The following is a 236,388-nucleotide window of genomic DNA, read 5'->3' as shown; positions in this document are numbered from 1 at the left end:
TCCTACTCATTACGGTTTTACCACGCTACAGAAGTGCTCGAAGCAAACCAAACGCTGTACTCACCATCGTGTACCACCGAATCACACAAGCAAGAATACAATGTGAAGTTGACACAGAGTAGAGGCGACAGACACCTCTCCACAGTTAAATCAGAGAGAGACGGGCATTTCCATTGGTCATACCTGCAGCTTCCCGCAGTGGCTCATGCTTTGCATCTTCCCTGCAAACACAGGTCACATTTTATTAGAAGGAGGGACAAAGTACGAGAAAGTGTGCACACACACACACACGTGATGTGGGCAATATAAACACATACTGTAGTATGGTGTCTGGAGTGTACCACCCAAATATTTATACAGTGTCTTTCAAATGCATCACATAACAGAAACATTAAAGCAGAAGATATATATTTATTGTAAGGACTATCATAGGAAGACACAGTACAACCGATGCCAAATGCCAATCCATTTAAACATTCATCTATTTAAGTCAAAATTTAACTAACTGACACAATTCCAGTAATAAGTGCCACATCTAGTCATTTTTTCTTTATTTTTGATTACAGTGCTTGATACCATGAATTGAGTTAGTCACTTTATAAATTGTTTTTTTTTAAGGCAAAACTGGGTATTGATCCTTTAACGAACAAACTGTGTTTTTTCTGCGTTGTCGTTTATGCTTATGGCACAGTCAATATGCATTTTAGCTGTCATATTTCTTTTTTTTCAGAATAAGTTAGGTTACTCAAATCATGTTTCTTCTATTCGTAAAATCAGAAAAAGCTTATTTCAAGGGATTCTGTCACTCCTATCTTGTTCAGTGTAAGTGTAATGTTACAGTAACATGGAGTCAGTGCATTAGTTGTGGCCTGAACCTAAATGCTTGCTTATATTTTCATTTTGGTGGATGCACCAAAGTCGTCGCTGCATGTTATCTTCTAGCAGCTACAGACTACAATCACATGCATTTCTGTTGATTCTGGAGAAAACAAATCTATATCTGATTCATATGAGTTAGGAGAGTTTTTCTAATACTACATTTATATTTATGTATGGACATTTATGACTATGGGTAATTGTTAACAATAATAATACTAATAACAACGGGCCGCCTTGAGGCCAAGTAAAAATCTTTCAATACAAGCCATCTGTCCCTTTCATTTATAAATTATTAAATCAGAGGAATACATATTTTTTAAGTTTCAATACTTGAACACAACACAAAGAAGGTGACACTTTCTGTGAAGCATCATACACCAGCCAGATAAGTGCAGGATACATTGTACATTGTAAATACATTTTACTATTTCTTCTCTTTACTTATTTTTCTTGTACTTTCCCCCCTATCGCTTGCTGCTGCAACTGTGTGAATATCCCCATTGTGGGAAATAATAAAGGATGTTAAATATTATCTGGGTAATGAAGTCTGTACGCCAAAAGATACGACTTTATCGCCAATCATAAAAGAATTGAAAGGTGTGTAGATTCACAGTCAAGTCACATTTGGTCATCTCAACAAATGAAATCAGATTGCTAACCTTGACACAGCAGCCTATATTCCCATTGTGATACTCACTCAGTCACAGTGGTGGTGAGCCATTTCCTGACACTGTCCTGGCTCGAGTTTCCTGTGGTTGACATGATGCAACAGGTTATAACAAGGCTGATGACTAGTAACTGCTGACAGCAAACACACAGAGTGACAGAGTGGCCCGTCACAACTGTGTCCACATTCAAAAGCAAACTCAAAACCTTCTTATTTACTCAGGCATTTGTTTCATTACTTTACTTAGTTTGGTAATCCAGTGGTGTACATTTACTCCAGTACTGTACTTAAGTACAAATATTGAGGTATTTGTACTTTACTTGAGTCTTTTCTTTTCATGCCACTATCTATTTCTACTCCGCTACATTTCAGAGAGAAATATTGAACTTTTTCTGTTACAGCTTTAGTTACTAGTTACTTTAGTTACTCCACTACATTTGTCTGTTACAGCTTTAGTTACTAGTTACTTTACACATTCAGATTCCTGCACACAAAACACATGTAGTTTATAAAATCTGATGTTTGATTCTAAAGTAAACTAGCCAACAATATAACGGTCTACAAGTCCAGCTGAGATGATGAGACCATTAAACCCACAACTGGTTGGATCCTTTACTCTTTCTACAATGGGAGGAGAGTTCTTTACTTTTAATACTTTAACTACATTTCCCTGATGATACTTACAGACTTTTACTTAAGTAGCATTTTCAATGCAGGACTTTTCTTTGCAACAGAGTATTTTTACAGTGTGGTATTAGTACTTTTACTTAAGTAAAGGATCTGAATACTTCTTCCATCGCTGCGGTAATCCACCACAGTTTTATCCACATTGCATATGTGTGTAGTCAAAACTGCATCACTGTGCAACAATAATAGCAGACCTGATGTTCACTGATGTTGACTCAAGCAAGTTTTACAGTCCTGTGGGTCAAATGTCATGCATGGAAAATTTAAAAACACAAAATTGCACTGTTGAAAATGATTGCAATTCACTTTTAATATCAGGGGTGGGGCTAGAAGGCCCCCCCCCCCTGTCAATCTGGCGGCCTGTTCTGCCAATCTTTCCAGCCCTTTTCACATGACCAATTCATGTTTCCATGACAACTATCCAAAATTCTGGTATCATGGAAACAGCACTGTAATTTTTTTTTCAAAGTGGCAGACTGAGCCTATAGAAAATGTGTATTGTATATTCTGATATACAATTTGTTTAAAATGAAAACAAGGGAAATAAATAATGAATGTGAAGTTGTATTAACATAATTACATTATGTTGTTCTATCCTGTCCAATATTTTCTATATTTATAAGCAGACTTTCTATGTTGTATATAATGTCCCCCTCCCTGTTACACACCACTTGCTGACAAAGTACATTTTGGTAAGATCCATACCGTGAGCATCCTGGTCCTGAGCTGTGATGAACTCAGGTAGGTCCATGGGGCTCCAGTGGACCTTGGATGCCACTAGATTGCTCCTCTTGGCCAGAGCTCCTTTAGATGCCATGGCATGAAACTGGAGGGGTAACCAGTGGGTTATTATGGTAAACGCCAATGAAAACTAAAAATAAGCAGTAGGGCTGGGTACCCAATCCAATACTTTTTAGGCACTGACCGAATTGCCTCTAAAGTATTGAGTATCGGAAAATGCCTCGTCATTTAATACCCAATTTCAATACCTAAAGATTGAATCTCATCAGCATCAGAAAGCTAATCAGCACGCAGCATGCTTCTTCCAAGACCTAATAGTGTCTGTGATTGGCTGTCTAACGTTACACGTCGTAGAGACTGGCAGGAAAAACTCTGTGTTACACAGAGACGGCTCACGTAGTCGGAGCTGAAAAATACATAGAAATATTTGTGCCATTATTTCTTTTTGGTTTATAAAATTAGTATCGAAAAAAGTATTGTTAAGGAACCGGTAATAAAGTCACGGATTTTGTTATCGTTACCTGTGCCAAAGTTTTTTGAAAGATACCCAGCCCTAACAAGCAGTGAAACAATTTTTTTGGTAAACTAAATAATATTCTAAATGATAATTTATGAAAACTAAAACCTTCAAGAAAAAGTAAACTGAAACTATATTGCCAGGTAAAAAAAAATGGCCATTCCTATACACTTCTCAAAGCATGTATTCTGTATGCATATGTAGCTACATATGCTACTTCTGAGACATTAGACCTGGCCCTAACAGAAAACACTGACACTAACTAAAACCTTAACCCCAACTATAAAGACTGTAAAACTAAAACTAAATATATAAAAAAAAACTCAACCTTTCTGAAAAACGTAAATTAAAACTCATTGAAAATTCTAAACTCTTACAACCTTGTCACAGAGGGGATCACCAACTCATTAAATGACAAGCAACAGACTTAGGGCTGGGCTATAAATATATATATATATATCAACATATAATATACATGTATCAACATATAATATACATGTATCAACATATAATATACATGTATCAACATATATAATATATATGAGGCTATATATGGTCTTACATTTTGGATATCGTAACATCTTAACACAAGTGAGTAAAGTGATGTCATTTTCTGAACTTAGACTCTTCTAGCTGTTTAATTATTTGCCTTTACCCACTAAGTCACTGTACCCACATCACTGGTGATTATTTATCAAAAAATGTGTCAGAAGGTCTCGGTTTCTGTATTGCAGCCATCTACTGCTAACCAACGTCAAAATATTTCGTGATATTTGATATTCTCCATATCACCCAGCTCTAAACAGATGCACTGTAAAAAAGTCAATGTACCCACATCACTGGTGATTATTTATCAAAACTCTCATTGTTTTAATATTTTGTGAAAGCCCCAATAGTATAGTGAAGTGATATTTTACCTTAATCACCCAGCTCTGTATTACGACTCACACATTTGACATTGTACATTATGTAATTTATGTCATTAAAAAGCGCCAAGGCAACAATGACTACGTTTACATGCAGCCAATAACCCGTTCAAAACCGGAATATTAGCAATAACCCGGTCGCGCACGGCCATGTAAACACCGGCAAAAACCCGAATATGCTCATATTCCGGTTTTTAAAAACCCGAATATGCTACCTGGGTTACCCCTTTTCTAACCCGAAATTTTGGTCATGTAAACGCGTATCGGCATATCTCCATCAAAAGGAACATTGATTTGTGTTCTGCGCATGTTCTATTCGCAAGGAATCTTGGTCTTTTGAGTAGAGGAACTTCTTGTATGCGCCAGAAAACATAGTTATAATAATAATTATATACTATAATAATATAGTTATATATATATGTCAATGCAGAAAACCTGCGCGCAGTATACCGGAAGTAAACAAGAAGTAGAGGTAAACATGGCGAGACGCAGCACAGCACCACACTTTTGGAGCGAGGAGGAAACCAATTTCTTTATTAGTGTGGTGAAAACCATGAATATAATGTCTTTTGTTGACGGCAGAAAGTACCGAGATAGTGAGATTTATAAGAAGGTGACCGAAAAGTTATCGCGTCTTAAGGTTGTCCGTAGGGTTACGCCCAGACGCTAACCGTAGCGCCGCTATTATCGGATATTGCCATTTGATTACAAATGCCATGTATACAGGAGTAACTCTCTCTGCTCTCGCATGTAAACGGGTTATTCCGAATGTTTCAGAAACCCGAATAGTGACCTTAACCCGACCATAACCCGAAAATTGACAGCTTGTAAACGTAGTCATTCACACCTTGGATTTCCGAATAGGGATCTTTAAATATTGTAGACAATGAAAATACATGGAAGGCAATTGCAAACAAAACCAATGGCAGCGTTATTTTTGTTGCATGATAACAACTTCTAAGAACGCACCAACTACTTCATGACTATTGGTAGACTGACATTCCAAAAAATGTGTCAGAAGGTCTCGGTTTCTGTATTGCAGCCATCACCGGTCTACTGCTAACCAACGTCAAAATATTTCGTGATATTTGATATTCTCCATATCACCCAGCTCTAAACAGATGCACTGTAAAAAAAATAAAATAAATAAACACCAGAAGCACACACACCCATGCAAACAACACTGACCTGTGTAATCGCACGGACTCAGATAATTCCTGGTTCTTACATTGGCGTTAGCAGCAGCAGCAGCTGAGTGGATGGCAGCAGCGAGGAGCCTGGGTAAAGATGCAGCAGAGTGAGCTGAGTTCTCATTCAGCTCCTGTCCCGCTCGGTAAACATGCCAGAGCAAAAGAGGGACATGCAAATGACTTGGTTAGACTTCTCAGCCCTACAAGGAAGTATTACGTCCAGGCAGGCTCCCATTGCTTCCTGCTCCTCTTTTATCAGTTCATGCCAGTGGAGGAAACGTCTTTATGTTCCAGGAAAAGTACCTAATAGAGGGTCAAATAAGTCTGAATGCATTGAATGCAAGAGTTAATGTTCCTCTTTTCAATGTTCTGTTTTTTTGTCCATGCGCTGTTGATTATTTCCATAACACAGTGTCTTTTCCTGTTGCAATAACACCCCCTTTTTCTGTCCAACCCTAAGAAGAGCATTTGTTTTGCGTCTATATTTATATCATGCAAATGTTGTGTTTTGTATGGTGTTAGTCCGTGTCACACGCACATGCTTGTTGACATTGGTATTTCTGACATTTCGGATTGAAACAAGTTAGCAAAAACTTGATTGATTTGAGTGGATCCAAACCGTCACATCTGGTAAGCCTCTAAAAGTTGGAGCAGATGACAGATGTTTTTGGAGTATTGGGTCATGTCTGAAGAGGGAGTCTGCTATCAGCAAAACTTCGTATTACTGTCACAGGCAGCAGGCCTCTGAGCTGATAGGCTGTCTTTGAAATGCAAACTGTTCTCTCAATGGTTTTAAGAGCAGGCTATGTGTGTCTCAAGAGAAGAAATAACTTAGCAGAAAAAGGAAGAAACAGCCTGTGTGTGTGTGTGTGGGTGTGGGTGTGTGTGTGTGTGTGTGCGTGTGTGTATGTTAGAAGCTGCCTAGGCCAAAATTGAATACTTCTCTTGCACATACATATACTTATATGTATACAATACTATACTAGCGAAGTATATATGTATGCCTAACTAAAGTGTAGGGACCCATTGCCACTCAAAAAACGTCCACTACGATTGCTGGTTTAATTGAACTATTTAAGACGCGTGCACTATGTGATCCAATGTCAAACATCGGCAGTAAGCATTTATTTTACACTTAGGCAGTTCCCATACATAGAGTCCATTTATATGTGTAAACATCAAGACACAAACACATTAATTCCACTTTCCTTCTCGTACCATGTTTGCTCCCTGCTCCTGCCACCACCTGTGCCCAATTGGACATTGATTAAATCACCTCTGTCCCAGCCAAATGGAAAGCGCCCTGGCTACTCCTAGTGGCGGGAGGTTAAACGGCAACAAATAATAAACATAAACCCAAATGGCTCTCACATAAAGTATGCATGCATGTGCAATTGAAGTATATACAGTATGTAACCTTTATTTAGACAGGTTAAATATATGTATGCGCAAGTGAAGTATAAATGTATGTGCAGGTGTAGTATATATGTATGCGCAAGTGAAGTATAAATGTATGTGCAGGTGTAGTATATATGTATGTGAAAGTAAAGTATATATGTGCATGTGCAAGTGAAGTATATACAGTATGTATGTGCAAGTGAAGTATATATATATATGTGTGTGCAGGTGTAGTATATATGTATGCAGAAGTAAAGTATGCATGCATGTGCAAGTGTTTAGTACTAGTATATACAATATGTATGTGCAAATGTTTAGTACCAGTATATATGTATGTGCAGGTGAAGTACATATGTAAGCACAAGTGAAGTATGCATGTATGTGCAAGTGCTTTGTACCAGTATACTTGTATGTGCAAATGAAGTATTCAGTTCTGGCCTAGGTGGCTTCTCATACTGTGTGTGTGTGTGTGTGTGTGTGTGTGTGTGTGTGTGTGTGTGTGTGTGTGTGTGTGTGTGTGTGTGTGTGTGTGTGTGTACACGTGTGTTACACTGTATGTTTGTGTTAGTGCTGTCCTTTATGTTTTGTGCCACTAGGGGGAGACAACACATTTCTAATATTCACACAGTGGCTTCTTGTCCTATTTACCATAAAATAAAATATTTTTTTGCAAAACACTCCACTTGAGAGAAATGAGAGAACTGATGAAAGCCTATCTAATAATGAAAACACATACTGTACAATTTATGCATCAGCTCACATTAGCATTAAATATCCTGCCCATTGTGGTTTTGGGAGCATTGTGTGTTAAGGTAACAGTTGTCTGGATATTCAAAGCAGGAGGCTGAGTCTGTGTCTACTTCACCATCAATAACCACATAGATGAATGACATGGGCACGGGGAGGGGGATTCCAGGATTTTTTAAGTGGGGGTGCACAGGGGGGGAGCAATAATCATAAAATAGTCGGGAGGGGGTAGGGGATTTTATCAGAATACAGCATAGAAAATCTGCTTAGAAATATAGCAAATATTGGATAGGATAGAACAACACAATGTCATTTTGCTAAATAAAACACATCACGTTAATTATTAATTTCATTTGTTTTTATTTTCAACAAATGTTCAAACAAACACATTTTCTATATGCTCTTAATTCAAACGTTTGGAAAGTCATCATGGAAACATTCATTGGTCATGTGACAAAAGGCTGGGAAGATTTTTTTTGTCACAGAACCGAATAAAAATAAAGTGCAATACATTTAACAATAAACTTGCCTCAAACTTCAACAAAGAAAACCTTGCTGTACACAGAACAGAAATAAAGTGCAATACACAATTTATTTCTTACAGCAACAAGTGCTCTACAGTGAGTTCAATAACTTCTCAACTGGCCTCAAGATTTCAACAAAATGTATTGTATTTATAGTATACAAGAGTTATCTCAGGACACTTTACAGATAGAGTAGGTCTAGACCACACTATAATTTTTCAGAGAACCAACAATTCCAGTAATTCCCCCAAGAGCAAGCATTTAGCGTGACAGTGGTTAGGAAAAACTCCCTCTCAGGAAGAAACCTCGGACAGACCCAGACTCTTGGTAGGCGGTGTCTGACGGTGCCGGTTGGGGGTGTGATGAACAGTGGCAGTTATAGTCACAATAAAGATAATGGAACTATGACTAGAAATAATAGTTGTAGTAGTTCCTGGCATAGCAGGGCACAGCAGAGCATAGCAGGGCTAACAGTTGCCATACAATGTGTGATCCATTTACAAAATGGAAAGGCAGCGATTGGCAGAACAGGCAGCAAAGTGGCACTACTCTGATCCAAAGGAAATCAAATTTGTCAGTTTGACAGCACTCTAGCCCAATGGATTGGGGGGGGAAATCATATTTTAGGGGGGGCAGGTGCCCCGTACCTCTAGACCCGCCCCTGCACAGGCAGCATGTGGTACTGACAGCAGCAGCACTTGATGGACACTGTCAGCCTTTTAAAGCTTGCCCTGACTTCTACCCGGTAACAGTAAAGGGAAGTCTGATCCTACCCTTACATCAAAAACTACATAGACAACACATGACATGAAAGTCTACATGCACACATCAAATATTATCAAGTTGTGAATAAGTACCCAGTCCCTCACTAATCATTTTGTTAATAAAGGTAGACATTTACTAGGTTTTCTTTATTTAATTTATTCAAAGTTCCTACAACAAAGACGAAGGATGGATTTTGTATGGATGAATGTTAATTTTCTGGATGATGTACCACACCTGATTACTGACCTGAGTAATGACCTGATTGGCCAGTTTGAACTGGAGAGGCGGGTTCTAATCCTATATGTCTGAGCAGAGTAAAGAGGAGTTCCCTCCGTGTTTTTCTCGGTTAAATTGAAAAATAAAAGTCTACCAGTTTTCCCAGCAAACCTTCCTGCCAGTGCGATGTTATATCTGTTTCATGGTTCCTCTGAGCTACAACGAACCTCACCTTGCAACACAAGTATAAGTTTAGTATAGGTGTAAGTATAGTTTATACTATAGTAGTAGTAGGTATTAGTATAGGTATAAGCAGGGCTTTAAATTGACACACGCCAACCATCCAAATGCGAGTAAACATTAACTTTGGCAGGTAACATTTGGAAGTTATGAGCCAATTTGGCCGGCGATGAATGAAGCGAAGCGTCTGTTTGAATCGGCCAGCTGCAGAAATTATCCGACAAGTCGGGGTGTCCAGATTGGTTCTGTTTTCCGCCAAGAAATTTGGGAAGTTTTGTGTGTCTTCGACTTGGAAACATGGCAACACTGCTTGTTGTACTAATCCTACATTTCCCATGAACACTAAGTAGTGACGCGTCAGACAACCGTTAGCTACTTGCCTAGAGATTTCATGGTACGCCCAAACGGAGACGGCGAACGGAACGGAGCCAAACGAACCAGAAGCAACCCCTCAACTCTGCATTTGTGTGTGTAGAAAGATGAGCGGGAGATTCTTTTATCTTTGTACGCTGCCATTGGCCCATTTCTTATCTAAATAAGAACAGAGTATGTACTGGTCAGTCATACAGTTAGCTCAGGATGGCACACACGCACTATGGCATAATTTCACCCCACACACACACAAACACACACACACTTTTCAAAATCCCATTTGTGTCCCACCAACTTTCAAGCTCCTTTGATATTGTTTTATTATAAGTGTCGGTGATTGTTCGCCTGGCTCCGCCCTCCTACATACTTTGGCTCAATTTTCATTTTCCTTCAGTACTCCGTCTGGGTTTGCGGTATAGTTTTCTCCAGCCAATCTTTACCGGTCCAATCAGCGAACAGAGGGAGTGGCTGAGAACGATGACGTTGAGGTCGTGATCTAGAAGGATGCGAGCGAAGCCATTTGGTCCGTTGTGGCAACGCTGCCGAATATCCAGAAGCTAAAGCCTGAACAAAAACAGTCTTTGCTGAGTTTTGTTGGTGGCCATGATGTTGTGGCACTCCTCCCCACGGGGTTCGGGAACAGTTTGATTTTGCAGCTCACTCCGTTAGTGGTGAAGGAGTTGGCTACGGCGAACGCTAGCGATGCTAAGCTGACGTTATGACCAAACGTTAGCGATTGGTTATGGCAGATCCAGGCTACTTTTTTACAGTGTAAAAGCTTAAAATGAAAGGACACGACCTTAACCCTAGTGTTGACTTCCCGTCGACCGAGCAACTTTTTGGTCAGCTGGGTCGAAATTTTAAATTTTTACTTTTTAATAACGTTTTGGTCGTCTTTTTCGACATTTCTGTCACTTTTATCCAAGTTTTTTGTCACTTCTTCCCGATGTTTTAGTCGATTTCATTTGCGCCTCTGGACGTTTTTGTGTTTTTTTCCCCACGTTTTTGAAGCTTTTTTCTGACATTTGCCAATTTTTTCAAAAATTCCTCAAATGCTATAATATTGAATAAAACAGCCAAATTCAATAAAAGTATTGAACTGATGAATTATTTTACTTGTGAAGAGCGTTGTAGGGAACCATTCAGTTTTTTTTTTTTTTAACTGTTGTTAAAAGAACTTTTAAAAAATGGGTCAAATTTGACCCGAGGACAACAGGAGGCTTAATAAATCAAGGGTGTGCCTGCATGCTAGTACTCACACACTCCCATCAGCCACTCTGACTTGATAAAGGACAGAAAGTCTGTGAACTTCATCTCTGCTTCACATTGCTTCACATTTCTTCTCAGAGAAGGCTGCCATATGCACAGCTTGCATGTGGGTGGCATGACACCTATGGGAGTCAGTAGGGGAGTGGGCAGGGCGCAGGGGACCGAGTCCATGACTAATCAGCACCCTGAGCAGGCGGCCAGATGGGCCTTTTGGATCATCTGGGGCTTAAGAAGGCTGTGCTGGTGGCCAACCAATCAGAACAGAGAACAACAAAGAGACACCATGGACACCATTTGGTTGTTCAATTGAAAAAAAGAAACATTTTTATTTGTTTCCAAAATAAAATATTCATTAAAATTGGGTTTAGGATACTGTGATTTTATTAAGCAGATGTAAAACAACAACAGTGTTACATTTACGAAAAATAAAGTAAAAAAGACCTGAAAACCCTCAAGGGGCTTGGCATGTTGGGTTTCCTAAAATAATTAAACAAAAGGTAGCATAATTATAAAAACTAAAAAAATATAAAACAGTCTATGAAAAAAGGGACAGAAGAAAGGAACAATTAAATGAGGGCTGAAAATAAAGAAATGAGAGAGAGAAAGGGAAAAGTAATCATAAAAAAACCAAAAACAATAAATACGTTAGGCTACTGATACAGTACAATATTTTTCAAAGTTTTTTTCAACTTTAAAGGGTAACTACCATTCTTTTCAACCTGGACCCTATCTTCCTATGATTTTGTGTTTAAGTGACTGATGGGAACAACAATCTTTGACATTAGTCCAGTATTAAGCGAGATCGCTGCAGTCGGCAGCGGAGAAACAAGCTACTATTTAAGTTAATAGGACAAATGTGCAGCTTGTATTTACCTTCACAAAAGTGCCTGTTTTGCCACTGACAGACTCAGATTAATATTCTAAGTTATGGAAAACATTATGGAAAGGATTTCTAAGGAGGTCGACCTTTCTGTTAAAGAGTAACATCCTTTTTTTAAACATAAAAACATCCGTGAAATTGTGTTCACTAAACCCACCAGACTCCATGTAAATATCAGCAATTTTAGCATCGTAAAATAGACTTCATTCAAAGAAAATTATAAAAAGCCGTTTTGGGTCGTCTTTCCACTTTTCTAACCATTACAACTCTAGTTTTGGTTGAAATAAACACATAGTTTACAGATTTAGATGTGAAAATATGTTGGCTCTATACAAGTTTTTTTTTTTTATAAATGGAGTCTGGTGGGTTTAGCGCTAGCGACCTCAGAGCTGTTTCTGGTTAAACACAAAGGTCTTAAGAGGTTTTAAAGGTCTACCTCTTTAGGGATCCTTTCTATAATGTTGTCAGGCACTTAGAATATTAATATGAGCCTTTCAGTAGTAAAACAAGCACTTTTGTGAAGGTAAATACAAGCTGCACAATTGTCCTATTGGTAAATTGTAGCTTGTTTCCCCGCTGCTGACTGCAGAGATCTATCTTAACCCTTGTGTTGTCTTCCCATCGACCGTGAACTTGTTTTCCTTCCGGGGACAAAATTGAAAATGAACTTTTTTGGCTCTTTTATCAAACGTTTTTTTTTTCTTTTTTTATTAATGGTCAATTAACTTGATTTAAATGACATACCACATTTTTGAGTATATAAAATGATATTGACTAACAGTTAATAGTAACAGTCTGTGAATCACAGACTGGTTCATGTCAACATTTAGTCAGGATGCTGTTTTAAAACCATTTAAAACATTTCTTTTTCAAATGCTTTGAAACTGAATAAAACAACCAAAATTCAATGGAGGTAATGATTCATTTTATCTGCGAAAATTGTTGTATGGGTTGCATACAAAGTACATGCATGCATCCAAGTTATTTTGGGGCATTTTTGTTGAAAGAAACCCATATTTCCGATATAAGAAACTTTGAAAATGGACCAATATCAAAGATTGTTGTTCCCATCAGTCACTTAGACACAAAAACATAGAAAAATAAGGTCCAGGTTGAAAAAAAGGGCTTGTTACCTTTTAATGTTTTTATTGGGGGGGGGGGGTACACACACATGCAATTGAATGGGGCATGTCCGTCGCACACCACCAGAAACCTACGCCTATGCCTGTCTGCCTGTTCTCATGAACCATACGTTCAAAAAGCTACGAAAAGTTAAGCACTATAATTCGTAAGCATTCCACATCTGTAGCGGCGTCACGAAGCTCTGTAGCAGGTTAAAACAGCTAGCAACTGTAGCTGGCGTCACGTGACCAGTGGTCTACTAGTTTCGTACGATATCTTACGTTTTGGTGTGCATATTGGTGTACATTCAAAACGAGAAACCGGTTATGCCAACTGTTGCTAGGATACAAAAAACAAAACAGCCTTCGTCCTCCTGCCCACAGAGCCTACGTCCCCTCTGCCGGGGGGGTCGGACACAGGGAGATTGCTGACCAAGTTGTCTGTCTCCCAGGGCTGTCATATGTTCCCTCGGCAAAGAAGTCTTCCTGCGGTGGGGAAGCGGAGGGAATCTCTTGGGCGAGGACCCCTACACCCCCCACCAATTATGTATTTTTTTTTTTGTTCCAAGTTTTTCTCGCACGCGGACTGGCCTCTCAGCAGCCATCACTCCAAAAGCGGCAGCAAGCCACACCAACGAGCTCCTCAGTGTCACATGGATCATTTAACAGCTCTATTAGAACACAAGACTTTTAATAAGACCAAAGAATCATCATCCCCCTGGAAGATGGAGAGAGATGTTTCAGTGAGCAGGATTTAATTATAACGCTTATCATTCACTTATACAGCACTCAAAATAGAGGTGCTTTGCAAAGACATAACAAGAATAGCAAGTGTGTGTGTGTGTGTGTGTGTGTGTGTGTGTGTGTGTGTGTGTGTGTGTGTGTGTTTGTGTGTTCAGAGGTGATTGCATTGCTCTTTATACACTCATTATTTTCAACATGGTGGGGGTTGGTGCTGTTTGAGCAGTTATTGCATTTTAATCTAAAGAGCAGGAATCCAGCCAGAGCAATACTTGACACTGTGCCTCCCGTTGTATGATGGCCGGGTTCAAGAGGGGGGATGTAAAAATGTTGACAATTAGGTTGGCCTCGGAACAGGGATTTGATGGTACATGATTGCACGAGTTCCTCAGCTGGGGTCCACATAACCTCACCTAACTCCACCCTGGCTCATACTTTTACACAGGCAAACGATAACTCTGAGGGTCCTATCTTGCACCCGGCACAGCGCAGCGGAAAGACCAACGCAAAGTGTATTTGCTAGTTTAAGACCGACGCAGTTGTCAGTTTCCCGTCCAGCGCCCGCGGCGTTTTAAATAGCAAATGCACCTGTGCCCATCTGTGCGCCCATGGGCGTGCTGGTCTTACAGTGAGGTCTGTTCAGGTGCATTCTGGTCTTACAGGGAGGTGTGTTCAGGTGCATTCTGGACATATTGCTATCTTAATGCAGCGGAAAGTGATCGCGCCAACAAAAACTTGGTCTAAAGTCAATAGCGCAGCATTTCATTGTTATTTTAACAGCGCACTAGTAAAATTCTCCTAGGCTCATGCATAGCACGCGCACACACTATGCTTGTTACACACACACACACAGGGACGTGCAGCAGCACACACATGCAGAAGATTACAAATAAAAATATTACAATGTGAAATAGTTTTATGATATGATCTGCTCGAGCGCTTTCACTTCACGCATGAGAGGATCAGTTTCTCCTCTGCCTATTATCCGCCATCATAATAGCATCTGTTGATTCCCTGCTGCACATCTCATATAAGCGTCACCTGCATGTGGATATGCATGGCACAAGTGGGGGGCGGGGAGGCAGCTCTGATTCAGGAGGTAAAGCGGGTTGTCCAATAATCACGGCTTGATCCAGTCCACGTGTCGTTGTGTCGTTGTGTTAGCGTGTCATAACGTAGTAACCCATATTTATTTTGTCCATTTGTCCCATTTAGTGTTGCAATGTAAGAAGTGCAGGAGTGTGCAGTACAAATAATACTGGAATAGGTAAATGCTGAAACTATGCAATGAGTTGTCTGGATCAAAGGAAGTACATGTGCAGGATAAAGCCTTGATGTCCCTCACCTCCCACTCTCTGTGTGTTGCTGTTCTCAAAATCCCTTCCCTACGGGAAACAGAAACAAACTTTGAGCGAGCAAGCTACGGGCTGAAAATGCAACAAAAAAAAGAAAATGTATCGTGCAACAAGGCAGGCCTGCTTGGTTCTTTCGGGGAATAATTGTAGTCATTTACAAAGAATATGTTTAGGGCATTTCCTCTTTAACTGGGACGTTTTGGGGCCAATTGATGGGATTGCTGCGGACAAAGTACACACGGAGATACACTGGTAAGAGCGATTGTGATTGGTTTAGAAATGCGTTTTTTTTTCTCCTATCCAAGAATGTATGTGTGATGTAGCGAGACCTTTACCTTTTCCATGGAGTAAGGTCTGGCAATGCGAGACTATGCAAAGCAGTTACTTTATAGGGATGTTTATTTTCATGACTATTTACATTGTAGATTCTCACTGAAGGCATCAGAACTATGAATGAACACATGTGGAATTATGTACTTAACAAAAAAGTGTGAAATAATTGAAAACATGTCTTATATTCTAGTTTCTTCAAAGTAGTCACCCTTTGCTCTGATTACTGCTTTGCACACTCTTGGCATTCTCTTGATGAGCTTCAAGAGGTAGTCACCTGAAATGGTTTTCCAACAGTCTTGAAGGAGTTCCCAGAGATGCTTAGCACTTGTTGGCCCTTTTGCCTTCACTCTGCGGTCCAGCTCACCCCAAACCATCTCGATTGGGTTCAGGTCCGGTGACTGTGGAGGCCAGGTCATCTGGCGCAGCACTCCATCACTCTCCTTCTTGGTCAAATAGCCCTTACACAGCCTGGAGGTGTGTTTGGTGTCATTGACCTGTTGAAAAATAAATGATGGTCCAACTAAACGCAAACCGGATGGGATGGCATGTCACTGCAGGATGCTGTGGTAGCCATGCTGGTCCATCCGTTCACCTTTTCTGCGTCGCACAAAGACACGGCAGTTGGAACCAAAGATCTCAAATTTGGACTCATCAGACCAAAGCACAGATTTCCAGTGGTCTAATGTCCATTCCTTGGCCCAAACAAATCTCTTCTGCTTGTTGCCTCTCCGTAGCGGTGGTTTCCTAGCAGCTATTTGACCATGAAGGCCTGATTCGTGCAGTCTCCTCTTAACAGTTGTTCCAGAGATGTGTCTGCTGCTAGAACTCTGTGTGGCATTCATCTGGTCTCTAATCTGAGCTGCTGTTAACTTGCGATTTCTGAGGCTGGTGACTCGGATGAACTTATCCTCAGAAGCAGAGGTGACTCTTGGTCTTCCATTACAGTTTCGTTGTAGCGCTTGATGGTTTTTGCGACTGCACTTGGGACACATTCAAAGTTTTCGCAATTTTCCAGACTGACTGACCTTCATTTGTTAAAGTAGTGATGGCCACTCGTTTCTCTTTACTTAGCTGATTGGTTCTTGCCATAATATGAATTCTAACAGTTGTCCAATAGGGCTGTCGGCTGTGTATCAACCTGACTTCTGCACAACACAACTGATGGTCCCAACCCCATTAATAAGGGAAAAAATTCCACTAATTAACCCTGACAAGGCACACCTGTGAAGTGAAAACCATTTCAGGTGACTACCTCATGAAGCTCATTGAGAGAACACCAAGGGTTTGCAGCGCTATCAAAAAAGCAAAGGGTGGCTACTTTGAGGAATCTAAAATAGGGTGTGAACTCCACTAGCTTCATTTACAGACTGGCCTCCCATCGCTTTGTTGTTAAGAGCAGTGAATGTGATAATGAAGTCAGTCTGTGTGAACCGCTAAAAAACGCTGTGAGCAGTGTCAACGGTACTTTTTTTCACCTGCTATTTTGGGATTAGCCTGCATGTGGATGTGTGTGTTCAATTCGTTATGTCAGAATGGGATGGTGACTCCTCTTTAAGTTCTATCTACTGCACGACGATGTATTGTCCCAAAAAGCACCAGATGACTAATTTACAGAGAAATGAATTCATTACCGCAATTACTGCAGTAATTACTTTGAGATAGGGAGTTTGAGTTTAGATGTTGGTGTGCCTGTGTGTAGTGTATGTGTGTGTGTGTGTGTGTGTGTGTGTGTGTGTGTGTGTGTGTGTGTGTGTGTGTGTGTGTGTGTGTGTACTGGAAAGACCCAGAGAGAAAACCAGAAACCCAAGATAGGCATCCAGGGAGGCGGGGTGCACACAGCAGAATCAGAATCAGAAAAGGTTTTGTTGAAACAATAAGTACACTTAAATGAGAACTTGCCTTGGTGAAAGGTGCATACATAAACAAACAAAAAAAAAACTTATTAAACATGAATATAAAATAAACAAATGTATACACGCAAAGTATAAGAAAAATACATACATAAGAAAAAAGGCTGAATGGGTTGAGTGCAAGATTGCAAAGAATATAAAGTATACGCAATGGGCAGGAAGTCCAGGATGACGGTTAGTGGAGGTTAGTGCAAAGTGTATTGACTAGGGATGTGGGGGGGGGGGGGGGGGGGGGGAGAGTCAGTGTTAGTGGGGGTTCTGGAGCTCTGTCTGAATGGATGCGAAGCGTTATGTGGATAAAGGACATGGAAGTTAACTATGCGTCTGTTCTCATTGGGAGTGGTTGTGTTCACTGTGTCTGCTGTTTGCTGGTCATCGGTGCGTTTCTATATTAGTAACACCCATCCAGAGGTGTTTTCTGGAAAGTGGATTTACAAATAAAATTCCAAAATTGGCCTCATGCAGGGGCGATTCTAGGATCAGAGCTTTAGGGGTGCCTGGAACCCTTTTAACATCATTTTTTTAAACGCTATTCTACTGTGCTGACATTTTAACATCATTTTGGAGCATCTTTGTAGGGGAAACGCTGAATTATGTAAATAAAAAGACACCAACAATTCTGAGAGAACTTCCTTTAATGCTGAGCCACAGGGCCATTACTACAAAGGGGGCATTAGAGGTCGTATTCATCTATGGAAAAGGAAAAATTTCCAAAATGCAGTGTCAATAACTTTTGAAAATTAGAGATTTATGTGATTTTGACTAATGGCTGACAAGCACTATTTTCTGAAAATGGCTCTGAATGTTTTTCTGAGTAATTTCGGCGTTTTTAATTTCTGGGTTTAGTTTCATGATGCTGAGATATTCCTAGAGGAGAACTCAGACAGACTTTTTTTTTGCAATTAATTTTTAAGGGTGCCAGGGTCAAGATTTAGAAAGGGGTTAAAATCGCCTGTGGCCTCAAGCCTTACAGAAATTGTTCAGCAAAACAAGATTTAGCCCTGATGTAAAAAAATAAGGGATTCAAACATCACGCCTCTATGCTGCTCTTTGCTAATGTTAAGCTACCATCATCATAACTTCCCTGCAGATACTTCACATCTAACCCCTACCATGGAAAGCAGGATTATACCCTTGAAACCACTTGGAAGCTTTTATTGTGAAACATTCTGTTTTTATGAATTTTTTTAACCTAACAAATTGCTGTAAGATTTAGTTAGGAAGAGTTTAGGATCCTGACACTAAACTAACGTTATGTCCGAACGTAGTCTCGCTTTGCCAGATCCTCCTCAAAAGAGTGCTGAAGGAGAGTCTGGCTAGTCCACACAGCATTCGGAGATGGGAGGAAAACAGGCTCTGGTTTATTGGCATTTCTTTAAACCAATCAGAATCGTCATGGGCTGCAACATAGGCTCGGGAAGGAACTTGTTTTGGTGTACGTTCAAAAGTAGTTTCAGTCGTGCAACAGAAAACTCAGACTGGACAGATAGTCTAGCTAGCTGTCTGGATTTACCCTGCAGAGATCTGAGGAGCAGTTAACTATAGTCCGCAGAAATCCACCGGAGTTTAGAACGCCAACACAAAGGAAGCCCAAGGCAACGGATATCCAGCCGAAATGAGTGAAATCCGGCAGATTTTCCGGCGGCACCGGAGCAATCCTGGAAATGGAACGTCAAGGTTATAGGCTATGTAAAACGTTGCATGTTAGCTTAACTTACAGACGGATAGTTCTTCTAAAACTAACATTTGGACAAGGGTGTAACTTTGGGTTCAACATTGGGGGTCAGATCTCCACTTTTGAGCAAACTTGAAATTTGTAGCATATCAAACACTTCATTTTCTCCATTCTGGTGAATTCTTTCTGCAAGAATTTGTGCTTTTTCTGCATCAAGTCATGGTGCACATGTCTTCATTTATGTAAAGGTCATTGTTATTTAATGTTTGAGAGGGTTGCACTGGCCAGTTTTGATTATTGCGGGGGTAACCTAACCGGACTCGCATTTGCTCGGCATATCCATCTGGGAACTTACCGTTGGAGAACTTTTGGGAAGGGGCGAAAATACTGGTTAGCTGATTGGATGAACCATCTGTCTATCACCACCTATGTTGGTGATAGATGGGCCAAATCAACCAATCAGATCAACGAAAATACAACCACAAACCAGGCTACCCTTGCTGCTGCAGGCAAAGCTCGTTAGTTTAGCAAGCAAGCAACATGTCGGTAAAGGATATTTGCCGTTTGTGTCACGAGAATTTATGAATAAAAGGCACCATTTCAGGTTCCCGGTCCATATTCCAAAAGAAGGATCCAAGAGAAAAAAGCATTAGCGAGCGGCTAACAGAATTAGGGCTACCGCTGTCTGAAAATACTGGTTAGCTGATTGGATAAACCATCTGTCTATCACCACCTATGTTGGTGATAGACGCTTCTCGTTGCGTCACACCTAAACCCGCCTCAAAACCAACGCTGATTGGTCGGTCGTTTGGCGAACGGCTCCAAATTTTTTCTATCTCAAGATGCCAGACTGATCTGCGAGTGGAAAACTGGAGCTTCCGAGATCAGGACGGTCTCATGAGGCTAGGTGTAACCCCCATCCCTGCTGTAAATTACGCCTATGCATTTGGATGGTTTGACTTGGTAACAAAATGCTTGCTGCAAACGTAACGTGGGACATAATGTTAGCTTTAGAGTCAGGATCCCACAGTCTCTCCATTCTCTCTGCTGATTCCTCACATCTATATCCACTTTTGTTTTCATAAAAGCTCAGTTTTTCGGGCAGGCAGCAATTATGGGATTATGTTTACCCTGTTGGTAGTGAATATCACCACACAGCAGCTTTTAGGCATTTTTCTGTTGTTTGCTAGCAGACGGAATTGACGAGGAGGAAACCTTCACGCAATCCAAGTCAACGGAGAGCGGAGAGTTGTCCCCCCGGTGGGCATGGCTTTCAGAGTATGATGTCATGCACTCTGTCTCTATGGTGTGCTCTCCATTATTTTTGTCAAACTATGAGCTGCATCATGACAACTGCTTCAGACTTCCATCTAGAAACTCCAATCAGTCCCCCCTGAGCAGACTGGCACTGAATCCCTCCAGACTGGGAGCACTGGGAAAGAAATGTGGAAGGAGGGAGAGAGAGAGAGATGAGTAGCTAGGGAGAGAGAGAGGGCGAGAGACACCGAGCCAGAGAGCGAGAGAGAGAGAGAGAGAGAGAGAGAGCATGCCTGGAGAGTTAACCTGCCTGCTGACGTCGTCAGCAGCAGATGGCATCAATGTCTTTCCTGCTGGAAGAAGAAGAGAGACAGAGGAGAGACAGAAGAGAGGAGAGGAAAGACAGGAGAGAGACATTAAAGAGGAGAGGAGAGACATAAGAGAGACAGGAGAGGAGAGGAAGGAGGGAGGATGAGGAGGAGGGGCCGATGTTTGCTGCTGAAAGCCTGTCTGAGTGTCTGGATGCTCTCTGGAATGTAACACCAAAACTGGGTGAGAAGCTCATCGGTCCACTGACAGAAGGAGATTCACATTAAAATGGACCACAGTCTGTCAGATTATTGCCTCAGGTTGACTTGTCTAATTGAAGAAGAATAATAGGATACTGCTAAAAAGAAGGTGGGCTTGTTATGTTCGTATAGCTATATGGTATTTTTTTTCTCCAACTCTATGTTCTCTCATCGCGTGGTTCATGATTTATCCCAGTTTTGTGCCAGAATCATTGTTTGTCGGTCTTCACACTTTCTTTTCTCTCCTCATTTGATCATTCCTTTCTCCCGTCCCGTTTTCACAGACTATATGTCTGTTTGTATTTGTCTTTTCCCGTTATGTATTGTTGAATAATTGTAAGGAACCCAACATGCTGACCCCCCTGGGGGTTTCCTTTGCATGTCTTTTTTAATTTTATGTCGCCTTGTTTTTAACAAGTGTTATCACGTTATGTTCTGTTATGTTATGTACTGTAGGCATGCTCCTAGATATGTAGATATACACCCTGAGAAATATCTGTGTACTAACAGTTGTACGTCTGTATATTTTAACAGAAATTGTCAATAGAACATGATTCACAGTTGTATTTTTCTTTTCTTTTACGCAGTTCAAATTGTATAATTATTGCTCCGACAAATTTAGTTGACCGCAGAGAGTTTGGGAAATTAAAGAGAGTCCACGTTGGCATTTATTTTTTTCTACCTTTTTTTTATTTATTTTTTTCTCGAAGATTTTGTCGCTTTTTTAAGACCTTTTGTGGCACTTTTTATGACATTTGTGCCGTTTCTTTTCTGACCTTTTTGGTGCTTTTTCGGAAGATTACTAACTGAGCAGCTTGGTATGAGAGCATTTTATACATAGGCCTAACAAAATGTTCTGTATTTTAGGTGATCTGCTGTGTCACATAACTTCCGTTTTTGTTAATTACTTTTTCTGTTATTTTACGGATTTATTTCTTAGAGTGTAGACCCGTCATTCTGACTCCTACTTCGATGTAGCTAATGATAAGAATAATGGGGATCATTCGCCACTTAGTTGAAGGTACGTACTGTAGGTTGTTTCTGAAAATGCATGTGGGAACAAGCTTATCTATTATTTATTTTTTACAATAATTACAATAATAGGTATGTAACAGGTCAAATTTCCTGTTGGGGATCAATAAAGTTGTATCTGATCTTATGTCTGCTCTCTGTCAGGCATACAGCGTTTTGTTAAGCCTATCTTATATTCATTCCACAGAATCAGAGACAATTTTTTCTCTTACAGCTGTCGGCACACTAAATAGACAAAAAAACAAGTAATTTTTACTGCTGCCATTTGGCATCCAACCCTCTGAGGTCTAAGGGCATTTATAGATATCTTCTTGAATTCTCCTTTTAAGGGTTTTTGCATATAACCTGATCCCCGTGTGTTTCATATCAAAATGTTCAGCAGCTCAGCTTTCAGTCTAGTGACGCCCCAAATAGTTCCAGAGCAATGTGTAAGGAGATAATTTGGCCCTAAAGCAGAAATATTTCTCAAATCTCTTGTGAAAACAAACCCACACTCACTTGTTTTGGTGCTTGAAATGAGTTGACAAAAGTCTTGGGTTCACAAAAGTAGCGAAATATATGAATAAAATAGCAAATAAATAGAGAGTGTTAATAGAGTGTTGTCAATTATCGCTTTGACTCGCCGGGTTGCGTCTTTTGTCCTCAGAGGGTGAAATACGTTAATATTTATGTATTTGTCATCCCACTGGATGTCCTTTTGTGTTGTGTGTTTTTATGTTTTTATGTTTGAATGCATCACTTAAGTGTCACAACTAATTTTGTTGTATTCATATGCAATGACAATAAAGGCTTTTTAAAGAATTCTGACCCCCCCCCCCCAAACATCCTGCAGGAGAAAATGCTAACTCTGCCTTTTGATGAGCCACCCTCCAACCAGACCGGCAGTCCCTTCCGGACCGGCTGGGCCGCCAACCAATTAGTCAGATCAGTTAAGCCAGAGCCTGGCAGAGCCCCGGAGGACACGTTTGAGTCCAGGAGAGAGAACGGAGAGAGGGATGACAGAGATGAGGAGGAGGAGGAGGAGGAAGAGGAAAAGGAACAAGGCGGTGGTCAGAGAAGAAGGGGTTCATATACGAAGAAAGCGAGTCAGGCCCGGCTGGAGCGTGTCCGGCTGCGGCGCATCGAGGCCAATGCGCGGGAAAGGAACCGTATGCACAGTCTGAACAACGCGCTGGACCGCCTGAGGAAAGTGGTTCCCTGCCACTCCAGGACGCAGAAGCTGTCCAAAATAGAGACGCTGCGCCTGGCCAGGAACTACATCTGGGCCCTCAGCGAGATCCTAAACACCGGGAAGAGACCGGACCTGCTCACGTTCGTCCAGACTCTGTGCAAGGGCCTCTCCCAGCCCACCACTAGCCTGGTGGCCAGCTGTCTGCAGCTCAACCCCCGCAGCTTCATCTCGGAGCCAGGCGGGGAGTCCTTCCCCCTCTACCCAGCCTACCACCACCACCACGGGGTCGAGGCAGTGGGCTGCAGCTCGGCGGACAGTGCCAGACCCCTGGGCTCCTTCTGCGGGCCCTACGAGTCTCTGTATGACAGTCCCTCTCCGGACGGCTCCAGCCCTCTGGATGCAGGGACCCTCAACCCAGCCGTCAACTTCGACGGAATTTTCTCCCTGAAACGGGAGGAACCGGTGGACTACCGGAGCTGTCACTATGGCCTCCGCTACTGCTCCGTCAGCCAGGGCTCCTCCGCAGACCTGGGCCCATATGACGTCCGCCTGCGGGGACAGTTCTACCAGGCGCAGGAGGAACTGAACAAGCCTTTCACTTATTAAGGAACTATGTATATAGAGATGTTGATTAAATTGGAAACCCCAATATCATCCCGCTGATATTTTGGGGGGCCACATGGTAGGGCTGCATAATATATCGTTGTTTTTTTATCATCATCGTGATATCAACCGGCAGAATAAACACATCGTGAAAGGCTGCGACACATTGCCAAAGACACTCAGAGATTTTTTTGTTAGTTGCGAGAAAATTTTATCAGAAATCTGCACTTTAAAATGTAACTTTCGTTTTTTTTTTTTTTGTGCTGCCTTCCATAATTAATTCAACGTTCAATTTGTTCAATAAAAGAAAGTCGGAAATTATTTCCTTTCATTTGATTTAATCCAACAAGCAGTTTGTTGTATTTTATCAGAATACTGAAAGACGAACTGAGAAAACTTTAACATCTGTTTACTGTATGTATCGCAAGTAATAGCGTTATCGCGATGTCCAGCAACGTTATCGCATATCACATATTTTCCTCATATCGTGCAGCCCTACCGCTTGGCTGCAGCCATCTGATGAATGATAGTTTATTGATAAATTCATCTAAACTGAAGGCTAATTGTCTGGGGAGCAGCGCCTTTCGACGAGGAATGCTGTGGCCTTGGAAGGAAAACGCGTACACACACGCACACGCACACACACACACACACACACACATACACACACGCACTCACACACACACACATACACACACGCACATGCACACACACATCCACACACACACACATACACACAAGCACACACACCGACTCACACACACACATACACACACACACAAGCACACACACAGAGACACACAGACACATACACAGACACACACACACAGACACACACACACGTGCATATGCCTACATACACACGCAGACACACAGGTGGGCACATGGCAGCCATATTTAGCATTTTTGAATTGTTTTGATCTGTTTGGTTGTTTAGTTGACGCTGGTATTTTTACTATAACAGAAAAGAAAGGCACAGGGAACTATGCAATCTGCATTTGTCATCATTATTAATAATGATGTAATCATTATAGAATAATCAATGGATTTTTTTCTTTTAATTTTATGAAAAGTATTGAGTGAAAAAAAATAAACTAACTAATATATGTTTTTATATGGGAAGCTGGAATTCTTCCCGGCTGTAGGCTACGTTAGTGGAATTGGACAGCCATTAGACTGATTTACATATTAGTGGTAATAATTTTGCCTTGCCATATAAATAAGAAGATTCCTTCACAGTTACATAAAGCAAAATAAGTATACCCACTGCAGCTATTTAAAATAAATTGGAATTTATTCCGACTTAATCTACTGTCAAATGAAATGTACAAACATTGTTGGTGTTTGTTTGGCCACAGTTGGGCCGATATAAGAATGTGCCGTTGAAATGTGATGTGATATGGTTTTCCTCTCATTATTCGGCCCTCAGTGAGAGTAAGGGGGCTGCTGCTGTTTCTCTCTTCTTCTTCTTCTTCTTCTTCTTCTTCTTCTTCTTCTTCTTCTTCTTCTTCTTCTTTTTTTTTTTTACTGAAAAGCCTTATTTTGAAAATGCATCACAAACATGACTTATGCAAATGGAATTTTAGGCTAAGTCTTACATTTCCACAGAAGTGGATTTTTTGGGGGACTGGTTCTATTCTGGTGCACTATACTTTTGCTTTATTCAACTCTTTGTCACGGCTTTGTTACACACGACAAATAAAACATGAGTTAAAACAAGTGATGAAAGTATACGCCGTGTTCCTAAACTGTATTCTTTGCACATTTTTTTATTTAATTTTATTTTGGAAGCAACAACTACTCATAAGACTGATAATTATGATTTTTTTTATTAATCAACATGAGCACAGAGTCCAACATGTAAATGTGCCAGATTTCGCCATACAGCCTAACTTTCATCTGCAGTCCCTAGCAGGTTGATGGCTTAAAAACAATAGATACGCTACAACAATACAACAAATAATCATAAAACAAGAAATACATAGGCATAGACAAGTAAAATGACACCACCAGTATTCCAGATCGAGACAACTGGCAGGTTGATGGCATGCGAAAAACATAACAAAAGTATCATACACAGTAGACACAGGTGAAAGTGCATAGACACACATTAGAATGCATCAACAGCACAGAAGGACACCCAGAGACACTACTGTAGGTATAAAGACAAACACATTATTCTGTATTAAGGCAGCATATTTGATTAGTCAATAACCAATGTTTTATGGATTTGGAGAAGGATTTGATGGATGCGATGTGCCTTAGTTCTGTGGGTATGGTATTCCATGTATGGGCTGCTATATCTATTAGAGTTTCAAGTCAATCTGTGTCTTTGTTTGACTTGCAGCAGAGAGGATGTCTGTGTGAGGTGGTGTCCTGACCAGAACATCCAGCCTCATGCTGTCCTCGGGTCTAATTTGAGCCATTTTCAAAGTTTCTATATCAGAAATTTGGGTTTCTTTCAAGAGGAATGCTCAAAAATGACACGGAAGGGTTCCCGAGTATAATTAACGATAAGTTCACTGCTTTAATTTTGGGTTGTTTTATTCAATTTTATAGCATTTGGAGGGAAAAAATTAAATAATTTCAAAACGGTATCCTGACTAAAGTTTGACACATACCAGTCTGTGATTCTCTCAACATACAGTATGTTCCTTGAATTTTAACTATTAGTCAAAATAATTCATAATTTCAGCTTGTTTTAATTGAAAAAAATTGGTATAATTTCATATACATGAGGTTTATTGGTCATGAATTCCAAAAATAAGTGTCAAACTAATTATTTGGTGTTAGCGGTGAATCCGGTGGTAAAGGAAAAAAAGCACAGAAAACAGACACAACAGCTTTGAAAAACCGACAGAAAAAGAAAGAGTTGAGTGTCTGAAAAAGGGACTAAAAGGGGTTGATTTCTGGGATTTGTATCTAGGAGGACAACACAAGGGTTAAGTCACAATAGATTCTACATTTTAATCATTGGAGTTGTATGGGGATAACAGACCAAAGAGTGCAAACCTGTGGCATTATTAGTCAATAACTCTGATATTAGTTTTATTATTAGTCATTATTAGTTATTTGTCAGTAACTCTGATATAATAATATAATAACCTATTTATATAGCACTTTTCAAAATAAGTAATACAAAGTGCTTCACAGACGTAAAAACTGAAAACGCAATTACAAATTAGAAAAAAAATTAAATGCAGCCAAGAAATACAACTGTAGATAAAAGACAATGACTTAAAATTGTAATAATAAATGCATGAATAAAAGCATAAAACACATCAAGGGATTAGAGCATAAAACGTCCTCCAAACAATCCAAATTCAATTTCCAAATTGAAGGAGCCAATAAAACCAGGACAGCAGCAGCAGTTCCAATGTTGACCTCTTGAGTATTTGTGTGTGCATATTGTTTTATCCACACACACAGACACACACACACACACACACACACACTTTTTAAAAGCAATTTTTATGAGTACTTTTAGTTCTACTTCAGTTGATATAATTATAAATACTTTTACTTGAGGACCGATAAATGATTTCTACATTACGAAATAAATATGACTCATTTTTAATGTACAGCCCATCCATATTAAAACCACATCTGTGGAGTACAGAAAAGACTTTGTCTGCTTGGAATTTGTCATTGGTTTGCATATGCAAAGACTGCTATTTAAAAAAAAGGGTATATTACATAAAAAATATCACATGTAGTCAGGACACATTGAAACACTTTTACATAAAAACTGAGTACACAATAGAAGCTACGTTAAAAGGGGCACCAGGTACTCGATGGTGAGGACTGAATCCCCACACGATGGCTGATTTTGGGGTGAGGTGTGATCCGCCATCATAGAGCTGAAGTTTCACACTTTTCTCATATGCATCTCACTATGACAGGGTGACAGCTAGCACTTCATCTTCACCCCTTTAATATCTCACTGATGCCAACATTAGCTGCAAGGCGTCATCTTCTGAATTAGTCAAAAGGAATTAACACCTTCTGCTCTTTGCAATCCATGCTTCATCCCTTTGTTTGCATCTGTGGGACGTTGGGATAAAGGAAACTCACTCCCCGTAGATTCTCTTAGATGTCTGACTGCATCACTACTGTTGCCCCTTTTGATACACTTTAAATAATATATTTCCAAAAACATGTGTGTACAGATGTTACATTTTTTTTTAATGATGATTCCAGTTTTTACATCTAAGATCTAATAGTCATAGTTTTTACCATCATTCTCTAGACTGGGTAAACCCAGCCCGATCTGCCGGTGATCTCCCTGCAGCTCAGGCTGGAAACCTGTACATTATTCTATCCTGCTTCTATTACAATTTTGCGGGGACCAATCACAAACGGGCTTATCCACCTATAGAGTGTATAGCCGAAGTCACGCCCCTTCCGGTGGACCTCATGGGACCTTAAAGGAGAACTCCGGGCAATTTTTACGTTAATCTTGATCGCTGTATGTATATCAGTACTGTCAATAGCAAAAAAAACGAGCCGAATCGGTGCTAGCAACACGGAGTTGCTGCAGCTAATGCCGAGAGCTCCCACTCAGCTAAAACGGCAGTTATGGGGGCATGAGATAAAGAGTGTCTTTGTGCCTCTTAACAGACACAAAATGCAATTTAAAATGTCTGTGCAACACGAACAGGGCCCTTACATGACAACAAGATGCGTTTAGCAACTTAGCCATTGTTTAAATTCACCTACCCTCTTAGCTGCTAGCTGCCGTCTGGGATGAGTGAGTGTGTTCAGCCAGGCTCCGGTAATAATCATCACGTAGCAGTTCCATGTGTATTTGTAGCATATATATCCATTTTGTGTGCTGTCGTTGGTGAATATGAGTCTCTGCAGTGGCGAATTGTGTGGTAGTTTCCTTAGCCAGGCTAGCAGCCCCGACCGGGCATCCTTCTACTTCCTCCCCGCCTCCCTTGCCTGCCGCTGCCGACAACAATCCACAGGCGCCCGCTGGTCTGTTGGATGTCCTCTATCGACAGTACTCATATACATATAGCGATCAAGATTAACGTAAAAATTGCCCGGAGTTCTCCTTTAACTCCGAAAAAATATGAACGGTAGTGAACGGGGAGAGGCAAATTATGTTTTGATCCCGTTTGAATTGAGCAATGGATTACACATATGATGTTTTGTCAATTTAAAAGGTAATTTTTCAACCAAAAAAATTCTCAGTTAGCCGTAGGTTTGTCGTCGTAACACTTAGTTTAGTGTGAGACTGCTCAGTGAACTACATCTCTCGTCTCACACAATCTACCTCACCTAGCTTGATACTCGGCTTGCTCGCTAGCTAGCTAGCTTAGCTCTGTTAAACAACACGTGACATTATCTTAACTGCTGGGTTTTATCCAGTGAAGTGTTTTCAGCAGAGAAGCAAAAGAACAAGCGAGATCCTCTGCTCATTAGAGTAACGTTACATCCCCGGTACGATACACACAGACATCGTAGCTTCAGAGAGACGTCATCCATGAAGTTTGTAGTCTTTCTAATTACGTATTTTCACAGTCTTCTACTTCAACAGTTTAACAATAAACTGAGAAAAATTATCTTTTAAATTGACGAACACCATATTTGTAATCCATGGCTCAATTCAAACGGGATCACAAAATAATTATTATCTCTCCATTGACCCTCGTTCATATTTTTTCGAAAGATAGGTCCCATTGGCCGGAAGTAGAACGGTGTGACTTCGGCTCTCTATTGGCGGGTTTAACACGATGGCGACAGAGAAGCGACGGCAATCAGCTTTTTGTTTACATACAACATGGCGGCCACCGAAGCGTAGCAACCCATTGTTTCCGCTGACGCTGCTGCGTCACCCGGATCGCTGGTCTGATTGGTTGAAGGACTATCCAATTGCGTACAGAGTCATTTGAACTATGCCCGTTGGTCACACCTCTTGAAAATACAGAGCAGACTCCCCAGACCAAGCTCAATTGTAAAAGATTGAGCTTGGTCTGGTGATAGACTAATCATTACTATGTTTAAGATTATCACTGTTCTCACCATTTTGGCATCAATACAATATGTGGTTTCAATAATCGGAGTAAATTGTACCTGTCTAAGCATCTCACCAATCAGGACATTGTTGTTGCCATGTAATCGTGTTTCCAGATCTCAGCAATTACTTTGGTTGAAACTGCACTGTATTCTCTCCCTCTGTCAACATTTTCAAAATCCTGCCACAAGTCCTGAGTCACGCAGATGGCGTGGGACACACAATTTCCTCCATTAAATTCTCAATAATCTGATTTTGGATGAGAAGGGTGCTGTGGAGCCTGGTGGAGGGATTCTAGTTTTAATTAGAGGGTTTACGATGCTAAGCCCCCTCAGAACAGTGGCTCTCAGGAGAGGTGGGTGCAGGTGATGCTGCAAAAACTGAAGTACCACTGTGCCAACAAGTAATTTGCATTTTAGACTGGAGTCACTGTGGCATTCATCCTGCTCTTCCCTGGCCCCTGAAGAACTCCCCCTATTTCTGTGTTTGGCACCATCCCACATGTAGTTTTGGCAGGGGTGTTGGCTGTTAGGCTGTCCTAAAGGCTAAATCAAAAACACTATGAAATGCTGTGTGTCTATGAAATATAAATATCCAAACAGATTATTTCCGATTTTAAGCCTTTATAAAAAAAAAGTGAAATATCTCACAGGTAAATTACTCACATTCACCTTTCCAAACATTCATTTTTTCACTTAACAATCAATCAACCTATTTGCCCTCTAGTTGCCAGTAGTGGACATAAAATCTGCGAAAAGTTAAGCACTGTAATTGATTTGGTTTCCACATTTTATTGCTGTGTGCACCACATTGACGGCTGCTGTGTAAGAATGCGTCTGGCCACGTAAGAAGGAGATCGGGGTGGATGGGTGGGCGTTAACATAGAGGACTTTCAAGCCAGGGAGTGGAGTTCGCTTCCCAGGAAATGCGTGATCCTTGGGACAAGTCATTTTGGAGCCTAATTGTAACTTTCGTTGCCGCACAACGCTCACTTTTTCTTGCCTATACTTAACCTTAATCTCCGCCGAAACAACCGGCAGCTTGCGTTGCTCTGTACCCAGCTCACATTCACCTATTCTCGGGTAACTGAACCACCAACTACCGCTGACCTGGCGGAGCACCATGCGGAGCACCATGCGGAGCACCGTCACAAAGCCTTGTAGTAGTTTAACACATCTACTAACTGCCGCTGATACGACGAGCTGTGACGGAGGTCTGTAGCCGGCGGCAGGAAGCTCTGTAGCGGCTTAAACACCTAGCAACTGTCAGTCGGCGTCACAGAGCTCTGTAGCCGATGTCATGTAACCAGCCGGCAGTCACCTAGTATTCGTATGATATCATACGTTTTAGTGTGCATAACTTTTCGTATGATATCATACGAACCCGTTCATGAGAATGTGTTGACAGACAATACACTGACCCATTACTCAATAGTGATCTTTGACATTCTATAAGAACTCTTAAATATGTGCAGGTGTTTCCAAAAAGAGCACTATAAATCCAGTATGTGCAGTATTTGAAAGTTTCTGAGACCACCAGTGGTAGGGTTGTACGCGTTCTCCATCCTCAGTATTGGCTTTAAAGGTCCCATATTATAAATAGTGATATTTCCATGTCTTTTGTAATGCAGGTTGAGGTGCTATATAAATAAAGTGCCGATACGGTGTCATTCCCCGGCTGCAGTGACGGTGCAGAGACGCGTGAGTGCAGATGCGGAAAGCCCAGGAAATGCTGACCAATCAGAGCAGACTGGGCTTTTTCAGTAGGGGGGCTTCAAGAGACAGACACTAAAACGGAGCGTTTCCGACCGAGGGTTAATACAGATATATTACAGACAGACAGTTTGAGAAAAGTAAAGTGTTTTTTTTTTTAACATTAAAGCATATAAACATGGTCTATTAGAAACACAAAATACAAGTATATCCCTCAAAATGAGCTTAATATGGGACTTTTAATACCCAGCCACAGTGGCTGCTGCTTGAAATTTCACAACCAGTCTAACAGATTTTCCATCATTTCTACCCATCCCACTGGGAATCCTGACCCATACTTTGAGAAACTTTTAACTCTTTTCCTCGACAAAGGACAGCAAAATGTCCAATCACACGCCCATCCAAAGGCCTGCACTCCAACAAGTGCACTTGTGCCTCGTGGAATGAGAACAATTGAGCTCATCTATCTGGAAGCTATGAATAATAAATATCAGTTCATACATATCAAATATGTATGAACGGATCCTATCTGGACAAATTACATGAAGTTTGTCTGTCCTTGACTCAGGCTAATCAGGGCCACATTAAGAGCTATTTGGAATGGCATGTCATACAATGAGGCCATTTATATCAGCTAATACTGACATCCACTAACTGCTAATGACCCCATCAAAGTCCCTAAAAATACCATTAGTTTCTTCCGCCCATTTAACATTTAAGAAGAGGTATTTAAGTTTAAATTACAAAGAAAAAATCTGCTTTTAGAAAATGTCTTTTTTTTTTAAACAATACTTGGAATATAAGAATGAATAAGGTGTGGAGGAAATAACGTATTGGTAACAACAAATGATTAACAGCACAAACCACAAAGGAAGAATTCATGCCTTTGCTACATTGAAACCAGCAAGAAGAGCAAAGAACGATACTGAAGGTTGTTTTTTTTCTCGATGGAAAAGATGTTTCCCCCCCTTTCCCCGACTGGCTTCAGCAAGAGTTTGATAGACAGATGGTTCATCCAATCACCTGCCAAGTATTTTTTGAAAGTGCCTGCTCTTTTCCAAACAGTTTCCAATAACGGCTTCTCAGATGGCTCTGTGTAACAAACCATCTGGTGCACGAGGTTAAGACGTTCTACCCTCCCAACAAAAAACACAGTCATTTGCCATGTGTTGGAATGCGTAATGTGGGACCTATGATGTGTTTACCTGATGAAGACCTCTGGCGGCTGTGGGAATTCTGTCAGGAGCGATGAAAGAGGTAGATCAACAATAACCTTCTTAGGAGGAAAAGGTCACCAAAGCATGTGACTTTGATACAGTTAGTAGTGACGGCCAAATGAAGCCTCGTGAAGCTTTGTGAAGCGTTTTCTTTATTCACTTAGCCCACTAGATGGCACTCTCTCCGTTCAACAAAGGGTTGAAGGCATGCTCACTGGTGTTTTAAGCCCCCAACGTCTCCTTCCAGGCAACGCTGCGACCGTTGACTTCAAGGCACCTAACCCTAATCTTAACCCTAACCCTAACCATAACCCTAACCATAACCTTTTTCTTTAAACCAAGAGCGCCATCTAGTGGGCTCCAAAAAATTAATTTAAAAAATGGTTCATGAAACTTCATGAGGCTTCATTTGGCCATCCCCTTTTTTTTGGTGCCTGAACTAAACCAAACCTTGACCATGATGGTGCCCAATGGCGTTTTCTGCTTATTTCGTTTGTCATTCCTCTCAGAAAGATGTGAGATCCTGAAAGAGCCTTTTCTTGACCAGGTACCAGTAAACAGTAAACATTATAGGGGCTGTAAATAAGCGTTTGGCCTGAAGTGATCTCTGCACAGTCACCTAATCTTCAATGTTAAATGCTTTGTGATGTGGCTTCCACACTCTGGGAGTGCCTGGCCATGGACAAGAAGCTCCAACTCTAAATGGCATGGAATAAAGGAAGAGGAAGGAGGGGGCCTACCTACACACAGGTCTGCTTTACTACATCTACAAATCTTAGGTCTTTATCTTCACAGATCTTACGCAGAATCAGACAATAATACCAGCTGGCACATCAGCTATCAGTGAGCACCAGACGAAAACCTCTGAGACCGCCTTTAAACAGCAGTGTTGAAAACTTTGGAAAAGTAAAGTTGGATGTTGTCGTGGCATCTCTGTGAGAGTATGGTGCAGTTGTAAATATGCTCACATTTGTGAAGGGAGGACGTGTATGTGTGTTTGTCTCTTTGTACCAAGCATTTCCAGATGGGCACACACACTGTCTCTGCGGCCCACGCAAAGACCAAATGGTTTGTTGGCAGTCAACCTACATCTATGATCTGGAGCTTAATGTGAGAGAGCAGACCGAGTGGAACTGCCTGTGAGAGGCAAGCCTGAAGAAAACTCTACAGAATGTTGATAAGATGCTTCCTTTTACCAACCCGTTCTCACTCCCATCTCATAAAATTCTGACGTTTGGTCAGTGGATCTCAGCGTCAAATACCGACGCAAAAATCCCCCTTTAGCGTCTGTATGGAACGCACCGGGCAGAGCAGCAGCTCGACCGCGGCGTTGTAAGATGACGTAGTATGAAGAGCGACAAAGGTAGAGAGTAGCATGACACTTTGTTTTCCCTACATCCATAGCGTCAAAAAGTGACGCCAAGAGTCCCGACCAAGCTAAATATACTGCTAAAGGAGACTTTTTGCATCAATTACAAACGCTAAAGGCACCTGACGCGATGGGAGTGAGAATATGTTACCAATGGAGCTTCACTGTCTATCACACAACAATTTAACACGTCAGCATCATGCCATGTCTTTCTCATTAGTGTTTTCTCTTATATGCTGAGTGCTTAAAGGCAACACTATGGGATAACGGGCATTAACTGGAGTGAAACAACAGCAGATTTGTATGACTAATACAGCTCCCAGAGTTCTGTTGGATATGCTATGCGTCTCAACCACTGGGGGCAGCAACTTTGCCTTAAGCAGCTACTTTGAATGCAACAGAAGAAGAATAACTGGTGCCTCTCTTTAAAAAAACAGCCAAACAAACTGGACTGAAAGGAGTCTTGTTTTAATAATGCCAGGATCATTTTACACAATTATTTTGTCTTTTACCACAGTCACTATGTCAGACATAGTGCCATACGTTATTGCTGTGTCTTGGACAGAAGAGTGGCAACACTACAAGTATGGCACAGATCAGCGGTAGATGCTAAATCGGATGCGCTAGACGTGTCGATGTCACAGGACGTGCCTCGTGGCCTGCCTTATTTTTGCACTGCATTGACACGTCTAGCAGATCTGATCTAACCTTTACGCAGATCAGCCCCCAGACCGATTGTCGCGTGTTGTCGTCAACATGAAGCGCACGTTCGTAGGTCGACGCAAGTTCATTGGTCGACGCTTTGGAGGAGCGGCAGCCTCTCAAAAACTCAAGAAAATCTTTTAAACTGACCGTTGTCAACTGAAATAAATACAGATTCAGAAATGTTGAGAAATGTTTTCAGAAACACATTACGGTGAGCTATTTCCATAAAATAAAAGATCGTTTTCCAAAAGGAGCCGCCATTTTGGTCTGTTTTGAAATCCGGGAGCCCCACGTGGAGCGTTTGTCCAATCAGGTGCAGCCATTGCAGTTGTAGGAGGGTGTAGGCTGTTTTCTTTGCATGTCAGTGGTCATTGAAGAGAAACTTGCACTGCTAGTGCAATGCTGGGAAGCGGGGTGATCCCTGCTGTAAAAAACAGCCTGGGCACTGTATGTTTCTTTCCTTTATCTTGTTGCTACAGCGGAAAGCAGCAGTAGCGCCTCTCTTTCTTTTCGCCATGTTTACATATGTGCACCAGACAGCACTCTGTCTGTGTATGTCCCACTATAGGCGGAAAAAGACAAAGAAATTCTGACATGCTAGACTTTCTGCGTCGTGTTCGTGAAGCCACCCATACATTAGAACGCTGACCTTTGATTATGTCACACTACAAGAGGTAAAGACGCACATTTGTCGGGCCCAACCCTTATAATCTGGCCGTGACGTGTCTGTCGGGTCAAAATTTGTGCTGAATTTGTGTAGTCTGATCCTGGCATGAAGAAGAATCAAAGTCAGAAATGTCATCCAACACAGGAATACTTAACTCATGATCAAGTATTGTTTTCTTTAAATTATTTGAAACGCACCTCCGCACTGACTTTGTTGCATTGTTAGCTGTGAATCCCTTGTGTGTCTGTACACTTTTTTGTTTAACCAGGAAGTCCACTGACATATAAATCTCTTTTCCGAGGGAGACCTGGACCTACAGAATTTGAATCCAAACTTTGGGGATTTATAATGTTGTGTGTTGTTTGCAGTGCCCTTAACATTCTCAGAGATAATAATAATAATAATAATAATAATAATAATAATAATAATAATAATAATAATAATAATAATAATAATAATAATAATGAAATAATACATCAATAACATCAAAGAATTTTTATATTAACTATTGATTAGCTCTGATATGTGTCGATCCTCTGAAATATTTGACTGGGTTTATGTGGGCAGATGATGGGAAGACCCTGGGTGGGATTTGGTCAGGATCATTATGAAGCATGTATCACCAGCTGAAGATGGCATAACATAGTGTGTGTGTGTGTGTGTGTGTGTGTGTGTGTGTGTGTGTGTGTGTGTGTGTGTGTGTGTGTGTGTGTGTGTGTGTGTGATATAATGCCTTCATACAAGAAGACAAATCAATTTGATTGATTCACCGACACACAACTTGGCGTTCCAAATGCAGTCTTATGCTTGTGTTTCCAATTATCCCTGATCAAAGTAACAGCATGATGCCTTTGAAATTACACATACAAAACCAACTACAGTTGATTGATTGATTTAAAAAAAAATAATAAAAAAAAACAGCAAATCAAAACAATTAAAGTCACGTTGAAGATTTGCCTAGATGATGCAAAATAAAGAAAAAGAAGATGGAGATGGAGAATGGTGAAACAATGAAACAGTCAGTGGAGAAAACAGGCGAGCAGTTGTTTGGGATGCAAATGAAAGGCATGCAGCACAGATGGCACTGTGCTGCATCACTCACTGCCTGCATAAAAGATAGAGAGGTAAGATAATTCCTCTGTGGCTCACTGCCCTGAACCCCCGCAGAGCACCATCAATGACTGACTTGGTTTTCCTGGGCCACATGCAACTGAGGGTCAGCCCTACCCCAGTCTAGAGGGTGGTGGCAATGAAGCTGTAGCTGTTTTGTGTGCCCTATCAGTGACTTCTGAACATATATAGAATATGGACGTAGTTACTGTGACGTCCCCCATAGGAAGTATACAATCTATGCTTGACTCCTGTGACTGCGCCCACCTCTCTTAAAGCGAAATGCTCTTAAAGATGCACATTATGAACATTTGTCATGGAGTGGGAACTAAGCTACAGGGAACACAACCGTTTTTGTACCAGGTTGTAAACGTGTTTAATTCAGCTGTAAAGTTAGGCATTTTAACATGGAGGTACATAGGCCAATAGTGGTGTGTGAACGCTATTGAAGGGCGGGTCTTGGTGTGGCCATAGTGGGATTCGTAATATCGACTCCTGGAGCCATCTTCAAGTGGCCACTCGATGAACTGCACTGTTTGGCCCTTAAAGCTATAGTGCGTAGTTTCTGTCGCCCCCATGAGGAATAATGACAATAAAACTGATGCCGCGTACACATGATACAAGCCTTCCGTGATCGCGCACCACCCCCCACCCTCCTCCACACAGTTGCTAGTAGCCAAGAAGGACACAGAGGATTAAAAAAACATGATGGAGGTAATTATCTTAAGATAAGATAGACTTTATTAATCCCACACTGGGGAAATTCCTGTGCTACAGCAGCTCAAAAGAAATTTTTTTTACACACATCAGAATAACACAAATACACATTATGTAGACATAGGAGAAAAAAATATACATAAAGTATAAGAAATAGAAAAAAGAATTAGTTATAATAATAATAGTAATAAAACAAACATATTTACACAATAAACACCCTTATATAAACAGACAGTATATAAACACAGATATACAGATGAGTAAGGTGCGGATAAATAGAAATGACATATTGCACAGTTGAAGGTAACAGAGAGTAATAAATAAATAAATATGCATAGTGCACTCAAGTTTCTGCACGGGAAAGTCACCGGACGCCCCAATCTTCTGAACATAGTCATACTGAGAAATCCAGAGAGAGTTGTGTGGAGCTGATCGTCTTCATTAGCTTTGTAGCAACTCATTTGGCAACGGCTTGAATGTAACGGACATTTATTAATATCAAAAGTTATGCTCTAAAGCTTTAAGAATTGGCTTCATTTTTAAGCACCAGAAATCACAAAAGTGACCAACATGTCCTTTGTTGTCTGTATGCATTGTGGCATGCAGGGGTTAGAATCATAGGTTGAGTTGAGTGAAACATTTAATGTCTGAACTGTCACAATAAAAGCCTAAATGCCCCAAAAAAGTATCTAAAAAAAATGTATCCAGCACCACTGTTATGCAGTGTTCTAAAATTTGATTTAATAACATTTAAAAAAAATAATAATTAAAACTGCAAATTCCAGCATCACATTCTGACCACATCAGCTGAGTCCCTATGATCTACATCCCCCCCACCCCCACCCCCACCCCCACCCCCACAATAGACATGAAGATTGCTTTTACTATCACATTATACGTACATTACCCATGAGATCAGATTTGACATTAGTTTAAATGCCGTGCAAGGTAACTGGCATGTTTATCTCAGTGGAGATTTCTATCACACACGAGAGGCAGGGGGAGCCTGGCTGACATCATGTAGCCCCGAGACAGAATTGGCATAGGTTGTTGGGCAGCCGGCATCACCCACATGCTCCTTTAACAAAACATTTATGCATTTTCATGGTACGGACATAGATTCTGGCTAACCAGTGTCTCGCTTTCATTTCTCTTTCCCTTTCTTTTTTTTCCAGTTCATCCCATCTACAAATGGCAGTGCATGGCAAGATGTAAATGAGATCCTTATTACAGCAGAGTTCATCAAGCTGCTGCTGGAGCGACATCAATGGCTTGATGAATATGCATGCAAATTTGTTAATTAAGTTAATTATTCTGCTGAAATTCCATTTGTCTTGTGGAGAAAATCTCTCCTGCAATGGCTTTTAGCGTGTTTCAGTCATTAGTCACTTGCGATGCTATTTAAAAACACTTTGGTTCATTCTTTTTTTAAGAGGAAAAGAAAGAGGAAAGTTCAACTGAGGCAGGGGTGGAGGGTCGATAGGGTGGAGGGGCGGAGAAGGAGGTCAGTTTCAGAAATGAATGTATCTCCATTGTTGATGCTAAGTATTGATTGATATGATAAAACATAAATGATATGTTAGGGACCGGGGTGTAATTTTTTTACTCTTATATTGTCTAAGTGAGTACTGCCACCAGTATACGGTTACAGATGGTGAAGTTTTACATTTCATTTGTCAATCTATTTATGTATTTTTTAAACTGTTTAAATCTGTAATGAAGTATGAAGTTCAATGACTTAATTTTATCAAACAATACCTGTGTTTTAGTAGTTTCCACTTTTGTTCAATAAGACGCCTTGTTCTGTCGCACCTTAAAGGTATAGTAAGCAATTGTTATAGGTTCAATAAATCCCTTAATGTTTTTGTTTTTTTTGACAATTAACTTCTCATTCACATGGGCTCTGTGGCACAATGGACAGCACATTGGACTTCTAGTTAATCTCTGAAGATGTGATTCAAAGGTTGTGGGTTTGAGTCCCACTAGAGTCGACCTTTAGATATTGCAATTAAAGTGCATTAGTGAACCTTCAACCTGTAGGATCCCTGTTGAAATAAACCCTTCTCCTTAAAATAACAAATTTATTTCCATTTAAAGGAATACGCTCGGTCTACCCTGGCTGTGGATAGGTGGGCCAACGCATTTTTTGTCTCAGTGCAAGTAATTAGGTTGTTTTTTTGTCTTTTGTTGGCTCACTTTTACTCACAACATGCTAACCGGCAACATAGGATTCCATTCACTACGCTAAGCTAACTAGAGGCGGCGCTGCCAGTGTTGCACCGGACTAAAACAATGCATGCACAAAAAATGCGTTGGCCCACCTATCTACAGCTAGGGGAGACCGTGATAAGCCCTATTTCAACAAACGGTGGCGTATCCCTTTAAACTCAGAGGCTTTTGTTTCGCGTCCAATCAGAGTCAAGCTTTAGATATTGCAATTAATGACAAAAGGCCTCAGTGAACCTGTAAATGGTAGGATTCCTGTGCTCTGCTTGATTGTATAGTTAGGGAAATAGTATTTTGCTTGTTAATGTCCCAGCAATGTTGTTTTTGTGCATGTGCACCAAAATGTATGTCTGTGCTATTGTGCCTTGTTTGTTATCTGGTCTGACAGTTCAGCTGTGTGTGTCTGCAACACATTCATTCACACAGCCGAAAATAGAGGACTTTGAGCCGGGTTCAGAGCACCGCGAGCTGCTGCTCGGCAGAGAATGCTTTTAAATTTAGTCCACAAAATATGAGCGTTTTGCCGCCACGGAAATTAAGATTAGGCGCCAAAACGACAAGTTAAGTTTAGGAAAAAGATTGTGGTTTGGATTAAAACACTCCCAAGGAACACGCATTTCCTGGGTGAAAGGCTTTATTTTCCCCGGGAAGCGATCTCCGCTCCCCGGCTTGAAAGTCCTGTGTTTTGACACCCACCCATCCACTCAGTCCTCCTCCTCCCTACTCCCTCCTCCCTATATAGTACATTAGACAGGTACCTATATAGTAATGCTCTCATATACATTAGACAGGTACCTATATTGTAAGCACATTAATTTTTTTATTGAACAACCCCGTCGGCTGCATTCTCCGTAATAACACAGCCCTTGCACAATGACATATTGCACAACTAACATGTTGCCCAACCCCAATAGCCTACGTATTGCACAAATGACACAATGCATTGAAATAAACAAATGTGGAATGCTTTAATGTCTGAGCTGTCACAATAAAAGCCTAAATGCCAAAAAAAATTATCTAAAAAAAAAATGTATCCTGCACCACTGTTATGCAGTGTTCTAAAATTTGATTTAATTACATTTTCAAAAAAAATAATAATTAAAGCTGCAAGCAGCGTTGGACGGATGACAAATGACACGATGCATTGACATAAACAAATGTGTAATGATTACAATTACAGTGCTTAACTTTTCGTAGCTTGTGTGTGTGTGTGTATTCGTGTTGATCTTACCCAACTGCTCTTGTTTTAATATTGTTGTCTTTTAGCATTAGCATAATCAACTTGTACAGGGGCCAAATCTGTATGTATTATTAATAGCTAAATTGTTTCCTCTCTTTTTAGGGTGACCTCTTACCACCAATCCAGGGACAGCGGATGTAAAATAGCCTCCAAGCTAATTCTGGCACATTTTACTTTGATGTATTATTAGTGTGCATTGTCCCTGATAAATAAACCTGAAATAAATAAATAAATGAATAAGTATTTAGGCCTACTTTGCAGATGAAGATTAAAAACCTATAATGAGCATATCACATTGTGATACAGTAAATTAAACCAGTCAGCCATATAATATGTGCACAATTAGCTCATACAATCTGACAGCTTGAACATGCAACTTACTGTCAATAATGTAACAATGACAGAGCCCATGTTGGCTGCTAAATGAGCAGTGGCGGTTCTACATTGAATTACACCCAGAGTGAGACCCCCTTCCCGCCCAAAATTGCAGTATTTTGCAGAATTACTATATTATAGTGTATGTTTATTTTAAGTTCTGATAACATAGGTATGCTACTGTCATATTTTGTGCAGAATTGTGTTCATTGTCTTTTGAAAAAGTGTGTTTCCTGTTGTAATTGCAACAGAATTTTTTCACGGCAGACATGTTGACATGTCATAGTAGGAAAAGCACAGGTGTATTCAAAACCATTACTGATGGCTGCGTTCCACTTAGGAGAGGTCCTGGTATGCATGCTGACTCACTGAAATAGCTTACCGGGACACTTGATGGAATTGAGCCATCGTCAAGGTTGTCAATTTCAGCTGTGCTTTTCCTACTAGGACAAGTCAAAATGTCTGCTGTGAAAAAGGTCCATTGTTAAATAACTGTATTCTCTTAAGTGTATTTTCAAACGGAGGTGTTGCTGAGTAAAAGAAAAGAGAACTTCTTGCCCCTCTGGTTGTGTGTCTGTCTGATGATGTGTTCAGGACATATATAAAACGTGATGGGGAACGCATTTTATTTTGAAACTCTGTCAGTGGTTTCCTTCCTGTTTGCAGTTTAGTTTCACTCTATGTGCTCGTGGGTGTCGCAGCGTCTCTTCTCTCCATCTGAAAGGTATGTAAGCCTGGACTCTCGTCATGTTTATGGTTATGGTTGGAGGGTTAGGACCGGACACACACACACACACGTCCCTTTGAATACCCTGAAGAATATCAAACTAGGAGTCCGGACTTTAACACTCTTCACGTTCAGAGTTTTTCACAAAGTATTTAAAAAAAAAAAAAAAAAGAGCTAAGTTAGACCTCTACAGTACGCCTGCGCAGTGGAACGCCCTGGTTACGCTCACGCGCGTGTTCATTCACGAATAAACACAGCTTACGGATGTAAAGTCGGGAGTTGTGTAGTTGAAAGCTAGAAGTGAGACGTGTGTGTAAATAATGAGGTCCGCATGAATGGAGGCTGTTCATTCATTTAAGACGGCGGTCGCAGTCAGGTGTCCTGCCCTTATATATATGTCAATGGTCCTGCCTTGTCGGGAGCGCGCCGGACGCGCTTTCTGGTCGTTCGTGGACAGACTCCTTCAGGCACCTGTGGCGCACTTTGTCACGAGGCGGCCGGGCTAAAGAAACAAACCATTCCAGGTTCTGGGACTAGAGCTTGTGATTATATTATATATAATATATTGTGATTCACAATATAATTGTCTCTTTCAGTCAAAATATTTATTTATTACTTATTAATATTTATTATTTTTATACAAATAAAGTTTTGAATGAATCCCAGGCTCCATCTTCAGGATATATATCACTGTTATGTGACCCAGATAACGTAATAACAAACACACAGCCTATGAAGTAAACCTAGCCCCTTTATTATCATCAAACATTTCCTCTAACTATACCCCGCCCCCGTTATTTTTGTTGCTATGAACGTGTCGAGGGCCAAGTGGGTCGTTATACGAACACGAGCCATTTCATTTTGTGTCCCTCACAACAATGCTGCTCTGTAAATCTGAATAAACAATAAAACCTTTTTTGAATTTATTTTCCATGGTGTCTCAAAACAAAAACATATGCATTGTTATTTTCTTTATTTTTTTTTAAATAGTTATTTAATTAATTTTATTTAAAACGTATTTGTACAAAGCATCAAAAAAAGTCCTGTCCCCCAGTATGATTTTATTTTTACTTTTACAACCTATGGAGTCCAAAAGTGCCAAACTTATTTTTCTGAGAGGTAAGGATCTACTTCATCCATGCTTCATTTAATGCTTTAAAAATAGTACATTGAAAATCAAACATTAAGAATGGGGAAACGGCACGTTATTGTCTAATGACTCAAGTGCAAAGAAATCTAACAATTGAAATAATATCAATCAACACATATTGTCCAACCAATAATCACTTATATAATTACAATTTGGCATATTTAAACAAAACCAACAATTGCCAATCATACCCCTTAAGACCTAGCAATTCAATTCAGGTTAAACAAAGAAACGGTGATTATGTAAAAAAAAAAAGGACAATTATGTAATAATTGTTAGAAACCTAGCTGTGACGGTCACGCCCAGCTCTCCGCTTTGCATCCGCTTTGTCTAACGATGAACCCACTAACTTTATCTAACCTTAAAGGTATCATCTGTTTCTATGATAATTCAGGAAATGGTGCTCTTGGGGATTTCATTCATTTCATCATCCTATAGGCCAAATTTTATATTCCCAAGCAAAAATTTATTTCCTAATTTTGTACCTTTTCAAGATAATTTTTTGGGCATTTTCATTTTTTAGGCCTTTATTAACAGGACAGCTGAAGACATGAAAGGGGGGAGAGAGAGGGGGGCACGACCTGCAGCAAAGGGCCACAGGTCGGAGTTGAACCCGGCCCTCTGCGTCGAGGAGTAAACCTCTATATATGGGCGCCTGCTCTACCAACTGAGCTATCTGGGCGCCCTTTTGCACTTTTTCTCATAGAACTAAAATCTCTACTCAAGTTACTTAGATTGTTAAACAACAACAAGTGTTAAACTTGTGGAAACTGTAGAGAACAGGTGTCAAACTCAAGGCGCGCGGGCCAAATCCGGCCCCTCACAGATTAACGATCTGCTCCCGCATATCAAGTTAGGTTCACAGGTTCACTAGTTGTGCACCGAACCAAAAAGACAGGAAACTGTTTTCAAAGTGTAACCACGCACGCTCAATTTGGCAGATTTCTGACTTTGTGAGTCAGAAATTTCCCACATAACCAGTAGGGGTGGGAATCCCCAGAGGCCTTACGATACAATATCATCACGATACTTATGTCACGATACGATATTATTGCGATTTTAAACATATTGCAATATTCTGCGATATATTGCAATTTATTACCTTTTTTTCCAATTTCCAATTTTTCCCAATTTCAAATGATCTCCCCAAAAGGAAATTTTGTCAACATCTGTTTTATCGAAAAAGATACATGTCTTTGTTTGTTCATCTCACTTCAGTTTTATTGCTGCAAAATGGGATTGTCGTCAAGCAGACAAACTGACCAACACATACGTATATAACAAAAGATCGATACTTGGCGTCTGTGTATCGATACAGTATTGCCACGGAAAATATTGCGATACTATGCTGTATCGATTTTTTTCTCCCCACCCCTAATAACCAGAGAGTTTTCATTTTCAGGCTGTGAAAGAGGTTGCTGTAAAAAAAAAAATTTAATCTTGGTTTTGCTTGATTTGCTGAACTCTACGATGGCTATGGAACCTTTTTTTTGCAGACTTTTTTTAGGGCGACCAAACTGTGAGAAGACTATATGAGACATGCAATAATACAGCCAAAGACTTTTTCTCTTAAATAAAAGCATGTTAATAATCCATACATGTCTGGCTCTGGATACGATTCTTATTTTCTAGTGTGGCCCTCAGTGAAGTTGAGTTTGACAGCCCTGATATAGATGAAACCTCTGACTAGATGTGATTTTATATGTTTACATGTACCTCTTTGTATTGTTGTATGTAATGAATGTGTAATTGTATTGTTTGTATTATTTTGTGTGTTTTATTTATTTATTTATATCCTTATAAGAATTACAGTTGAGGTGTATGTGCTGTTGCTGTTTACCTGATTCTTTATATAATGCATTTTGTCAACAAAAAACAAACTTTGTGTATTGATGTGTGTCCCCTTATGTTTATGACGCTGGAAGGATGGAATGGCCTCACATGACTGTCTCTTGCTCTTGCTCTCAGTTTAATCCGGTGTCAAAATTCCAACAGCACACAATCAACAGTGTGCTATTCAAAATGCACATGTTCATTTCCCCAGCTTCAATGTATTGCTCTTTGCTGAAGGCACAATTGGGGGAAACAATCTCTCTGCAGTTGCGCTATTAACCCACCAGGTGGCTCCAAAACCATACATATGTAAACTAGAGCTGGGCAATATATCTATATTATATCGATTTCGTGATATGAGACTAGATATCGTCTTAGATTTTGGATATCGTAATATGGTATAAGTGTTGTCTTTTCCTGGTTTTATAGGCTACGTTACAGTAAAGTGATGTCATTTTCTGAACTTACCAGACTGTTGTAACTGTTCTATTATTTAACTTTTCCCCACTTAGACATTATATCCACATTACTGATTATTATTTATCAAAAATCTCATTGTGTAAATATTTTGTGAAAGCACCAATAGTCAACACCACACTATTGTTGTAGTATCGATATCAAGGTATTTGGTCAAAAATATCGTGATATTTGATTTTCTCCATATCGCCCAGCCCTAATGTAAACATCACATCCATTTTTTTGTAGAAATTCACAAAAGGCTATTGCCACCTCTGTTACATTTGCGTCCTGTGGAAGGTTTTGGTCAGAGGAAAAGCATGTTCTTGTCTGGGACCTGCAGGGTTTCACATGTTTTGATTGATTGATTGATTGATTGATTGATTGATTGATTGATTGATTTCTGGATCAAGATGATGAACAGTAATCCAAAGGATGACATGCTCAAGTAAAATACTTACTTCCAGCACGGTCCTTGGTGTTCACGCACAGGAAACAATAACCAAAAAGCAGACAAACTCAGACTAAAACGACATACAGTATTAGGAGGGGTAAAAAGCCATCACATAAAACAAAATAAATAAGAAACAAAAAATGCTGTAAAAACTATCCAGTTAATCAATAGATATTCACCATGTTCCATAAAAGCTGCTTGACCTGTCTTTTAAAAATCCCTTGTGATGATAGGAGTTTTGTAGCAGTAGGCTAACTACTCCATGCCATGATACCAGTGTAAAAGAAAGAAGTTTTAATTGCATTATTAGCTCTAGGAACTATGCAGGAGCGGATGCTGACTTTTTAAAGCGACTTTGAGTCCATGAAAAGCGCTATATAAATTCAATTTATTATTATTATTATTATTATAGTGTTATGACTATGCTGCGTGTGGACCATGGTTACATTAGCATAAATATTTGAGGGCATGAACATTAACAATGTTAAACATATGGTTCAGCTTAAGTTGTTCTACTGTTAGATGTACGGATAGTAGACCAACTCTTGGAAACTCCTCCCTACCAATATGAGTATTCGCGTTGTGCGATACAGAGATCGCACAATGACTCCTTTTTTAACTTCACTTTACCGGACACGTTGAACATCCGTCAGTCTCCGTGTTTCCTGTGCGTTATACTGTGCGATGTAACCAGTCATCTCAGTGATCCACACAGTAACATCTGCAGTTAAATGCCACCGCAGAGCCACGGATCCAATGACAGTAGAATTTTTTAAATGTGCTCTAGTTTGTTACATGTTGGGGATGCTGACATTTTAAAATTAAGTTCAGTTGGATTTGACAAGTTTGAAAAGAATATCTGTGAGTGACCCAGTTTCCTCTTTAAAGAAGAAGACATACTTTATTAATCCCAGAGGGAAAATAAAAAAAAATTCATCACATTACACACACACACACAGGCCCAAAATACACAAACATGCACAAAAAGTGGATTGCCTTATGCACAGTAAGGAAACATGTCTCCCTGTACAATGAAATTCTTCCTTTGCTGTCCACAGAATGCCAAACAATGTAACATATACAATATATACTACAAATATATAAAATATAACCATTTTAAAAGGCAACAACAATTTTAAAAGGCATCTTTCTTAATGGAGAGATCTCAGAGCGAGGGGGCTGCCCATGGACAGGCACTAGGGCTGCAACTAACAGTTATGTTCATTGTCGATTAATCTGGGATAATTTTCTCAATTAATAGATAACTTGTCTGGTCTATAAAATGTCAGAAAATGGTGAACAATGTGGATCAGTGTTTCCCAAAGCCCAAGATGACGTCCTCAAATGTCTCGTTTTGTCCACAACTCAAAGATATTCAGTTTACTGTCACAGAGGAGAGAAGAAACTAGAAACATATTCACATTTAACAAGCTGACATCAGAGTATTGTTACTATTTTTCATAAAAAATGACTAACCGATTGATAGTTGGCGATTCAGGTTCTGAAGCTTCGAGTACACACTCTGTACTTGGTCGGTACGGGGACTTGAACTGGCAACCCTCCGGTCTCCAAGCCACATATGATTGTTGTGAATTAAAATATCATATGTACAAACATATGAATGTATTAATTGTTATCTAGTCACATGAGTGATTTAGCAGGGTGAGTTGAACGTATTTGCAAGGCACTGTATGCACGTGGTAGTTTTAGTTGTTGTGATGTTCTGGGTCATCGGTACAAACTGACGATAACATTTTTGTTCTTCTCTCCCAGCAGGAACCTGAGGGCGGAGTCATCTGGGACAACTCAGCTCACCTGAGGCCTGCACTACGAATCGTGTTGACCGTACCCATGCCAGGATATCTTGTGGTCAGGCTTCACAAAACCTAACAACCAAGTCAAGCTAAGGAGTCCCACCACAGTCATTATCAACTCGGTAAGTCAACCCAGGTTGCCTTTGATTTGCAGTGTGTGATGTAACTTTTTAAATTTTAGTTTTTTAATTGTTTAGTTTTATTTTTATCTCCCAAAAACAAAAAAATTGAAATAGGGCTAGGTATCAATTTCAATACTTTTTAGGCACCGGCTGAATGGCCTCCTTAGTAACGAGTATTTAAAAATGCCTCATCATTCAATACCCAATTTCAATCCGTAAGGCGTAAATCTCATCAGCGTCAGTGAGCCAATCAGCATGCAGCATGCTTCTACCAAGATCTAGTAATGCTGCTGATTGGCTGTTTAGTGTTACACGTCATAGAGACACGCAGGAAAACATCCTAGGTACGTTACACAGAGACGGGGCTCACGTAGTAGGAGCTGAAAAATACATTAACAGATTTATGTTGTAATGTTGCATTTCTTTTTGTTTTATAAAATATCGAAAAAAAGTTTAGGAACCAGTATCAAAGTCACAGTATTGGTATCGGTACCAGTATCAGACATTTGTGAACGATAACCAGCCCTTTAATCCAATCATTTAGACTTTTAATATCACTGCCCAATCTGGGGCACAAGTAGATCTGACTATAAATACATTTGTGTATTTCATAAAATGAATGTGTTGCTTAGATGTGTGCTTTTTAAGATTATTTTTGGGCATTTAGGCGTTTTAATTGAAAGGACACTTTAAGACAGGAAAGGAGAGTGAGAGTGGGGAATGACATGCATGAAAGGGCCATGGGTCAGAATCAAACCCGTGGCTGCTGCGGTTAGGTCTGAGCCTTTGTACGTGGGTTGAAGTCACATCGAATTGCTGCATTCTGGATGAGCTGCAGAGGTCAGATGGCACTAGCAGGCAGACCAGCCAGGAGGAATTTGCAGTAGTCAATACATGAGATTACAAGAGCCTGAACCAGAACCTGAGCCGCCTTCTAGGTTTAAAGGGGCCAGATCTTCCTGATCTTTTGCAGCGTGTATCTACACATTCGGATTGTTACAGCAATATTGGCAGTAAGGGATTTGGTCGTCGAACACCCAGGTTCCTAGCAGTCTGGGCGGAGACTACCACAGAGGTATTGATGGTGATAGAAGGTCCTGGGTGGGAGAAGCAGCTTGTTCGTGTTTAGGTTGAGTTTCAAGTGGTGTGTGGACATCCAATGAGAGATGTCAGTCTGACAGGCAGTGATTCATGCTGATACCTGGGTTTCAGACTGGGGAAAAGAGAGAATCAGTTGGGGGTTGTCTGCTTAGCTGTCGTAGGAAAAGTCATGTAAGTGAATAACGGAACCGAGAGAGTTGGTGTACAGAGAAAAGAATAGGGGACCCACGATGGAACCTTGAGGGACCATCGTCAAATAACAATCAAGTATCAAAAACTGAGGAGGACATGCTGTTGGATGCTGTCCTCCTCTCATATTCTTTCTTCAATGCCTAACAAATCTATCTCTTTCTCTCCCTGACCCTGTCTTTCTGCTTGAGCAGCACATGGTTGAAGCCAGCATATATTGTAAACAAATTAATAACATAACTAATTACACTGGTCGGACTGTTCAGCTCTGTTTCAGACGGAAACCTCCAGTTCAGGCTGGTCCTCATCCTCAACACGTGCCTTTTTCAGTCGCGGAAAATACTTTTCAATACTCATCTGGATTGAAGCAGCAAACATTCAGTGTAAGAGTAAAAAAATGACATAACATTATTTATAATAAGTTTATTTGATTCACAGCTGCTACATATAATGTTTTGACCTCGACAACCCAACTGCATTTTACCGCAAAACTTTCTAAAGCAGGCGCAATCGTTTGTTTGCAAAGAGACGGGTCGGGACTCCAACATTAAAGGAGAACTCCGGGCAATTTTTACGTTAATCTTGATCGCTATAAATATGGGAGTACTGTCGATAGCAAAAAAAACTAACAGAATCGGTCTTAGCAAACTGGAGTTGCTGAAGCTAATGCCCATAGATTAGCTAAAACGGTAGTTTTGGGGGCATAACATTAAGAGTGCCTTTGTGCCTCGTAACAAACACAAAATGCAATTAAAATGTTTGTGCAACTTACGTGACAACAAGATGCTTTTTCAACTCATACCTCCTGCCGGTTACTAGCTCACCGTGCTAGCTGGTAGCTTCCATCCGGGAGGGAGTGTGTTCAGCCAGGCAGGCTTCTGTGATAATCCACACGCAGCAGTTCCGTGTGTATTTGTAGCATATATTTCCATTTTGTGTGTGATCAATCTGGAATCCATTGTATTCAGAATATAAAATATTTTTATAGCACTTTTTAATGTGTGATTATGTAAAGGTGTTAACGAGATACCAACCTTTCGTGAACTTGTGAATTTCGCCATCCGTCTTCTCTCGTTTTCATGGAGACAGACGCTGTGTGTGTGTGTGTGTGTGTGTGTGTGGCCTATGTGAGAGAGACACATGAGTGACAGAGAGACGGAGAGAGCAGGGAAAGGATATGCAGCTGAACGAATACGCTGCGTGTTTTAAATAGCAAAAAAATAAGTAACGTAATATGTGGTGGCCGGTGTTGGTTGTATGGCGCACCACATTAGTCTATGTGTGGGAAACACTGTAGGGCTTCTCTGTCTGGATTTTGAAGTCACCAAGAAGAACAAGTGGAGCCAATTTCAGCGATGTTTCAATGGAGGACATCTAGTTCCTCCAAGAACTCCCCCAAAGGACGTAATTGGCAGTAGACAACAACAATGTTTATTTGTAGCAGATGAGTTCACAGGATTAAATTCAAAAGACAGTGGAGTAAAATGTGGCAGCATGTAGAGAGAGAAAATCTCCATTTGGGTGATTTGGGTGATGAGGTGGCCTGTGTCACCACCTCTGCCAGTGGGTCTGGGTGTGTGGGTGAAAGAGAAAGGTGAAGGAGAGAGCAGCAGGGGTCGATGTGTTGGTTAAAAATATTAGCAATAATGTCTAACTTGTGTGCACAGTGTCAGATGGATAGGAAATATACAGCGGCTTCAACCGTCATCCCGCCAGTACCCCGGACATGCTGGGAGGGGCGAAGACCTGTTCATTGCTGCTTGCAGCTTTAATTATTATTCATTTTTTTATTAATTTATTTTACTCACAAATGTTGAAAGCTGAAGCGGATATGATAACATGCTTTTCACCAAAACTAACAACACCTCACATCTGTCCAATCACAGGCAGTATTACATCTGGAGTCACAGATGGAGTCCCAGTTGGAGTTGCAGCTAGAGTCATATCAGGATTCACAGCTGGAGCAGGGGGCCCAGTTGGAGTCAGAGCTGGAGTCATATCGGGATTCACAGCTGAATCTAGAGGCCAAGCTAGAGTCAAAGCTGGAGTCACATCTGGATTCATATCAGGATTCACAGCTGGCTCTAGGGGCCCAGCTGGAGTCACAGCTGGAGTCATATCGGGATTCACAACAGGAGCAGTGGTTAGAGGTGGAGTCAGAGCTGGAGTCACAGCTGGATTTATATCGGGATTCACAGCAGGAGCATTGGTCACAGGTGGAGTCACAGCTGGAGTCATATCGGGATTCACAGCTGGATCTAGGGGCCCAGCTGGAGTCACAGCTGGATTTATATCGGGATTCACAGCAGGAGCAGTGGTCACAGGTAGAGTCACAGCTGGAGTCATATCGGGATTCACAGCTGGATCTAGGGGCCCAGCTGGAGTCACAGCTGGAGTCACAGCTGGATTTATATCAGGATTCACAGCAGGAGCAATGGTCACAGGTGGAGTCACAGCTGGAGTCATATCGGGATTCACAGCTGGATCTAGGGGCCCAGCTGGAGTCACAGCTGGAGTCACAGCTGGATTTATATCGGGATTCACAGCAGGAGCAATGGTCACAGGTGGAGTCGCAGCTGGAGTCATATCGGGATTCACAGCTGGATCTAGGGGCCCAGCTGGAGTCACAGTTGGAGTCACAACTGGATTTATATCGGGATTCACAGCAGGAGCAGTGGTCACAGGTGGAGTCACAGCTGGAGTCATATCGGGATTCACAGCTGGATCTAGGGGCCCGGCTGGAGTCACAGCTGGAGTCACACCTGGATTCACAGCAGGAGTTGGGTGCCCAGCTGGAGTCACATCTGGAGTCATATCTGGATTCACAGCTGGAGGTGGGGTCACAGCTGGAGTCACAGTTGGAGTAACAGCTTGAGTCACAGGAAGTGCAAAATATTAAACTAAGGGTGTAATGCATGCTTTAGCACCCTTGTAGAACTGATCCGTAGCAGGGCCTCACACTTGGTCCACCCCAATCCCCCCTCCTTCCTTTTACACAGTAGTTATGGCCAGATGAAGCCTCATGAAGCATTTTCTTTATTTTCTGTGCCCACTAGACGACTCTCTCTGTCAAACAAAGGGTTGAAAGCAGACTGAATTGCCATTCCTTGATCCTTTCTCTTTAAACCAAGAGTGCTTTCTAGCAGAGATGGGGACTCGAGTCCAAGACGTGTCGCACTTAAGTCGCACAAACCTCGACTTCAGACTTGACTTGCGACTCTACCCAGAAGACTTCAGACTTGACTCAGACTCCAGCTTCGAGACTCGTCAACAACCCGTTTTCTTGTAATTATTGCTTTTTAAATCTAAATGAGGGGAGGAAATGTATAACAAGCTGCATGTCCCCTACCCTTTGCCATAATGTGCAACGTAACGCATGTGCTATGCCTTATGTGCGCGCACTCACATATCCAAAAATGCATTGACGAAGGCGACACAAAGTCCTCCCGGAGTTGTGCCTTTTGTCATTAGTTTTGCTTTCAATAACTTGGTAAACAGTGGCAGTAAGCCAACAGCTACAGGCAAGGTGTGGCACCAAGATAAATGTTGCCGGATCAACAACGTTGACCTTCATCAGGCATCTCAAAACACACCCAGATAGGTCAGTCACTTGCTAATGTGAAAGAGAAGTTACATTTAGCATATATCGTCACAGGTAACAAGCTAACCATCGCAAAGTGTTGTGCTAATGCAAGGAACAGGCAAATTGTATCTTTATAGATGTATCCGTATGATGTGACAGACTTAGGTTAATATTTCACCAGATCCGAGGGCTAGGGGGATGTGTTAGCAGAAGATTAGACTATACGATGTTCTAAGTTGTAGGCCCAATGTAAGTTCTGGATGTAACAAAGTTAAGCTAGCTCCATTAAAGCATACGTGATATTTTTTCCGTCACAAGTGGTTATGTTGAAAAATACTAGGGCTGTGTATTGACAAGAATCTGCCGATACGTATCACGATACATGGGTCACGATTCAATATATTGCAATATGTTGCGATACTGTGCGTAAGGCGATATATTGGGATTTTTTTAAAGTATAATTTTAGAAAAACTAATGATGTTCATTAAAGTCAAAGAAGTTTACTTTAGGTAAACAATTCAGTACACAGAAAAGCTAACTGCCAGTTTGGGATTGTGGTTCACAGGTTCTTAGTGAGCTAATGTTTATATGCTAAATAAATAATAAATAATATATAAATAAAATTTAGCAATACACCCCTAAAAAATACAGTAATGAAATTGAAAGAGAGTTCTTAATTTTTGTTTCTTCAGCTTGCATTGCAGTAGACCCCATGAAGTTATCCCACAACTGATGTTGATACTGTACTGTATGGATGGTAGCTACAGGACATGCTTTGAATTTATAAGATTTAACAATATAGTATTAGGGACAGATCAGATTGCCAGAGACTTGAGACTTGACTTGGACTCGTGGCAAAAGACTTGAGACTAGACTTGAACTTGCCCCTCAAAGACTTGAGATATGACTTGGACTCGAGCTCAAAGACTTGAGACTCGAGCTCAAAGACTTGAGACTCGACTTGGTCTTCCAAAAAATGACTTGTGAACAAATGCACCTAATGGTTCATGAAGCTTCGTTTGGACATCACTAATGATTAGTATGGCATGAAACAATTAGTCGCACTCAGCTCATCCCCCTAAATTTACCTAAAGAAGATTCTAATTTAAACCAAAAACGGATAACATAACCACCGGTGGTGTCAAACACAAACTACAATAACAAACCCACCACATGCTACTGCACATGCTAGGCCACACTAAAATATAATAAAATAAAACCCACATTTTAATTAATAGTGATTTATTGTATTTATGTGAATATAGAAAATCATAATTGAAAAAAAAAAATCACAATACACAGAGTTTAAAATGTTTAAATGATTAAGAATTAAAATAACCATGCCTTTTCTAACCTGATGCACCAGATGGTTTGTTAAACAGAACCATCTGAAAAGCCGTCATTGGAGCCCTCGGAAAACAGCAATCACTTTTAAAAAAATAGCTTGCAGGTGATTGAATGTACAATCTGTCTATCATCTGCTACTGTTGTTTGGAACGAACAGTAGCTCTTTACCGGATGCTGATTGGTCCAAACTGCTGGTGGTCTAAACATGCAAAGGCAAGCCTGACAAGAAGGATTCTCGCATGATCTTGTGATATCACGAGAATCCGGCGGCCATGCAAGATAACATGTATTTACCCAAAAAGCGTCAGTAATGGTTTAATTTCAGGAAAATTCACCAATTCACTAATAGATGCTCACTAGTTGTCCTCCCCGCAACATATCAATAGATTTTCATAATGTGCAATTCATTCCTCCTGTTAAAAAAATTATACTGTCTTCTGTTTTATGCCAGCAACTCTTGAGCCTTCTTGTATCAAAATTTTTTTTCTAACATTTCATTGTATCAGTACATTTCATGTGTAATTCACTCACGTTTACTTTTTCTGAACAATGTATCTACAACATTTGATTGTTGAATTACAGTACCCAAATAAAATGCAAAGTAGTGTGGCCTTTGACATTGTTATTGGGTTGGTATTTTCTTATTACATACTATATTGTTGTCCTAAAAGTGTTATTATGGAGTAGTTTTGAATGACCATTGAAGAGGAGAGATTGGGTAACAAGAGTTTATTCAATACACATTAGATTCCAACAACATATCATTCTTCCATGGCAGATCAATCAATTGTAGTGTGAAAGTGGCTAGGCTATAGTTCAGTCCCTCCAGGATTTCGCGATGTCATGATCGCATCAATTCACGCAAATTCAACCAATCACCGTGAATTTGGTGCGATTCGCACTTTTGACCAATCACCGCAACTGTTCCGCAAATTTGACCAATAACCTGAAGCTTCCCACGACTTCAACCAATCCCAGCAGTCCCACGTGCCGTCACTATGTGACTCTGAGAGCCAATGACCAAGCGGGAGTGAGAACGGCCACAGGTTGATCATTTCCTTGTTTCTGATGAAGACAAGACATGTGTGACTGCAAAACATTTCAGACCATCCTGCCAACCTGTATACATTTTAACATCAATGTACGCTGTAATGATTTTTCACTCCAAAGTCGCTGAAAGCTGCTGCTGTTTCAATCCTGTCAGCTCTCTGCAGCGGGTGGGGCTGCTCAGTTCCCCCCGCAACTGAGGCGCGCACACACACACAAAAACACACACACAAACACACATGGTGGATGCAGGAAAAACCGGAGATGAGACGACACGATGATCTAAATTGAGGACAGCTACGCTATTGTAAATGCAATGATAAGATTAAGTCCAATAAGTAACGTTACTTTATTAAACCGTATGAATGTGTGTCCCGGGCCAGGATAGGAAATTAACTAACAATACAAAGATCAACAAGCCACTGACACATATGTTCAGATTTGATTCATTTAATAAATTCACAACTTTTTTTGCAACTTTCACGATCTCCTGCGATTTCATTGCAACAAACATACAAAAGACATCGCAACTTTTATCGCAATTTTTTACAAAAGCTCCCGCAAAATCAGGCATTTTGGGATGCAACAATCTCATAAAAAGGCCACGAAATCCTGGAGGGACTGATAGTTTATCTGGCAGCTGCAAAATGCTGCATAAAGGCATTAAGCACTATTGAGGCATCCTCAGTTGGGATCTCAAAGTGGTGATCTGAATCCTGACTGGATCCTCTCTCAGTGGCAGTTTCTCCCAGCTGGTGTCATTTATCTTCATTAGTATCCTCCATCTTCCCATAAAGGCATTAAAACACTAAGGAACTTTTTTTATCGTGCGTCAATATATTTTTTTTGAACAGTTGTTTTTGTGCTGCCTCCTCTAGTGCTGCTTCCCCCTGTAGAAATCGGATAAGGTCCCTTCTAGGACTGCACAATTACTTGCAATTTTATCGCAACATGGACTAGCACAATAGCCAAATTGCAGGGGGCACAATATTTGTTAAAGGCAAAAGATGTGTTAAACTACAAATCGTATCCTACAGACTAAAGAAAAAATATTTGTTGATACAGATCCTTGCAATTTTTTTTTTTTTATGTTCAATGAAAATGTGAATAATGAGTTATGGTTATGGAGTTATGGTTTTATTAAAAAAGAAAGCTCAGCCTGTTTAGTCAATCATTACGATTTGTAAAAGCCTTATTTGATTTTATGAAAATATTATTATTACAAGCAATTTCCTTAGTCCTCTGACCACTTCATGAGTAATCATGAGTTTTTCTGAATTGAATGCTTGTAACTTCAAATTATGAGTTACGGAAGAGTATTAGGGCCACATCTGAAAATATTTATTGAGTTCTGAGTTTATGTCAGAATTCTGACTTTAATCTCAGAATTCAGATTTTTTTTTTCTTAAAGTAGAAAAAAGTATGATTTCTGAGAATAAAGTCAGAATTCTGAGATTCTTTTTTCTCAGAACTCAAATACATTTTTCACGTGGCCCTAATCCTCTTCCGTAAAGAGTTGAATGAATGCACTGCTAATATTTATCTTTATATTATTTATAATTATAGGAATTTATGGAAAATGAAACATCCTCCGTTTTCCAGCAGCTCTTTTGACCACTCAGGCTCCAAAGCTTCTAAATAGCAACAGCAGTTTTTTGCAACATAAGAACAGGAATGTCTGTGGCCTAATATCATACATGTACACATATTCAGGCAGCCAGTCTTAACCACTTTATTGTGAGAACTGTGTGAACTCCGTACTGCAGTGCCTTGTAAAGGTGCCAATGATATTTCCATCATAAAAACAACGCCATTTTAGCAAAGCTGTTACCTTTATTGGCTAGCTCACATGATTCAGGAGGTTACACATAACATCCTCTGTGTGTGTGTGTGTGTGTGTGTGTCAGACAATGTCAAGTAAATAATATGCAGATGGTTATAAGAAATCGTAAACATTTGGATATATTCCTCCTGAGTGAATTTCATAAGGAATAGTAAAGTGCATAAAAAGCACTTTGTACGTTGTGTAAAACTGGTCAGGATCATTTCCTTGGACTACGAGCGGTCAAGCCTGAAGGAGCAATGGTTCAGCATGGGGAGAAAATGTCGTATCCTACACAGGAGTTTTATAATACATAATAAAAGGAAAACATACCAGTAATAATGATGTTAAGTTATGCAGGACAGTTTAAACTGGCCAATTTATGACTGGGAACCCAATCATAAGAAACAAATACAACACGTGTTAAGGTAATACTGTATTTAATCAGAATTCATTTAGTTAAACCTGAAATAAAGACAGTTTTTAAATGGTAGATGGCTCCTATAGGCTCACTGCTACTGCCTTATCCTTTTGATGACACTGGACCATTATGCAAAATGTAATGGATTTTAATTGGTTAATCAAATCATTTAATATAAGTTGTGAAATTCAAGTGGTTGTTACACTATCACCATCGTGGACATTGCTCCCACAATGTAGTCAGAATTATTTGGATAAGATTCAAACTTAACTACATAACTAAATAAGAAAACGCTTTGATGATTCACTTTAAAAAAAAAAATAGCATTTCAAAATGTTACACCTACTGATCGTGTTGAAAATGTTCAAAATCTGACTGTAATAAATACTATTTATCATGTCCTTATGATGCCTTTTAAGACCGGACTAAATCGTCACAGTGATAACCCCCTTCTGCATGCACACACACATTAAGTCACACGAAGCAGGTTACTCATCTCCTACAGTCATGTGAGGGACATTCTCCCTCATTAACAAAGTTAACCAGCTTCGGTAAATTGAGATGTACTTTATTGTTGTAGTGTCAGGTCAAAGTCTTGGCAATGAGCAGTAGAGTGTGTTAGCCCGTCAAACCCCAGTAACGCTGTTTAGAGTGTTCAGGCAACACATCTTTTCTATGGCTTGGACGCTGCGGCTCTCATGGCTTTCCTTCGGGCTCATTTTTCTTCTGGTGGGACTGCAAGGAGAGCTAAAAGAGACAGCCCCGCGACGGAACAAGAGGGACATCAGCAATGATCAGTGAGTTGGGGGTTTCTAGTGTTCAAACAGGGATGTCTTTTATAGAGATGATCCGATACCAGTATCGGAAAAGCCTCCAATACTGCCTAAAATTCTAGTATCGGTATTGGCAAGTACTGGAGTTTATGCACTAATCTGATAACACGGTATTTAAGAATAAGTAATTTATTTACGGTCAAACTGGATAATAAAAGAAAGTTCTACGGCCTTCATGTTTCACAAAGAGTTTAACAACAATGGTAGCTGTCATATCACATCCATACAGGGATAGTAGTATAAAGCTGTTAAAACAATAAAATATCTGTATTTTTTAACACACTCGTGTCGGATTGGTTATCATATCGGCCGATACTCAAGTTCAGGGATCGGAATCAGTATCGGAAAGGAAGAAATGGTATCAGAACATCTCTAGTCTTATATAGTGATTGGGTATAAATGATGGCCTACACCCAGGGTCCAAAATTAACTTTTTGTGTCCACCAGCCAAATGGCTAGTGAATGTTCAAATTTTAACTGCTACTCAATAGATTATCATTATTTTTGGGCTGGTGAGTGAGGCAAATCTACCAGCCACTTGTGTATTTTACCAGCATTTGGCTAGTAGATGGTGTTAATGTTGGACCCTGACTACACCAGTATTACTTATCTTACATTGCTTTATTATATAAAACTTAAAACAGCACTCTCAAAGAGAGGGACCGGTCTTAAATATCAATTTAACTCATTTTCTATACCGACCAGCTGATTATAAACTGAAGTGAGTGCTGTTAGGTCGGTATATAAAATGAGTTAAATTGATATTTAAGACCGGTCCCTCTCTTTGAAAGTTTTTTTTATTTTACAGTTACAAGTATTTTACAAGTTATGCAAAGAATAATGTCCTAAAAGTAGTTGAACAATTAGTCTTTTATATATAAACTGTGAAATGTAATGCTTTGCGATGTTAGCTTTTGGATTATTTTATCTGTGTACTGGTTACAAGTATTTTACATGTATATAAGTTACTTATGTTTGAATTCTGCCTTGATGTCGCAAGAGGAGCTAATGGAGAAAAATATGTTATTATTGGATTGTGGTTGGATATTCTACTTTTGCAGGGCTTCCACTGATTATAGACCTTCAGGGAAATAAGGGAACATGATAAGTTATCTGAATACTGTCTGAGGTTCATAGTGTGAGTCCGTATATAATGTGTATTATTGTAAAAGCATAACACTAAATGTATTCTATTAACATAACCTTGACTGTCCTAAGTAGAACTGCTCCGTACGAAATATATCAGCACAGTCTGTTGATGGAATTTGGCTGATTTGACTTGTAGGCCTCGCATGCTGTCAGATAACGGTCACCTTGTCTTCAAAACTGGTGACAATAAAGAGATCCGCTTCCAGACGTCGGCATCAGGCCGGGTTAAAGTGGATAATGAAGACCTCACCCAACTTTTGAGTCAGGTAAGCTCAGCCTTTTTCCATTACTAACTTTCATGTGACGGAATAAAGTCCAGTGGTTCATAATATTTAACCAGATCGTCCTCACCCAGAAAACGACCGTGTAGGTCGAGTTTGCAAGCAGCTCATAACGACCTATATTTATTATCCTTTAGAAAAAACTCCTTACATCAATCTCAATTAAGGGACCTAAGGCATGGAATGAGCTGCCTATTTAGCTAAAAGCAATAAAGAAAAGTCATAAGCTTTTTAAAATTAAACTTAAGAAGTTTTTAATTGATTATCAGACCTGTTCACATATGACAACCCGGTCTCACTCAAAAGCGTACAAATAACACAGGTTTTACACTCTGCGTGTAAGTAATAATGTGCAAAGTTCCAAATTTCGTGGCAGTACATACGTGGAGCCGTTCCATTATAGTACGGGCGGTAACTGCGTTGGCGAGCGCACGTTGGCTCGGCGCCACGCGTGGTGTGTTATCGCGAGACCGTAATGTACTATTGCGAGAACAACGTCACGCCAAAAAAAATGGTTGGGTTTAGGAAAAGAATGCAGGGAAGGCTTTAGTAACACAAGAAAGTGACAAAAACACGGCACATAACCACAAAAACACGCTAATAAACGGTTGGGTTTAGGGAAGAAATATTGGGGAAGGCTTAAAAAAAAAAAAAAAAGTTTAACAAAAAAAAAACGGCTAAAAATCACCACACGCAGGACGCGAAACCCAATCTCCCAGGTGAAAGTCCTGTGTTTTACCCATCCGCCACCGCAACCAACCTCCTTACGTGGTCCCACGTCCCTTTATACTATACGTGAGCAAGATTGCAAGAGCCGCAGTCTCCATTACTGTTATTGGAGCACTCCACGTATCTACTGCACGCACATTTTGACTTTGGCGTACACAATGCACGTATTTTCAAAGTGAGAAACCTGTGTTATTTGTACGCTTTTGACTGAGACTGAGCTGCATATAAGGGTGGGGTGGGGGTAAGGGGAGTGGTACAGATGGATGTGCCTTGTATGCTTATGTGCTTTATGTATTTTAATGTAGCAATGTTTTATATTTGTTTTTATGTTTAAAAGCTCTTCTAGGGACGGGCATTGGATATTAGCAAGAGCTATAAATGCTGTGATGCTGTACTGTACATTGGAGATTGGTTGCAGAAATGTCTATGTCTTAGCGTCTGTTCCAAATAAACATGAAATGAAATTAAAAATGTCAACCTGTCGTGGACATAGTAATTATCGGGGGAGCAAACGAGAATGTGAGACAACAAAGTATAAGAGCGCCAAATTCCACAAAAGGAGGCAGGTTGGAGTGGTGGGTGGGTCAAACAGACCCGGGAGACCAGGGTTCGCACCTGTATGAAACCAAAAATCAATGCTAACTATTTGTCACATGATTAAAACTGCCACCGCGGTCCGTGTTACAGTCATGTGTTTAAAAAGCCACCGTGTGGCAGTAAATAACATGTCATGTATGTCGTTTTGGGAGTCATTGACAATCAACCTATTCTGTTGTTTAGGTGTAAGGACGAGTTCATCAAACACACTTCAGGGGTTTATGCAGTCAGTGATAATGAGTAAATTACATTTTAATCAAAACAAGAAAACTGATATTTTACAGTGCATGACACACAGAAAACTGCAGATAAACTTTTGGGATGACTTCTTTTTCATAACTGACTTCATGGTTGCAACAACCAGGAAGCATATACTGTGCAAGCTCGGTGTTTCCCATTCCACCAGCCCAAGAATAACCTCACAATAAGAAAAACGAAAAGAAAATGGTTCATATAGGTGCAATAAAGTGACTTTGTAATAAATTAAATGCTTAATAATAAACAGGGCCAAACGGGATCTCTGCAGATTTCTTTTTACATTTTTCAGCAGGAGATAATATAATATTCCGAGTTTAATTATTTATTTTTTTATGCGGAAAATTCTGAGCCAGCAGATTCCGTGTGTCCCTGATAATAAGGAATAACTTTGAAAGCACAAAAGCAACATGAAAGGTAAATGAATTCCACCCTGGATATGTCTCACCACTCTGCATACAAATAACCCTAATCTACCTTCCCTGTAAGAAATGTCTTCCTTCCTTTGCAACAAGCCTTCCTTGCAGAGTCGTGTGTTACTAAACAGGAGTTGCCTCAGTCACTTTCCAGTTCCTGAGCATAGTTTGCATCCAATCATTATGGCTGCTATCAGGGCTTTAATACATGAGTCCGGACTCTGACTCAAGATGTTTTCCTGTTGACTTGGACTCGTCTTGGACTCGGTATTTGGACTCCGACTTGACTCGGGCATTGTATTCGCCAAATATTCTAGTAGGTCTCGACCGAGTCCAGCATTATATGCTTTTATTCTAAAGTAACTTCCTCCTTCAAAACAAAACCATTGATGAAGTGTGCTCGTTCAGAAAACAGGTATTGGTTTAATTCAAAATCCATCTAGAACAGGCATCGAGATTGGTCACCTGGTATACACCTGGAATATACAGTAGGCTACCTCTATCATTAGGTATCAATAGTTTTCATTTTGGCCACAGACACAATGTCAGCAAAGCACTTTGTACTATGGATTCTTCAGGACAAGTACTAAGTTGAAGAATGGGAACATTTCCATTTTATATTTTAAAGTGCTCATATTAGTCTTTTTGGCGTTTTCCCTTTCCTTTATTGTGTTACGTATCTTTTTTGTGCATGTAATAGGCTTCCAAAGTGAAAAAACCCAAATTCCACCCATAGGGACTTACCATCTCCAACAGAAAACACTGTTCACAAACTGCTCCAAACAGCTCTATTGTAGTCCAGCCTTTACTTCAGAGACAAAAGTGGTCACTTTGGAACACACGTTATAATGCTCACCTAGCTGCTAGCGTGGCACGCCCTCATACTCTGCTTCTGACTGGCTAGTAGTCCTTACCTAGGTACTGTCAGGGCATGCCCTCATACTCTGCTTCTGACTGGCTAGTAGTCCTTACCTAGGTACTGTCAGGGCATGCCCTCATACTCTGCTTCTGACTGGCTAGTAGTCCTTACCTAGCTACTGTCAGGGCACGCCCTCATACTCTGCTTCTGACTGGCTAGTAGTCCTTACCTAGGTACTCAGCATGTGCGACTCCCAACAAAGATGGAACAGAAGTGAGATGTCTTACTCTGTAGCTAAAACAGAGAGCTCAACACACAGGGTGAAAAGAGGAGCTGGAGCAATGTGCAGTACAACAAAAATATGGTGTTTTCTGAAAATTAAACCACGTAAACCTATTCTGATATAACCTCTAAATACAATTATGAACCTGAAAATGAGCATGATATGAGCCGTTTAAGTAAATAATGTGGCCTAATCTGACCCTTTCTTTTTACGATCTTGACTGTCTCTCATTTGGACTCGGTCTTGACTTGGACTTGAACCTCTTTGGATTCGGTCTTGACTTGGTCTCGACTAGTCTTGGACTCAACAAAGGTGGACTTGACTACAGCCCTGGCTGCAATTTTATTAATAGTATCAAATCATAACAAGAGTTATCGCAAGACACTTTACAAATCGAGTAGGTCTAGATCACACTCTATAACTTACAAAGACCCAACAATTCCCCCAAGCATTTACTGCAACAGTGGCAAGGAAAAACTTCATTTTAGCCTCCTGTTGTCCTTGGGTCAAATTTGACCCATTTTCAAAAAGGTTCTGAAATTTGGATTTCTTTCAACCAAAATGTCAAAAAAATGGATTAAACAATGTTGAACAAAATCGTTAAGAAGTGACAAAAAACTTGGAAAAGTGTCAAAAACTTAGGTAAAAGTGACAAAAGTGTCAAAAAACCCCCCGTCCAAAACGTTGAAAAAAAGGTTTTAATTTTAAATTTTGACACAGAAAAAAAAAAGGTGCATGGTCGACGGGAAGACAACACAAGGCTTTAGGCAGAACCCTCGAGTGGTGAGAAAAAAACTTCCTTTTAGGCAGAAACCTCGGACAGACCCAGGCTCTGGGTGGGCGGCCATCTGCTATCTGTTGGGACACAGAGATACAGAAATACAGATATGTTTAATTACTTTGGTGCTCATGTTTGAATGCGTGAGGCTTGGCTTTATCTGTTGAAACAAGTGATCTGGTTGTACTTCCAGCACGTCAGCATGATCACAACAGCAATCCAATTAGCCTATCCAAACACCTACTTAACTGTCTCATTATAACTTCTTATCAGCTTTACACAACCGAAAGCACGCTGCTTCTCATATGAGGCTATGAATGATTAACAAATTAGGAAGCAGACACAGCAGTTTGGACAAGGCCAAAGATCAGAAGCCGTAGAGTTAGAGGTGCATTAGAGTCAAACACACTCCTTTAACTAAACATCTGAAGCCTTGTGACGTGTGCTCAGACCTAAAATTAACAGGAGAGGAATGAACAGTGTCACGTTGGAAGCAGTTGGTATTTATTGTTTAACTCTAACCCTGGTGTTGTCCAAATTTGACCCGTTTAAAAAAAAAAATTATATCAGAAATATAAGGTTTCTTTCAACAAAATTGCCCAAAAATAACAATGATGCATGGAAGTACGTTGTACAAACGTATGTTACCCATACAACATTCTTCGCAGGTAAAATTCATGATAACATATTCTATTTTATAGCTTTTGAATAAAATAAAAAAAAACAGCAACCTGACTGAACTTTGACATAAACCTGTCTGTGATTCACTCAACATCATCTGACTATTAGCCAAAGTAATTCATAATTTCTGCTTTTTTAAACTCAAAAATGAGATACAATGTCATTTAAATCAGGTTCATTGACCATAAATTTAAAAAAGCGTTGGAAAAAAAGCGCCAAAACATTTTGACCTGTAAGGACAACAAGTTCATGGCCGACATGAAGACAACACAAGGGTTAAACGTTTCAGACATCAAAGAATTAAAAACAATCTCAAGTAGGTCTGCAACTAACAATTATTTTCATTGTCAAATTATTTTCTCCATTAAAGCTATAGTGTGTAGGTTCTGTCTCTCCCACGAGGAATTCTAAGTAATGACAACAAAACTTATCGATTAATCGATTGTTTGTAGCTCTAATCTCAAACATCTTTCTGAGAGGATTGCCAAACATGAGACAATGTGCTAAAATTGGGCTTGCTCGGCAGAGCAAACATAGGTACTCCAATTAACTGCACACACACATTAAACAGTGACAGCAATTTAAGGAGAACATGTATGTGCTCAGTCAGATTCAACATTAATGATACAAAATAAAAGAAACATGAAAGAGAAATGTACATTCCCAGGAATGAAACAGAAATAATTCACAGTATGTTTTCAGACCACACTGTACGAAATACAGTACTAAGTTGTAAGTTCGTCAACCCTCTGAGGTCTAAGGGCATTTATAGATATCTTCTTGAATTCTCCTTTTAAAGGTTTTTGCATTTAACCTGATCCCTGTGCGTTTCATATCAAAATGTTCAGAACGAACTCAGTTTTCCGTCAAGTGACACGCAAAATTGTTCTAGAGCAATTTATAATATAATATATTATATTTTATATATTATTAGCCTTGGGTTCACAAAAGTAGCGTAATATATGAATAAAATAGCAAATAAATGTCTAAAATTAAATTTTGTAATCTCGCTTTTTGAGTAGGAGTGTTGTCAACCATCGCTTGGACTCGCGGGTGCTTCTTTTGTCCTCAGAGGCAGGGGTGTCGGACTGGGTGTGGAAATGGGACTGAGTACCCAGGACCCTCATGTGCGGAGTTCCCAGAAAGATGCTAGAATGAATAGCTGTGGATGCGGGGGAGGGCCCATAGAGAATGGTTTCTACAGGGCCCAGAATGTTGTGCTACGCCCCTGCTCAGATGGTTAATGTTCGTGAAGGTTTTCTTCAAGGAACAATTTTGTCTTCAACTTTTGTCTTACTGAAGTGTTTGTCACTGTCTGATTTCAGATCAAAACCAACAAAGAAGACATTAATGACATAAAGTCTCACGGAGGTGCAGTTCCCCCTGATGTCACCAACAAACTGAACCAGCTTGATACCAAGGTTAGAAATTAGACATTACAGCTACTTCCTGTTGGATGACAATCTTATATGCATTGAGTCATTAAAAAAAAAAAATGAAATCAAGCAAATCCAGTTGTAAACCACATTTTAACAATTCCTTGTGCACCACAAACATGTTCCTTATGTATAGTTAATACTTATTTATTTACTTTTACACTTTTAGCTCATTTGCATATTCTTGTGTGAATTTATTATGTTATCTGATTACATGCCATATAAAATTACAATATATATAAAACTACTGAACATAGTAATTAATATACAATATACAGTTGCAATGCACAGTACACACATGAAACATTTACACAATGTTAAACAACTCAAAGTGCACATGTACATTGAGAATACACAGACTCATAAAGAAGACATTTAAGGCTATGTTCACATTTGGCGTCTTTTTTGACAAGATAAAGTTGACGTTAAAGTTAGGGCGCTTTTGTAGTAGAAAAAAAGCTGGCAGCGTTTTGGTTCCAAAATCAGCCGAGAGCGTCTTTTGTTGCTATAACAACAGCTAATGCTACAGAATGCTACAGTATCCTAGAGCACTATGTGGAGTGGTGCTAACGTTATATAAAACAAAGTCGTGGAGTGAGCTACAGAAAGAACAGAGAGAGAGAGAGAGAGAGAGAGAGAGAGAGAGAGAGAGAGGTGCTAACGTTAGATAAAACAAAGTGTTGGAGCGAGCTACAGAAACAACAGAGAGAGAGAGGGTGGTGCTAACATTAGATAAAACAAAGTGGTGGAGTGAGCTAGAGAAAGAACAGAGAGAAAGAGAGAGGTGCTAACGTTAGATAAAACAAAGAGAGTTCCCTGTACAGGGAGCACCCGGTCATATCATATATGCATCTATGGCGCTCACGACTTTTTTGAGAACGGTTTATTCTATAGGATTAAAATGTAAAACAGACGCTGGCATTTTAAAAAAAAGACGCCAAGTGTGAACATGGCCTAAAGGGATTAAATTGAATCAGGCTGTTCAATTTCATTTGAATCTGCATGTTATTCCATTTATATGGAGCATAATATTCACATGCAGTTTTGCCTAATTCTGTCTTAACGATTGGAATATTTAGGACCAAGAAATCCCTGGTGCGAATGCCATAGTGATACGATTTAAAATTCAAGCTTGTTAAATATACAGGCAATTTGTTAAGCAAGGCTTTGGAAATACATAGAATGCAGTGTTGCTCCCTTCTTAGAGCAAAAGAAGTCCAGCCTACATTTTGATAAAGTGGTTGGTACTGAATCCATCACCAGATATAAATCTAAGGGCAGAGTGATACACTGCATCAAGTGGCTTTAATGTAGAGGAAGCTGCATGCATAGAAATGATATCCCCGTAATCCAAAACTGATAGAAACGTAGCTTGAACTATCTGTTTCCTATAACTTTGGGTGAGGCGAGATTTATTTCTATAAAAGAATGCCAATTTTGGTTTTAATTTCTGCTTTCAGTTATGAAGTGGTTTGATGCAATCAAACAGACTATTGTGGGTTTATAATAATAGCTTTTTAGAATTCCTCTGTCCAAATAACTATTGCTTATTCTGAACTGCATCAAAACAAATGTCCCATGCTTTCCAGGTGTCAACACTTGAGAATAAAGTGACTGCACTTGAATTGGTAAGACATTTAAAAACTCTTTGTTGTAATGGCTCAAACTGAAGACCTGATGACCTTTATTTGCTATACATGTCATGTTTATCTCTTAGCTTTCCTTCTCCTCTTTCTCTCCTCCAGACAGTGCAGAAGGTGTCCTGCAGCAGTAATCCCTGTCAGAATGGAGGAACGTGTCTGAACTTACTCAACGCATACCACTGTGTGTGTCCCAGCAACTGGGCTGTGAGTTCCATACTGTTTATTTCATAGACTTGGTCGGCATTTACTGGGAACGCCCACTAAAAGGATCATTTCTGTTCATGCCGTGGGGGAAAACAAACCACTGGAATTAATGAGTGTAGACCTTGTTAGCGGTTGATCTTTACTCTTTGTCATATTTACGATCGTTTTTTTTACTGGTACAATGCCTGAAAATGCTGTGTGGCGTTCTGAGCCTCTAACAGGTTAAAACAAAGTCCTGATCCTAAGTTTTATATACTGCTGAATAGACAGACGGTGTTGTCCTGTCTGCAACTCAGGTCTGATCGGGCTTTTTTTATGGCAGTAACCCTCCAAGATGGCTTCACATCACAACGAAATAAACAGATTTTGCTCCCTGATATTTTGTGATGTAAAACCACTACCACAAAGCCACTGGTTAAAACATTGTGAGCCTCCAGGGACCTATACTTCTTCATGTTGCTCTGCGAGTAGATTCCTGTGGGATATAGCACATCGCCGAATATAACGTTAATACCGCTTATGTCACTGCTACAGTCCAAACTGTGACAGTTACATGGAATTTATTCATTTAATATGCTAAGACATACTAGTCTTTAATATCATAGCTTTAATGAACGTGGGATAACAACAGACTGTTTGATGACTCTGGGATAACAGTCATCCGAACCAATACGACTCCGTATTTTTATTTTTTATTTTTAAATGTATCTTGCTCTGTCAAGCGGCAAAGGTGCTTTTGAGTAGCCGATACTGAGTTAAGTAGTACCACGTGTATTATAGGTTTTTTATTTGTTACGGTACATTATTAGAGTTTTCTATGTATTAATTCTAGGCATTATTCAATATCAATACTGGTGCTGCTTAAAATTAGAATTTTGAATTTGTTTATTTTGCACAATAAAATTAAGGCAACAGTAACACAAGACAAAATATATATATATATATATATATATATATATATATATATATATATATAAAGATTGTGCAGGTGAGATTAAGAAATCCCTAGGGTCTTTTAGAAGGAATCTCACCTGAGGCAGAGAAGGAAAACAAATTGATGAGTAATTACAATTACAAGAGTCCTAAAATTTAACACAAGTAAGCACTGAATAAAAAAATAAAAAAAGCATAAGGTTGGCTACATAAACAAAAGTAAATTCCAAATAGTTCACACAGGAGATTACATTATATTTAGTCCAGAGCCCCAGAAACCTACTGTAACCTGCAATGCTATTTGCTGTTAAGTTTGCAGTGACTCAGGTTTTTTGGGGTTTTTGTAATCCGGTTAAATGCCTATCTAGATGAAGACACCCAGTTAGCACACTATTAAATATAAACATCATCATATACTATAAGCTAAAACTTTAACTTTAAACTATCCCACTGGTCACTGGTGGGATAAATCAAAAGATAGAGCACAATGCAAAAAACATGACTCAGAATTCTTTGAGAAGGGCCTTCAACTTTGGTAACATTGTGTGAAAAGCGTACAAATACCACGGGTTTCTACTTGTGAAATACGTGCAATGTGTACGCGAAATTGAAATAGTGCGTACAGCAGATACGCGGAGCGCTCCAATTACAGTAATGGAAACCACTGCGTTTATAGTATGAAAGGACGTGTGCCCACGTAAGGAGGTTGGTTAGGGTGGTGGATGGGTAAAACACAGGACTTTCACCCAGGAGACCAGGGTTCGCGCCCCGTGTTTGGCGATTTTATACCGTTTTTTAGCGTGTTTATGTGGCGCGTTTTTGCGACTTTGTAGTGTTTTTTTGTTAAGCCTTTCCCAAAACCCAACCGTTTATTAGTGTGTTTTTGTGATTTTCTTGTGTTATTAAAGCCTTTCCCTGCATTCTTTCTCTAAACCCAACCATATCTATGTTTTTGTGTGTGATGCTGTTCTCGCGATAACACACAACGTGGTGACGCGAGCTGCGTGCATATAAAACGCACCGGTCCCATGACTTCAATTGAGCGCCCGGTATGTAATGCTACGGAATTCGCTTTGGACGACATTACTGCACGGCAGGAAACCCGTGTTATTTGTACGCTTTCGAGTGAGATCGGGTTGATAATTTCAGTTGGTATTGAACTCTAGTGGCACATTGGTAGGTTTGCATTTAATCATATAACCAAAAATCAAATGACGGGAGTATAAGGCTATCAGGCCCAGGACCGGCGGTTGAAATCCAGTATTGTAGATGACAAATGTCTATCCCTGCAGCATATGTATTCACTCAATTGTTTTAAAATGTGTGTGTGGCCAAGCAACTTTTTGTTCTATTGTCAATAAAACACTTTGCTGTGTTCTACTCCCGTTCAGTGACCACACAATCTAAGATCTTAATAATCAGTCCCTCCAGAAAAACGTGATTATGCGATCGCATAATTCAATTCATAATCAGCCAAAGTCCGCATTTTTTCAAATATGCCGCACTTTCGCCGCATAAATTGCCGATTTCCGTGCAAAATATGCGGGGCTTGCATGATTTCATAATCCCTGCATTTTCATTGCAAAAAAAGTCACATATATCTTAGCAGGACGAAAAACGAAAGAAAAATTTTGTGTTTACTTCACACAAGAGCAGCCATTTTCCCCTGTTGCCATGGGAACGTTATGAAGTGACGTAATTGTGTCATCAAATCACTTTTTTTTTCTTTTTCATCAAACCGCAGTTTTTGCAAGTTCCTGCAATTTTTGCAAGTTCCTGCAATTTTTGCAAGTTCCCGCAATTTCATCGCATAAAATTGCATAAATATCCCGCATATTCCATCGCATTGTTTAAGAAAACGTGCCGCACAATCAAGGATTTTTGCCCGCAACAATCACAAAAAAACTCACGCATTTTTCTGGAAGGACTGAATAATATATCTGGCTGATACGTTTTTTTTTTTTTTTTTTTTTTTTTTTTTTTTTTTTTTTTTTTTTTTTTTTTTTTTTTTTTTTTTTTTTTTTTTTTGTGTGTGTGTGTGTGTGTGTGTGTGGGGGTGTGGGTGTTTCAGGGTCCTAACTGTGCAACGGATGTGAATGAGTGTCAGGTATATGCAGGAACATTTCAGAGTTGTCAGAATGGAGCAACCTGTGTCAACACCCCTGGATCGTTCACGTATGTATTAGGCCTCCCATATTACTCTACTGACACTCTCTTAATATTATCCAAATGACACACACACAAAGACACACAGACACTCACAAACAGACGGAAGATACAGCTGTGCTGCCACACCACACAGACTATGCAGATTAACCTGTAGGCAGTGCAGAGTAGAAAAACTGAAACAGTAAAAAAAGCAAAAAGATGCCTGTATAGAGCTTGTCGAGCACACCTCAGTTAGCTAAGTCTCTTTTCCTAAAGAAGCAGCTTGACAGTATTGTACCACAACAGTTGCTGCAAATGTCACAGGAACAACTGTCTTAACGCTGGTAACACACCGCACGCTGAAGCGCCGTGAAGCGGAGCTATTTTCATTTCGGCGACCATGTTTCAGTAACCTTCATTTTATTGAGGTGGGGCAGAGATTAAACACAGAACAGTTTGGATCATTTCCAGTTTCTAAAATGTGAGGATCTTCTTCACTTTTAATACTTTAAAGCTCTAGTACGTAACTTTTTTATATATTAATGAATGTCCGTTACATTCAAGACATCGCCAAATGAGTTGATACAAAACTACTTAAGACTATGACTATCTTTAGAAGATTGTGGCGTCTGGTGATGTCGGAATACTTCTTCCACCACTGCTTGATAGTGATCAATTTATTTATCTATCATACACAATCTTTTTTGAACAGCCACCATAATGGTGTTTTAATGACGTTTCTGTTTCTGCGCAGGTGTAACTGTTCTCCAGAATGGTCCGGGACTCTCTGTACGGTGCGTTATGATGACTGCAGGAATGCAGGACAAGACCTGTGTGTACATGGCACATGTATCGATGCAGACCGGGTTGTACCTGGACAGGTAACCAGTTTACTTAACACAGTCAAAAAATATATAGCAGAGTATATATTGTTTAGTTGTTTTTTTTTTACCACAGTATCAACTAAACACTATTTAACACTGTAGATTTAATTTATGCTGCAGGTAGCTTTTACTCTCTGCCCAGATCTTAAAGAGACAGGCGCTCCAACAGAGCTTTTCAGACAGAGTGTGACTACATGTATATTCAGACAGATAGTATGAGAAAAATAAAAAATATATGCCTATTTTTTTACATTAAAGCATAGAAACATACTCTAATAGAAACCCAAAACACAAGTATGTACCTTAAAATGAGCATCCTATGGGACCTTTAAACATGGATATGGCACAGGTATATGGCACAGTAATGAAAGTATTTTTCATGGAGAAACAGCAACGCACTACCAGTTTCATCATAGAAGGGAAACCGAGAGGATATAGGGTTTACTTTATAAGATGAAATTTGATTGGAATAGAGCAGTAGAACAGAAGGTTCTGCTGCATGCCAGATTGAATGTGTGTGAATAGAAGGTGAATTAGTGATGTCATGTTTTCTGCCGTGGTCCATGGAGCCCCAAAAGTTTAGTTTTCATTCCAAACTATCTGATTTCAGTAATTTACACAATAAGTGGCTATACTTATTATAAGGTATAAAAAAACAGCAGATTTTAAGGATATTACCCTTAAGGATATAACTCTTAACTTGTTTTAACATTGACTGCTGATATTAGTGAAATCACTGTTACTTCAGACAGAACTCCCTGATTTGTGATGCTGAATGGGAGATATCGTCTGCAAAAAGTCCTACTAGTGATACTAGTAAAAGACTAACCATGTTATCGGGCCTCCATGGCGTATAGTTTTGCTGCTGCTTTTATATAACAATTCAGTATTATATCATTTTGTTGTTGTTTCCATGATTCTGTTTTGCTGTAGATTTTAATAGACAGTTTTCACACTGTGACTATTTCCCCCCAATAAACAGCCTAAATATCAATGCATCTGTGAGGGTGGCTGGGAGGCTCCAGCTGGGAACCCGTCCTGTGTGGCTGATGTTAACGAGTGTAACCTACCCAACAAACCCTGCTCCGCCAACCCTGCTGTTCCCTGCTACAACACTCAGGGCTCCTTCTACTGTGGAGCCTGTCCTGCTGGTAACACAACTCACACTCGGCTCTATTTTAAATGAAACAGGCTGCAAGTGCTGGGGTTCCCTAACGGATTTTTGTGACTTTGAAACCAGAACCACACATGGAGCTTGAGCACAATATAAGTAAAATCAAGAAAATAGGGTTGGAGCAGGAACAATTAGAATTATGAGCAGTTGTCCAACAACAAAAGAGAAGTCCCAAATCACATTTCTCAGATTATTTCAAGCTCTGGCCCTGTGGGCATGAACATAGAAATGCCCAGTGGCGTGTGGTCACCGCTGGGGCGCCCCCTCTCTTGCAATTCCAGTTGTGAAATAAAATATTTTAGTGAAAAATCGTTTTTTATGTTATTGTGCTATGTGTGTACAAATTACAGTTGCCAATCTCACATAAATCATACATTATTACAGAAACATGATGACAAGTGCTGTCTGTGCGTACATTTCACCGCCCGATGGTGGAATGTGTGTAATATGTTCGGGTATTCCTGGTGGCCCCTGATTGGTTGACCACACGATGGAAGTAACTGGATCTGGGGCGAAATTTGTTTTATCCAAGAAATGTTGCCAGATTGGGCCCAGTTGGACGGCTTTAGGATGGAATACGTTGGGTGGGTTGACAAAATCTTGCCCCTTTTATGTTATAGTGCTGACTAATAATTACGTTTTTGAACCACCCTAGCAACACTCCAGTAGCTAGACGGCTACTTTACATGCTCCAGCCCTTTTGCTATCACTGGTACTCAACCCCGGGACAACAAATTGCACACATTAAAACTGATATCGGACATGCCACATTATGTTTGTACTACTGTAATTGAAAACAAATCTATCTTATACTGCAGTATTGTGAATTGCCACTGTGTGTGTATGGCTGTGCATGTTAATGTGGCTAAATGGATAGCCTGAATAAGTGGATTTCCTCTAATATGTCTCAGGTTGGCAAGGCAATGGCTACAGCTGTCAGGATGTGGACGAATGTTTGATCAATAATGGCGGCTGCTCCACCACTCCCGTGGTGCCATGTCTGAACACCATGGGCTCCTTTCACTGTGGCGTCTGCCCTCCAGGTATGAGGAGAGAAAACAAGAGTTATGAATGTAACTACAGTCCTATGAATTCTGCATGATGGCCAGAGACGGTATAGCTGGATATCCATCATCCATCACCATCTGCTTATACGGGGTCAGGTCGTGGGGGCAGCAGCTCCAGCAGGGGACCCCAAACTTCCCTTTCCCAAGCCACATTAACCAGCTCTGACTGGGGGATCCCGAGGCGTTCCCAGGCCAGGGTGGAGATATAATCCCTAATAGAGATATAAAAATTAAGATTTTGGAACGTTACAAAATCCAACACAAAACTTAGTTTAAATGCTTTCAGCAATTATTTAATAAATGAGAAACTGTCAACATAATCCCCAATAACAGTCAGACAGTGTTGTGTGGGGAGGGGGGGAGGCATGAAGTCAGACTCAGTGGTGAGATAAACCGAAGCAGAGAGGCAGACACAGAGCTGTAGCAAAGTAGAACACTTTTTAATAAAACACAGGTACACATCATCTGCAAACTGCCAAAAAGCGGCCCAATAATCAGCCAGGGCCGATAATCTGAATTAGAACAAATAATATATAATATTTATTTCAAGCATATTACCCAGCCCTGACTGTAAATGTGGTAGAGCTATGCAATGGGTAATGTGCCTCTGGGTAACTCTGGGTACTCCACAGTTACCCAGAGTTCACTCCCCAGCTGCAATTCTTCCAGCTTGGCAGTGTTCATTGGTCACTGCACTGTTTGTGCTGGGAGAATGCTATTGGGAGAAAAAAGAAAACAGGAACAAAAATAAAAGTAATCACCCCCCAAAAAGTATGTATTAATATACTTGAAAAGAAGGCAAGACAATTGTACACTGTATAAGAAAACTGGTGATATACTGTAGGTCACTTGACTGTATTGAAGTGAGAAACTACTGAGCAAACTACAAGACATCATTGTTAATTCTAATTTACGATTTTGAAAAGGAGTGAATGTAGGAACTACCTCTCCCCTGAATCAGATTCAAACTTTTTGGAAACTGTCTTTTTGGAGACTGTCTCCTGAGTGTTTCTGAGACCCTGGCTCCTGAGCAGTTAAAGCCACAAACAAGCAGTACAAAAAGCCACAATGTGCCTGATTTTTAGAGACAAATCTTGTGTCTGTGCAGGTTATGAGGGGGATGGGAGGACATGCACCCAGACCAATATCTGCGCAAGCAACAATGGAGGCTGTCACCCTTTGGCCACTTGCTCGTCCAGCCCAGGTATGAAACATATGCATGGTTTTATGACTTTTACGTCTTCTGAGAATTGAAGATTTTGTCTTCACCATTTGCACAGGGAATAGTATTCATGCACGATTGCAACACAACACTATCCCTGCAGCAGTCAAGGGACATTTGAAATTGTACAACAATGATTAGATGAGTTGCGGAATCAGAAAAGGGGAGTTATGTGTTTTTTGTTTTCTTCTACAAATAATAATGGTTAGCTTTTGTCCCATTAACGTTGCCTACCATTAAACTTTCTAGATTTTTTTGCAATTTAGACATTGTGCATGAGTTTATTTGCGGCTATTTACAGTTTAAAATGTTGATATCATACGTTCATGAATGCATCATGTGGAAACGGACACAGCTCTCACTCCAGTTATATAAGATTTTTAGCAACGACTCCCACCATTCCCCTCACCAGACCTCAAAGGGACACTGTCATGAGCCACTACAATAAAGGCTTTTTAATACTTAAACTGTCCTCCTGTTTATCCAATTTACATACAAGATATATCGCTTCTCAATACAATGACTGATTCACTAGCAAGGACCACGCCACAACTATATGTAATTTAAAGATTTTAATGAATGCTTGATTATATTGAATGTTAACAGCATAGGAATTGATTTGGATGGTGGGTGAGATGGAAAAGAGATGTCATCTGGTTGGTTGGTCCGGGAGGATGTGCTGGAGACTGGGTGGAGTGAGACTCAGTGTGGGGGTTCCGTCTCAGGTGCTTTCACTCAAGCTGATTTTGACCCAAAGTGATTGTAAAAAACTGTAATTCATTAACTTTATTAAATATAATTAACTCTACGTGGTTTAAGGAAATTTGTACATTGTCCAAAGTATGATTTTGTAACAAAAAGTAATGTGGGACATGATCATGTATCCCTCTTCCTCTCCCTCTACCCTCCCACATCCTCCAGGCACCAGCCTCCCTACATGTACCTGCCCTCCAGGCTACACAGGCAACGGGTATGGACCCAATGGTTGCACCCAGATCAGCAACATCTGTCAGACCAACAACCCCTGTGTCCATGGACAGTGTGTGGTGAGTGTGTGTGTGTGTGTGTGTGTGTGTTTGTGTGTGTGTGTGTGTGTGTGTGTGTGTGCGTGTGTGTGTGTTCATGCATGTGAGTGTGTGTGTGTGTTTGTGTGCGAGTGTCATGTATGTGTTGGTGTGTGTAGTTGTGTGTGTGTGTGTGTCTGTTTGTGTGTGTACTGTGTGTGTGTGTGATGTGTGTATGCGTGCGTGTTTATGTTGTGTGTGTGTGTGTTTGCTTGTGTGTGTGTGCGTGCGTGTTGTTGCATTTTGTGCGCATGTGCGCGTGTCTATGTGTGTGTGTGTGTGTTTTTTTTGTGTGCGTGTGTGTGTGTGTGTGTGTGTGTGTATGGCTGTTTGGACATGGTTGGATGCTGTGTGGCCATTATGACACAGATGTTGTCTCTAACTTTTCCTGCAATCACTCATTTTAAAGGATAAGGCTGTTAATATTCTATATTTTATTATAGTCAACAAATTCCACGAAAAGCCCAAAACCAAGAAGGAATTGATCCCACTAAGTGTTGTGTGTGTATAAAAACACTACCTTGCTTTTGTGTTAATGATATTCCAAGAACAGAAAATCCAGAAACAAATCCCTTCGTAACAACAAATTGATGATGTCTGACTAGTGCACTACTGCTATCACAGGCCACCACCTCGTCTCCTGGCTACATCTGCAACTGCAACCCTGGCTGGCAAGGAGTGAACTGTGACCAGAACATCAATGAATGCTTAAGCAACCCCTGTCAGAACGGAGGAACCTGCACCGACGGCATAAATGGAGTCACATGTACTTGCACTGCCCAGTGGACTGGCCCACTCTGCCAGACCCCACAGCAAGGTATGGATAGGACAATAGGGAGGGACTGGGACGGCAAAGGAGGTGAGGCGAAGGGAAGAATTAGGGAGGGAAGGGCCAAAAGGAGGTGCAGAAACTGCAAGATAAAGAGAATGTAGAGTGGATGTGCAGACAAAGAAAAAAAATGATAGGATTGGATGGGCTAGTTAGCCGATGTAATGACATATTTTATCATCACTCATATACTGTAATGATATAGAGGAGAGATCTTCAACAGGGGGTCCGTGACACCAAGGAAGGCCTCAGAGTTACTGCAGAGGGGCCGACAAAACATTTTTTTTTATATTTACTTGGAAGTGTAATTTACAAAAATAATATGTCTGCAAATATGCATTCACATGAATCCAGCATAATAATAGCAAAGATGTATCGGCCTATTGATCAAAAAACATCAACAAAAAAAACATTTAATTTACACAATATTGATGATATGTTCACTAAGTAAGGTATTATTATGGTAGCCATCCACAGATACAGTTTAGGCTTAAGTATACACTGTGCCTTCAACATGTATGTTTAACATTAAAACATGATGTACAAATAATATATGAAAATGGATCCATCCATCCGACCGAATTTAATATGCAACTACATTTTTTACAATATATGTAGTAGGGGGTCCCTGGTCTGTCTTTGGCCTAAAAAACGTTAAGACCCCTGAGAGCATGAACTGTAATCTATTTTTTCTGAATCTATGTATGTGTGTTTCCAGTGTGTGGAGGCTACCTGTCTGGTCCTGCTGGTTCCTTCAGTTATCCCAACACCCCGGGGCATGATGATTACGATCACCAGGTCAGCTGTGCCTGGGTGATCCGCGTTGACCCAAACAAGGTCAGTTGCAGTCTCTCTGAAGCCCTTTTCCTTGTCCTCCAGCAGTGTCCAACGAATCAGGTCTGGACATTGGACAACGAGGGTGCATGCCCCTCATCTGGTGCAGAGAGACAAGTCTTTTTTTCTGCGCTCTGATCTCCTCCTGCGCTGGGTGCTGCTCCGTGCGCTGCTCCGTCTCCACGCGGGTTCTCCGCATCCATCGCGGCCTGGATCATTTCTCGTGCGCCCTGCTTTATTTCCGCATCCAAGTAATGGTCTTTATAACGCGGATCAAGTACAGTCGCGATGAAGTGCAGAGGATCCGAATAGATCTCACTGAAACGTGTGCTGACAGACTCTAAGAGCGTACGTTTCATTGTTTTCACTCCGTGGTCCGTCTCAACCTCTTTGCTTAGGAGACGCTTTGCAGGTGGATCGGGTACTGACACACGTGCAGGTCGCGGTTTCTGTTTGCATCATCACAACATTTCAGCCGTATTGTTTCGGTGATAAAAGTATTTTGGCCGAAGATTTTCGGTGGCCGAATATTCGGTGCATCCCTAGATATTATATCGATATCGTGATATGAGACTAGATATCGTTTTAGATTTTGGATATCGCAATGTCGTGATATGACATAAGTGTTATCTTTTCCTGGTTTTAAAGGCTGCATTACAGTAAAGTGATGTACTTTTCTGAACTCACCAGACTGACACCGGCTGTTCTATTATTTGCCTTTTCCCCACTTTGACATATGTCCACATTACTGATGATTATTTATCTAAAATCTAAGTTTGAACATATTTTGTTAAAGTACCAATTGTCAACCCTAGGATATCGCTGCAATATCGATATTGAGGTATTTGGTCAAGAGTATCGTGATATCTGATTTTCTCCATATCGCCCAGCCCTAGTCAGACACATTCTCAATTACGGGAAACACTCTGTTTGGTTTAAGCAATGGACGGCGCCTTTGTAGAGCATGCAGGAGCCATGATATGATGCAGATTACACTGTAGCCACATAGCTGGTTTGTAATTTGGTCATAAACAACAAAGTCTCTCGCCAAACCATCAATTCAATTCAATTTTATTCATAGTGTCATATCACAACAAGAGTTACCTCAGGACACTTAGAGTAGGTCTAGACCATACTCTATAATTTACAAAGACCCAACAATTCCCCATGACAGTCAAACAGAATCACTTTTGGGACACAGAGACACTGATACAGATGTAGACAAATTTGTAGTTAAACATTCCCATTGGCGTCTTCGTGTGAATCCCCCTTCTTCCTCTTTTTTACCCTTTGTTTGTTTTCTTCCAGTTTCCTGCGACACACATGATAGAAACGTCCTTAACACGGCCACTGGCTCACCGTGAATTCTCCTGACAATATACTGCTCTATTCACACATAGGGTCAATCAGACATTACACAGACTTAGTTCTCGGGAGCTGGCAGGGCTTAAAGACAGTTTAAAGTTCGCTCCAACTGATTCTGACATTTTCATTCTCACATACATCTTCTGTGGTCGATGTCTAGATTGTTTCAGGTGTGCAGTGCATTTGTGAAAAGGGCTTACCTTAGGTAAAAGAGATTCCTGTCTTTGGTTTACTTTGGAAGGTAGTATACAGTCGGCTTGTTTTAGCTTCTCAGCTGACAATACCTTCCTGTAGAGGTTCTCTGGATTGAAGAATCTGTTACTCCTTCTATTTCACTGTGTAGAGGTGGGAGTAAGTAACACATGTGCAAGTCACAATCAGGTCTCAAGTCACTGTGGTGAGAATCAAGCAAGTCAAGTCGAGTCCCTGCTATAAGTCAAGCAAGTCACAAGTCAAGTCATACAAAAAATTGCCATTAACGTTAGCTCAAAGACACACTCACGTACCGTTGTTTGTGTTGCATGCAATAACGAATGATGAAGTTGGATGTTGTGGTTTTCGCATCCGTAATTTTGGAGTTGCAATCCTTGCACATCGCTGTGCTTTTTTTCACAACGAGCATCGACTACAAGCTCCTTAAACGTTGGGCATAATCCCTTTCATGACGGCTGCCTCCTACTTTTGCCTCTGCTGGTCCGCCACGCTCTGGAAGGTTGACTAGCAACTTGGCAGGTTGGCACGTATAGCACAAGGAAGATGTTCCGGGAAACAAAATGTAACTTCTCAATACCTTTTCTTGAAAAAAAAGAGTATGATCTGGCTATTATATTAATAAAAAGTCAAGTCCTTTGAAGTCATCTGTCTCAAGACAAAGTCAAGTCTCAAGTCTTGAATACCAAGTCAAAGTCAAGTCGAGTCATTTATCAATGTAAGTCAAGCAAGTCTCAAGTCCTCAAATTGGCGACTCAGACTCCAGTCAAGTCGTGAGACTTGAGTCCCCCATCTCTGTCACTGCGTAGGTTTGATATCCAATGAATGCTTGTTTTGTATTTTTACATCAATCAAACATTTCCTAATTCAGAACAGTCAGGACCAAAAAACATAGGTCCAGACGACATGCTCTGCATGGATCATGACATGCATTGCTGGCCTTGCAACATTATGTTTACTTGTTAAACAATGTTAAACAATGCTTACGCATCTAGCAATCAGGGAGCCACATAACAAACACATTCAACCAATCTGGGTCTGGTTTCTAGTCAGCTGATGATACTGGCCCGCTCTGATACGAAAACAATTTGCTAAAAAAGAAAGAATGAAATGAGAAATGGGAATCGTTAGTATTAGCGGATTTGATTGTGTTTTAAATGTAGCAGATTAACAGGGATCTGTTGAATGACTTGTTCTCTCTTCTCCAGATTCTGCGGATTACCTTTCCTTTCTTTGAGCTGGAGAGCAGCACCAACTGCAACTTTGACTTCCTTCAGATCCATGACGGGGACACTGCTTCTGCTTACATGATCGGCAAATACTGTGGCCACAATAACCCACAGGAGCTCTACAGCTCCCACAATTCCCTGTATTTCTGGTTTCGCTCCGACCACTCTGTCAGTGCTGGTGGCTTCACAGTTGCTTGGCAGTCCCAGAACCCAGGTAGGGCTGATTCATCTGTTTTGGTTTGGTTAATGAGAAATCCTTAAAAAAGTAGGTTAATAAGTAGTAATGTTTTAACTTTTTGAACCCGGACATGTGACATACAATGACTGGTTTAGAGGGGAACAGATGTCCGGTTTCATGCAAATGATGGAAAGCGGAGGTGGATGCCACCATGAGACAAACAACAAACTGCAACTAACCAGAAAAATTTTAAAACATATAAAAGACAAATCAACATCTCTATTATACAGCCTACAGCTCTCTCTCTCTCTCTCTCTCTCTCTCTCTCTCTCACACACACACACATGTGTCCACACATGCACGCACAGTGTGGAAATGCATTATTGTGTTCTACAATATTTTGGTAGTTTTCCAATATGGCCCCTCTTCCAGAAAATAAAGAAAATGGTTCATGAAGCTTCATGAGGCTCCATTTGGCAATCACTTCTAATAAGTAAAGACTTAGAGGGATAACTTTCATATTATTCCATTCGTTATTTTTTAGGAAAATCCTACATACTATACTAAGCCCTGAAAACATTATAATAACAATGTTAACAATGAAACAATTTCCTCCTTTGTGAAATATTTGTACGTCTACAACTGCAGGTGCAGCTCACAAAAGTGTGAAATAATTGTTCATCCTTTCCCTGAAATCTCCTTTTCATCTTAGTGTGTGGAGGCGAACTAACTGACCCCTATGGCAACATTAACTCACCTGGTTACCCTGGAAACTACCCACCTAGCCGAGACTGCTATTGGAGAGTGATGGTGGAGCCCGGCTTGCTCATCACCTTTGCGTTCGGGACTCTCAGTCTGGAGCACCACCCTGACTGCAACTTTGACTTCCTAGAGGTGAGAAATGCTGGATTAGATTAAATCAATCAATAGAACAATCACGTTCAATCATGGTTCAACTGTTACAGCCAAATTGTGTGGGTCTAATAAAAACAGTACTTGTAAATCATCTCTTAACCATATTTCCTGGTAGATGCTAGATCGCACCCGATAAACGTGTCAACGTCAACACGTGAGCATACTGCGCAGGCATCAACGCCTGGGCTTAAACACCAGACGTCAGCAGACGTTACTGCGGTGTTTATATTTTACATACGCTCTTGGTTGCAGATGTTTGTAATCATTTCTCCCCAATTATGGATCACATTCCTGTTGGAACACGTTTGATTGTGTAGTTTTTGGTTTAGAAGCTGTTTTGGTGATTTTGCTGCTATACTCCGTAACAGTCGCTCCGCTGCTAAACGCTAAAGTCACGGAAACCTGTAATCTTGGTTGCCTGTTTGTTAATTTCGGATAACGTTGCTTCTGGAACATGTCCAGCTGTGTAGTCTTTGGTTTGGAAGCCTCTGTTGGTGATTTATCATGGTCTTCGGTTGCATTGACGGACGGGAAGCCCAAGTGTTGATGCCTGCTCAGTATGCTCATGTGTTGACATCGACACATGTATCAAGTATGATCTAGCATCTACCATATTTCCTCGCTGAAACCCAACAATTACTGAACCGACTGTAACACTGGCACAGTTGTTTCCTATGGTTGCTATTTTGTCAGGTTTGTGCACTGTATGCCACTAGTGATACTCTATGCAACAAGCCTTACGTACAAGTTCTAGCAATTGATTGTCCTTTAATTTGTTGTCTTGTGTGGCCAAATGTTGTAGATCCGGGACGGTCTTCTACCTGAAGACCCAGTTCTGGGGAAGTACTGCAGTACTGCATCACCTCCCCCACTGCAGACCACCGGTCCAGCAGCATGGATCCATTTCCACTCTGACTTTGTTGTCTCTGACCGAGGCTTCCACATGACATACACAACATCACAAAGTAAGAAGCTGTGCACACCATGTCATGATTTACCACATTATACAAATGCAACTGTCTCACAGGACATTTATTGGAAGATTATTCTGAACTTGGTAGCAGAATAACAGGACAGGCCAACTTTAAATGTGTCAGTAGTCTTGCCATCGTCTCTTGAAGGGGATTTCATTAAGTGTTGTTTAAAGACTTTTTATACTCATATTGTATCGTTTTTATTTCCTGGTTCAGATACTGGGTTTTAAAACAGTTGAGTTGATGATTTGTCAAACACAGATAAACGTCCAAACAGTAGTGATGTCCAAATTAAGCTTTATGAACTATGAATTGTATTTGTTGAGCCTACTAGATGGCGCTCTTGGTTTATAGAAAAAGCTTCAAGGAATTGCAAATCAGTGTGCTTTCAACGCTTTGTTGAACAGAGAGAGCCATCTAGTGAGCTCACAGAATAAAGCAAATGGTTATTGAAACTTCATCTGGCCATCACTACCAAATAGAGAAAGACAGATTCCATCTGATGTGTAACTGTCAGTCGTAAGTTATATTAAAAGACTCCTACCCAACTTGTGTGAAGTGTTAAATATTCGAAGGGCTATCACACAGAGTTTTATAAACATCAAACTGGAATGCCAATACCATTATTCTGTCCAAAAATTCACAGTAAATGTGACTGTGTGATAATGCTTTGTGTAATTTAAAATGTAATGGAGCCGCTCACACATGGATGTGTTGTGTCTTAGGTGACCCTGGTTGTGGTGGTACCTTCACCGACAGCGAGGGCATCATCATCTCACCCAACTGGCCCAACAACTATGCCCACAACCGCCAGTGTATCTATCTGATCACGTTGCCAGTGGGGGAGAAGGTGGCCCTCAACTTCACCCACATGGACCTGGAGATCCACAGCAGCTGCACCTTTGACTATGTGGAGGTACGACTTGTTTATGGCTCACAAACATAGATCCTGATTCATTTATCTTGCTTAAAGGTGCTCTAAGCGATGTTGGGTGACGTTACTTCTTGTTGACATTCAAAGTATTGTCAAACAAAACGAGGCTAGCTCACCCCTCCCTCCTCCTCATCTCGTCCCCTCTCCCTCCATTCCACTCACTAACCCCCCAACCCCCACCCCCAAACCCTTCTTGTCGGTTATTGGCTGGAACACTGGAACACTGTTAGTTATGTTTCGTAGTGCAGGTTGGCGCAGTTTGTTTTTGTTGGCGTGTGTCTACACGAGACTGCGTTTTTTTACAGCTTGTTCAGGGGACAGGCAGCTAGCGTATAGTGAGGACATGTTTGCTGTATGTGACGAAAAATGTTGTAGCCTAAAAAACGCGTGGCATCGCTTCAAGCACATTTAAATAAATACTGCAACCCCCATATCTTACGAAAACATGTAGACACAACTGACTTTTTCAAATACGTTTTTTAAATCATACTTTTTTCCTTCTTTATGTTTACTGGCAATGCTTTCTTCCAGTCCAACTGGTTTGAATTGATTCATTTGTCCATCACCCATCGTCCATCTTTGACTCTATTGTTCAGCTTTTATGTGTTGCCCAAAAATGTGATACATTAACTATTACATAACTCATTTTCTCAGGTTACTTTTTCATTGTGAAAAATAGTTATTTAACAAATATTGTTTGTGATAGTTTTTGTTGACACCATTAAAACGGCCTCTTACCTACTTCTCCTTTCTCTTCTTCTCTCCCCTTTCTTTCCAGGTTCGTGATGGCAGAATGGAGACCGATCCTCTGATAGGGAGGTACTGTGGGAGCTCCCTGCCGGCTCCCATTCTCTCCTCCTCCAACTTCCTGTGGATTCGTTTCAAGTCTGACGGCTCGATCAGCCGGGCTGGTTTCAGGGCTGTCTACACCGTTGGTGAGACTCCATACATTTACACACACGTGTGCTATGACTTCATGTCAGTTGAGTTGGACTCTTCCCTGGTGAATGGAACCTCCTAAAGGCGGTTGGGGACTGCTAGGTCTTTGGCAGTATGGCTGTGCCAAGGTGGTCTTAATCTCTCGTTTCCCCAGGAAACAGCTCAGTGTTCCTGAAAAAGCACCACTAAACCATGATAAAGGACTTATCACAGATCCAGGCAAAGATTTGAATGGACAAAGAAGTCAAAACTATGTTCTTTCCATTTACCACTGACCATCCATTAACCCTTCTCTCCCCAGGCTGTGGAGGTACTTTGTCTGGGACTGGGCAGTTCCGCTCTCCCTACCACCCCAATGCCTATCCCCACAACAAGGTCTGTGAGTGGGTCATTAACCAGCCAGAGGGCTATGTGGTCACCCTCAACTTCCTGTCATTTGATGTGGAGGGAGGCTCCTGCAGTTTTGACTCAGTTGAGGTAAACAAAAAACAGCCAAACCATTCTTCTTCTTCTTCTTCTTCTTCTTCTTCTTCTTCTTCTTCTTCTTCTAACTATTAGTAGATAGAGATAGAGGGATGGATGGATGGATGGATGGAGATGGAGGGATGGATGGATAGATGGATGGATGGATAGATGGAGATGGATGGATGGATGGATGGATAGATGGATATGGATGGATGGATAGATGGATGGAGGGATGGATGGATGGATGGATGGATGGATGGAGATGGATGGATGGAGATGGATGGATGGATGAATGGATGGATGGAGAAGCATGGAGATGAATAGATGGAGATAAATGGATGGATGGATGAGTGGATGGATGGATGGATGGATGGAGAGATATGGATGTATGGTAGGGTTGCACGATGTTGACAAAATGTGATATTGCAATATTGATTATGAATATTGCGATATCGATATTATTTTGATATTTTTAAACATATGTAAAATCACAAACGTTATGGTAAAACGCACCAAAACAGATTCACAACAATATAGTGCACACTGAGACTTATGTACGGCTCCGTAGTGCGGCTGGACCACAGGTCTGTCGTGGATGAAAAATATTCAATCTTTCTGACTCCAAACTCTGCATGGAGAGGATGGAGAGAACGGGGTGGATGGAGACAGATGGATGGATGGATGGATGGATGGAGAGAACTGGGTGGACAGAGAGAGATAGATGGATGGATGGATGGATGGATGGATAATGGATGGAGATGATCAGTTATGAAGGTGCATGTTTTCTCCTTCCTCCAGGTGAGGGATGGCTCCACGTCCAGTTCTCCTCTGCTGGGGACATTTTGTGGTGTTCAGATGCCCCCCCGGCTCCAGTCCACTCAGAGATCTATGTACATCCGCTTCAAGACAGACTCCTCTGTGAGCAACAATGGCTTTGAAGCAGCCTATGACTCTGCCTTGGAGGGTGAGACAAGGACCAATATTAAGCAAAGATTTAAGCCTCTGATTGCCTTCCTACTGTAGGTTACAAACACATCTCTTGTATCTCACCACCGATAATGTTTATTAGCAAAAATAGTAACAAACTGTTAGCACACAGCTTTTATCCTTCGGCTTTTACATTTTTTTAATGTGGTTTTATTCGTTTTTGTTAGATTTTTTGGCCTTGTTTAGTTCCATTCTTATCATTTTAATTTGAAATACGCTTAAATATATTTACAGGTGTGCCTGGTTGATATGTTCTCTTCTTTTTTTGTGCATTATGACTTTTAGTCATGATAAAATTTAACATCCTTCTGTGGCAAGTATAACATCAATCAGCAAGAAGCACAAGCGTCCTGCAACATTAAAAAAAAAATCGTCGTCGTCTTTGAGTCTGACCGAAGATAACCACTGAAAGACAAATCCCTGTAGTCAGCTCCATTCATTGTAGAAAGAGCATGAGGTGTGGCTGAAAGCTCGCAAACTTCGGCTGGAGGGCTCCCCTCCTTCGTGCAACTTTGACTTTGTTGAGATCAGGAAAGGATGAAATAAAATTGTAGAATCTTTGGGATGCTGTGCGGCTGTGCCACTGTTTCCGTGGCTCATTGTCCCAAAAAATGTCCCATTGGACCGAAAACTCATTTGTCCGACATCCTGTCATACCAAAAACAAACGTGCATCCCCCTACTGAGTGGACATATGATCTGAGACTTTTTTTATATGCATAACATAGAGTTAAGTAAACACATAAATTGCTTTAAATGTAGCTCGGTCTACCGTGTAACTCTAGTTTACACTACTGCAGGCTATCTTTCAAAGCTACTAGGAGATTTAAGAGATTTAAGAGTCTTTCTCCTCAGCAGATGTTAGTTTTCATTTCAAAAATAGGCAAGCAAAAATACATATTCTTAAACACTTTAAAAGACACACTGCACAAACACACTATTTCACAGTTCCAGATGCAGTGACAGCCTTTACCTTGCATTTAACTTTTTTACACGTTCAGTAACTTTGAGAAACTTCTAGTTAAAATATAAAAAATGTACAGTACGTCCTCCAACCTTATATTTGCACTTTGGAGTTTCACTCCATTTCCCAGTAGATGCCATGATGTAGTGATTCTGTCACTAAAATTATCGTCAAATAGTATGTTGAAAATGGCAACAAAGGTGTTGGCAGGCAGCAAGTGGGCAGTTTTGCTTTATAGACTAAAACGATTGAATTATGTATAGTAAATGTGCTGAAACATGCAAACCATGGGCCATGTTCTACTTGCCATTAATGTTAAGAATCTACAAAAAATACTAATATTTATCTACATGCCAGTGGCACTTTCTGGCAATTTTGAAAAGTCTACCAATCTCTAAAGTTGACCAGATGTCCTGTTTGTCCTGTACCAGGCTGTGGGGATACCCTGACCAGTCCTTCGGGCACCATCACAAGCCCTGGCCACCCCAACAACTACCCCCACGGTGCCAACTGTACCTGGTACATCAGTGTCACCCCAGGCAACCTAGTTCGCTTGTCGTTTGACTCCTTCAACCTGGAGTACCACGCCAACTGTAACTTTGATTACCTGGAGGTGTACGACAATGGCACTGTGCAGACGGGAAACAAGATTGGCAGGTACATGACACACACACACACACATATATACACTCACCTAAAGGATTATTAGGAACACTTGTTAAATTTCACGTTAATTGAATTATCTAATCAACCAATCACATGGCAGCTGCTTCAATGCATTTACGGTTTGGTCCAGGTCTAGACAATCTCCTCAACTCCAAACTGAATGTCAGAATGGGAAAGAAAGGTGATCTAAGCAACTTTGACCGTGGCATGGTTGTTGGTGCCAGGCAGGCTGTTCCGAGTTTTTCACAAACTGCTCAGTTACTGGGATTTTCACGTACAACCATTTCTAGGGATTACAAAGAATGATCTGAGAAAGGAAAAACATCCAGTATGCTGCAGTCCTGGGGGGCGAAAATGCCTTGTTGATGCTAGAGGTCAGAGGAGAATGGGCCGAGTGATTTCAGCTGATAGAAGATCAACTTTGACTCAAATAACCACTCGTTACAACCGAGGTATGCAGTAAAGCAGTTGTGAAGCCACAACACGCACAACCTTGAGGCGGATGGGCTACACCAGCAGAAGACCCCACCAGGTACCACTCATCTCCACTAAACATAGGAAAATAATGCTCCAATTTGCACGAGCTCACCAAAATTTGACAGTTGAAGACTGGGAAAATGTTGCCTGGTCTGATGAGTCTCTATTTCTGTTGAGACATTCAGATGGTAGAGTCCGAATTTGGCGTAAACAGAATGAGAAAATGGATCTGTCATACCTTGTTACCACTGGGCAGGCTGGTGGTGGTGGGGGTGTAATGGTGTGGGGGATCCCTTTCGCCTTCAGAACTGCCTTAATTCTTTGCGTCATTGATTCAACAAGGTGCTGGAAGCATTCTTTAGAAATGTTGGCCCATGTTGATAGGATAAGGTGAAACACCGTATTAGTATGGTGTTCCTAATAATCCTTTAGGTGAGTGTATATACTGTATCTATATTTTTATATGGTGAGTTACGAGATTTGTGTTCTTTGCAGGTACTGTGGGCGTTCAGTGCCTCCATCCATCACCAGCACTGACAGCATGCTCACCCTGCTGTTTGTGTCAGACTCAAGTTTAGTCACCGAGGGATTCTCTGCCAGATATGTCTCAATCGATGCCACCACAGGTACACAGAAGATTGACTTTTTTTCTTTTTTTTAACACTTTATTTTTGCGAATTTTCCATTTATCAAACAATACAGTACGCTGACATATCACCCCAAGTTATAAAAAATAAACAGGAAGATGAGTAATACTAGGTCGAGAACAAAAACTAAACTAAACGACGGCAACATCTGAAACAGAGAGATCACAAAAAAGAAAAGACTAAATACAGCCAAACTATCAAAAAAATCTGAGTCTGTTTAAGCAAGAAGGACAGATCACCAATAAATGCATGAATTTATAGTTCCATGCCGGGTAAATTATTCACATAGTTTATTAATGGGTCCCAGGTTTTGAAAAAACACTTAAGCCGTGGAGGGTGCATCTGATATTTTTTTCTAGCTTGACGTTCATCAATCTTGGACTTTTTGTGTAGTTTTCCATACAGTGTATTTTTTTATTTGGATGAAATTAAAATGCAATACTCCGAATACAAGGTTGTGCTTAAACCTCCTGTTTTTCAAAAAGTTTCTATATCAGAAATTTTGGGGTTTCTTTCAACCAAATTTTCAAAAGAAAAGAACCTGGATGGTTCCGTACAGCGCTCTTCACAAGTCGGTCCACTAGGTTAATTGAATTTGGGTGTTTTATTGAGTTTTATAGCATTTGAAAAAAAAAAGAAGATAAAAGAATGACAAAAATGTTGGAAAAAGCTTCAAAAACGTGGGGAAAAAACACAAAAATGTCAAAAGGTGCAGAAGTGACAAAAAACTTGGATAAAAGTGACAAAAACTGTGAAAAAAAGGACAAAAACATTGGTGGAAAGGCAACAAAAGTGTTGAAAAAGACGACCAAAACGTTGAAAAAAGTTGCATGGTCGACAGGAAGACCACACAACGGTTAAACCTTTTTTTTTTTTTTTTTTTTTTTTTTTTTTTTTTCTCTCTCTCTCTCTCTCTTTTTTTTTTTTTTTTTTCTCTTTCCTCCCATCAGACTGTGGTGAGACTTTCACCTCCCCTACAGGGTCCTTCAGTTCACCCAACTTCCCTGCCAACTACCCTAACAACAGAGACTGCATCTTCAAAATCATTGTGGAAGTCAACATGCAGATCATGCTGAACTTTAGCGACTTTCAGCTGGAAGGCTCCCCTCCTTCGTGCAGCTTTGACTTTGTCGAGATCAGGTAAGGATGAAATAAATTTGTAGAATTTGACTATCTTTGGGATGCTATGCCACTGTTCATGGCTCATAATTGCGAAGCTCTGATTGTCCAAAAGAATGTCCTATTGGACCGAAAAAGTATATTTTTCCGAACAGCCCATCGCCCCGAAAACAAACGTGCATTCCCTGGCTAATTATTATGCAGAATGACGTCATAAGACCTTCCAAATAAGGTCTAGGCACGCCCAAACTCTGCCTCTGATTGGCTGACCCTAACATTCTTACACTAACCTTAACCAATCTCACTCCTCATGCCTAATCTTTCGAGGCAGCGTATAATCATTAGCCATGTGCTTTTGTTAGGGAGAGTGTGTAGCGAAAACGGCCCTTTGGGGCAATGCATGTTTGTTTGCTGGATAACAGGCTGTCAGACAAGTGGGCTTTCATCCATTGGTCTGAAATGACAGCCTGCCAAGCAGAGACTCTAGATGGTAAAAGTGCCTGCGTGCTGTCGCTTAAAAATTAAACTTGGCAAGCTAGATGCGTCTTGCAGGATGATTACACGGCAAGAAATGTGTGGCAATAGAGTGGCTTTAGATTAGCATATCCCATACTGTAACATAGTGCACATATATGCTGTGTGAGCATGTGCACCATAGATACAGCATATTGTTCTATATCTATGATGTGCACATACTCAGACACATTAGAGCAGGGATCTTCCACTAGGGCATCCCCCGAGTCAATGCAAGTGGGCCTCCAAATTATTGTTATGTCTTAACATGAATCCAACATATTATTAACAAATAGAAATCTCCACTGCTCATAGGCTTACTGGCCTATAGGTAAGGTAGTCACTGAGGTAGCCATCCACAGATACAGTTCATCCTAAGGATTCACTGTTAACATTAAAACATGATTTATGAAATAAAAACAACTATTAGGCTATTTTAATAGCTTAGTATTCATATGCAAAAAAAAGATATGTATAAAGGCTTTAGGCCGCCCTACACCTTATTGTAGGCCCAGTTTAATATGCAACTTAATTTTCTACATATGTAGTAGGGGGGTCCCTGCTCCGTCTCTCTTTCTGTTAAGGGGTCCTTGGCTTACTTCCCATTCATATGTGACTAAAGTTCCTCAACAGACATTTTAATTAGATTGTGCTGATGTATAGGGACGGACTGATTTCAAAGAGTCTAGCTACAGAATCGAGGAGGAAGAGCAAATCAGTTTTTCATTTGGATTTCCCAACACATCTAAATCGTGATAATGTTTCCTGCTCCAAAAAGACAATGGTAATGTCTCAAGTGACAGCAGAGTTAGTGTTGCAGGGAACCACGCAGACTGGGAGAAAATAATGACTTTAATGAAGCGCTTGTTGTGTCTTTCTTTATTCAATGTGGCCAATTCCATTCTGAAGTTCCACTGTCTTTTGCAGGGACGGGGGCTACGAGACATCTCACTTGATTGGTAGGTTCTGTGGCTCCCAAGGGCCTCCAGTTCTGGTCTCCCATAGCAATCGTCTTTGGGTTAGATTCCGCTCGGATTACATCTCCACGTATCGTGGATTCACTGCCCACTGGGATGGCACACAGACTGGTGAGTGGGCACTGTTTTTTCATGTTCGATAGCGTCTCTTTCCAAATTACAAGTATGGACATTTCTTATGTTACTTCTTGGCTTGCTGAACAATCTAGGGGAACAAACGTTCACCAGGGAAAAGTACTCCGTTTAATGTCAGTTTGCATTATATTAGAGATGTTCCGATACCGCTACCAGTATCGGAAAAGCCTCCGATACTGCCTAGAATGCTGGTATCAGTTTCGGCGAGAACTGGAGTTTATGCACGGATTCGATACCACGCAATTTAGCCCTGAAGAAAATCTACTTCAACGTAGTTTATTTACGTTCTTTTGCCGTTATGATTTGCTGTCAAAGTGGATAGTAAAAGAAAGTTCTACAGTGTTCATTGTTTGTGTTTGTTCATGTTTCACAAAGAGTTTAACAAGAATGACAGCAATCATATCACATCCATACAGTGATATTAGTATACAACTGTTAAAACATAATAATATATATATATATATATATATTTTTAATACACTCGTATCGGATCGATTATCGGTATCGGCCAATACGCAAGTTAGGGGTGGTGATGACGCAGTGGATATGACACATGCCTTAGGTGTGGGAGTTCTAGATTCCCACTGCAATACATCAACAAATGTGTCCATGAACAAGACACTTAACCCATAGTTGTTCCAGAGGTGTGCAACCTCTGATATATATAGCAACTGTAAGTCGCTTTGGATAAAAAGCGTCAGCTAAATGACATGGCATTTGACAGCAAGTTCAGGTATTGGAATCTGTCTCAGGAAGGCAAAAATGGTATCTGAACATCTCTAGTGTGCATGCTAGGTAATCCACAAGTCAGCTGGATAACCTGAATAGTTTACGCTGACCTTACACCAAATGACTGTTCAAGCGATTCCACTGTCTCAGACTAATTTCAAATATCTGAATTAAATCCTGAGAGTCTTGCTAGAGTCGGGGCGCTCCTGTCAACTCCATTGTTAAGTGTGAGGTCTTAAAACTCAGTCCCAGTCAGTCTTTTTCCCGTCTGGACGTTCAGACAAAATCAAACATGTTTGATGTTATCCTAACTTTAAAGTCTTGGTAATGAAGTTAAATCATTTGAACATTGTCAACAACCAATGGGTGCTCTCCCTCCAGCACCAAACAGGAAGCAGCAAATGGCTAGAGCCAGTGTTTATTGTTTCAATGGCGCCGTGCTAAGCTAAACGCTAAAGAGGGAAAGTTGCAGATTTTCAACCCTTCAGAAGCGCCTCATCCAACGGGAGTTTAACCGGCAGATAAACACAGACCTCCAGGTACTGGAGACATTCATCTGCATGTACGGCAGAACAGAACATCTGCAGACTTCCCCTTAAGTTACCAGCTAACGCTAGCAGTAGCTAGCTAGCTTGGTTACATTTTTCAAAACAAATCTAGTTGTAGTCTTGCAATGTGACCCTGCAAGATCCCCAGTCTTTACATATTATGACATGTCTTTAACGTTAGATGTGAGATGATTGTCTTTAGATGTGAGATAGTGTCACACTTTAGTCTGTTCAAAGTCTCCTAGTGGATGGTAGGCATTAATTGCAAAATCTAAATAAGTCAGTTTATGCTTAGAGGCATGGTTCTCCACTTCTAACAATCCACTGTTTGTCCAAGCTATATTAAGGACGCATGTCCTTACCTGCTCATTTGATTTCATTCCTATTCCCAAGGCTGCGGCGGGATGCTGACAACTGCGTCCGGAGGGTTTTCCTCCCCTAACTACCCCCTGCCCTACCACCCTAACGCTGAGTGCTACTGGAGCATCAGGACCAGCCAGGGCAGCCGGCTCCTCCTCTCCTTCTCTGATTTCCACCTGGAGTCCAGCTCCTCCTGCTCTTTTGATTACCTGGCTGTGAGTACTATACATCATAGTGTGTGGTGTGCACAATGCATGTTTTTGTTGTTGTGATAAACAATTGTGGTGGAATTGGTAGCGATTCTTTAATGCTATGTGGAGAGGAATCCGCCGACACTGTTTCTTGATTATAAAGGTTTATTAACATCAAAGGAATTCAGCATCAATTTACAAGCTCTGAAGAGCCCGGAGAGCAACCAGTTTCCCAGATTCTCAAAAGTCACTCTAAAGTTCTTTGTGTGTGGACCACATATCTATATTCCATAGATTGGGGTGGGATCGATACCTGACCAATGGCTTCAAGCCAACTGGCTCTGTCTAAGGGTCCATTGATAATGCATCCCAGATGTCTTCAGAGAAGTGTCCAACGAATGTAGGCTAAAGTTCATCTGGGTTTCTTTGTTACCCAAAGCTTAAATACAAATCATATAGAATATGCAGATACAATAAGATGACAATATACCTCACAATCTTTTAAAAAAATGTTTTTTTTTAACAACACAAAACATACAACTTGCAACATGAACAAGGCCCCTCCCCCCTCGTCATCACCACACCCACCCAAAAATCAAGAAAAAGATGACACAGTAGGGCAAAATCATGATTTGAAAGAATGTGATTAGCTAATAGTGAAGACCGTGATTAATCGAATGTTCGGCGTGACATTTGGTTTACTTTTTTTTTTATTTCCCTCTTCACCCCGCCTACTTGCGCATGTCCGTAGAAAACAAAAACACATGCAGCGTAGCTCACCAGCTGGTAGCATGCAGCTAAAGACACAGCTTAACTGAAAATCCTCCCGCCCCCCCCCTGAAGTCACCGGTGTGGCAACATGTTTGTCTACCCCTGGGTGATTTATGTGAACAAACAACGAACGGTAAAGCCTGTGGGCTTCGAATGGACTCCATGGTGCATTCAGGTACACTTCATTTAACCCTCTGAGAATGACAGAGGCACCGGTGCATCCAAAAGATTTTTGACAAAACTCCTACTCTAAAAACAATATTACAAAATATCATTACAGACATTTATTTACTATTTTTTATCATAGATAACCTTAGACTTTGGTAAACTCATTGCAAGCACTGGACCATTCGTACAACACATCATAAGTTAAGGTTTGTTTTCAAAAGAGATTTGACGAATTTCAAAAAGCGAGCATCAACATTGCAGCTTTAGCGCCAAATTATCTCTTTACACATTGCTCTAGAAAAAATGTGGGGGTCACTTCCAGAAAGCTGAGTTTGTTCTGAACATTTCGATATGAAACCCATGGGGATTAGTTATATGCAAATACCTTAAAAGTTATATTTAAGAAGATATGTCAAAATGCCCTTACATCTCAGTGCATTCACGGTGTATTCATGTGCACCTTGTAAACTCTGAGAAACTCAAAATGTCGTTGCAAAGTAACCTTCTGCCATCTAGTGGCTTTTATTGTGGCATTGCCGTCACTGTTGCTAAAAACAGATTTGGAGATTTTGGACCCCTAATAAATACAATTCCTGGCGCAAATGTAATTACTAAAAGGCTTGATTCAGGGTGACAAGAAGTTAAAACACCTTTAGATTTCAGCTCAACGCTCTTTAAGGGTGTTCTAACATGAATGGCACTAAATAAAAAACAGTAGTGAGTCCACTGTAATCAAGAAAATACCAGTGTAGCTTTAACTTGAAGAGGTACCCTGTGCAGTAAAACCAGGGTTTTGACCACTTGTAGCACTATGGAGCACACATTTGTGGCGTTTTGTGTTTTAAGCCCCCAACGTCGTCTACCAGGCAGCTCTGCCTGGAAGGCGCTAGGATTAGGCAGTGGTTAGGGTTAGGGTTAAGGTTAGGGTTAGGTGCCTTGAAGTCGATGTTGGGGGCTTAAAAAACCATCGAGTCACATTTTTCAGGATCCTGTGGGTGTGCTTATTGTATGTGCACACATCTGTATGTGGGTGACCCAGTAAGTACAGAGTCCTTTTGGACATTCCACCAACAGTTGGTGACGCTAACACGCAGAGAAATACAGGTTACAGGTTGATTGTCTGATTTTAGTATACTTTTAAATATGACCTTATATATGTACTGAGGCACCAGAATCTCCAAAGTCTTTTGCATTTTGTTTTTCTTTCTTCTTTTAATTTTCCTTATCTATTTGCTAATGCAAGCGAACAATCATTAAAGTCATTTTTCTTGTTTCTCTTCTTGCAACACTTAATCTGCGACTATGTGTGTGTGTGTGTGTGTGTGTGTGTTGGTTCAGGTGTATGATGGTAACAGCAGCAGTTCTCCAGAGCTGGCCAAGTTGTGTGGCAATCAACTTCCCGGCACCATCAACTCTACCAGCAATCAGCTCTACGTCAAGCTACGCACTGACATCAGCATCAGCGCAGGAGGCTTCCTGGCATCGTACACCTCTAGTACGAAAACACACACACACACACACACACACACACACACACACACACACACACACACACACACACACACATACACAGTGAACTGGGGTTTAATTTACTCAAGCATATATATATATATGCACATAATATACATTTTTATTTATCAAGTTGTCAGACATAACAGGTAAATAAATGCAAAGATTTCTGTAAAATTTGGTAACACAGACTCATCCGTCACGGTACGCGGGCCGGTAATGCTAACTTCCGTGCGTAGTCCCGCCCCCCGAAAGGCACATTCTGAGCCAGGTAAAAACCCTATTTGGTTGTGTTTGTTTTCAGATTGCCGCGGCGTGCTCATCTCAGGCCAACACAGAGGAGTGGTGGAGTCACTGAACTTTCCTAACGACTACCCAGCCAACTCAGAGTGCAGCTGGACCATCCAGGCCAGCAGTGGAAACACCGTCAACTACACCTTCACCTCCTTCCAACTGGAGACCACCTCCAGTTCCTGTGCCTATGACTACATCAAGGTACACAGATGCACACTATGCAAGCTGTTCTCATCAACCATTCGTACATATCGCCCAGTAAAGTAATGCACTGTAATCCATATGTAATCCACATATTTACTGCTGTATGCGCCACATGTATTGCTGATGTATGAGACCCGAAGCGCCACGTTGGGAGTAGGGCTGGGTATCGTTCAAAAATGTTTGATACCGGTACCGATACCATGACTTTGATACCGGTTCCTAAACGATACCAATTTTATAAAACAAGAAGCTGTTTACCACATTATTGATGATTATGTATCTAATTAATCCCATTGTAAAAAAATATTTTGTGAAAGCAACAACTGTCATCCCCACAATATCGTCACAATATCGATATTGATGTAATTGGTCAAGAATAAGGATATCTGATATCAGCCCTACAGCTGATTTATTCCAAATGTCTGCTCTATAGAGAAACACTGAATATTAGTTACCATTAGGTCCCGACTGATCCTGGCACTGTGTCGGGAGATTTCAATAATGTATGAAGTTGACCTGACGCGCCCTGCGTCATATTGTTCTGATGGTTCTTGATTGTTGTCACTGTCACTTTTGTTCAGAGTGGCTAGACATACTGACAGGAACACCTGCCACATACGCAGTACAATTAAATACATCTTTCCGTAGTGACCTTAAAAATCTTCCATTTTTAAAACCCTAGGTCAGATGTCCCATGTTCAATGTTCCCAGAGTATTATACTGTAAGGTGTTCCTGTTAATTCTTGTCAACCCATAATATACAGATACATTTTTGTGACCCTGTATTAGGGCTGCTCAATATATTGTTTTTTTACCGTCATCGCTATCAACTGGCACAATAAACACATTGCGAAAGGCTGCGACATATTGCGATATACACACATACAAGTTGAAAGAAAATATCAGCAGAAAACTGCACTTTAGAATGTTATTCTTTATTTAGAGCTGCCTTTTATATTCAATTCAATGTTCAATTTGTTCAATAAAGCAGAACACTGAAAAGCAGCAGAACTGAGAACACTTTAATATCTGTTTATTTATCACAAGTAATATCGTTATCGCGATGTTCAACAACGTTTTTGCATATTGCATATTTTTCTCATATCGTGCAGCATTACTGTGTATAACACTCTGCACTCATACCACATCCTCCCAATGTTACTGTCCTAGCTCTTTAATGGGCCAAACGCGCAAGCCCCTCTGATTGGTACCTACTGTGGAGCCACGCCCCCCCCGGCCAACACCACCACAAGCTCAGCTCTCACCGTCGTGTTCCGATCAGACGGCTCTGTGTCCATGCCGGGCTTCCAGATGATGTGGTACCAGAATGGTAAGAAGGACATGATTGTTGTGGATTTTTGCTTTGACATGCATAGCAGTATTTCTTGAATCACTGCATCTGGAGCTAAGTGCCGCCCAGGGGCGATTCTAGGATCAGAGCTTTATGGGTGCCTGGAACCCTTTTAATGTAATTTCTTTTAAACGTTTTTCTACTGTGCTGCCTGTGCATTTTAACATCATTTTGGACCATCTTGGTAGGGGAAACACTGAATTATGTAACTAGAAAGACACCAACAATTCTGAATGAACTTCCTTTAATGCTGAGCCACAGGGCCATTACTACAGAGGTGAGGTGGTATTACATATAAAATGTCTTTATGGAAAAGCAGACATTTCCAAAATGCAGTATCAATAACTTATTGAAAATAGTTCTGAATGTTTTTCTGAATGATCTAAGCATCTAGATTCTGGGTTTATTCCTAGAGCAGAACTCCTTAACTCACAATAGATTCACACATACTTATTTTAATTTTTTAGCAGTTATTTTTTAGGGGTGCCAGGATCAAGTTAGGGCTAAAACAACTAAATCTAAATCAACAGGGCTAAAATCGCCCCTGGTGCCAAGATGATTGCGATTGGTTTAAAGAAATGCAAATAAACCCAGAGCGTTTTTTTCTGCAATCCCAGAATACATCTGTGGTGTAGCCAGACCATACTCCACAGTGCTGTGGAGACAGGTCTGGCAATGCAAGACTAGGTTTTAGGTGACGTGTTTACACACCTGGTTAGAACCCGACTCTTTATACCCCCCTGACATGCTGTGTGTCCCTGCAGGTTGTGGTGGGGACCTCTCTGGTCCCAGTGGCTCCTTCAACAGCCCCGGCTACCCCAACAGGTATCCAGAAAACAGGGAGTGCATCTGGTATATCAGCACGTCAGCTGGCAGCAGCATCACCCTCACTATCCATGAGTTTAATGTGGAGTTCCACCAAAACTGCAACTACGATGTGCTGGAAGTAAGATATGGACCTGTCTGTGTCAGGAATTCTTTTGTACCTTAAAATAATGTTTCCAAAATGGTTTCAGCGGTTCATCAACTCATAACAGGGTGAACGGCACTTCTGCATTCGCTTTGCGGCTCTCTACCGGCTATAACCACACTATGCAAGTTTCGGGTAGCAGATCTGTAGTTCAAATGATAGCAGTAAAGGACAATTCCGCTTCCAACCTGTAGGGGGGACCGAAGAGGAAAAGTGCTTTGGTGTTGCTTTAATGCTTGAGAAGAAGAAGAAATGGCGATTGGCCAGAGAATGTCTAATAAGGGGAGAACTTCCACTCTCTGGAAAATTCCGGGTTGGTACAATGGGGCTAATAGGGAGTGAGATAGGGAGTGAACAGGCTCTCCATAGACAGGCTCTGGATTGGCACAGAAAACAGAATAGCGCCTCATGTCCATGCATGTTACTCACTGAAGGCTTGACCCATCAGCAGTCAGCCTCTGGCTTTGCTGTAACAGAACATCTACACTAGTCTACATCCTCGACGTTCCACTTCCGGGATTGTTCGGGTCCCACTCGGAAATTCTGCCGGATGTCCCTCATTTCGACTGGATGTCCGTCACCTTCCTCTTTCTTTGTGTTGGCGTTCTAAACTCTAAACGGTGGATTTCTGAGGACTATGGTTAACTGCTCCTCAGATCTCTGCAGGGTAAATCCAGACAGCTTGCTAGACTATCTGTCCTATTGGTATTTTACAAGATATTTTTTATCTTAGGCATTTTAGGCCTTTATTGGACAGGACAGCTTAGACACGAAAGGGGGGAGAGAGAGGCAGAACGATATGCAGCAAAGGGCCACAAGTTGGAACTGTTTTGTGTTAAACAGAGAGGATCTTACTCTTTAACAAAAAGGTCTATCTCTGTAGGGATCCTTTCCAGAATTTTGTCAGACATTTAGAACAATTATCTGAGCCTGTCAGCGGCAAAAACAGAACTTTTAGTGGACAGAGATTGACGGTGCAATTCCCAGAGTGGTTACTGTTCAGTCTGTATCGAGGCTGCCGGCTGCAGCCGTCTTGCTCAATACTAATTTCAAAAGTGGTTGTTCCCATCGAGACTTAGACACAAAAACATCGACAAACTACGGTCCAGGTTGAAAAATACCAAAGTTACCCTTTTAGTGTAAAATGGATTATTTTTGAAATAGTGAACAACATAGTCCGATACCGTCCCATATTAAGGAATGTTCTACGACTTTAAATTTTAAAACTAATGTAAAGACCCTTTTTTCACTTTCGCTTTTATTGAAGTCTGAGGCTGCTTGGCTTCTGTCAAGTCATCTCCTGAGCTGTCTTTTAATTCCCTATACGACTTTTTAAAGATTTACGTCGCTCTCCTAACTACCTTATTTTCTGACGTTGGTTTCATCATGCAAGTTGTTTTGTATTACATTTTGTGTTGTGTTTGTTATGTACTTTTTTATTTATGTAGCCTGCTGTTGTTTATCTGTGAATCGAGGCAGACTTCACCCCATCTGCCCTGGTTGTAGAGCACGTTGGGTCAGCTTATGCTGTTTTAAATGTGCTATATACATAAAGATGACTTGACCGTTTGACTTCTCCTCAGGTGTACGGAGGCCCGGACCTGTTGGCCCCCCGGCTGGCCCAGCTGTGCAGTACCACATCCAGCCCCATGCAAGTCTCCAGCACCGGCAACCTGCTCACAGTGCGCTTCAAGTCTGACGCCTACGTCAGCGGCCGGGGTTTCAACGCCAGCTGGGCTGAAGTTCAGGGAGGTGGGTGGACTTCGTTGAGTGCATGCCCATATGCCACTATTCATGATTCAAGATTTGTATTTGCCATTTGTGCATACAGCACAGTCCAGGCGCATAGGGATTCTTGTGCACACTCTTTGAGTCAAGTAAAAAGAGTTAAAGAAAGAAAAGCACACTGACTAATATAAAAAAGATACAATAAAATAAAATAAGACAAGAAAACAGTCTGTTAGAAGATATTGATTAATTCCCAGCAGGGAAATTAAGGGGATATCCCTCTCCTCTGGGTCCGTAACATTATTATTTTTTCCTACAATGGCCTTAGAACGCTTGTCGTAGCAGAAGCAACTTGCGTTTGCAAACATCAAGCTGACAAGAAACTCTGAAAAACTGGAAAACTTGTCTTTGAGTGCAGAAACCTTGTGTGCACTGAGGTAGTTTCACTTATTAACATTCAATTGTTTTCTTGTCTGTCTTAAAACAATTCCCACGTGTATATTGAAAGAGTATTTTTCGTCTCTGTAATTGTTCCTCCGTCCTGATATTTATACGAGGTCTCAGAAGTCTGAATTAGACCAATAAAGTTGGTATCTTCCAAAGTTAGTCTTTTTAGTAACAACTTCCTTCTTTGGTGGGGTGGTAGGAAAGATTATTAATTTGGAAACTTTGATAGTTTCAAATTAGTTTTTTCCAACTTACCTCATATTAGCTTCAGCTGAATGTAACTTTAACCCCCAAGACTGTGGATCCCCCCACCAATCACTTACATTGGAATCACGTCAAAAAGGGACCTCTTTCCAGCCAGGATGGACAGGAGGAAGAAAATTCAGTGACAAAAAAACTCTTGTAATATATTAATGGGCATTTGTGTATTGTTGTAAGATGAACAAAAAAACATTTTTAGTTCTACTTTAAGAGGTTTCAGTGGACATAATCCCTTCCAAAGCTTTTAATTGTGAAACATTTGCAGGAATGTGTTTGACTTGTTTCCTTATAGCACTTCAAATGTTGCTGTTGCCATCTGGTGGCGGGTGTACGTTACTACATAATGCAGTTTGGCTGGCCTATAAACACACATACACCCACAGTTACTGACACAGGACAATAACACTTAAGATGAGTGATCCGGAATGACAAACGGGGGGGGAAAATAGCAAGATTATGTTGTTGAATAGAATGAATTAAAGTGAAATTTCAAACTCCCCAAAGATGCTTTACATAGCCCGCATACTGTAGGCTTGGTTGACAGTAGGCATGGGGCCGGTATGACATTCTAACGGTATGATAACCTTCAGCTAAAATACATCACGGTTTCACGGTATTGCAGTATTGCAACAGCTTCAACATGTATTATTTTGAAATGTGTGGGTAAAAAACAACAACTTTTGGTTACACTTTACTTGAAGGTATTTACATAAGAGTGACACTGTCATGAACGTCGTAAACATTATAAACAAGTCATGAACGTTTATGACATAACACTTCTTTTAGTAAGTGTCATTTGTTTTTTGTCATGACAAGTTAGGGTTAGCTCACTTTTGAAAATCTCATCAAAATTGGCTTCAGAGCTGAAAAAGGCAAACCGAGCTGTTTCAGGAGACGGAGACATCAAGTTTGTATTCACGAACAAAGAAAACAGTTTGCCAGTCAAGTTAAAATTATTCAGCACCACGGACAGCGGCAGCTGATGGACAGCGATGGTGCTGAACAGGCCAAGTGAGGTCAATCAGTGCCACACTATATAACTGACATGGCACTATTATATATATGTTTGATAAGAAGAAATGGATTATAACAACGTGAGATCATATGCATTAATTAGCTTCTTTCAGCTAATAATGTGTCACTTGGTAATGGTAATGTGGAAGCTATTGTTGACATCATAGGGTTAGCGTTTATGTGTTCATGACAGTGTCATGTCACTCTTATGTAGATACCTTCATGTAAAGTGTTACCCAACTTTCTTTCCAGTGTAGACAATGTTTTTTTTATTTTTAAACACTGCACACAGGCAGGGAGACGGATTTCTAAACTCCACTTTCTGTCCTTGGCAACTCATAAAAACACAGCTCATTCCGCAGGAACGATATGACGGAATATTTTAACGGTTTTGAAACCGTGACTTTTTCAAGCCGCGGTATACCTTGAAACCGATAACCGGCCCATGCCTAGTTGACAGGCACCCTTATTTTTTTTCACTCGGCCTGTATTTGGGCCGACTTTTTCCTTTTTTTTTTTGGCTGCTGGCCATTATTTGAGAAAAACTGGCAGATCAGAGACAAGTTTGACAGTTTTCCACCAGCAGGCTTAGTAATCTGTAAATCACTTGTCCTTTCCCCCTGCAGGCTGCGGAGGCCCAGTCACCGCTCCATCAGGGGAGATCCATTCTCCTTCGTATCCTAGCAGCTATCCCAACAACGTGGACTGTTCCTGGGTCATCAGCGTGGATCCCAACCACCGTGTCCTCTTCAACTTCTCTGACCTGGACATTGAACCTCATAGCAACTGCTCCTGGGACTACGTGGCTGTGAGTGACTGATTTACAAACATTTGTAGTTTAAGAGCGTTGTGTCAAATCAATTGTGTTTTACCGCTGACCTGTTAGAGCTCCCAGCCCCTATTTTATTTGTGTTTTCTTTCAATGCATTTTAATCAGTGATGATGGGTAAATACTGAGGAGTTCATTGATGCAGCCTGTCCAATGAATGGAGAAATATCTTTACATAGCAAGTCACTTACTGAACTACCACTACTATTTACATAACATGGATAACGTTTTTTTGATGGGTGGGATGGCCCCGCTTCCCAGCATTGGACGCTTGATGGGCTTGCCACTAGCAGAATTTCAAAACAGGCCAACATGGAAGCTTTTTTGGAAACCCTCCCTTATTTTATGAACATAATTCACCGAAATGTGTTTGTGAAAGAATATTATGCGAGAAATGAGCTACAGTTGCTACATTTGTCTTTATTTTAGATCGACAGTTGTCAGTTTAAAAGATTTTTGTGAGTTTTCGAGAGGCGGCCAGTCGAGCTGGTCCCCCCTGATTCTCATTAAGTAGCCTGGATTTAACTTACTATTACAGTATATTGGGTATGTAGTGTGTGTGTGTGTGTGTGTGTGTGTGTGTGTGTGTGTGTGTGTGTGTGTGTGTGTGTGTGTGTGTGTGTGTTGTGTGTGTGTGCGGTGCGTATGCGTGTGTGTGTGTGTGTGTGTGTGTGTGTGTGTGTGTGTGTGTGTGTGTGTGTGTGTGTGTGTGTGTGTGTGTGAATGCTTGTGTTCGTGCATGTGTGTGAATGACAGGCAGTGGTAAAGTGACTTGTCTGTGTATTTGTTGTGCTGTTAACCACTTATGACCATTTATGCTGCAGTGCTCGTGCGTAGTATTTAAAGTCACATAGCTTTACTGAAACCATATTATGTCTGTCCCTGTGTAGATCCATGATGGTCCAAGCATCTCTTCTGCTCTGCTCGCCCATGTGTGTGGCACTACTCTTCCTCCACCCATCACCTCCACCCAGAACACCATCTATGTCCGCTTTCGGTCCGACTCCAGTCTCAGCCACCGGGGCTTCAGTGCTCGCTTCTCTGAGGGTGGGCCTCCTTTAACCTCTATGTTTCTATCACTTAGACTTTCAAAATCTCAGAATTGCTCTGCTGCTAACATCACAAGACATTTTTTTTTTAGTCTCAGACGACTGTCATGTCACCGTAAGGGCATGCAAAGTGCAAAACTGATATCGGACAAGGTGTTACAGATTAAAAGATGAATCCACTTTCCATAACTGAAGCAAATTATTACAATTTTATTATTATATTACAACACACAGGAAGTCAGTGCGGGGCAGATTGCACCTATGATGCAATTCTGTCCCATACACTTTCAGTTTAAAGCTATAGTGTATAGTTTCTGTCTCCCCCATGAGGAATTCTAAGTAATGACAACAAAACTGTCAGCCCCCCACCACTCCTCCACGCAGTTGCTAGTAGCCAAGGAGGACACGGAGGATTAAAAAAACATGATGGACTCTTCAGAAGAGGTCATTATCTTCACTCGAGTTTCTGTGCAGGAAAGTCGCCGGACGCCCCAATCTTCTGAACATAGTCCTACTGAGAAATCTAGAGAGAGTTGTGTGGAGCTGAGGATGTGGATTAATTAGCTTTGTAGCAACTCATTTGGCAATGGCTTGAATGTAACAGGCGTTCATTAATATATCAAAAAGTTACGCACTAAAGCTTTAAGTATTAAACAAAAGAAGAGGCATACACATTGCACAGGGATTTGGACAAACTTAAAGGAATTCTAGTGATTTAAATCTCAATTTACATAACAATCTGCTCACCACCATAGCATCATTTAGAGACTGGGCACATCAGCCCGCTGCTAGACACAGCTGTACAACATTCCGTTGCTTTATGCAAGACAAGCTCAAAGCGGCAGTGGGTAGAACAAGAAAAAAAGCCAGAATTTGAAGTAGTTCTTTAATGTCACCGGCTGTTGTTTTGTGCTCTTATTTTCTTTTCTTTTCGTTTTTAGCACTGGCACCATTTCAAAAGTATGGTTTTAGCACCGATATTGAAAAAAAAAAGATACCAAATAGGGATCGACCAATACTGGTTTTTCAAGGCCGATACAGATTATTAGTAGTTAATGAAACCGATATTTGGAACCAATGTGCATTTACAGTGAAAATGAAAATATTTAAGTCAAAATTAAGATTTTGGAATTTTACAAACTCTAACACGAAACTTTGTTTAAATGCTTTAAGCAATTATTTAATAAATCCCCAGTAACAGAGAGTCAGATAGTGTTGTGGGCGGGACATTAAGTAATTAGGACAGACACAGGGCTGTAGCCAAGCCAAGTAGAACACCTTTTAATTCATTAACATTAACTATCGGTTATCAGGCAAATAAAACGCTGATACAGATAATCTTCAAAATGCCCAAAATCGGCCAGGGCCGATGATTGGTCTGTTCCTAATACCCAACCCTAAAGTCAACCGGCTCGACCTGCATGTCGTGATGGCCGAGGGCTGGAAGACACTCACTGTGTCATTTTGTTTGTTTGTTTCCAACAGCTTGTGGTGCAACCATCACGGCTGATGATATTGGTGGGGCCATTGCGTCGCCACGGTACCCAGGACAATACCCACCCAATCTGAACTGTAGTTGGATCATCAGAGCACAGGAACCATGTAAGTTGCTTTCACCCTTAGACTAGAAAATGGTCATTGACAATGTCATCGGGTATACATATGGCCTTGTACACAAAAAGCTTCCTTCTTTTAACCTTTGATCTTCTTTCTGTGGCCAGTTAACCATGTGACCCTGTCATTCACCGACTTTGAGTTAGAGAGGATTAACTCCAACTGCTCCCATGATGCAGTGGAGATCCTGGATGGAGACAACTACCAGGCGCCGTCTATAGGTAGTTATACTATGTTTCTGAGCGGGTGCTTGTGTGTGTGTGTGTGTGTGTGTGTGTGTGTGTGTGGGTGTGTGTGTGGGTGGGTGGCTGCTTGTGAGAGAGCAGCCTGGATGTGTATGCCTGCACTGTGTGCTGTGTTCAATTGTTTTCTCCCGGGCACATTATGTTCAAATTAGTCAGATAAGATAAGATTCCTTTTATTGTCATTGCATTTACATACAATGAGATTCAGGTGCACTACCTGGGACGATGCTAAAAAATATCCTTTAAACATACATCAAATACATTCAACTATAAGTTGACAATGACACAGTATGTGATGACTGAATGTAATAAGTCGACTGCTTCTTAGAGAAACGTGTAGCCTTCATTTCAAATTCACATGTGATGTCCAATGTTGTCAGGGCGCTACTGTGGCTATGAAGTACCTCACCCAGTGACATCCTTCAGTAACTCCATGGTGGTCAACTTCGTCACCGACGTGTCCGTCTCCAAAAAAGGGTTCCGAGCCACGTACTCAGCATCCACCTCCAGTAAGACACAGCAGTACTGCTCACCGGTCTAGCTACACACACTATAGTAATAATTCCGATTCAATTCAGAGTCCGAACGATCTCATGCATACGCACTGACACTGACAGGAACAACTTATTCTTCTCCCCCCATTCTGCTCAGGTTGTGGAGGAGATCTGGTGATGGAGAGCGGTGCGTTCAACAGCCCGAACTATCCGGATGCTTATCCACCGAATGTGGAGTGTGTGTGGACCATCAGAAGCTCGCCAGGGAACCGTCTCCAGCTCTCATTCATGTAAGGTTGTAGCCTGGATGCCAGCTGAACTTAGCCCCGCCCACGACATTTGAGGTCGGGAAGTTCGGTCTGGACTTGATCCGTTGTGGAGCAACTATACTCGAACCAGAGCCACTCGGACCAATCAAATTGTCAGGGCGGGCTTTATACGATGATGGACAGATGATGTAACAGTAATGTAATCAACCACGTCACCAAGGAGTGCTTGGGTTGAATTTGGCTGCCGCTGGAGAATTGAGATGTGTAGATTCCTCCATCGCGTCTGTTATAGAAGATATCAACAGCGCATTCATTTTAAAAGAGGAACAGAGAACCGCGATCACGTACTGTATGTATACACCTTGCCACACCCGTCCGCACGACATGGAAACTGCCGCCTCTGTCTTTGCTCTGTCGAAGCCTGCCTTTGACTTGCCGATTCTGTGATGTCTGTCTCCGTTGCTCTGATTGGTTGTAGGACTATCCAATGGAGTGCAGAGGCATTTTCTTTCCTGGTTTGGTTGAAACACGCCCTATAATCGCAACCCAATGGAGCGGTATCAGACTCATATTCTGACTAGAATCTGAGTATGACGACGTCAGGCTAGTAAGGTTGCATCTGAAATTACATTACATTACATGTCATTTAGATGACGCTTTTATCCAAAGCGACTTACAATTAAGTGCATTCAACTGAGAAGGTCCAAACTCTAGACAACAAGTAGTAAGTGCAAGTACATTAGCTTTAAATAAGCTAAGCTACAAAGAAACAAAAGTGCAGGTTAAAGAGTTTTTATTTATTTTTTTTAACCGAGGTGTAGTCGGAAGAGATGTGTTTTTAGCCTTCGGCGGAAGATGTGTAGGCTTTCAGCCATCCTGATGTCGATGGGGAGCTCATTCCACCATTTGGGAGCCAGGACAGTGAACAGTCTGGATTTGGTTGAGTGATTAGTTCTCCCTCGCTGTGGGGGGGCAGCAAGCAGTTTGGCTGATGCAGAGCGAAGTGGGCGGGTTGGGGTATATGGTTTGACCATGTCCTGGATGTAAGCTGGGGCTGATCCGTTCGTGGCCCTGTATGTAAGTACTAGTGTCTTGAAGCGGATGCGGGCAGCCACTGGTAACCAGTGAAGAGAGCTGAGGAGAGGTGTAGTGTGAGAGAACTTGGGGAGGTTGAAGACAAGTCGAGCTGCTGCGTTCTGAATGAGCTGCAGGGGTCGGATGGCGCACATGCAGGCAGGCCAATCAGCAGGGAGTTGCAGTAGTCTAGACGTGAGATGACTAGAGCCTGAACCAGAACCTGAGCCGCCTTCTGCGTTAGAAGTGGACGATATCCTTCTGATGTTATGCAGCATGTATCTGCAGCATCGGGTGTTTGCAGCAATGTTGGCAGTGAAGGAGAGTTGGTCGTCAAGTGTCACACCCAGGTTTCTAGCAGTCTGGGTGGGGACTACCACAGAGTTGTCGATTGTTATAGTCAGGTTTTGGGTAGGAGAGCCCTTCCCTGGAAGGAAAAGGAGCTCAGTCTTGTCAAGGTTGAGTTTCAGATGGTTAGTGGACATCCAAGAAGAGATGTCGGTCAGACAGGCCGCGAGATGCGTACTGCTACTTGAGTGTCAGACTCAGGAAAGGAAAGAATTAGTTGGGTGTTGTCTGCGTAGCTGTGATAAGAAAAGCTGTGCGACTGAATGACAGACCCAAGGGAGTTGGTATAGAGAGAGAAGAGGAGGGGACCCAGGACTGATCCCTGAGGAACCCCAGTTTTGAGTGGGCAAGGCTCTGAGCTAGATCCTCTCCAAGTTACCCGGTAGGTTCGGTCTGACAGGTAAGATGTCAGCAAAGAGAGAGCGCAGAGCCTGGGAACACCCAGATTCTGGAGTGTTGAAATGAGGATCTGGTGGTTCACTGTGTCAAAGGCAGCTGAAAGGTCTAGAAGGATGATGATGGAAGAGAGAGAGGTTGTTTTAGCAATGTGAAGCTGCTCAGTGACAGCAAGGAGGGCGGTTTCTGTTGAGTGACCAGCCTTGAAGCCAGACTGGTGGGGATCGAGAAGGTTGTTCTGGTTGAGATAAGTAGAGAGTTGATTATAAATGGCACGCTCAAGAGTTTTAGATAGAAAAGGAAGAAGGGAGACAGGTCTATAGTTATTTACATCAGAGGAGTCGAGTGTTGGTTTTTTGAGTAGTGGGGTCACTCTTGCCTCTTTGAGGGCATCGGGGAAACAGCCAAATTCACACTAACGTGCTTTTTAGTAGGCTAAAACAGTGTGTGAGATTTAGGGGTGACCCCGAATAGTGGAATATTCAATGCTTCGATGGAAAGAGCCTGATTGGACGGCCAGTCTCGCAGTTGAATCTTCGCAGTGCCGTAAAGTCCGGTTCAGACCAAAGATTCGAGAGCGAGACGAGTGTATACTTGCAGCTACTTGCAACCCGCCGGTTCTGCAGCGTTCTGAAAGCTGCCATTTCACACCGATGAGACGAGACGGTGTATCATCTTCATAGCAACTATTTGCACTTCCGTCCTAAATTCTGACTTCCAGGCTTTTTGTATCTAAATATATCATTTGTTGGGTCTAAATATGAATGTGGATAACGCTGGTGATAGTGAGATGCTTCCTACAGTTACATCTGTAGTGATGAAACGGCGAAAACGCTTTGTTTCTCTGACTCACTGCCTTGTTTTAACAACGCTCGCTCTCTACAGTCACTCTCTAGGTCGCTCGACCACATACAGTGCTTGTGTGTGCTCGTTGAGCCTCCGGGCCGGTTCAGACCCCTGCAACTTTTGCCGGCAACGTTCTAAATCGGGTTGGTATTGTCGCGAATCTTTAAAGCTTTTAATAAATCTTTAAAGCTTTCAATAAATCTTTTTTGAAAGTGAGTAAATAAATCCAACCACCCCGTGACTGATTTAAGGTTCACTTTCCATGATCCGGGACCGACGGTAGCCTAGTGAGATTTTTTTAGTATATCTTAGTATGAAACCAATTGTACTATATTGCATACTATTTCCGGTGAATTATTACAGTATGCAAACACTGCACACTACGCCTGCATAAGTATCCCACAATGCAACGTGGTAGTAACGTCAACGTTCGAAACAGGCAAACGGGCAGCAACCGAAGCAGCTCTGTAACTTCAAAAAGGCTTTAATTCACATTTCTAAATATTTCAAATCTGTGGTTTTGTCACCTGCGACTGTTGGTCTAGTTGCTTTCTTTTTTCAGTATTTTTCAATTTGTGACGTTCAACATTACAGCTCAGCGCTTCCTTAAAGGTACGCGCTACTGTTTATTTACACAAAAGTATGAACGATAGTTAACATATTGAGTATGTAGTGCATAGGATGCGGTGTGGGTGGTTAGGAGGATTTATCCGTGGCTGATTTTTGGTATTCAGAGAATTCCCCGTTTTTCAACTATTATTTCTAGTCACTGTCCCATTATCTATATTATTATTATATAATATATTATATAATTATATATTGTCTATATTATATTATATCTTTATTGCCACTGTTCATCCCCAACCGGCACCGTCAGACACCGCCTACCAAGAGTCTGGGTCTGTCTGAGGTTTCTCCCTAAAAGGGAGTTTTTCCTCGCCACTGTTGCACTAAATGCTTGCTCTTGGGGGAATTACTGGAATTGTTGGGTCTTTGTAAATTAAAGAGTGTGGTCTAGACCTACTCTATCTGTAAAGTGTCTTGAGATAACTCTTGTTATGATTTGATACTATAAATAACATTGAATTGAATTTTCCATACCAGTAACCGTCTGCTTGTGTTTTGTTCAGTGTCTTTCACCTGCAGGGAGACTCTGGCTGTCAAAACGACTACCTGGAAATCAGAGAAGGCAACTCCACCGGCCATCTGGTTGGTCGCTTCTGTGGAAACTTGCTCCCCTCCAACTACACCTCTGTGATTGGTCACATCCTGTGGGTTAAGTTTGTCTCTGACTCAGCCATCAGCGGAGAGGGATTCAGAGCCACCTTCTCACACTGTGAGTGTCTGCGTTTTAGAAAAGACTAAAGTCGGACACCATCTCACATCTAAAGACAATCATCTCACATCTAACGTTAAAGACTACAACCAAGCTAGCTACCTACTGCTAGCGTTAGCTGGTAACTTAAAGGAAAGTTTTCAGATTTTGTGTTCTGCCGTACATGCAGATGAATGTCTCCAGTACCTGGAGGTCTGTGTTTATCAGCTTGTAAATCTCCCGTTGGATGACGCGCTTCAGAAGGGTTGAAAATCGGCAACTTTCCCTATTTAGCGTTTAGCTTAGCACGGCGCCATAGAAACAATAAACACCACTGGCTCTAGCCGTTTGCTGCTTCCTGTTTGGTGCTGGAGGGATCATGTGATTGGGGAAAAAGACTGACTGGGACTGAGTTTTATGACCATCTTTCACCAAACGATGGAGACGACGGGAGCGCCCCGACTCTAGGAAGACTCTCAGGATTATATTCTAATATTAGAAATTAGTCTGAGACAGTGGAATCGCTTGAAAGGTTGTTTGGTGGACGGTCGGCACCAGTTGCATGGCAATAACGTATTGAATCTTGAAATGTTGATAAGGGTTGTAACATTCTGCTTGTACACATGACCTATGTGGCTGTTTTTTCCGGGGAGGACAGTCTCGTGTTCTATTGTATGTTCTTAACTCACGCACTAGCCCCTTCTCATTGGCATTAGTCCTAGAAATATCTTTTTCGATGTAATTGTTTCAATGTACGTTAAGTTGTGTTGTGTACAGGTCTGTTTATTCATCTGTTGAGTTATGTTTAGTCTGACCAATTAAAAAAAGAAAAGAAAACAGAGAAAGAGAAAGAGAATGAGAAATCTAACTTTGACTTTCTCTCTGTTTCTCAGTGTATGGTAATGATGTGGTGGGGGACTTTGGTCAGATAGCATCCCCACTGTATCCCAGAACGTACCCCAACAATGCCCACTACCGCTGGACCATAACTGTGGAGGGGGACAGCTACATCCAGATCCGCTTTTTGGACATGGACATAGAGGACCTGCAAAACTGCTACTACGACCATCTCAAAGTAAGACTGCACGTACTGTGAAATTTGTATCCTTGGTTAAACCTCTAACAATTACAGTCAGAATGTTTGCAGTGTATTGTTTCAAATAAAACTTGATTGCAACAATAATAGATTTAAAATAGATGCATCACATAACAGATTGCACATTAAAGTTTTTTTTAACCTGGACCCTAAGTGACTGATAGGAACAACAATCTTTGCCATTGGTCCAATATTAAGCATGAACACTGTGACTGGCAGCCACAGACCGGGCTAAAATGTAACCCTACGGGGCAAATGTGCATCGTCTATTTGGTCCACTAAAAGTGCTGTTTTAAGGATCCCTACAGAGATAGACCTTTAAAACCTCTTTAAGACCTTTCTGTTTAACCAGAAACAGCTCTGAGGTCGCTAGCGCTAAACCCACCAGACTGCATTTACAAAAACAATACTTTAAGCGTGAATAGAGCCAACATATTTTCACATGTAAATCTGTAAACTATGTGTTTATTTCAACCAAAACTAGAGTTGTGATAGCCTCGTGAGACCGTCCTGATCTCGTGAGCTCCAGTTTTCCACTCGTAGATCAGTCTGGCATCTTGAGATAGAGAAAATTTGGAGCCGTTCGCCAAACGACCGGCCAATCAGCGTTGGTTTTGAGGCGGGTTTAGGTGGCTCGCTAATGCTTTTGGAATATGGACCGGGAACGTGAAATGGTGCCTTTTATTCGTAAATTCTCGTTACACAAACAGCAAATATCCTTTACCGACATGTTGTTTGCTTGCTGAGCTAACGAGCTATGCTTTGCCTGCAGCAGCAGAGGCTTGTGGTTGTATTTTCATATGCTCGAAGCAATCCATCTGGTGTAGTCAGGTTAGAGTTGTGATGGTTGGAAGAGTGGAAAGACGGCCCAAAATGGCTTCTCATAGTTTTATTTTGTTTCTGTTGACTTTGAATGAAGTCTATTTTACGATGCTAAAATTGCTGTTAATTTACATGGTCTGGTGGGTTTACGCAATTTCGCGGATGTTTTTATGTTTAAAAAAAGGATCTTACTCTTTAACAGACCTCCTTAGAAATCCTTTCCATAATGTTGTCTGACACTTAGAATATTAATCGGAGTCTGTCAGTGGCAAAACGAGCACGTTTGTGAAGGTAAATACAAGCTGGACAGTTGCCCTAGTAACTTACATTGTAGCTTGTTTCTCTGCTGCCGACTGCAGCGATCTCACTGGACCAATGTCATAGATTGTTGTTCCCATCGGTCACTTAGACACAAAATCATAGGAAAATAGGGTTAAAAAAACATTAGTTACCCTTTAACTGTGCCTTCTACAAACTTAGCTGTGTGGTGGTTTTGTAAACTGTCTCACTCCCTCATTCATTCGGCCCTCGATCCTTTTTTTCCCCTCCAGATATTTGACGGCCCCAGTGTTCATTACTTCCACATCGGAACATTCTGTGGTCTGGCCCTGCCCCCTCCCATTAGAAGTTCTGCAAGCACGCTGACCCTGCAGTTCCAGACAGATTCAGTGGTGGGGGGGCGAGGTTTCCTCCTCGAATGGAATGCTGTCCAGGACTCTGGACCACCACCCACTATCCCACCAGGTCAGACAGCGAGCTCTTTTAAATAAAGCACACAATGTGTAAGACATGCATTCTGCTTCTGCACACTCAACAAAAAGACCAGTAATTCAAAATGTCTTTTGTGTATTGGCATCCTGATGCCTCTAATCCTAAACAGCTAACTAAGCTTTTCCTTTCATTTGCCCATGGTTTCTGTGTTTTTTTTCTGACGTTTGAGTAGGACTGCAATATATGCTAAGGGGTTTGTGTACTTATTTTGATTATGTGTATGAAAACGTTTTGAGTGAATGAAAGTAAGTGAAAAGTAAAATTACATTTATGAACAGAAGAGTAAATAATTATATCATAACCAGTCCACTGTGCACCAAAGGTATGTCTGTATGAATAATGATCTGTTATCATCTGGATGGATATCTGCATGGTCATACATTTACAGAATAGTATGTGCAGCATCTGAAAGAACTCTATGTGTGTGTGTGTGTGTGTGTGTGTGTGTGTGTGTGTGTGTGTGTGTGTGTGTGTGTTGTGTGTGGCTGTGTGCGTGCGTGCGTCTGTGGGTGGGTGTGTGTGTGTGTGTGTCTCTCTCTCAGGTGCATGTGGTGGATTGCTAATGGCCGGGGAGACTCCTGGCTTCCTCTTTTCTCCTGGCTGGCCTGAGAGCTACCCTCCTAACCAGGAGTGTACCTGGCTGATACGTTCTCCAGGCTCCATCGTAGAGTTGAACCTCTTGTCTCTGGACATGGAGGACTACCCCAGCTGCTACTTTGACAGCCTTGTCATCAGAGACGGTAAGCCATGACACCCTACAGGATAAGACAGTGATCAACAAAATAACAAGACCTCTCGCGCTGTTGGAATTTACAGAGCAACTTCATAATCAGCGTGTGACGACAGTTCTAGTCTAATTCTTTTGTGGCTCTGGAGGAGCTTTTTAAGGCCTGAGTAAAAAATCATGGATGATGTCATCAGAATTATGGACTTGGAGCAATTAAATGTTTGAATAAATTTGCACGGTTAAAAAATTTTAAAATTCAGAACAAACACATTTTTTCCACGATCTTTAGAATATCTCGGCCAAAGTTAATGCTATCAACGCCAACCCTGAGATTCTTGTTCTCCATTCAGCTCTGAGGCTCTGTACCAAATCTGGTGAAGATTGGCCAGATTAGGGGGGCGCTATAATCGAGGTAGACGTGTTTTGGCCTATAACCTAATGAATGTAAATGGGAACTTTGCATTTGAAATTTACTACAGACTTTGCAGCTCACGTGTTGCAATATTTACTGCCGTTTGCCTTGCCCTCGTCCTGTTTTGGGTTCCGCTTTCACGGGCTCTGCGGGTCGTCGGGGGCAACTCGCTCTGGGGAGGCTTGGACCCCCCCCCATCATAACTGCTTGCAGTTCTAGTTTAAATTGTATCCAGTGTTTTTCGGAACATTACTGCTCAAGACTAAAAGGCAGGACATCACTGCCTCTGCTTAATTTGTCCGCTTTTTGTCACACTACTTTGAAATAAGAATATTTTTATTATGTCTTATTGTATCATATGTTATATATATCACCTGTATGCTGTGCTGCTGACACTGTGAACTGATTGAATCTGGTTGTGTGGCTATAAGAGTGAAGTAAAATGTACAGTATGTCACCAAAAAAAGCCTTTGATGATTAATGTTATTACCATTGAAGATCATAAAGCAAACCTGAATGGAGTTAGGTCTGTTTGCTCTTCTGGACATCCTATGATTTCCGTGTGTGTGTGTGTGTGTGTGTGTGTGTGTGTGTGTGTGTGTGTGTGTGTGTGTGTGTGTGTGTGTGTGTGTGCGTGTGTGTGTGTGTGTGTGTTCTCTCAGGTGCAAGCAGTCTATCCCCCATGCTAGCCACTGTGTGTGGTCGGGAACCTCCAGCTTCTCTCCACTCAACAGGGGACTCCATGTTCATCCACTTCTCCTCAGACAGCAGCATTGGCGGCCGAGGCTTTAATGCCTCCTACTCCAGAGGTCAGACACCAAAAATGAAATAATAATGAACATATATTTGTTACTCGTGTCTGTTAAAGTCAGTAGTTGCTTTCTGAAGTGTGCACCTGTGACTCTAAGCTTTGGATCGGCTTGTACTGTGCCTGTGCAATTATTGGTGGCAAGCACAAACACAATATAACATCACTCAGCTTGAGTGTTTATGACAAAGTAGATATAAAATGATAATATAAGAATTATACATTTTGGCTTCACTTCAGTACCTTGCCATCTACAGCCCCAATTTCCAAAATGTTTGTATGCCTGGCTCTTTTCCTGATCACTTTCCCACATCCTGATCTATACAACGCATTGCATTGTGGGATTGGTAAAGGAAAGTGGTGTCCATGCGCGCCATGGAAATGCAGCAAATGCATGACACTATATAATGAATAGGGCCTGATTACAGAAACAGCATGACTCTCTGTAATCCTGGCTAGCTCAGTCAGTAGAGCATGAGACTCTTAATCTCAGGGTTGTTGGTTCGAGCCCCATGTTGGGCGTAGGTTTTGTGGGATGGCTCAGAAGCAGAGCGGTCGCTCCTCAACCACAACATTGACGGTTTCATCCCATCCTCCTCCGGCTACATGTCAAAGTGTCCCTGAGCAAGACCCTGAACCCCTTGTTATTCCCAGCATTCTGTATGTATAGCTGTCCACAGCTCCTGTTAGGATAGGTTAAAATGCATTAATTATATTGTACTATATTGGACACTAACTCGAAATAAAGTTGTTGTAAAGTTGTTCAGCCCGGTGGCAAGTGTCTTTTTGTTGACTAGGCCCGGAGTCACAGCCTGATGGCAGTATTAATGTAGAGCCCAATAGTTTCTGTGATAACAGAATCATGGACGGAATAACGAAATTGAGAATGCATGTCATTTCCCCTCTCTCTCCCTCCCGTTTCACATCTTAAGCTGTCCTGTCTAATAAAGGCCTAAAATGCCAAAAGAAATTATCTTTCAAAAAGATATTTGACAGATTCCACAGGGCTCTACATTAAGTCAGTGCTAAAAGCTGGAGATTTGACAATATGACTACGTCTAAGTTTCCAACTGAGCCGCCCCACTGTAACTCTAGTTTAATAAACGTCTTGAAAATACATTATAAAGATATTTCCCAGTGGCTTAGGCCTGGGGGGGAATTTAGGCCTGGTGGGTCACCAGGCTTACAATACACTGGGGGAAACACTGCATTTTTTTACCTGGAGAAAGTTGTTGGTCATCCAGCGTTTTAGCCTTTCCATTTTGATGTGCAAGGTCCAATCCCTTTCTTTTTCTACGCATTTCCTGTCACTCTCTACTACTGCCACTACTATCCGGGCTACTAATCGGGCTGAATGATTTGGGAAAAAAATTCAAATTGCGATTTTTCTGCCAGATATTACGTTTGCGATTCATTTTGCGTTTTCTTTCTTAAAAGTTTAGCCAAAGTTCACTGTGTAATATTCACTGTGTATCAGATAAAACATGTCATGGAGCATTATAACATGAGACACCATCCAAGCTGCTCTGTATTCTTATGCAAGGATGAGAACATAATTTAGATATGAATTACCAGCAATAATTGTTTTTCTTTTAATAAGCAGAACAGTTATCACAAAAGCTAAAGTTATAATAATAAAAAACCATTCCAATAAAAAACTATCAGTACTTTCCTGTAAACTGATATTTCTGATCTGCCTCAGCCTCAGCATCTAGGCTACATATTACACCTTCTACCATCACTTAAATAAAGTAATAAACAATGAATTGAAAGATCCACTGAAAATAGAACATTTCTGTAAACATTCTGTGATATGTAACATTATTCCATCATTTATCTTATAAAAAAAGTAAGTATAATAAAAAGAGGAGCAAAATTTTTTAAACCAAACATTTGATTAATCGGGGTCTTCACAGTTTAGCTAACCGCATTCTTTCAAATCTCAATTTCGATTTGAAAACGATTCATCGTTCAGCCCTACTATGCAAGAATACTAATGCTATTATTTGTCTTTCCAGGTTGTGGGGGCCTCCTGCATGTAGACCGAGGCGTGCTGAGCAGTCCCCACTACCCCCAGAACTACAGGCCCGGTCTGGACTGTAGCTGGCATGTGATGGTGACGCCGGGCTTCAGGGTGTCTGTCAGCTTCCAGAGCCCCTTCCAGATCCAAGGCTTTGGAACCGGATGCAGCACAGGAGACTACCTGGAGGTAAACAACATCTAGAAGCTTGAATCAAAATCTGTATATTATATCAAAGTTCAAAACCAGATCCATACTACTACTAGTTTTTCACCTTAGCATCAACATACATTTTTCACTTGGTTACAAGTTGCTGGTACTGGAACACATAATTCCTGACATTCAGATTGTTCCTGTGCTTCTTTTACAAAGTAACATATAGAGATAAGAGAGGCTTTATTGTCATCCATCCATATACACTGCAGTGCAGTACTGTAATGAAATTGTGTTTCCCTGGTCCTGATGTGAAAGCAAAAGAATGAACTAATTAACATAAAACGCAAACAACAAGATACAAAAACAGGTACAGAACAAGATACAAGACGACGTGCAAAGATATAGTGAGATAGAAAAATTTAAATACAAATAGTGTCAATATATTAGCAATAGTGGAGCTGCGGAATCCAAGTCTGGTACATACACCTGCCTGACCAGTCACGAGTAAATCCAAGCTGTCAATCATGACGTTATACCCCATTTTTTTCATAGCATCAAACAAAGTGTCACAAACACCTGAATAAGAACTGCCTTAAATGACTTTGGGAAACATTTATTTGACGTCTACTTAGATTTTTACAGTTTGGACCATGTCCCATCCATTAGTCTCACATTTCCAGGTCTGGCTAGTCCACACAGCATTCCCGGGATGGGAGAAAAACATGCTCTGGTTTATTGGCATTTCTTTAAACCAATCACAATCGCCTTGGGTGGTGCTAAGAGCCGGACGGAGCAACGGTGCCTCTGCAAAATAGCCTTGGGAAGGAACTTGTTTTGGTGGAACGTGTACGTTCAAAAGTAGTTTTAGTTATGCAACAGAAATCTCAGATTAGACAGATAGTCTAGCTAGCTGTCTGGATTTACCCTGCAGAGATCTGAGGAGCAGTTAACCATAGTCCTCACAAATCCACCGGAGGTTAGAACGCCAACAAAAAGAAAGAGGAAGGTAACAAGGACATCTGGCCGAAAATGAGGGATATCCGGTTGCACTGGAGCAATCCCAGAAATGAAAAATTGTGGATATAGAATATATAATATATAGAATATATAGAATACCCATCTAGTAACATAGAGGGGCTGGGGTTTATTACCTAAACTGCAGCCAGCCACCAGGGGGCGATCCAGATGTTTTAGCTTCACTTATACAGTCTATGCATCTACCCCTGGTTTGAAACAGTAGATTATGAAAAGTGGATCAGGAAACTTGTTCTGCTAATAAAAAAAAAGGTACAACTTTGTTCTTTTCTTATAGGTTTTACTTATCTGTGTGTAAGGTTTTGGAAGCACTATTAATGATTATTATTATTATTTTCTTTTTTTCATTACTCACAGTTGTGATTGACTCGCTGTTGTCTCCACAGCTCCGGAACGGTCCAGATGGTTCGTCTCCACCACTGGGGGGGCGTCTCTGCGGTGCCAGTGTGCCCTCCATGGTCCAGACTACTGACAACCACCTCTTCATTCACTTTGCATCTGACGCCAACAACGAGGCCAGCGGCTTCAAGCTGACCTTCGAAGCCCACAGTCAGGGTACAACCACCACGCTGTTTTCTATGTTCTCCTTCAGCAATAGGAGTCATCAACATCAAAATGGTTGCTGTTCGTTCACCAGTGTCACATTATGCCATTAGGTTACCAATGACTTTGGCCATGGAATGACAACAGTGTAACTCTTGTTGATTGTTACAGTTAAGGCTGTTGAATGGAAAATGTGTGATGGACTTACAGTACCAGCAGGTTTTCGGGTGGGCTTCTACATAAATTGAGCAAGATGTCTAATGTAAAAAGAGGACACTAGAACACACAGTGGAGTGGGCTGTGGGCTGTTGACCCACAGCTCATAGAGGCAGTTAAAGCAACACTATGTAACTTGCGCGACTGTAGTTCCAATGAGATAACCTGTAGGGGTACCGAAGAGGGAAAAGTTGTATAGTGTTGCCTTAAGGTACTTTTAAATCAGAGCTTGCTTAAATCAATCGATTCTCCAATTAAAATCAATCTTTGTTTGAGTTATTCAATTCAATTAAATTCAATTCAATTAATTTCATTTCATTTCAATTCAATTTTATTTATAGTATCACATCATAACAAGAGTTATCCCAAGACACTTTACAGATAGAGTAGGTCTAGACCACACTCTATAATTTACAGAGACCCAACAATTACAGTAATTCTCCCAAGAGCAAACATTTAGTGCGACTGTGGCAAGGAAAAACTCCCTTTTAGGGAGAAACCTCAGACAGACCCAGGCTCTTGGTAGGCAGTGTCTGGAGGGGTGTGATGAACAGTGGCAGTTATAGTCACAGTAAACGTAATGGAACTGTGACTAGAAATAGTAGTTGTAGTAGTTCATGGCCTAGCAGTGACGATGATAAATGAAATCCAGAAAATTGATCTTTTAATATATGCCATGTGGATGTACATGTGCATCACGTGACGGGCCGGGAGTTTCAATTCCACTGTCCAGTGGCCACTATGTTCAATTTGCTTTAAGGCCCGGCGAACTTCCTGGGGAGCATGCTATCGCACTGATGCGTGAAGCTTTAACCCCATTAACGAGATCTTGTTGAACATTCTAGGCAATGGGCTGCGTGAGAATAGTAAAAATGGCGGAAGCTGCACCACTGAAGGCACCGGTCAGGCCTAAGAGAATCTCTGCTATAGCCAAGCAAAATTGGTATCGTAACTGAAATATCCCTAACCTAATTGATAGTGAATTGGATCAGATGTGTAATCGAATCGGGACCTTGTGAATCGTAATCGAATCGTTTTGGAAAATATATATATATATATATATATATACCTTTTGTCAGCTAAACTCAACTGTAACGGTCACTAAAGGAGACGTGAAGAGGGAAAGCAGGCAGTGCACCAAACTACTTTGAGGCAAGGGAGGGGGTGGAGGGGGGACTTAAAATGTTTCTAGAGTAAACCGATTTGCCACGTTTGCATTTGTATTGTTTTACTACTTACACAATCATTTTAAGTATCCATAATTATATTATTAACAACACACAGCTTGGTTTTTAATGATATTTTTAAGGGGGGGCAACCCTCAGATGGGGTAGGTCATGACCTGAAACTTGATTACATTTATTTAATGTAGTAAAATGAAATGATTATGACATTTTTGCATCACTGGGTGCTGCCCGACTTACGAAACTATTTGTTTCTATACCTGTGATACTACTTTAAAAATCCTGGTGTCACTAATAAACTCATTAAAATTGAATTGGCCTAATGGATGTTTGTACTGTATTTGCTATCAAGCATGGGAGGTTATGGACAGCAATGAGTGCTGCTGGTCTATTGTGAAGTGGTCCAAGAACACAGTGTTGTTCTTTCTCTCTTTCTGCAGCGTGCGGAGGCTTCATTGAGCTGAATGATAATGATCCTCCAGGGTACATCACTTCACCCAACTATCCTCAGAACTACCCCCAAAACATTGACTGTATCTGGGTCATCACTGTGCCCAATGGAGAGGCTGTCCAAATAGAATTTGAGGATGAATTCTACATTGAACCCACAGCCAGGTACAGCTGCTACTTTCTCTCCAGCCTGTTGTTTGGTTATTTTTACACACTCATTTGCTTTAATTCAGTGCCATGCACTTTTAGTGTATATAGTATTCGGAAACTGAACTGCCTTTTTTTATTGGCTTTTCTTTTCTAAACTTTCATGTCAGTGATATTCGTTCGTATCGGGGAACACCCATAATCCATTCCAGGTGTTTCAGAAGTTTTAGTTGCTTTTTCTGACGTTTGTGTTGCTTCTTTCAGAGTTCTTGTCGTCTTTTTTAGAGTTTTTTTTTTCGATTTCTTTCAACAATTTTTTCGATGTTTTTGTTGCTTCTTCAATACATGCAGACATGTACTGCACTTTGAGCAGTCGTTAAGACTAGAAACGCAGAATATAAATGCAGTCCATTTACCATCTGTTAAACTGAGTTTCTCAACAAAGAATCATTAATCGTCTTGTGTTTACCAGATATGTGCTCAAAAGTTTTTAAGCATGAATAAGAATAATAAATGGACTAAAGAAATCTTAGTTGACTAAGAACTAAAACTAAGACCAAAATGAACATTATCTTTTTTAAATAAGTCAATTTATTCAATTCAACAATTGATTGTTTGATAAAAATACAAACACAAACGAGATCATCAGCAACATATAAGCAAATAAGCAACTGCCTCCCTAGTCCTACCCACTCTTAATGTTCATTATTCATAACAGAAATTCGAGTCGCATCCATCAGTGTCCATGTTCAACTCAGTCGGCTTGAACAAATCAACTCTTTTAGACAAAAACAAGAACAAAATAATCTGGGCAGATAAACCCCCCCAAAAAAACAAAAAAAAACCACAAACAACAGCGTCTAGTTTGGAGACCTTAAATAGGACATTGTTGGAGGAACCCGACCCTTAAAACCTGAACTTTCATTAGGGAAATCTTATCGAGACGTTTAAAAACAATGAACATTTTTTATTTGAAGACATTCTGTCATCTTGTAGCAATGCTTTGGCAATCATGCCTTTAATAAGGTTGCTTTCACAACTGTGTCGTTTGGTCCGTTTAAAACCAACCCTGGAGCGTTTGGTCAGATAGTCCGGTTGGTTGGGGCTGCTGTTAAAGCTCATCCCAACTCTGGTGCGGATCAAATAAACCAACTCTGGTGTGCTTGAAAACGCTGGTCTCTTTTCACTTCTAAGTTCACTAGAGTTCAGTTCACTTCAGGTGACCCAAATACAGGAAGTGAACCAAAAACAGAGCATTTACTAACCTGCAATTTCAACCTTGCACACAATTTACGGCCTTATATATGATTTAAGGGATGATAACTTTCAGATCCATAACCTAATATGACCACACATCGCTGGTCGTCTGTGTGACATCATCATCTCTCTCTCCTTCACTTGCTGTCTGTCAGCTGCTCATTGTTCGCCTTCTTCTAAAAAAACACTGAAGTTGAACCAGAAAACCCGAGACGTTTAAAATGTGCTCTTGCTCCATTATTTCTGAGAGCAGAAGTGTCTGCGATCGATCGCGTGACGTGTGTTTACAGTGTTTGGTGCATTTGACAAAGTGCAGTGTGAAAGCAAACTGAACCGAATAAAAAATGCAACAACGTTGCAACTTCACCCCCGAATCGCACCGAGTCCATTAACTTAAGGTGTGAAAGCCCCCTCCGACATGTTTTCATGTTTCCTTTCATGTGTTTCTCAGCTGTGCCTATGACTACTTGGAGCTGCGTGATGGCTCGACCTCCAACTCTGGCTTCATTTCCCGCCTCTGTGGCAACACCCGGCCATCTACCCAGCATTCAACGGGTTCCTCCATGCTGCTCAGGTTTCGTACTGACACCAGCATCACGCACAAAGGCTTCAAGGCAAAGTACTTCATAGGTAGGCAAATCAAAACCATTTTTCCAAATCCAGAGTTTTAGTTTTTTGAATTTGGATCTATTTCTTATCATGACATAGTTGGCTCAGACCTAACAAACACACATCATATCCTATATACATATCGATACACATACACACATGCACTTTGAGCCACTTGCTGTCAATTTCAGACTTTGTTGTGTTTGCTGCTGCCATTTCTTTCTGTGATACTGTGGTGTCAACGAGAGAGAAACGAGAGAGACTTTTCAAATCAGAGGTTTGACTACCGGTTTTAGTATAATCTACCATCTCATGTTTCATTTGCTCTGGCACATACGTCTTGTAGTGACGGCCTAATGAAGCCTCTTGAAGCTTTGTGAACCATTTCATTTATTTTCTAAACCCACCACATGGCGCTCTTGGTTTAAAGGAAAAGGCTCAGTGGCAATTCAGCGTGCTTCCAATCCTTTGTTGAACAAAGAGCGCCAGCATTGGGCTCAGAAAATAAAGAGAATGGTTCACCAAGCTTCATAAGGCCTCCATTGGCCATCAAAAATGTCTGGCCCCCCCTCCCATTCAAACAGGTTTCTAGCCGAATAGAACCTGGGCGGACCAATCACAACCGTTTATCTCACATGGTGGGTTTATGTAGGATGACTGACGAAGGAGCGTATTGCGTGAACGCAGTTACGGAACGTAACCATCTAGCACAACACACTAAGCTCACGAAACGCCGATCAGCACCGTCAAACTAGACGGTGCTGATCAAATATGAATCAAGATTCTGTTACTGTATTCACGCCTCAAATGTTTTTAAAAACACATTTTTGTATAGCTGTAATTTAAGAAAGTTTGTGACCCAGCCGCAACGGGTTAACCCTAACCCTTACCCTCCTTCTTCAAAACGGACCGAGCACCGCCCCAACTTGCTTCATTGCTCCGATTGGTTGTAGGTCTTTTCAATTGCATCCAAAGGCATTTTAGTTTGCCTCGTTGAACGCCCTTTGGAAATCGAAAATGAACTGAGAAAATACAGATTTGCAAATTAATCTGGCAATGCCTGGCTAGGTTGTACTCATTTTCCTCTCAATAAAATAGGAAACGGATGGTTATTGAGATACAGTGAAAATGAGTTTTAGTATTCATATCAGGATTTTAAAGGAAAAAGAACACTTCTGACCCTACCTCCAACCCCTCGCAGCAACATGTGGAGGCACCTACATAGGTCAGCGGGGGACAATCCACAGCCCTGGCTTCCCAGGATCCAACTATCCCGATAGCTCCAGCTGTGAGTGGTACCTCGAGGGGCCCACGGGCCACTACCTCACCCTCAGTTACGGTCACTTCAGCCTGCAGGACTCTTCAGGATGCTCTGCCGACTATGTGGAGATCAGAGAGTACAATGCCTCAGGTGAGAAAACCACAGGATCACTTACAATCACTGTACAATTAAAAAAAATAATTGCCTGATTGTCTGAGTTTTACAGTCGCTTCACAAAGATGCATCCATTGAAAATGTTTCACTCACACACCCTCTGTGTGTGTTGCTAGCTTGCTTCCGTCAGTGTAACTAGTGCATTGTCTGTTTGTGGCGAATAAACACGATCTAAAAAAAAACATTCCCCATTCAGCCGAGCACATCTAGCAATGTAGAACGGAAGAACTGGAGAGCTTCTAAGTAGTGTTAGTGAACAAAATAAATCCAATAGACATCAAGGACACATTTAAATTACCATTAATTCATCTGGCACATTCTCAACAGAATAAGTTGAAAACCAACTTCAACGCGTTTCGGCGTCCAGCCCTCAAGAACGCATTGAAGTTGGTTTCAAACTTAAATTAATTTGTGGCAGGGTTTGTTCAGTGGGTAGAGCAGGCGCACATATACTGAGAGGCATATCTTCCCCCTCTTTCTCACCTAGCCGTCCTATCAAATAAAGGCAGAAAAGCCCCAAAAAAAGAATCTTAAATGAATACAAGGCATTTAACTTTTTTGCTGAAGACGAGTGCCTTGGGCTTTTCTTTGATGTCTATTACATTTACTTCAATGCTTTTGAAGTAGCACTCACATTGTCGCTGGTCATAGTGTTTATTTCACAGCATAAGTTAAAATTTCTTTATGTGAATGAAATGAAAAGGCAATAAATGAATAGAAGAAGGGACTGCAGAGACAAAAGCCGTGACGCGATGCAAAGATGAAAGTCCCCACTGTCAGATGCATTTCCTGAGTTGTTCTGTGTTTTGTAGGGCGCCTCCTCGGCCGACACTGTGGCAGTCACCTTCCGGCTTCCGTGGACACGTCTGACAGCTTCGCCTACGTCAGGTTTGTCAGCGACACCAGCGCCAACGCGCCCGGCTTCAGTCTGACGTTTGAAGCCAGCGTTGAAGGTACAATCGTTTTTCAAGAGATTATTATAAAAGGATTGTTTTGTTGCACAATCACAACCTACGTTGCATCAACATGATATTTACACGTGCAGTCAGGGTTCAAAATTAACTTTTTTGTCCACCAGCCAAATGGCTAGTGAATAGGGGTGTGATGGACACTCCGATCACGGGACGAGACACGAGATTGGGTTTACGAGACGAGACTCTATCTAACTATCTAACGCTATTTAAAAAAAAACTTCAATTAAGAAATATGACTTGAAAAATAGTCTTTACTCAGAGAACCAAGGTAACCAAGCGTTTCATTGCAGCAAGGAAGTAGGCTGCTCTTATATATCTGATATCGTTAACAGTAAAGTTTTTCTTTCTGCTTTCGACTCACTTAACAAAAATTCAGAGAATGAGAGCGATCTGCACGAGTCAGCGCCACGCTGAACTGCACGCTGCAGTCTGTGGTGTGTGTGTGTGTGTGTGTTTCGGGGCGCAAATAAGAGAGAGAGAGAGAGAGAGATAGAGAGAGAGAGAGAGAGAGATCGAGGCCGTACCCTCTAACGTTCTAACGCTGGGTTTTACATGCTGATTTTTACAACTGCAACTCTGCTACCGCTCTGCAAAAGTGAACTCAGGGTCAACTTTGGAGAACAACGGAGGATCTTCTGTGCTAGTTTAAAGGTCCAAGCCAGACTCAGCTTCAAAACCAGATGTACAGTATTATAAGACCAACCATGTCAGACTCCGTCTACTGGCTGCTGCTCTGCACTTGGGACCGATATCGCGAGACAATTTTTACCTCGACGAGAAGTCTCGTGGGACGAGATCTCGTCACACCTCTACTAGTGAATGTTCAAATTTTACCAGACACTCAATAGATTACAATTGGTTTTTTTGGCTGGTGAATGAAGCAAATCGATCTACCAGCATTTGGTTAGTAGATGGTGCTATTTTGAACCCTGCATGCAGTGTACTTTTGATGATGGTAACGGAGAGCTGATGAAGTCAGAGACTCAGTACTATTTCTCTCTGGTGGTTTGTTCCTAGAGATGGCCCGATACCGATTCCGATACCTGAACTTGGGTATCGGCCGATACCGAGTACCGATCCGATACCAGTGTGTCATATTTTTTATGTTTTAACAACTGTATACTACTATCCTTGTATGGATGTGATATGATTTCTATCTTTGTTATCGGTCTGGCTCAGGTTCAACTCTTTGTGAAACATGAACAAACACAAACAACGAATGCCACAGAACTTTCTTTTACTCTTTATTACATGGTATTGGATCGGTGCATAAACTCCAGTACTTCCCGATACCGATACCAGTGTTTTAGGCAGTATCAGAGCCGATACCGATGCTAATATACAAATAGAGATGTTCCTTTGGTATTTGTATTTAAAAAATGTGTTGGCCGTAATATTCACATTCTTTGATAAATAAACATTTAATGTGTAGGGATGTAACGATACAGTCAACTCACAATTCGACATGATTCATGACTTTGAGTTTTAACCTCAGTGGCAGGCAAAAAATATTCCTTTATTTATAAGAACTGTGCAAAACAACAGTTGTGTCCTCTTGTCAAAGGTGCAACACACTACACCACAACAAATCTTAAATAACAAAATAATATAATACAAAATTGTATTTAGATTTTAAAAACAAATCCCACATCAAACTGAAAAATAAATTCTTCAAACATAAAATAAGAGGTTCAATTCCGAGCCACGGCCCTTTGCTGCATGTCGTTCTCCCCTCCTTCCCTCTTTCCTATCCAATAAAAGCCTAAAATGAATAAAAAATAATTATAAAAATACATAAATATTGAGTTTATTTTGCTTTACGCTCAGAGAGATACATGAATGTATTCATTCACAAAATGTGACTAATCATGTTGAAAATCTCTTTGTTTTACTTTTCCTCTCAGTCTGCGGAGGAGAGCTGAATGCTCCCTCAGGGACTATCTCCTCCCCCAATTACCCCAACTTGTACCCCCACAGCCGGGTGTGTCGCTGGGAGCTGGTGGTGACACCTGGCCGCCGGGTCACGCTCAGTATCGATGACCTGCGGCTGGAGGATTCGGGGACTTCCTGTGCATATGACTACGTTGAGGTGAGTCCTTCTCTGCCAATATTTCCTGACGTTTCATCACTTTTCTTTTCCCAGGTGAGCTCGCCTAGTCGCTCACCACAGGAGTTTAATTTGTAGTAGTAATGAATTACTAGAGCTGGGACGTTATGTCTTTGTCCGATTATTTCGATTCTTTCACGATACGTGGGTTCCGATTGGTTTTTGTATTGGGATTCTCATTTATTGGGATTCTAGAAGTATTGGGATGTGATAGTGTAGCATATTGGGATTTTCTTTTCCTTCTTTGACAAAAACCAAAGTTGAATAAAACACTTCTAGAGACAATATATCATGAGACGTGTTTAAAAACGTTTTCAAAGAAGAATGCACATCACCTGTCAGTCAGTCAGTCGGACATTTATTTCATTTGTAAAGGAGTACACAACATGGATGTTCTGCATTTTCTGCTTTCACTCTGTTTTGCTGGAAACGTGTATATTACTTAGTCGCCGTCGGCGGTACCGTAGAAACGGAAAATATTTAGGTGAATTGTTGGTAAAAAATGAATAAATTATAAAATATCGATTCTAGGGAAAACAATCGTAATTGCAAACAAAATCACAATACATACATGACAGATTTTCGATTTCTTTTCCCACCCCTAGTCATTTATTGATTATTTATGCTTATCACACCACAAATGAATTCCTTCACTTCAGATGTGTGGTGACTAGAGTGCGGATCGGGCCGCATTTTTCTGTCCGAGCCCATCCCGCGTCCGACAGAGCCGTAACCGAACCCGACCCGAGCCCGACACGCATTAAGATATTTATGTCCGAGCCCGACCCGAGCCCAACACAGTTAACATCTCATTTTTTCCTCATACTAATGACACATGTACGTTTGTTTGTGTGGAAAACCCGCTTTTATTAAAGGGGTGATAGAATGATTATATAGGGTATTTTACACTGTTCCTTAAGGTCTCCTAATGGGGTATGCAACATTGGTTGGGCTGAAAATTGCCCGAATGATGTTTTATTAGGCCCTTAACTACCCTGTGAATATGGCTCTATTTGGAACAAGAGCTTTTCTTCCAAATATGGTATGCTGATGAATATTCAGAATGAGCTACGCGCTGATTGGTTTGAGCAAACTACATAGAAACACATGGGAGACTCGACAGCAGGTCTCATTGCAAAGTTATACATTGTTTATCGGGCTATTTCGTTATTAAATTCACTTCTGATACTTTTTTAAGCGAGAAATAAACTATATAAAGCTCAAATATGGGCCGTTTTACGAAAATTGATGGCTAATTGCAAATTTGGTAAGACTGTGTGTCGGAGTTTAGCCGCTGGTGCTGCCTCGCCGCCCGCCGGTGCTGCCTCGCCGCCCAGCCTGCCTTCCTTCACAGACCCCGGCCTGCTATGAGTGCTTGGAGCTCCGTCACGGCAGCCCACAGCAGGGACTACCAACACCGCTGCCCTGACAGAGCTCCAGGGCCTTCAGCTCCCCTCTTCCTGCTAGCTAAATGGCCCGTTGTGTGAGAGTGAGAGCTCCGTCAGCGAGCTTGTTACACCAGCAATCTGTTACCTCATGTTACACACATGTCACGCCACTTATACAAAATCTAACTAACAACGTCTTATAAAACTAACAACGGTGTCCGATTTCAAGTTAATGAATATTTGTGAAGACAAAGTGTTTCGTTAGCGGCGACTGTCCCTTCAATCCTAGCTATGTGTAGCTACAAACCACGGATAGTTAGCTTCCTTTTTGCCTTAATTCGATTATATTACAGTTTGAATTTCGTCACGCCACTTACACAACATCTAACTAAAGGTCTTATAAAGCTAACAACGGTGTCCGATTTCAAGTTAATGAATATTTGTGAATTCCAGAGGAATTCTAAGAGGAGGCTAGCTAGCTCTCATTGATAGAGCTAGATCCAGCCGCAGGCGCTATCAATGAGACTCGCGGACAAGCGGCGTTTATTTCCCCAATCGTTTGTTTAAATAACTCAACACATTATAATTACACACATTTAAAAGAGTAACTGGAACCTGTGGTAACAGATTGCTGGTGTAACAAGCTCGCTGACCGCGCTCTCACTCACACATACCGGGCATTTAGCTAGCAGGAAGAGGGGAGCTGCAGGCCCTGGAGCTCTGTCAGAGCCGCGGCGTTTAGTGGTCCATTAGCGGTGTTACCGGTGACTCTGCGCGGGTATGGCTGCCAGCCGTTGATTTCTCGCATAAAAAAGTTTCAGAAGTGAATTTTGTAATGGAATAGCAGAGATCTGCGTGACCTAGCTAGATTCAGAAGACTACCTGATGTCAGGTCAGTTGTTTATGTAAATGTTGGGGCGTGACTGTTCTCTTAAGGTTCCGGATTTTGAGATGCTTACGCAAGCAACTCAGCTTTGTTGAGATTCGCCCGTTTTCAGCGGCAGTTTCAAAATATGAGATTTTCATAGTAAAGGGGTGTCAATGGGATTTTGAGCTTCTATGTATGTCCTTTTTACCCACTGAACTGTCGTTATTCAACTATGACAGGGTAAAATCGGTTTTGCATTCTATCACCCCTTTAAGCAACTGTAGGAAGGCATTCGGAAATGTCAACAGATGAGCGCATCAGCGCACACGGGGCAACAAGCGCACGTTAACACAGGGGCGCACAAGAGGCCCAATCACATCGCGCTGATGTGACCGAGCCTGACCCGAACCCGAACATCATTTCTAAATAAGCCCCGCCGGGCTCGGGTCGGGTATCCATCCTCTAGTGGTGACAGAGGAATCAGCAGCAGATATCTCAAGGGAATAAAAACAATATCTTAAAACCCACACTATTAATGTGGTTAGTCACCTTTCAGTTTAACTGGAAAAATGTTTTAAAGGGGTAATATACAGATATGTAATATATTATAATATGCTGATATTTTAAGCCATTGTTTGAGATAAGTCAATAATACAAGGCCTAATCTCCATAATTAATGAACTGCTGATGTTTTAAATGGAATTGTAAATTGAAACTGCATTACCGTCATTGCGAGTGATGGCTAAGTCAAGCCTCATGAAGTTTAGTGAAGCATTTTATTTATTTTCTGAGCCCAATCACTAGTAATTGTATATTTCAAAGTGTCTTACTTTATTGTGACTGTTGGAATCCCTGTTAAACCTATAACTACGTCTTAATGTTCTGTGCAGTGTACACCCACACTCAGAACACTCACACCTACATTTACAGCATAACTCCAGGAAGACCTGGTCCTAGAGACCCAGTACCCCACACTGACGTCTACACGATAACCTCTATGTGTTGTAGATACTGAACGGGTTGGCGGCCGATGCGCCGCGCCTGCAGAAATTCTGCGGTACAGTCCCGGCAGGCACGCAGGTGCGCTCCTCCGGCAACACCATGACCATCGTCTTCCACTCTGATGCCTCTGTGTCCAACGGTGGCTTCACGGCTTCCTACTCCTCTGAGGAGCCAGCAGGTTAGATACTGCCTGCGACCAAAACTCAAACTGAATCACTAGCTACAGTACCACATATTTAGAATAATCAAAACACGTTTTGTAACAGTGAACATGCAGTTCATCCGTACCTCAATCCATAACTAGAGCTGTAACAGTTCCAAATGTTGCTGTACAATTAATTGTCTCAGAAATAAATGCGAATTAAAGTTTTGAATGAATCCAGGATTAGATATATCTTTTGTAATAACATAATATAATAACAATGATAATGTGATAACACAAACACACAGCCTATGAAGTAAACAACACCTCTTTATTATCATAATCATATTTTTTCTAACTGTATCCCCCCCATGTCATTTTTGTTGCTATGAACGTGTTTAGGGTCAAGTGAAGTTGACAATTGAAATAAAAGTATTTAGTCCAACCAATAAACACTTATATAAATTTTGTCATACCTAAACAAAATCAACGATTTGGCATATCTAAACAAAATCACACATTAAGACCTTATCTAATATACACTGCGATTATGTGAAAAAATGAACAATTATGTAATAATCGTTACAGGCCTATCCATAACAAGAACAAGGCGTGCCAGGGCTTCTTTTATCTCAGTGGCCATTGAAAAGCAAACATGCTTGCCTTTATGTGTATCCATGTGAGATAGCTTGGATTGATTATTTAACGCTGTAAGAAGGGATATTCCCCAGTGTGGGATCAATAAAGTCTCTTATCTTTTCTTATCTTACCTAAGACAGTCTAATACAACAGCCTGCAATACATCCTTCATAAATGTTCAGTTTTTGTTGAAACTTTAAAAGAAAAGTGTTGATTCAACTTTATGGTAGTTATGCAGGATGCAGTTTGTGCTACTGTTGAATTGTATTGTGTTATACTGTTTGCAATATTTACCCTAATTGTCATTTATCTCTTATTGTGCTCCTACATTTCTATGTTGCCTTTCCTCAGAGTGTGGTGGAGTCCTGAACAACCCAGCGGGCGGGAACTTCACGTCCCCTGGCTACCTGGTGTCCAACTACAGCAACAACCTCAACTGTGAGTGGCTGATCCAGAACCCACAGCACGTCAACTCCTCTATCGTGGTACTGATAGAGGACCTGCACCTGGAGAACCACCAGACCTGTGATGCAGACTACCTCCAGTTCCGCTTAGGTGAGTGCAGCTCAGAGACACATACATTTCATTTCAGTCCTTCTAGTGTTTCAGAAGTAGTGTATAATATTGGAGCGTATGCAATGTTGGTGTTTTGAATGGACAGTTGAGTTAATCAATCTCCACCCTCTTGGAAATCACTGTATGAAAACCTAAACTGGGGATACGGGTGACAGGCTCAGAGACTTTAAGTCAGACTTTTTCCAAATCCCACTTCTATTTAAGCTTTAATATCTGAAGTTGGCCGTTTGTTTACTGATAGGAGGAAAAGTCATAAATAAAGCCACATCCAGGCACTCAAGGTTGGTTACAAAAAAATAAAAGGCCTCTAATTCATTTGGCAAGACATTTAAAAGTACACCAAAGCATGTCGGCCAACATGCGTTGGTGTACTTTTAAGTTGAGTGCCTGGATATATGAATGGATGGATAGATGGATAATGGATGGATGGATGCATGGATAGATGAATAGATGGATTGATGGATTGATGGATTGATGGATTATATCTGTATTCATTTTTGGCTTTTATTGAACTTTCCACCTCCTCCCTTAGGTGACAATGATGGGGAGCTGTTGGCCAAGTTTTGTGGGCAGACCACCCCCAGCCTTCCCATTGTGGTCTTCACCCCAGAGCTCTGGGTCCATTTCAAGACAGACACCTCCCAGGGAGACCTGGGCTTCAAGGCCAAGTACTTGTTCTCTGGTAAGACAGACAGAGGGTAGACTTAAATATGGCATTAGCTGTGTCTAATCCATCTGTCATATTGTTAGCAGCGAAGTCCTTATATGGATCATTCTCTCTCTGCAGAGTGTGGAGGCTGGCAGACAGGTGATGCAGGGGCATTATCCAGTCCTAGCTACCCCAACATCTACCCCAGCCCCAGTCGCTGTGCTTGGCTGCTCGAGGCCCCAGTGGGCCACACTATTACGGTGAGTCGGCACCATGGCCTGGTGACTTGACTGAACTCAAAGAATGGAGGGAGTTGACATAAAATATATTACGTGCTTTTTTCTTAGAATATTAGGACTTTTTCCTTTCTTTTTTGGGACAAAATCTTATTAAATGGGAGTCCGTGATTTAATTTGGGTCAGTTTAGCGGTCCTTGACATGAAAAAGTTTGGGAACCACTGCTATACTGTACATGACCACTGTTGACCTCCCAGTATTACCTTCAGCTGGATCGGCATTGATCAACTCCAGTGAAATACGTAAGAATCAGTGTGCTGAGGCAGAGATCACACTTTGTTAAACCTGAGGACCTACTGCTCAGTAGCCACCTACGTTGTTAATAAATTCGTTGGTTTCCAATCCCCTGTCTTACTGCAGCTAACCTTCAGCTACTTCCACCTGGAGCCCCACCCTCAATGTGGCTGGGACTCTGTCACCATCTTCAATGGAGGCTCCCCTGGCTCCCCTGTTATTGGCCAGTACTGCGGGACCACCTCCCCAGGAACCATCCAGTCAGGATCCAACAAGCTCGCTGTAGTCTTCCTGGCGGACCATAGTGTGTCCGGAGGAGGCTTTGTGGCCTCCTGGTCTACTGATTCCTCAGGTGGGTTGATGCGTAGACTGTATAAGTGAAGCAAAATTATCTCCGTCCCCCCGCCTAGAGAACAGAGTCCGTATCCGGGACATTTTGGCTTCACTTTGGTACAGTGGGAGGAAGTGGAGACCTGCCATTCTATGCTTTACACTTGCTGAAAAAAAATGTGTTGTAGATGTTCTGTACTGAACTGATTAGCTGATAGAATTACATACAATGATGTACACATATCCATCGAAACATAGCTTTTTTTATAGAATGTAATCATCACATGAAGTTTGGAACAACCCTAGAACCTATGGGTCATTGGAGTAGTAGTAGCTATTCCTTCAACACAGCCCGTTTCCGCCATGATAAAGTAATGTGATGATCCCATGTTGATGATAGCATTACGTTCTGGAAATCCCTGCAGTTCCAAAGTAGACGTAGGCCCATCCAAACTAGCCAGGATATTATCAATCACTCAGGGTGAGAACGACCAGCAACCCTGTGAAAGAAAGCTCTGTCAATCCAACTGTATCAGTCTTCTCTATCTTTTGGTCATAATATTTGTATGATCATGTATAAATTACTGTGAATTTGTTTTCTCTGTCCAGGCTGTGGAGGGGTGATCCATGCTGATACAGGAACAATCAAGTCTCCAAACTATCCCCAGAATTTCCCAGCCAATGTGGAATGTTCCTGGCGTATCATTGCCCATGAGGGGAGCCACCTGGAGATGAGCTTCAACAGCGATTTCCAGATTCCAGACAGCACTGGGACCTGCCAGAGCAGCTACATCAAGGTGCCAGCACTGACCCAAGGCAGAAACATGTTCAAATGATGTGTTAGTTCAGGCACTAGTAAGGGAATACACACTGCAGTTTCTTTATGATGGTCACACCAGCTGCTTTATAAAGAAACTAGTCTATATCCACGTTGCTCCACTTCCGGGGATCCTGCAATTACTTTTGGCGAGTGCATCAAGGTTATCATAACCGATAGAATCAATGGCTAGGACTTGGGGGAAAAAAAAGTGTTGCTATAAAATCAGAGTTTGTTCCGGCCAGTGAACAGTGCTTGAGGTAAGAAATAGGCAATGCAGTAACATAATCTTGATTCATACTTGATCAGCGCTGCCTAGATTGACAGTTTGATCATAGTTCACAAGCAGTCATTGACCCTGCGTTAAAGACTCCTCGGCTCTGATTGTTTGTTTTCCTTTTGGGCGCTGGGAAACCTAGTGCCATAAGGAGCACTAGGGGGAGGCAGAAGAACAGGATTTCTTTCACAGATTCTAAAAAAAGTTCCTAAAAATTCAGACAGTTGCCTCTAACTGTATTTTGAAAATGGAAATGTGCAAAAGTGAATCTGAGTGTACATATGTGTACAGTATCTTTAAAGCAATGTTCCATTTGACAACCATTTCTGAATCAGTATGTATTTTCCTGCAGGTGTGGTCAGGTCAGACCCAAAATACCCAGGCTCTGCTGTCAACAGGCTGTGGCTCGGTGGCGCCGGGCCCCGTCATTGCTCCATATAACATCATCACAAGCCGGTTCCAGGGCACTGGAGCCACTGGCAGAGGTTTCTCAGCCTCCTTCAGCACCAGTAAGAACCAGGCAGTCGGGTTGGGTACCGAAACCCGGTGCTCTTATGTCAACGGTGTCTAAAAGACCGGTATCTACCAGACAGAATAGCAACGCGGATTTTGGTGCCTCATTTCGGTGCTACTTAAATGTCTGTACTGCGCCGAAACGGACATTAGAGGCAACAGAAGCATCACTGCATGTGAAGCTTGTTAACATGACACTTGCCAGCAGGTAATGTTAGTCTAACATTAGCTAGCAGCTGGATTAAACACCGTTAAAATGCTGACAGCTTAACGTTAAACGGTGTAAAGTGTGACTGTATTTCACTGTAGCGGATTCCAACAGTGCAGCTGCCGCTGTCGGAAAAACAACACAGGCGGTGCGTTCACTGAAACTTGTAGCATAAGCCCTGTGGCACATTCAATGTTCTTGTAAAATACCATTTTCCCATCTGTTGGTTTTTTATGTCATTGAATTAAGTTATTGTTTCAAGTTATTGTTATTACAATATTAATAGAGCCTTTAATTTTGACCCTTAGCAATAAACCAGCCGGCGGCTGTGGCTAAGTGGTAGAGAGGTTACCTGCCAATCGGAAGGTTGGTGGTTTGATCCCTGGCCCTGCAGTTCCATGCGGAAGTGCCCTTGGGCAAGACACTGAACCCCGAGTTGCCCCTGATGCTGCGCCATCGGAGTGTAAATGTGTGTGAATGTTTATCTGATGAGCAGGTGGCACCTTGTACGGCAGCCTCGGCCACCAGTGTATGAATGGTGAATGGTTCCTGTACTATGTTAAAGCGCTTTGAGTAGTTGTTAAGACTAGAAAGGCGCTATATAAAAACTTTACATTTACTTTAATGTCGCCACTGCATGTATCATATAGTCTTCTCACTTACAGTTTGGTCGATATAAAGCCCTAAAAAAGTCAGGAAAATTTTTCCTCAGCCATCATAGAAAACAGCACCCAAAAACTTTGGCAAAAGGGCCAAAAACATTGGAAAAAAATTTACCAAAATGTCGTAAAAAGTGACAAAAAATTCGGAGAGAGTGATAAAAACAATGGTGGGTACTTCGGTGTTGCAGTGAGGTATGATGTGGCCAGTCCCAACAAAGTGCAAAGCAAGCGTGATGTCTTCTGTTCATCAGGGTGCGGTGCAAACTTCTCATCTCCCAGCGGCCGTGTGGTTTCTCCAAATTATCCAGCCGACTACCCTGACTACTCCAACTGCAACTACACCATAGACGCTGGACAACAGACTGTGGTCGTCCTCACCTTTAAGGTCTTCCAAGTAGAAGGCAAGTGTAGCATACGGACAACAAATCATCTGCAGAAGTCTCATCTCCCTTTTGGAACATTTGGAATTTAATGTTTTGTACTATTTGTTGTTTGATAAACTGCTAGTTATGTGTTGAGTATACGGTCTGTTTTTCTGTTGTCTAGCACACTCCACCTGTCTGTATGATGGGCTGAAGATCTACAGCCTGGCTAGTAGTGGCTCTGCAATCGCTACTGTGTGTGGTACCAGTATCCCAGGGCCCTTCTTCAGCTTTGGCCCCATGTTACTCCACTTCTACTCTGACTCCGTGATCGAGGACCGTGGCTTCATGGCAGAATACAGTGCCATTCGTAAGTAATGAAGAGGAGAAATATTTTCTATATTGTAATAAGGAAATAAAGCCATTGGCAGTTGTAGTGAACAAAAACAAGGTGAGAATGTAAGGACTTCGGACAAAGTTATCAGTCAAATGTATGTTGTTAAAGTTGAATTGGTTCACAGAATTTTACAACTGCGGTTAGTCCCGGGTATGACCCTACAGGAGGGTCACTGCCATGACTTATAGTGAGGTTCAGGTCATGGGTAAACCATTGCACTATGCAATGCTATGCAGTATTTATCCAAAACAAGTCACAGTAACAAAGTTAGGGGTACAGTGTGTGTATTACTTATGTTTTGAGGACATAAACCTGTTAACCCAGTTACATTGTGGGGACTCGCCTTCCTTTTGGGGACAAAATGTAAGTCCCCATAACGTAAATCATTACATTTTAAGGGGAAGATTTAGTTTGAGGTAAGGCAAGGGCGTTAGAATTAGGCAAGTAGCGGTTATGGTTAGGGTCAGTGTCTAGGAAATGAATGTAAGTCAATGTAATTTCCTCTAAAGTCATGGAAACATGACTGTGTGTGTGTGTGTGTGTGTGTGTGTGTGTGTGTGTGTGTGTGTGTGTGTGTGTGTGTGTGTGTGTGTGTGTGTGCAGCGTGTGGTGGTTTCTTCAACAGCACTGCAGGTACAGTGAGCAGTCCAGCGCTCTCCATGACCAACTACCACCACAACATCAACTGTACCTACCATATCATGGTCCGTGCAGACCGAGTCATTGATCTCAAGTAAGACTGCGCTGAGTGCACCAACTGCATTACTTGGAGTAAAGGACTGAAAGTGTATTTTTAGACATACCTACTTTTTTTGTGATTAACAATTGTTTTCTTTTTTGAACCAAAAGATACAACTTACAACATAAACACATGAATAATATGGACAGTAAAAGAAAAGATACTAAATAAACTAAAAAATCCACATGAATGTACTAAGGGATGTATAAGCATGAGACGCTTGCAGTGACAGGGCAATTATATTGTGCATAAAGTGCTCTGTGGTAAGGTGCTCTATGAGAGTGTGTCATGGTGGTAGTACAAATAAGTCCAATAGTGCAAGGATAAAGGCTAAAGGGAGGGGTTGTGAATATGGGCTAAAATAGCCAGTAAACAGTGTAAGCAGTAAACATTGGGCCAGTGGACAGTCAGTACATAACTATTGTTATAGGAGGTAGTGGAATAGTGTTAATAGACGAGACGAGACTAAATATGTTCGTCAACGACCTTTTTTTCCATGACTAAGGGCGTTTTCACACATACCTCGTTTGGTCCGGACTTTCGGACTTTTTAGTTTGATCCGAACCAAAATTAAAGGTGTGAAACCTCCCACGGTCCGGATCAAAAGACCAAATTTTGGTCCGACAAAAAGAGGTGGTCTCGGTCCGGACCAAACTGAACCATGGTCCGGTTCGTTGATAGTGTGAAAGCATTTTTTGGATGGTTCGGACTTTCGGACCAAATACAGGAAGCTCTGGCAGGCTCTCCTCGTGTTACAAGACCGGGAAGCTCGCTTTAAAGTTTTTTTTTTTTTTTTTTTTTTTTTTATTTTTATTTTTATTTATATATAAATATATAGATAGAGAGAGAGAGAGAGAGAGAGAGAGAGAGAGAGAGAGAGAGAGAGAGAGTGAGAGAGAGAGAGAGAGAGAGAGGTAAATGCGGCTCCAGAGCAGACAGCTGTCGGCTATCAGAGCAGAGAATACATCAGCAGTTTATTTGTTAAGTGGTAGTAAATGTACAGTGTAGGTTTCAGTTTGTCTCTGAATAAATGCTCCAGAAAGAAAGTTCCCGTGTCTTGCTTCTCTACATCACAACAAAACAAAAAAGAGCCGCGGCAGTAGGGGAGAGCAGCGGTCAGTTCAATAGCCGAAACTTCGGACCCAGAGAGAGGATACGAAGGACGGGGAAGCCGTCAACAAACCAATCAGTTCTAAGTATCTGGAGACGCAGCTCACGTATGTGATGACGGCAGGACGTAGTTTTGTCACGTATAGATCTGTAGTGCGCTTGCAAAACTGCAGTGTGAAACCAAGACTTACCGGATCAAATGTATACAATGTAACAAAAACATGAACCTTGGTACGGACCTTGGTTCGGACTTTCATGTGTGAAAACGCCCTAAGACGAGACGATGACGAGACTGCGCCAATGTCCAAAAACGCTGACTAAGACTAAATTAACATGCATTATTGTTGACGAAAAAAGACGAGACTAAAATGTTTTGCATAAAATAAAAACTAAGATAAAATCTCTCTTAATTTTCGTTTACAATCGTCTCTACTTTTTCATCATGAGATAGAATATTCAGCTGTTACTGAGACCCGGTGCTACGGCACCGACAGGTGCCCTAACGACCGTTATCTACCGGACCGAATAGCCTGCGCTTCTCTCTGATGCTCCTAATCGGACGTTAGTCAACCGAAACATCGCTGCATGGGGCGCTAGTTAACACTACACTTGGCAGCAGGTAACGTTAGCATACCGTTAGCTAGCAGTTGGAGTAAACACGGTTACAATCATTGACATATATAAAAGGGTTACAATGCTGACAGCTAAACGGTGTAAAGGTTTGTCTCTATTTCACTGTGTAGGATTCCAACACGAGACGTACGACAGTCTGCAGCTGCCGTTGTCTGAAAAACAACACATATGTTGCGTTCACTTGAAATACGCCTCGCCAGTTTCGTGCTGCATTTATTTTATTGTAAAATGTCCTTTTCCAATGCAGTGGTTGTTTTTGTCGCTTACTGGTGAAATAAGGAAGAGGCTCAATATTTATATAACTTTATATAATTTATTTATTTTTATAACTATTTGACTGAAATTGTTATCAGAAATAATTTATTTAAAAAAAAGACTAAAATGTTTTGACTAAAACTTGACTGAAATGGCGAGACCTTTAGTCGACTAAAACTTGACTAAGATACCTTGAGTTCTCTTTTGACTAAAACTAGACTAAAATGACGAGACTTTTAGTCGACTAAAACTTGACTAACAAAAATGTTTGGCGCAAGACTAAGACTAAATTAAAAATAGGTGACAAAATTAACACTATAGTGGAATGTGGAAGTAATGGAGAGGGAGGAGAGGCAGACAGACTATGCAGAACGTTCATCAAATTTCATGTGTTCGCAGCTATCGGGTCATTGGTTTGGTATTTGCATCTTTGCATTGACTTTTGCACGAAACGCAGGTGGTGCAGACACAGCATTAGGCTGGATCAAGGTTGTACTGGACAGGCTCTTTGTGGCCACAGTACAAACTGGTGGCTGGACTTGGGTATCATGCTTTTTTGTGCAAAAGAACTTTAAAATCTCCAGAGAACTAGTTTTTAAATTTTTTTAAATGATCCTCTCCCTAGGTTTAACACCTTCCACCTGGAGGCATCTTCTTCCTGTCGATATGACTATGTGGCAGTGTATGACGGACAGGACACCTTGGCGCCCTTGCTGGGGCAGTTCTGCGGTGCAGTGCTCCCACCCGATCTGCGCTCCTCCTCCAACCAGTTGTTCATCGTCTTCAGGACAGATGCCTCAGTGAATGGGATTGGTTGGAGGGCTACTTACAGTGAGACACTCGGTAGGTCAATGTTACTGAATTTGTGATGGCAGTTAGGGATGGAGTAGCTATTTCCACTTGTTAGCAGCTCATGCCTGCAAAACAGCATGCAATAAACTAAAACTGCAAAATGAGCTGTGGGCACTCACTGACGTACCATGTAGATTTTGACACAGGACCCTGCTATAAGACAGATATACAAGCAGGACGATCCTTAAGGCATTCATGATTTAATTTGATATTGCTCTTTTGAAGGAGCGGACCTATCCAGTTGCCTGTCTGATAGCTCCGCTAAAAAAGCATCCAAGACCCATTTGAGATAGATTGAATTCCAATTGTTCTAATCGCCTCCAGAGGTGGTTAAATACGATCTATCCATGTGTTAATTTATGGATAGTAGTTGCCAGTGATGTCCAAATGAAGCTTCATAAAGCATTTTCTTTATTTTCTGAGCCCACTAGATGGCTCTCTCTGTTCAACGCTGAATTGCAATTCCTTGAGCCTTTTTCTTTAAATCAAGAGTGCCATCTAGTGGGGTCAACAAATACAACCAATGGTTCTTGAAGCTTCAGTTGGACGTCACTAGTAGGTACCACCTCCACCATTCTAGAGATTCTAAGAGCCTTGATTTACATGTAGATCGGGAAAGCCAAAATGGTTTGCAATCAGTGTGATCTGGCCATGGAGACGCATGTACTGTATATGGTTAAGTGTATTAAATCACATCTGAATTGTATACAAGACACTTCACATTTCAGATTATTTGGAACATACTTAACAAATGGATGGACGAAGCTTCGTGAACCATTTTATTTATTTTCTGAGCCCACTAGAAGGCGCTCTCTGTTCAACAAAGGGTTGTAAGCACACTTAATTGCCATTCCTTGTGCTTATGTTTGCCTTTTTTTAACCAAGAGTGCCATCTATTGGGGTCAGAAAATAAAAATGTTTCACAAAGCTTCATGAGGCTTTATTTGGCCATCACTATTGGACAATGAAATATAGATTATTATTACAGTGGAAAGAAGTTTGTATCAACACAATAACACTTTAGCATTTGATGTAGTAAATTATATGAATGTATCATTTACTACGTTTTAGTTTTGAAGGTTGTTTGTTTGTTGAATTGCCTGCAGGTCCAGCACAGGGATGTGGTGGCTACCTGTCCATGCCCATGGGCATGTTTGGTTCTCCAGATCCAGACCTGGATGGGCGCTACGAGGCCAGGATGGACTGCCTGTGGACCATTGAGATGCCGGTCAACAAGGCCATCAACCTGACCTTCACTTCTTTCGACATTGAGAACTCCCCTAATTGCCGCTATGACTACGTCAATGTAAAGAACCCCGGCCGTCGAAATATTAATGGCAGATATTACTCATCTGTCATTAGAACATCATAGCTGACTATGACACCAGATATAGCTATTTTGTGTGATGCTGTTGCAACAATTCAAAAGAAATTCTAATCATAAGATCAGATAATGGTGTGACAACATCAATGAACTGTAGGCAGCAGAGACTGCATAATGCTTAATCGGTAGGTTTCTAGTGTGAACTAATGATAACTTACTAATAGGGGTGTAATGATGCATCAGGAAAGATTGCAACTGGCCTAGGGTTACTTAACATTGCACAGCAGGGGGGCGCCTGGGTAGCTCAGTTGGTAGCGCGCACGCCCAGATGTAGAGGTTTATTCCTCGACGCAGAGGCCCAGGGTTCAAATCTGGCAATTTCCTGCACGTATTCCTCTCTCTTCCCTCTGCATATCTGTCCTGATGAATAAAGGCAGAAATGCTAAAAAAAATAATCTTAAAAGAAATAACATTATACAGCAGGTAAAGTAAGCCTACTATTAATTAGCTAGCTTAATTGTTAATATTGTACATCTAAACGGTGTAAAGTGTGGCTGTATTCCACTGGAAAGGATTCCAACAGCGGGACGTACAACAGTCTGCAGCTAAAGACACTAGCTGCATTTTAAGACAGCATGGCCACTGCCACTGTAAACAACAGAGACAGGACTTAATTAATGGTACGTTCAAGTCCAGCTTGTGTTGCATTTATTGTTGTTGTAAAATACCCTCCTGCAATCTAGTGTTTCAAATGACTAATAAAATAAGTTGCTGTTATTGTTATTTTTATTGCATTTTAAATAAGTCACTAAAATTTGCCCACAATGAACAAGGCATTCTCTATTTATCTTTTTTTATTTAAGATAAAAATCAGTTTCAGTGTCACTTTAGATAAGAGGACACATCTGTTGTTTTGTACAGTTTTATATATACATACATATAAATAAAGGAAAAAGTCATTTTTCTCCAGCTTGTTCTGTTAAAACATTTGTTAGAATTATTAGTATTATGGGGGCGGCCTCTGGCTCACCCTGAGTAAACCGTGCGCCCCATGTAGACTGAGTCCTTTGCAGAGGCCCAGGTTTGAATCCGACTTGCAACCCTTTACTGCGTGCCATCCCCTCTCTCTCTCCTTCCTTTCCTGTCCATCCACTATGAAATAAAGGGAAAAAAGCCCCCCCATAAAATTGTATCGTGAACTTAAAATCGTGAATGGTATCAAATCGTGACTTGAGTGTATCGTTACATCCCTAATAACTAATGATCATTTTGATTGGTATTACGTTATTTCAACTTAGGTCGTAAATGTGCTTGTGTTGATGCATTTCTGCAATTCATGATGCTAAGTATAATAATCAGAGAAACTCAGAGATGCTTATAATACTACGGTACTGTAGTACAAACTACATTGGCAAAAACACTATGAAAACAATGGCTGCTTTTTGCTACTTTTCACATATGTGTTTGTCAATGTGTGTGTATCTCCCATCAGGTGTATGATGGTGACAACACTAACTTCCCTCTGGTTGGGATGTTTTGTGGAAACACCATCCCTGCTCATTTTACATCCAGTGGAAACTTCCTGACGATTCACTTTGTCTCTGATAACGTAGTACAGAAATCCGGCTTCAACGCTACCTACAGAGCTGTGCCATGTAAGACACTTCCTACTCCACACTCTTCTTACTACACTCTAAACAAGGCTTAAAGCTGTACAACACCATCTTGCTCACTTAAAACCAATACTTACCCCAAATTGACTGTGTTGAAAAACCCATCTGGAGCTGCCTCATTGGCCAGGAGTCCAGTCATAGTTTACATGTACTGTAGGTTACTCTCACCCAGATTTCCACTGTCTGTGTTGCTGCTATACTTTAAATTATGTGCATTTACCTAACCTCTCAATATGCCTGCTCCCCCTCAGTGTTTTGCGGCGGGACTCTGAATGCCACCACCTCCATCCAGACCCTGACCTCACCTTCCTTCCCCAATGCCTATCCTCCTTACACGTCCTGCCGCTGGATCCTGGATGCTCCAGCCCAGGAAAGCATTAAAGTGTCAATTGAGACCTTTGTCCTCCAGCCCAGCCAGAGCTGCTCCACAAACTACCTGGACATAAAGGACTGGCCTGTGGTGAGTGTCATGTTGGCCTTTAAATGTGGATACATGAGGAGGCTCAGGCCGAGATCAGGTCAGTCCTGGTTTGGGTATTTATTGACTACATTTACATGCAGACTAATATTCCACTTCCATTATTTCGAACATGACAATGTTCTGAATTTGATCCAGGTCATGTTAAACAGCATACTCCGTTTGGATATTCCCAATAAGGCATCTTTCCCAATTTAGCATTTTCTGATTAAGACATGTGGGATATTCCAGTATTATTTGGGATTTAGAGGCATTCTTTGGACAATGCGTTTCAATCTGGATTTTTACCACAGTTTACGGCTAACCGTCAGCTCTGTGTGTTGTTATGGTTGTTGTATACAAAACCAACCATCCAACCAGACATTTTGAAGAAGCTGGTTAAAGGAATGAAAGAGGGAGGCTGTGTTCGCACGGTCGAACAAGTCCACCACTGGTAGAAAACTTTGAAAATAACTCAAAGGCTGCATTTAATGAGAATATTAGTGGAATATTCTCTTTCATTAGCCATGTAAACAGCTCAGTCAGAATAACGTATTTTCCGGAATTATGGCAAAAACCGGAATATTATGTGCATGTAAATGTAGTCACCAGGTGGAACCGAGTTACAAAGGACAGCAGCTGACCTAACATCTAGTCTCGCATTGCCAGCTCTATCACCACAGCGCTAGGGAGGAGGGTCTGGCTAGTCCACACAGCATTCCTGGATAGGAGAATAAACGTCAGGGGTTGCTTGCATTTCTTTAAACCAATCACAATGGTCTTGGGCGGCGCCAAGCTCCGGACACAGGTACGGTGGCGGCGCCAAGCTCTGGACGCAGGTATGGTGGCTCTGCATATGTGAAAAGAACTTTTCTTTGGTGGAACATTTGCACCCCCACAAAAGAAAAGGCCACATACAATATTAACTGTAGTTAACTGTTCACACAATACAGTAACGTGAGCTATTTAAATTATAATTGGAAACAACTTTTGAACGTGCACAATGTTGCACAATACTCCTTCCCGAGGCTATTTTGCAGCGGCGCCGTTGCTCTATCCGCCGCTTAGCACTGCCCATGACGATTGTGATTGGTTTAAAGAAAATGGCAATAAACCAGAGCATGTTTTTCTCCCATCCAGGAATGCTGTGTGGACTAGCCAGACCCTCCTCTGTGTTTCCCCTAAAACTGTACAGGCCTGGCGGGCCACCAGGCCAACAGGAACCCCTGCCAGGCCACAAAACGAGACAACGGTCTGTGGTTAGTTCACGTCTGTAACAGCAGGACAGTCAAATGTGTTATCTTAACTGCTAAAGTCAGTTGAACAGGTGAAGTGAAGATAAAGTTGTCTGTAACTGTAAAGCCTACAGGTGGTCTGGCAATGCCAGACCTATCTTCACACTTCCGTGTTTTAAGCTGAGCTAGACTAGAGAATGTTGGGTTAAAAAAGATCATTGATTCTGTTTTGCCCTCGTTGTTCTCCATGAAGTTTGCTTGCTGCTGGTAAGGAAATAACACGAGTAACAGGTGAACAAGCTTTAATTGTGACATATTTTCCCCCGCCCCTCTGCCAGGCTAAAGCAGTCAACCTAGGGGAAACACTGATTGTAATATCCATTCTGTAATATCCATCCTGAATTCTTTTGTTTCCAGGGAGACAATGGACAGTCACATAAGTTCTGTGCATCAGATGCTCATCCTCCAGACTTCTACAGCTATAGCAGAACACTCCTCCTGCACTTCAAATCTGACACCTTCATGATAGGAAATGGCCTGAGGTTCACCTATCAGATCGCCAGTAGGTACCTGTAGTACACCTGTGGCAGGATGAGAAGCAAAACATAAATATCAACTAATTAAATGTGTGCAAGTTTGGTTTTAAAGAAAAGAAGAGAATTTAAATTAATCTTTGGGACCGTTGGCTTATACAGTAACTGGCTGCCAACGGAGAGCATATTCACAGCCTACCATCTGTCAACACTGCTTTACGGACACACTCAAGAAATTACATTTCAATTTAGTTGAATTGGGTTTCCCAAATTACAGAAAAAAATACATTATTTTCCTTTTCCCGTAAGTGGCGTCTATCCATGCAGATAGTTTTGGTTTCATTGTCCAGGTTTTGAGATATCTGGCTCTGAGATGTTTGCCTCCAACCCAATACAATGGAGGTTAATGGGATTTTATTGTGCTGTTCACAGCATTTCACAAAAGTCAACATCTCTTTCCAAAAACGGCGTCCATGTTTCTCTGGATAATCCACAAAACACACTGTCACAGTTTTCATTGACTCCTTTTCCCGAAGAAATAGTCCCAATGAACACCGCACACCGGGTTTTGAAATAGTAGGGCTGCTCGGCTATCGCAAAAATTCATGATCACGATTATTCAGGTCAACATTGAAATCACGATAATTTAACACAAGTACTCATTGACTTTTGGAAAGATGTTTCAATTTCAGAATTTAAAAAAATAAACGGTGAAACAGTTGAACTGTGAAATTTTTTCGCGTTTGAACTTTTTTTTCTCATTCAGAACAAAAGAAAAATAGAGTTTACTTGCAAAACATAATGTGAAAATTACTGTTTTCCTCCATTACATTGTTTTTGTGATCGTTAGGTTCTGAAATTGTATTAGCGATTCAAATGTGATTAATTGCACAGCCCTATAAAATAGTAGAACACGATGGGTACTGAATGGGATGGTTCGAGAGCAGTGCTCTGACTGGGTCTGTGGTGGTGATTTCCAGGCTGTAGCCGGACCTATGAACAGGAGTACGGCTACCTGAAGAGTCCGGGCTGGCCTGACGTCTACCCCCACAACCAGGACTGCACCATCGTCCTGAAAGCGCCCCAGAACAGCTACATCTCCTTCTTCTTTGACAGTTTCGACTTGGAGAGCCACAGCCAGTGTGGATTTGACTACCTGGAGGTAAAACAACCAGCACACACGCAGGGACATATTTAAATAAAGTTTGTAATCAAGGTTTTCTTCAAAGGCAATGAGCTCTGCTCCACTTTATGCAATATACCGTAATCAGAAAAGGTCTCGTCCTGGTTGTGAGCACACATCCAACATGCTCACTGTTTTCTTTGTAAATAGAGGTAACTACTTGAATAATAAATAGATTTAATTGGTCAAATCTTTTAATGATTTAATATTGTCAAAACAAAAAATAGAAAAATAGAGTCACTTGTGGGTGTTTCATTGTTTTTTTGTCTAAAAATATGCTTTACACAAACCTGTATGCCTATTTTTATTTGTTTTTTGATGCACTACAAGGCCAAACGCATATGCACAGGGATGTCCATGTACTTTTGGCCATATAGCAAGTCTGTATACATTAAAGGGATACCTTGCCGATTTTCAGCCAACTTTGTATTATAATAATGTGGGTAGTATTATTAGTTACATTAGTAAACAGCGTTTATTTGTATAGGGACAAGTATGTAGCATACACCTAAGCCACACACCACAGCATTTATACCCTAAGTTAATAAGCAATGCACGTCCCTAGATGGACCCTTTTTTTAAATACGATATCTCAACACTTAAATAAAAGACAGTAGAGAACAAAAACTATAGATAACTATATCTATAAAATAGATAACATAGCCCAAAATGCAAAAACTCACAAGACAATACAGACAAAACAATAAATCACCATACAACAGGAGCATCAGATTATTCATGACTACATGACTGCTCCCTCTTCAAAAACACATACATAATAAGCGTAGTATGTGTAAATAAATAATGTAAACTTCCCTCCGTCTTAACAGCATCCAGATCTCCCTTCTCACAGGCCAGCTGCTGGCGGCTTTCTGCTGGCTCTGGGCCTTTTGCTCCAACTACACAGTGTACTCCTGCATAGAGACACAGAAGCTGTGTTCCAAACCGTTCCCTAGCATTGAAATAGTGTACCATATAGTGTGTTCAACGTTTTTTTTTGTAGTGGTGTTTGAATTCTCCGCGGTTAATTCCATTCACTATATAGTCCAATATAAAAAATACCCACAATGCACAGTTAAGTTGAGTATACATACGATGTACCAACATTTTACTCCCATATACCCACAATGCGGTCATGTTTTCCCGGAGGAGAAGAAGAAGCAGAAACACCCACGAAAACTAAAAAAATGGAGCAGGCTTTAGTTTTTAACAGTGGAAATGTAACATGCAACATATATAATATACATTTAACTATCCTCCTGAGTGCTCGCTTTGTTTCAGGGACGGATTGGAAGCATTTTTGTTTTAGTTTGTTTACATGACGCATCTAGTGTCCGAAATCTGGTTTGATCGTTCCCTCTATAGGTCACTATTTAATAAACACTATATAGGGAATAGTGAGTGAGCGAAGTGAGAATAGAAGCTGATGAAGAGTCCCTCTCTCTCTTTCTGAAACTCAGACCGAACTGAGATTAAACTATAAGACTAGTCAGGGCTGACTGTTTGGCAGTAATACGGGAGTCTGTGAAAAGGAAGTTGGTGCCAAACTGTGTTTTGTGTATTGTGAAAGTGGAGGCTGAAAGAACTGGAAAAGTAAAACTAGACAGCGGTGATCAAATGAAAAAAAAAGATGTTCTACCTTTTTGAGCAACAAGTGGAAACCCTTCTGACCCGTTTTGGTCTGGAATCTGCGGTGTTGTGTTGCAGTCTCAACGGCCGCAAACGGAGAGCTTTGGCCGCCAACGTTTCTCCTGCTGATTGGGTCTTATCGGTCGTGACGTCTCATTCTCTGAGACTAAAGCTACTAACTTTACCATGGCAACTACCAGGAACGGGCGGAGTACACGTCCTGCCTCCTGTCTATGCCCAGTATACCAGAATGTTGATGAGATATGAGGTTTGGGCGTGCTAGTTTAAACGGAGATTAGTTCTTCTACTGGAGATAAAAACACTTGGTGCACGGAGATCACTTTTGGCTCAAAACTCAAACGCTTAAAAACCAAAACATGGACAGATGTAGCCTTCGTAAATCACAGCACTAGGATTGGTCATCAAGTACCGGTTCCAATTTGGAATTGGTTAAAAAATTACGATTTAAATGGAATTGTTTTTTCATTGGAATCATTTGGAAAATGTGGTTTTGAATCCGCTCATCGGTTCCAAATTTAACACACGGAAGTTTTGGTTTCCTTAGTGGCCACTGTACTTCCAGGCGCTAGTTGTGTTGAAAAAGCCCAGTAAAACTGTACATCACCACTGAATCAAAATACAATGTTCCTCTTATCTGTGAAATAAGCACGTGACCCCTTTTGAACTCCACCCTTTAAAACTCAACTTCACTGAGGGCCACACTGGACTATAAGAATCACATCAAGGGCCAGACATGTTTAGTTTATTGACATGCTTTTATTTCAACAAAAAAGTAAAATGTCTTTGACTGAATGTCTCTTTTTTTTTTACCTTTGTTCGCATATTTTGTCACTTTTGTCGTTTTTTTTTCATTTACTGTTGCTTTTTTAGACTTTTTTTGCATTCCTGTTGACATAAGTGAGTAAAAAAGTTTCTTAGCCATGTAGAATTAACCAAATCAAGCAAAACATTGATTACATTTTTAAAAGCAGCCGACTCACCCGACTTCCCTGTCTTTTGGGGTTTTTGTGCACAACTAGGCGGGCCAAAATGTATTGTGAACCTAAATTGATATGATATGATAAATCACAATCTGCGAGGGGCCGGATTTTGCCCGTGGGCCTTGAGTTTGACACACATCAGAATCAGGTATCCATAAGAACCGGAACCGAAAGGAAGAATTTTGAAATCAGAATTGATCAAATTGAAACGATGCCCAACCCTACACAAAACTCTCTGTTGTCTCTCAGGTCCGTAATGGCAGCACAGCAGACTCACCACTGATTGGTCGGTTCTGCGGCAGCACCTTGCCCAGCCCCATCTTCCCACAATCCAACCAGCTCTACTTACGCTTCAAGAGTGACTTCTCCAGCGCCCGTGATGGCTTTGAGGCCACATGGACATCCTCCCCTCACGGTGAGCTGAATTATGTGTCTTATGTGGTAGTTGTTTTTGAAATATTGAAATTTTTTCTAGTTTTTCCATGGTCATAACTGCTTGTAATAATACTTCCCGGGATCAGTAGAAATGTCTTACTGTTTGCTTGCCCTGTTTTTTTTCTCTCAGCTGATGCATCTTTGTTTAATATGCTTGTGTACCAGGTTGTGGTGGTACTCTGTATGGAGACCATGGCTCATTCTCAAGTCCCAACTACCCAGGCACCTATCCCAACGGCACCCACTGCGAATGGGGCATTATGGCACCCAGAGGTCGTGTGGTGACCATCACCTTTGCCCAGATCAGTATTGATGACCCTGGAGATTGCCATAACAACTTCTTGAAGCTGTATGATGGCCCGGACACCTCCTCGCTGCCTGTTGGACCTTACTGCGGAGTGGTACGTAACCCAAGAAAGCAGTGACTACTTCAACTGTAAGGCCTCATTCACACTGCCTGCATCAGCCTTCCGTTGGTCCAGCAAAAACGCAGGCCTTTCCATTCTTTTTGAACAGGGGTAGTGCGTTAGGCTGCGTCGGGCACACTATGAGGGTAAAAAAAATGGGAAACGAGCACTGAACTGCCCGGGAGTTTGTGTAATGGCTGAATGTTATGTTACTTTTTGCAACAACAAGGCACTCGCTGTGTTTCTGCTGCTTGAATTGAATGTAAAAGGCACCATTAATAAAGAAGAATGACAGTTAGTTTAAAGTGCAGTTTTCTGCTGATATTTTCTTTCAAATAACACAAATCGCAGCCTTTCGTGATGCGTATATTGCCCCAGTTGACATTGATGACGATAAAAAAGACAATATATTTTGCAGCCCTATAACGTACAAAAAAAACTAAGTTGACTTCAACCTTTCTGACCATGAATAGTATCACAAAGAAGGTTTGATCTCATGAAAATCTTAAAGGTCCCATGACATGGTGCTCTTTGGATGCTTTTATATAGGCTCTAGTGTTCCCCTAATACTGTATCTGAAGTCTCTTTTATATAGGCCTTAGTGGTCCCCTAATACTGTATCTGAAGTCTCTTTTATATAGGCCTTAGTGGTCCCCTAATACTGTATCTGAAGTCTCTTTTATATAGACCTTAGTGGTCCCCTAATACTGTATCTGAAGTCTCTTTTATATAGACCTTAGTGGTCCCCTAATACTGTATCTGAAGTCTCTTTTATATAGGCCTTAGTGGTCCCCTAATACTGTATCCGAAGTCTCTACCTATCTACCTATCTATCTATCTATCTATCTATCTATCTATCTATCTATCTATCTATCTAATTATCTATTTATCTAATTATCTATCTATCTATCTATCTATCTATCTATCTATCTATCTATCTATCTATATATCTAATTATCTATCTATCATCTATCTATCTATCTATCTATCTATCTATCTAATTATCTATCTATCTAATAATCTATATATCTAATTATCTATCCATCTAATTATCTATCTATCTATCTATCTATCTATCTATCTATCTATCTATCTATCTATCTATTTATCTAATAATCTATATATCTAATTATCTATCTATCTATATATCTAATTATCTATCTATCTATCTATCTATCTATCTATCTATCTATCTAGCTAATTATTTAATAATTAATACAGGCCTAGTAATTCAAGCAGTCAGATATAGAGTATATGAACTCCCCTTTTTGTTGTATCTGCTTTTAAAACAGACACTACCTGAATGTAGCGGAGTCTGAACACAGCTACAACAGACAAAAGGCAAAAACTAAAATATGGTCTGTCACTGCAGCGATGCAGAATGGTCCGAGTCGCGATGCATCCATGCGATGACTCCTTCCAACCCCCCTAATGTGACTTCTCCTCTCTGTGTTGTTTGTTCAGGAAACCAACATCGCTCCGTTCACCGCCTCTTCCCATCATGTCTACGTCGTTTTCCAAGCCAATTACACCACCCTGCCTTCAGGGTTCAGACTCACCTGGAGTAGCTGAAACACACACACGCACACACACACACACACACACACACACACACACACACATGCAGACGATGACTTATTTCCTAATGAAGTATTAAATGTAAATTTATTTTTCCACCAAACCATGTTATAATATAAATAAATCTATACTGACATAATACATGCTTTGTCATCTGTCATTTAAGATGTTCAGTTTAGTTTGATTATATCTGTATTCAAACCAACAACCCCACCGACCTGCTGTGTTTGTTCAAACTGCTTGAAATCCTAGTAGGGAGATACTTTATAAATACATAATTTGATTAAAGGAATGATAAAGTATCAGTCTGCTGCCCAGCTTCTAGTCTCGCATTGCCAGACCTTCCTCCACAGTGGTGTGGAGGAAGGTCTGGCCGATCCACACAGCATTCTGGGATGGGAGAGAAACGTGCTCTGGTTTATTGGCATTTCTTTAAACCAATGACAATCATCTTGGGCGGCGCTAAGCCTCGGGAAGGAACTTGTTTTGGTGGAACGTGTGTATGTTCAAAGGTTGTTTTAGTCGTGCAACAGAAAACTCAGATTGGACAGATAGTCTTGCTAGCTGTCTGGATTTTTATCATTTCAAACTGTTTGGGGTTTTGTTAATTTTGGTTTCAATACCAATAGCGTCAGAGGAGGGCAGTTCAGAGCGGAGGGAGTTACAAATAGGAACGCAGTAGAAAGTTCTCGGGTAGCTTCCGCTTCATCCAGGTGGGAAAAGAAGCCGACTTAATGAAGGATGTGGACTGGAACAGAGTAGAAGACAAATAAACTAAGTCTGAAAATTTGAGCAGGAGACCTCAGAGATGCTATTGGTTAGTGAGTAATTTGTGTGCTTTTGTTTCTGGAGATTCAGAAGTGCTAATGATAAAATATTAATTTATGAGAACGGGGTGAAGTTAAGAGCGATTTTAGTTTCTGTTTAAAGACCCAGTACGCTTGTTTATCCGAATGACGATGATGTCTTAAAAGTTTGTGGAAACGTGGTTGATAAGATCAGATAAGATAGAACTTTATTGTCTGTTCACGTAAAATGTTCTTGTGTCGTCTGCTCCAACAGACAACGTTAAAAAACCCAAACATTAAAAACATCTATATGGTCACCCAACATCTGACACACCTTTCTGTCACCCCCCCCACACACACACACACACACACACAGACAGAGAAACAAACACACACACTGACATATACACACACAGAGACCACACACAGACAGATAGAGACACACACACACACAGACAGACACACACAGACACATGCTATGCAGTAAAGTGAAAAAGGTTGAATAGTGATGTAAACACACAAGCCCTGTCGAGGCTACAACCAACTTATGAAAAGTCATAATAACAACACCATTAATAAACACCCACTAACACAGTTAAGGTCGAAAAAAGTCATAAAAAAGCCATAGTATAGTATAGTCATAGTATAGTATGTAGAAAAAAGTCATAAAAAAACCATAGTATGTAGGAAAGAAACGATACAAAAGCCATAGTATAGTATGTTGAAAGAAAGTGATAAAAGCCAAAGTATAGTATGTCGAAAAAAGCCATAGTATAGTATATCGAAAAAAAGTGATAAAAAAGTCAAAGAGTATGTTGGAAAAAGTGAAAAAGCCATAGTATAGTATGTCGAAAAAAGCGATAAAAAAGTCATAGTATGTCGAAAAAAGTGATAAAAAGCCATAATATAGCATGTCGAAAAAAGTGAAAAAAAGACATAGTATAGCATGTAAAAAATAGTAATAAAAAAGCCATAGTATAGTATGTCGAAAAAAGTGAAAAAAAGACATAGTATAGTATGTCAAAAAAAGTGAAAAAAAGACATAGTATAGTATGTCAAAAAAGTGAAAAAAGTGAAAAAAGCCATAGTATAGTATGTCGAAAAAAGTGAAAAAAGTGAAAAAAGACATAGTATAGTATATCAAAAAGTGAAAAAGCCATAGCATAGTATGTCGAAAAAAGTGATAAAAGTAAAAGTAAAAGTATATGTCAAAGTGATGAAAAGCCATAATATAGTATGTCAATAATTGTAATAAAAAGTCATAGTATTGGTATGTCGAAAAAAGACATAGTATAGCATGTCGAGAAAAAGTGAAAAAAAGCCATAGTATAGTATGTCGAAAAAAGTGATAAAAAGTAAAAGTATATGTCAAAGTGATGAAAAGCCATAATATAGTATGTCAATAATTGTAATAAAAAAGTCATAGTATTGTATGTCGAAAAAAGACATAGTATAGCATGTCGAAAAAAAGTGATAAAAAAGAGATAGTATAGTATGTCGAAAAAAGTGAAAAACAAGACATAGTATAGTATGTCGAAAAAGTGAAAAAAGACATATCATAGTATGTGGAAAAAAGTGATAAAAAAGACATAGTATAGAATGTTCGAAAAAAGTGATAAAAAAGACATAGTATAGTATGTCGAAAAAAGTGAAAAAAGACTTAGTATAGTATGTCGAAAAAAGTGAAAAAAGACATAGTATAGTATGTCGAAAAAAGTGAAAAAAGTCATAGTATAGCATGTCGAAAGTAATAAAAAAGACATAGTATAGTATGTCAAAAATAGTAATAAAAAAGTCATAAAGTATGTCAAGTATGTCAAAAATAGTAATAAAAAAGTCATAGTATAGCATGTCATAAAAAGCCGTAGTCGAAAAAGTGATGAAAAAGCCTAGTATAGTGCATTTAAAAAAAGTCATCATATAGTGTGTCGTTAAATGCCAGAGTATAGAAATGAATGTGCTAGTGACTTCATATATGACTATTTTGATAAGAAGGTTTTTTAAGACTATTGTTTGAATACAAACAGTTACATTGTTAAGATTTAATTGTTGCTGAACACACATACAGGATCGACGAGGATGGGATTCAAACCCACGCGTGCAGAGCACAATGGATTAGCAGTCCATCGCCTTAACCACTCGGCCACCTCGTTTGTTAAAGTAGAGGTAAGGTGCATCGAAAAAGGTCATAGTTTATCATTTCGTTAAAAGGCTCGGAATATAGACAGCCATTGTATAAAAAAAAGTTATAAGCTAAAAGTTATAAAAAAGTCATAGTATTGTATGGCAATAAGAGTAATAAAAAAGCCATAGTATTGTATGTCGAGAAAAGTCATAGTATAGTATGTCAATAATAGTAATAAAAAAGCCATAGTATAGTATATCGGAAAAAAAGTAATACAAAAGTCATAGTATAGCATGTCAAAAAAAGTGACAAAAAACCATAGTATAGTATGTTAAATAAAGTGATAAAAAAATGTGTATACATGAGGGAGTAGTATTTCCAGGATGCCATAGTGTCCTTCCCTGACTCTGTCCCCTGGCTGGTTGGTAGTTTCTTGAGTTCCTTAACATGATGCAGACATGGAATTAATTACTGATATAATAAGGCAACTGTAATACAAGGAATAGGTAATACAAGGATATTATAACTTACAACTGCAAAAAATGTATTGGACTATCTCTCTAATAAATCAGGGAACCTCTGTGTGTGTGTGTGTGTGTGTGTGTGTGTGTGTGTGTGTGTGTGTGTGTGTGTGTGTGTGTGTGTGTGTGTGTGTGTGTGTGTGTGTTGTGTGTGTCTCAGATACCATCTAAGCCAATAGAGGGCACTGTTTGTCTTCAAGTAATAGTTAACTGCAGACAGTATCAGTGTGTATTCACATTATAGGTATAAAACAGTAGCACTTTCAGCTTGTACCAATACCAACATAAATAAACATAAATAATGAATCTGCAATATATAGTATGTATAACAGTAGTTTGTCATAAATAGTGTAGTTAAGAGTGCAATGATTTTTCTGTAAGGCGATACTATATATTCAATTGTAAAAGAAAAATTCTATATTAATGTTATGATCAAAAAAATGAATCTAAAGCCTTTAAGCAGTGATTTACTTGCATTGACACACATTCAAAAGATTCCTTATACAAGATTATGATTATTTTTGGGTCTCTGTTAAAATTCATAATGTGACCCTTTATGACGTGTCCTACAATTTTTTTTTTTTAACAGAATGGAATGGATTACAAGTCTCACAGCAATTCAACATGCAACGTGTGGCACTTCTACAACAGCTACTACAATACCGTATTGTTTATGTTCATGCAAGCACAGCTTGAAATGTGTTCACGTCACATGAATATACTGCCGGTGTGGGATTAAGTGGATGTGTGACAGCAGGAGGGCTGTGGGATGCAATGAGGGCCCTTATATATGCACACGTGGGTGGATGAATGGATTCATATTTTGTTACATTTGGCGGCAGTAGCTCACTCTGTGGGGACTAGGCTTGGGAACCGGAGGGTCCCTGAATCGGTATGGAATGTTGACAGGTAGCTGATGCCAGTTCACCTTAAGCAAGGCACAAGGCCCCCAGCCTTGCTCTCTGTTCAATAAAGGTTAACAAAACATAATTAAATTAAGATGGGACACTGAATAACCTGAAGCCTGATAATGTAACCAGCTCCAGCCAATGAAGTTCTGTTTTCGGCTAGGTGTGTCGGTTTGTTTGTTTGTTGGATGGTTGGTTTGTTTGCTAGCAGAATTGAGAAAAGATCTACTGGCCCGAGTCTTGGTGAAAGGGTGTAGCATGGGCCAAGGAAGAACCCGCTACATTTTGGAGCATATCCGAATCACCAGGCGGATACACAAATTACGTTTCACTTTGTCAACATTGCGAAATAGGGCATTTGTGCTGCATTCATGTGGTGTCATAATAATCAGAAAAAATGAGTTCCTGCATTAACATTGTGAGATATGGCATGGCTTGGCGCAGGCCTGCACTCTCAGAGTGCCTTTCTAGTCGATTATTAAATCAATGTCAGCTCTAGCCTTCTTATGACATGACGGAGGTTGTGTGGGGCCAGCAGCAGCCTGTTACTCAGCTTTGTGTTCAGCTGTCCTGTTGCTATGTGCTGCTAGAGCACAGATCATCCATCTGCTACTCTTTCATTTATCTCCATCTACCCCCCCCAGATGGTCTGACCTGTTGTGCTGGTATGAGAATACAGAGAGCATGTGCCCACTGCCTGGAGGAGATGTTTGTACCATATGGAAGCGTGTTAGAGAATAATATAATACAGTAAAGTTAGACTAGTTACAAACGGATTGATGCATTACATACAGCACGGCTCACGCATCAGTGCAGTTAGTTTATTATATAATGTATCATATAATTAAAAACATAAAAATACACACTCTATGGTAACAGTGTGTAGTCTTATATAGAAAAGGCTCTCTTCTCCACCTGTCACCTAGCATTATTATTCCATAAGGACATCATTTCGAGTTATCCATACTGGTTGCTGTGATGAAGTAAATGTTGAAACTGCATTGACTCAAATCATTGCTGGAGAAAAAAAGGTCAGGGAATCATCAAAGTCAGTATGTATTATACTTTGGGGACCATGACTGTCCGGACAAAATTTCATGACAATCTATCCAATGGTTGTTGAGACATTTCATTCTGGACCAAATGTTGTGGACGAACCATCACTTCCATCCATACAGCCACTCAGTTCGCATGGATGTGAGGTGAAATATGAGCCAGGGAAATAGCTGCACCTTCACAACTCTCTTCTCTGGGAAGTGTTTAATCATTGCTGAAACCAGACACTAAAATGGAAGTGTGTGTACAGCATTTCCACCCCTAATTTGAAGCCGTGATCTCCAACCATACCCCTTTATTACCAGCAGGACATGTGTGCTCACCGGATAGAATGTATGACACTACAGCTATTTCTGTCAGCTGATGCTAACTGACTGCCGATGAGACTGCAGTCAGTGGCACGAGGCTCTGGAAGTAAGAAGCCAAAAATTACACTGAGGCGAGATTGGCTGTAGCTAATAACTGTGACAGGCCTGGACCAGCTAGACCATCTATCAAACAGACTATGTGTACAACAGTGAGACATTGTGTTCTTGAACACAAGACACTCAAAATATAGTTCAGTAACTATTCAGCTGTGGGGCTGCAAAACAGCACCGTACGTACACGTTTGTTGCAGATCAGGCAATGTCAATTCAATTTGTATTTTATATATATAGGTCAATAGAAGCTTAGACAATGTTTCAAAGAGACACATTATTAAAATCTGTAAGGACAGAGAGTAACTGGGATTCAATATATGAATATTGCACTGCTGATTTTACAGACCTAGCTGGAACTCCAGAAGAAGTGTAGGTGGACCTTGTGATTGTTTTGTGAAACATCAATCTGTATTCACAATATCAGGGAATAATTGTTTTTTTTTTTACATCATCTTACATACCTGTAGGTCTATAGATAGATTAGTATTCACATTAACAGGCGTTACAAACAAACACGTTGAGTCGGTGTCCTCGACTATGGAGTATCCTAATAATTCATTTTCACTGGCCATGCTCTGTGTGTATCTCTCATGTGACATCCTCTCTGCTTTGTTGTTGTTCATAACTGCACACAATTCCTCTCCAGGACAGAATGTGAGTGGGTGGGAGGCTGTGGATGTGTTATGAAGTCCTCTTCAGAAAGACAGGCAGTCTTACATTATGCCCACCGACGCCAGTGCAGATGCTCCATACATTTCTATCATTAGAGACACAGTGGAGAATGTGGTGTGGTTATGTTGCAGTCGGTGGATGAAGTAATCTCTTCCTGTTCTACATTTCTGGGGATTTTACGATTGTCTTATTGCTGTTCTCATAGAACATTAGTACTATAAATGAAATGCAAATCAAGAATCCAAACTATTTTCTATAAAACTCCTAAAACTAAGTATCATCGGTTTTGGCTATTTTTTATGTGACCAGATTCAGTGTTTTTAGCTGAAAGAAGTTTGTGGCTGAGTTGAGATGTCTTTGCTTTAGACACCTGTGGTCTGGCCAAATTGATATGGAATTTTGAGTTGTTGATATGTGACTCAAGTCATTAAAGACATTTATTTATCGTTTGACTACTAGCCTAGCTTTATGAAGAGTAAAAACTAGAAACCTGTTTTTCACTTTCGAACTCGTCAAATACTGACGCTTGGTCAGTGGCTCTCAGCGTCAGATACCGACGCATAAGGAACCCTTTAGTGTCTGTATGGGAGGCCCCGGGCACAGCGGCCGCTCTAAGATGAAGTAGTATGAAGAGCGACAACCGTAGAGAGTAGTATGAAAGACCGAAGATCCATGTAAGAAGGTAGGTTGAGGTGGTGGATGGGTCAAACAAAACATGACTTTCACCCAGGAGACTGGGGTTTGTGTCTTGTTCTTCTCCCGAGTGTCACTTAAATGTACATTTTGTAATTTCACCCACCATATTTTCCTAACAACACAAAGACACAGACACAGAGAGTAAGTAACCACAAAATGACATCTCATCTCAAACTGAATGTTGAATGGAGTCCGGGTCTGATGGGTCCCAGATTGCACATATCCACAGTCAGAAGACCTGTATGCGAATATCCGTTTCCTAGGATGGCAATGGAATGTCCCCCCCTACGCTGCCTAACTCTGCCTCTAATTAACCTACCCTGGTATTCTTACCCTTACCCTTACAAATCTCACTCCTCATGCCTAAACCTAACCCTTCCAACCAACAAAGGCAATGAGTCCTACCCATTCAAAGGCAGAGTAGGGCGGGACATCCTTTCACCATCCTAGAAAACGCGACCTGTACAGTAGTCTACATAAAGCGAGCAAAATGCTTCAGCCATTTTGATATTGCCAATACAAATGTATTGTGCCGCGAGTGAGGTAACGACTAGAGGTAGATCATGGATCATCATGTAAAACATAATTTGGACAATGGAGTGTATAACCTGCCTGAGTTAATCGCCCCCCCCTCATCTGCCATACAGCCCATGGTGATGATTATAGTAGTGAAAAAAAAATGTATTTTTGTTTTTCAATGGAGTATCGCCCAATGTGTGCCACATTCATTCTCTGGTGGAGCCACTCTTTCTCTTTGTTAAAAAGAAATGATCATGGAGTTTGGGCTGCCCAAATGGTGTGTTTATAAGGGCTCTATCTTTAGAATGGAGCAGCTAAGACACTCCACATCACTTCAGTGGTTGTCATGGAAACGGGAGTGCAGCCTAACTGCACTTGAGTAGTTGATGATGAGAACGGCATAATGATGACATGATGAAAAGGACTGTGCTATGAATGACTGAACGGGTGAAGGAGGATAACCTATCTACTTGCATTATGGGAGCTGATTGTGCCTTTAGATTGGTTTGTGCTGATCATGTTCACAAGAACATCATTTTAAGCATATCAGGACCAGAAAGCTTCCAATCCCAATGTTTAAGCCAACATATTCTCATAGGCAGCACCTCTTCATGATGTACTTAAAAGCTAGCTACTGAGTGAACCTTGTGGTGAGTTTGTATCCCAAACTGCTGTTTACAAGGTCAAGACAAAAGCTCAATTGTATGTCCCATATATGGAAGTCTGCAAATGAAGTGAACAAACAACATTAGGGTAAATTCATTTTATTTCTTTATTCATAAGGAAAATACACAATAATTAACCTGTCTGTAAATGCGACAGTGTTAGCCAGATGGATCATTTTCAACTGCATTCCATTGGCAAAAACCCATGAAGTGACAATAAACTACAAACAAGGCAAACTTACAATAAAAGCAACATAATCAGCATCCACAAGACAGTAGACATGAAGAACAAAACGGAGAAACAACATTGATCATCACATCAGCCATGCAAAGCAATATAAATAGAACATAAATGAGCAATACTTTTCCACAAAATGCATGCAATACCCACATCTTCCAAAACAGTTTTCTCACTCATGATGACATATACCTGCGATGTGCATTTCCTCTCTGCTCTGCGCCTTACCTCGCGGTTTTACCGCAGATCATGTGTAGCCGGCTTTGGGCTATGTTTAGACGGAAACGATCTGAAGAGAAAACGCAAAAGTGGCGTTGCGTTCTCACGTTTATTCCGCGTTTAGTCAAGCGTTTTGGGGGGAAAAATCTGCGTGCATATGGTGACGCAAAAGTGTGTGAAATCTGATGTAGTATGCACACCAGGCGGCTAGGTGGTAGTGTGAAGCACCGGCACACAACACCACCAAGTCCACGCCACGCGCCTGCGTAGAACCTTCCTCCTCCTCTCTCCCTCTCCTCCTCTCTCCCTCAGACGAGGCGGTGGAGTTATTGCTCCAAACAATGCACACACACGGCACACACACACACACAGAAAACGCGGCACACACACATATATACACACACACACACTCGCACAGTGCGTTTTTACCCTTTAGATGGGAACGTGACGGTGGAGCGTTTTTTTCACTTTTCTGCGTTTTTAAGCCCCAAAAACGCCGTCGCCGTCCAAACGAAAGGCACATCTGATCAAATATATTTACGTTTTCACCCGTGAGCGTATTCATGTAAACAGCGCCTTAATCTCGCATTGCCAGACCTATTTCCACAGCACCACATATACCTTCTGGGATAGGAGAAAAAAAATGCTCTGTGGGCGGTGCTAAGCCTCAGACACAGCGATGGTTTCTCTGCTAAATAGTCTTGGGAAGGAACTTGTTTTGGGTTTTTTTTGCACCCCGCAAAAGAAAACGCCACATACAATTTTAAATGAAGTGAACTGTTGACACAGTACAGTAATGTGAGCTATGTAAATTAGCTGATACATGGTTAAAGATAAATTGCTCTTACCAGTGTATCACCAAGTTAGAGAGTAAATGCTGTAAACATATTCTTTGTAAATCGTTACAATCTTTTAATGAAAGAACCAAGCAGGCCTGCCTTATTGCACAATCCTAATTTTCTTCAAAACTTGACATTTTCAGCGTGCAGCATGCAGCTTGCTTGCGCAAAGATTGTTGTTTCCTGTAGCGAAGGGAACAGCAACACAGAGAGCAGAAGGTGAAGGGTAAAGCCTGTCACGCGCCAGATGTCAGGGTTTATCCTGAAAATGTACTTCCGTTGATCCAGAATACACACACCTAGACCACATCCATAGCTGCGTAGCTCCTCAAAGGATACTGATTGGTCAGAGTCACGGTGGCACACACAAACTCATCAAGAAGCCTCACAAGATGGAATCTCGTGTCATTTTGAGATGATGCGATTCTCTCATGATTTCGCAGAAACCAGTGCAACATTCTGCTACATCTAAAAAATAAAAAAGCATGCACAAACCCTAGTGATGGCCTAATGATTTATTTTCTGAGCACACTAGTTGACTCACTTTGTTATAAATAAAGAACATGTTTCATGAAGCTTCATTTGGCCAACGCTACTGTAAACCACTCTGTGACTGGAAGAGACAACCTGATCTCACAGAATTCCATGAAAAACACGGATCACCGAAAATTCCGTGATGGGCCCACAGAAGTGAAATGAACACTGCCCCTTAGGCAGTGTTGCGAAGGATACTTTCAAAACGTATTTCGTTACAGAATACAGAATACATGCCCACAAATGTAATTTGTAACGTATTCCGTTACGTTACTCAATCTGAGTAACGTATTCTGAATACTTGGATTACTTCAGGATTACTTCCACATTGAATTGCGTTTTATAAGTGTAGGAATGCAGCTATCACATCCAGCTTACTAAACAGGCCTATAATGGTGTGTTCTTTTTATTCCAACTAGCTGAATGTGCACCTGAACAAGCAGATAGATTATTGTATTGGTAGTCCCGAACTGCATACTACAAAAATCTAACCGCAGTCTTGCTACCACGAGCTAATTTTAGCTAACGTTAGCTAGCATGTCAAACGGGGCTAGTCAGTCTTTAAACGGCTCTGGAGCTAGTAAATCAGCACGTAGGAGAATGTAAAGTCGCACGTCAATGTTAAAATAGCAAGGTGACCAGTAAAACTACAGCAGACGACTACCCTTGGCTAATTAAAAAAATAACTTACTTTAAGATGCTTCTTCAGGTTGGAGGTGGAGTAATTTGGACGCTGAAAGGAGGTTGGTTGCTGGCAAGCACAGGTTGCACTGCATAGTTATATTTCATTCTCCTGTTCGTTCTTTAATGTGAAATGCTGTTTGAATTTCCAAGATAGAAACTTATTCCTGTCCTGGCTCTGTCGTGCCGGTTCCGACTCCATTGTGACTGATCACGCAAAAAGCAATTTTTTTCGATTTCATATCGGGGCTTCTGGAAAATGCATAGAGCTGCCTTAATTTAGTCAGAGTGAATAAACTCGTGAAACAGAGAAGTATCGTCATGTAATCCATTGATTTTAACAATGTAACTGTATTCTAAATACCAACTATTTAAATTGTAACTGTAACGGAATACAGTTACTCATAATTTGTATTCTGAATACGTAACGCCGTTACATGTATTCCGTTACTCCCCAACACTGCCCTTAGGCCGGTTACACACTGCACGCGTCTCGCGAGCGTGGCGTTTCTGTTGCGTCTCAGCTGCGTGTCAGCTGCGTGGATTTTTCTGTGTCTTACATACCAGAAGCGTGTCTGCTCCTGCTGCTAGGTACAGGGAGGGCTGATCTCGGGACATAGTGCCGACAGATTCAAACTGATAAATGGGTAGGTGGGCTGTCTGAACAACTTTGTGTAGCTGTAAAGAGCCTATATAGCCTATCTGATGTTGGACCGTCACTCAGAACACACTACGTTGTTATCGTAGCCTATCCTACCATTTATATATAGCCTACTGATTTGATTAAAGCAAGACAACGTCGGCAGTATTGACTGCAAAATATGTTACAGAATATTTCGTTCTGTATGACAGGTGCAATATTTGAAAATCTTTTCTCTGAAATTTTGTATTACATTTATATCTACATTGATGTCAAAACCTAGACTTTCAAACATGTCATTTATTAATATGTATTTGTGTCTAAATGATATATAAACATATTTTCCTATTCTATTTTGCCTGGAAACGCTTCCAACACGCCGCGGCCTCGCGCGTGAAAAATAGGCCGTCGGTTCTATTTCTAGCAGGCACGTCCCTCAGGCGCTGCTGGAGTCGCGCGCCTCGAGACTCGCGGCCTCACCGGCAGTGTGTAAGCTCTAACCTGTTAACATGGGAGCCGAAATATAAACGGACACGCCCACGCAGCTGACACGCTTTGCGGCGACGCCTGGAAGTGTAATCGTTTTAAAGAAACGCCGACTTATTGGGACTTTAACTTATTCAGTATCAGTAAATTCATACCCTTCATAGTTGTAATTTGTCTGACGGCTCCAGCATTAGCTTAGCCCAGCACAGATCCTGCAGGTAACTGGTTCCAACTAGCCTACTGCTCCATTAGATAGTACGCCAAGATAAATTTCTGTTTACATGTTGTGATTTAGATATATCATTAAAGGGTACCTAAAATATACCATAACGTTTCAGCCTCTAACAGTAAACAAACCGAATATACGGACAATCTCAGACAGGCTTGCTGCGAGCATATCACTCCGCCAAGTACTATATTCTTCCGCCTGAGAATATAGTTCCCGGTTTGTTTAGGGTTAGAAGATGGCTGTGTCTCGTGTTATGTTGTTTTTTTGTACACGCTGTGACTCTGCAAATCACAACATGTAAATAGGAACATGTTGGCGTTATTTTGTCACTTATTCGGAGCAGTAGGATTACTGGAACCATTCAACTGCCTGTTCTGTGATGGGCTGATGCCGCTGGAGCCGTCAGACAGCCTTACAGCACGCACGGAGATGAGAAGGGTATGTATGGACTTGTCTTACTCTGGGGGTTACAGTGAATAAGCTAAATTCCCAATAAGTCGGCGTGTTCCTTTAAGTTAAGGAAAAGGTCGTGGGTGGGCTTACGTTTCCATGACACGCAGGACAACAACGGGACGGTTGGGTTTAGAAAAAGAAGAACGGGATGGTTACGGTTGGGTTATGGAAACGCAACACGCGGGACACGATCCCCAGAGAACGCTGAAACTACGCATCATCACATGCAATTAGAAAACGTTCTGAATTCCGCCTCCCTTCCCCCCCTTTCCTCACCTGGCACAAGTCTTTCATTGATGTCATCAAGGAATGAAAACAGGCACGCCATTTGTTAGTGATGGCCAAATGAAACATTTTCTTTATTTTCTGAGACTCTCTCTTCAGCCACACTCTCACGTCCCGTGCCCTCTGTATTACCATTCTCCATCCATCCAACAGATGCCCTCAGACTTCCCCACCTGTCACAGTCTCTCGTCGTTTCAGATCCAGGCCAGTCCCTCCTGCCCTGCAGTAACCCCTGTGACGTTTCCATCGCCTGAACTTTCCTCGCCCGCATTCTCACCTGCTTCCCATTTCCCTAATCAGCCTGCCAGTATATTTATCAGCCCATTTCCATCCCACGCATTCTTTGCCAGATTGTCAATGATGCGTATGCCTTTGCTCTCCAGCCATCTGAACCTGAACTAGGGGCCTTTCGAGGAACTACAGTTGATTGACTACAGTTGATTGATACTGCTTGGTTTAGACAACACAAGGGGCTGCATTGGTGATGATGGATGGATGAGTAAAAGATTAATGAGATTAAAGGCTAATCACATGCCAAACCACTGCACACAGGATAACAATATTTATAAGACTGGATTTTACAACTCTGGAGGTTGTCACTGTAATTATTTTTCTTTTGGTGCAACAATTGTATGGTTAACAGTAGAAATACTCTGTAGTACGTAATCTACAGGAATGCCAGCTTAAGCTGGCATTCCTTTTTGCCAGCTGAGTTTTCTTTGCCAGAGCCTTTCGATTTGGCACCCCTGCTGCATCATCTGAGTGGCTCCATTCAAATTAGTGAGGGAGATTTGTTACTACCTGACCCGCTGGCCATCTGCAATACTACAGGTCTACAGTGTCCTACAGATAGGGCTGGGCGCTATGGAGAAAATAAAATATCACAATATTTTTTACCAAATACCTCGATATTGATATTGCGACGATATGTAAGGTCGACAATTAGTGCTTTCGCAAAATATTTACACAATGAGATGTGTGATAAATAATGATCAGTAATGTTGTTATAATGACTAATTGGGTAAAGGCAAATATCAGAACTGCGAGAAAAGTCTGGTAAGTTCAGAAAATGACATCACTTTACTGTAATGTAAAACCAGGAAAAGACAACACTTATGTCATATTACGATATCCAAAATCTAAGATGATATCTCGATATTACGATATTGATTTGTATTTGATGTATTGCCCAGCCCTACCTGCAGCTCCATGAATGTTGTTCTCTGATCAAAAAGCTAATCAAATATATTTGATTGTATACATGATGCATTTAACCCTATTTCAGAAAGCCCCAAAGGGACAAACTAGAGTAAACTGGTAAACGTATATAGTCATTCTGCTATTCTGAGGAAGCACTGCCTGAAAAGCAGATCTATGGTAGGCATTCCTTCTCTCTGGTCTGTCTACCAACCATGTACAAATTTGGAGTGGGTAATGTTGCTATGGCAACAGCAACCTCTCCAATTAAAGCTTTTAGGTAGAGCAGTATTTCAAAAAGGATCTCAAGAATAAACCACCATTTTCTAACAATGAAGTTCTATCGGATAGACTCATGGCTTCTGCATAACAAATGCTGTACGGCCATCTGACAAACTAACACCTCACAGTTAGTGTGCCTTATATTGTTAGAGTAGCAGCAGTTTTGGCTGTACTGTTGGCCTGTGATAAGTGGACTTGAGTCCCAAAGAAAAGGACATGCAGACAGACAAATATATGTCCACCCATGCTTCACTGCTCACATTCTTTGAAGCTAAATATGGAGGAGTGGTACACTAATTGGATGTCAGCACTGATGTCTGTGCACGTCCATCATGGCCATGGACAGCTGACCACACACACCTATACACACCCATACTCAGATTGAGATTTGCCAGGTGCTGCAGTTCAAACTGTATTTTAATAGTCTTGAAAGTAAGTACCAATACCCTTTGGTTTATTTCCCCCCCCCCACCAAAATAAGGAAGAGATAGCATCCTAAAACACTATTTTTCCCAACAGTTAAAACAAGAGCTATACAGTAGCTTATGTACTGGTCGTTTCAAGCTAACTTAAAGGTAATACTGTACTACTCATCACCAGATAAACTTGGCCTGTATGGCCAACAAATAATATGCAAAACCAACAATGAATGTATCTACTCACAAGTAACATATGTGTGTATCAAAGCCTGATCTTCCTCTGTGCCATAGAGTTCCATTGTTGTCCAAAAACTATTAGAAACACATCAGTGAGTCACTCTATTGCTCTGGGTGACTTGTTCCTTCATTACCATGAACACACATACTGTAGTTTATTGTGACTCAGTGCCCCCCCCACACACACACACACACACACCATCCTACAAGTATTATTAAGAGAGCTACACATGGCTCAGCCAGTCATTCTCACTGCTGATTAGCTCCAGTGGCTAACTGTGAGATTGCAACAAGAAAATCCTCTGGGGTCCAAAAAGCATTTTCCCCATTAGTCTGTTGACAGGGCAGCTTGATGTACAAACAATTTTCAGCCATGAAAGTTTCATATTTGGCCTAGAAATGTTACGTTCATCTGCGTGACGCCATCACAATCTTAAGTCTGTGGGCCGAGCGGGACGACGCAGGTGGGACCAGGGGGAGAGTCTTTCATACCGATGGGCAGTGGGTCGGACAACGCGGTAGCAAACCAGGAAGAGGGAGGCTTAGCCGCTTGGTGAGCAACTGTCATTCAAATGAATTGGCGCCATTATTGAGTTCATTTAATTTTAAAACTAACATAGTTGCAGGGTTTACCATTATAAGACTTGTGGTGCAGCACCCAAGCAATTTGGGGCACCACCTAAGCCAAATGGATGTATCTAAATTACAAAGTTTTGTCTGTAAGCTTTTTGAGTGTTATATATTTATTATTTGTTCTATCTCTTCCCAACGATTTAGACACGGATATGGTAATAATAATGGTCCAAAATTAAAAAATTTAGAAATTTGTGCAAAATGTATGCTCTTATAGAACCCCCACCAACCCTCAAAGTGGAATGGTTAATATGGCATGCACACTGTGAACACTGATGTGTAAAAAAAGTTACAGTGAATGCATTTTTTGGTAGATTTGTAATCATGTGTATTGCAGCATTTATGTATGTACATATACATGTAAGTGTGTGTGTGTGTGTGTCTGTGTGTGTGTGTGTGTGTGTGTGTGCACATTTGTCAAGCAATTGTTAGAGGTATTTTAGGTGCATGGTTGGGCTCTGTGACATACTCCAAAGGAGCAGATAAAGAGAGAGAGAGAGAGAGAGAGAGAGAGACAAAGAGAGAGAGAGAGAGAGAGAGAAGAGAGAGAGAGAGAGAGAGACAGAGAGAGGGGAAGTCTTGCAGTCAGTCTGAATCTGTCTCTGCCTACACAATCTCCCGACACAACCCCGGGCTCAGTAATGTTGAATACGCTGCGAGAGTGAGCTCTACCTTCCTCACACGCTCTGCGATCACCTGCTCGGCGACACACACACAGCACACACCCGGTGAGTAGACCTCTGTATTTCACTCTTCCTGTTTGCATTTGCCTCTGCCACACTAAAGTACAGTAGTGCATCTATTTGAAGCTGAGGGCTTTCAAGGAGTTAGATGCTCTTGTCAGCTCCGAGAGATTACTATGTACAGAGATTACCAATGTGTTGTACATAGTTTTCTACCATAAATCGGTTATCCTGAGGTAACTTGTTGTTACGGGAGTTAAAATTAGCCACGAGGGGTCTTTTGATTCTATAATCTTTTAATTCCTTTAAGCTGTCGGCCGCTTGCAGCCTCCCAGCAGGGGTCCGGCTTCAAATGACAAGACTTTCACTCACAGATGAACACACAGGCAAACAGCAGTCGAGGAGTCAATAAAGTATCTACATGACATCTCATCAAACTGACAAGCTGTCAGCATGTGGAAAATTGCAAGTTTTTTGGGCGTAATTAATGTATGCCACACAGCCACACATTTATGCACTCCCACATACATGCTGTTGTTCTGGGCTGCCTGTAGGAAACCGGTCACCTCGTGCCCTTTCCCTCCCACTCGGCCCAGTCATTTCAACATTCCAGCACATGTGGCAGAGGAGAGCGAGGATGCTAATGAAGTAGAGAGCTCATTTTCACACCTCTGTCAGGACCTGAAATCACACTGCTGTTATCTTCATATGAACTACATGCAGAATAAACTGATTAAATACAGAACGTGATTCATTTTTGCTTCAGAGATTTAATAGCATACTTCAGGAGTTCCTTGAGGAATAGGTAACATTTTGGGAAATATGCACATTTGCTTTCTTTCTGTGAGTGAGATGTTCAGTTGGATATCAATCTCATGTCTGTCTGTTAAGAACAGAGCTGGAGTCAGGACATGGTTAGCCTAGCTTAGCATACAGACTAGAATCAGGAGGAAACAGCCAGCCTGGCTTCATCCAAAATTCTAAATATATAAATATAACACCTCTACAACATGTATTTGTTCAATTGGTACATAGACACAAATGTAAAAATGTTAGTTTATGGTTTTATGGGGAGTTTAGTGCTGGAACTAGTTCTAGGCGCCAACATTTAGCAGCTAAAGAGCCAGATCATTTTCTCAGGAAAACAAACTCCAAAATGAATACTAATGTTGCTATGTGTCTGGATGTCTAAATAGGCAACTGTTCAATAGTGATCAACATACACTTTCTCATATAACTCGAAAGTGAATATACATATTTCCAAAAAATTTCTTTAATTTCTTAAGCAAAATCAACAAAAAATTAAGTTTATGTTTCCATTAAAAAATTATAAAAAAAGACATCATAGCTTGTGAACTCAACTTATGAAATTCAAGACGCTTGGGTTATTTGGCTGAGAAAAGGCAAGTTAGATGTAGTAATACTGTTTATTTGTTTTGTCTTTTTATTATGTATTTTACAGGGACAATGCACAGCTCCTTAGCAGTACCAGAGTTAGCTATAAGCTAATTTTCATCTGTAGTCCCTGGGCAGGAACCTAACCTAACACTGGAGTACAAAAACGCTAACACAACAGTAAAAGGACAACAATCAAATTTCACAGTATTAAAAACTCGCCCACAACAACAAAAACCACAACATAAGAACACCACTCCGACAACAAGAACCACAACACGAAGACAACACTACAACAATACAATTTCACAGCATTAAAACACCACAACAATAGTACCAACAATAAAATCACAACATTAAGACACCACCACAACGGGAAATCACACTGTTAAAGCTACAGTACGTAGTTTCTGTCTCCCCCATGAGGAATTCTAAGTAATGACAACAACACTGTCGGCGCATCCACATGATACAAGCCTTCCGTGACCGCGCACCGCCCCCCACCCCCTCCTCCACACAGTTGCTAGTAGCCGAGGAGGACATGGAGGATTAAAAAAACATGATGGACTCTTCAGAAGAGGTCATTATCTTCACTCGAGTTTCTGCACGGGGAAGTCACCGGACGCCCCAATCTTCTGAACATAGTCCTACTGAGAAATCCAGATAGAGTTGTGTGGAGCTGATAGTCTTAATTAGCTTTGTAGCAACTCATTTGGCAATGGCTTGAATGTAACGGACGTTCATTAATATCTTTGTTAGGATGACAAGATAGAACCAGATATCTATCTAAAGTCCATAACACTAAATGGACCACATCAGTGATATTCAAAGGCCAATATCACCTGGATAAATTTGTGTTTAGCAGACCATGCTGTAGACTAGTGAAGGCATCTGCTGTTAGCCTGTGTGCTGTTAATCCATCAGAGATCAGATTAAGGAAGGAGAAGCAGGGATTAGAAGTCAGGAGGACCTCGGCTGAAAAGCCAGACAGACAGGGAGATATTGGGGTCAGGTCATTGGGACTGGAGTCTGGCGTGGATCATGGACAGACCTCTAAAGGCAGAAGAAGACGTAACACGAGTACTATGAATAAGCAAGCCTTTAAATGTGGGTTACATTATTTTCACTGAAGTAAGATATGTTCACAACAGTCAGGTTAAGCGCTATTAGAACTTGCACCATTGGTGGATTTCATTCATTTCCTTTTGAGATTAAGATATAAATTATTGAAATTACATTGTTTATTTTTTCTGTTAACTATTACACACATTACACACAGGCCTGAAATACACACATGCCAAGGACAGAGCTACTGCCACCCCCACATATATAGATATTATGCATATATGGATATTTACAATTAAAATAGTGTCCCTTAAGCATGTATAGTTCAAGTTAGAGATGCACCAATTAAGAGTTAGGCCCGCCGATACCGATTGGAGCCGATTCCGATTTCATTTTTTCTAACCACTTTACAGCACACGCAAATATTTATTTTCTATCTTTTTTGCACAGAACACAACATTTTTTGAACAGATAATGGATCACTATAAAATAGAACTATATAAATTACTCCTGGTGTGGGAAATTCACACACATCTAAAGTGCAATATTAGAACCATTTCCTTCTTTTCACATCCAATATCACACTAAAAAAATGTGATTTTGGTTTTTGGTGTCGTCCCTCCACGCCCTACTTTCTCCTCGCAGCTGTTGCATATTGCAAACTTGTTATCTTCTGCACACACACGCTGAATAATGTCCAAATAGCTGACATGTTGCAGGTTAATTCACGAGGTTCCCTACATGTGCGAGAATAGCTCCGACACGCACTTCACACCGCGAGCGGGTACGCACGCCACACACGGCGGGAAAGTTTAAAGAAAGGAAAATGAGACCGTGCTGTCGCGTCCATGTGTGCGTGCGTCCTTGAGAACTGTAACTCGTATAACTTATGTTGGCAGTTAATTGTAGCGTTGACCGGCATGAAATCGGCATATGTCAGACTGACCTGCAGGTTGCCGAGCACGTGAAAACCGGCCAATTCCGGTCACCGGCCGGTCTATCGGTGCATCTCTAGTTCAAGTATTGTGTTTCTGAATGTTGTGGTTTTATTATTTAATTAGATTTTTTGATGTTTTCATGTAGTTGATTGTCTTTCAAAGACGGTGCATTATTCACTTCAGTGGGAGCATACGGATATGTGGCATGGCACGCTTCCAAGAACTGTACACAGTCTGACAAAAAAACAAAGCATGCAGTCAAACATATTCAAGTTCTTTGAAAGAGACAAACACCATCAACCTGGCGGTCGAGGCCATTCTGGACGCTGCCTCTAGACCACCAGAGAAGCACAGGCAGCCGAGCAGTAAAAAGACTGCGGTCAAGCGAGCCGTCTCTCGCATCTCCGTGGTCAAACCAGCTGCCACTAAAGTTGGAGTGCACCAGTATTCTGACCTTTATGGTAAATGCATTCAAACCACCCAGGATCAAGCGGCAACCTCCGTGTCTGAAAAGTGAAGCTAATGCAAAAGTGCCTTGAACCTGCATTCTATCTAATGGCCAACATTTTTACTGTTTCAATTTGGAGAATTTCCAAAAATTTAAGTCCCAGATTTGTATTTTTAATCTAATGAGAGGTAGCTTTTCAAGGGGAGGGTGAGAAGTGAAAGTCTACTAGCCAAAAAGCTTTGGAAACTGCTCAAACAATTTGTGCATGCCAGTGACTGTACTTTTGGCTTACTAGAGCACTGCAATTAGTCTACGTTAACTACCAGTGCTGTAATGGCACCCACAGACTGGTGTTGGCTTCCTTGGCTTTGTCCTCCAGCATGTGCCCAATAGCATTTATTATTGGCTCTTTTCTCCTGGGTGTTCTTGCTTGGTCCGGGCATTGCATCAGTCTAGGTAGAGCTTTCCAGGTTTTCTGGCATTAAATAAACTGGACTGCACCTTCTTTAGTCCTCGTCAGTTGACTTTGACGGATAACACATCCTGATTATGTCTAAATCCAGTTGTGTTTGACACACCTGGCATTATATATTCAAGGTGTGCATGTCGGACCACTAGTTTATCCGATGATTGACAAGTGTTGAGGTTTTTTTTTCCCACCATCAGCTCTTTTTGAGGAGCAATGTGTCACCTGCTGCAAACACACACGCAGACTCGCTGATGCACACAGTGTCAGGTTGGTCCAGCTGTGAGCCAGGCAGCCTCTCTATTTTCAGCAGTGTGGGATCAGGCCTCCATAGTGTCAACAGGTGGCCAGGCCTCTCCTCCTCCCTTCTTCCCTCTGTCACTCAAATCCAACAGAGGCCCGCTGCAGAGCTCCAGGCCACGGCCCCCTCCGCTAGGGGTCTCAAAACAACAGACCTTGATGACGTTGTGAAGTAGCGTGGGATCCTGACTTGTAGTCTTTAAAATCGGACGTGACTCAGGCATAAATAACGTTCACGGACGAGTTAATGTTATTTCACTCTAATGAAATAGTCGCAGTGTTTCCCACAGAATAAGCTGACCGGGGGGAGGGGCTCAGAACTTCAGTTGGCAACCTCCCTGCCAGATCAGCAAATGTCCTGTTTCAATAACCACTGTAGCATGAAAGCATGGGGTAATTAGCAAGTTAGCTTGCTAACTATCCAGCCACTAAATAAGTCAAATTTCACAGCTTAATGCTTCATCCACACACTCTTGTCACAGAGGAAAGCACATTGCTATCACTTAATATTAAAAAATAACTGTAATATAGAAAGTAAGGTAATGTTATATTGAGCAGCAAATATCTAACAGAAGCAAAATTGACTGTATCTAGCTAACGTTCGCTGGCAAGCTTAACATATTTTGTAGGGGAGAGGGTGCTGCTATACTAAATTTAGCTACGTTACATGATGAATAATGTTATGCCATCTAAATTGTAATGAAATATTATGGTTGTACTGTTTACCTCGGTGTTATTGGTGGAGGCAAGGTTGTGTGGTTCATCCAAACTAACGACCTACGAGACATGCTATCATATCCTGATTATATCGTCTCTGGTGTACACAATTTCAGATCTCACTTGGTTCCCCAAGTTTGGTCCCGAGGCAAAACAATCCACTTTGTTTTCTGTCTGAACACCTTTGCATACTGTATGAGTGTTGTTACCCATGTGACTTTTTTGTTGATCTGCCATCTCTGCCAATCACCTGCTTTTTTGTTTTGGTGATAACTCTCTCACTCTCTCCATGCTGTTTGTTCATTGCAATGCTAAGGCTAGACTAGCGTCGTTATTGTTGTTTCAGAGCTGGAACTATCGTAACTAACATTTGCAGTACTATAAGAGAGGGCACAATAAGCTAGGCTGGTAGTTGCTTTTTTTCTGATAAGGGAGGGCCAAAGTTTAAGAGTCACGGTTCGCTGCTTGTACAAGAAACTACACTTCACCCGTCGGGTTTATCAGGAGAAATTTACATTTAAAATCACGTAATTTGGAGATACATGGTTTCCAATGGACAGGAAGGCTGTCCATTGGAAACCATGCATCACAGGGAAATACTCAAGTGCAAGTGTTACATTCCACCGTGCCTGTACATTTGAATAAACGACTCATGCTGTCATTTTCCATTTGCAAACAATCTTGTTTGATGTGAGTGTGAATTCCAGGCGGTTGATGACTTGTATGATTTAATAGGAAAGATGTTGACAGTTGTTCATGTTTCTTTCCAATCTCAGCATTCCTCCGGCTCCCATTCCTCTCCCACTCTGTTTCTTTGTGCAACTGAAAGCAACTACAAGTGAGAATAATTTCTGTCACGTTCAATCAATAGGACAGTGACAATTTAGATGTTGATTTCATATCAAATTGATCCTTTGTGTGTGAGCTGTTTTTTCAGGTTTAATGCCTATTTTCAGGGTAAATTGGCTTGATGTTTTGGGATTTAATTTTAAACTGTCAAGCATCTCCAGGCACTGCATCTCCATACTATAAATAGCATAGCATATTTAGCCTACTTGTTTCTGAGCAGAAAATGCAGAAAATTAATTTCAGTACAGGAACAGCTAACGGGTTAAGGAAGACAGCATTGGGTGATTGTTTAAATACCTGATTGTTTCCCAGAAAAGGAGAATTACATCTATTTTCTGTCAGTAGCAAAGGCGGACATACTGTAGCGTGGCGTTATTATAGCACCACAAAACCTCTTAATGAAGGGAGTCAGGGTGGATGGTTGGTTCATCAAAGTTTGTGATGGCGCAGAATCACACAATGATGAACATTAGTGTTACTGGTGTTTTAGATGTGACCAAAAATGGCGTGATTATTGTATTTGATTATGTATTTTAAAGTAGTATATATGAATTACATAATTCCCTGCAGTTGTACTTGAGAAGTATTTTCTGACAAATGCATACTGTCTTCCCTGTGTGACATGATTGCTGTGCCTGGGCCATGTGTGGGTGAAAGGCTGATTTTAGTTGGTATGTGTGTGGGTGTGTGAGGGGGCTGAGCATGAATGTGTAAAAATATAAGCGCCTGCTTGCATACAATATGGTATTTAGAACAGACTTGTACTGTCATGACTGGAGTTCATGGCATCCGTCCCCTCTCAGCTGACAACAGTGTGGACACAGTGTGGACTGTCAAGGACATTTGCATTAATCCTGTCTGCATGTGTTCGCAGTATAGTAGTTATTTCCTTTACACTTAAGGGTAATTTTGTTGTTTTCAACCTGGACCCCATTCCTATGTGTTTGTGTGTAGGAAACTGATAGGAACAACAATCTTTGAAATTGGTCTGGTTTTAACAGGCAGCCCTAGACAGGGCTGCAATGTAAACCTATGGGGCAAAGGGGCATCGTCAATTTAGTCCACCAGAAGTGCTTTTTTTGCCACTGAAAGGCTCAGATTAATATTCTAAGTGTCTGACAACATTATATAAAGGATCCCTACAGAGATAGGCCTTTTAAAAGACCTTTCTGTTTAACCAGAAACAGCTCTGAGGTCGCTAGCGATAAACCCACCAGACTGCATTTAAAATAATACTTTTAGCATGTATAGAGCAAACATATTTTCACATGTAAATCGGTAAACTATGTATTTATTTCAACCAAAACTAGAGTTGTGATTGTCGGTAAAGTGGAAAGACGACCCAAAACGGCTTTTCACAGTTTTATTTAGTTTCTGTCGACTTTGAATGAAGTCTATTTTACTATGCTAAAATGATTGTTTATTTACATGGAGTCTGGTGGGTTTAGCGAACACAATATCGTGGATGTTTTTTATGTTTAAAAAAAGGATCTTACTCTTTAACAGAAAGGTCGACCTCCTTAGAAATCCTTTCCATAATGTTGTCAGCCACTTAAAATATTAATCTGAGTCTGTCAGCGGAAAAACTAGCACTTTTGTGAAGGTAAATACAAGCTGGACAATTGTCCTATTAACTTACATTGTAGCTTGTTTCTGCTGCCGACTGCAGCGATCTCGCTTAATACTGGACCAATGTCAAAGATTGTTGTTCCCATCAGTCACTTAGACACAAAAACATAGAAAAATTGGATCCAGGTTGAAAAAAACAGTAGTTATCTTTGAAGCAGTAAACTGAATCAATAGATTTCATATTAGAATAAGTAAAGTTATTGTTTATACTTTGGATTGGCCAAAATGCATCTTATTCCAATGTGGTCAACAAAGTATGTGACATGGACTAAAGAGATCACTGTTCGTTTCCTGTTTCCTACTTAGAGTCGTTGTTGTTGTTCTTAAACCATCACCATTGCCTAAAATGGGCTGGACTGGTTTTTGAGTGACATGCCAGCACTCGCTCCAAACCACTTTCAATTAATTAGTGCCTGAGGTGGAGCGTGGATAAAGCTGAGGCAGGCTGATTGAGGCCTACAGTCTATGCTCGCCTCCTGTGAAGGCTTCCCGCTTGTCACTCAAAACCATTTTTTGAGCCAGGCTGTAAACATTCTGCTGTAAAGTTAAAGTGAACATGGGGTTCTATGTGGATTGACTCCCTTTTTGGGAGCCAGCCTCAAGTGGCCACTAGATAAACTGCAGTTTTTGGCCCTTTGCATTGTCTTCATTTTACAGCACTGTCGGTTGCCTCTTGGTTTAGATGAACAGTGTTTGGCTTCCCTCTGCGGCACCACTGCACGGAGCTCCCCGCGGAGCAGAGCAGCTGAGGTCTGCCAAGAGCTGCCACCAACTTGTGAAAAGACAACTTGTTGAGGAGTGAGTTCACTCAGTCGCTTCTGTGTTTTGATTATAGGTGCATTTTTGGAAGTAGGATGGCACATATCATGTGCAAGTGTAAGGGCCGTTTTACAGTTGCCGCAGCCGAGCTCGCGCGCGCCAATGTGACGTCAAAATGACGTCGATCTCTCTGGCGCGCCAGGAATTTGAGTGCGCGACCAGAGGGCAAAGCGGAAATAGGAAGCCTGAACAAGCTCGAGGACAACCGGATGCCAAGACTCTCAGAGTGACTGCAAGTCTCTCTTGTAAACTTACTGGGTTAAGATGAGTTCTTTCATGGTGAATGAAAGGCTTGATCCGACCAAGTAGCTCATCCAATCAAATCGAAGCATTGACGTCAATGCTGCTGCCAGTTCTGCCGTCGTTTACCTTTTTCTTCTTCTTCTACTCCGTAGAAATAGCCTTTCCTCATTGGCGCCACCTCTGTTCAGGAGAAGACTGCAACTAGTGCCGCGACCACCACGCGCCAGTATAAACAGTTACGGCGCTCCCATGACGTCACACTGGCGCTCGACAGGTCGGCTGCAGCGAGAATACCCCACGTTTAACTCATTGCACTTCCGGTGTGTTCAAATGCAGCTCTAAAGTCTGATGTATCCGGGATGGCTACCAAACTAAAAAACTAAACCAAAAAAATAGAAGCATACATGGATGCAGTTAAAAGGACGATGCCTGTTTGACAGCGGCTTGTATTAAAAAAAGAATGCTTTTGTTTATCATAATGTTGTATTTAATTATTGTAACAGTTCTTTACAGGACAACAATTTCCCACATCTTATTTAATACAAATTGTGTGTGTGTGTGTGTGTGTGTGTGTGTGTGTGTGTGTGTGTGTGTGTGTGTGAGTGTGTCTGTACATACTGACCAACTACACCACTACTGTGAGACAGAAGCTGCCATTTTCCCACCACAGCTTCATGCATTACAATTACCTTGCCAAGGACATGAGGAAATGCCACACATAGCACCACCTTTTAGTTGTACTGAGCATGACTCCATGTATCCCCTCCGGTATACTGAGGAGGCAGACAGTAGCGAACATGGACAGGATGACATTTACCCGGCTCAGGTGCTACTAGCAGTATGAACGCCAGCACCACATAAATAAACATGTCACTGCTTATTTATCACTGAGGGTATGTACGACAGTATGTATTTTCAGCAGCTGGCCATTTCATTAGACATTAAAGTGGAATTATGTGTGGTGGATCTAAGAAAAGACAGCAGCATTGCACAGGGTGACATTGTTGAAAGAATCAGATGACAATTATGGAGCAGTTGAAGAGATATGGAACATTGTTTATATGTATATCCACAGCACGTTTCCTGTCTGCAGTTTCATTGGATCTTTTGAATACAGACTTTTCTGTAGCTTGGACCTTGTTGTACTGAGATTATTACAGTATTTGATGTGTTTGGTGGGGAAACTCACACCAAGCTGACCCTTGAGAAATGACAAACAACTGGAGGTTTGTACTCACTCACTTGGCCGGTCCGGCTACAGCTAAACTGTGTGTTAGCTGCCGAGGTGTTAACAGGCCAGTGAAGAGTGAGCCCCCCCCATGGTTTATTTATAGCCTAGAAACATGAAATCACATAAACAGGTTCACAGGCAACCGATGTTGGCACAATTAATGTTATTAACATATCTGCAAGCTTCCTCTTTAGAAAACTCCGTTCACCTCATTATTTAAATCTAAAAAAGTTGCAGTGCACTATCTTAATCAAACCAGTGCTGTCTATCCATCCATCCATCTTCGTCTGCTTATCCGGGGTGGGGTCGCGGGGGCAGCAGCTCCAGCAGGGGTCCCCCAACTTCCCTTTCCTGAGCCACATTAACCAGCTCCGACTAGGGGGATCCCGAGGCATTCCCAGGCCAGGGTGGAGATATAATCTAATCTAATCTATATCCCTCTATAAAGGCATAATAATATCATATCAATACCAATAAAATAAAAACGTAAAAATTAAAAGTTAAAAAATAACATAAAATGTATTTCACAAGCAATAAAAAAGCTCTTAAATATGGGGCAGAGGATAAGGAGAAGAGGACAATGGTGTAAAATATCTAACAACCCTAGAATTGCGTAATTAATTGGCATATATGTAACATTGCTGTATGGTAAAGGTTAAGGAAAGATTATGACAAATAAAATAACAAAGGTGAAAGTATAGTGAAGTTGAGACAACTAAAACACTTTAGTTAAGGTTCGTGAAAGAAAACAAAAACACAAGTGTTGTGTGGATTGTGTAAGAATGTAGGATTGATTGATTGATTGATAGATTGACTGATTGTGGTTATGGTTCAGTAAAACCTCTCTTCATTCACTCTCTAGCTCGCTCTACCACCTTTGTATGCCTTTAAATTAGGGCTGAAACGATTCCTCAAGTAACTCGAATAATTTGATTACTAAAAAACCTTGATGCAAAACAATTTGCCTCGAAGCTTCGTTTAATCAATGTTACCAACGTTGTATCGCTCACGGTGTTTCCGCACGGATGATTATTACTGTCGCACACCGGGCTGACGCTGCTGGCGACATATGCCATGAAGACTGCCGGCGCAGATTACAAAACGAAGAAAGAGCGTAAATGGTGAGGGGCTAAGAGAAGAAACAGGCTGGAGAAAACGACAGAAAGTGTCCAAAGTTTGGAATCAGTTTAAACGTAATTAAAATGAAAACTCTGTACAGTGTGTCTTAGGGATCGACCGATATGTATTTTTTAGTGCCGATGCCGGTACCGAATTTTTTTTCATCAGCCTTAGCCGATGACCGATACGGGCTGCCGATTTTCTTGAGCTGATATTTGGTGCCTGCTTTTGCTCCCTCAATTTACATCCTAAAAATGTAAACCCTGCCACACTGGATTTGTTTTCAGAATCTGCTCTGCCATTTCTTTAAAAAATAATAAACAAAAACACAGATCAGTGTCACTTCTGCAATCATCTTCCATTTATATCACCCAAATTATGTGTGCAATGTGCATCATATGGATGGGTGCAGCGTCTCCAGCAACACAGAGCTGCCTGTGGACGCCTGTCTGTAAATAATGGCGGGAAAAAACGCATCGGCAAACGCAGCAGCTGCAAATCGGCCGATGCCGATACATGTAAAAACGCAAATATCGGCCCGATATATCGGCCGGCCGATAAAGTCGGTCTATCACTAGTGTGTCTACTGCAAAATGGAACTAGCTTACCACAGTAATAACACAAAGTCAATGCTTCAGCATCTCAACAGAAAACATGGAGTCTAACTTAATCCTCCATCCCACGAAGTGGACCCGACAAAAGTAAATCACAGAGTCGTATGGACGATGAAACTACACCAAACACAACAACTACCAAAAACAAAGACAAGGACATATGGAGTGGTGACTACAATCTGATCTAAAGAGCTGACGCGTTGACTATCCCTTCAGAAAAACAGCTGATTGTTGCGCACCATTTTCTCTCACTCTCTCCACGGAGAAACAGCTGATCAACGATCTACTAGCATAAGTGTAACAGAGCTGTTTAGCATTTTAATCAAATATATGAATGAAAATAGGTTGAGTATAATTAATATTTACATATAGGCCTATATACAGGTCAGCCTCAGGTTAAAACTTGTAGTTCTGAAAGTTGGTTAAGGTAATGTTTATGTATGTTTAATGTAGTTTGAGGTTGTTATTGCATTTCAGAAAATGTTTACTTTAAAAACAATGTAATATGGCACTTAAATACACTTAATATGTTTAGTTTTTTGAGAGATGATATTGTAAGCAATGTAGGCAATAAAAATGTTGCTTTTTCCGAAAATTTTACCAAACTATTGTATTTTATTGCTCTTCAATATAACAAAAGTATTTCTTATCCGATTACTTGATTAATCGATGGAATAATCGGTAGAATACTCGATTACTAAAATAATCGATAGCTGCAGCCCTACTTTAAATTAAAGCGATGGAAACATACGTCATTTGATATGGACTTCACATTATATGATATGTATTTTTTTCGCCCAGGACTGGCTTCTGTTTGTTTGTGGCAATCCCCACCCCCGTCCATAATTTGTCTACTGGCATGTATTTGAGGGTTTGTTGACCTTGATGGACAGAGAGGGGATCCAACATAGGGATGGAAGAGAACAGGGATGGACAGATGAGGAGAAAGAAGAGAGTGCAAAGGAGCAGTAGCGCCAAGATCAAAAAGTGGCTAATAGTATGCCACTAGTGGTACATAGGCATAAGCCGATCCCCAAGGTCCGGACACCGGCACATACCGTTTCCTAACGGCAGATGAAAGTGGTAGGCCACTGTTGTAGCTCAGGCTAGCTCTAATATTTACTTATAAGAAAAGACTTGACTGTTTGTCACCGACGGTGGCGTACCACTTCCACCTGCTATTAAATGGTATGTGCCGGTGGAACACAAGCGGCATACCACTCCAACGAATGCACATGCCACTGTAGTGAGCGTCATACCCCTAAGGGATCGGCTTATGGCGCTGTACCACTAGCGTCATACCATCAGCCATTTTGTGATCTCGACGTCACTACAGGGAGTGGGAGAGAGAGAGAGAGAGAGAGATGAGACAAGCTTTCAACTTGTTTAAAGCTCCCATGGCATGAAAATCTTATGAGTTTTTTTTTAACATTAATATGAGTTCCCCCAGCCTGCCTATGGTCCCCCAGTGGCTAGAAATGGTGATAGGTGTAAACCGAGCCCTGGGTATCCTGCTCTGCCTTTGAGAAAATGAAAGCTCAGATGAGCCGATCTGGAATCTTCTCCTTATGAGGTCAGAAGGAGCAAGGTTACCTCCCCTTTCTCTGCTTTGCCTGCCCAGAGAATTTGGCCCGCCCATGAGAGAGAGAGAGACATCTTGGCTTGCTACCGAGTGAAGCATGGCAGTTGGTCAAGGCCACAACCCCTCTCCTCCTCAATAGCATTTAAACTACAGACACAGAAATAGCACATCCTAAGGAAAGATCATTGTGGGACTGGCTCTAGTGGCTGTAATTCTGTACCAAGGCTGAATTTCGGAAAAGAGACTTCAGATACAGTATTAGGGGACCACTAAGGTCTATATAAAAGAGACTTCAGATACAGTATTAGGGGACCACTAAGGTCTATATAAAAGAGACTTCAGATACAGTATTAGGGGACCACTAAGGTCTATATAAAAGAGACTTCAGATACAGTATTAGGGGACCACTAAGATCTATATAAAAGAGACTTCAGATACAGTATTAGGGGACCACTAAGGTCTTTATAAAAGATACTTCAGATACAGTATTAGGGGACCACTAAGGCCTATATAAAAGATACTTCAGATACAGTATTAGGGGACCACTAAGGTCTATATAAAAGAGACTTCAGATACAGTATTTGGGGACCACTAAGATCTATATAAAAGAGACTTCAGATACAGTATTAGGGGACCACTAAGGCCTGTATAAAAGAGACTTCAGATACAGTATTAGGGGACCACTAAGGCCTGTATAAAAGAGACTTCAGATACAGTATTTGGGGACCACTAAGGCCTATATAAAAGAGACTTCAGATACAGTATTAGGGGACCACTAAGGCCTATATAAAAGAGACTTCAGATACAGTATTAGGGGACCACTAAGGCCTATATAAAAGAGACTTCAGATACAGTATTAGGGGACCACTAAGGCCTGTATAAAAGCATCCAAAAAGCAGCATGTCATAGTACCTTTAACAATTTGTTGGTTTCTTTCTTATTCAATTTCTATACCTTGAATTCTTTGTTCAGTCTTTTCTTTCCTTTAGCTTTGTCCCCTTTCTCCCACCTAGGGTTGGGTACCGAACTCAGTAATTTTTTGGGTACCGACCGAATTACGTCGGTTCTACCGAGGACAGATTCACGTTAAAACAAACATTGCCGAATTTCGGTACCTGAGAGCGCGTAAGAGCAAGATTATCTGTCCTCTCTGCTTGATGACAGAGAGCGGGGCTCCGACACACACATGCAGAGCTGTATGTTGGGGGGGGACGGAGCAAAACTATGTCGACTCGGCAGTTTGTTAAATGCCGGTAAAGTGGTTCTAAGTGTCGTTACACTTTTAAAACCTTCACACAAACAGCGTTCACTGCGATATAATATTAATGGTGAGCCGAAAACGGCCGTGGTGCAGTCACATTTCCTCTGTGACAGGCAGGCACACCAGTGTTCTCTATGCCCTGTTGACTGACTGACAGGCTGGATGTTGTAGCACATTTCAGCAACAAGGCAATTCGAAGTGCTTTACATAAAACATTAAAGAGCAGTTAAAAAGATAGAGAAAAACAAACAAACAGGCTAACATAGAATATAATACAAAAAAAACGAATAAAAGTCACAGTGCAGTGTGAGAAAGGTATAATTATTTGATTTGGTAGGTAGTAGGGACGGGTTTGGGAGGGTGTGTAAAATCTTCTAAATGAATAGGATGAATAGGTTTGGAATTATTTTTACAACTGAAATCATTTTTTTTGTTATTACATTTTTTCCAGTACCTTTGGGTAATGGAAAAAATGTGAACGGTACCCAACCCTACTCCTGCCGTACCTTTTTGCAGACTGCGTGTCTCACGGGGCTGTGGAAGTTACCCCAGTGCTCTCTTTTCAGACAGCCCTGTGAGAGGTTGCTCTCCTCTCTCTGCAGACGGTCTGTGGCATCTTAACACAGTCATGTTACATTCCCGACAGTCATTGTGCCATTCCTCAGGCCTGGATTACTCATCCACATGACATGTGACACAGACATGCTACTTCTCTTCCTGTCAGGGCTGATACACGCAAATCCATATTGTGTGTTATAATGTACTGCAGTAAATCATTGGTGGCAGGCACAGATACTGTTCAGTTTAACTTTCACCACGGTATGTGTGTAACTTTTTACAGTGTATTATATAATGTCTGAAAGTAGACATCCAGTCGCATTATAGATTTGTGTAAATTTAAACACTGTGCCATTGTATAACGATGGAAGAGAATCACAGTGAGTTTTATATTAAAGGGATACGCCACCGTTTGTTGAAATAGGTCTTATCACGGTCTCCCCTAGCTGTAGATAGGTGGGCCAACGCACATACCTGTCAAGTTTTGGATTTGAAAATAAGGGAAATTTTCCGGTTCCCACCTCGAGCAGTCCCACCACCCCAACCAAGCTCCAGTATCCATTACATTTTAAGACAGGTGTACAAGAAAGCTAAAATCACCACTTGATGCAGAATGCTGAAAACATTTACAATTTATAACATTACTTGTCTTTACATTTAGCCTACATTTTATTTTCATTCCACACATTCTTTTCATTTCATATTGCTTTTCTTTTACAGTTTTTCTTTTAATTTCACATAACTTTTCTTTAGTGAGTAATTGTACAAATTTGTTGCAGACTTTGCATTCTTTACTGTTTTGGAAGGAGTGTATTTGTGGGCGGGGCCAGAGTGGTTCATCTTACATGAGAGTAGAGCGCAGACAGTTCTGTGGTCTAACGTCATTCTCTGTAACAATCTTTCGTACCATGCTAAACACCCTTTCTGAACTGCATTGCTATGGGGAATGCATAGTAAAGCCTTCAGAAGTTTTGGCAGCGCACCGTCTCTGTCGTAGCGTCCATCATCCGTCTCTGTTTTTTTTTCTTTTTTTCCCTGCGTTGTCACTCATCATCTGACCTCACACACTAACCTCGCGGCAACTGCCACCTACAGTACCTGTAGTAGGCTACTGCAGGTGGAAGTTATCGCGAGGCTAGTGACAGAGCTCAGATTGGGAATGTTTTTTTTTTTTTTTTTTACTCCGCTCGGTCCCGGGGTATTATTATTTTTTAATAACGCAGGTTAAAATACGGGAGATTTACGGGAAAATACTAATACGGGAGGACGGCGGGAAAGAAGGGTAAAATACGGGACTTTCCCGGCCAAAACGGGATACTTGACAGGTATGAACGCATTTTTTGTGCATGCATTGTTTTAGTCTGGTGCAACACCGGCAGCGCCGCCGCTAGTTAGCTTAGCGTAGTGAATGGAATCCTATGCTGCCGGTTAGCATGTTGTGAGTAAAAGTGAGCCAACAAAAGACAAAAAACAACCTAATTACTTGCACTGAGAAAAAAAATGCATTGGCCCACCTATCTACAGCCAGAGTAGACCATGATAAGCCCTATTTCAACAAACGGTGGTGTATTCCTTTAACAACTGTCCACACTCAAAGGATAATGCTTGCGATACTCACAATGATTGTATCCCACTAACAAGTATTGCGTGTTTATACAAAGCCTGATATATCTTCTGGGCAATATGGCCTAAGAAAAAAATCCCCGATTTTTTCACAAAAAAATCAAATTTAAGATTTAAATAGATTTTTTCTCCCCCTACCTAAAATCAATCTGCAGAGGACAAAGAAATTGTTCAAAACAAGTTTTAACTTTATCTTGTTTTGACTCATACACACACAGGGCATGTATACCATTATGATTATTCATGCCAATTTTGGGGAAATATAACAAAACGGATGTGCAAGATAAAGCTGTTTTCACACACTTCAAATCATTTTGACTTCAGTCACGCAACCTTCCCCCTATTTTCACCTATTGCTAAGTAACATATTTTTTCATTTAAACAAATCAACATTAACTACACATTCGAGTTAATCAATAAAATCAATTTATCGCCCAGCCCTAGAGGCACCGTGGCTCCGTCCGGAGCTTAGCGCGGCCCAAGACGATTGTGATTGGTTTAAAGAAATGCCAATAAACCAGAGCATGTTTTTCTCCGATCCAGGAATGCTGTGTGGGCTAGCCAGACCCTCCTCCGCAGCGCTTTGGAGGAAGGTCTGGCAATGCGAGACTAGCTGAAGCCTATGGAAGGGCAAGATGTGTCCCATGATGCACTGAGTCGAGTATGAGAAATCCAAGGGCGTGTTCCTGTCTGGGCATATGTGCGTAAATGTTCTCTCAGAGGCCACACGTGATGAAATAACGATAATGACACTCACCCCATCCTAGTGTCAGTAGATCTGTGCTGTTTGGGCATCAACCAAAATAATGAGTACAATATTGTGAGTGTAATGAATAATGTGTAAATTATCCTTTGCTAAACAAAGTTAAAGAAGAATTTGACTATAGATGTGGCGGTAATATCGTAACCGTGACTTGGCCGTGATAATTGATCCGTGAAAATCTGATATGATGACAGCGCTATCCCACATTCACTGTCCTGCTGCCAGAAACACTCACTAGAGCACCAAATGTGTATCACTCTGCCATTTCCTTCTGTTTGAGTAATGTGAGTTGGAGCTTTGAGCCCATTTGGAAATCATATTTTGGATCACTTCCTTCTCCTGCAGTTGAATAACTGTTATGTAATGTGTCTGGCCTGCAGGCCATCATGGAGGAGGCCGACCTGCTGAAGGAGAGGCTCCAGGCCATCACGGTAAGGACCATAATAATAATCCATGTGTCACATGTTGGGAACTGCTTTGCTGACTTTAACTACTCATAGTTGTACTATTCACTAGAAAAAAGCATTACATATTCTGTATCTATTGGTTCCAACACTTATTTAAAGCAACAACAGTGTTTTAACTCAGTGAAATATTTCATACCAATACTATGTTTTTTGTCTGCACTAGAGCTGTCAATCTTCCTCTATAAAACCATTCAAATTTCATAGCCTGTTATTAATATGTACGACACTACTCATGCTTATACATTGTCAATGCCACTGTAAGCATGTGGTTGTTGTTAAACGTTCTGTCCACTAGAGGGACTTCCAACATTAGCCTGGCCTTGAAGGGGACCTACATCATGGCGCATTGCATTTCCAACACGCCACTTTGTTTAAATTTATTTTTCACCACGAGCACACGACGACACAAATCAACAGAGAACTCTGTAATGAAACATCATCTAACAAGTGTAGTGAAGCAGCTCTGTTGTAAAGGCTAACAGTGCTTGGTTAGCACAATGACATCATGTTAGAAAGCACAGCCAAAATGATTTGTCATAAACTAGTAACAATAGTGTTAGCCACGATGCTAACGGCATTGATAACTAAGCCAAACAGTGCCGTCACTAGAGCTGTAATCGGGCCTTAAAAGTTAGGCCCGACAAGGCCTCAGCCCGACAGAATTCGGCCCGAGCGAGACAACTGCATTTTGATTGACAGCTTTTTAAAAGCCCAAACCCGTTGACAGCCCGACATTATTCAAATGTGCGCACGCACACAGCTCTTTTGCCAAGAATGAGTCATGAATACATTTTTTAACATCATTTATTCATGGCTAACGTAAGCTATAGACCACTTGGAAGTTGGAACAAAGAAATAAAATAAGTCCTCTAGAGGCCAGCCTCCACCTGACGGGAGGGTGGTGAAGAAAAGGTCTCCAGCGTGTGAGGGGTCTTGCTGGATGTTTGTGGCCCGTGTGAGGAGACTGCTTTAGTGGATGTCACAGAGGTTTGGGAGGGGGGACACCAACAATCCTTGTCTTTCTTGTCGGCAGCAGTGCAGCTGGAACACCACACAGTGCAGCAATATGTGAAATACTGTCAATTGTGCAGAGGTAAAAACTGATCAGCAGTCTCTGGGGAAGCCTGTTGCGACTTAAAGGAACACGCCAACTTATTGGGAATTTAGCTTATTCACCGTAACCCCCAGAGTAAGACAAGTTGATACATACCCTTCTCACAGGGCTGGACTGGGACAAAAAATTGGCCCTGGCATTTTTGGCCAAGGCGGCCCACACCCACCGTGATTGGTCAGACACATTCCCTGCAGACAGTCCTCTTAAAATATGCGTGCATGCTATGATATGAGTTGCCTAGTGTTCAGCGTTCATGTGATCGTTTTGGATCCTTCAAGAGGGGTGTCAAGACTTATCTGTTGGTCTTACACTTAAATAATTCATTCATTCTTAGAGTTATGATTTGTATATTTATGGTATTTTTATTAGTTTTTATTATTGATATTGTATTGTCATTATTGATATTATTACTATTTTGCTTAATATTGGCTTAGCAACTTTAAAAACAGTTTACTGTTAATTTTTAACTATTTTTAACTATTGTAAGATTCATATTTTGTCACTTTGGACATAAGTGTCTGCTAAATACTATAACCATAACTATAACCCTTCCCAAAAGCTACAATAAAGCTGAAAGTAGTACAGTATATGCCCTGGAAAAGAGCACCAATGCAAGAGAAGCTAATTAAGCTATTCAAGGAACACTGATGCTTGTATCAACACTGATTTTATAGATCCCACAGACTTTTCAGCTAGCCAACAGGCTAACAGCCAGCATTTTCAATGTAAGCTTAAGCAGTTAGGTTACCTGACAGCCACTAACTTTAATGTTACAGCCAAACTGCTTGTTATCGTTATGACGTGGCACGCGTGCGCACGCACGAACGAGCTACTACAGCCCCAAACATGTCCGAAATTTTTGAGGAATCCGCCTGTAGATTCTTAATCTTTTTCTCCTGTAATTTCTCTGCACCTCCCTTGCACTTTGGTGGTCGTTTGTCCATTTTAACGTGAATGCTAAACTTCCAGCATAATATTACAGCTTCGTGTCTCAGGGCCGGGAGGCGTGGCCATAGTGGGATTCGTAAATTTGCGGCCCGGAATGGGGAAGGGGGTTCCTGGATTTGATTGGGTCAGGCCAGTGCCAATAAAGAAAATTAACCAATGGGCCGCATTGAGTTCTTTAAGGGCCGGCCCGGCCAAAAAATTCAAAAAAGGCCTATTTATATCGGCGGTTCGGCCCAAAAGTCCGTCGGCCCACCGGGAAAATGCCCGGTATGCCAGATGGCCAGTCCAGCCCTGCCTTCTCATCTCCGTGCGTGCTGTAAAGCTCTCTGACGGCTCCAGCTTCCAGGTTCCTATTTACATGTTGTCAGGGTTCGAAATGAGTTAGGACTCTTGGGGGGTCCCCTAAAATGTAATTATAAAAAATACTGAAGACTACCTTGCTACACTATATACTGCAGGCAAAATTATATTGACATATTTTGAAGGTGGGATAATGGTCTTGGGATGTTTTTCATGGTTTGGGCTAGTCCCAGTATTGTAGTGGTGTCTGGAGAAGTGGATTGGCTATAATCTAACAGGTAACCCTCTAATTCTGGAGCAACAAAGTTACAGCACCTTATATAAATCCCTGACATGACAAAGTGGATAACAGGTCATTCTTTCCTTGAGCAAGGAAGTTAACTAAGTTACCTAAATCCACCAGGTGTACTCATTATGGCAGCACCATGCACCTTCAAAGGGTTTGATCAAATACAAATGGTATTTCTCATCCCTTATGTTAATGGAATTTGTAAAACAACTAGCCGCTGGATTGAATAATAATGATATCTATAAAGACTGTACCTACATTAGATGGTTTACTTTTTTTTAAAGTAGTCAATCTATAACCTGAACTAAAATCTTTAGGGACACGTTTAAAAAAAAAAGTAATATATTCTAACATGACTGAAAGTCATTAAAATGACAATAATCCAATAGTAACCACATTATTCAAAATCACTGACTGGACAATTAGGTTGTTATGCTAGCTTTGAATAACTAGTCTAACTGCTATATGTCTGCTGTTGGCTGGCAGATTATTTGACTTCATACCTATGCTTCATACACATACAGCTAGCAAGAAACGTTGACAAACGCACTCTTCTAATCATTACGTTACACTGGGTATCTAAGTTAGTTAATGCAACTTTTGATATAGGAACACCAACTCCAAATATTTTACTATAATAAGCAATTATTATGGAGATATAAACATAATCGAAGCACTTACAGGATTTTCATTAGGGATTTCACTCTTTGTGAGGCTTCGTTTTTGCCGCGTTCAACAATAAACATACGTGTCTGCGCCATAGACTGTACTGTATGCGCCGGAGGACCACAACAACAATCTGTGATGCTATTAGCTGCCCTGATTGCTGCCCAATCGCGCTAGGAAATAAATTAATTATTGTTATAAATATAAAACGTCACTAAATACCTATAATTTTCACAATCATTTTTAATGTTAAAAATATTTGTCGGGGACCCCCCAAAATCTAAAAATAAATTCTTATAGGGGGTCCCTAATGACTTATGGGGGGTCCGGGACCCCCCCAGACCCCTCTCATTTCGAACCCTGCATGTTGTGATTTGTAGAGTCACAGCGTGTACAAAAAAACAACGTAACATGAGACACAGCCATCTTCTAACCGTAAACAAACCGGGAATTATATTCTCAGGCGGAAGAATATAGTACTTGGGCGGAGTGATATACTCACAGCAAGCCTGTCTGAGAATATAGTTCCCGGTTTGTTTACTGATAGAAGACGGCTGTGTCTCATGTTACGTTGTTTTTTGTACACGCTGTGACTCTACAAATCACAACATGTAAATAGGAACATGTTGGCGTTATTTTGTCACAATTGGGAGCAGTAGGCTAGTTGGAACCAGTTACCTGCAGGATCTGTGCTGGGCTAAGCTAATGCTGGAGCCGTCAGACAGAGTTACAGCACGCACGGAGAGGAGAAGGGTATGTATGGACTTGTCTTACTCTGGGGGTTACGGTGAATAAGTTAAATTCCCAATAAGTCGGCGTGTTCCTTTAAGGTCCTCAGGAACAGCAATCATAACTAGGGCTGCACCATATGAGAATAATATGTAATTGTGATTATTTTGACTGATATTGCGATTGCAATATGATTTTGGAGGGAATAAATAATAACTAAAATATTAAAATAAAAAAATATATTATAGTGTGATTTTTGCGAGGATCTATACCAAACAGATTTTTTTCTTCAGTGTGTGGGACACATATTCTGCCTTTAACAAATATTGTACCCCACTGCGATTTGGATATTTCACTAGTCTATATTGCGATTTCGATAAAATTGCGATTAATCGTGCAGCCCTAGTCATTACATACAGTGCCTTGCGAAAGTATTCGGCCCCCTTGAACGTTTCGACCTTTTGCCACATTTCAGGCCTCAAACATAAAGATATAAAACTGTAATTTTTTGTGAAGAATCAACAACAAGTGGGTCCCAATTATGAAGTGGAACGAAATTCATTGGCTATTTCAAACTTTTTTAACAAATAAAAAACTGAAAAAGTGGGCGTGCAAAATTATTCAGCCCCTTTACTTTCAGTGCAGCAAACTCTCTCCAGAAGTTCAGTGAGGATCTCTGAATGATCCAATGTTGACCTAAATGACTAATGATGATAAATAGAATCCAGCTGTGTGTAATCAAGTCTCCGTATAAATGCACCTGCTCTGTGATAGTCTCAGAGGTCCGTGTAAAGCGCAGAGAGCATCATGAAGAACAAGGAACACACCAGGCAGGTCCGAGATACTGTTGTGGAGAAGTTTAAAGCCGGATTTGGATACAAAAAGATTTCCCAAGCTTTAAACATCCCAAGGAGCACTGTGCAAGCGATAATATTGAAATGGAAGGAGTATCAGACCACTACAAATCTACGAAGACCCGGCCGTCCCTCTAAACTTTCAGCTCATACAATGAGAAGACTGATCAGAGATGCAGCCAAGAGGCCCATGATCACTCTGGATGAACTGCAGAGATCTACAGCTGAGGTGGGAGACTCTGTCCATAGGACAACAATCAGTGGTATACTGCACAAATCTGGCCTTTTATGGAAGAGTGGCAAGAAGAAAGCCATTTCTTAAAGATATCCATAAAAAGTGTCGTTTAAAGTTTGCCAAAAGCCACCTGGGAGACACACCAAACATGTGGAAGAAGGTGCTGTGGTCAGATGAAACCAAAATCGAACTTTTTGGCAACAATGCAAAACGTTATGTTTGGCGTAAAAGCAACACAGCTCATCACCCTGAACACACCATCCGCACTGTCAAACATGGTGGTGGCAGCATCATGGTTTGGGCCTGCTTTTCTTCAGCAGGGACAGGGAAGATGGTTAAAATTGATGGGAAGATGGATGGAGCCAAATACAGGACCATTCTGGAAGAAAACCTGATGGAGTCTGCAAAAGACCTGAGACTGGGACGGAGATTAGTCTTCCAACAAGACAATGATCCAAAACATAAAGCAAAATCTACAATGGAATGGTTCACAAATAAACATATCCAGGTGTTAGAATGGCCAAGTCAAAGTCCAGACCTGAATCCAATCGAGAATATGTGGAAAGAACTGAAAACTGCTGTTCACAAACGCTCTCCATCCAACCTCACTGAGCTCGAGCTGTTTTGCAAGGAGGAATGGGCAAAAATGTCAGTCTCTCGATGTGCAAAACTGATAAAGACATACCCCAAGCGACTTACAGCTGTAATCGCAGCAAAAGGTGGCGCTACAAAGTATTAACTTAAGGGGGCTGAATAATTTTGCACGCCCAATATTTCAGTTTTTTATTTGTTTAAAAGGTTTGAAATATCCAATAAATTTCGTTCCACTTCATGATTGTGTCCCACTTGTTGTTGATTCTTCACAAAAAATTACAGTTTTATATCTTTATGTTTGAGGCCTGAAATGTGGCAAAAGGTCGAAAAGTTCAAGGGGGCCGAATACTTTCGCAAGGCACTGTAACATTATACCTTTGACTCACTTGAAAACATCCTCCATCAGCAGTTCATTGTCTATACCGGGAACCGGTCCCGGGTGCGGAGTGCAGCAGCAAGTCGGGCCGGGCAGCCGGAAGCTACCGTAGCCTCGCGGAGGGTCCAGCCCGGAGACCCAGACAGGCCCCAGGCCCGATCCATTCACTGCCTGCCGGTGTCCTGCAGCTGCTGCGCCCACAGTCCAAATCCATTTCCCCATTAGCTTACAGTCCTTCGGGGGCCGCTACAACAATATAGCAACAAGCATATAGTTATATATTTTTTTGATTGTGAACTAAATGAAGTGACAAAGTGAAGGATATGACCCCATCTCCATCAACGGGACTACGTTAGAGAGAGAAATACAACAATGTAAACAGCACCATATGACGCTGCGGCTGATTGGACCGTGATATTTAACAAACAAACTGGCTTGAAGCGTATATTTTACAAATTATATATAAAATAATTAGGGCTTGGTAATAATTCAATATGATAGTTTATCTTCTTTCAATGGAATCATATCGTGATTAATTCATATATCGAGATATCGTAATATACAATTACGTTGCCTAAAAAGATAACAAGCACATACAGTATTAACTCCATTTTCTCAGGAAATCTGTTGTGGAATTTTTTGTGGGAATATCATTTGAAGAATTGCAGATTTGTTTTAACATCACACTATTTTTGTGCAAGCATGTAAACATAGTCAGTATATAGCTGATACACAAATTATTTTTTCTCTATAATTTCACTTGAAGCTGTTTACCACATTATTGATGATTATGTATCTAAAATCCCATTGTAAAAAAATATTTTTGGCAAAGCAACAATTGTCAACCCTACAATTTCATCGCAGTATCGACATTGATGTATTTGGTCAAGAATATGGTGATATCTGATTTTCTCCATATCGCCCAGCCCTAAAAATAATTATACATCTAATTTATTAGTACACACACACACACCTGTGTGGCTCTAGGAGTTTGACAGTCCGATGCAGACAGAGACAGGGCTATAAATACCAGCAGACGTCATCTGGGAGATCCCCTTTCACTGGGGCTTAGTGCCACTCTGATCCTAGACACAGAGGCTAATTTTAGCCCACAGTGACCCCCCCCTCAGTGTGACATCAAGGAACACAGGGCTTGTGTTTTGATGCTGAGTTAAAGCCATTGAGCAGTGTGTGTTTGTCTGTGATCATCCAATCAGGACAAATATGTGGCCATTATTCAATGACTGTAAATGTCCAGCTGTCAATCTAACTTTATATAAGATGAATTATATTTTGTGCTTTTATAGAGGTGCTTATCAGCAGGGAAAGTTTTAGTGGTTGTAGAGAACAGGTGGACACACACACACACACACACACACACACACACACACACACACACACACACACACACACACACACACACACACACACACACACACACACACACACACACACACACACACAGGTAGGGTCAGGACATAAAGGTTGTGTTGCTTTTTAGCTATTCATGGCTGTCCAGCTGTCAGCTCATGGTTGAAGTGTCAGCGCCAAAGGACAACAGATGGAATAGTTTCCATGCTGTAAAATGTACACACGATGCAAAACGTGTTTGATTTGCCCCCACAGGACAAAAGAAGAATCCAGGAGAACATCGCCAAGAAAAGGAGACAGATCGAAGAGGAGAAACTAAAACTCCAGTACATAAAGGTACTTTTTACTGTGACAACAAGAAAACTTAATATCCAGGAGAAATAGTACTGCACCAAATGTGTGAAATGTGGTTCTAAAAATCTTATTATAGAAATATGTCTCCAGCAGACACTGAACGGAGACTGTAAAACCTCCCAGGAGGAACTCTGGAATGAAGTTATTGTGATTTTATTCACTAGCTAGTGTTAGCTAATAACACCGCAACGATCTCTGGGTCATTTCTGTACAAACTCAGCCTGAAGCAAGGCCAGGCCTTCATTTCACAAGTATTAACTGGAGTCTCTCTGCATCAGCATTATATAACTTTGTAATATTGTTCCTATTCTACACCTTTATTACTGGAAGGCAACCTCTTCTGTTACCTTGCACGGCAGTCTGGATTCTTGCGATATCACGAGATCACGCTGGAATCACTGGTTTATGAGATTGCACGAAAAATCCATCTTGTTTCAGTAATGGGTTTCTCGCTTCTAGCAGGGCGGTGATTGGTCCGAACCACCATCAGTGTCCTGTGATGAGCTTCTGGCGCTACGGGAGTGGTTTAGGTGTGTGTGACGACATGGAGAGGCGACGGTTCCTTCAAAACAACAGTGCCCTGCTAGCGCAGGTGCTGCAATAAGCATCAGTTCCTACAAGAACAATGTTGGGTAACACTTCACTTGAAGGTATCGACATAATCGTGACACGACACTGTCATAACTATAATATGACACGGTCATGAACATGTCATAAACCTTATAAACAAGTCATGAATGTTTATGACTTCTTTCATTAAGTGTCATTCGGTTTTTGTCATGACAAGTTGACATTGTTTGGGTTGTCTTGATTATGACAACTTGACATTAATCAAAGTGTCATTACCAGAAGTTGTCTAGGTCGTGACAAGTTGACATTAGATATGTTTTGGATGTCTTTGTAATGACAACTTGACATTAACCAGGATGACATTACCAGAAGATGTATTTGTCATGACAACTTGACATTAAATTTCTTTGGAGTGTCCTTTATTAAGACAACTTGACATTAAACAGGATGACATTAGGTTATGTTGTCATGACAAAGACATCCTCTGGTAATATCATCCTGGTTAATGTCAAGTTGTCATTACAAAGACATCCTCTGGTAATATCATCCTGGTTAATGTCAAGTTGTCATTACAAAGACATCCTCTGGTAATATCATCCTGGTTAATGTCAAGTTGTCATTACAAAGACATCCCAAACTAATTTAATGTCAACTTGTCATGACCAAGACAACTTCTGGTAACGTCACTTTGATTAATGTCAAGTTTGCATAATCAAGACAACCTAAACAATGTCAACTTGTCATGACAAAAACCGAATGACTTAATGACAGAAATCAAAAATGTTTAGGACTTGTTTATAACGTTTATGACACGTTCATGACAGTGTCATGTCACGATTGTGTCGATACCTTCAAGTAAAGTGTTACCCAATGTTGTCTCCTTACAATATACTACAGTATCAATAACCTGTCCAATATATTAGCTCTAATAAAATTGCTGTCTTAGGTTATGTGAAAGAACTATTCAAGTCTTTTAACCGGCTACACCTGCAGCACACATATGGCACAGGATTGTGGGAGTCACAGGCGAGACGGAGAGCTTTCCCTCTGGGATTGTTGTTTCTTCAGTGTTTTGGAGCCGGCAGAGAGCTGTGAAAATGTCTATTTACTGTCAGCTGTTATCAGAGGATGCAGGGGAGGGAAACAAGAACTAAAAATAGAAACTCTCAAAATGAAACTGACAACACGCTCACTGAGTCATTAAGTCGTTTCCTGTCTATCGGTAGTTTAATTTAAAAGAAATAATGACACTTTATGATCCATTTCTGTGTAAAAGGGACACAGAAACACCTTACATAAAAAATGTAAATAGAAGACTGTCCTGTTTTCACACTTGTAGAGCGATCTCCGCGGAGCATACGCATCACTAAACGCTGCTCTCCGCCCAACGTCGCCAGTTTCATTGATTATACTGGAAGCGTAGTGTTGGAACGTCCGCCCCGCATACGTTGCACGTTCATTGTAGCCGGCCCGTTACTGACAAACTGAGTACGTCCTCGTTGCAGACACTGAACGTGTGGTGGGGCCTTTTGTTAATACACTGCAGAGTTTCCCCAAGAAAAGTTGTTTAGCACGGTGGCAAGTGTCTTTTCTTTTTTTAACTATAGGGCCTGGAGTCACAGACTGATGGCAGTATTAATGTAGAGCCCAATAGTTTCTGTGATAAAAGAATCATGGACAGAATCACGAAATTGAGAATTTTAAAAGCTATAATTAAGTCAGTGCTAAATGCTAACTGGAGATTTGAAAATACAGCATGACTATGTCCAACTTTCCAACCGAGCCACTCGCTGCAACTGTAGTTTAAAAAATGTCTTAAAAAATACATCAAAAAATAATTCCCAGTGGCTTACGCCTGGTGGGGGACAACTTATACTGGAAAAGATAGTCAGAAACTTTCTGTCTGGAGTCCCTCAGGGCCCGTTCACATTGTACGCGGCATGCGCTGCGCTCGCCGCTAGGTTGTCCTATTCCCAAATATATTTGTTGTGCTTGCCGCCGGGCGCAGCACAAATTTACGTCATACATGCGCCAATATCACGTCACGTCTGCGTCCGGTGTTTACATCAGACGAGCAGTACGCAACATTATGTAGGATACACAGTAGAGATTTGTGTCTTTGAACCAAAAGAAAGCCTTGGCACTTGCCCTGGAGAAGACAGAGGAAGGCACCCGCAGCAGCAGCAGCAAGAAAGGTGTGGGGGCACCAGACCCTCATGTCCAGAGAGCACTTGGGGGAATTCCGACTGCATGAGCTCCGCTTTCACTGTGACCGGTTCCAGGGGTAGTTTTGGCTTAACAGGGAGCAGACAGTCTGCTGACGAGAGTCGGGCCTACGATTTCGCGGATGGGTTATGAATGGGTTTTCATTTCTAAATAAAATGTTGCATGTCAACACTGTGTGTCATTGCATGTTTACATACGAGATGTCTGCAGTTATTGCAGTTGGGTATAATAAAGCTAAGCCATGAGCCTGAATTCATACATTCATCATCATTCATTCATACTCTGGAAAACACTGTTTAATGCATATGTGCAATTAATTCCTCCAAAACTGGAGCTTACACACTTGGAAATGGGTAGTTATTCTGTGTAACGGCCATATACCTAAATACCTATATGTGAACTACAATGAAAACGAACATGACTTGTGTCAATCAGTCCAAACATATTTTACTTCATATAAACATACAAATACAAATATATCCTACAAATACCTGTATGGAGCTGTATATCAACTTGGTATTTGGTTTTCGCAGCTCAAAACAGTACACTTCTTCTCAGTTGCTTTGGCACATTTCTCAGATCAGAGATGACAATAATGTGTCCCATAGGGAATAGTGCTCCCTTTCATGTGCATTGTTCATTACACTATTCTTACAGAGTGAACTGTTAAATATGGACAACAACACAAAGCAGTTTCACTATATTGGTATAAACGATGGCGTAAGGACTTGTCAGTTTGATTGGGTCATGGGTATAAATACTTGCTTTGGACACATAAAAGATTTCAATCTAAATACACGCTTTTGCAGGTCAGTCACTATGCGGTGCCGTTTACACCAATTGTTTTAAGAAATGCACTCACTGTTTTTAGTGAAGACATGTCCATGTTGATTTCACATAGCTAAAACAAACCTGAATGATTTAAATTAGGAGGCTACAATAAGCTACACATCTGGCATGCCTATTATTGTGGAAATATGCACCACAGCATAGTTTTGGCCCGAGGTCTCTATGACCTCGAACTGTGTGTACAGCTCTGGGAGATCGCTGACGGCCCAAATCGACCTCTCGTCCATGTTCCGTTTGTGGATCCACGGTTATTCGGTGTTTACTTTTTTCTGTTTTTTCAGACACCTGAATGCACTTCACAAGACAACGCCGCTTTGCGCGCGCGCGTGCCGCCGTCAAAGTTGAACCATGTTGAACTTTGACCGCGGCACGCGCAAGAGCAGCCAGCCGCAAGATGCCGCTTGCGCTGCGCTTTGCTCAGCGCAGCGGCAGACCAGTTCTTGCGCGCGCAAGCCATTGACAATAATGGGTTTCATAGCGCAGCGCTGCCATTTGCGCGTACAATGTGAACGGGTCTTTAGGAAGTAGTCTAGCTTAACGAATGTACATTAGGATAAAGCATGCGTCCCTCACACGCTGGATGTACCTCCGCTCATGCCATCTCTGCTGACATGGCTTTACACCACCTAGGACAGTTGTGATTGGTTTAAAGAAATACTAAAAAGCCAGTGTTTTTTTCCCCTATCCTAGAATACATAGGAGGTGTAGCCAGACCATACTCCATGCTGTGGAGATCTGTGGAATATGTGTGTGTCTGTGTGAAAGTAAATATATAAAATGATCAGAGCTGTAAAAAAGGTGTTTCAAGCTTCTTGCGTTCAGCGGTGCGGACAGTGTTATTTTTATTTTATATTTTTTATATATATATATATATATATATATATTTTTTTTTTGTATTTATTTTCAATGAAAATGAGAACAATGACACAAAAATGATCACTCCCTCTATATATATGAATCATATCGTGAATATTATTGCAATCGCAATATCAGTCAAAAATAATCACAATTAGTTATTTTCCTCATATCATGCAGCCCTAGTGGGGAATGACAAGGTCTGGAAGACAGCAGTTGTCACTATGTCATAAACTCCTTTATGAAAAAAAAAGAATATAACTCTAAATACTGCGGTGCCTGTGTGCTGGTGTGTTTGATTGACAGAAGAAAGCCCTGAGGGAGCAGTGGCTGATGGATGGTCTGAGTAAGCAGTCGGAGGAGGAACAGGAGGCCATGAGGCTTCAGGCTCAGGACGAACAGCAGCAGAGTGATCACCTGCAGAGCAACATCCTCAGGTAACCTGAGAACTGCAGTAAATCCCACAGAACATCCCACACACAACCCGGCAGAGAGCTGGCACAGCTAACCGGTCATGTGGGTGAAGGCATTTATATTTTGGTGCGGGTGCAATGGTGCATGTAAAGCCTGAGGGAAACTTCAGTGATCCCAGTGGAGAAAATCAGTTGCTGCAGAAGCAATTACTCAGACTTTGGAGCAACTCATTTGAGTCCGTTTCTGTTGCTCCAGGAGTTGTTTTGCCCTGTTAAACTCTTGTGAGGTCTCTGAAATCTCACCATAGAAATGGACAAAAGTAAAAATTCAATCATAAGCAAATACATTTCAACTAATTTCAACTAATAGAAAATAGAATGCTTCACACAAGCTGTACTTTTTCTCTTATTACAAGGGCAGAGGTTTTTAACTTATTTATTTTTAGAAGTTAAAGTAATAGATAAAGTAAAAAGAAAAAAAAAAATCTATTTACACTTACATTCATTTGGCAAATGACAATTACAATTCAGTTTGTTATTGTGTTGTCCATAATAACGCAGTAAGATTCTTTTATGGGTGAGGCTATTTGCACCCCTGGTACAATTAGCAGTGTATGCTATTCGTACCCTGGTGCAATTAGAAATGAATGCTATTCGTACCCCGCCGGTGCACACAGTAATGTGTTCTATTAATACCCTATCTGGTACAAATATCACCCCTGTGAATTTACAGTACCTTGGCATATAGTTACACACAGTTATCCATACTACTCATGTATTACACCTTTTTGGAATATTATCGCCCTGACATTCTTACCCTAACCATAACCAATTCCACTTCTCTTGCCTAAACCTAACCAACCCAACCAGAGCAGGCATATTCATTCCCCTACCAGCCTGCAAAAACAAATTTGCGTTCGCGGGCCCTGACTTGCGCAATTGCATGCAAATTATCCAATCCAAAATGAAAAAAAACTAAATCACCTAGCCAGGGAACCAAACTTTCAACTCCCAGACTCAGCGTTCTAAACACCCACCTAGCAGTTCTTACAGGATGTGGAACAACTGTTTACCACTTGGTGTCTTCGGGGGGTTGCTAGGTAACCATACTGTATAAAAAAAATAGGTACTATTGTACTAACTGACGCTGGTTGTATGCTTTCACTGAAGACAGAAAGCGCAACTGTAGTATCCATTTTCCGCTAGAAATTCAATTGTTATAAACTTTAGAGACAAAACCTTCCTAATATGCCAGTTTCTGCGGTCATGGAAGATGAACGTCCGCCATGATTTCGGTGCACGCGAGCAAAGTGTTTTTGTTGTTACAGGTGTAAAACAGAGGAAAGAAATTCCTAAACATAGGCTATTAAAAATGGAAGAAACCAAATCGAAGATGTGTAAATGCCAACAGGGTTACACATTACCTAAGCTGAAAAGCAACTCTTCACTTCACAGCAGAACCTTGTTTTATTCGTACAAAGCCATGTTTTAAACTGGAAATAGGTTACAAGCAAACACAGCAATACTACCCATGATGCTGAACTTAAGAACTGCTGAAAATGTTATCCAGCTAAGTGCTTGTTTCAGTAATCAACACAGTCCATTACTCTCTTGTACAGAATAGAGAAGGAGATTGAGGCCTTGGAAACCCAGGAGCTCAACATTTCTGCCAATGAAGAAGTCGTTCTGAAACGATTAAAAGAGGTGGAGAGGACGGCCGAGGACATTATCAAGGTAAGGCTCCCGTAAACTGGCTGCCTTTTAATACTGCGCTCGCTTTACTCTTCACTTACACTGCTGCTGTGCTGCTTGCTGATTACTTCTGCTGAAATGTGCAACTTCTCATCTCGAGGCAATGAGTCATGATGAGATCTAATAATCCTTTAGTTTTAAACAAATTTGCTGATTGCTGATGTGAGAATACACGAGTCTGTATGTTTCTCCGCCACGCGCCATACCGCACCGGGAGCGTCTCAGAAGCGGAGCGTCTTGCTGCCAGACTTGCAGATTTTATTGTCTCTACCAGTACTTTACAGAACAATCAGGTGTTTATTAAGCTAGTATCTATGTTCCTCTCCAAGCCCTCCTACAGTTTTGTGGTGTTGTCCTGATAAAAAGGAGGTGTGTGTTTATATGAAAATGCCTTTTTCGAATAAGTTGTTGTAGAGAACATGATCAGCGGTTTACGCTGTCGGCTTCTTCCAGGATATTTGCATAATGTGTCGTCATCTCCGGGCAGTGTGACTATACAATAGTAGCTGGCATGAAAGAACAATTCAAACTTGCCCAATTGAACCAAATTCCTGAAGACCTACTTTCATTTTTCTCTCGTAGATGTGGTAAAATTGCCAATGAAACCTTTGTTTCCAGTAGGTAACCTCTTCTTCTACTCTGTAGACTGGCATATTATAGTAGTGATGTTCATATGAACCATTTTATTTATTTTCTGAGCCCACTAGATGGCGTTCTTGGTTTAAAGAAAAAGCTTCAAGGAATGGCAATTTAGCTTGCAACCCTTTGTTGAACAGAGAAAGTACCATCTAGTGGGTTCAGAAATGAAAGGAAATGGTTCTCGAAGCTTCACTTGGCCATCACTAGATTATAGCCATTCCGAGCCTATAGCGCCAACTTCTGACCAAAGTACGCTGTAACCTTAGCCTGGCATAGTCAGACTAATGGACGCAATTAAATAGACCTACAAGGGCGCCTGGGTAGCTCACCTGGTAGAGTGCACACCCATATATAGAGAGGGGGGTGTTGTGTCTGCAAGAGCAAATGAAGCTGGCAGATTAGTCTGGTTTCCAGTCTACTGTAGCCTAGTTTATTGGCTCCAAACCAATTCAGTCAGGACCACTTTGTCAAAATAGATTCATTCATCTGCAATTTGTATTTGGCGGTATGGCTCTGTTCAGGGGCCTCCCCGCACTTCCATGTGTATACGTGGAAAGCATGAGGCGGGGAGAGCAGCAGTGCAGGATCCCCATAGGGTACAGAACAGAGCAGCATCGATGACAGAGACACGACATTGATTAAGTCAGACAAGGCTTAGGAACTGTCAGCTATGAGCTAATAGCCGAGCTTGACTCCGTGACCTGCCAGAACTTAAGCTATGCTTCATTTGATGGATAAAATTCACTTAATTGATTGTGAACAGTTACTGAGGCAGAAAACACTGTGCACTTAAAGGTTGTTTAACTTGTGCTTCTCTGATGAATATGTTCCCTCTTGCTGATAATAGTCGCATCACTGCGTTCAGCTATTACATTGGTTATTTCTTCACAAGGAATTAACAGCTGTGGAAGAACTCTTTAATCATTAAAGCTGCAGTAGGTAAGATTTTGAAGATCCAGGACTTGTTCAACAAATTTGAACATCGACAACTTCTCAGTCCCTCCCCCCTTTCTGCTGCAGCCCAAACGTCTCCTAAGCCCCTCCCACACAACGGAGTTTGACAGAACTGCCGGCATGTCAGACAACATGTTCAATAACTAAACACTAACACAACGTTAACTTTACTCACCAACAGTAAAACGATGCTAACTAGCAGGCTAGCGTTAGCAATTTCAGCATCATATCAGACCGACCACTGTGCAAACGTTACTATCATCCTCACCAACGTAGCTTTGTGGACTTTTGACTACTAATAACCAAGTGAAAGATAAATCATTCATGGTTATGTTACCTGTTGAGAAGAAATGTGGCTACATCTGAATTGTTCGTCAGATCTTTAAAATCCCGGAGCTCACGCCACCTCTGAAAAGCCTCTCCAATATTCACAGAGTTTTGGGAAACCGTTCTGCAGCTCGTGCGCAGGGAGGGGGGAGGGGAGAACGCTATATATGCGTGTGCCTGAGCAGTGATTGACAGGCAGATAGACCCCCCCTGTGGCCCTGATTGGAGAAAATCAACCAGGAGCGGTGGAATTTTGCCAATGGCACTACAGGCTGTAGGAGGTGCCAGAGGAGTTTATTTTTTTATTTTACATAATTCATGTAGCACATAGGGTCAGTTTCAGCAAGTGACAGAAAGTTAGTTTTATAAGACTTACCTACTGCATCTTTAATAGTCCTCTCACGTTCCAGTTATGTGAACTAGAAGCTCTAAATTGCCTGTAGATGTGTGAATGTGAGAGTGAATGGTTGTCTTTCTGTAGGTGTTACTGGGTGATTAGACTGAATTATTTTTTTTTTTTTTAAAGCAATGCAACTAAAAAAATGCAAGTGGCCGTTTTGGCCTCGATGGTGTTTTAAGCCCCCAACGTCTCCTTCCAGGCAACGCCGCGACCGTTGACTTCAAGGCACCTAACCCCAACCATAACCCTAACCATAACAATTGAGACGTCGGGGGCTTAAAACACCGATAAACCCGTTTTGGTGGCTGCCATGTTGCTTCAGGTACAGAGATAGGGAAAGGTGATTGAGGATTGTCAGTTTGAGTAACAGAGTTTGAAGGTTTTTAACAGATGCCAAAATACCGCACAGTGGTTTATTGAGACAGGGCTGTAGTCAAGTCTGCCTTGGTCGAGTCCAAGACAAGTCCAGGACCAGGACTAGTCGAGACCAAGTCCAAAGAGATTCAAGTCAAAGTCAAGACCGAGTCCAAATGAGAGACCGGCATGACTGAGACAGAAAAAAAATAATCCTCTTCAAGACTTACTTACCTGTTCATAATTTGTGTGATGTGAAAGACAGTACAGTATATCTTCTATTTTAAGATAATAATTTTGCTTTATTTGTAATAATCAAAAAGCAAGTGCAGAGTAACACACTATAGGATCAAATTAGGCCATATTATTAACTTAAAATATAAAATGGAAATGTTCCCATTCTTGAACTTATTACTTGTCCTGAAGAACCAACTAGAGTATTTTTGCGAGTCCAAAGTCAGAGTCCAAATACCAATGAGTCCAAGACAAGTCCGAGACAACAGAAAAGGGCTTTGAGTCCAGACTCGGACTCAAGTACTACAGCTCTGCAAGACCGAGTCCAAATGAGAGAGAGTCAAGACAGACAGAAAAAAAAGAAATCCTCTTTACGACCACTTACTTACCTGTTCACAATTTATGTCATGTGAGAGATAGTGTATCTGTAACAACACTGTAGGATCAAATTAGGCCATATTATTTTCATTAAGTAGAGCAATATCACATTAAGCTGACGTGCAACTTAAAAATTTTTTAAACTTTTTATTCTAGTGTGGCAAGAACATTCTGGACTGCCAATGAAAAAATTAACAAATAACAAGCAACACAGTTGTCATAAAAAATTAGATTTTCCCATTCTTGAACTTATTACTTGTCTTGAAGGAGGAAGTAACTTTAGAAAAAGAGCATAGCGTGCTGGACCCGGTTGAGAACAACTACAATATTTGAGGAGTCCAGTGGACGAGTCCGAGACAAGTCCCAATGCAAATACCAACAAGTCCAAGACAAGTCAGAGACAATAGAAGAAGAAAAAAAAACACCTCCAGTCCAGACTACAGTCCAGATACAACAAAACTGCTTTGAGACACTTCAATCATTTTATCCTCCACTCCATGATCACCACTAAAAGCTAAATAATGGTATTTACATTACAAAGTGTTTTGGAATTTAAGTTTGTTCTTTTTTAAATCTCCAATATATGATTCTACATCGGTCAGTGTTAATGTGTGTGCAGGGTTATTGTGTGTCTAAACATTTGTTCGCGTGTGTACCTTTGAGTATGTGATGGGTATGTAACGTGATTCTCGGAGGTTCTAGAAAGTTGGATCACATGTGTGGGTTATAGGAGGTAGAATTTGGGTTTTCAACTTGGTGAACATATTCTAGCGCTTTCTGTGAATATACTAAACTGAATTCAAACCAAAGCATCATTGTTTTCTACTCACGGCATGCTGCCTGTGGCTCTTCCTCTAATCTGTGCTCGTTTTCTAACAAGAAGCTCTCACTGAGGACTGTGTGGGTGTGCTTTGGCTCACAAGAGGCTGCTTTGAGTGAATAAGGTGGCAGGTAAATGGATTTCTCACATGGTGGGCGGGCAGTGCACAAGGACTAATATGCATAATTTGCTTTCTGGTTGCTGTCTGTACTTAGACTGGAAGACAAATAGTGCGTCTCAATTCGGATGCTTCCGTGAGTGCACTTACATGTAGTACACTATGTACTCGCAGTGCGTACATTTCGCCAGGGTAGGGTTGTCTCAAATCTCGCACGGCCATTATGCGCTGACTGGAAAGGACTCTTTTCTTCTTCTGTTTAAAGCTATAGTCTCCCCCATGAGGAATTCTAAGTAACGACAACAAAATTGTCGGCGCGTCCACATGATACAACCCTTCCGTGATCGCGAACCCCCATAGTTCCTTGTAACGAAGGAGGCCATGGAGGATAAAAAAAAACATGGACTCTTCAGAAGAGGTCATTTTCTTCGCTGGATTTTTTGCGCGCGAAAGTCGCCGGAAGACACCAAGAAATCCAGAGAGAGGTGTGTGGAGCTGATAGTCTTAATTAGCTTTGTAGCAGCTCATTTGGCAATGGTTTAAATGTAACGGACGCTCATTAATGTAAAAACGTTATGCACTAAAGCTTTAATGGTAAATTGCAGCCAAGCGGAGCATTACCGCCATCTATTGTCGTGACGGCAGTATTGGGATATTGAGTGACATGTCTATACTATATTACACTTGTATAGTTTGTGCTTTTGCCATTTCAATAATGACCAGTGCAGCTTTCTCGCCCGCCATGTTCACAAGTTTTAAAATACACTGGTGGTCCAGTAGCTTCCGCTCCGTAGCAGAAACGGCAGCCGTTGAGTGCGAGTAATGTCCAGCGATCCACACTCAACGGTTTGACCATTTTGAGTGCAGCAAACGTGTACTCGTAGTGCGCTGCAGGTGGCCACACTTTGCCAGTGTGAACGCACTGTGTACTCAAAATAGCAAGTGGGAGTACAGAAATGCGCGATTTGAGACACAGCACAAGTGGAATAACTGAAATGCTGATGCACCACTATTCTGTAGCAGTGCTGTGATGTTGACTTCCTGCTTCTCTCACCACTTTGACCCTCCACTACTCTGTCTTCACATGTAGGAGCTAAACGCAGAGTTCCAGGCAGGTAAACACTTTAGTAGCATTTTGATGTGTTGTGATTCTGTAACAGATTTCCATTTTCACGTCTCTGACTAGGCTGTATTAACACACAGTAGATCGGGCATTATTTGACATTTTATTAAGCTACAACAATGAATGTATTGATTTACATAGACATAATGTTTAATTTATCGTTGATATAGCCTACTAACCTATTTCACCTTTAGCTCTTATACTTTATCATTCAGACACAGGCAGCAATGACTGGTTGCACATTTTTAAAAGGCCATTATTTTGAGATCATGATTTTATCTACTTAAATAATGTATTTTTTGTGAGTCAACTGAAATCCAGGACTTTATTATCTTGAAAGAACAAATCAGGATTTTCTGATGACTGCTATACCAAGATAATGATTGGAATATTTTGTCATCCTGAAACACATCAGAACCAATATTTTGTGATTACAATTAAAATCATCTGGAGAAAACAATCTGGCGAGATTCTTTCTCTCAAGACTGAGAAAAATGGCTCCATGAAGGCTGACTTGTCAGAAAGAATACACCCCTAGATCGATAAATACGATTGTGCATCTATAAATGTAGGTGGCCTTTATAAAGTTGCAACTGATATTTTTTTAAATCTTCCAATTGCTTAAAAAATGGTTTATACTTTTAAAGTGAACTGTGCCTCTAAAGTAACTCACCCCTGCATTTTGAATTATGTGTGATTAATACATTTTAAAATAAAGTTATGATTGCTGAGTTGTTGTGTTAAGGTGTATATTTATAAACTAATATTTGATATGAGTAAAACTAATGATAAAATAGCATATGTTATACCATTACTAATAATAGGTCAATTAATTTAATAACATTTTATCGTTTGTTTTCAGTAAAATTACTAAAACTAACTAAAACTGACTAAAGTTCAATTAACTATGAATGTAAAATGTGTTAGTGTTGGTTATTAGAACGTGTTACTGATCTTTTAGCAAACACAGCTTCTCTTTGCGTTTATAGTGTGTTCTTATACTTCACTGGTCAGATTTGTCTCCTCAGATGTGACCCATCATGCCCCCTCACCACTCCCAGGTATCCCATCATTCATCCCGCTGACACCAACAAAAAAGCCTCCTTTACATCAGCCTGCCAGTGAAGAACCAAAGAAAGGTACAGGTAGACAGGCATGGTGTTACTACTGCATATGCTGAAATCTGTTTCTGCTTTGCTGATTGATCGACTGTCAGGAGTATGCAGTATTTCCCCCAGTGTATTGCAAGCCTGGTTTCCCCCCACCAGGTCTAAGCCACAGGGGTGGACATTTTTGAATGTATTTTTAAGACGTAGTTACAGTGGGGCGGCTCGTTGGAAACTTAGACCTAGTCATATTTTCACATCTCCAGTTAGCTTTTAGCACTGATTTAATGTATGGCCCCTATGGAATCTGTCTCATAGCTCTTTAAATCCTCAATTTCACGATTCCGTCCATGATTCTCTTGTCGCACAAACTATTGGGCTCTACATTGATGCTACATTGTTACTGGCCCCAGCCGGGCCCTCATAAAAAAAAAAAAAAAAAAACACTTACCTAACAACTACCTAACAACGCCTGGTATCTGTTGAAAATATGATGAGACAAGTGGTACACGATGGGATGGAAAAAACATTGTGTGCTCTTTAGGCGCGGCTGTCTGGTTAAGACTGCCTGCTTTTAAAAGCTGTAATTTTACATTTCACCAGGATGCAAATTAGATTCCACTGTGAAGAGAACTGAACGTTAACTCCATGCCTGCCATTTTGGAACTTTGTTGAAGTCAATCATCAGAGACAGCAATGTTTTCATCACAGGGAAAAAGAGTGGAGCACACTGACTGAGTTGCAGCCCTAAATAGTGCAAACAGAGTTACGACGCCAGTGTGTCTTTGTCAGTAGGGCAACCTAGAATTTGTCATACAAGAGGTTGAACGGGATTTCAAATCAATTTGGTGATGGATTCAAGAGTGGGTTAAAATGAGAACAAGAAGTGCTAGTCTCACATTAAATAGATCTCTAACGGCTCTGCAACAAAACTCAGTTTCCTGGGTGAAAGTCCTGTGTCGTTTGACTCATCCACCACCCCAACCTGCCTCCTCACGCGGGCAGCACAAAGGCTCAGTGGTTAGCACTGCTGCCTCACAGCAAGTTGGCACTGCCGAGTTAAAACCCCGGTCGGGGCAGGGCCTTTCTGTGTGGAGTTTGGGCATGTTCTCCCCGTGTATGCGTGAGGTTCCTCCGGGTGCTCCGGTTTCCTTCCACCATAAAAGACATGCATGCTGGGTAACTAGGACTACAGTTGAAAACTAGCCATCTGGCTAACACTGGCGTATTTACGGAAATGTTGATTAATGTGGATTCTCCTAATCAAATAAATAAATAACTCTTACCCACGGATTTTTGGTCTGCATACTCTGTAATGTTACAGCGCCGCGGTCAAGCTGCTGCGCACTGTAGCACCTTCCCCAGCAGGCTGAGATGGGCTCCCCGCTTCCCCCGCCCGGGCCACATCACTACCTGGATGTGTGTCGGCTAGTCGGAAAAAAAGGGGACACACCGTATCGCTAGATGAGCCGCAGCCGAGCGGCGCCTGATTGAATTGCTCGTATAGTTAGATAAAGTTGTGAAAAGAAAAGTACTGGGAAACCAAGCAATCGGCCGGTTCCAAACAGGCATCCACTCCAAATGGGCATTGCAGTAGTAGCATCAATTACAGGAAAGTTCTCCAGCAAGGCCAGTATAGTTAAGAGTATCACATGTCCTATAGATTTAAAATTCTGTTCAGCCTCTGAGCCAATGACAAATGTATACCTATTCTTGGGTTGACTACATTTGTATATTTGAATCTGATGGAGAAAACATAGTGTCAAAACATGAGTCTGTTTGCACTATTTGCAGCCTGCAAATCATCACTGTGATACAGCCCTTTTTCTCTTTGAAATTAAATTAAAAAGCAATGTATAAGCAAGTATTTTATGTAAAACAGCATTATGGCAGTTTTACAAGCATGCCTTGTTTTTACCGTTTTATGAAAATGAGAACATAACATCAAGAAATGTCATTGAACTAAATGTACCTTCTAGTCTTTGTCCAGAGACCTTCATTTAAGTCTTTTCTCCATTCCAGCTACATTTGCTATGGAGATTAGTGTGGAGCATGATAAGAGAACAGGCAAAAGCCAGGTGGTCTCTACAGCAACCATCACCCCAGAAACCATGCAGGAAAGGGGGTTAAAGGTGTATGATGATGGCCGCAAGTCGGTATATGCACTGCACCCAGACGGAGGCAAAATGCACAATGGAGCAGTTGGAGAGATGTCATCCACAGAGGTAGAAGAGCTGCTGCATCAGGCCACAGATAAGAGCGTGCCCACTGAGGTGCAGTACCATCAGCCTGTCTACTCTGTACCCTACACAGGGAGCAGCACACCTTCGACACCCAGGACACCAAATAAAACACCGAGGCAAACCCCAACACCCAGCCCCAGAGCTCAAATCCTCAGAGAGGAAAGCCAGTGCAGCCAAGACCTGGAGGGATGGAAAACCCCAAGTAAAACACCCAGCCCAAGCCTCATCCAACAAGACTCAGAGTCGAGAGTCCAAAGACCTAGGGAAGAAACCAAACTGCCCTACTGCCACATTCCAGGACAATCGACGGGTGACGGGCATCGGATTTCACAGCCTCTTTTGGGTGCTAAAACTCCACAAGGTTTTAGCAACAGCAAGATGGATGCGGGCAGTCCACACTCGGCAACTCTTGTCTCAGTCAAAGCCAGGTCTGAAGGAATGCCAGCACCCATACAGCCGTCCTACAGGATTGTTGATAGCCGCAGTCCTTCACAAGCCAGCCATAAGTGTGACGTTGATCCTGATGCCTTGATAGAGAGCTCCGGTGATTTTAACAGACAGTCACCCTTCTGTGCAGAGAGTATCGCCTCTCCAAACCTCGTCAACGCCTTGCCAGAGGAGCTGGAATCAGATCCCGTCACCATGATCTTCATGGGCTACGAGAACGCTGAGGACGAGGACGAAGAAGACATCCAAGCTGAGCTGGTGATCATAGGCAACAGCGATGATGACGAGGCCCAATTTGGTGAAAATGAAAGTGGCGAGGAAGAGTGTCTCTCATACCACCCAGAGGGATACAGTAGCAAAGTCTTCCAACCCAAAGTGGGTATTGCCAAGGTTACAGGCTGCAGAGACATTATGGAAGATACCTACACAAACTGGGAGGATTTAGGGCTCCACAAGCCAACATTCACCCACAAGTCTGGGAAACCAAGTCCCTACATGCAGGGACAGAGGGTGGATGAGGCTGCAAACACAGGCAGCATTAATATGGAGAAAATGAAGCTGTGTTCAACAGGAAGATAAGATGGAACTTCACTGGTGAGAGACCAGGTTGTTGAAGAACAAATGTAGGAATATAAGTTAGGTGATTTCTTTCTGGTCCTTTAAAATATTCATAGGTCTTTATAGATTTGATCATATCTTGTGTGTAAATCAGTCCCTCCAGGATTTCGGCCTTTTTTTGAGATTGTTGCGGCCCAAAATGCCTGATTTTGTGGGAGCTTTTGTAAAAAAGTTGTGGCAATGAAGTTACGAGAGACAGTAAAAATTGCAACAAAAACATTTTTTTTGGGTATAGTTCTTTAAAAATAGAGATGCACCGATTACAATTTTCTAGGCCGATTAAAATTTTTCATTGAGTTTGACCAGCAGATATCGATTTTAGCCGATTCCGATAAAAAAAATTCTAACCACTTTACAGCACACACAAATATTTATTTTCTATCTTTTCTTTAATAGAACATTTGACATTTTGCATAGACATTTTTTTGAATAGATAATCGATCGCCATAAAATAGAACTATATAAATTACTCCTGGTGTGGGAAATTCACACACATCTAACTTCTATTTTTTAAATGGCAAGTTTTTCTTCGCAAACAGAAGCATTTCTGCTTTGTCACCAGATAGTCTGTTTCTTCTCTCATCTGCCACACGTCCAGCCAGGCTAAACAAGCGTTTACTGTTTGACACAGTAACGTTACCTGAAAACAGCGTGTAGTTCCTTTTTTAGCAAGTTTGCTTTGTCATGTTTACGTCATTGTGCATAAATATGAACACTACCGTTGCTGTCAACGGACTTATCTGCTAATGTTAGCTACCGACGGTTACCTCGGAACAATCCAGCAAATAGACGGTACCTATAGGGTGCCATTACCTGAAACGGATGATTTAACGTCACCGCTCATTTTACACACATCCCCACTAACCTAGAAAGCGTTTTAAACAGTAACGGGAATACAACGTCTCCCACAGCGGGGCGTCAGAGGGACCGCAGCGTCCGCTAACATTAGCTTCTTGTCTCATCTGGGGTCTGATAAACAGTAAATTTATCAAATGAAGTGTGCCCAACGCTATTTTTCGATAAAACGTAGCAGTCATATTTCATGGGACCCGCATGATTGTGGTTTTCATGTTCCAGTTGTTCAGCATCAGAAGGGAGAGAGAGTGGCTGACCGTTCGCCTGAGATCAGTAGAGCAGACGGATCTGCAGAGTGGATCAAATTTGACACGTGTGTCAGTGGCTTGTTGAACATTATTGGTTAATTTCCTGGCCTGGGACACACATTCGTACCTATTGGACTTTAACTTATCATTGCACTTACAATAACGAGCGTAGCTGTCCTCAATTTAGGGTAGTGTCATCTCCGGTTTTTCCTGCATCCACCGTGTGTGTGTGTGTGTGTGTGTGTGTGTGTGTGTGTGTGTGTGTGTGTGTGTGTGTGTGTGTGTGTGTGTGTGTGCCAGCTGCAGAGTTGACAGGATTGAAACAGCAGAAACTTTCAGTGACTTTAGAGTGAAAATAACGTTACAGCGTACATTGATGTTTAAATGATACAGGTTGGCAGGACGGTCTGAAATGGTTTGCATGGTCTGTCACATTACATTTTGTTGGTAAATGTGAGATATTCGAGTCACACTCGTCTCGTCTTCATATCAGAAACAAGGAAATTAATTTGGCAACGTACGGGTTACGTCAACCCATTTTCACTCCCGCTTGTTCAGTGTCTCTCAGAGTCACATACTGATACAAAATCTGGCACGTGGGAAACTCCAGTGATTGGTCAAAATTGAGATTTGCACCAAATGCACGGTGATTGGTTGAATTTGTGTGAATTGTTGCGATCGCGACATCGTAAAATCGTGGAGGGACTGGTAAATGCATAACCTGCTGGCAATCCAACATACAGTGCTTCTCAGCCTTACTAAAATTGCCTTTTTTATCAAATAGGAAGGCAACAACTTTTACCTTTTGTGCCATTTGTTGCAAAAAAAAAACCTTATCTTGCCATGTCTGTGCTCCGTCCTAATTGAGGAAAGCAGCTGACAGCTACTGACATTTTGCCAATTGGTGATTCAGAAAGCTTTATTGCCACCTCCTGGCAAGTTAGTTTCATTAGTCATATTAACATGGGCACAGACAATGTTTAAACCTGACCATTTTTTGGTTCTACGGTTTAAAATGATAAGAGGGATGTTCAGGAGCCCACATATTTTGTTATGTATATAAAAAGATAAAAAAAGATCATGTATTTACTATTAATAAATACATCTGTTTCAACATAGAAACATTTATTAAGTATGGCTTTTTAAAGTGGTGCCTTTTTTTTCTCTCAAATGAATGTGTAAATCATGCCGCAGTGAACAAGACATGATGTTGTTTGAATTTCTACTTAAACTGTTTAAACTAACTGGCCTGTGTGTACTTACTTCCTTCTGTGATTAAAAGTATTTCTTCATCAACTAACGGTGACAGTGTTGTTCTTGGCAGTGGTACCTGACACTGCATGAAAAGACGTTCCTTCATGCTAATGCAACCAGGTATTTGACTGTATTCAGCACCGAAGCCAGTTCAATTACAAGAACGAGAAAGGACACGTACGTCTGAGAATTATTTTAAATGTAATAAATAAATAAAAGACCTAATGCTGGGACCCAAACAAGTGCACAGCTTTATATCACAATTTAAAAGGACACGAATAAGCTCATAAAAAAGGTTCATGTGTATGTCTAAGCCAGCACAGCAGGTTGGCTCTGAATTGCGTTTGCTTGGAGACCAGGACAGACAGCTGGGTGAACTGACTGTTGTTGTTCCGCTCCTCATGTAACACTCGTCCTTGGTTGCTTTCTTTTCCTCTCCATCTCTCTGTGGCATTATGAAACATGGAGGAGGGTGGAAAAAAACCGAGGTGGCACCCGAGACATCATGCTTAAAGGATACAGTTATATAACAGCAATTTCGTATGCAAGACAAAAACCTGAAATGTGAAAAAAGTAGAATCAATCACTGTTATATTGTTCACGGTGAATCTGTCTTTCCATTTGCTCGATAAGTGTACTTAACAACTGTGTGAATATATTATTCTCTCCTCCTCTAACAGGAATGCATGTGTCTTGTTAATTGAATTTTTTTTTTGTGGTGACAAGATGACTCATATTTTACTCATCATAGATGGACTAGAGTCAGTCACACATTGTGGATGTGGTAGCACTTCTCTCCTTAACAGCATTAAGAGGACAAAGACAAATCCAGGAGAAAGTGTAACCTCAACCCGTGAAGTAGTTTGGAAGACAACTGAGGGGTTTGTGGCTTATCCAGCGTAACTACATTGTTTCTGGAAAGACATGTTGAGGGTTTTTTTTGGTCAATGGCGCAATCACTTTCCGCTGCCTCAAGATAGCAATATGCCAAGAATGCACCTGAACACACCTCCCTGTAAGACCAGCACGCTCATGGGCGCAAAGATGGGTGCAGGTGCATTTGCTATTGAAACCACTTGGGCACTGGACGGGAAATTGACACCTTTCGTCAGGCTTTGCGCTGCGCCGGGTGCAAGATAGGGCCCTGAGTGTCACTACACCCTGAGGAAGGCTCAAGCCGATACGCGTCAGTGTATTTCTAATGTCTTGCCCTGTTAGTTAAAGTCCTTTTAATTCATTCAGTTCATGGACACGGTTTTTGACTTATTTTTTTTTTACTTTTTAGTGATAATTATTCCGCCTTTCCATGAGGTGTATTTGTTGAGCCCACTAGATGGCTCTCTGGGTTTAAAGAAGAAAAAAAAACCTTGGGGAATGGCAATTCAGTGAGCTTTCAACCCTTCGTTGAACAGACAGACACATCAAGTGGGCTCCGAAAATAAATAAAATGCTTCATGAGGCTTCATTTGGACATCACTACCAGTCACTCAAAACGGCCATGCCCTTAATTATGCATCACTTAAGCCTTGATCTAATTTAAACAGGTGAGCTGTACAAAATGTCATGCCCTGTTAGGCCTGTAACAATTCCAAATTTTGCTGGAGAATTAATTGTGATTAACAATATAATTTTCTCTTTTAGTGAAATAATTTTTTTTATTTATTACTTTTTCAAACAAATTGAAGTTTAAATCAATCCCAGGATACATCTTTTGTTATAGTGATACACATGATATAGTGTTACAGTGATATATATATATATATATATATATATATATATATATATATATATATATATATATATATATGATTTCTTTTTTTTTTTAACCAGGCTGTATTTATTCTAGGTGATGACATCTCACAGCGTGTTTCTGCTGTTCCCAAGGATAAAAAAAAAGAAAAAAGAACTAGAACTGCAAGTAGTTGTGAAAGGGGTCCCTCCGGCACAAGTCGCCCCCTGGCGAACCTTGGAGGCAAGACGGAGGTGTGTGGCCATAGATAGGATGTATTTTGCATGTGCAGAGCAGTTTGGAAAATAACAAGAAAAGTGCCACAAAGCGCCTCCTCAAAAGTTAGAAAAACAGCGCCACCTAGTGGCCTATTGACTCAAAATTTGGCACAGACCATCAGTGGAACATGGAGCACAAGTTATCGAATTTCGTGTTAAAGGGGTGATAGAACGCAAAACCGATTTTACCTTTTCATAGTTGAATAACGAGTAAATAGGACGTACATAGAACCTCTAAATCCCATTGACACCTCTTTCCTCTGCAAATCTCACAATTTGAAACTGCCTCTGAAAATGGGCGAATCTCAACGAACCAACGAATTGACGTCAACTCGGTGGCTCCTCCTTTTTTGGCTCTAATCTCTCTCTTTGTCACGCCCCAACATTTACATAGGCTACAATACTGACCTGAGTCATCTGAATAGGTCGCGCAGATCTCAGAAATTGTTCATCTGCTGTTTCACTACTAAATTCACTTCTAAGACTTTTTTTATGCGTGAAATCCACTATGTAAAGGTCAAATATGGGCCATTTACAAAAATTGATGGCTAATTACAAATTTTGTCCGACTGTGTTTCGGAGTTGAGCGGCCGGTGCTGCCTGGTTACTGCCTCGCCGCCTGGCCTGTCCTCCTTCACAGACCCCGGCCTGCTGTGAGCTAGATGGAGCTCCGTCACGGCCGGCAGTCCGCAGCTCTCCATGCCCGCACAAAGTCATCGTTTCTGGGTTACTGGACAACCAAATGCCGAGGCCCTGACGGAGCTCCAGGGCCTGCAACTCGCTGTTCTCCCTCCCCTCTTCCTGCTAAATGGCCGGTGTGTGACTGACTGCGCGGTCAGTGAGCCTGTTACGCCCGCAATCTCTTACCACAGGTTCCAGTTAATCTTATAATGGATATGTGTGTTGAGTTATTTAAACAAACGATTGGGGAAATAAACGCCTCTTGTCCGCCAGTCTCATTGATAGTGCCTGCGTTGAACTGGATGGAGCTCTATCAATGAGAGCTAGCTAGCCTCCTCCGAACGAGACCTCTGAAATTCACAAAAATGCCTTAAATTGAAATCGGACAAAGTGTTAGGTTTGTAAGACCTTAGGGTAGCTGTAATATAAGTGGCGTGACGAAATTCAAAGTGTAAATATATTATAGTTATGCCGAAAGTGTAGCTAGCTAGCCGCGATCTTTACCCATATGATTGAAGGGACACTAGCAGCTAACGAAACCCCTCATATTCACAGAAATGCATTAAATTGAAATCGGACACAAGTGTTAGCTTTGTAAGACCTTAGGGTAGCTGTAGTAAGTGGTGTGACGGAATTCAAACTGTAAATATACTATAGTTATGCCGGCAGCCGGCCAGCTCCGCGGAGCCCCGAGCCCTGGTAATCCAGTAACCCAGGAACGGTGACTTTGCCCTGGCTATGGAGCACAGCGGGTTGCCGTTTTTGTTCATCAGACTGTGTGGAGCTCCTAAAGTCCGACGTCTTACCAAATTTGCAATTAGCCATCAATTTTCGTAAAACGGCCCATATTTGAGCTATATATAGTTGATTTCTTGCATTAAAAAAAAGTCTCAGAAGTGAATTTAGTAACGAAACATTGCAGTGTCTGGAATATGAGACCTGCTGTCTCGTCTCCAATGTATGTGTATGTGGTTCACTCAACCAATCAGCGTGCAGCTCATCTAAATATTCATGAGCATACCATATTTGGAAGAGAAGAAGAAAAGCTCTCGTTCCAAATAGGGCCAAAACACAGGGATGCATAAGGGCCCATAGAATAGCAAGTGGGCCATTTCCAGCCCAATCAATGTTACATACCCTATGGAACAGTGTGAAATGCCTAATTATTCTATCACCCCTTTAAAGAATTAAAGCATGCAACATGTAAAGCAACAACCTGTGATCCAAACTAAAGCATGGCTGGCTCACAAAAATTCAAAACATGTATTTGGAACATCCAAATCATTGCCAAATTAATGAAGTGATATCACACAGGCTCTTTCCATCTAGGTGAATGTAAGCAGCAGGAAAACAGGCCTATAGAAACACACAATTATTTTCCCAACTATAACCCAAACTCTTGAATTAAATCTAAATGTAGCTTCAAAAAAGAAAAAAAAAACCGAGCCTATAACGTTCTTTCTACTAGCAGAGATAAATAAGCTGGCGGTTTAAATCAATCCCGCTATGGGACAGAGTGTTTCAATGAGCACACGATGAGCTCCTCTGTGCCTGTGTGTGGGTTTATCAGAGAAAGCTCAAGTATTGGCTCTCTCCAGTACACTCCCCCCTTTCACCAGCCGTCCAATCAGAGGCGGCAGCAGCCAGGCAGAGCTGCCAGTGTGAGGCTGCACTCAGAAACAGAGCAGAGCCCTCTGCCCGCCACACTCTCTCAGGTAGGTCCATTCACAGACACACACACACACACACACACACACACACATCCAAAAGTTCACATTTTTGCCTTTGTGTCCGAGTATGGATCCACACTGCATTATCTGCCGTGGCTACTAAAATGGAAATCACCTCGTGTTTGGTATTGATGTGGATGGAGAGATGCCGCCAGCCTCCTAGCAGAGTAGTTATTGGGTTGATAATATGCTGTGTATCGACTAGCTGCAGTAGTCTGTGTGTGTGTGTGTGTGTTAGAGGTGTTGAAATTAATAAAATAATCGATGCATCCAATCGTGGACATGGACGATGCTGCATCGGCCGGCTCATAATCGATTATTTCTGTTTACAATTTAATGTAGGCCTAACAACATTTCTGTTTACATATTCTGTTATGTTTTGCACATTCAGGAAGTGCCATGTGCTCAGTGCTGTAGTTTTATGTATCCAATTTATTTGGTATTAGAGCACTGCAGAAGGTTTTGGTTTTGAAGCTTGAAAAGCTATGAATTAAATATCCTACATGGCTTTAATAGAAACATTTGTTTGACACATCGGGATGCACTGAGATATCGAATCGAAGACATGATAATCGAATCGGGAGATCAGTGAAGATTCACACCTCTAGTGTGTGTGTGTGTGTGTGTGTGTGTGTGTGTGTGTGTGTGTGTGTGTGTGTGTGTGTGTGTGTGTGTGTGTGTGTGTGTGTGCTGTCCTTGCATGGAGTGGATAAACGCTCACATTTTTTAATGACCCAAGATGCTGATATTAGCGGATTGAATAAATGCCTTTGGTTGAACCAAATTTTAATATTTTTATCTAAATAGTGGTATACTAGTTTGAGATATCCGTCTCGGAGGATATTTTTTTCTATTTGTGAAACTAGCCTTTAAGGTGGATATTTTGCTTTTGCATGTCTAAGTACGATGCACCCTCTAGTGAGTGCTCAGTTCAGCAGATCTCCCAGATAAAGATATTCCTGAAGAGTAGCAGGTGTGTGTGTGTGTTTGTGATCTTTAATGCTGATAACATGAAACAAAACAAATAGTTGGGAATGAGGTTTTTGTCTTGGTAAAATAAAAAAATTAAAAACGTATGACAGCCTGCTTGGGCTGGGTTCAAATAATTGATTCTCCAATTAAAATCCATCTTCGTTTGAGTGAGTGACTGATATTGATTAATAAAATCCTGAAATCGATCTTTTAGTATGCATGCCTCTTGACCATGGATGTAGCCTATAGGGCATCACGTGACGGGCCTGGAGTTGCAATTCCCCTGTTTGGCCACTATGTTCAATTTGCTTCAAATTTGAGGGTTGCTTCTTACTTTTACAACGTACAGCATACGTTCTCTGAACATCTCTTTTATATCCAAGTTACACTTGCATTGTAACTGAAATTTCCCTAATTGATATTGAATCGGGACCTTGTGAATCTGAATCAAATTGATCTGTAAAATCATTGTTGATACGCAGCCCTACAGCAGATTTAACAATTGATTGTTATAAATAGGATTGGGCATCGAGAACCAGTTCCAAATTCGGAATCGTTTCAAAAATTACGATTCCAATGGAATCGTTTCTTTATTGGAATAGTTTGAAATCTGATCAACATTGTGTTGCAGCCACGGAGCACAGTAAGTGGCGCTCTAAAATGTGGCTTTACATTGAAAAAGCCTGGTAAAACTGTAAATTACAACTGAACCAAAATAAAATGTTCCTCTTATCTGTGAAATGAGCATACACTTGGTCGGTGACTCGTCATAGCTGGAGGTGGCTTGTGGCGGAGTCGCCGTGGGGGAAAACAATCCATTCCCCCTGACTGAATAACATAGCGTTAACCCAGTATGGGCTACTCAAAAGCACCTTGGCCGCTTGACAGAGCAAGATACATTTAAAAAAACAAAAAAAACAAAAAAAAACTGAGCCGTATTGGGTCGGATTGTCCGTATATTATAAGTGACTCGACAAATGACCCAACAGAATGGCCAGAGGTGTTGTTTCCCGACATTTTTTAACTTTACCTGATTGAGTCTCCAGGTAAGAGACGGCTAACGTTGACCGTTAGCTTAACTTAGATGATTCAATCGGACTGTATTATCAGTAATGTTATCCCAGGGTCAAACAGTCTGTTGTTATCCCATGTTCATTAAAAAGGAACACGCCGACTTATTGGGACTTTGTCTTATTCACCGTAACCCCCAGAGTTAGACAAGTCCATACAGACCCTTCTCATCTCCGTGCGTGTCGTAACTCTGTCTGATGCACCTACCGCTAGCCTAGCTTAGCACAGATCCCGGAGGTAACCGGCTCCAACTAGCCTACCTCTCCCAATAAGTGACAAAATAAGGCCAACATTTTCCTATTTCCATGTTGTGATTTGTATAGTCACAGCGTGTACAAATAACAAGGTCACATGAGACACAGCCATCTTCTAACCGTATACATACTGGGAACTAGATTCTCAGAAGGCGAAGCACTGCTACTTGGGCGGATTGATTAGCCCAACACATGAAAAAACACCGTTGTTTTTTTTTCCCGGGGGGGCCCCTTTGAGAATATAGTTCCCAGTATGTATACATTTAGAAGATGGCGAGTTAAGACACACACGGAGATGAGAAGGGTATGTATGGATTTATCCAACTCTGGGGGATACGGTGAATAAGCTAAAGTCCCGATAAGTTAGCGTGTGCCTTTAAAGCTATGATATTAAAGACAAGTATGTCTTAGCATGTTAAACGAATAAATTCCATGTAACTGTTACAGTTTAGAGATTTAGTAATATTAACACCGGCTTTTTCTGTCTATTCAGCAGTATATAAAACTTAGGATCAGGAATTTTAAATTTATTAGAGGCGCAGAACGCCACACAGCAACTTTTCAGGCATTGTACCAGTCAAAAAAACTAATTATATATGACAAAGAGTAAAGATCAACCGCTAACAAGGTCTACACTCATTAATTCCAGTGGCTTGTTTTCCCCCATGGCATAAACAGAAATTATCCTTTTAGTGGGCGTTCCCAGTAAATGCCAACCAAGTCTACGTGACCCATTTCAACTCCACCCTTCAAGGAACCGGAATGAAGAAACGATAAGAACTGGAATGGAAAGCAAGAATCGGAATTTGGGATCAGAATTGTAAATCCATGTTCCTGTATTTGTATTGATTGTCATGAAAAAACTCAAACCAACAATGTGTTAGTCCGTCCCTCAATACTTTGACTTTCCTAATCTGTCTGTGGCTCTCAGCTTGGTTGCTGATTGGCTCCTGCTGAAGACTAGAATCTTTAAAAACAGCTGGACACTAGAGGTGCTGGGTATTTGGGCAGCGGGTCAAAATAAACTACAGTATGTGTGTTCATGGTAATGAGGGAACATGTCGCCAAGTGCCGCAGTTCGGCTCACTGATGTGTTTTTAATTGAGCTCTATGGCACAGAGGAAGATACATATTATGGACATCCTTATTTCTTAATGCTTGATTAACGCTTAATACTCATTACAGTGATGCTCATTTTAATAGAACGAAATGATGGTATTACATTTCCAGTTGAACCTGCAGCTGTCTCGCTCAGTCTGCTACAATGATTGCGCATGAATTCTTTTTGTAGAGAGGGATGGAGCCAGTGATTTCAAGGCTTTACAAACAGAAAGGTGTCATTGCCTGTGTGTGTTTGTGTGTGTGTGTGTGTGTGTGTGTGTGTGTGTGTGTGTGTGTGTGTGTGTGTAGCTGTGACAAAGACCTACACACACACACACACACACAACCACTGAGGTCTCCATTATATTCGCCTCACGATTTGCATATACAAGTTAATGTGGCCAGTGTGTGTGTGTGTGTGTGTGTGTTTCTCAAAGTCCTCATCTTTTTGTTTAGTGTTGACAGGTTGAAACACATTCAGAGAAAAGCAGGCAGTGTTTTAACGGTGGGTAAACACACTCATTGAATTCATTATTTTCAGTGGTGGAATACAATTTGCCACCCTTGTGTAGCCTCATCTAAATCTTGATTGAATAAATTCAGAGCAGAAATTAGTGTTATTAGTTAGTCTAATTAGCTCTTCTGATGCCTTTTGCCTAGTAATGACACAGGCTGGACAGTCTTATTCTCCCTGTATTTCACCAGGGGAAAAAGGACTTTAACATCCAGAATACAAAGGTGGAAAAAAAGGCTTTGCGTAATGCAACATGTTGCACACAAACTCCACACGGTTGATACAAGAGGCACTTCCTTTCAAGGTCCTGTCTGCTCATAAAGATGCCAGGCCTTGAGTTTGTCAGATAAAAGCCTCCTGAGGACGTTGGCACGTGGCCAGCCTCACAACTTCAACGTGCCACGTTATGAAGGGCTTAACGTCTCCACTGCTCCTCACTGAGCTCGGGAATTCATTATTTCCAAAGTGGGCATTCAACTCAAGTGATATTTCACAATTTTCTCGCTTTGATTTCAGAGACACCCGCATTGGTCGTTTTTTTTATTAGCTGTAATAATAAAGACGCTGACAGTCGACTGTGGCTTTGTATATCTCTTGAACAGATTTTCTTACCCAGGAAAAAAAAAAAACAACAGCACCGGTGGTTTGTTCAAACACTTGAACCAACCTGTGACATTTTATGAATGTTGTTTGTCAAGAGCAGAGATGGAAGATATGGAGCTAGATTTGTTTCTTTATTGCATGCGAGAAAATAAATGATCTGAGAGGAAAAAAAAAGTTTGAGAGCAAAAGTTATCACACTGATAGCAAAAAAGCATTTTATGAGAGAAAAAAAAATATTTGAGAGAAAAAGTTTTCATACCAACAGCAAAAAATAATAATATTTGAGACAAAAAAAAGTTTTGAGAGAAAGTATTTTCTCATAGAACATAAAAAAATATAAATTTGAAATTTTTAAATTATTTCTGAGAAAAGAAAATCTCTCTCAAAATACTTTTTTAAACTCTCAAATATATATTTTTGCTATCAGTGTGACAACATTTTCTCTCAAAAAAAAAAAAGTGTTTCTCTCAAAACGTTTTTCTTCTTGCTCTCAAAACCCTAAGTCTTCTCGATGCAATTTCTTGCTCCGTGTCAGGATTTTGCTCTCGCTGTGAAAATAATGTCATGGGCGGGGCCACGTTCCTATTGCGTCGCGCGGTGAGCACCGTCTTGTCTTGGGAGTCGAACTGAATCATTACACTGGCTGAGCAATGCCAGCCAGGGGTATCCAGATACATTGCGCAACAAGGAACAATGGCTGCCAGGTCGACCAGAGAGACCCATAAATGTAAGTATTTTCGGCTTAAAGAATTGATTTAAAAATTACGACAGTCTTGTTTTGTGCTCTACACAATCATGTACATAGATATTTGCAACTATATTTGTAACTGAAACGTTTTTAAAAATCGCTAGCTTGCTATGCTAACGCTAACCTTAACGTTACATTGCTGATTTGCACAACAATCCCGCATTTCTCTGCCTTGACTGCATGCATGTCTACATTGTTAACTAAACTCCATTAGCAGCGAAATTCGTTTGATATCAGTGCATAACACTACTTGCTTTGGAGACACATGCTTTACATATACCGTCCTGTATCACACAGGGACGCCGGAGGAAACACAGCAGCTGATCCACTTTCTGGCTGAGAACGAGCAGTAATCATGTGTAATTCATTCCTGTTCATGTACCTGTACATTGTTGTTGGTTATGATACAGGACACTAATGAAAGAAATGGGGTTGGAGGGAAAGGTTACTGGCCAACAGGCATCACACTATGGTCTGGAATTTCAGAATAGCTGTAGTTTTGTTTGTTTGTGGTCTTGTGTGTCTTTTAGTTTTATACATTTGAGTGCCTTTTTTAGTGTGACATGTAAGTTATTGTTGTAATAGTTGATAATTGTTCTCTACATTTTTCTATAATGTTTTTGCATGTTATGTTTATTTTTTTGGGAAATAAAGACATTTTTGTTAACAAAAAAGTGTTTCTGAACATCAATGACATTCAAAACAGTGATAACTGAAACAGATAAACACACCATGCAGTGTATAGAAATATTGATTGCAAACAGACCTAAGTATATATGATGATGTACCCAAGTGGCGTCTCATTTCATAGGGGTATGTTTTCACCTCTAGCCCTTACCGTTTCGAGGGACAAGGGCTAGGGGTGAGACAAAGGGGAAGAGGTAAGATGAGAATTGAGATTCAGCCTTAGTTCTAGATCTGCAATTTACTTTGTCAGCTCTAGACCTCGGCTAGATGGTAAAAATATTTAGAATAAACCCTGTGTAGCTGAGTTTGCAAGCTACACATGCAATGTAGCTAAACGTGTAGAGCAACAACCATACAAAGACTATTTTACACAAAACTAGGTGGGACACTTTCAAACGGTATATCAATCACTATAACGTTGGCTAGCTATAGGGTTGCCACCTTCCATGCAGACTAGCTGAAAGTTGTACAGGAGGTTGTATATGATGAACAAGCAGTTACTCTTCAGGTGCTTTGAGGCTAGCAAGGGCAAAGGTAGAAACTAGCTCACTAAATAAGGAGTGAAACTATCTAAATCAACATTCATTTGGCATTTGATTTAAAAATGGTACAAACCAGGTGAGTTTGCAAGTTTACCTAGCATGATGGCTAATTAGCGATTAGCTTTTCTAGCAATTAGCATGCTAATAATATAATACACATTCATGAATATGAGTGCTATTCTTTGTCCATGTCAATCTGACAAACGCATCAGTAATGGCAAACTAGCTTACATTTAGGGTTAGCCTATTTAATGTTTAATCTTCAGTGATGCTGAGCTTGCTCAGCCAGTGTAATGATTCAGTTCGACTCCCAAGACAAGACGGTGCTCACCCGACTGGCCAATAGGAACGTGGCCCCGCCCATGACATTATTTTCACAGCGAGAGCAAAATCCTGACACGAGAGCAAGAAATTGCATCGAGAGCAAAGACTTAGGTTTTGAGAGCAAGAAGAAAAACGTTTTGAGAGAAACACATTTTTTTTTTGAGAGAAAATGTTTTCACACTGATAGCAAAAAATATATATTTGAGAGTTTAAAAATGTATTTTGAGAGAGATTTTCTTTTCTCAGAAATAATTTAAAAAATTTCAAATTTATATTTTTTTATGTTCTATGAGAAAATACTTTCTCTCAAAACTTTTTTTTGTCTCAAATATTTTTTTTTGCTGTTGGTATGAAAACTTTTTCTCTCAAATATTTTTTTTTCTCTCATAAAATGCTTTTTTGCTATCAGTGTGATAACTTTTGCTCTCAAACTTTTTTTTTCCTCTCAGATCATTTATTTTCTCGCATGTAATAAAGAAACAAATCTAGCTCCATAGAAGAGGCGTAACGTGGATCTTAGCAACACAAATGGATGAAAGGTGTTCAGACTTTGACACTGGATGGCTCTGTCGGCATCTTCTACAAACGCTAAATTAGGGATCAACCGATTTTCAACCGCTTTTTCAATGCTGATACCGATTATTAGTAGTTCATAAAAAATGATAACCGATATTTGGAACCAATGTGCATTTACAGTGAAAATGTTTAAGTCAAAATTAAGATTTTGGAATGTTACAAACTCCAACACAAACTTTTGTTTAAAGGTCCCATGACATGGTGCTCTTTGGATGCTTTTATATAGACCGTAGTGGTCCCCTAATACTGTATCTGAAGTCTTTTTTATATAGACCTTAGTGGTCCCCTAATACTGTATCTGAAGTCTCTTTTATATAGGCCTTAGTGGTCCCCTAATACTGTATCTGAAGTCTCTTTTATATAGGCCTTAGTGGTCCCCTAATACTGTATCTGAAGTCTTTTTTATATAGACCTTAGTGGTCCCCTAATACTGTATCTGAAGTCTCATTTATATAGACCTTAGTGGTCCCCTAATACTGTATCTGAAGTCTCTTTTATATAGGCCTTAGTGGTCCCCTAATACTGTATCTGAAGTATCTTTTATATAGGCCTTAGTGGTCCCCTAATACTGTATCTGAAGTCTCTTTTATATAGACCTTAGTGGTCCCCTAATACTGTATCTGAAGTATCTTTTATATAGGCCTTAGTGGTCCCCTAAAACTGTATCTGAAGTATCTTTTATATAGGCCTTAGTGGTCCCCTAATACTGTATCTGAAGTATCTTTTATATAGACCTTAGTGGTCCCCTGATACTGTATCTGAAGTCTCTTTTATATAGGTCTTAGTGGTGCCCTAATACTGTATCTGAAGTCTCTTTTATATAGACCTTAGTGGTCCCCTGATACTGTATCTGAAGTCTCTTTTATATAGACCTTAGTGGTCCCCTAATACTGTATCTGAAGTATCTTTTACAGTGCCTTGCGAAAGTATTCGGCCCCCTTGAACGTTTCGACCTTTTGCCACATTTCAGGCCTCAAACATAAAGATATAAAACTGTAATTTTTTGTGAAGAATCAACAACAAGTGGGTCCCAATTATGAAGTGGAACGAAATTCATTGGTTATTTCAAACTTTTTTAACAAATAAAAAACTGAAAAAGTGGGCGTGCAAAATTATTCAGCCCCTTTACTTTCAAGCAGCAAACTCTCTCAGAGTTCAGTGAGGATCTCTGAATGATCCAATGTTGACCTAAATGACTAATGATGATAAATAGAATCCAGCTGTGTGTAATCAAGTCTCCGTATAAATGCACCTGCTCTGTGATAGTCTCAGAGGTCCGTGTAAAGCGCAGAGAGCATCATGAAGAACAAGGAACACACCAGGCAGGTCCGAGATACTGTTGTGGAGAAGTTTAAAGCCGGATTTGGATACAAAAAGATTTCCCAAGCTTTAAACATCCCAAGGAGCACTGTGCAAGCGATAATATTGAAATGGAAGGAGTGTCAGACCACTGCACTCTACGAAGACCCGGCCATCCCTCTAAACTTTCAGCTCATACAAGGAGAAGACTGATCAGAGATGCAGCCAAGAGGCCCATGATCACTCTGGATGAACTGCAGAGATCTACAGCTGAGGTGGGAGACTCTGTCCATAGGACAACAATCAGTCGTATACTGCACAAATCTGGCCTTTATGGAAGAGTGGCAAGAAGAAAGCCATTTCTTAAAGATATCCATAAAAAGTGTTGTTTTAAAAGTTTGCCAAAAGCCACCTGGGGAGACACCAAACATGTGGAAGAAGGTGCTGTGGTCAGATGAAACCAAAATCGAACGTTTTGGCAACAATGCAAAACGTTATGTTTGGCGTAAAAGCAACACAGCTCATCACCCTGAACACACCATCCCCACTGTCAAACATGGTGGTGGCAGCATCATGGTTTGGGCCTGCTTTTCTTCAGCAGGGACAGGGAAGATGGTTAAAATTGATGGGAAGATGGATGGAGCCAAATACAGGACCATTCTGGAAGAAAACCTGATGGAGTCTGCAAAAGACCTGAGACTGGGACGGAGATTTGTCTTCGAACAAGACAATGATCCAAAACATAAAGCAAAATCTACAATGGAATGGTTCACAAATAAACATATCCAGGTGTTAGAATGGCCAAGTCAAAGTCCAGACCTGAATCCAATCGAGAATCTGTGGAAAGAACTGAAAACTGCTGTGCAAACGCTCTCCATCCAACCTCACTGAGCTCGAGCTGTTTTGCAAGGAAGAATGGGCAAAAATGTCAGTCTCCGATGTGCAAAACTGATAGAGAGACCCCAACTAGCGACTTACAGCTGTAATCGCAGCAAAGGGGTGGCGCCTACAAAGTATTAACTTAAGGGGGCTGAATAATTTTGCACGCCCCAATATTTCAGTTTTTATTTGTTTAAAAGGTTTGAAATATCCAATAAATTTCGTTCCACTTCATGATTGTGTCCCACTTGTTGTTGATTCTTCACAAAAAATTACAGTTTTATATCTTTATGTTTGAGGCCTGAAATGTGGCAAAAGGTCGAAAAGTTCAAGGGGGCCGAATACTTTCGCAAGGCACTGTATATAGGCCTTAGTGGTCCCCTAATACTGTATCTGAAGTATCTTTTATATAGACCTTAGTGGTCCCCTAATACTGTATCTGAAGTATCTTTTATATAGGCCTTAGTGGTCCCCTAATACTGTATCTGAAGTCTCTTTTATATAGGTCTTAGTGGTGCCCTAATACTGTATCTGAAGTCTCTTTTATATAGACCTTAGTGGTCCCCTGATACTGTATCTGAAGTCTCTTTTATATAGACCTTAGTGGTCCCCTAATACTGTATCTGAAGTATCTTTTACAGTGCCTTGCAAGTATTATCCGCCCCTATGAACGTTTCGACCTTTTCCCACATTTCAGGCCTCAAACATAAAGATATAAAACTGTAATTTTTTGTGAAGAATCAACAACAAGTGGGTCCCAATTATGAAGTGGAACGAAATTCATTGGTTATTTCAAACTTTTTTAACAAATAAAAACTGAAAAAGTGGTGCGTACAAAATTATTCAGCCCCTTTACAGCGCAGCAAACTCTCTCCAGAAGTTCAGTGAGGATCTCTGAATGATCCAATGTTGACCTAAATGACTAATGATGATAAATAGAATCCAGCTGTGTGTAATCAAGTCTCCGTATAAATGCACCTGCTCTTTGATAGTCTCAGAGGTCCGTGTAAAGCGCAGAGAGCATCATGAAGAACAAGGAACACACCAGGCAGGTCCGAGATACTGTTGTGGAGAAGTTTAAAGCCGGATTTGGATACAAAAAGATTTCCCAAGCTTTAAACATCCCAAGGAGCACTGTGCAAGCGATAATATTGAAATGGAAGGAGTGTCAGACCACTGCAAATCTACGAAGACCCGGCCATCCCTCTAAACTTTCAGCTCATACAAGGAGAAGACTGATCAGAGATGCAGCCAAGAGGCCCATGATCACTCTGGATGAACTGCAGAGATCTACAGCTGAGGTGGGAGACTCTGTCCATAGGACAACAATCAGTCGTATACTGCACAAATCTGGCCTTTATGGAAGAGTGGCAAGAAGAAAGCCATTTCTTAAAGATATCCATAAAAAGTGTTGTTTAAAGTTTGCCAAAAGCCACCTGGGAGACACACCAAACATGTGGAAGAAGGTGCTGTGGTCAGATGAAACCAAAATCGAACGTTTTGGCAACAATGCAAAACGTTATGTTTGGCGTAAAAGCAACACAGCTCATCACCCTGAACACACCATCCCCACTGTCAAACATGGTGGTGGCAGCATCATGGTTTGGGCCTGCTTTTCTTCAGCAGGGACAGGGAAGATGGTTAAAATTGATGGGAAGATGGATGGAGCCAAATACAGGACCATTCTGGAAGAAAAACCTGATGGAGTCTGCAAAAGACCTGAGACTGGGACGAGGAGATTTGTCTTCGAACAAGACAATGATCCAAAACATAAAGCAAAATCTACAATGGAATGGTTCACAAATAAACATATCCAGGTGTTAGAATGGCCAAGTCAAAGTCCAGACCTGAATCCAATCGAGAATCTGTGGAAAGAACTGAAAACTGCTGTTCACAAACGCTCTCCATCCAACCTCACTGAGCTCGAGCTGTTTTGCAAGGAGGAATGGGCAAAAATGTCAGTCTCTCGATGTGCAAAACTGATAGAGACATACCCCAAGCGACTTACAGCTGTAATCGCAGCAAAAGGTGGCGCTACAAAGTATTAACTTAAGGGGGCTGAATAATTTTGCAAGCCCAATATTTCAGTTTTTATTTGTTTAAAAGGTTTGAAATATCCAATAAATTTCGTTCCACTTCATGATTGTGTCCCACTTGTTGTTGATTCTTCACAAAAAATTACAGTTTTATATCTTTATGTTTGAGGCCTGAAATGTGGCAAAAGGTCGAAAAGTTCAAGAGGGCGAATACTTTCAGGAGCACTGTATATAGGCCTTAGTGGTCCCCTAATACTGTATCTGAAGTATCTTTTATATAGACCTTAGTGGTCCCCTAATACTGTATCTGAAGTATCTTTTATATAGGCCTTAGTGGTCCCCTAATACTGTATCTGAAGTATCTTTTATATAGACCTTAGTGGTCCCCTGATACTGTATCTGAAGTCTCTTTTATATAGGGTTATCCCCCTAATACTGTATCTGATTTTATATAGGCCTTAGTGGTCCCCTAATACTGTATCTGAAGTATCTTTTATATAGGCCTTAGTGGTCCCTAATACTGTATCTGATGTGTATTTTATATAGACCTTAGTGGTCCCCTAATACTGTATCTGAAGTTATCTTTTATATAGGCCTTAGTGGTCCCCTAATACTGTATCTGAAGTATCTTTTATATAGACTTTAGTGGTCCCCTGATACTGTATCTGAAGTCTCTTTTATATAGGCCTTAGTGGTCCCCTAATACTGTATCTGAAGTATCTTTTATATAGACCTTAGTGGTCCCCTAATACTGTATCTGAAGTATCTTTTATATAGGCCTTAGTGGTCCCCTAATACTGTATCTGAAGTATCTTTTATATAGGCCTTAGTGGCCCCTAATACTGTATCTGATGTGTATTTTATATAGGCCTTAGTGGTCCCCTAATACTGTATCTGAAGTCTCTTTATATATAGGCCTTAGTGGTCCCCTAATACTGTATCTGATGTGTATTTTATATAGGCCTTAGTGGTCCCCTAATACTGTATCTGAAGTCTTTTTATATAGTCCTTAGTGGTCCCCTAATACTGTATCTGAAGTCTCTTTTATATAGACCTTAGTGGTCCCCTAATACTGTATCTGAAGTCTCTTTTATATAGGCCTTAGTGGTGCCCTAATACTGTATCTGAAGTCTCTTTTATATAGACCTTAGTGGTCCCCTGATACTGTATCTGAAGTATCTTTTATATAGGCCTTAGTGGGTCCCCTAATACTGTATCTGAAGTATCTTTTATATCGGCCTTAGTGGCTCCTAATACTGTATCTGATGTGTATTTTATATAGGCCTTAGTGGTCCCCTAATACTGTATCTGAAGTCTCTTCTATATAGACCTTAGTGGTCCCCTAATACTGTATCTGAAGTCTCTTTTATATAGACCTTAGTGGTCCCCTAATACTGTATCTGAAGTCTGTTTTATATAGTCCTTAGTGGTCCCCCAATACTGTATCTGAAGTCTCTTTTATATAGACCTTAGTGGTTCCCCTAATACTGTATCTGAAGTCTCTTTTATATAGGCCTTATTGGTCCCCAAATACTGTATCTGAAGTCTCTTTTATATATACCTTAGTGGTCCCCTAATACTGTATCTGAAGTCTCTTTTATATAGGCCTAAGTGGTCCCCTAATACTGTATCTGAAGTCTCTTTTATATAAACCTTAGTGGTCCCCTAATACTATATCTGATGTCTATTTTATATAGACCTTAGTGGTCCCCTAATACTGTATCTGAAGTCTCTTTTATATAGGCCTTATTGGTCCCCTAATACTGTATCTGAAGTCTCTTTTATATAGACCTTAGTGGTCCCCTAATACTGTATCTGAAGTATCTTTTATATAGGCCTTAGTGGTCCCCTAATACTGTATCTGAAGTATCTTTTATATAGGCCTTAGTGGTCCCCTAATACTGTATCTGAAGTATCTTTTATATAGGCCTTAGTGGTCCCCTAATACTGTATCTGATGTGTATTTTATATAGGCCTTAGTGGTCCCCTAATACTGTATCTGAAGTCTTTTATATAGGCCTTAGTGGTCCCCTAATACTGTATCTGATGTCTATTTTATATAGGCCTTAGTGGTCCCCTAATACTGTATCTGAAGTCTTTTTTATATAGTCCTTAGTGGTCCCCTAATACTGTATCTGAAGTCTCTTTTATATAGACCTTAGTGGTCCCCTAATACTGTATCTGAAGTCTCTTTTATATATAGGCCTTAGTGGTCCCCTAATACTGTATCTGAAGTATCTTTTTATAGGCGCCTTAGTGGTCCCCTAATACTGTATCTGAAGTATCTTTTATATAGGCCCTAGTGGTCCCCTAATACTGTATCTGATGTGCGATTTTATATAGGCCTTAGTGGTCCCCTAATACTGTATCTGAAGACTCTTCTATATAGACCTTAGTGGTCCCCTAATACTGTATCTGAAGTCTCTTCTATATAGACCTTAGTGGTCCCCTAATACTGTATCTGAAGTCTTTTTTATATAGTCCTTAGTGGTCCCCTAATACTGTATCTGAAGTCTCTTTTATATAGACCTTAGTGGTCCCCTAATACTGTATCTGAAGTCTCTTTTATATAGGCCTTATTGGTCCCCAAATACTGTATCTGAAGTCTCTTTTATATAGACCTTAGTGGTCCCCTAATACTGTATCTGAAGTCTCTTTTATATAGACCTTAGTGGTCCCCTAATACTGTATCTGAAGTCTCTTTTATATAGACCTTAGTGGTCCCCTAATACTGTATCTGAAGTCTCTTTTATATAGGCCTTAGTGGTCCCCTAATACTGTATCTGAAGTCTCTTTTATATAGCCCTTAGTGGTCCCCTAATACTGTATCTGATGTCTATTTTATATAGACCTTAGTGGTCCCCTAATACTGTATCTGAAGTCTCTTTTATATAGGCCTTATTGGTCCCCTAATACTGTATCTGAAGTCTCTTTTATATAGACCTTAGTGGTCCCCTAATATTCGTATCTGAAGTATCTTTTATATAGGCCTTAGTGGTCCTTTATACTGTATCTGAAGTATCTTTTATATAGGCCTTAGTGGTCCCCTAATACTGTATCTGATGTGTATTTTATATAGGCCTTAGTGGTCCCCTAATACTGTATCTGAAGTCTCTTTTATATGGGCCTTAGTGGTCCCCTAATACTGTATCTGATGTCTATTTTATATAGGCCTTAGTGGTCCCCTATTACTGTATCTGAAGTCTCTTTTACATAGTCCTTAGTGGTCCCCTAATACTGTATCTGAAGTCTCTTTTATATAGACCTTAGTGGTCCCCTAATACTGTATCTGAAGTCTCTTTTATATAGGCCTTAGTGGTCCCCTAATACTGTATCTGAAGTCTCTTTTATATAGACCTTAGTGGTCCCCTGATACTGTATCTGAAGTCTCTTTTATATAGACCTTAGTGGTCCCCTAATACTGTATCTGAAGTATCTTTTATATAGGCCTTAGTGGTCCCCTAATACTGTATCTGATGTGCTTTTTATATGGGCCTTCGTTGGGTCCCTAATACTGTATCTGAAGTCTCTTTTATATAGGCCTTAGTGGTCCCCTAATACTGTATCTGATGTCTATTTTATATAGGCCTTAGTGGTCCCCTAATACTGTATCTGAAGTCTCTTTATATAGTCCTTAGTGGTCCCCTAATACTGTATCTGAAGTCTCTTTTATATAGACCTTAGTGGTCCCCTAATACTGTATCTGAAGTCTCTTTTATATAGACCTTAGTGGTCCCCTGATACTGTATCTGAAGTCTCTTTTATATAGACCTTAGTGGTCCCCTAATACTGTATCTGAAGTATCTTTTATATAGGCCTTAGTGGTCCCCTAATACTGTATCTGAAGTATCTTTTATATGGGCCTTAGTGGTCCCCTAATACTGTATCTGATGTGTATTTTATATAGGCCTTAGTGGTCCCCTAATACTGTATCTGAAGTCTCTTTTATATAGGCCTTAGTGGTCCCCTAATACTGTATCTGATGTCTATTTTATACAGGCCTTAGTGGTCCCCTAATACTGTATCTGAAGTCTCTTTTTTATATAGTCCTTAGTGGTCCCCTAATACTGTATCTGAAGTCTCTTTTATATAGGCCTTAGTGGTGCCCTAATACTGTATCTGAAGTCTCTTTTATATAGACCTTAGTGGTCCCCTGATACTGCTGTATCTGAAGTTATCTTTTATATAGACCTTAGTGGTCCCCTGATACTGTATCTGAAGTCTCTTTTATATAGACCTTAGTGGTCCCCTAATACTGTATCTGAAGTATCTTTTATATAGGCCTTAGTGGTCCCCTAATACTGTATCTGAAGTATCTTTTATATGGGCCTTAGTGGTCCCCTAATACTGTATCTGATGTGTATTTTATATAGGCCTTAGTGGTCCCCTAATACTGTATCTGAAGTCTCTTTTATATAGGCCTTAGTGGCCCCTAATACTGTATCTGATGTCTATTTTATATAGGCCTTAGTGGTCCCCTAATACTGTATCTGAAGTCTTTTTATATAGTCCTTAGTGGTCCCCTAATACTGTATCTGAAGTCTCTTTTATATAAGACCTTAGTGGTCCCTCTAATACTGTATCTGAAGTCTCTTTTATATAGGCCTTAGTGGTGCCCTAATACTGTATCTGAAGTCTCTTTTATATAGACCTTAGTGGTCCCCTGATACTGTATCTGAAGTTATCTTTTATATAGGCCTTAGTGGTCCCCTAATACTGTATCTGAAGTATCTTTTATATATGGCCTTAGTGGTCCCCTAATACTGTATCTGATGTGTATTTTATATAGGCCTTAGTGGTCCCCTAATACTGTATCTGAAGTCTCTTCTATATAGACCTTAGTGGTCCCCTAATACTGTATCTGAAGTCTCTTCTATATAGACCTTAGTGGTCCCCTAATACTGTATCTGAAGTCTGTTTTATATAGTCCTTAGTGGTCCCCTAATACTGTATCTGAAGTCTCTTTTATATAGTCCTTAGTGGTCCCCTAATACTGTATCTGAAGTCTCTTTTATATAGACCTTAGTGGTCCCTTAATACTGTATCTGAAGTCTCTTTTATATAGGCCTTAGTGGTGCCCCTAATACTGTATCTGAAGTCTCTTTTATATAGACCTTAGTGGTCCCCTGATACTGTATCTGAAGTATCTTTTATATAGGCCTTAGTGGTCCCCTAATACTGTATCTGATGTGTATTTTATATAGGCCTTAGTGGTCCCCTAATACTGTATCTGAAGTCTCTTTTATATAGGCCTTAGTGGTCCCCTAATACTGTATCTGATGTGTATTTTATATAGGCCTTAGTGGTCCCCTAATACTGTATCTGAAGTCTTTTTATATAGTCCTTAGTGGTCCCCTAATACTGTATCTGAAGTCTCTTTTATATAGACCTTAGTGGTCCCCTAATACTGTATCTGAAGTCTCTTTTATATAGGCCTTAGTGGTGCCCTAATACTGTATCTGAAGTCTCTTTTATATAGACCTTAGTGGTCCCCTGATACTGTATCTGAAGTATCTTTTATATAGGCCTTAGTGGTCCCCTAATACTGTATCGGAAGTATCTTTTATATAGGCCTTAGTGGTCCCCTAATACTGTATCTGATGTGTATTTTATATAGACCTTAGTGGTCCCCTAATACTGTATCTGAAGTATCTTTTATATAGGCCTTAGTGGTCCCCTAATACTGTATCTGAAGTATCTTTTATATAGACCTTAGTGGTCCCCTGATACTGTATCTGAAGTCTCTTTTTATAGAGCCTTAGTGGTCCCCTAATACTGTATCTGAAGTATCTTTTATATAACCGCCTTAGTGGTCCCCTAATACTGTATCTGAAGTATCTTTTATATAGGCCTTAGTGGTCCCCCTAATACTGTATCTGAAGTATCTTTTATATAGGCCTTAGTGGTCCCCTAATACTGTATCTGATGTGTATTTTATATAGGGCCTTTAGTGGTCCCCTAATACTGTATCTGAAGTCTCTTTTATATAGGCCTTAGTGGTCCCCTAATACTGTATCTGATGTGTATTTTATATAGGCCTTAGTGGTCCCCTAATACTGTATCTGAAGTCTTTTTATATAGTCCTTAGTGGTCCCCTAATACTGTATCTGAAGTCTCTTTTATATAGACCTTAGTGGTCCCCTAATACTGTATCTGAAGTCTCTTTTATATAGGCCTTAGTGGTGCCCTAATACTGTATCTGAAGTCTCTTTTATATAGACCTTAGTGGTCCCCTGATACTGTATCTGAAGTATCTTTTATATAGGCCTTAGTGGTCCCCTAATACTGTATCTGAAGTATCTTTTATATAGGCCTTAGTGGTCCCCTATATACTGTATCTGATGTGTATTTTTATATAGGCCTTAGTGGTCCCCTAATACTGTATCTGAAGTCTCTTCTATATAGACCCTTAGTGGTCCCCTAATACTGTATCTGAAGTCTCTTCTATATAGACCTTAGTGGTCCCCTAATACTGTATCTGAAGTCTGTTTTATATAGTCCTTAGTGGTCCCCTAATACTGTATCTGAAGTCTCTTTTATATAGACCTTAGTGGTCCCCTAATACTGTATCTGAAGTCTCTTTTATAATAGGCCTTATTGGTCCCCAAATACTGTATCTGAAGTCTCTTTTATATATAACCTTAGTGGTCCCCTAATACTGTATCTGAAGTCTCTTTTATATAGGCCTAAGTGGTCCCCTAATACTGTATCTGAAGTCTCTTTTATATAGACCTTAGTGGTCCCCTAATACTATATCTGATGTCTATTTTATATAGACCTTAGTGGTCCCCTAATACTGTATCTGAAGTCTCTTTTTATATAGGCCTTATTGGTCCCCTAATGACTGTATCTGAAGTCTCTTTATATAGACCTTAGTGGTCCCCTAATACTGTATCTGAAGTATCTTTTATATAGGCCTTAGTGGTCCCCTAATACTGTATCTGAAGTTATCTTTTATATAGGCCTTAGCGGTCCCCTAATACTGTATCTGAAGTATCTTTTATATAGGCCTTAGTGGTCCCCTAATACTGTATCTGATGTGTATTTTATATAGGCCTTAGCGGTCCCCTAATACTGTATCTGAAGTCTCTTTTATATAGGCCTTAGTGGTCCCCTAATACTGTATCTGATGTCTATTTTATATAGGCCTTAGTGGTCCCCTAATACTGTATCTGAAGTCTTTTTTATATAGTCCTTAGTGGTCCCCTAATACTGTATCTGAAGTCTCTTTTATATAGACCTTAGTGGTCCCCTAATACTGTATCTGAAGTCTCTTTTATATAGGCCTTAGTGGTCCCCTAATACTGTATCTGAAGTATCTTTTATATAGGCCTTAGTGGTCCCCTAATACTGTATCTGAAGTATCTTTTATATAGGCCTTAGTGGTCCCCTAATACTGTATCTGATGTGTATTTTATATAGGCCTTAGTGGTCCCCTAATACTGTATCTGAAGACTCTTCTATATAGACCTTAGTGGTCCCCTAATACTGTATCTGAAGTCTCTTCTATATAGACCTTAGTGGTCCCCTAATACTGTATCTGAGAGTCTTTTTATATAGTCCTTAGTGGTCCCCTAATACTGTATCTGAAGTCTCTTTTATATAGGACCTTAGTGGTCCCCTAATACTGTATCTGAAGTCTCTTTTATATAGGCCTTATTGGTCCCTCAAATACTGTATCTGGAGTCTCTTTTATATATACCCTTAGTGGTCCCCTAATACTGTATCTGAAGTCTCTTTTATATAGACCTTAGTGGTCCCCTAATACTGTATCTGAAGTCTCTTTTATATAGACCTTAGTGGTCCCCTAATACTGTATCTGAAGTCTCTTTTAT

General features: G+C 40.9%; 4 protein-coding genes and 1 non-coding gene across 6 annotated transcripts; 4 read left to right on the top strand and 1 right to left on the bottom strand.

Annotated features, from left to right (window-relative positions):
- The first annotated feature begins 20,867 nt into the window (after positions 1-20,867).
- Positions 20,868-24,492, top strand: neurod6a (neuronal differentiation 6a). The gene is made up of 2 exons (XM_039789747.1): positions 20,868-21,088; positions 22,844-24,492. The coding sequence occupies exon 2, from the start codon at positions 22,850-22,852 to the stop codon at positions 23,786-23,788; it is 939 nt and encodes a 312-aa protein (XP_039645681.1). The 5' UTR covers positions 20,868-21,088; positions 22,844-22,849; the 3' UTR covers positions 23,789-24,492.
- Positions 24,493-41,793: 17,301 nt separating this feature from the next.
- LOC120552076 (golgin subfamily A member 3-like) lies at positions 41,794-52,260 on the top strand. 2 transcript variants are annotated; one of them, XM_039789745.1, is made up of 3 exons: positions 41,794-41,869; positions 47,539-47,701; positions 50,878-52,260. In XM_039789745.1, the coding sequence occupies exon 3, from the start codon at positions 50,902-50,904 to the stop codon at positions 51,856-51,858; it is 957 nt and encodes a 318-aa protein (XP_039645679.1). In that variant the 5' UTR covers positions 41,794-41,869; positions 47,539-47,701; positions 50,878-50,901; the 3' UTR covers positions 51,859-52,260. The 2 variants fall into 2 exon arrangements, with proteins under 2 accessions (XP_039645679.1, XP_039645680.1); XM_039789746.1 differs by having other exon boundaries at positions 41,807-41,869; positions 47,542-47,701.
- A 5,521-nt stretch (positions 52,261-57,781) lies between these two features.
- Positions 57,782-151,543, top strand: cubn (cubilin (intrinsic factor-cobalamin receptor)). The gene is made up of 67 exons (XM_039789731.1): positions 57,782-58,009; positions 59,331-59,460; positions 65,399-65,494; positions 67,099-67,137; positions 67,255-67,356; positions 70,361-70,464; positions 71,192-71,318; positions 72,304-72,472; positions 73,407-73,538; positions 74,671-74,766; positions 75,706-75,830; positions 76,473-76,665; positions 77,396-77,514; positions 80,295-80,529; positions 81,206-81,387; positions 82,211-82,373; positions 83,108-83,298; positions 84,095-84,251; positions 84,557-84,732; positions 85,519-85,684; positions 87,102-87,327; positions 88,309-88,439; positions 89,411-89,600; positions 91,020-91,180; positions 92,875-93,056; positions 95,310-95,466; positions 95,785-95,975; positions 97,149-97,308; positions 98,094-98,275; positions 99,883-100,051; positions 102,376-102,557; positions 103,469-103,625; positions 105,113-105,229; positions 105,349-105,462; positions 105,867-105,995; positions 106,138-106,270; positions 110,044-110,249; positions 111,122-111,303; positions 112,698-112,890; positions 113,460-113,657; positions 114,719-114,865; positions 116,883-117,073; positions 118,462-118,630; positions 120,459-120,633; positions 122,324-122,502; positions 123,683-123,892; positions 124,729-124,869; positions 126,795-126,979; positions 130,262-130,433; positions 131,388-131,591; positions 132,145-132,294; positions 132,400-132,521; positions 132,919-133,144; positions 133,732-133,919; positions 134,569-134,725; positions 135,851-136,000; positions 136,146-136,331; positions 136,962-137,091; positions 139,721-139,938; positions 141,054-141,253; positions 142,764-142,926; positions 143,196-143,404; positions 145,054-145,198; positions 146,150-146,331; positions 149,232-149,397; positions 149,583-149,818; positions 151,289-151,543. Exons 1-67 carry the CDS (start codon positions 57,888-57,890, stop codon positions 151,394-151,396), a joined length of 10,893 nt encoding a protein of 3,630 aa, XP_039645665.1. The 5' UTR covers positions 57,782-57,887; the 3' UTR covers positions 151,397-151,543.
- A 2,718-nt stretch (positions 151,544-154,261) lies between these two features.
- trnas-gcu lies at positions 154,262-154,343 on the bottom strand. The gene has a single exon. It is a non-coding gene; the product is annotated as a tRNA-Ser (tRNA).
- Positions 154,344-167,670: 13,327 nt separating this feature from the next.
- Positions 167,671-210,438, top strand: LOC120552072 (palmdelphin-like). Its single transcript, XM_039789737.1, has 8 exons — positions 167,671-167,874; positions 185,830-185,880; positions 193,648-193,728; positions 198,553-198,683; positions 200,279-200,393; positions 205,726-205,750; positions 206,787-206,897; positions 208,887-210,438. Exons 2-8 carry the CDS (start codon positions 185,836-185,838, stop codon positions 210,131-210,133), a joined length of 1,755 nt encoding a protein of 584 aa, XP_039645671.1. The 5' UTR covers positions 167,671-167,874; positions 185,830-185,835; the 3' UTR covers positions 210,134-210,438.
- Positions 210,439-236,388: the final 25,950 nt, after the last annotated feature.

Source organism: Perca fluviatilis, chromosome 22 (genome assembly GCF_010015445.1).
Source record: "Perca fluviatilis chromosome 22, GENO_Pfluv_1.0, whole genome shotgun sequence".
NCBI lineage: Eukaryota > Metazoa > Chordata > Actinopteri > Perciformes > Percidae > Perca > Perca fluviatilis.
This window is presented reverse-complemented; position numbering and strand designations above follow the sequence as displayed.

Coding starts and splice junctions, on each gene's coding strand:
- LOC120552072 (XM_039789737.1), top strand. CDS start 185,836: ATGGAGGAGGCCGACCTGCTGAAGGAGAGGCTCCAGGCCATCACG. Junction 185,881..193,647: donor AGAGGCTCCAGGCCATCACG/GTAAGGACCATA, acceptor TTGCCCCCACAG/GACAAAAGAAGAATCCAGGA. Junction 200,394..205,725: donor CGGCCGAGGACATTATCAAG/GTAAGGCTCCCG, acceptor CTTCACATGTAG/GAGCTAAACGCAGAGTTCCA.
- cubn (XM_039789731.1), top strand. CDS start 57,888: ATGGCTTGGACGCTGCGGCTCTCATGGCTTTCCTTCGGGCTCATTTTT. Junction 93,057..95,309: donor GCTCTTTTGATTACCTGGCT/GTGAGTACTATA, acceptor GTGTTGGTTCAG/GTGTATGATGGTAACAGCAG. Junction 145,199..146,149: donor GTTCACCTATCAGATCGCCA/GTAGGTACCTGT, acceptor GGTGATTTCCAG/GCTGTAGCCGGACCTATGAA.
- LOC120552076 (XM_039789745.1), top strand. CDS start 50,902: ATGGAGTCCCAGTTGGAGTTGCAGCTAGAGTCATATCAGGATTCACAG.
- neurod6a (XM_039789747.1), top strand. CDS start 22,850: ATGCTAACTCTGCCTTTTGATGAGCCACCCTCCAACCAGACCGGCAGT.